At 41.6% G+C, this 288,358-nt stretch overlaps 7 protein-coding genes and 3 long non-coding RNA genes across 10 annotated transcripts; 2 read left to right on the forward strand and 8 right to left on the reverse strand.

Moving 5' to 3' along the window:
• The first annotated feature begins 4,753 nt into the window (after nt 1-4,753).
• LOC310902314 (uncharacterized protein) lies at nt 4,754-118,907 on the forward strand. Its single transcript, XM_083843671.1, has 8 exons — nt 4,754-5,037; nt 5,175-5,213; nt 5,314-5,367; nt 7,622-7,780; nt 112,568-112,726; nt 113,827-113,879; nt 116,561-116,687; nt 118,318-118,907. The coding sequence occupies exons 1-8, from the start codon at nt 4,912-4,914 to the stop codon at nt 118,885-118,887; spliced, it is 1,287 nt and encodes a 428-aa protein (XP_083699797.1). The 5' UTR covers nt 4,754-4,911; the 3' UTR covers nt 118,888-118,907.
• Nucleotides 54,176-73,325, reverse strand: LOC310902801 (nuclear pore complex protein Nup153-like; the record flags this gene model as incomplete). The annotated part of the gene is made up of 7 exons (XM_083844849.1): nt 54,176-54,195; nt 55,658-55,769; nt 58,584-58,637; nt 58,737-58,775; nt 58,913-59,023; nt 61,205-61,330; nt 73,320-73,325. 7 exons carry the CDS (start codon nt 73,323-73,325, stop codon nt 54,176-54,178), a joined length of 468 nt encoding a protein of 155 aa, XP_083700975.1.
• On the reverse strand, nt 73,086-185,471 carry LOC310902202 (uncharacterized protein C6orf52). Its single transcript, XM_083843358.1, has 4 exons — nt 184,908-185,471; nt 74,867-75,062; nt 74,295-74,340; nt 73,086-73,476 (listed from the first exon to the last, which is right to left on the reverse strand). Exons 2-4 carry the CDS (start codon nt 74,924-74,926, stop codon nt 73,340-73,342), a joined length of 243 nt encoding a protein of 80 aa, XP_083699484.1. The 5' UTR covers nt 74,927-75,062; nt 184,908-185,471; the 3' UTR covers nt 73,086-73,339.
• LOC310902204 lies at nt 142,864-145,396 on the forward strand. The gene is made up of 3 exons (XR_014586555.1): nt 142,864-142,988; nt 143,071-143,196; nt 145,378-145,396. It is a non-coding gene; the product is annotated as an uncharacterized lncRNA (long non-coding RNA).
• On the reverse strand, nt 173,082-190,690 carry LOC310902315 (uncharacterized protein; the record flags this gene model as incomplete). The annotated part of the gene is made up of 5 exons (XM_083843672.1): nt 173,082-173,209; nt 188,504-188,560; nt 188,902-188,992; nt 189,228-189,320; nt 190,562-190,690. 5 exons carry the CDS (start codon nt 190,688-190,690, stop codon nt 173,082-173,084), a joined length of 498 nt encoding a protein of 165 aa, XP_083699798.1.
• An 8,337-nt stretch (nt 190,691-199,027) lies between these two features.
• Nucleotides 199,028-199,641, reverse strand: LOC310902206. Its single transcript, XR_014586557.1, has 3 exons — nt 199,358-199,641; nt 199,182-199,220; nt 199,028-199,081 (listed from the first exon to the last, which is right to left on the reverse strand). It is a non-coding gene; the product is annotated as an uncharacterized lncRNA (long non-coding RNA).
• Nucleotides 199,642-213,724: 14,083 nt separating this feature from the next.
• On the reverse strand, nt 213,725-217,910 carry LOC310902194 (tRNA selenocysteine 1-associated protein 1-like; the record flags this gene model as incomplete). Its single annotated transcript, XM_083843353.1, has 4 exons — nt 217,630-217,910; nt 215,252-215,447; nt 214,680-214,725; nt 213,725-213,861 (listed from the first exon to the last, which is right to left on the reverse strand). Exons 1-4 carry the CDS (start codon nt 217,788-217,790, stop codon nt 213,725-213,727), a joined length of 540 nt encoding a protein of 179 aa, XP_083699479.1. The 5' UTR covers nt 217,791-217,910.
• A 2,558-nt stretch (nt 217,911-220,468) lies between these two features.
• Nucleotides 220,469-232,290, reverse strand: LOC310902200 (uncharacterized protein). Its single transcript, XM_083843356.1, has 6 exons — nt 232,096-232,290; nt 230,941-230,993; nt 228,130-228,256; nt 226,030-226,503; nt 224,696-224,788; nt 220,469-222,368 (listed from the first exon to the last, which is right to left on the reverse strand). Exons 1-6 carry the CDS (start codon nt 232,180-232,182, stop codon nt 222,354-222,356), a joined length of 849 nt encoding a protein of 282 aa, XP_083699482.1. The 5' UTR covers nt 232,183-232,290; the 3' UTR covers nt 220,469-222,353.
• A 2,764-nt stretch (nt 232,291-235,054) lies between these two features.
• LOC310902205 lies at nt 235,055-235,668 on the reverse strand. The gene is made up of 3 exons (XR_014586556.1): nt 235,385-235,668; nt 235,209-235,247; nt 235,055-235,108 (listed from the first exon to the last, which is right to left on the reverse strand). It is a non-coding gene; the product is annotated as an uncharacterized lncRNA (long non-coding RNA).
• Nucleotides 235,669-257,964: 22,296 nt separating this feature from the next.
• LOC310902201 (uncharacterized protein) lies at nt 257,965-262,619 on the reverse strand. Its single transcript, XM_083843357.1, has 3 exons — nt 262,152-262,619; nt 260,818-260,910; nt 257,965-258,513 (listed from the first exon to the last, which is right to left on the reverse strand). Exons 1-3 carry the CDS (start codon nt 262,494-262,496, stop codon nt 258,499-258,501), a joined length of 453 nt encoding a protein of 150 aa, XP_083699483.1. The 5' UTR covers nt 262,497-262,619; the 3' UTR covers nt 257,965-258,498.
• Nucleotides 262,620-288,358: the final 25,739 nt, after the last annotated feature.

Here is a 288,358-nt window from a genome sequence, read left to right on the forward strand (position 1 = left end):
GGAGGAAATATCTTTGCCTCCAATCTCATCTAATTGTAAACAAGGAGATTGATGGCTTTCTGTGTAGCTGTAGCTTGGGAATGAGTTTGGAGAAAAGAATAGAGAAGGTCTTCGTGACTGAGGAACACATGTTGGCTTTCCTATGTAACTGCGTGAAAGGAGCTTTCAGTAAGAACAGCTGCACTGCAAGCTTGCTAACTCCAGGAGATCAGGAGCAGGTGGACACCCTGGAACCTTTTGCAGCTTATGTTGCTGTCCGTGGGTGTCGAATACTATGCTTAAGAATAAGATTTTTTTTAGCAAGATAGACTTCAAGGCCACCTATTCCAGGCCACTGGCATTGTTTGCAGACCCTTTGCTTCAAGAGGGAAAAATGCTCATCTGGTTACTTGGGTCAACATCCTTGTCCCTTGGGTCAAAATCCCAATAGTTAATGGGTAGGAGATGATGTTTTGCCTCTAACGTGAGCTGATATGGAAGAACTTGGGAAAAAAGTACTGCAAACGTTCATTTTCATGTTGTGTATTCAGATTAATATAACCTTTGTTCCAATATTATGGAAGCTGCAGTGTTATCTGTAATTTACCGTGTAATCTCAAATTTTGTAAAGCTTATTGCAAGCTGTACATGGGAGAAGGAGTATATATGTTTGATTTAGTGAACGGCCAAGTCAGCGTTAGAGCATTTGAGCACGGGGTCAGAATGTGGTGTTGTAAATCCTCATAGTTAACTACTTCTGGATGCAACATTAATACTGTGTATCGCAAGCAGTGTTGTTGTTGTAGCCAGACAGTTAGATGCAACCGTATCTGGGTGAGGAAGAAGTTAAATTTGGCTTCTCTCTTTTTGCGCTTAGAACTTGGCAATAGCATGGCTGTCGATAGGAAACAGGTTTTGGCTTCTGTGAGCTTGTCTATAGCAAAGCTAATTATCTCCCTGTTCTTGTCTAGAACCATCCACAAGTAGATCAGCACTGAACTTCCCAGTTGTGTTAACAAGGCCCTCTCTTCATCGGAGCCGTCTGAATTATACCATGCTGGATTCTCCTGTCCCACCTTGTCAGCCCTCGACATCTTCTATATTTGGCATTGGCAGTCCTAGGCTGTCCTTCATAAAAGAAATAGAAGATTCTACCTCTCAACAAGACGATGATAACATCTCAACAACCAGTGATTCCTCCTCTAGAGCATCTGATGAAGGTGATTTTTGTGTTCTCTGTTTAATTGACTTTTTTTTTAATGTGAAGTACCTTGCGTTCTTTAATATTCCACATCACCTTAGTAAATAAAATAGGTGAATGTCAACTTTGGATGCGAGAATTAAATTGAATTTTTAGTGTTTTAGAAGTATATAATCCTATCACCTTTTTAATAGAAGCGTGCTTTGGAATACGTTTATGATACCCTGATGTTAGAAAGAGTCAATGCTGAAATATACGCATTCAGCTAGGTTATATGTAAATTTTGAACTGGGACGGTAGGAAATCAGGCTGACTTGCCGTAACTTGACAACTAGGCTGATTGTCTAGAAGGAAGAGTGACTCAGAATATCTAACAGACAGCTGGTTAAATGTGAATAAGTGCAGGTGACAAATAGGAACACGAGATGTTTTCCTGTGTTTCAGCAAGAGAAGATAAAGAAACTACTCTGACATAAGCTATAGGCTGTTTTTTGACCTTTCTTGGTAGAAGGCTTCAGCTGTCAATACTTTCATGTCTTTTGCCAAATTCATTGAGGAAAGCACACCATTTTAAAATAAAAAATAAGCATCGTGTCGATGTAGGTTGGTACGTAGGTCTTCTCGCTGAAAGGGCGAACAGCAGGTTTGCAGCTTTTTCTAGTCCCCCATATAGACAGGGACTGACGTGTGCTCAGCAGGTTTTGCAGAGAACTTTTGTACAGCTGAGAGTAGAGTTGCTGGGCTTTAGCAATATAACCTGAGTGCACTAGAACTTTCTGGTGTGTCTTCGTAAAACATACATGGGCAGAAGATCGTTAACTCTTAGAGCAGCCTTTGGGGAATCTTCAGGTTTAAAACCTGTGCGATTATGATCTGTGCTGGCCTCCAGCCTTTTACCAACACAGAAAAAAGCTTTGTCCGTACAAATGCACTGATGTTTATGCGGTCCTCTTTTATCTTAGCATGAAGGAAAAAAATACCTGCATTGGAAGCACAGTATTAACTTGGTAAGATTGGTGAAAACTACTTGCAGCTCTGTGAACAGTTTTCAAGTTTGTAGGTGATACTTGGTTTTCAGTCTGTACGTGAAGTTGATCTATTTAAAGAAGCTGAAGTCATGCTTATTTTTCTGTATTGAAGAACTTGAATTAGTGTGATCTTTATTGTTAAAGTTCTGTACGTACGAGAGGCATTTACATCTAGCATACGTCATTTTGGCAGATGTTGCAGTTTTAAAAAATACTTCATCGTCACTGCTCTGGCCCACACAAGATGAAAGAACTCATTCCCTCTCGCAGCATTCTGCAGCTAGCTCTAAGAAACCTGCATTCAGTTTATTTGTTTTTGGAGGACTGTGTCCTGTAAGTACTGCACAGTATTTCTTTTAATCAGTTTGAATGTGTACCTGTTTTTCTATCCACTTCTCATACTGTGTTTCCGTAGGTACGTGGAAGCACGTCTGTTTTTAAGCAAAACCAGCTTGGGTTTTCTCCATTATACCCCGGAAAGACGGCTTATGCCGGTGGTGCAGCTGTAAGATCAAGGCAGCCAAAGACGGAACCTTATCAGGTATGAGAAAAGTAGTGTAGTGGGAAATAGTGATGGAAATAAAAAAAGCAGCACTGCCAAAGGAGCTTTGAGCAGGGAGCTGAATATGTGGTAACAGTTGCTCTTCTGCCCTCTTGGTCTACAAAAATAGACGAGATTGATTTCTGTTTAAATTCTTTAATGACAGTTTTTACCACAGGTAATACTTGTCAGAAAGAACAAGAATGACAGTTTGGGCTAGTTGTTGGTAGTTGGGGTTTCCTCTGTTGTTAGGTCTTTCAAAAAATTCCATTTAAGTGCCATTGTCTGCCTCTGACTACATTACGTTAAAATAACTTGATGCAAAAAAGCCAATGACAGCATAACTTTGAAAACTTGTGTTTATGGTAGCAAAAGCTACAGTAGTCAAACCTGGCTAATATTTATCTGTGGATCTTCTTTTCCAAGCATGCCTACATTCATGCTATGGATATGTTGTATAAACCTGCAGTCTTTGAAAATATCTAAAATCAACTTTGCTGATCCTTTGTTCTTCTGGTAGACAGAGGCATGCAGGACTAAATGCAGTCCCAAGATAAGCAGTAACATGCTTTCTGTTTTGAACGATTCATATAGTTCTTGGAGAGAGTTATTTGCCCCCAAGAGTTCTTGGAAATAGCAAATAAAAACTGCTGACAACTCTGATTAGCTAGAGCTGAATCGAAAAGGAAAGTCAAATCAGGTTTGGTAGGAATGTATTTAAATGAAAGTGACTTTTATCGATAAATCAAAAGGAATTTGAAGAAAATGAAAACGCGGGTTTGCTGGCTCTGTTCTGACAGTCCATTTGTGCAACGGAAAAAGGGCAGTACAAGTACCTCACTTACGGGAAACCTTGAAACCTTGTGGTGCAAAGCTGGGAACCCTCTTTGGTCGGCTATTTTTGTTTTTTACAATATTACTGCATTATGGTAAAAAGAGGAACCAAAATACTAGGCTTTTAAAGGAGAGAGTAGCTTGCTTCTTGCTGCTTGCTGTGAATGACAGCAAGGTACTAGAGAGTCCAGCGAAGGGCCACCAAGATGATCAAGGGACTGGGAGCACCTCTCCTCTGAGGAGAGGCAGAGACTGCTGTGCCCGTTTAGCATGGAGGAGAGGAGGTTTGGGGGGATCTTATTGGTGTATATAAATACCTGAATGGATGGTGCAAAGAGCATAGAGAGCCATTGTGTTTTCAGCGGTGCCCAGTGCCAGGTCAAGAGGCAACAGGCACAAACTGAAACGTGAGGCTCTGTCTGAGCATCAGGAAATGCTTTTGCACTGTGCGGGTGATGGAGCCCTGGCACAGGTTGCCCGGAGAGGCTGTGGAGTCTCCCTCTTTGGAGGTCTTCAAGAGCTGACTTGACATGGTCCTGGGCAGCCTGCTCGGGGTGGCCCTGCTTGAGCGGGGGGGTAGACCAGGCGATCTCTAGAGGTCACTTCCAACCTTAACCATTCTGTGGTTCTGTGAGTCTCACTTGTGTTTTTACACGCTGCGTGGTCTGCTTCCTGTCTTCACATCGTGTGATAAGCACAGTGTGGTTATATGAGGGGTTTAACCTGGGAAGAAAAAAAGTCACACCAAAGGAAGTTTTTGACTGATATTTGAAGTTGGGTGGTGCAAATAAACAGTTTACTTTTTCAGTGTAATGTTTAGATCTGTTACAGTTTAAATCAGATCTTTATCTTTTAAGACAAAGATTTGCAGCCAACTTTAATCTTGGGGGAAGGGAGGAAGCAAGAGAGAAGTAAAACTAGTTCCTGGTTATGATTGTATACACTGATTTTAAGATGGTACACTTAGACCATCGTGAAACTCTGAGGTCTGTGTTGTTACTGAAAATGCTTTCTGTACCACAAGCCTTTTCTTGAGTTCTGTTTCCCTGATTACTGCTTCGGAGGCCTTAGCAGTCCTAGCATCATCCGTCTTGACCTTTTACAAGTACGGAGTTCTTTTATTGCTCGTGCAACAAGCACGTGCAAGATGCACTGAGGCCCAAGGTAAACTTCATTAAACTCCGAACGTATTCTCTTCTTTATGGCTTGAACTCCCAGTGACTGCATGTTTCTCTGTCATCAGAATATATTGATTGTATCATCAGTGTAGCCTTGGGACGTAAAAAACATGCCTCCTTAGCTGAGAATTGACCATTGTAACACTTAAAATGCTAATTTTTCAGGCACAAAAGAGAGCGAAAGCTAGAGAAGAAACTGTGCGGTCCCACGCTACCTTGAGTACCTCAGCGTGGTGCATCTTGGAGGCAGTGGAGAAGCTGTCAAGCCCTTTGTTGGTAAATAGCACTTCTTTTAATCTGTTTTTGCTTCATGTGTTTATAAAACTTAGTAAATGTGCCATCAAAGGATAAAGATAAAACTATTCTTCCTTACGTTGTGGCCGGTTTAATTTATTGCGCTGTTTTTTCAACAGGATGCTAAAAGAATGACATCTCTTTTGCCGCTGTGTTGTGTAAGTTGACCATGAACCCCCACATTTTTGTTGCAGGGAACCCTCTCTCTCAGGAGAAAAAAATTGCCCTCTAATATTTATGCTTTGTTTTTTCCCTCAGCCTCCGGACATAGATAAACCGGATATTACTGACTTCCAGTCCAAACGAAGAAAGGTAAGAACCAATAATGTCTTAAGCTGAGGTAGATAACTTTTTCAATGCTTTATCACTATTAGAAAAATTTTCTCAAACCTCAGTGACAACATAGACATCAAATCAAGTTAATATTGGCATGTATCCACAGTAGATGATGGGCTGTGAAGATTACTCAGGTTAAGAATTATGTTATCTTTGTAAGTTGAGAGCACCAACTCTAGAACACACCAAGTCGTTTTATCTTGTCCCCCAACTTGGGGTGAAGCTGCATATTAAAATTCCTCTTGAGGCAAGTTTTCTCTTGAAGAAATGATCACAAATAGAAAAATACTGCTTGAGTGGTCATATAGACTTTGTACAGACTTCCGTGTTCATTCGGGCACAGAAAACTAATTTTTCTGCTTTTTATCACCATTCAAAGTAAAGAGGAGGAAAATTGTTAATTTCTGACGCTATAAATCTTACGCTCCTAAATTCCTATTTGGAGGTAGCACAGAACTGGTGATAACGCTGTGGTAAAGCATGATTTCCTTTCATTTTATTTAAAAAATGAAAACTAGTCATCTTTTTTTGATGACTTTAGTTAGGGGTATTCTTGGGCTTATTAAATTGCAAAACCCTTAAATGACCACTTGAAGATCAGGTGACTGAAGGAAATAACAAGATGTGCAAACTTTTCATCTTCTGTTCTAATGAGAAAAGGGACAGTGTCTCAAGAAGTTTCTGTGCTAATTCCTTGACTGGATGGATGTATAATTAAGTTTACAATCACTTCAGAGTTTACAAACATCTCAGATTTCCTGGACCATCTTTTCACCATCTGCCAAATTACAAGGGCATGGAGAAGTGAAGTATATCATAAATATTATCCAAATAACTAAAACCAAATCTGGTGTGAATTCTCAGTTATATTATAGCAATACACCTGTGATAAGGCATTAAGAAAGATCTGCCAGATTTGCAACAGAGAGCCTGAAATTGTCAGCCACTAAATGAATGTTGCACGCAGCTGTCAGTGGGTGAAAGGAGATAGATTGTCTATTCATAATACTAGAATTCATAATGGTGGCGGGAGAAGGGTAGCCCGTGATGAGAAGCAATTATTTGCTGAGGAGACGATCGTGTGTTTTCCTGCTAAAGTGAACATGCGGTTGACGGAACACTTGTGCACTCGGGCTAAACTTCTGCAGTGGGTAGCAGTGATGTGGTATTTTTCTTATTTCAAGGAACTGTACCAGGCAGAATAGCTCTTGGTGTATTGAATGCCTAACTGGGGGAATTAATATTTTTCTTTTTTACCTTTAAAACCAGCAATGAACCGTCGTTCACTCGAAGTAGATTTGTGAACTTACATAAAACATGTCTTATTCAAGGTTTCAAACTGAATGTAATATTTTTTAGAAAGATGTATTTTTGTATACTTTAGAGAGAGTGTGAATCCTATTACTAAGAGCTGGGAGATACTGTGAAATTAAAGCTGCGGTGTAAACGATTTCCTGTTGGTATTGATTTGAACAATAGCATGCTTCCTAAGACTGTATTTTCTGATCCTTAAGACCGCAGGCGGAGCCATCGGTAAATCTTGTAGCCTTTAGGGTTTGTTTTCTGTCTGACAGTTCAGTTAAGTCAGTTTTGCAGAACACGCAGTGGTCTGTGTTAAAAATTAACTCTGGTCTGTGAAAATGCTTTGAAAAGGGAAGTCAAACCCACTACTTGAAGTGCATCTAATGCACATGTAAAGCATTGGATCATATTTTAATGAATGAGATTATTGTAAGATTGACAAGTTGTTTTTTTTGAGTGTGTTCTATTGTTTGTGTAACTTTGAAGGGGGAAAATGTAGGGGATGTGAAGCCCAGAAGCCTGTATAATTAGTTGCTTAACACTTCAAATGTTAAATTAATGAATTAAGCTACTAAAAAAAAAAAATCACAGTGTGGGCAGAGGAAAAGATAGGAGCATATTCTAGGAACATGGATTATTTTAATTATGGTAGCATGAATTATTTTGTCTATGAAGCTAACTGCCAAATTTTGAAACGGAATTCAGTCAGACTTTGGCTACTTATATATAGCTTTATGGATTTCGTTACTGGTTTTCTGGTGATTTCCCTCTACAAGTTGAACGGTCTTCAGAATTTTCAAATTGTATTCACTGAGTGCCAAGACCGATGGGGGGAGGTTTATAGTTCTGTAATTTGTTTTCATCAATAAATATTGGAATTAATTTGGGTGGACATAAGGATAAATTGATTGCTGTTTCCCTTTCAAAGCTGGAATCCCAGAATGCATTCCAGCCTCCACCTGTTAAGAGACTTGTGACACCAACAGTAAACCGTCAGCCGATGCGTTATACGCGGTATTCTGAACCATCACCGACTTCAACTACTCAGTCCAGCAAAATTTGCCAGAGAGGAGACACAAAGTTCCAAGTGAGTACATTTTTGAGTCCTTATGTGCCTGTTTTTTTTTTCCAGTCTTGGAATGTTTCTCAAACCAATTGTTATCCTATCTTTGCAAAAAGTACTGATAGTATGTTTGAGGCGAGCTTTAAGGCAGTGGGAACCATTGTGAAATAGATTGAGCTTTTATGGATTTAATTCTGTTTTTGGAACACTCAGTGTCTTGTGGTTGTTTTCACGATGTCATGATGTGCTATTGAGTCATCCTGTTGTCAGTGAAAGAATATTAAAAGACAGAAATGTTTTCCTTTTATATTCTCATGTACACAAAGCTGTCACTGATGAAACATGCTCGTGTTCTGTGTAAACTATTCCAGGTGAGCTATGTGCTCCAAGTGAGAGTTCTGACAATGTGCTGAGTTATCGGTTTTGATTGCTTTGGAGTAGATGGAGTCTGATAAATTTTCCATAAAATTAAATGGGCATCTCTTTCTGCGAAAACATCTGTGTTTCCAGTATCAGTCTGAGTGTACAAATGACCACTTGTTAAGTGTATGGGCTTCTTAGGCTGGAAATCAAAGTGGACAGTAATACTGGTTGCTTATTGCTTTTAACTCTTTCAATCTCTGTATTGTTTAGCCAGCACAATCTCCATTTGGTAAAGTTCTAAAATGAATGTAGCAGCAACTGCTTAGTTTTTAGGGGGGTAGAGGTTTTTTTTTTCTTGTTTGTTGATAAATGACAGAAAACAGAAAAGTATGTCCCTTTTACGGGGTTGGCAAACACAAGTTTTGATGAAAACTCTCCCCCACACACACAATTTTTGTCATTTTGTTTAAAGTAATTACTTTCTTTTTTAGAGGATTTGACAAATTTGATTTAGTGTTCTATCAGTTTGTCCTCAATGCTGAGTGAAGCAGTGATGCTTACTTTAGCCCCAAAATTTAACTGAACTGTACCCACAATGCTGAATTAGGGAACAACGTTAAGTAGGTGAGGTGTATTCAGTGCTATAAAATTAAATATAAAGAAATAAAAACCACAAAAAACCACATGAAGTGGTTGTTGGTACTTTGTGTATTCTGAACATATTCAGCTAAGTCTTGAACTAAACTTAACTTGCAGGGGATGAGAGAGAAGACTTTGCCTGCAGAACAGCGAGCAGAACCATCTGAAAGGTATGACATCTATTAATTTAAAACTTACTTGAAGGAAGAAAGACATCTCCTTTTTCAGTACGGTCTGCACCTGAAAGGTGGTGACAGTTCTCAGTAAAAGGAATGGGAAATCCAATGAAAATTTTGTATTTTGAGGGAGCTGCAAAGTCTGGATTGTGTTTGAAGATCAATATAACTTTGAGAAAATTGTTGTTTTTATGAAAGGAAGGAAGATGAGCAAGAATAAAAGTACTGATACACCACTTTTTATCCCAAGTTTATCTTCTGAGTAGGATACGAAGATGGGAAACGAGGCACGTTATAATGCTGTATCCACAGAAAGGATCTTTGCTATTGGAGGCTTAATTTTTTCCTTCTACAGGAAATATGGCTCATTTTGTAGTTTAACTAAATCTGTAGCGTTACAAATTTTGCTTTGACAGATATTTCATGGTTTATAACTCAGTTTACTTATAACAAAATAATTTGTCCCTCCTAATGTTCCCTAGGGGAAAAGCTATTAGTTTTAGCTATTTAATTGCTTGCAGTTTGAAAGCTCTGTCCTAATGGGATGATTCTTTCAGAAGTATTCTTTAGAAGGTGAAGTAGGGGAAGTGAGTTACAGTTCAGGAGGATGTTTATTGATGTGTTTTTTTCTTTATTTTTTAAGCAAAAACATGGAGGAAGATTTATGATTTATTATTCTTTTTTTTAATACTCCTTTCATGATGAAGTTAATTGTCTGCTTTGAGTTCACATGAAGACCATGTGTTCTTTAGAATCATTTGAGGCCAAATGCTAACTCATCTCTAAAATAAAAAAAATCCAGCAGAATTAATTGAATTTCTTCTTGAGGAGACTGCTTTGTGTTATACTGCTTTCTTGGTTTAGGTCAAATGAGTTATCCTCCAGATAATATTGATGGCTTTTCCTTCTGGGCAAATGGTGTTTTGGGTAATAATGCTTGAGTTAAGAGACTTTGCACTCGGTTTTTAGGGGGTCGCTCTTTTCAAAGAACAGTAGCAGGGAATTTTGTTGACTCTATGCTCATCTGCCAAGCAATTCTTATGTGACCATGGGCATTCTTTGGCTTGCAGAAAGAACTCAACACTTTGTTTTGGCATCTAAAAGTTGGACTTCACAACAACCACCTTTTTAGGGGGTGGAAGCGACTGGCTTTAAGGTTCTGGTACAGGTGCAATCAGGTGCTGGGTTTTAATTATGTTTTTTTCAAACTGTTCTAAATTGTCTTTGCTAGAACTCCTTTCTACTTCTCCATTTAGGAAGGAGATACAGCAAACTCATACTGCTTTTGATTTCGTTCACAAAGTTTATTGCAGTGCCCTACCTTTTGTTTGTAGAGTAGGTAGTGGTGGTAGTGTTTTTTGTGATGCTGGTCTCTGTTGGGTGCCATGTTCTGGAGCAGGAGCACCACACTGATCTGCTGGCAAGAGTCCCTTTGGACAGTTGAGTTGGAATACTCAGTAAATCTCTGGCCCACCAATGCTATATATCTATGCGTGTGTGTGTATATATATATATATTTTATATCCTGAGTCCAATTGTAGATTAGACTTGCTTGAAGGCTGACAACTGTCTTTGCCCCCTTGAAGCTCACAGGTGTTAACAGAAAGAGGAATATGGGCTGTTATGGGCAAGCGATAGTTGTCTGAATGAAGATCTATTTTGATGTAAGACTTTTTTCAGAATTCTAATGGATTGACAGTTTGGATTAGAGAAAAGTCTGAGCATCTGCCTTAGGGATCTGTCTTCCTCTATGCAGTTACAGTGCTAAGCAGGCTGTTGTCAAGTATTTGACAAGTTTAGACCAGTTCTCCTCCTCAGTATTGTGGGAGTTTGACCTGGTGTCTTCCAGTGCGATCTAATGCGCTTCTGTACTGACTGACTGATTGGCTGCAAGATAAGCTTTGATGTCACGGTTTTTCCAGGCATACTTCATTTTCTTGCCATAGTACTTTTGTTAGAGTTATTCCCTATTCCACTTCTGGTTTGGGTTATTTTTTCCCCATTTGCTCTTGGATTAGGATATCTTTCTGGTTTTGAGCTAGGCTTTTTTAAGTACCAGAAAAACGCCTTTGTATGCCTTACAAAAGGGATCTGTATTCATGTCTGAAAAGACTTCTGGAATGTTGGCATACCCAAACACCTCTGCTGTTCCTGCTGATGGCCACACGAAAGCCAGAGCTGCTTCTGAAGCTTAGGCCATATTACCTTGCCACACAAGTCTAAGGCGTCCCTATTCTATCAGAGCTGTTGGCAGTGTTTCCCATGTGTATGTGTGCATATGTGCACTCTTTCTGTATTTTTGTGAGCTGTTCTTTTATATCCCTGCAAAAGATACACGTGCATCGCAGAATCAGAGAACCAGTCCTATTTAAAGGAAGCACTGGAAAATAACAATCTAAATCAGCTCTTCTATTTCAGGTCTTCTGGCTTAGTCATTGTTCCCATGTGAACGGTGCACTTATGTATGTCCTTTTCATTGCTGCTGTTAATAAAGTTTTTCCTATTTAGAACATCAAGTATTTACCAGCGTTTAGCAACTTGTGAGACAGCTTTAGTTTTTTTCTGATCAGCAGGTTTCAATTCTAGGACTAATAACAGCTCTAATATCTTGAAAAAAAAATTTGGCTGGTAATTTTTTTTTCTCTTGTTTCCCCCAACTTCTGTACTGTCGTGTGCTAGCAATGTGACCAGCTACAAATTCAGTACTGCTGCGTCCAATGGTCTGTCTTCAGGAGTGAGTAGCGGAGGTGGCAAAATGAGAAGGGAAAGAGGAATACACTATTTATCAAGAGCTGTACAAGAACAGGTAAGTGACTCTTAAATTAATTGCTGTCACTGAGCTTACTGAAGTAACTAGCTAAGTGTGTCAGTTTTATTGCATCATAGTAAATTATAACAATACCGCTTTATTTTTGCATTGTTTTTGTTTTCTTGTGGGTTTCAGAGCAGGCTCCAATTGATTTCCTGTGTTTGAATACCTGAACTTTGCTTATGTAATTTTGAAATTTTTAATTCTCTTACCTTGGAGATTCTTCAAACTATAACATTTCTCGTTAGCAATTGAATGAATGAGTCCTAAGAAGAGAAGTTTTGGTGAAGGTTTGTATAGTTTTTCTACAGGAATGATACTTGAAACGAGTGCCAAGTATAAAAAGAAAAAAAAAGCTTAATTTTTGGTTTCATATTTAAGTCGTACAGAAAGATACAGGCCAAGAGTGTGAAAAAGAGTAGTAGAAGAGAGCATTCTGCATGTCTGCTAACGATGACTCAGTTTTTGATACTCACCAAACTCATTGTGAGAGAGTTTTTTTCTCATTTTAATAGGAAAAATCTATTCCATAAAACTATGACCATGAATATTCAGATTATTTTTTCTTTTATTGGATGTTATATAAGCTGCCTGTAAGTTAATTTAAGTATTTACGTTAACATTAAGTATTTAATTAATATTAAGTTAATATTAAGTATTTAAGTTAATTTAAGTTTCAAATCATTAAATGGGACTTCTGGATGATGCAATATAAAGAAATCGTAAACACTGTTGTTTATTCCTGTAACGCAAATAAAATAATGGTCCAAATATCAAAAGTTCCATAAACTTTTCAAATCAAAACTGTGAAACAGATGTAAGCTACAGGATGCACTGAATATCAGTAGTACCAACTTACATCCCTTCCTAGTCATTTCTAAGTAGATCATGATAGTACTGTACAAATTTTGGTCAGATTTCCTATGCCATTTAAAACATAACTCATCCAATCTTAGTAATCGAATAAAGTAAGTGGCAGGGATGAAAATTGAAGTTGTTAAGAGGCTGTTTTCTGATTTTTATATTTGCATCCTGATACATGGTATAGACTGTATTTACCAGAACACAATCTTCAGTGCTGCTAGTCTGACTTTCTTTGGTGCTTTTTGTGTTTAGTTTGGTTGTTGAACCTACCTGCTTCTTTAAACATTACCTTTTTCCACGTTCACTGCTGTAATGACTTTAGAAACTTTGGCAGCTATCCTGCCTAATTTTGCAAGAGGAACACTTTCTCACTTGTCTTGAGAGTGTACTCTTAATTGAGGCCATGCGAGGGTAGTTAGAAAGGATGATGCTTCTCCAGAGCTTTGATGACTAAAGTATAGAAAAGAAAGAAAAAAAATGTGATCTGTGCGTCTCTGTTCTGCACAGGTTTTGAGTTAACTTTCAGTGTTCTTGCTGTACAGTTGTTGAATAGAGTATAATGTGGAAGCAGGCCTGCCATAAATTAAAATGACGTGGTAGACAGAGGTGGGGAGATCGGGATTTCTTCTGGAAACTTGCTTTCTCTTAATTTGTATGGATTTTTGTTCTATTTAATTTTGTTAATAAATTGGGTGGGATGGGGTGAGAAAGTAGTATGTCTTGTATAAGAAAAATTAAAATTTGCAACTTTAGGAAGTGGAGGAACCAGTGCTACCGAACATACCCCTACCCATCAGTGCTGCATCGCTGCCTCAGTTCAATTCTAGTTTCGTTGGTAGTAGCGCTGTCTCAGCGTCACCAAGCGCTGTTTCAACAGCAGCAATGAGCACGGCAACTCCAGCAGCTGCGACGGGCATGGCAAATCCATCAGAGGTGGAGGGCATGACAGATCCATCAGAGGTGGAGGGCATGACAGATCCATCAGAGGTGGAGGACTTGACAGATCTATCAGAGGAGGAGGTGGAGGACATGATATATACAACGGCGACGTCGGGCATAACGTGTTCAACAGTGCCCTCAGGCTTGACATATCCAATAATGGCGGCGGGCATGCCATATCTGCTGATGACAAAGGACAAGGCAAAGTCAACAGCGGCAACGACAAGCGTGGCAAATTCAACGGAGGCGGCAGGCATGGCAGATGCAGCAGCGACGGCGGCGGGCAAGGTAAATCTTTATGCTATAAATAATGTTTACAATGAGTATACTGCTTTATTGCGAGTTGACTTTTTCTGTGGTGCTCATGAAACTAACAAATATTAGTTTCTACGCAGCTGAATGAATTGGGGTTGTATGCCAGTTTGGGGAAAAAGGCATAAATGTTTTGATTCTGCTTCTCTCAGTCTTAGAGCCTGCCAACTCCCATTTAACGTGATTGTATAACTGCTTCAAATGCTGTGGAAGTCTGCGGGGGAAGGGGGGTGTGGACTTTATGCCAAGTTATTTATAGTGGTTTGGGCAGGGGTAGAGTTAATTTTCTTCGTAGTAGATGATGCTGTGTTGCAGATTTGTGAGCAAAACAGTGTTGGTAAGGCACTGGTGTTTTAGCTGTTGCTGAGCAGTGCTTACACAGTGACAAGTCCTTTTCTGTGTCTCACGCTGCCCTGCCAGCGAGGAGGTCGGGGATGCACAAGAGGCTGGGAGGGCACTCAGCCAGGACAGCGGAGCCCAGAGGACCGAAGGGATATTCCACACCATTTAGCATCATGCTCAGCAATAAATGCTGGGGGAAAGAAGGGGAAGGAGTGGGGAGTATGTACAGGGTTATGGCATTTGTCTTTCCAGGTAGCCATTACATGCGATGAGTCATTAATGCTACCTCAAATTTAACAACTTTACTTCTTTATTTCCAGTTCTTTTCCCTGTTCCACTTGGAGGGAGTGAGCGAGTGGCTGTGTGGTGCTTAGTTGCCTGCAATGGTTAAACCACAACTTTATTTAAGTTATTAAATTAGAGGTAACGTGGTCATATGAGCCTCACATAGAATGAGCCTAGGGTGCAATAATTGGCATATTATTGCAATAAAATAAACATTAATCTGTTCCAGAGTACTTGAAATATTTTTTGTACGGTTTGAAGTAGACAGCTGCTTTAACATGTTGAGGTGTTTGCTGAAGTTCTTGGAGTATCATTGGGCTGAGTTTGCCGTTCTTCAGCTTCCTGGCTTGCTTTTCCGTGCATTTAGACCTAAGTAGCATCTCCAGCTTTTCCTCTCAGTTTCTGGAATTTGGTTTTGAAGATATTGTCCTATACCCACTTGGAAACTTCCCTGTGTTTTATTATTACTTTTATCTGCAAAATAACTCAAACATCAGGTTTTTCGACGTCACTGCGGGACTTCTGTTGGGTAGTGAATTCAGGTAGTTGTTGCTCTTAAATATAAACCTTTAATTCTTTTGAAAATACAGATACAACCAGCAAGTACTGTTAGCAGTCCTGAGTTCGCGTTTTCATCTCCAGTTGTGAAATCTACTGAGGCAGAAGTGCTACCTACGTCTTCTGTAAGTAAAATAATAAAGGAGCTTGACTTTTTTTCTTAGGCATTTAGTAGGCTGTTGCAGAACACTAAAGCAGAATCTGCCTTGATGGAGAAAAGTATGTAGGCTTCTGGCTTATAATTTGTCATTCAGCATGCGTGCTACAAATGTGAAGAGCAGCTTTCAGATTTGGTTTTGTGTGTGCATTCGATTGGAGTTCCTGTGGCTTGAGAATCTGAAAAACCTCTCTTGTTCATAGCAGATTGGGTTTACATTTAGTGTTCCCGTTGTAAAATCGGCAGAACTTTCTGGACCCAGTGGTACTCCAGTGACGCCCTTTCTTACCCTAGGTAACTGAAACTTTAGCACTTCAGATCTGAAGTGCTGATTTTCCTTTTTTTCTTTATTAAATCTTCAATCTGTCCTGTCTGCGCATGCTAGCAATTCCAGGCAGTGTTGGACTTCTGCAGTATTTTTCCAGTGACAGATCTGCTTTTATATTTTTTTTTTTGTTTTGTTGCTTTTTGTTTTGCTTGTAATCATAAAGCATTGCAAAGTAAGTAGAATTTGTGAAGATTCTTATGTGAGAAGCATGAAAGCTGGAAATTCTTGTTTCTAACAAAAGTGAGTATAATCTGCTCTAACTAGGTCACATTGTGAAAGCTGTTTTTGTTTTCTTTTGTTTCAAAAGACACCACCACCTCAACCAACATCAACACACAGAAAGAGGAGGTCAAAGATTTTGCTGGTGGTCCCTTCACCACTGCCCACGTCTTAAAGGAAGGAAGCGTCTTAGACGTTCTAAAAAATCCTGGAGAGATAATGAACTCCTTTTAAAAAGATGCTGCAAAAAATACGCTAGCATTTTTTATTAAAAAAAAACCAACACACGACTTATGGTTAATAGAGTATCTGCTATAAATATGAATGTAGGAGAGCATTACATTAAGCGCTGCGTTTGTTAGGGTGCATCTGCCCCCTTCTATTCTAAGTGGTGTTTGTTGCTGGAAGTAAAACTGCAAGATGAAAAGCAGATGGGTTGCATCTCCTTTACGTGTTAGGATGTAATTGTAAATGAGGTACTAAGAGAATTAGCCAGATAATCGGTGTTTCATTTTAAGTAAATACAATTTGTGGAATTGAAAAGGAAATGTTTGTAAAGCTCAACACTCCTGTCCCACCTTCAGCCCAGGTGAAGAAAGAATAGGAAAGAGCTTCAGTTCCAAATACATGGCGAAAGCTGCGAATCTTTGGGCCTTAGCTTACAATGGCTCCTGTGGATTAAAATTTAAACTGCAAACAGAAGTGGAGTGTTTTACGTTAAAAACCCTTTTCTGAATTTTGTTTTTAAGCAATTGCAATTGTTTTCAACAGTTTCATAAAGTGTGTTTTTCACATTGTTCAAAGACTTCATTTTTGACTAAAAAAAAACCAACAAACAAACCACAAAACAACTATGTTCAATGTAGATTTACAAGCAACTTGAGCTGCTGTTTAAGATGCATTTCCTTTAGTCTTTCTGTATTAGTAGCTTGTCTTTTCTGTTAAAATTGCCACCTTTTAAATAAGGAGTTGTCCTGTGTCCGATGCATTTTGAAAAAGATTATAGAAAATTAGACAGTTGTTCAATTGTCTTGAGTTTTTATTATTTAATTAATATTCAGCATCTGTGGGAAAATACCGCATGGATTGCTGCTCCGAGTACAAACTTCTGTACAGTTACTGGAGTAGATTTGAGTCATCTGCTACGGAAGGAGGAGCTTTAGAAATTTGATTCGATTGGGCATCGCGTCTTAATCAAATTGTATTATTTCCATTCCACGTTGGACTGTCAGATTTCAGTCAGCTACTGTCTGTTTGTACTTGTATCGACCAGTGAAAATGTTGATTTAAAGCTTGCTTGGAAACAAAGAGTTAAATGAAGCTTTAACGAAATGTTCTGTTGTGACCCAGTGCAGCAGATGAAATTTCATCCGTTTAGATAAGATTTCTGGGGACTTCCTGTTGCGCTCGGTCTGAATGTCTAGTTGTAACCATTGGCACCTGAGTTGAAATTTTTGCCCTCTAGTAAAGTCACTTAGTTACATGTAGTGAGGTGCCGCGCTAACAGGAAGACTTTTTTTTCTTGCTTCCTAGACTTTGGATTGTTGAAAACACGCTCTTCTACGTCTGCACAACCTACAACAAGCACAGTGGTTTATACTAGGCCTGCAATAACAACTTTTTCTGCAGGTAAAGAGACTTCTAAACAAGCATCGTACTGGCAATCTGATACATGTGACCCTTTTCTGCAAAACAAAGACATAAAGGACAAATGTGTAACTTGTCAAGCTACTAAAGCCTCAACAGTTGAGAGTATGAAACAGACAGTAAGTTCAAGTCAATGCGACACCTCAAAGCCAGCAGCGCCCCCAGCAGGGATGCTGGGCTTTGGAGACAAATTCAAAACAGTACCTGGAACGTGGGATTGTGATACATGTCTTGTCCAAAACAAACCGGAAGCTACAAAATGTATAGCATGTGAGACACCAAAACCTGGAACGGGAGTAATGCCTGCTCTGACATGACCAGTGGTCACAGACAGCTCGGTGACAGTGACATCCTCCTCGAGCAGCACTGACACAACAGCCACTCTGGGCTTTGGAGACAAATTTAAGAAGGCGAAAGGCTCTTGGGACTGTGGAATATGCCTTGTACCAAATAAGACGGAAGATAACAAATGTGTAGCCTGTCAGTCTGAGAAACCAGGTATGGTCCTTTTTTTCCTGTTGTTTCCATCCTAGCCTCTGTGAATCTTGTACAGAATAAAAGTACGTTGCATATATGGAATATTTTAAGCAACACGATTCCCAGGTACGGTTGATGGGTTAGCGGCTGTCTGCAGGATTGGTTTACAGGCACTTCAGAGGTCTCAGCCCAGGTTCCAGCCTGTCGCATAAATTGAACTGATTGTGAAATGTATTAGTACGGAGCTGGATCAATGCAGATACCCCCGGCTTTGCAGCTGGTGAGGGAAGATGGCTGAAGTGGGTGACTTAATTTAAAAACAACATAGTGATTTTTCACTGGCGAAAATGAGAACTCCATAGAAAGAGTTAAAAATGACTGCGTTTTTCTCTTTCAAAAAATAAGTAAAAAAAATTACAGAATGTGTCCAAAATGCCTCTACTCACCGTTTGTATGTAATTGAGGGGAGATGTGAAGCCAGATTTCAAGACAGTGTAGTCTTAACTAGTCTTAAGCTAAAGCAGAGAGATGCCTATGAAGGTCAGTGGTAGGCTTCAAGAAAGCGAGTGACCCGCTGGGTAACTTCTTCAGGGCAGTACTGGGTTGTTTCCCATTGTGTGTGACCGTAATTGATTTTGAGCGTGGTTGTATTGTTTTTAAAATACGATTCTAATTCTAACTTTGACTCTAAATGTCATTTAACATGCCATTACATCGAAAAACACCTGTGCAAATATATCGTGGAAGAAACAAATTAAGATGGACTAGACCGGGCTTTTGTATTCATCCTGTGCGGTAAGACTGAAATTTCATGAGGTAAGATAATGGATTTCAGACAGAGTTGATTCTCTTGGACTTCCAACCTCTGAGCGGTCAGTCGGCATCTTTGTCTGAGGCTCTTGCCATTGCAAGGAGGAATTTTGGAAATGAGGGGTTTACTGTGACCATGGTGCAGTGAATTGCACGGTTACGTTGCACTTGTCAAGAGGAAGAGCGATGCAAGTAATACTAGGATAAAAGTTTTCTGCGTGTGCTGTGGAAGGGAAGAGCCATTCTTGTCTTTCCGGTTTTGAATTTGAAGCGTTATCTTCTGCTTCTCTCTTAAAAGGCACCTTTTTTTTAAAAGGCACCTGTCAGGCCTCTTTATGGAGGTTACACTGTGGTCAACAGCAGCAGAAGCTTGTGCGCTGAACAGAGTTGTGTGTTGTTTGGAAGCTTTGAGTTCCACTCTGTTTTTTTTGTTTGTTTGTTTGTTTCTTTGTGGGATTTTGGTGGCTTTTATTTTTTTCAGGGGCGGGGGGGGGGGAGTTGCGGAGTAGTTTTGAACATTTCTGTGGGATTTGACAAATCAAATTTAAAAGTTAATGTTCATTTTATAGTTCATGTTCAAACAGGATGGTTAACTGTCTTGTTTGTCTCACAGAGGGTCCAACACCTGTGACCAGTAGCAGTGCATCTGCATTTTCTGCTCCTTCTGGAGAATTTCTAGATTTAGACAAATTCAAGAAGCCTGAAGGAAGCTGGGATTGGGAGACCTGCTTGGTTCAAAACAAAGCAGAGGCCACGAAGTGTGTAGCCTGTGAAAGTGCAAAGCCAAGCACCAAAGCAGAGCTCAAAGGTAATCCTTAATGATTAAAACGAGGATGCATATTCTGTGATTTATTTTTTGGTTTGCTCTGATTTTTTTTATTTTCTTACCTGTTAAGCACAATTATTTTTTCCTTTGAGGTGTGGCAAAATTATTCGTTTTTCCTGTAGGAATATTGCCTAGATAACATCTGTTTCCACACTTTTCCCCAAGAATAAGTTTATCCTTTTTAGAGAAAAGCTTTCATTAATGACGTGCTTGTTCTTTACATGCCCTACACGTTGTTCATTTGGAGTTCAGACTAAAAACATGATCTTTCAAAGAAGTTCGTATACTTTTTAAAGCCAGGTGGTGGGCAGAAAACACAATTGTGAAAAGTTTTATGTAGAGAGGAAGCATGGGGTTTTCTTGTTTGTTTTACTGTTTGGTGGGTTGTTTTTTAAACAGTTTTGACTGGAAAGATCAGGACTAGAATGTAGTTCAAACCTTCATGTACTTCAGGTAAACAGAATATCTTTTGTCTTCACTTGTGCGCTTATGTCCATCAAGTAAGACCTCTGAAACCATACTAGAAAAAATCTGCGGGATTTGATATGTTCATGTACTAGAGCTTTAGAAAAAGTTTAATTCCTATATGCAGCATGTCTTCTGTCCTGGTTATTGATACGTACGCAATTAGTAGCAATCCCTTTTTTGATCTCAACACTAGGTTTAGACAAAAAATTGCGACACCTTAAGGAACCTGTCCTGCATCTCATACAAGCACAGAAGTTGCAGTGTCTCAATGCTAGCAGTACAGTTGGTGGTAAAATCTTTAGTAGGGTGAAATAGAGGCCTCACACTTTTCAGAGAAAAAAAGAGATGAGAGAGAGTATCTTATTCCCACGTACTTGCAACTATGCTGCAGAGTGTACTGCTGTTACTCTAGTGCTACAAAGGTCCAAAAATCACTGAACAGTTATTAGCCAGTTTTGTATTCCTTTAATTTGTTGAAAGACTGCAGTAGAGGATTGAAGTTTTTATTGAGGATCACTGTGTGGAAAAATTCTGATTGTTAAATGTCATTTGTATGACTTAAGAACCGCGTTTTGGAGTACAGAATTCAGTATTAATTCCAGAAGGGGTAAGGGAAAGGACATTAGCTAGTAATCCCGAACAAAAGCAGTGTTTAGAGCTATACTGATTTTAATCGCAGTATTCTTACAGTTGGTCTGTTACTGAACAGATATGTTTTGGGGAGATATGGTGGCCAGGGAGGCATGTGTGTTTGTGTGCTTCCTCTTCTAGTTAAGGTTCTGGGGTTTGGTTTAGTCAGGAAAATTCGATGAGGCACCTTGTGTAAAAGGAAATGTTAACCAGCATTTTTCAACACGGTGTAGTCCCTTAAAAGTGTCATAGATGAAAAGAGGCCATAACCGCTGGGGGAAAAAGTTAGTGGGAAACTGAGAGCAGGATCACATTCAGTAGTGAGAGAGCAGCAGCCTAGGGAAAGCTGATGAATGACTGTAACAGATAGTTCTATTTTAAGTGTAAAACAACACTCAGTACTTTATAATGGTGGTCTTACCAGAGGGTTCTTCTCCATGGCTCCTAAAAGCACGTCTTGAAGGCATTCGAGTGCAGTGAACTTAAGCTGTAAGAGTTGGGCTGGTAAGCTTGGCCTGATTTGAAGCTGTAGGCACGGGGCTATAATTTCTGAACAGGCTACAAAAGAAACTGTACCACTGTGCTTTTCAGTGCTCCGTTTAGCAAAGCCATCAAATTGTTGCAGGCAATTGATGTTGTTCTTCTAAGAGCACCTGAAAGATATTTTTGTTTGAAGAGTTCAGAGGTACCGGTTAATACTGGTTCAGATAATTACAGCCAGCTCTTGGTGTTTGTGACCAATAAAGTTTGTGGCTCCAAAAGGAGTGGGTTAGTGCTAACTGATTAACTGCTGTATATGCAGAAATATGGAATCTGATTACTTACGCAGAGAGCACTTAAAATGTATTGTTTTGCTGGCTCTCAGTGAGTTGCATCTTAATGCTACCAAGGAATAAGCTTTTTGCTCCTGGCCCAAGTTTTTTAATTTGGTGAAAGCCTTTTCTGTGCACGTGCACATGCCAGAGAGGTTGCTTAAGTAATAGAAGCTATAGTAGCTGCTATCTTCTGTTTTTTGTAGAAGACAGAAACTGAATTCGTTAGCTTTGTAACTGTTATGCATACCAGAATTGGTTTTCTCCCTTTTGAAAATAGTAGAGGGTATGCCTATGTCAGATTTGGTGAGCAAGGTGATCAGATGAGGGCACTGCAAGACTGCCAGAACGCACCAGGTCTGGGGGGAAAAGGAATCCGGCTGAGCATAGGAATTTCTAAAAGGTAACCAAGGAGTTGTGCATTGATACAGTTATTCTAAATAATCGGATTCTTGTAGCTCTGCCTTTGGAAAGTCTGTGGCCCTTGCTGTAGTGGCTGTACACAGGATGCAGTCTACAAAACCAGAAATGCAGAAGTCCTATGTTTTGACTCCCTGGATTCATCAACCTGCTTCAGGATGGCTGGGGGAATCCAACTGTTAAGTCTAGCCAGACAGCGCAACTTGGGCTTAGCTGCCATTGTAACCAGCCTTGTTTCTCAACAGTAGCAAAGCTGAATGCATTGGAAAATATTTTCAGGTTTGGGCCTGCATAAGGTAGAAGGGACAAGAAGTGGTTTTATATGCTAGGGAGTTCTTGTTCTTAGAGCTTTCCCTCTAGTTTGAGAGAAGCACATAACTAGTTTTACAGTGGGTTGACAGGAAAGAAGTGGGGGGGAAAAATGGGAACGCAGGGAGAAAGCCAAAGGCGTTATTACTAGAACAGGTTTAGAATGCTATTCTTTGCTTTTCATGAGCTTAGGGCAATGGGGAGTTTAAAGCTTAGCACTTCCTGAGAGGGTTTCTTACTCTACCGGCTCAGTTCTATCACTTATTTAAGGCAATTCAGGTCTCTGAACGGTTAAAGAATTGATACCAAATTTGATGAACTCTGATCCAGGATACTGACAAAACAGGACTCCATATAAACAATTTCAGTATGTTCATGAGGTTAGCTTGTGTGTTCTGTTAAATAGTAAAAAATGACACTTCTGTTTCTGTTTACCTAGCATAATTCTGCAAATGTTGCCTCCTTCTGCTTTAGAATGGAAATGCTCTTCTCCAAGAGAGCACTGTCCAAACTTCTTTGCCAAAATTTTTTGATTAAATTAATATTGTTTTATTTTGAAAACAAGAATAAGCCACAAACATGTTTTCTTGCTTCGGCTATCCAGAAGAACGTCAACAGTATTTTCAGATTTTCCTTCCCTACACAACTGTATGTAGGAAGAGTGCAGTTGGAAGCAGAAGACCTAAGATGATGTATCTTCTGTTTGTTTACTACAGTAACAAGACAATGGATTACCTCTTTATTAGAACTTGTGTAGCTTTGCAGTATTGAAACAAATGTAGGTATTAAAATACACATCAGTAATACGTTTCTGAATGGCTGAGTACCGTGCTCTCTTAGCATTGAAATACCCAGCCATTGGATTAGTTTGTCCCTCATGTTTGCTTAGTTTGGAAGCTATTTCAGAATGCCTTCAGCTTGTATTCTTCCCCAAAAGCATAGAACTCACTTCTCTGCATCCCCAATTCAAGTCAGAGAAACTGGGCACTGCAAACACAGGAGGTCTGCCTGTACAGAATCAGTGAAGACAAGTCTAAACAGCGGATTTTTTTGAATATGCAGCTGGGTTATCTGAATGTTCTTTATGCAGTGTACCTCAGTTTTAGTGCAGATAGCACTTGTCTTGGTTCTTGTCATTAGTCTGAAGCTGCCCCTGAGAAAATCTTGAAAGGGAAAGTAGTGAAAGCTAATCAGCTGGCCCTTTCTTCTTAAGAACCAGCGTATTTTGTAATTCTCCCACTAATAATAAGGCGTCACGCTGGAGAATCGCGATTGTGTTGTTAAGCAAGACTGACTTCACCTGAGCGGTATAGTTGGCAGCTGTTGAATGTTTAATGGACTTTAAACAAACAAAAAAACTGAGCAGGTGGAGGTAGACATGGCAAACTGACAGGCAGCGTCAGATGCTTTTTTGAAATGGATAATCTGACTCCATTCACTTCTTTCTGGAAATAAGATCTAGTAATTAACCAAACAAAAGATAGAAGGGTTAAGACTGCATCTTTAAAGCAGCTGTGCTTGATAAATGTCTCTGGTCTTAAATCAATCTTTAGCAAAGCACAGAGACTTAGCAGCAGCTTGCTTATGCCAACGCTAAAAATACTTGATGTGTACAGGTAACCATGTCAAGGCTCTGGAGTTAATCCATGAGAACAATTCCTTCTGGTATTGGCAAAGGTGAGGATGCTTGCTTCTATAGAAATGAGGTTTTGAGCTGTGACTTAAGCTGTCACTTAGGTGACTGTTTAGGAAAGCTTCCTTTTAAGCTTTGAAGTATGTAAGCTGACAAATTGTTTAAGTTCAGAACTGGGTTTACAGTCTCTTGTTCTCTGACTGTATGCAACTTCTCATGTTTCAGACTGAAAGCAGAATTGCAGCGGTACCAGTCATACAACCATAATGATTATTGCCAAGATTACCAGAACTACTACTCGCAGAGGAGTTACGATGCTTACGCTGACTACAACTACAGCTCCTATGCTCCCTGTGACAGCATGCAAGCTGTTGGAGACTGCTCTTTAGGAGATTCTTTAATGGCTCCAGCTGTTTTTGAGGTAAAGATAGTGCACGCTTGCTGTAAAGAAAATATTTCACAGATAATATGTTGTACAGATTTGTGTGAATCAGCAAAAAGAATCCGAAGTTGAAAACATGCTTTCTGCTTAGTGTGAAGTTAAAAGAGCAGATTCCATTCAGAGGTGTTTGTATTTAAGTGCTTAAATAGTAAATCCATAGAATTAGTGATTTATACACCATTATTTGTTCACGCATACCAAAGAATGGTTTTGACAGCATAATTGCGTACGCTTCTTCTGTTCCTGTTCTTCTGATTTGCTTTGCTTAAAGCAAATTAAACAGTTGTTGTAAGTGGTCTTATCGTGGTCAATGTATTAGTTGTGACCTCCGGAAGTCCCTTCCAACCTGTACTGTAATATTGGCTTTCTTCTAAAAATAAATAGATAAAATGCCATCTATCCTTGTAGTTGTAGGAAGAAGGAATGGGTTGAGACTGCAGCACTTTGAATCTGTGATGCTTTCTGAAATGAGTTATGATTAAACTTAGCCTTTTCTGTCTTTCAGGAATCTTCAGTTATGACTGCAATCGGTGATGACCTAATTACTGACGGTAATAAGGGTTCTGTCATTGTCACTTGAGTTTAGCCATACTTGTGCCTTTTAACAATACAAGCCAACCTCTACTGGATGAAGAACATCTTGAAAATTCAGCTGAGGTCAAACCTCTGTGGGGTTGATCTGCAATCAGCTGGGGTTTTAAAGCTGATACAGCATACACTGACCGCATCAAGTAAAACGGGACACTGTCAATGCTTCGCAGCAGGTTTCTTGTACCTGTGCCTTCATTCCCATTTGAAAATGGTCTAAGACAGAATTTTGTTCTTTGTATTGGTTCCGCTAAACAGATTTTGTATTAGAAACTCAGTAATATGCAAAAGCTTTGTTCTCCACCCTGAGGTAAAAGCTTATGTTGCAGATTCCAAAAGGAGGATTCAGCTTGCACTTACAAATACGGTACAAAACATATTTGTGTCCTGGAAGGTTTGCAAAGTTCCTCACGTGGAGGCATTTTGTGTTAGTGTTTAGAAACTATCCTATGTAACGTGTATTGCCGTAGAAGTGAATTAAATGACTCTTGGGAGGGTTTCATGGCTGATTATCCTTAAACGTTATCTTTACTATCTTAAACATTGTCTTTGTCTTTATCTTGAAAGACAATTCTAGTCCCAGCCTTCTAATATACAAATTCCCAAAAGTTGGAGCTGTGAGGCTCAAAATTTTAGAGGACTAAATACCTCACTAAAATTAGTAGATCTAATAGCTTATTACACTTAGCTTAAAATACATTTTGTTAGCCATTTCACATGAAGTTTTTTTGTGCGCATGCCTCAGATTTGATACTTGGACTTACCAGGCTTTTATTTTCAGATCCACAGCTCTACTTGGATGTTGATGAAATGAACAGACAATTCACGGAGACAAGCGAAGAACTCTACGATTCACTCATGAATTGTCACTGGCAACCTCTGGATACGGTCACTTCTGAAATCCCCTCTGCTATTTAAGTGTCTTCTAGAGCATGACCGTTAGGACCAAAGTGCTAAAACTACATTTCTTCTACATTATTCTAGCTCATAAGTTTTAAAGCACAATGATAGGTTGGGGTTTTTTTGCTATGCTTTTGACAGTTTCTGTAATCTTTTTGTTCATCACTCCCTTCTTGGAGCATCATGAAGTCATGTAAATATTCGAGAAATGTAAAGAGGTAAATGGGGTCTAAAGATAGACTTGCCTGTGTAAATAAAAAATTTGTTTCTGCAAACCTGCCAGCAAGGGATTTTACTTGTACCTGTGTGCAGCACGTTCTCTTCCGGCTTATGGAATTTAACAAGGTAGTAAGGGTATTTCATCTGTCTTTATTTTTATATGGGCATTAGGACACAAGCAAAATCTAGCTTTCCCTTGTTTTCCTGGTTCCTTAGGTAAGCGACAAGCCAAGCCTTTCATGTGCTTGCTTAGACTGGAAGTATGTATGGGAGACACTCACAGGCCTTGCTATGGAAACACCTGTGCCCACTTTTTCCTGCAGGCTGCTGGCTCTAACTGTACTACTGATACATGCTAGGTCAGCTAAAATCGGCTTATAAATAGGGTATGTTAAGCATATGGAAGTGTAGACTTCAACTGCCATAGCTACAAACATCCCGTGGAATGAGGATGATGTCTGCTGGCACTCTCTGCATCAGCATTCAGTTTTCCCTTGCCCTTCTTACTGTTAGACTTCTCAGCTGACGCTTTACAGCGAAGAAATTGCTACAACATAATCCGTGTTCTTAAACCTAAAAAAAAAAAATCTTGGAGAAAACAACTTGCTGGTTTTCCCTCCTTGCTGGCAAGGAGAAAAATAGTCCACCAGGAACAACAAAAAAATCCTAGTAACAGCTCCTTAAGTTATACCCTCTGCTACCCTCTCTGATTGCTCTGGTCTTCCTTCATTCGTGGTAATGAAGTTTTTAAAGCTCTGGTAGAAGGATGACAGCACTCAAGTCAAAGGAGATGAGAGCAATGAGGAAAGCTTTGCTTTAAGCTAGAGCAGTCTTGCGAGTTGCTGCCTTTATGCTGTTCTTATCTTGAAGGGTACAGAGTCTTTTCCAGTCATAGGGACTCCATAACCCTATGAGTATGGAGAAATAGTTGCTAATTAACAGTGTGTATAATAAGTAAGTGAGGCTGGAAACAAAAGAATATTCCTCCAAGAAAAAAAAGGAAGCAGAAATTACTGTACTTAATAGCTGGGGAAGCTGTTAAAGCTAGTTGACACAGTTCTGGTACTGCCGTGTGTGTTTTGGGGGCAACATAAACCATAATTGCTGTGATGGCAGGTAAGAATCCAATTCTTTTTTATGGCTTAGTGTAGTCAGTGAAAGCAGTGGTCCTAAGCTGCATGCTGTTCTTAAATGTAATGCAAATTCTCTTTTGTGACTCCTCAGTACTTCCAGGTTGCTTGTAGCTGATCACCAGCAACTGCTTCTGTTAGCTATTAGCTGTTGGGTTTTTGCTAGGAATACTTTCAGTCCTGAATTGAAATGATGACATCCTGAAACAGAAGAGGCTCTTGGAGTATTGTAGGAAGCACATTCTTCCTGGTTCTAGTGCAGGTGTACACGTAGGAGGAGACAGAAGGCAAAGAACCTCACATAGGTGGAGGGGGTGAGGTGGCATCACAGTTAGAGCTGTTGCAGTTAACTCTTCCCAAAGCATGAAAGCAACGTGGCTGGGAACAGGGATTTGTTGGGTTGCTTCTTTGTGTGAGCCAGGGAGTCTTTTGAGGGGCAGATTAATAAGAATATGACACAAGGTAGAGGTGGAATAGATGAAGCAAAGAATCTGGGTGGGAAAAGGGTTGCTTGTACGTGTCTATGGAATTGTTTCAGGGGACTGAGCTGGGGCAAATTCAAGATAATAGATGCAGCCTCCTTGACTTTGGATGGCAGTGCTGAAGCTTCAAAACCTTACAAGGTTTGATGCCACTTCAATTGCAGTGCATAGCTGTGGTACTTGAGCTCAGAAGTGCAAACTGCACAGGATTTTTTTATCTATTTTCTTCAACGTGAGCAGCAAAACATCTTCCAGGAATGTGCCTGGGTGCTACGCTGCTTTGACACGGCTTGCTTTGCATCACCAAACACAGTAGTTAGGTTGCATCGAGTACTTTGTGGAAACATTCATTGTGTTGTCACCCAGAAATGGAATGCTACAGATATGTGTTGGCCCGGCAGTATCAGTGCTGGTTTTTGGCCTTTGAGAGGTTGGTCCATAACATGTGACCTGTGTAACGAGAGGCCCACATAGATTGGTGACTTCATTAAGTCTGATGCTGTGGTGGTGTGTGACCCAAGGCCCTGAACGTCAGAAAATCAGGCTGTGGCCACCTATTTTATGCAGACTTTGCCTATTAACAAGGTCTCTACACTGTACGTTAGAGACGTGCGCCTCCTTTTCCGGACTAGATAGCGAAAATACCAGTTTTGTAGTTCAGTGAATGAGATTGGTTGGGCTGTTTGTTCTCCAGAGCTGAAAAATGTTGGGAGTGTATTCTCTTGGAGTCCACAGAAATGAAAATGATGAGAGGAAGAGAACGTTGGTTGCAGCCCGCGTGCTGCTGTTATAAAGGAGTTCTCTGATGTCTTTTTCCCTCTGCTGAGACTTATCAGCCTATCGTCCTTTCCTGTTAGGAGCGCATACCTGGCTTGGGATGGTGTGCGCAGGGCAGATTCTTTACCGTAAGAGCACAGTGAATGCCAGACTTCTTCCTGTACTGCCGTGTTAACCGTGAGTCACAAATTCAGGAAGCAGTGATTGCATCGGAACTGCTAGAATGCTTTGCGGAGTCTTTTTACTGGGTAAACTTCACAGCTGCAGTTACAACTTCCAGCCTGTGTTAGCTGAACACATCGTACTGGTGCCCGCCATCAGTTTGACAAAGATGGGATTGCAGTAGGAACTTGCTTTTTTCCTTCTTTTTAATTAAACAAGTCTTTGAAGCAACTTTTCCAACACCGCCATACTTCACTTCTTCCAGTTATTTTCTGTTTTACTTAGCTGAAATGTTTTTTTTTCTTCCAAGCTTGAGGAAGTTTTCTACAAGAATGTCCCGTAATGATTTCATAAACTCTTTTCGTTGTACCTAGCTGCAATAGAGAGTGCTTTTATTCAAAAACCTGCTGGTTTTCTCTTCCAAGAAGTAGTGGGGTTTTTCCTATCTCTTCACTGATGGGAAAGGCTGTAGGACAGTAGCTTGAGGGGCTACTAATGCTGTCATCAGTGAGCCGGGAAAAGGCAGGAGTCCGAAACGGGTAAAAAGTACTTAAAAGGATACCAAAAGAGTAAACGGTACTTAAGCCGTGGATGTTTCTTTTTGCAGGGATGCTCTGGACCAACCGCTTCTTTCTAGCGCTACCTCAAAGTAACTTGCAGATAGAACTCACAGGGAAGGTTGATCAAATGGTGATGATCGCTGTCATTCTGCTGGACACGCAGATACTTGCCTTTCGTTTTGGCTCATTTTTAATACCAATTAACTTCAGTGCCTCGCGTTAATAGACACCGTTTGACTGCATCGGCAAATGTTTCTGAGTCGTGAGTGTCGTTAAAGGCCTGTCACCTGTTGTGGTTTAACCCGGCTGGCAGCTAAACACCACACAGCCGTTCGCTCACCCTCCCCCCTCCCTCTCTGGGATGGGGGAGAGAAACGGGAAAGTGAAGCCGGTGAGTTGAGATAAAGACAGTTTATTAAGACAGGAATATAATAATAACAATAATAGTAATAATAGTGATAATGGTAATAGTATTAATAATAATAATGTGTAAGAAAACAAGTGATGCACAATGCAATTGCTCACCACCCGCTGACCGATGCCCAGCCTATCCCCTAGCAGCCGGCCCCCCACCCCAGCCAGCCACCCCTATATATTGTTTAGCATGACGCCAGATGGTATGGAATACCCCTTTGGCCAGTTTGGGTCAGCTGTCCTGGGTCTGTCCCCTCCCAGCTCCTGCTGCACCCCCAGCCTGCTCGCTGGCAGGACAGAGCGAGAAGCCGAAAAGTCCTTGGCCTGGTGTAAACACTGCTCTGCAACAATTAAAACATCAGCGTGTTATCAGCGCTCTTCTCATCCTAATCCAAAACATAGCACCCTACCAGCTACTATGAGGGAAAATTAACTCTGTCCTAACTGGAACCAGGACAAACTGCTTCAGCACTTTTGATCTTTTACAAACTCAGCTAAATTATTTAAGTTCTACTTTGGGCACCGTGTTCCTTCATCAGCCAGGATTTTGTGGATAGAGTTGAGTCTTCTTATCACGCGAGGCCAATAAAACAACTGAGTAATTTAAACCTTTGTGGCTGCTCCCACCCCCAACACTTTCCCATTCCCATGACGACTTCTCATCCCCCAAATGACTTCTCACCCCCAGGTCTCACTCGGGGACCCACCACCCGCAGCCGCTCCCCATCAGGAGCAGCCATCCCCAAACCAATTGGCGACGCGGGCAGCGGCAGAGGGCTGCGTTCAGCCCCCACCCCCCCCACCCCCCCCCGCTGACCGATGCAGGAAATAAGTGCAGGCAGAGGCTTTGCAGGGTGGAACAGTTTGTAATTTATTCCCGGGGTAATTAATTGTGGCTGCCACCCCCAGCCCGTCCCCAGGTGAGGCCCGGCCGCCTGCTCAGGCGGGGGGCCCGGCCTGCCGGCCCGTGCGGTCTCCGGCCCCCGGCTCCTCCTGCCTGACCCTATGCAGCCAGGACGTGTCCCCGACGTCGTCGTCCTGCTGGGACCTTGGCAGTCTGCGCCCCACCTGCCCCGCGTGCCAGGAGAAGCTCCTGACGAGCTCTCCTGCCATGGAGGGGCTGCGCTCCCTGCGCCGGGGCGAGACGCTGCGGGAGCGGTAGCTGGAGGGGCTCGTCTGGCGCTGCTGCTGCTGCTGCCGCTGCCCCAGCCGTGCGTTGCGCTGGAACCTCCTGCGTGGTCGTCGGGCCAGGCGCACGATGCCAATGATGTGCCCGCGGCACAGCGGGCAGGTGTCTCTTTCGGCAGCCCAGACGTGGACACACTCCAGGCAGAAGATGTGCCTGCAGGGGTCGATGCGAGCCGCGCTGGACATGCGCTCCAAACAGATGGGGCACGTCTCCTCCTCGGGGGCCTCCTCTGGCTGCCGCCGTGGCCGCCAGCTCATGATGCCTGTGGCCGCCGCAACGTGGAGCTGGTTTTCGTCTGGGGGAGGCTGCCCTGGTGCCAGGCACTTAGCAGCAGCCTGGGGTCTTCAGCACCCCCCGGGTCGCCGGCAGGACCTCGATGCCTTGCGTGTCGCTGTCTGGATCTCGACGCTTGGCGTGACACCAGCAGGACTACTGCAGATAGGAGCAGGAAGAAAACATTGCAGCAGCAAAGAGACATCAGCTTTCTAGGTTCAACCAATTGTCTAGAGTACTGTAGCGGTAACTGTTCTGTGTATGGATTGCAGACATTGCCGTTAGAATGGCAAATCTGCTTGTGGTAGGTTATACATGGCAAGACCGCGCTTAGGACAGATGAGGCAGATAGATGTCTATAGATTTGAGAACATTACCGAAGGACCTCGATGGCTCGGGTGCAACAGCAATGGCTTCGCGTGTGCCTCTCGGCACACCTCCGCCTCTCTCTTTCCTTCCAGCCTTAGGACCTCGAGCTTTCGATACCGCCAGCTGGACTGGCCGCAGGCGCGCCGCTCAGGGCATTTATAGCCAGCCACCTCTTGTGAGGCAATAGGGTGACATCACCAGGGTCTCGGGGTGCCCATCAAGCACTGACTTGATGGGAGTCTCACGTATTTGAACGTATTTGAAGTGACACTTTATTCTTGATACCTTAGGGCCCACTCCTTGGCCCACTCTTGGGTTCGGTCTCTTCCGAGATGGCTTTTCTTAATTAGCCTAATACCGCTCTCCTTGCTTGGCTTCTGTCAGCATGGAGCAGCCATCTCACATCAGCATTTTCTCGCAACAGTCAGGTGATCTCTGTCAGTGCTGCCAACAGGGGCACCCCGAGACCCTGGTGATGTCACCCTATTGCCATTATTGCCATATTGCAGATTTGCCATTCTAACGGCAATGTCTGCAATCCATACACAGAACAGTTACCGCTACAGTACTCTAGACAATTGGTTGAACCTAGAAAGCTGATGTCTCTTTGCTGCTGCAATGTTTTCTTCCTGCTCCTATCTGCAGTAGTCCTGCTGGTGTCACGCCAAGCGTCGAGATCCAGACAGCGACACGCAAGGCATCGAGGTCCTGCCGGCGACCCGGGGGGTGCTGAAGACCCCAGGCTGCTGCTAAGTGCCTGGCACCAGGGCAGCCTCCCCCAGACGAAAACCAGCTCCACGTTGCGGCGGCCACAGGCATCATGAGCTGGCGGCCACGGCGGCAGCCAGAGGAGGCCCCCGAGGAGGAGACGTGCCCCATCTGTTTGGAGCGCATGTCCAGCGCGGCTCGCATCGACCCCTGCAGGCACATCTTCTGCCTGGAGTGTGTCCACGTCTGGGCTGCCGAAAGAGACACCTGCCCGCTGTGCCGCGGGCACATCATTGGCATCGTGCGCCTGGCCCGACGACCACGCAGGAGGTTCCAGCGCAACGCACGGCTGGGGCAGCGGCAGCAGCAGCAGCAGCGCCAGACGAGCCCCTCCAGCTACCGCTCCCGCAGCGTCTCGCCCCGGCGCAGGGAGCGCAGCCCCTCCATGGCAGGAGAGCTCGTCAGGAGCTTCTCCTGGCACGCGGGGCAGGTGGGGCGCAGACTGCCAAGGTCCCAGCAGGACGACGACGTCGGGGACACGTCCTGGCTGCATAGGGTCAGGCAGGAGGAGCCGGGGGCCGGAGACCGCACGGGCCGGCAGGCCGGGCCCCCCGCCTGAGCAGGCGGCCGGGCCTCACCTGGGGACGGGCTGGGGGTGGCAGCCACAATTAATTACCCCGGGAATAAATTACAAACTGTTCCACCCTGCAAAGCCTCTGCCTGCACTTATTTCCTGCATCGGTCAGCGGGGGGGGGTGGGGGGGGTGGGGGCTGAACGCAGCCCTCTGCCGCTGCCCGCGTCGCCAATTGGTTTGGGGATGGCTGCTCCTGATGGGGAGCGGCTGCGGGTGGTGGGTCCCCGAGTGAGACCTGGGGGTGAGAAGTCATTTGGGGGATGAGAAGTCGTCATGGGAATGGGAAAGTGTTGGGGGTGGGAGCAGCCACAAAGGTTTAAATTACTCAGTTGTTTTATTGGCCTCGCGTGATAAGAAGACTCAACTCTATCCACAAAATCCTGGCTGATGAAGGAACACGGTGCCCAAAGTAGAACTTAAATAATTTAGCTGAGTTTGTAAAAGATCAAAAGTGCTGAAGCAGTTTGTCCTGGTTCCAGTTAGGACAGAGTTAATTTTCCCTCATAGTAGCTGGTAGGGTGCTATGTTTTGGATTAGGATGAGAAGAGCGCTGATAACACGCTGATGTTTTAATTGTTGCAGAGCAGTGTTTACACCAGGCCAAGGACTTTTCGGCTTCTCGCTCTGTCCTGCCAGCGAGCAGGCTGGGGGTGCAGCAGGAGCTGGGAGGGGACAGACCCAGGACAGCTGACCCAAACTGGCCAAAGGGGTATTCCATACCATCTGGCGTCATGCTAAACAATATATAGGGGTGGCTGGCTGGGGTGGGGGGCCGGCTGCTAGGGGATAGGCTGGGCATCGGTCAGCGGGTGGTGAGCAATTGCATTGTGCATCACTTGTTTTCTTACACATTATTATTATTAATACTATTACCATTATCACTATTATTACTATTATTGTTATTATTATATTCCTGTCTTAATAAACTGTCTTTATCTCAACTCACCGGCTTCACTTTCCCGTTTCTCTCCCCCATCCCAGAGAGGGAGGGGGGAGGGTGAGCGAACGGCTGTGTGGTGTTTAGCTGCCAGCCGGGTTAAACCACAACAGGTGACAGGCCTTTAACGACACTCACGACTCAGAAACATTTGCCGATGCAGTCAAACGGTGTCTATTAACGCGAGGCACTGAAGTTAATTGGTATTAAAAATGAGCCAAAACGAAAGGCAAGTATCTGCGTGTCCAGCAGAATGACAGCGATCATCACCATTTGATCAACCTTCCCTGTGAGTTCTATCTGCAAGTTACTTTGAGGTAGCGCTAGAAAGAAGCGGTTGGTCCAGAGCATCCCTGCAAAAAGAAACATCCACGGCTTAAGTACCGTTTACTCTTTTGGTATCCTTTTAAGTACTTTTTACCCGTTTCGGACTCCTGCCTTTTCCCGGCTCACTGATGACAGCATTAGCAGCCCCTCAAGCTACTGTCCTACAGCCTTTCCCATCAGTGAAGAGATAGGAAAAACCCCACTACTTCTTGGAAGAGAAAACCAGCAGGTTTTTGAATAAAAGCACTCTCTATTGCAGCTAGGTACAACGAAAAGAGTTTATGAAATCATTACGGGACATTCTTGTAGAAAACTTCCTCAAGCTTGGAAGAAAAAAAAACATTTCAGCTAAGTAAAACAGAAAATAACTGGAAGAAGTGAAGTATGGCGGTGTTGGAAAAGTTGCTTCAAAGACTTGTTTAATTAAAAAGAAGGAAAAAAGCAAGTTCCTACTGCAATCCCATCTTTGTCAAACTGATGGCGGGCACCAGTACGATGTGTTCAGCTAACACAGGCTGGAAGTTGTAACTGCAGCTGTGAAGTTTACCCAGTAAAAAGACTCCGCAAAGCATTCTAGCAGTTCCGATGCAATCACTGCTTCCTGAATTTGTGACTCACGGTTAACACGGCAGTACAGGAAGAAGTCTGGCATTCACTGTGCTCTTACGGTAAAGAATCTGCCCTGCGCACACCATCCCAAGCCAGGTATGCGCTCCTAACAGGAAAGGACGATAGGCTGATAAGTCTCAGCAGAGGGAAAAAGACATCAGAGAACTCCTTTATAACAGCAGCACGCGGGCTGCAACCAACGTTCTCTTCCTCTCATCATTTTCATTTCTGTGGACTCCAAGAGAATACACTCCCAACATTTTTCAGCTCTGGAGAACAAACAGCCCAACCAATCTCATTCACTGAACTACAAAACTGGTATTTTCGCTATCTAGTCCGGAAAAGGAGGCGCACGTCTCTAACGTACAGTGTAGAGACCTTGTTAATAGGCAAAGTCTGCATAAAATAGGTGGCCACAGCCTGATTTTCTGACGTTCAGGGCCTTGGGTCACACACCACCACAGCATCAGACTTAATGAAGTCACCAATCTATGTGGGCCTCTCGTTACACAGGTCACATGTTATGGACCAACCTCTCAAAGGCCAAAAACCAGCACTGATACTGCCGGGCCAACACACATCTGTAGCATCCCATTTCTGGGTGACAACACAATGAATGTTTCCACAAAGTACTCGATGCAACCTAACTACTGTGTTTGGTGATGCAAAGCAAGCCGTGTCAAAGCAGCGTAGCACCCAGGCACATTCCTGGAAGATGTTTTGCTGCTCACGTTGAAGAAAATAGATAAAAAAATCCTGTGCAGTTTGCACTTCTGAGCTCAAGTACCACAGCTATGCACTACAATTGAAGTGGCATCAAAGCTTGTAAGGTTTTGAAGCTTCAGCACTGCCATCCAAAGTCAAGGAGGCTGCATCTATTATCTTGAATTTGCCCCAGCTCAGTCCCCTGAAACAATTCCATAGACACGTACAAGCAACCCTTTTCCCACCCAGATTCTTTGCTTCATCTATTCCACCTCTACCTTGTGTCATATTCTTATTAATCTGCCCCTCAAAAGACTCCCTGGCTCACACAAAGAAGCAACCCAACAAATCCCCGTTCCCAGCCACGTTGCTTTCATGCTTTGGGAAGAGTTAACTGCAACAGCTCTAACTGTGATGCCACCTCACCCCCTCCACCTATGTGAGGTTCTTTGCCTTCTGTCTCCTCCTACGTGTACACCTGCACTAGAACCAGGAAGAATGTGCTTCCTACAATACTCCAAGAGCCTCTTCTGTTTCAGGATGTCATCATTTCAATTCAGGACTGAAAGTATTCCTAGCAAAAACCCAACAGCTAATAGCTAACAGAAGCAGTTGCTGGTGATCAGCTACAAGTAACCTGGAAGTACTGAGGAGTCACAAAAGAGAATTTGCATTACATTTAAGAACAGCATGCAGCTTAGGACCACTGCTTTCACTGACTACACTAAGCCATAAAAAAGAACTGGATTCTTACCTGCCATCACAGCAATTATGGTTTATGTTGCCCCCAAAACACACACGGCAGTACCAGAACTGTGTCAACTAGCTTTAACAGCTTCCCCAGCTATTAAGTACAGTAATTTCTGCTTCCTTTTTTTTCTTGGAGGAATATTCTTTTGTTTCCAGCCTCACTTACTTATTATACACACTGTTAATTAGCAACTATTTCTCCATATTCATAGGGTTATGGAGTCCCTATGACTGGAAAAGACTCTGTACCCTTCAAGATAAGAACAGCATAAAGGCAGCAACTCGCAAGACTGCTCTAGCTTAAAGCAAAGCTTTCCTCATTGCTCTCATCTCCTTTGACTTGAGTACTGTCATCCTTCTACCAGAGCTTTAAAACTTCATTACCGTGAATGAAGGAAGACCAGAGCAATTAGAGAGGGTAGCAGAGGGTATAACTTAAGGAGCTGTTACTAGGATTTTTTTGTTGTTCCTGGTGGACTATTTTTCTCCTTGCCAGCAAGGAGGGAAAACCAGCAAGTTGTTTTCTCCAAGATTTTTTTTTTTTTAGGTTTAAGAACACGGATTATGTTGTAGCAATTTCTTCGCTGTAAAGCGTCAGCTGAGAAGTCTAACAGTAAGAAGGGCAAGGGAAAACTGAATGCTGATGCAGAGAGTGCCAGCAGACATCATCCTCATTCCACGGGATGTTTGTAGCTATGGCAGTTGAAGTCTACACTTCCATATGCTTAACATACCCTATTTATAAGCCGATTTTAGCTGACCTAGCATGTATCAGTAGTACAGTTAGAGCCAGCAGCCTGCAGGAAAAAGTGGGCACAGGTGTTTCCATAGCAAGGCCTGTGAGTGTCTCCCATACATACTTCCAGTCTAAGCAAGCACATGAAAGGCTTGGCTTGTCGCTTACCTAAGGAACCAGGAAAACAAGGGAAAGCTAGATTTTGCTTGTGTCCTAATGCCCATATAAAAATAAAGACAGATGAAATACCCTTACTACCTTGTTAAATTCCATAAGCCGGAAGAGAACGTGCTGCACACAGGTACAAGTAAAATCCCTTGCTGGCAGGTTTGCAGAAACAAATTTTTTATTTACACAGGCAAGTCTATCTTTAGACCCCATTTACCTCTTTACATTTCTCGAATATTTACATGACTTCATGGTGCTCCAAGAGAGTGATGAACAAAAAGATTACAGAAACTGTCAAAAGCATAGCAAAAAAAACCCAACCTATCATTGTGCTTTAAAACTTATGAGCTAGAATAATGTAGAAGAAATGTAGTTTTAGCACTTTGGCCATAACGGTCATGCTCTAGAAGACACTTAAATAGCAGAGGGGATTTCAGAAGTGACCGTATCCAGAGGTTGCCAGTGACAATTCATGAGTGAATCGTAGAGTTCTTCGCTTGTCTCCGTGAATTGTCTGTTCATTTCATCAACATCCAAGTAGAGCTGTGGATCTGAAAATAAAAGCCTGGTAAGTCCAAGTATCAAATCTGAGGCATGCGCACAAAAAAACTTCACGTGAAATGGCTAACAAAATGTATTTTAAGCTAAGTGTAATAAGCTATTAGATCTACTAATTTTAGTGAGGTATTTAGTCCTCTAAAATTTTGAGCCTCACAGCTCCAACTTTTGGGAATTTGTATATTAGAAGGCTGGGACTAGAATTGTCTTTCAAGATAAAGACAAAGACAATGTTTAAGATAGTAAAGATAACGTTTAAGGATAATCAGCCATGAAACCCTCCCAAGAGTCATTTAATTCACTTCTACGGCAATACACGTTACATACGATAGTTTCTAAACACTAACACAAAATGCCTCCATGTGAGGAACTTTGCAAACCTTCCAGGACACAAATATGTTTTGTACCGTATTTGTAAGTGCAAGCTGAATCCTCCTTTTGGAATCTGCAACATAAGCTTTTACCTCAGGGTGGAGAACAAAGCTTTTGCATATTACTGAGTTTCTAATATAAAATCTGTTTAGCGGAACCAATACAAAGAACAAAATTCTGTATTAGACCATTTTCAAATGGGAATGAAGGCACAGGTACAAGAAACCTGCTGCGAAGCATTGACAGTGTCCCGTTTTACTTGATGCGGTCAGTGTATGCTGTATCAGCTTTAAAACCCCAGCTGATTGCAGATCAACCCCACAGAGGTTTGACCTCAGCTGAATTTTCAAGATGTTCTTCATCCAGTAGAGGTTGGCTTGTATTGTTAAAAGGCACAAGGATGGCTAAACTCAAGTGACAATGATAGAACCCTTATTACCGTCAGTAATTAGGTCATCACCGATTGCAGTCATAACTGAAGATTCCTGAAAGACAGAAAAGGCTAAGTTTAATCATAACTCATTTCAGAAAGCATCACAGATTCAAAGTGCTGCAGTCTCAACCCATTCCTTCTTCCTACAACTACAAGGATAGATGGCATTTTATCTATTTATTTTTAGAAGAAAGCCAATATTGCAGTACAGGTTGGAAGGGACCTCCGGAGGTCACAACTAATAAATTGACCACTTACATAAGACCACTTACAACAACTGTTTAATTTGCTTTAAGCAAAGCAAATCAGAAGAACAGGAACAGAAGAAGCGTACGCAATTATGCTGTCAAAACCATTCTTTGGTATGCGTGAACAAATAATGGTGTATAAATCACTAATTCTATGGATTTACTATTTAAGCACTTAAATACAAACACCTCTGAATGGAATCTGCTCTTTTAACTTCACACTAAGCAGAAAGCATGTTTTCAACTTCGGATTCTTTTTGCTGATTCACACAAATCTGTACAACGTATTATCTGTGAAATATTTTCTTTACAGCAAGCGTGCACTATCTTTACCTCAAAAACAGCTGGAGCCATTAAAGAATCTCCTAAAGAGCAGTCTCCAACAGCTTGCATGCTGTCACAGGGAGCATAGGAGCTGTAGTTGTAGTCAGCGTAAGCATCGTAACTCCTCTGCGAGTAGTAGTTCTGGTAATCTTGGCAATAATCATTATGGTTGCATGACTGGTACCGCTGCAATTCTGCTTTCAGTCTGAAACATGAGAAGTTGCATACAGTCAGAGAACAAGAGACTGTAAACCCAGTTCTGAACTTAAACAATTTGTCAGCTTACATACTTCAAAGCTTAAAAGGAAGCTTTCCTAAACAGTCACCTAAGTGACAGCTTAAGTCACAGCTCAAAACCTCATTTCTATAGAAGCAAGCATCCTCACCTTTGCCAATACCAGAAGGAATTGTTCTCATGGATTAACTCCAGAGCCTTGACATGGTTACCTGTACACATCAAGTATTTTTAGCGTTGGCATAAGCAAGCTGCTGCTAAGTCTCTGTGCTTTGCTAAAGATTGATTTAAGACCAGAGACATTTATCAAGCACAGCTGCTTTAAAGATGCAGTCTTAACCCTTCTATCTTTTGTTTGGTTAATTACTAGATCTTATTTCCAGAAAGAAGTGAATGGAGTCAGATTATCCATTTCAAAAAAGCATCTGACGCTGCCTGTCAGTTTGCCATGTCTACCTCCACCTGCTCAGTTTTTTTGTTTGTTTAAAGTCCATTAAACATTCAACAGCTGCCAACTATACCGCTCAGGTGAAGTCAGTCTTGCTTAACAACACAATCGCGATTCTCCAGCGTGACGCCTTATTATTAGTGGGAGAATTACAAAATACGCTGGTTCTTAAGAAGAAAGGGCCAGCTGATTAGCTTTCACTACTTTCCCTTTCAAGATTTCTCAGGGGCAGCTTCAGACTAATGACAAGAACCAAGACAAGTGCTATCTGTACTAAAACTGAGGTACACTGCATAAAGAACATTCAGATAACCCAGCTGCATATTCAAAAAAATCCGCTGTTTAGACTTGTCTTCACTGATTCTGTACAGGCAGACCTCCTGTGTTTGCAGTGCCCAGTTTCTCTGACTTGAATTGGGGATGCAGAGAAGTGAGTTCTATGCTTTTGGGGAAGAATACAAGCTGAAGGCATTCTGAAATAGCTTCCAAACTCAGCAAACATGAGGGACAAACTAATCCAATGGCTGGGTATTTCAATGCTAAGAGAGCACGGTACTCAGCCATTCAGAAACGTATTACTGATGTGTATTTTAATACCTACATTTGTTTCAATACTGCAAAGCTACACAAGTTCTAATAAAGAGGTAATTCATTGTCTTGTTACTGTAGTAAACAAACAGAAGATACATCATCTTAGGTCTTCTGCTTCCAACTGCACTCTTCCTACATACAGTTGTGTAGGGAAGGAAAATCTGAAAATACTGTTGACGTTCTTCTGGATAGCCGAAGCAAGAAAACATGTTTGTGGCTTATTCTTGTTTTCAAAATAAAACAATATTAATTTAATCAAAAAATTTTGGCAAAGAAGTTTGGACAGTGCTCTCTTGGAGAAGAGCATTTCCATTCTAAAGCAGAAGGAGGCAACATTTGCAGAATTATGCTAGGTAAACAGAAACAGAAGTGTCATTTTTTACTATTTAACAGAACACACAAGCTAACCTCATGAACATACTGAAATTGTTTATATGAAGTCCTGTTTTGTCAGTATCCTGGATCAAAGTTCATCAAATTTGGTATCAATTCTTTAACCGTTCAGAGACCTGAATTGCCTTAAATAAGTGATAGAACTGAGCCGGTAGAGTAAGAAACCCTCTCAGGAAGTGCTAAGCTTTAAACTCCCCATTGCCCTAAGCTCATGAAAAGCAAAGAATAGCATTCTAAACCTGTTCTAGTAATAACGCCTTTGGCTTTCTCCCTGCGTTCCCATTTTTCCCCCCCACTTCTTTCCTGTCAACCCACTGTAAAACTAGTTATGTGCTTCTCTCAAACTAGAGGGAAAGCTCTAAGAACAAGAACTCCCTAGCATATAAAACCACTTCTTGTCCCTTCTACCTTATACAGGCCCAAACCTGAAAATATTTACCAATGCATTCAGCTTTGCTACTGTTGAGAAACAAGGCTGGTTGCAATGGCAGCTAAGCCCAAGTTGCGCTGTCTGGCTAGACTTAACAGTTGGATTCCCCCAGCCATCCTGAAGCAGGTTGATGAATCCAGGGAGTCAAAACATAGGACTTCTGCATTTCTGGTTTTGTAGACTGCATCGTGTGTACAGCCACTACAGCAAGGGCCACAGACTTTCCAAAGGCAGAGCTACAAGAATCTGATTATTTAGAATAACTGTATCAATGCACAACTCCTTGGTTACCTTTTAGAAATTCCTATGCTCAGCCGGATTCCTTTTCCCCCCAGACCTGGTGCGTTCTGGCAGTCTTGCAGTGCCCTCATCTGATCACCTTGCTCACCAAATCTGTCATAGGCATACCCTCTACTATTTTCAAAAGGGAGAAAACCAATTCTAGTATGCATAACAGTTACAAAGCTAACGAATTCAGTTTCTGTCTTCTACAAAAAACAGAAGATAGCAGCTACTATAGCTTCTATTACTTAAGCAACCTCTCTGGCATGTGCACGTGCACAGAAAAGGCTTTCACCAAATTAAAAAACTTGGGCCAGGAGCAAAAAGCTTATTCCTTGGTAGCATTAAGATGCAACTCACTGAGAGCCAGCAAAACAATACATTTTAAGTGCTCTCTGCATAAGTAATCAGATTCCATATTTCTGCATATACAGCAGTTAATCAGTTAGCACTAACCCACTCCTTTTGGAGCCACAAACTTTATTGGTCACAAACACCAAGAGCTGGCTGTAATTATCTGAACCAGTATTAACCGGTACCTCTGAACTCTTCAAACAAAAATATCTTTCAGGTGCTCTTAGAAGAACAACATCAATTGCCTGCAACAATTTGATGGCTTTGCTAAACGGAGCACTGAAAAGCACAGTGGTACAGTTTCTTTTGTAGCCTGTTCAGAAATTATAGCCCCATGCCTACAGCTTCAAATCAGGCCAAGCTTACCAGCCCAACTCTTACAGCTTAAGTTCACTGCACTCGAATGCCTTCAAGACATGCTTTTAGGAGCCATGGAGAAGAACCCTCTGGTAAGACCACCATTATAAAGTACTGAGTGTTGTTTTACACTTAAAATAGAACTATCTGTTACAGTCATTCATCAGCTTTCCCTAGGCTGCTGCTCTCTCACTACTGAATGTGATCCTGCTCTCAGTTTCCCACTAACTTTTTCCCCCAGCGGTTATGGCCTCTTTTCATCTATGACACTTTTAAGGGACTACACCGTGTTGAAAAATGCTGGTTAACATTTCCTTTTACACAAGGTGCCTCATCGAATTTTCCTGACTAAACCAGACCCCAGAACCTTAACTAGAAGAGGAAGCACACAAACACACACGCCTCCCTGGCCACCATATCTCCCCAAAACATATCTGTTCAGTAACAGACCAACTGTAAGAATACTGCGATTAAAATCAGTATAGCTCTATACACTGCTTTTGTTCGGGATTACTAGCTAATGTCCTTCCCCTTACCCCTTCTGGAATTAATACTGAATTCTGTACTCCAAAACGCGGTTCTTAAGTCATACAAATGACATTTAACAATCAGAATTTTTCCACACAGTGATCCTCAATAAAAACTTCAATCCTCTACTGCAGTCTTTCAACAAATTAAAGGAATACAAAACTGGCTAATAACTGTTCAGTGATTTTTGGACCTTTGTAGCACTAGAGTAACAGCAGTACACTCTGCAGCATAGTTGCAAGTATGTGGGAATAATCTCTTTTTTTCTCTGAAAAGTGTGAGGCCTCTATTTCACCCTACTAAAGATTTTACCACCAACTGTACTGCTAGCATTGAGACACTGCAACTTCTGTGCTTGTATGAGATGCAGGACAGGTTCCTTAAGGTGTCGCAATTTTTTGTCTAAACCTAGTGTTGAGATCAAAAAAGGGATTGCTACTAATTGCGTACGTATCAATAACCAGGACAGAAGACATGCTGCATATAGGAATTAAACTTTTTCTAAAGCTCTAGTACATGAACATATCAAATCCCGCAGATTTTTTCTAGTATGGTTTCAGAGGTCTTACTTGATGGACATAAGCGCACAAGTGAAGACAAAAGATACTCTGTTTACCTGAAGTACTGGTTTGCAAGTACTGCTTCTCTTCTGTCCTTCCCAAAATAAACTGTGAGGCAGCTGCAGACTCTGCACCTGAACACTCTGAGTGAACACCGAATGTAAATGATGGCAAGGCAGCATTTTGTGGACGCAGCCGCAGCACCAAAACCTGCAGAAATAAGTGAATGTCAAGTCCGTAACCCACGGTGTATCTGCAGTACGTGAAGGTTTGAACTACATTCTAGTCCTGATCTTTCCAGTCAAAACTGTTTAAAAAACAACCCACCAAACAGTAAAACAAACAAGAAAACCCCATGCTTCCTCTCTACATAAAACTTTTCACAACTGTGTTTTCTGCCCACCACCTGGCTTTAAAAAGTATACGAACTTCTTTGAAAGATCATGTTTTTAGTCTGAACTCCAAATGAACAACGTGTAGGGCATGTAAAGAACAAGCACGTCATTAATGAAAGCTTTTCTCTAAAAAGGATAAACTTATTCTTGGGGAAAAGTGTGGAAACAGAAGTTATCTAGGCAATATTCCTACAGGAAAAACGAATAATTTTGCCACACCTCAAAGGAAAAAATAATTGTGCTTAACAGGTAAGAAAATAAAAAAAATCAGAGCAAACCAAAAAATAAATCACAGAATATGCATCCTCGTTTTAATCATTAAGTATTACCTCTGAGCTCTGCTTTGGTGCTTGGCTTTGCACTTTCACAGGCTACACACTTCGTGGCCTCTGCTTTGTTTTGAACCAAGCAGGTCTCCCAATCCCAGCTTCCTTCAGGCTTCTTAAATTTGTCTAAATCCAGAAATTCTCCAGAAGGAGCAGAAAATGCAGATGCACTGCTACTGGTCACAGGTGTTGGACCCTCTGTGAGACAAACAAGACAGTTAACCATCCTGTTTGAACATGAACTATAAAATGAACATTAACTTTTAAATTTGATTTGTCAAATCCCACAGAAATGTTCAAAACTACTCCGCAACTCCCCCCCCCCCGCCCCTGAAAAAAATAAAAGCCATCAAAAACCCACAAAGAAACAAAGAAACAAACAAAAAAACCAGAGTGGAACTCAAAGCTTCCAAACAACACACAACTCTGTTCAGCACACAAGCTTCTGCTGCTGTTGACCACAGTGTAACCTCCATAAAGAGGCCTGACAGGTGCCTTTTAAAAAAAAGGTGCCTTTTAAGAGAGAAGCAGAAGATAACGCTTCAAATTCAAAACCGGAAAGACAAGAATGGCTCTTCCCTTCCACGGCACACGCAGAAAACTTTTATCCTAGTATTACTTGCATCGCTCTTCCTCTTGACAAGTGCAACGTAACCGTGCAATTCACTGCACCATGGTCACAGTAAACCCCTCATTTCCAAAATTCCTCCTTGCAATGGCAAGAGCCTCAGACAAAGATGCCGACTGACCGCTCAGAGGTTGGAAGTCCAAGAGAATCAACTCTGTCTGAAATCCATTATCTTACCTCATGAAATTTCAGTCTTACCGCACAGGATGATTACAAAAGCCCGGTCTAGTCCACCTTAATTTGTTTCTTCCACGATATATTTGCACAGGTGTTTTTCGATGTAATGGCATGTTAAATGACATTTAGAGTCAAAGTTAGAATTAGAATCGTATTTTAAAAACAATACAACCACGCTCAAAATCAATTACGGTCACACACAATGGGAAACAACCCAGTACTGCCCTGAAGAAGTTATCCAGCGGGTCACTCGCTTTCTTGAAGCCTACCACTGACCTTCATAGGCATCTCTCTGCTTTAGCTTAAGACTAGTTAAGACTACACTGTCTTGAAATCTGGCTTCACATCTCCCCTCAATTACATACAAACGGTGAGTAGAGGCATTTTGGACACATTCTGTAATTTTTTTTACTTATTTTTTGAAAGAGAAAAACGCAGTCATTTTTAACTCTTTCTATGGAGTTCTCATTTTCGCCAGTGAAAAATCACTATGTTGTTTTTAAATTAAGTCACCCACTTCAGCCATCTTCCCTCACCAGCTGCAAAGCCGGGGGTATCTGCATTGATCCAGCTCCGTACTAATACATTTCACAATCAGTTCAATTTATGCGACAGGCTGGAACCTGGGCTGAGACCTCTGAAGTGCCTGTAAACCAATCCTGCAGACAGCCGCTAATCCATCAACCGTACCTGGGAATCGTGTTGCTTAAAATATTCCATATATGCAACGTACTTTTATTCTGTACAAGATTCACAGAGGCTAGGATGGAAACAACAGGAAAAAAAGGACCATACCTGGTTTCTCAGACTGACAGGCTACACATTTGTTATCTTCCGTCTTATTTGGTACAAGGCATATTCCACAGTCCCAAGAGCCTTTCGCCTTCTTAAATTTGTCTCCAAAGCCCAGAGTGGCTGTTGTGTCAGTGCTGCTCGAGGAGGATGTCACTGTCACCGAGCTGTCTGTGACCACTGGTCATGTCAGAGCAGGCATTACTCCCGTTCCAGGTTTTGGTGTCTCACATGCTATACATTTTGTAGCTTCCGGTTTGTTTTGGACAAGACATGTATCACAATCCCACGTTCCAGGTACTGTTTTGAATTTGTCTCCAAAGCCCAGCGTCCCTGCTGGGGGCGCTGCTGGCTTTGAGGTGTCGCATTGACTTGAACTTACTGTCTGTTTCATACTCTCAACTGTTGAGGCTTTAGTAGCTTGACAAGTTACACATTTGTCCTTTATGTCTTTGTTTTGCAGAAAAGGGTCACATGTATCAGATTGCCAGTACGATGCTTGTTTAGAAGTCTCTTTACCTGCAGAAAAAGTTGTTATTGCAGGCCTAGTATAAACCACTGTGCTTGTTGTAGGTTGTGCAGACGTAGAAGAGCGTGTTTTCAACAATCCAAAGTCTAGGAAGCAAGAAAAAAAAGTCTTCCTGTTAGCGCAGCACCTCACTACATGTAACTAAGTGACTTTACTAGAGGGCAAAAATTTCAACTCAGGTGCCAATGGTTACAACTAGACATTCAGACCGAGCGCAACAGGAAGTCCCCAGAAATCTTATCTAAATGGATGAAATTTCATCTGCTGCACTGGGTCACAACAGAACATTTCGTTAAAGCTTCATTTAACTCTTTGTTTCCAAGCAAGCTTTAAATCAACATTTTCACTGGTCGATACAAGTACAAACAGACAGTAGCTGACTGAAATCTGACAGTCCAACGTGGAATGGAAATAATACAATTTGATTAAGACGCGATGCCCAATCGAATCAAATTTCTAAAGCTCCTCCTTCCGTAGCAGATGACTCAAATCTACTCCAGTAACTGTACAGAAGTTTGTACTCGGAGCAGCAATCCATGCGGTATTTTCCCACAGATGCTGAATATTAATTAAATAATAAAAACTCAAGACAATTGAACAACTGTCTAATTTTCTATAATCTTTTTCAAAATGCATCGGACACAGGACAACTCCTTATTTAAAAGGTGGCAATTTTAACAGGAAAGACAAGCTACTAATACAGAAAGACTAAAGGAAATGCATCTTAAACAGCAGCTCAAGTTGCTTGTAAATCTACCTTGAACATAGTTGTTTTGTGGTTTGTTTGTTGGGTTTTTTTTAGTCAAAAATGAAGTCTTTGAACAATGTGGATTTAGATTCTGCTTCTTTTAAACCGATAAAGAAAGTGAATGTCACTTCACTCAGAGGTCTTTCCTTAAACAAAATGCACAATGTATTTTCTCTCACTTAGCTCTTTCCAACAGAGAAATGTGCTGCCTTCTTAACAAGTATGTAAGTTAGAAGAAGACTTTTGGGAAAAGATCAAATTCAATAAAGCCCTTTTTCTTAAAAGATATCTTTTCCACAGACACACTTTATGAAACTGTTGAAAACAATTGCAATTGCTTAAAAACAAAATTCAGAAAAGGGTTTTTAACGTAAAACACTCCACTTCTGTTTGCAGTTTAAATTTTAATCCACAGGAGCCATTGTAAGCTAAGGCCCAAAGATTCGCAGCTTTCGCCATGTATTTGGAACTGAAGCTCTTTCCTATTCTTTCTTCACCTGGGCTGAAGGTGGGACAGGAGTGTTGAGTTTTACAAACATTTCCTTTTCAATTCCACAAATTGTATTTACTTAAAATGAAACACCGATTATCTGGCTAATTCTCTTAGTACCTCATTTACAATTACATCCTAACACGTAAAGGAGATGCAACCCATCTGCTTTTCATCTTGCAGTTTTACTTCCAGCAACAAACACCACTTAGAATAGAAGGGGGCAGATGCACCCTAACAAACGCAGCGCTTAATGTAATGCTCTCCTACATTCATATTTATAGCAGATACTCTATTAACCATAAGTCGTGTGTTGGTTTTTTTTTAATAAAAAATGCTAGCGTATTTTTTGCAGCATCTTTTTAAAAGGAGTTCATTATCTCTCCAGGATTTTTTAGAACGTCTAAGACGCTTCCTTCCTTTAAGACGTGGGCAGTGGTGAAGGGACCACCAGCAAAATCTTTGACCTCCTCTTTCTGTGTGTTGATGTTGGTTGAGGTGGTGGTGTCTTTTGAAACAAAAGAAAACAAAAACAGCTTTCACAATGTGACCTAGTTAGAGCAGATTATACTCACTTTTGTTAGAAACAAGAATTTCCAGCTTTCATGCTTCTCACATAAGAATCTTCACAAATTCTACTTACTTTGCAATGCTTTATGATTACAAGCAAAACAAAAAGCAACAAAACAAAAAAAAAATATAAAAGCAGATCTGTCACTGGAAAAATACTGCAGAAGTCCAACACTGCCTGGAATTGCTAGCATGCGCAGACAGGACAGATTGAAGATTTAATAAAGAAAAAAAGGAAAATCAGCACTTCAGATCTGAAGTGCTAAAGTTTCAGTTACCTAGGGTAAGAAAGGGCGTCACTGGAGTACCACTGGGTCCAGAAAGTTCTGCCGATTTTACAACGGGAACACTAAATGTAAACCCAATCTGCTATGAACAAGAGAGGTTTTTCAGATTCTCAAGCCACAGGAACTTCAATCGAATGCACACACAAAACCAAATCTGAAAGCTGCTCTTCACATTTGTAGCACGCATGCTGAATGACAAATTATAAGCCAGAAGCCTACATACTTTTCTCCATCAAGGCAGATTCTGCTTTAGTGTTCTGCAACAGCCTACTAAATGCCTAAGAAAAAAAGTCAAGCTCCTTTATTATTTTACTTACAGAAGACGTAGGTAGCACTTCTGCCTCAGTAGATTTCACAACTGGAGATGAAAACGCAAACTCAGGACTGCTAACAGTACTTGCTGGTTGTATCTGTATTTTCAAAAGAATTAAAGGTTTATATTTAAGAGCAACAACTACCTGAATTCACTACCCAACAGAAGTCCCGCAGTGACGTCGAAAAACCTGATGTTTGAGTTATTTTGCAGATAAAAGTAATAATAAAACACAGGGAAGTTTCCAAGTGGGTATAGGACAATATCTTCAAAACCAAATTCCAGAAACTGAGAGGAAAAGCTGGAGATGCTACTTAGGTCTAAATGCACGGAAAAGCAAGCCAGGAAGCTGAAGAACGGCAAACTCAGCCCAATGATACTCCAAGAACTTCAGCAAACACCTCAACATGTTAAAGCAGCTGTCTACTTCAAACCGTACAAAAAATATTTCAAGTACTCTGGAACAGATTAATGTTTATTTTATTGCAATAATATGCCAATTATTGCACCCTAGGCTCATTCTATGTGAGGCTTATATGACCACGTTACCTCTAATTTAATAACTTAAATAAAGTTGTGGTTTAACCATTGCAGGCAACTAAGCACCACACAGCCACTCGCTCACTCCCTCCAAGTGGAACAGGGAAAAGAACTGGAAGTAAAGAAGTAAAGTTGTTAAATTTGAGGTAGCATTAATGACTCATCGCATGTAATGGCTACCTGGAAAGACAAATGCCATAACCCTGTACATACTCCCCACTCCTTCCCCTTCTTTCCCCCAGCATTTATTGCTGAGCACGATGCTAAATGGTGTGGAATATCCCTTCGGTCCTCTGGGCTCCGCTGTCCTGGCTGAGTGCCCTCCCAGCCTCTTGTGCATCCCCGACCTCCTCGCTGGCAGGGCAGCGTGAGAAACAGAAAAGGACTTGTCACTGTGTAAGCACTGCTCAGCAACAGCTAAAACACCAGTGCCTTACCAACACTGTTTTGCTCACAAATCTGCAACACAGCATCATCTACTACGAAGAAAATTAACTCTACCCCTGCCAAAACCACTATAAATAACTTGGCATAAAGTCCACACCCCCCTTCCCCCGCAGACTTCCACAGCATTTGAAGCAGTTATACAATCACGTTAAATGGGAGTTGGCAGGCTCTAAGACTGAGAGAAGCAGAATCAAAACATTTATGCCTTTTTCCCCAAACTGGCATACAACCCCAATTCATTCAGCTGCATAGAAACTAATATTTGTTAGTTTCATGAGCACCACAGAAAAAGTCAACTCGCAATAAAGCAGTATACTCATTGTAAACATTATTTATAGCATAAAGATTTACCTTGCCCGCCGCCATCGCTGCTGCATCTGCCATGCCTGCCGCCTCCGTTGAATTTGCCACGCTTGTCGTTGCCGCTGTTGACCTTGATATGTCCTTTGTCATCAGCAGGTATGGCATGCCCGCCGCCATTATTGGACATGTCAAGCCTGAGGGCACTGTTGAACACGTTATGCCTGACGTCGCCGTTGTATAAATCATGTCCTCCACCTCCTCCTCTGATAGATCTGTCAAGTCCTCCACCTCTGATGGATCTTTCATGCCCTCCACCTCTGATGGATCTGTCATGCCCTCCACCTCTGATGGATTTGCCATGCCCGTCGCAGCTGCTGGAGTTGCCGTGCTCATTGCTGCTGTTGAAACAGCGCTCGGTGACGCTGAGACAGCGCTACTACCAATGAAACTAGAATTGAACTGAGGCAGCGATGCAGCACTGATGGGTAGGGGTATGTTCGGTAGCACTGGTTCCTCCACTTCCTAAAGTTGCAAATTTTAATTTTTCTTATACAAGACATACTACTTTCTCACCCCATCGCACCCAATTTATTAACAAAATTAAATAGAACAAAAATCCATACAAATTAAGAGAAAGCAAGTTTCCAGAAGAAATCCCGATCTCCCCACCTCTGTCTACCACGTCATTTTAATTTATGGCAGGCCTGCTTCCACATTATACTCTATTCAACAACTGTACAGCAAGAACACTGAAAGTTAACTCAAAACCTGTGCAGAACAGAGACGCACAGATCACATTTTTTTTCTTTCTTTTCTATACTTTAGTCATCAAAGCTCTGGAGAAGCATCATCCTTTCTAACTACCCTCGCATGGCTTCAATTAAGAGTACACTCTCAAGACAAGTGAGAAAGTGTTCCTCTTGCAAAATTAGGCGGGATAGCTGCCAAAGTTTCTAAAGTCATTACAGCAGTGAACGTGGAAAAAGGTAATGTTTAAAGAAGCAGGTAGGTTCAACAACCAAACTAAACACAAAAAGCACCAAAGAAAGTCAGACTAGCAGCACTGAAGATTGTGTTCTGGTAAATACAGTCTATACCATGTATCAGGATGCAAATATAAAAATCAGAAAACAGCCTCTTAACAACTTCAATTTTCATCCCTGCCACTTACTTTATTTGATTACTAAGATTGGATGAGTTATGTTTTAAATGGCATAGGAAATCTGACCAAAATTTGTACAGTACTATCATGATCTACTTAGAAATGACTAGGCAGGGATGTAAGTTGGTACTACTGATATTCAGTGCATCCTGTAGCTTACATCTGTTTCACAGTTTTGATTTGAAAAGTTTATGGAACTTTTGATATTTGGACCATTATTTTATTTGCGTTACAGGAATAAACAACAGTGTTTATGATTTCTTTATATTGCATCATCTGGAAGTCCCATTTAATGATTTGAAACTTAAATTAACTTAAATACTTAATATTAACTTAATATTAATTAAATACTTAATGTTAACGTAAATACTTAAATTAACTTACAGGCAGCTTATATAACATCCAATAAAAGAAAAAATAATCTGAATATTCATGGTCATAGTTTTATGGAATAGATTTTTCCTATTAAAATGAGAAAAAAACTCTCTCACAATGAGTTTGGTGAGTATCAAAAACTGAGTCATCGTTAGCAGACATGCAGAATGCTCTCTTCTACTACTCTTTTTCACACTCTTGGCCTGTATCTTTCTGTATGACTTAAATATGAAACCAAAAATTAAGCTTTTTTTTTCTTTTTATACTTGGCACTCGTTTCAAGTATCATTCCTGTAGAAAAACTATACAAACCTTCACCAAAACTTCTCTTCTTAGGACTCATTCATTCAATTGCTAACGAGAAATGTTATAGTTTGAAGAATCTGAAGAGAAGGTAAGAGAATTAAAAATTTCAAAATTACATAAGCAAAGTTCAGGTATTCAAACACAGGAAATCAATTGGAGCCTGCTCTGAAACCCACAAGAAAACAAAAACAATGCAAAAATAAAGCGGTATTGTTATAATTTACTATGATGCAATAAAACTGACACACTTAGCTAGTTACTTCAGTAAGCTCAGTGACAGCAATTAATTTAAGAGTCACTTACCTGTTCTTGTACAGCTCCTGATAAATAGTGTATTCCTCTTTCCCTTCTCATTTTGCCGCCTCCGCTACTCACTCCTGAAGACAGACCACTGGACGCAGCAGTACTGAATTTGTAGCTGGTCACATTGCTAGCACACGACAGTACAGAAGTTGGGGGAAACAAGAGAAAAAAAAATTACCAGCCAAATTTTTTTTTCAAGATATTAGAGCTGTTATTAGTCCTAGAATTGAAACCTGCTGATCAGAAAAAAACTAAAGCTGTCTCACAAGTTGCTAAACGCTGGTAAATACTTGATGTTCTAAATAGGAAAAACTTTATTAACAGCAGCAATGAAAAGGACATACATAAGTGCACCGTTCACACGGGAACAATGACTAAGCCAGAAGACCTGAAATAGAAGAGCTGATTTAGATTGTTATTTTCCAGTGCTTCCTTTAAATAGGACTGGTTCTCTGATTCTGCGATGCACGTGTATCTTTTGCAGGGATATAAAAGAACAGCTCACAAAAATACAGAAAGAGTGCACATATGCACACATACACATGGGAAACACTGCCAACAGCTCTGATAGAATAGGGACGCCTTAGACTTGTGTGGCAAGGTAATATGGCCTAAGCTTCAGAAGCAGCTCTGGCTTTCATGTGGCCATCAGCAGGAACAGCAGAGGTGTTTGGGTATGCCAACATTCCAGAAGTCTTTTCAGACATGAATACAGATCCCTTTTGTAAGGCATACAAAGGCGTTTTTCTGGTACTTAAAAAAGCCTAGCTCAAAACCAGAAAGATATCCTAATCCAAGAGCAAATGGGGAAAAAATAACCCAAACCAGAAGTGGAATAGGGAATAACTCTAACAAAAGTACTATGGCAAGAAAATGAAGTATGCCTGGAAAAACTGTGACCTCAAAGCTTATCTTGCAGCCAATCAGTCAGTCAGTACAAAAGTGCATTAGATCGCACTGGAAGACACCAGGTCAAACTCCCACAATACTGAGGAGGAGAACTGGTCTAAACTTGTCAAATACTTGACAACAGCCTGCTTAGCACTGTAACTGCATAGAGGAAGACAGATCCCTAAGGCAGATGCTCAGACTTTTCTCTAATCCAAACTGTCAATCCATTAGAATTCTGAAAAAAGTCTTACATCAAAATAGATCTTCATTCAGACAACTATCGCTTGCCCATAACAGCCCATATTCCTCTTTCTGTTAACACCTGTGAGCTTCAAGGGGGCAAAGACAATTGTCAGCCTTCAAGCAAGTCTAATCTACAATTGGACTCAGGTTTAAAATATATACACACACACACACACACATAGATATATAGCATTGGTGGGCCAGAGATTTACTGAGTATTCCAACTCAACTGTCCAAAGGGACTCTTGCCAGCAGATCAGTGTGGTGCTCCTGCTCCAGAACATGGCACCCAACAGAGACCAGCATCACAAAAAACACTACCACCACTACCTACTCTACAAACAAAAGGTAGGGCACTGCAATAAACTTTGTGAACGAAATCAAAAGCAGTATGAGTTTGCTCTATCTCCTTCCTAAATGGAGAAGTAGAAAGGAGTTCTAACAGAGACAATTTAGAACAGTTTGAAAAAAACATAATTACAACCCAGCACCTGATTGCACCTGTACCAGAACCTTAAAGCCAGTCGCTTCCACCCCTAAAAAGGTGGTTGTTGTGAAGTCCAACTTTTAGATGCCAAAACAAAGTGTTGAGTTCTTTCTGCAAGCCAAAGAATGCCCATGGTCACATAAGAATTGCTTGGCAGATGAGCATAGAGTCAACAAAATTCCCTGCTACTGTTCTTTGAAAAGAGCGACCCCCTAAAAACCGAGTGCAAAGTCCCTTAACTCAAGCATTATTACCCAAAACACCATTTGCCCAGAAGGAAGAGCCATCAATATTATCTGGAGGATAACTCATTTGACCTAAACCAAGAAAGCAGTATAACACAAAGCAGTCTCCTCAAGAAGAAATTCAATTAATTCTGCTGGATTTTTTTTATTTTAGAGATGAGTTAGCATTTGGCCTCAAATGATTCTAAAGAACACATGGTCTTCATGTGAACTCAAAGCAGACAATTAACTTCATCATGAAAGGAGTATTAAAAAAAAGAATAATAAATCATAAATCTTCCTCCATGTTTTTGCTTAAAAAATAAAGAAAAAAACACATCAATAAACATCCTCCTGAACTGTAACTCACTTCCCCTACTTCACCTTCTAAAGAATACTTCTGAAAGAATCATCCCATTAGGACAGAGCTTTCAAACTGCAAGCAATTAAATAGCTAAAACTAATAGCTTTTCCCCTAGGGAACATTAGGAGGGACAAATTATTTTGTTATAAGTAAACTGAGTTATAAACCATGAAATATCTGTCAAAGCAAAATTTGTAACGCTACAGATTTAGTTAAACTACAAAATGAGCCATATTTCCTGTAGAAGGAAAAAATTAGGCCTCCAATAGCAAAGATCCTTTCTGTGGATACAGAAAACGTGCCTCATTTCCCATCTTCGTATCCTACTCAGAAGATAAACTTGGGATAAAAAGTGGTGTATCAGTACTTTTATTCTTGCTCATCTTCCTTCCGTTCATAAAAACAACAATTTTCTCAAAGTTATATTGATCTTCAAACACAATCCAGACTTTGCAGCTCCCTCAAAATACAAAATTTTCATTGGATTTCCCATTCCTTTTACTGAGAACTGTCACCACCTTTCAGGTGCAGACCGTACTGAAAAAGGAGATGTCTTTCTTCCTTCAAGTAAGTTTTAAATTAATAGATGTCATACCTTTCAGATGGTTCTGCTCGCTGTTCTGCAGGCAAAGTCTTCTCTCTCATCCCCTGCAAGTTAAGTTTAGTTCAAGACTTAGCTGAATATGTACAGAATACACAAAGTACCAACAACCACTTCATGTGGTTTTTTGTGGTTTTTATTTTATTTATTTATTTTTAATTTTATAGCACTGAATACACCTCACCTACTTAACGTTGTTCCCTAATTCAGCATTGTGGGTACAGTTCAGTTAAATTTTGGGGCTAAAGTAAGCACACTGCTTCACTCAGCATTGAGGACAAACTGATAGAACACTAAATCAAATTTGTCAAATCCTCTAACAAAGAAAGTAATTATTTTAAACAAAATGACAAAAATTGTGTGTGTGGGGGGGAGAGTTTTCATCAAAACTTGTGTTTACCAACCCCGTAAAAGGGACATACTTTTCTGTTTTCTGTCATTTATGAACAAACAAGGAAAAAAAAAACCTCTACCCCCCTAAAAACTAAGCAGTTGCTGCTACATTCATTTTAGAACTTTACCAAATGGAGATTGTGCTGGCTAAACAATACAGAGATTGAAAGAGTTAAAAGCAATAAGCAACCAGTATTACTGTCCACTTTGATTTCCAGCCTAAGAAGCCCATACACTTAACACGTGGTCATTTGTACACTCAGACTGATACTGGAAACACAGATGTTTTCGCAGAAAGAGATGCCCATTTAATTTTATGGAAAATTTATTAGACTCCATCTACTCCAAAGCAATCAAAACCGATAACTCAGCACATTGTCAGAACTCTCACTTGGAGCACATAGCTCACCTGGAATAGTTTACACAGAACACGAGCATGTTTCATCAGTGACAGCTTTGTGTACATGAGAATATAAAAGGAAAACATTTCTGTCTTTTAATATTCTTTCACTGAGAACAGGATGACTCAATAGCACATCATGACATCGTGAAAACAACCACAAGACACTGAGTGTTCCAAAAACAGAATTAAATCCATAAAAGCTCAATCTATTTCACAATGGTTCCCACTGCCTTAAAGCTCGCCTCAAACATACTATCAGTACTTTTTGCAAAGATAGGATAACAATTGGTTTGAGAAACATTCCAAGACTGGAAAAAAAAAACAGGCACATAAGGACTCAAAAATGTACTCACTTGGAACTTTGTGTCTACTCTCTGGCAAATTTTGCTGGACTGAGTAGTTGAAGTCGGTGATGGTTCAGAATACCGCGTATAACGCATCGGTTGACGGTTTACCGTTGGTGTCACAAGTCTCTTAACAGGTGGAGGCTGGAATGCATTCTGGGATTCCAGTTTTGAAAGGGAAACAGCAATCAATTTATCCTTACGTCCACCCAAATTAATTCCAATATTTATTGATGAAAACAAATTACAGAACTATAAACCTCCCCCCATCGGTCTTGGCACTCAGTGAATACGATTTGAAAATTCTGAAGACCGTTCAACTTGTAGAGGGAAATCACCAGAAAACCAGTAACGAAATCCATAAAGCTATATATAAGTAGCCAAAGTCTGACTGAATTCCATTTCAAAATTTGGCAGTTAGCTTCATAGACAAAATAATTCATGCTACCATAATTAAAATAACCCATGTTCCTAGAATATGCTCCTATCTTTTCCTCTGCCCACACTGTGATTTTTTTTTTTCAGTAGCTTAATTCATTAATTTAACATTCGAAGTGTTAAGCAACTAATTATACAGGCTTCTGGGCTTCACATCCCCTACATTTTCCCTCTTCAAAGTTACACAAACAATAGAACACACTCAAAAAAACCAACTTGTCAGTCTTACAATAATCTCATTCATTAAAATATGATCCAATGCTTTACATGTGCATTAGATGCACTTCACGTAGTGGGTTTGACTTCCCTTTTCAAAGCATTTTCACAGACCAGAGTTAATTTTTAACACAGACCACTGCGTGTTCTGCAAAACTGACTTAACTGAACTGTCAGACAGAAAACAAACCCTAAAGGCTACAAGATTTACCGATGGCTCCGCCTGCGGTCTTAAGGATCAGAAAATACAGTCTTAGGAAGCATGCTATTGTTCAAATCAATACCAACAGGAAATTTTTGTTTACGCTGCAGCTTTAATTTCACAGTATCTCCCAGCTCTTAGTAATAGAATTCACACTCTCTCTAAAGTATATAAAAATACATCTTTCTAAAAAATATTACATTCAGTTTGAAACCTTGAATAAGACATGTTTTATGTAAGTTCACAAATCTACTTCGAGTGAACGACGGTTCATTGCTGGTTTTAAAGGTAAAAAAGAAAAATATTAATTCCCCCAGTTAGGCATTCAATACACCAAGAGCTATTCTGCCTGGTACAGCTCCTTGAAATAAGAAAAATACCACATCACTGCTACCCACTGCAGAAGTTTAGCCTGAGTGCACAAGTGTTCCGTCAACCGCATGTTCACTTTAGCAGGAAAACACATGATCGTCTCCTCAGCAAATAATTGCTTCTCATCACGGGCTACCCTTCTCCCGCCACCATTATGAATTCTAGTATTATGAATAGACAATCTATCTCCTTTCACCCACTGACAGCTGCGTGCAACATTCATTTAGTGGCTGACAATTTCAGGCTCTCTGTTGCAAATCTGGCAGATCTTTCTTAATGCCTTATCACAGGTGTATTGCTATAATATAACTGAGAATTCACACCAGATTTGGTTTTAGTTATTTGGATAATATTTATGATATACTTCACTTCTCCATGCCCTTGTAATTTGGCAGATGGTGAAAAGATGGTCCAGGAAATCTGAGATGTTTGTAAACTCTGAAGTGATTGTAAACTTAATTATACATCCATCCAATCAAGGAATTAGCACAGAAACTTCTTGAGACACTGTCCCTTTGCTCATTAGAACAGAAGATGAAAAGTTTGCACATCTTGTTATTTCCTTCAGTCACCTGATCTTCAAGTGGTCATCTAAGGGTTTTGTAATTTAATAAGCCCAAGAATACCCCTAACTAAAGTCATCAAAAAAAGATGACTAGTTTTCATTTTTTAAAGAAAATGAAAGGAAATCATGCTTTACCACAGCATTATCACCAGTTCTGTGCTACCTCCAAATAGGAATTTAGGAGCGTAAGATTTATAGCGTCGGAAAAGAAAAAGAAAAAAAAAAACCTCTACCCCCCTAAAAACTAAGCAGTTGCTGCTACATTCATTTTAGAACTTTACCAAATGGAGATTGTGCTGGCTAAACAATACAGAGATTGAAAGAGTTAAAAGCAATAAGCAACCAGTATTACTGTCCACTTTGATTTGCAGCCTAAGAAGCCCATACACTTAACAAGTGGTCATTTGTACACTCAGACTGATACTGGAAACACAGATGTTTTTGCAGAAAGAGATGCCCATTTAATTTTATGGAAAATTTATCAGACTCCAACGATGGTTCATCGCTGGTTTTAAAGGTAAAAATGAAAAATATTAATTCCCCCAGTTAGGCATTTAATACACCAAGAGCTATTGTGCCTGGTACAGTTTTGCAATTTAATGATACCCCTAACTAAAGTCATCAAAAAAAGATGACTAGTTTTCATTTTTTAAACAAAATGAAAGGAAATCATGCTTTACCACAGCATTCTCACCAGTTCTGTGCTACCTCCAAATAGGAATTTAGGAGCGTAAGATTTATAGCGTCGGAAATTAACAATTTTCCTCCTCTTTACTTTGAATGGTGATAAAAAGCACAAAAACTAGTTTTCTGTGCCCGAATGAACACGGAAGTCTGTACAAAGTCTATATGACCACTCAATCAGTATTTTTCTATTTGTGATCATTTCTTCAAGAGAAAACTTGCCTCAACAGGAATTTTAATATGCAGCTTCACCCCAAGTTGGGGGACAAGATAAAACGACTTGGTGTGTTCTAGAGTTGTTGCTCTCAACTTACAAAGATAACATAATTCTTAACCTGAGTAATCTTCACAGCCCATCATCTACTGTGGATACATGCCAATATTAACTTGATTTGATGTCTATGTTGTCACTGAGGTTTGAGAAAATTTTTCTAATAGTGATAAAGCATTGAAAAAGTTATCTACCTCAGCTTAAGACATTATTGGTTCTTACCTTTCTTCGTTTGGACTGGAAGTCAGTAATATCCAGTTTATCTATGTCCGGAGGCTGAGGAAAAAACAAAGCATAACTATTAGAGGGCAATTTTTTTCTCCTGAGAGAGAGGGTTCCCTGCAACAAAAATGTGGGGGTTCATGGTCAACTTACACAACACAGGAGCAAAACAGATGCCATTCTTTTAGCATCCTGTTGAAAAAACAGCGCAATAAATTAAACCGGCCACAACGTAAGGAAGAATAATTTTATCTTTATGCTTTGATGGCACATTTACTAAGTTTTATAAACACATGAAGCAAAAACAGATTAAAAGAAGTGCTATTTACCAACAAAGGGCTTGACAGCTTCTCCACTGCCTCCAAGATGCGCCGTGCTGAGGTACTCAAGGTAGCGTGGGACCGCACAGTTTCTTGTCCAGCTTTCGCTCTCTTTTGTGCCTGAAAAATTAGCATTTTAAGTGTTACAATGGTCAATTCTGAGCTAAAGAGGCATGTATTTTACGTCCCAAGGCTACACTGATGATACAATCAATATATTCTGATGACAGAGAAAAATGCAGTCACTGGGAGTTTAAGCCATAAAGAAGAGAATACATTCGGAGTTTAATGAAGTTTACCTTGGGCCTCAGTGCATCTTGCACGTGCTTGTTGCACGAGCAATAAAAGAACTCCGTACTTGTAAAAGGTCAAGACGGATGATGCTAGGACTGCTAAGGCCTCCGAAGCAGTAATCAGGGAAACAGAACTCAAGAAAAGGCTTGTGGTACAGAAAGCATTTTCAGTAACAACACAGACCTCAGAGTTTCACGATGGTCTAAGTGTACCATCTTAAAATCAGTGTATACAATCATAACCAGGAACTAGTTTTACTTCTCTCTTGCTTCCTCCCTTCCCCCAAGATTAAAGTTGGCTGCAAATCTTTGTCTTAAAAGATAAAGATCTGATTTAAACTGTAACAGATCTAAACATTACACTGAAAAAGTAAACTGTTTATTTGCACCACCCAACTTCAAATATCAGTCGAAAACTTCCTTTGGTGTGACTTTTTTTCTTCCCAGGTTAAACCCCTCATATAACCACACTGTGCTTATCACACGATGTGAAGACAGGAAGCAGACCACGCAGCGTGTAAAAACACAAGTGAGACTCACAGAACCACAGAATGGTTAAGGTTGGAAGTGACCTCTAGAGATCGCCTGGTCTACCCCCCCGCTCAAGCAGGGCCACCCCGAGCAGGCTGCCCAGGACCATGTCAAGTCAGCTCTTGAAGACCTCCAAAGAGGGAGACTCCACAGCCTCTCTGGGCAACCCGTGCCAGGGCTCCGTCACCCGCACAGTGCAAAAGCATTTCCTGATGCTCAGACAGAGCCTCACGTTTCAGTTTGTGCCTGTTGCCTCTTGACCTGGCACTGGGCACCGCTGAAAACACAATGGCTCTCTATGCTCTTTGCACCATCCATTCAGGTATTTATATACACCAATAAGATCCCCCCAAACCTCCTCTCCTCCATGCTAAACAGGCCCAGCAGTCCCTGCCTCTCCTCAGAGGAGAGGTGCTCCCAGTCCCTTGATCTTCTTGGTGGCCCTTCGCTGGACTCTCTAGTACCTTGCTGTCATTCACAGCAAGCAGCAAGAAGCAAGCTACTCTCTCCTTTAAAAGCCTAGTATTTTGGTTCCTCTTTTTACCATAATGCAGTAATATTGTAAAAAACAAAAATAGCCGACCAAAGAGGGTTCCCAGCTTTGCACCACAAGGTTTCAAGGTTTCCCGTAAGTGAGGTACTTGTACTGCCCTTTTTCCGTTGCACAAATGGACTGTCAGAACAGAGCCAGCAAACCCGCGTTTTCATTTTCTTCAAATTCCTTTTGATTTATCGATAAAAGTCACTTTCATTTAAATACATTCCTACCAAACCTGATTTGACTTTCCTTTTCGATTCAGCTCTAGCTAATCAGAGTTGTCAGCAGTTTTTATTTGCTATTTCCAAGAACTCTTGGGGGCAAATAACTCTCTCCAAGAACTATATGAATCGTTCAAAACAGAAAGCATGTTACTGCTTATCTTGGGACTGCATTTAGTCCTGCATGCCTCTGTGTACCAGAAGAACAAAGGATCAGCAAAGTTGATTTTAGATATTTTCAAAGACTGCAGGTTTATACAACATATCCATAGCATGAATGTAGGCATGCTTGGAAAAGAAGATCCACAGATAAATATTAGCCAGGTTTGACTACTGTAGCTTTTGCTACCATAAACACAAGTTTTCAAAGTTATGCTGTCATTGGCTTTTTTGCATCAAGTTATTTTAACGTAATGTAGTCAGAGGCAGACAATGGCACTTAAATGGAATTTTTTGAAAGACCTAACAACAGAGGAAACCCCAACTACCAACAACTAGCCCAAACTGTCATTCTTGTTCTTTCTGACAAGTATTACCTGTGGTAAAAACTGTCATTAAAGAATTTAAACAGAAATCAATCTCAGACGTCTATTTTTGTAGACCAAGAGGGCAGAAGAGCAACTGTTACCACATATTCAGCTCCCTGCTCAAAGCTCCTTTGGCAGTGCTGCTTTTTTTATTTCCATCACTATTTCCCACTACACTACTTTTCTCATACCTGATAAGGTTCCGTCTTTGGCTGCCTTGATCTTACAGCTGCACCACCGGCATAGGCCGTCTTTCCGGGGTAAAATGGAGAAAACCCAAGCTGGTTTTGCTTAAAAACAGACGTGCTTCCACGTACCTACGGAAACACAGTATGAGAAGTGGATAGAAAAACAGGTACACATTCAAACTGATTAAAAGAAATACTGTGCAGTACTTACAGGACACAGTCCTCCAAAAACAAATAAACTGAATGCAGGTTTCTTAGAGCTAGCTGCAGAATGCTGCGAGAGGGAATGAGTTCTTTCAGCTTCTGTGGGCCAGAGCAGTGACGATGAAGTATTTTTTAAAACTGCAACATCTGCCAAAATGACGTATGCTAGATGTAAATGCCTCTCGTACGTACAGAACTTTAACAATAAAGATCACACTAATTCAAGTTCTTCAATACAGAAAAATAAGCATGACTTCAGCTTCTTTAAATAGATCAACTTCACGTACAGACTGAAAACCAAGTATCACCTACAAACTTGAAAACTGTTCACAGAGCTGCAAGTAGTTTTCACCAATCTTACCAAGTTAATACTGTGCTTCCAATGCAGATTTTTTTTTCCTTCAGGCTAAGATAAAAGAGGACCGCATAAACATCAGTGCATTTGTACGGACAAAGCTTTTTTCTGTGTTGGTAAAAGGCTGGAGGCCAGCACAGATCATAATCGCACAGGTTTTAAACCTGGAAGATTCCCCAAAGGCTGCTCTAAGAGTTAACGATCTTCTGCCCATGTATGTTTTACGAAGACACACCAGAAAGTTCTAGTGCACTCAGGTTATATTGCTAAAGCCCAGCAACTCTACTCTCAGCTGTACAAAAGTTCTCTGCAAAACCTGCTGAGCACACGTCAGTCCCTGTCTATATGGGGGACTAGAAAAAGCTGCAAACCTGCTGTTCGCCCTTTCAGCGAGAAGACCTACGTACCAACCTACATCGACACGATGCTTATTTTTTATTTTAAAATGGTGTGCTTTCCTCAATGAATTTGGCAAAAGACATGAAAGTATTGACAGCTGAAGCCTTCTACCAAGAAAGGTCAAAAAACAGCCTATAGCTTATGTCAGAGTAGTTTCTTTATCTTCTCTTGCTGAAACACAGGAAAACATCTCGTGTTCCTATTTGTCACCTGCACTTATTCACATTTAACCAGCTGTCTGTTAGATATTCTGAGTCACTCTTCCTTCTAGACAATCAGCCTAGTTGTCAAGCTACGGCAAGTCAGCCTGATTTCCTACCGTCCCAGTTCAAAATTTACATATAACCTAGCTGAACGTGTATATTTCAGCATTGACTCTTTCTAATATCAGGGTATCATAAACGTATTCCAAAGCACGCTTCTATTAAAAAGGTGATAGGATTATATACTTCTAAAACACTAAAAATTCAATTTAATTCTCGCATCCAAAGTTGACATTCACCTATTTTATTTACTAAGGTGATGTGGAATATTAAAGAACGCAAGGTACTTCACATTAAAAAAAAAGTCAATTAAACAGAGAACACAAAAATCACCTTCATCAGATGCTCTAGAGGAGGAATCACTGGTTGTTGAGATGTTATCATCGTCTTGTTGAGAGGTAGAATCTTCTATTTCTTTTATGAAGGACAGCCTAGGACTGCCAATGCCAAATATAGAAGATGTCGAGGGCTGACAAGGTGGGACAGGAGAATCCAGCATGGTATAATTCAGACGGCTCCGATGAAGAGAGGGCCTTGTTAACACAACTGGGAAGTTCAGTGCTGATCTACTTGTGGATGGTTCTAGACAAGAACAGGGAGATAATTAGCTTTGCTATAGACAAGCTCACAGAAGCCAAAACCTGTTTCCTATCGACAGCCATGCTATTGCCAAGTTCTAAGCGCAAAAAGAGAGAAGCCAAATTTAACTTCTTCCTCACCCAGATACGGTTGCATCTAACTGTCTGGCTACAACAACAACACTGCTTGCGATACACAGTATTAATGTTGCATCCAGAAGTAGTTAACTATGAGGATTTACAACACCACATTCTGACCCCGTGCTCAAATGCTCTAACGCTGACTTGGCCGTTCACTAAATCAAACATATATACTCCTTCTCCCATGTACAGCTTGCAATAAGCTTTACAAAATTTGAGATTACACGGTAAATTACAGATAACACTGCAGCTTCCATAATATTGGAACAAAGGTTACATTAATCTGAATACACAACATGAAAATGAACGTTTGCAGTACTTTTTTCCCAAGTTCTTCCATATCAGCTCACGTTAGAGGCAAAACATCATCTCCTACCCATTAACTATTGGGATTTTGACCCAAGGGACAAGGATGTTGACCCAAGTAACCAGATGAGCATTTTTCCCTCTTGAAGCAAAGGGTCTGCAAACAATGCCAGTGGCCTGGAATAGGTGGCCTTGAAGTCTATCTTGCTAAATGAATGGAACTATTCATGGGTATTTTGCCTGATGAAAGCCTACTGTCTCTCCCAGGAATCTGGGCAATTCAAATGACTTTGAGCCACTATCCTCTTGATACTTGAACTGAAGCTTAAACTAGTTAGTTCAATCTTCATAACCACTGCAGTACCACTAATTAGCTCTCCAAACCATGAGCAGATTTTTAGGACAGCACCGTTTGAGATACAGAAAGTTCTTCAGGCGGAAGGCCACCCAATATAGGCTCCAGCACACTGATACCTCAGAACTGAAGAAACACATTGGTTTCAAAATGTAGTAATAATTAAAAAAAATAATCTTATTCTTAAGCATAGTAAGCAACACCCACGGACAGCAACATAAGCTGCAAAAGGTTCCAGGGTGTCCACCTGCTCCTGATCTCCTGGAGTTAGCAAGCTTGCAGTGCAGCTGTTCTTACTGAAAGCTCCTTTCACGCAGTTACATAGGAAAGCCAACATGTGTTCCTCAGTCACGAAGACCTTCTCTATTCTTTTCTCCAAACTCATTCCCAAGCTACAGCTACACAGAAAGCCATCAATCTCCTTGTTTACAATTAGATGAGATTGGAGGCAAAGATATTTCCTCCTTATTTTTTGATTCTGCCAACAACAGAAGCAACTGACTTTCCACATTATCTATGGTTACCTACGCACGCTCAGACAAAACTTCTTCACTTATTAAAAGCTGACTTCCCCAAAACAGCTAATTTAAGAGAAACTCAAATAAGAATAGATGCAAATTTATACAACAGGACTACAGGAACAGTGAGAGGCACTGGATATAAGACAAATTAATCTTTCATGAGGTAAAGGAGTTGCAAACCCCGTTGCCAACGGTCCAAATACCTTTTCAAAGACACCCCCTCCCCCCGCGTAGACCTTAAAGTTATTGAATATTTTAAGGATAATAATCTCATAAACCACATCCGTGCACAAGTTCCCCAGTTCACCATCAAGTTAACGAGGAACTTTACTAAATTGATCAAAGCCCAAAACAAAAAAAAAACAAAACAAAACAAACAAAGTCGGGACACGAGACGGAATTTTCCTCTGCCATTCTAGCATCTAGTCTTTTGTTTCGAAGACTGCAAAACAAATTAATTTTTTTAATTGCCTTAGGCAATTAGACAGATTTTCATTCCATATCTTTTAAAAGATGGAAAATGCAACCCAGCACACTTGCAAATGACTTATTTTCAGCATTTAGCACCTGGCTAATAGAGTACCTAAAGTTAACTGATGCCTTCCAAGAGCATAAGATGTATGCTTCGTAACTGTGTATACAGTTTAAAGCTAAGACGGTTTCACAAACAGTTGTTTTGACTTTTTTTGGGTTTTTTTCATTCTGTCAAAACCCTCATTCCAATTTCCTTTTGAAATTCAGATTCAAAACTAGAAATCTGTGAATAAATACAGATGGCCAGAATTACAAATGATTTTTCACATACCTCGTCTACTAATTCCTGCTGGTTCAGGCGTGAATCTCTCATCGATTATGGTATCTTCATCTGAATAATCGTGGTGATAGTTTACCGGAGTCTCCTCCTGGTTTGCAGATTCATTTCTGTCTACACACTCCTCCTCACGCTTATTGAAATACTTCTGCAGCCAGGCCGGTACAATATTTTTCACAGTTTCTGTCATTCTGCTAATTAATCCCTGCTTGAAAGAAAAAACACTTGTTTAATTACAGAAACGCAGTCAACAGCATATGCTGGGATACCACCTTCCACGGACCTTGAAGACAGATATTATACAGCAAATATTCAGAAGACGACGACGAGGTTGATCCCTGGCATAGGATCGCTACACTTCTGGTAAACCTAAATTCACCTAAGATTGATTTACAACTACCTATCACTTTCTGCACTTCCAAGTGACCTTGGCAAGGTTCAAAGTTTTGAAACCTCTGCCAAAATTCACCAGCAGGTCGTCAATCTGCAAGGCTATCAGGAAACTCTACGCCTGAACAGCTCCTGACCTACAGACTTGTTCCAGGACTCTTCCTCTTCGCACCCTCCCGTGAAAACCAACTAAACCAGAAGTTCAGCAATTATCTACTGCGACAGTCAGGACCATACTACCCATTAAAATCAGTGAATCTAAATATTTTCAATTTTAGTAATGCTGAATTGCAGTGACTATACGCACAAAAACCAGTTCTGCTCTCAACAGTCAGGCTAACCCAGAAGATGTCCTGGAAGAAACACAGCTATAGCTATAGCACCAGCACCTCCTCTTGCAAGAGCCTTCTAAAGCTGTTGCTGTATTTTGTAGAAGACTGACTCTGCGGCATACATCGGGTACGATCGGAGAATTCCCACCTGACCAAAAGCCCCAGGAACTACGGTTAAATAAAAGATAAATTAATATAAATGAATATAATTAATAATAAAAATTAATAATAAAAATTAATATCCAGAAAGCTGACAATCATGAGCTAGGCATCCTGCTAATCATCCCTCCTGCAGGCAGGGGGAAAAAAAAAAGGTAAATTAGATCCAGGACTAGTTCCCAGGAACTTTGAAGCTGCTAACTATACTGCCTACAGTGCCCAGGCACCTTCAGAGCTTAATGGTAAGAGACAGAGGGTTTGGTGGGCTGTAATTACGATCACAAGCACACAAAACACATCTATTTAAGTATTTCTAAGAATCGACTTATCGACTAAAGTTGTAGGGGGAAGGATGAGAAAAACAGCGGGGTAGGGATCAGAACCAGAGGTATAACCTCACAAAATCGCATCGGTCGCTTTCGTGCCTCCCCAACTGCATCACTGAGAGACAATTAACATTAAGCCACAGAACCTTCTGCAGAGTGGACATGATATTGAAAATAAACTGAAATTAATTGACAAATGCTCTAAGCAAGCTATCTGCTCAAAGCTCGTCCTTTTACGTTATGAACATTTGCACGATTCGTCTGGTTACAAAGCTAACTGCTATAATAAATGCACACATGTAACACCTATCAGTTTGTCTATTTATCAAATCATTAAAATTCTTCCCCGATAAGTTACTGTTAATTTGATCTGCGCTGGATGTGCAGCAGCCATTCTCTGTGCAGAATCCCCCAGATATCCCCACGCACGTGTTTGCTCTGGCACACTCTTTAAATAAACCTACTGGAAAACACGCAGAGATAACAGACAATGGAAAAGTTAGAAAACCATCTCCACTGATTATTTTTAATCCACGTGTAAGGTTTATCAGTTAGCTACACAGTGTCGGCACACGCAAGCTATGGCACTTTCAACATTAATGCACTGTTCAAGCCAGAGGTTTCAACGGTTGCTCTGTAAGCGTGGGGAATGTTTGCATTGCCCTTCCAGGCCAGCTTTAGATGGACAAGATTGATTGTCAATATGTGGTATAAGGGACTTGGCATTTCTGCAAGTGATAAAAACCTAAATGAGCAGCTATCCATGCGTAGCGCTCCCTTGGTTTTGCATATGATAATCAATCCCCTCAGCTACGTTGCTCATTTAATAGCGGAGAGGTTTTGGCTGAACAAACATGTGCAGAGGGCATCTCCAGAGCATCTCTCTGGGCGTCCTGACATTTCTTAGCAAAGAGCTGCTGGGAGGGATCTCGGCGCGTCCCCCCTCCAGCACGGGGATTTTCACACCCCGAATTGACGGACCGCTTTCACCGTCAACCTGCTGTACCCTACAGCACAAACGAGAAGCAAAGCCTGGCAGGTAACGTTCAGAGAATTGATGATGGGCTGAGGAGGGGTGCAGGGAGCGGGGAAAGCCCTGGGGGTGGCACTGGGGGTCCTGAGGGCAGCGGGCTGGGGGTGAAGGGGAGGGGGAGGAGGGGGGTAATGGGCTGGGTAGAGGGGTAAGGGGGTAAGTAAGGGGCTGAGGGGGTAACTGAGGGGGTTAGGAAGGGGCTGAGGGGGTAACTGAGGGGGTTAGGAAGGGGCTGAGGGGGTAACTAAGGGGGTAACTAAGCCGTTGAGGGGGTAACTAAGGGGGTAACTAAGCGGTCGAGGGGGTAACTAAGGGGGTAAGGAGGTGGGTAGGGGGTAACTAAGGGGATAAAGGGGCGGGTAAGGTAAGGGGGTAAGTAAGGGGGTAACTGGTGGGCTGAGGGGGAAGGGCCCGCTGTGGGGGGGCCGCTCCTCACCCGCTTGCTCCTGGCACAGGGGGGCTTCGCGGCGCCCAAACGGTGGCGCCGCCTCTTCACCTTGCCGCCGGCCGCTCCTCCTCCTCCTCCTCCTCCTCCTCCTCCTCCTCCTCCTCCTCCTCCTCCTCCTGCTCCTCCTCCTCCTGATCGGGCTCCTGGGCTGCCGCCCGGCGCCCCGCCGCCACCGGCCCTGCCACCGCCGGCCATGCCGCTGCCGGTCGCGCCGCTACCGGTCGCGCCGCCCGAGGCCATACCGCCCCCCCCCCGCGTTCGGTGCCGTCACGGGGCCCCCCCGCCCCCCGCCGCCACGCGCCGCGGGGCCTGCCCTGCCCCTCGTGGGAATAAAAATGTTGTTTTTGCAGAGTTACGTTGTTTAAAGGTAAGGAATGGGGTATCGAGGTGTGCTTGCAGCGATAAGAACGCTTAGCAGGCGACCTTGTAAAATGCAGACAACCAGACTCCGTAGAACAATTCGGGGAAAATCACGGTGTTGAGTCAAGTCAGGTAAGTGAAGAACCATTACCGCTTCAACCAGTAAAAAAGTCGAAAGAAATTCGAAATTTAACAGGCCGGCAACTGAAGGCCATGCATTGTCTGGGAAGCATCAGACAGATTGTGAGCCTGGATCACCCCCTCAGTGGGGAAACAGGGGAGGGTCCCGTCATCAAAAAGTATATAAACTGGGTTTTGGAACCAGCAGGGGCGCTCCTGCTCGTGGGACGCCCGCCACTGCGATCGCGAATAAATTCCTGCTTCGCTGAGCTCCTCGCCTGAGCCCAAGTTATTGGCTACGGAGTGTTTCTCACAATTTGGGGGCTCGTCCGGGAGCCAGTCGCCTACTGGGGAGCCCCACCGCCGCAGCAGCAGGAAGGCATGCCCCGCTGATTTCAGCGGTCCTGTGCATCGACGGCGGCGGTTCTGCGGAGAGCTGACAGAGGGCCCGAGACTGATGAAAGAGGCAGGATCCGTGAAGGAGTGGGGAAGGGAAGAAGGCAGGCACTCCGGCTTTGAGAATTGATCCGGTAACTCTGTGCACAGACCAAGGTAAGAAATAGGAAGTATTGCCTTGGGGGTCGGGTGAGACTCTGTGTGCCGTGTGATTGAGACGTACTTTTGTACGGAGCGAGTGTGGAGTCCTGATCCGCGGTTCCGCAGCTCCGCGAGGGGCGCGGCCGGAGACGGACGAAGCGTGAGATAAGGGAGAGAAAGGAAGAGTCTCGGGAAATGTGGTGTATGGTAAGCCCTTGCACGGGGAAGTGCTTGGCAATACACCAGGGAAATTTGGTGTGCGGTAGTCCTCGCACGGACGGGACGCCCGCCACTGCGATCGCGAATAAATTCCTGCTTCGCCGAGCTCCTCGCCTGAGCCCAAGTTATTGGCTACGGAGTGTTTCTCACACCCTCCCCCTCCCTCCCTCGCGCGCCCCCTCCCCTCACGGGAACGCGCGCCCCCCCCTCCCGCTGCCGCTCCCGTTCCTCGCCCCGCCCCGGTCCCGTCCCGGTCCCGCCGCCCTCCCGCTCCCGCCCTCAGGACCCGGCCGCCATAATGAACCCCGGCCCGGCCACCGTAAGCACGGGGCTAGGAGTCACCTCCAGAGCCTCCCCGCGCCGTGGCGCCGACCGCTGGTGTGCCGCAGCACCGCGCCGGGCGTGGGACGGCGCCCCGAGCCCACAGTGCTCGTCAGAAAAGCCCCGCACCGACAACCGATACCCCCGCACCGACAACCAACAGCCCCCACGCCGACAACCAACGCACAAGCAGTGTTTTAGGCCGGATTCGTGGCCCCGTTGGTCCGGGAGGCAGTCGTCACGCTAAATTCTACCCCACGGCAGGGGAACGATGGGCATCGTGACAGATCGCCGCCCCAGAAAATAAACACATAAATAAATAATAAAAACGATAACGGGACATGAATCGTGCCCTTAATAACAGACATTGGGCAGTGAAATCACCGACTTCTGCAACAATACGTGCTCAGGGAACTGACTAAAACCCCTCCTGCATCGGCCATGTAATAGCTAGGCAAACATCACATAATACTTCCCTCCCTCATGTACACCAAACCTATTAAGGCAACCATAGTAGCGTGATAACGTGATTTTTCTCCTCCAGATCAGCGTCAAAGGCAGCTACGCTAGGTTTGCTCATAAGTTCAAACGCTGCTTTATTTATTTATTTAAATGCCATTTTTCTTATTTAGAAGGATTTCCATAGGGTGACAGGCCTTTAATGACACGACTCAGAAACATTTGCCGATGCAGTCAAACGGTGTCTATTAACGCGAGGCACTGAAGTTAATTGGTATTAAAAATGAGCCAAAACGAAAGGCAAGTATCTGCGTGTCCAGCAGAATGACAGCGATCATCACCATTTGATCAATCTTCCCCCCACTCTCTGTTGCAGCTAGGTACAACGAAAAGAGTTTATGAAATCATTACGGGACATTCTTGTAGAAAACTTCCTCAAGCTTGGAAGAAAAAAAAACATTTCAGCTAAGTAAAACAGAAAATAACTGGAAGAAGTGAAGTATGGCGGTGTTGGAAAAGTTGCTTCAAAGACTTGTTTAATTAAAAAGAAGGAAGAAAGCAAGTTCCTACTGCAATCCCATCTTTGTCAAACTGATGGCGGGCACCAGTACGATGTGTTCAGCTAACACAGGCTGGAAGTTGTAACTGCAGCTGTGAAGTTTACCCAGTAAAAAGACTCCGCAAAGCATTCTAGCAGTTCCGATGCAATCACTGCTTCCTGAATTTGTGACTCACGGTTAACACGGCAGTACAGGAAGAAGTCTGGCATTCACTGTGCTCTTACGGTAAAGAATCTGCCCTGCGCACACCATCCCAAGCCAGGTATGCGCTCCTAACAGGAAAGGACGATAGGCTGATAAGTCTCAGCAGAGGGAAAAAGACATCAGAGAACTCCTTTATAACAGCAGCACGCGGGCTGCAACCAACGTTCTCTTCCTCTCATCATTTTCATTTCTGTGGACTCCAAGAGAATACACTCCCAACATTTTTCAGCTCTGGAGAACAAACAGCCCAACCAATCTCATTCACTGAACTACAAAACTGGTATTTTCGCTATCTAGTCCGGAAAAGGAGGCGCACGTCTCTAACGTACAGTGTAGAGACCTTGTTAATAGGCAAAGTCTGCATAAAATAGGTGGCCACAGCCTGATTTTCTGACGTTCAGGGCCTTGGGTCACACACCACCACAGCATCAGACTTAATGAAGTCACCAATCTATGTGGGCCTCTCGTTACACAGGTCACATGTTATGGACCAACCTCTCAAAGGCCAAAAAACAGCACTGATACTGCCGGGCCAACACACATCTGTAGCATCCCATTTCTGGGTGACAACACAATGAATGTTTCCACAAAGTACTCGATGCAACCTAACTACTGTGTTTGGTGATGCAAAGCAAGCCGTGTCAAAGCAGCGTAGCACCCAGGCACATTCCTGGAAGATGTTTTGCTGCTCACGTTGAAGAAAATAGATAAAAAAATCCTGTGCAGTTTGCACTTCTGAGCTCAAGTACCACAGCTATGCACTACAATTGAAGTGGCATCAAAGCTTGTAAGGTTTTGAAGCTTCAGCACTGCCATCCAAATTCAAGGAGGCTGCATCTATTATCTTGAATTTGCCCCAGCTCAGTCCCCTGAAACAATTCCATAGACACGTACAAGCAACCCTTTTCCCACCCAAATTCTTTGCTTCATCTATTCCACCTCTACCTTGTGTCATATTCTTATTAATCTGCCCCTCAAAAGACTCCCTGGCTCACACAAAGAAGCAACCCAACAAATCCCTGTTCCCAGCCACGTTGCTTTCATGCTTTGGGAAGAGTTAACTGCAACAGCTCTAACTGTGATGCCACCTCACCCCCTCCACCTATGTGAGGTTCTTTGCCTTCTGTCTCCTCCTACGTCTACACCTGCACTAGAACCAGGAAGAATGTGCTTCCTACAATACTCCAAGAGCCTCTTCTGTTTCAGGATGTCATCATTTCAATTCAGGACTGAAAGTATTCCTAGCAAAAACCCAACAGCTAATAGCTAACAGAAGCAGTTGCTGGTGATCAGCTACAAGTAACCTGGAAGTACTGAGGAGTCACAAAAGAGAATTTGCATTACATTTAAGAACAGCATGCAGCTTAGGACCACTGCTTTCACTGACTACACTAAGCCATAAAAAAGAATTGGATTCTTACCTGCCATCACAGCAATTATGGTTTATGTTGCCCCCAAAACACACACGGCAGTACCAGAACTGTGTCAACTAGCTTTAACAGCTTCCCCAGCTATTAAGTACAGTAATTTCTGCTTCCTTTTTTTTCTTGGAGGAATATTCTTTTGTTTCCAGCCTCACTTACTTATTATACACACTGTTAATTAGCAACTATTTCTCCATACTCATAGGGTTATGGAGTCCCTATGACTGGAAAAGACTCTGTACCCTTCAAGATAAGAACAGCATAAAGGCAGCAACTCGCAAGACTGCTCTAGCTTAAAGCAAAGCTTTCCTCATTGCTCTCATCTCCTTTGACTTGAGTGCTGTCATCCTTCTACCAGAGCTTTAAAAACTTCATTACCACGAATGAAGGAAGACCAGAGCAATCAGAGAGGGTAGCAGAGGGTATAACTTAAGGAGCTGTTACTAGGATTTTTTTGTTGTTCCTGGTGGACTATTTTTCTCCTTGCCAGCAAGGAGGGAAAACCAGCAAGTTGTTTTCTCCAAGATTTTTTTTTTTAGGTTTAAGAACACGGATTATGTTGTAGCAATTTCTTCGCTGTAAAGCGTCAGCTGAGAAGTCTAACAGTAAGAAGGGCAAGGGAAAACTGAATGCTGATGCAGAGAGTGCCAGCAGACATCATCCTCATTCCACGGGATGTTTGTAGCTATGGCAGTTGAAGTCTACACTTCCATATGCTTAACATACCCTATTTATAAGCCAATTTTAGCTGACCTAGCATGTATCAGTAGTACAGTTAGAGCCAGCAGCCTGCAGGAAAAAGTGGGCACAGGTGTTTCCATAGCAAGGCCTGTGAGTGTCTCCCATACATACTTCCAGTCTAAGCAAGCACATGAAAGGCTTGGCTTGTCGCTTACCTAAGGAACCAGGAAAACAAGGGGAAGCTAGATTTTGCTTGTGTCCTAATGCCCATATAAAAATAAAGACAGATGAAATACCCTTACTACCTTGTTAAATTCCATAAGCCGGAAGAGAACGTGCTGCACACAGGTACAAGTAAAATCCCTTGCTGGCAGGTTTGCAGAAACAAATTTTTTATTTACACAGGCAAGTCTATCTTTAGACCCCATTTACCTCTTTACATTTCTCGAATATTTACATGACTTCATGATGCTCCAAGAAGGGAGTGATGAACAAAAAGATTACAGAAACTGTCAAAAGCATAGCAAAAAAAACCCAACCTATCATTGTGCTTTAAAACTTATGAGCTAGAATAATGTAGAAGAAATGTAGTTTTAGCACTTTGGCCATAACGGTCATGCTCTAGAAGACACTTAAATAGCAGAGGGGATTTCAGAAGTGACCGTATCCAGAGGTTGCCAGTGACAATTCATGAGTGAATCGTAGAGTTCTTCGCTTGTCTCCGTGAATTGTCTGTTCATTTCATCAACATCCAAGTAGAGCTGTGGATCTGAAAATAAAAGCCTGGTAAGTCCAAGTATCAAATCTGAGGCATGCGCACAAAAAAACTTCACGTGAAATGGCTAATAAAATGTATTTTAAGCTAAGTGTAATAAGCTATTAGATCTACTAATTTTAGTGAGGTATTTAGTCCTCTAAAATTTTGAGCCTCACAGCTCCAACTTTTGGGAATTTTTATATTAGAAGGCTGGGACTAGAATTGTCTTTCAAGATAAAGACAAAGACAATGTTTAAGATAGTAAAGATAACGTTTACGGATAATCAGCCATGAAACCCTCCCAAGAGTCATTTAATTCACTTCTACGGCAATACACGTTACATAGGATAGTTTCTAAACACTAACACAAAATGCCTCCACGTGAGGAACTTTGCAAACCTTCCAGGACACAAATATGTTTTGTACCGTATTTGTAAGTGCAAGCTGAATCCTCCTTTTGGAATCTGCAACATAAGCTTTTACCTCAGGGTGGAGAACAAAGCTTTTGCATATTACTGAGTTTCTAATATAAAATCTGTTTAGCGGAACCAATACAAAGAACAAAATTCTGTATTAGACCATTTTCAAATGGGAATGAAGGCACAGGTACAAGAAACCTGCTGCGAAGCATTGACAGTGTCCCGTTTTACTTGATGCGGTCAGTGTATGCTGTATCAGCTTTAAAACCCCAGCTGATTGCAGATCAACCCCACAGAGGTTTGACCTCAGCTGAATTTTCAAGATGTTCTTCATCCAGTAGAGGTTGGCTTGTATTGTTAAAAGGCACAAGGATGGCTAAACTCAAGTGACAATGATAGAACCCTTATTACCGTCAGTAATTAGGTCATCACCGATTGCAGTCATAACTGAAGATTCCTGAAAGACAGAAAAGGCTAAGTTTAATCATAACTCATTTCAGAAAGCATCACAGATTCAAAGTGCTGCAGTCTCAACCCATTCCTTCTTCCTACAACTACAAGGATAGATGGCATTTTATCTACTTATTTTTAGAAGAAAGCCAATATTACAGTACAGGTTGGAAGGGACCTCCGGAGGTCACAACTAATACATTGACCACGATAAGACCACTTACAACAACTGTTTAATTTGCTTTAAGCAAAGCAAATCAGAAGAACAGGAACAGAAGAAGCGTACGCAATTATGCTGTCAAAACCATTCTTTGGTATGCGTGAACAAATAATGGTGTATAAATCACTAATTCTATGGATTTACTATTTAAGCACTTAAATACAAACACCTCTGAATGGAATCTGCTCTTTTAACTTCACACTAAGCAGAAAGCATGTTTTCAACTTCGGATTCTTTTTGCTGATTCACACAAATCTGTACAACATATTATCTGTGAAATATTTTCTTTACAGCAAGCGTGCACTATCTTTACCTCAAAAACAGCTGGAGCCATTAAAGAATCTCCTAAAGAGCAGTCTCCAACAGCTTGCATGCTGTCATAGGGAGCATAGGAGCTGTAGTTGTAGTCAGCGTAAGCATCGTAACTCCTCTGCGAGTGGTAGTTCTGGTAATCTTGGCAATAAGCATTATAGTTGTATGACTGGTACCGCTGCAATTCTGCTTTCAGTCTGAAACATGAGAAGTTGCATACAGTCAGAGAACAGAAACTGTAAACCCAGTTCTGAACTTAAACAATTTGTCAGCTTACATACTTCAAAACTTAAAAGGAAGCTTTCCTAAACAGTCACCTAAGTGACAGCTTAAGTCACAGCTCAAAACCTCATTTCTATAGAAGCAAGCATCCTCACCTTTGCCAATACCAGAAGGAATTGTTCTCATGGATTAACTCCAGAGCCTTGACATGGTTACCTGTACACATCAAGTATTTTTAGCGTTGGCATAAGCAAGCTGCTGCTAAGTCTCTGTGCTTTGCTAAAGATTGATTTAAGACCAGAGACATTTATCAAGCACAGCTGCTTTAAAGATGCAGTCTTAACCCTTCTATCTTTTGTTTGGTTAATTACTAGATCTTATTTCCAGAAAGAAGTGAATGGAGTCAGATTATCCATTTCAAAGAAGCATCTGACGCTGCCTGTCAGTTTGCCATGTCTACCTCCACCTGCTCAGTTTTTTTGTTTGTTTAAAGTCCATTAAACATTCAACAGCTGCCAACTATACCGCTCAGGTGAAGTCAGTCTTGCTTAACAACACAATCGCGATTCTTCAGCATGACGCCTTATTATTAGTGGGAGAATTACAAAATACGCTGGTTCTTAAGAAGAAAGGGCCAGCTGATTAGCTTTCACTACTTTCCCTTTCAAGATTTTCTCAGGGGCAGCTTCAGACTAATGACAAGAACCAAGACAAGTGCTATCTGTACTAAAACTGAGGTACACTGCATAAAGAACATTCAGATAACCCAGCTGCATATTCAAAAAAATCCGCTGTTTAGACTTGTCTTCACTGATTCTGTACAGGCAGACCTCCTGTGTTTGCAGTGCCCAGTTTCTCTGACTTGAATTGGGGATGCAGAGAAGTGAGTTCTATGCTTTTGGGGAAGAATACAAGCTGAAGGCATTCTGAAATAGCTTCCAAACTAAGCAAACATGAGGGACAAACTAATCCAATGGCTGGGTATTTCAATGCTAAGAGAGCACGGTACTCAGCCATTCAGAAACGTATTACTGATGTGTATTTTAATACCTACATTTGTTTCAATACTGCAAAGCTACACAAGTTCTAATAAAGAGGTAATCCATTGTCTTGTTACTGTAGTAAACAAACAGAAGATACATCATCTTAGGTCTTCTGCTTCCAACTGCACTCTTCCTACATACAGTTGTGTAGGGAAGGAAAATCTGAAAATACTGTTGACGTTCTTCTGGATAGCCGAAGCAAGAAAACATGTTTGTGGCTTATTCTTGTTTTCAAAATAAAACAATATTAATTTAATCAAAAAATTTTGGCAAAGAAGTTTGGACAGTGCTCTCTTGGAGAAGAGCATTTCCATTCTAAAGCAGAAGGAGGCAACATTTGCAGAATTATGCTAGGTAAACAGAAACAGAAGTGTCATTTTTTACTATTTAACAGAACGCACAAGCTAACCTCATGAACATACTGAAATTGTTTATATGAAGTCCTGTTTTGTCAGTATCCTGAATCAAAGTTCATCAAATTTGGTATCAATTCTTTAACCGTTCAGAGACCTGAATTGCCTTAAATAAGTGATAGAACTGAGCCGGTAGAGTAAGAAACCCTCTCAGGAAGTGCTAAGCTTTAAACTCCCCATTGCCCTAAGCTCATGAAAAGCAAAGAATAGCATTCTAAACCTGTTCTAGTAATAACGCCTTTGGCTTTCTCCCTGCGTTCCCATTTTTCCCCCCCACTTCTTTCCTGTCAACCCACTGTAAAACTAGTTATGTGCTTCTCTCAAACTAGAGGGAAAGCTCTAAGAACAAGAACTCCCTAGCATATAAAACCACTTCTTGTCCCTTCTACCTTATGCAGGCCCAAACCTGAAAATATTTTCCAATGCATTCAGCTTTGCTACTGTTGAGAAACAAGGCTGGTTACAATGGCAGCTAAGCCCAAGTTGCGCTGTCTGGCTAGACTTAACAGTTGGATTCCCCCAGCCATCCTGAAGCAGGTTGATGAATCCAGGGAGTCAAAACATAGGACTTCTGCATTTCTGGTTTTGTAGACTGCATCCTGTGTGCAGCCACTACAGCAAGGGCCACAGACTTTCCAAAGGCAGAGCTACAAGAATCTGATTATTTAGAATAACTGTATCAATGCACAACTCCTTGGTTACCTTTTAGAAATTCCTATGCTCAGCCGGATTCCTTTTCCCCCCAGACCTGGTGCGTTCTGGCAGTCTTGCAGTGCCCTCATCTGATCACCTTGCTCACCAAATCTGACATAGGCATACCCTCTACTATTTTCAAAAGGGAGAAAACCAATTCTGGTATGCATAACAGTTACAAAGCTAACGAATTCAGTTTCTGTCTTCTACAAAAAACAGAAGATAGCAGCTACTATAGCTTCTATTACTTAAGCAACCTCTCTGGCATGTGCACGTGCACAGAAAAGGCTTTCACCAAATTAAAACACTTGGGCCAGAAGCAAAAAGCTTATTCCTTGGTAGCATTAAGATGCAACTCACTGAGAGCCAGCAAAACAATACATTTTAAGTGCTCTCTGCGTAAGTAATCAGATTCCATATTTCTGCATATACAGCAGTTAATCAGTTAGCACTAACCCACTCCTTTTGGAGCCACAAACTTTATTGGTCACAAACACCAAGAGCTGGCTGTAATTATCTGAACCAGTATTAACCGGTACCTCTGAACTCTTCAAACAAAAATATCTTTCAGGTGCTCTTAGAAGAACAACATCAATTGCCTGCAACAATTTGATGGCTTTGCTAAACGGAGCACTGAAAAGCACAGTGGTACAGTTTCTTTTGTAGCCTGTTCAGAAATTATAGCCCCGTGCCTACAGCTTCAAATCAGGCCAAGCTTACCAGCCCAACTCTTACAGCTTAAGTTCACTGCACTCGAATGCCTTCAAGACGTGCTTTTAGGAGCCATGGAGAAGAACCCTCTGGTAAGACCACCATTATAAAGTACTGAGTGTTGTTTTACACTTAAAATAGAACTATCTGTTACAGTCATTCATCAGCTTTCCCTAGGCTGCTGCTCTCTCACTACTGAATGTGATCCTGCTCTCAGTTTCCCACTAACTTTTTCCCCCAGCGGTTATGGCCTCTTTTCATCTATGACACTTTTAAGGGACTACACCGTGTTGAAAAATGCTGGTTAACATTTCCTTTTACACAAGGTGCCTCATCGAATTTTCCTGACTAAACCAAACCCCAGAACCTTAACTAGAAGAGGAAGCACACAAACACACACGCCTCCCTGGCCACCATATCTCCCCAAAACATATCTGTTCAGTAACAGACCAACTGTAAGAATACTGCGATTAAAATCAGTATAGCTCTATACACTGCTTTTGTTCGGGATTACTAGCTAATGTCCTTCCCCTTACCCCTTCTGGAATTAATACTGAATTCTGTACTCCAAAACGCGGTTCTTAAGTCATACAAATGACATTTAACAATCAGAATTTTTCCACACAGTGATCCTCAATAAAAACTTCAATCCTCTACTGCAGTCTTTCAACAAATTAAAGGAATACAAAACTGGCTAATAACTGTTCAGTGATTTTTGGACCTTTGTAGCACTAGAGTAACAGCAGTACACTCTGCAGCATAGTTGCAAGTACGTGGGAATAAGATACTCTCTCTCATCTCTTTTTTTCTCTGAAAAGTGTGAGGCCTCTATTTCACCCTACTAAAGATTTTACCACCAACTGTACTGCTAGCATTGAGACACTGCAACTTCTGTGCTTGTATGAGATGCAGGACAGGTTCCTTAAGGTGTCGCAATTTTTTGTCTAAACCTAGTGTTGAGATCAAAAAAGGGATTGCTACTAATTGCGTACGTATCAATAACCAGGACAGAAGACATGCTGCATATAGGAATTAAACTTTTTCTAAAGCTCTAGTACATGAACATATCAAATCCCGCAGATTTTTTCTAGTATGGTTTCAGAGGTCTTACTTGATGGACATAAGCGCACAAGTGAAGACAAAAGATATTCTGTTTACCTGAAGTACTGGTTTGGACCCCAAATGAAAAAGCTGGCTTTGCTTGCTCAGGTTCCTTCTCTGATGGTTTAACGAAACTGAAGTTGAACATAGGTTTTGCTGTGCTCTCTTCTTTTGTACGCTCGGACTTCCCAACTGAAAAGCTAGGCTGTGTCTTTGACTCTTCAGTGTCAGCTTTCTTTCCAAACACTAACGGAGCAGCAGTAGTGACAGAATCCTGCTTCTCTTCTGTCCTTCCCAAAATAAACTGTGAGGCAGCTGCAGACTCTGCACCTGAACACTCTGAGTGAACACCGAATGTAAATGATGGCAAGGCAGCATTTTGTGGACGCAGTCGCAGTACCAAAACCTGCAGAAATAAGTGAATGTCAAGTCCGTAACCCACGGTGTATCTGCAGTACATGAAGGTTTGAACTACATTCTAGTCCTGATCTTTCCAGTCAAAACTGTTTAACAAACAACCAACCAAACAGTAAAACAAACAAGAAAACCCCATGCTTCCTCTCTACATAAAACTTTTCACAACTGTGTTTTCTGCCCACCACCTGGCTTTAAAAAGTATACGAACTTCTTTGAAAGATCATGTTTTTAGTCTGAACTCCAAATGAACAACGTGTAGGGCATGTAAAGAACAAGCACGTCATTAATGAAAGCTTTTCTCTAAAAAGGATAAACTTATTCTTGGGGAAAAGTGTGGAAACAGATGTTATCTAGGCAATATTCCTACAGGAAAAACGAATAATTTTGCCACACCTCAAAGGAAAAAATAATTGTGCTTAACAGGTAAGAAAATAAAAAAAATCAGAGCAAACCAAAAAATAAATCACAGAATATGCATCCTCGTTTTAATCATTAAGGATTACCTTTGAGCTCTGCTTTGGTGCTTGGCTTTGCACTTTCACAGGCTACACACTTCGTGGCCTCTGCTTTGTTTTGAACCAAGCAGGTCTCCCAATCCCAGCTTCCTTCAGGCTTCTTGAATTTGTCTAAATCCAGAAATTCTCCAGAAGGAGCAGAAAATGCAGATGCACTGCTACTGGTCACAGGTGTTGGACCCTCTGTGAGACAAACAAGACAGTTAACCATCCTGTTTGAACATGAACTATAAAATGAGCATTAACTTTTAAATTTGATTTGTCAAATCCCACAGAAATGTTCAAAACTACTCCACAACTCCCCCCCCCCCCGCCCCTGAAAAAAATAAAAGCCACCAAAAACCCACAAAGAAACAAACAAACAAACAAAAAAAACAGAGTGGAACTCAAAGCTTCCAAACAACACACAACTCTGTTCAGCACACAAGCTTCTGCTGCTGTTGACCACAGTGTAACCTCCATAAAGAGGCCTGACAGGTGCCTTTTAAAAAAAAGGTGCCTTTTAAGAGAGAAGCAGAAGATAACGCTTCAAATTCAAAACCGGAAAGACAAGAATGGCTCTTCCCTTCCACAGCACACGCAGAAAACTTTTATCCTAGTATTACTTGCATCGCTCTTCCTCTTGACAAGTGCAACGTAACCGTGCAATTCACTGCACCATGGTCACAGTAAACCCCTCATTTCCAAAATTCCTCCTTGCAATGGCAAGAGCCTCAGACAAAGATGCCGACTGACCGCTCAGAGGTTGGAAGTCCAAGAGAATCAACTCTGTCTGAAATCCATTATCTTACCTCATGAAATTTCAGTCTTACCGCACAGGATGAATACAAAAGCCCGGTCTAGTCCATCTTAATTTGTTTCTTCCACGATATATTTGCACAGGTGTTTTTCGATGTAATGGCATGTTAAATGACATTTAGAGTCAAAGTTAGAATTAGAATCGTATTTTAAAAACAATACAACCACGCTCAAAATCAATTACGGTCACACACAATGGGAAACAACCCAGTACTGCCCTGAAGAAGTTACCCAGCGGGTCACTCGCTTTCTTGAAGCCTACCACTGACCTTCATAGGCATCTCTCTGCTTTAGCTTAAGACTAGTTAAGACTACACTGTCTTGAAATCTGGCTTCACATCTCCCCTCAATTACATACAAACAGTGAGTAGAGGCATTTTGGACACATTCTGTAATTTTTTTTACTTATTTTTTGAAAGCGAAAAACACTAATTTTTAACTCTTTCTATGGAGTTGTTATTTTCGCCAGTGAAAAATCACTATGTTGTTTTTAAATTAAGTCACTCACTTCAGCCATCTTCCCTCACCAGCTGCAAAGCCGGGGGTATCTGCATTGATCCAGCTCCGTACTAATACATTTCACAATCAGTTCAATTTATGCGACAGGCTGGAACCTGGGCTGAGACCTCTGAAGTGCCTGTAAACCAATCCTGCAGACAGCCGCTAACCCATCAACCGTACCTGGGAATCGTGTTGCTTAAAATATTCCATATATGCAACGTACTTTTATTCTGTACAAGATTCACAGAGGCTAGGATGGAAACAACAGGAAAAAAAGGACCATACCTGGTTTCTCAGACTGACAGGCTACACATTTGTTATCTTCCGTCTTATTTGGTACAAGGCATATTCCACAGTCCCAAGAGCCTTTCGCCTTCTTAAATTTGTCTCCAAAGCCCAGAGTGGCTGTTGTGTCAGTGCTGCTCGAGGAGGATGTCACTGTCACCGAGCTGTCTGTGACCACTGGTCATGTCAGAGCAGGCATTACTCCCGTTCCAGGTTTTGGTGTCTCACATGCTATACATTTTGTAGCTTCCGGTTTGTTTTGGACAAGACATGTATCACAATCCCACGTTCCAGGTACTGTTTTGAATTTGTCTCCAAAGCCCAGCATCCCTGCTGGGGGCGCTGCTGGCTTTGAGGTGTCGCATTGACTTGAACTTACTGTCTGTTTCATACTCTCAACTGTTGACGCTTTAGTAGCTTGACAAGTTACACATTTGTCCTTTATGTCTTTGTTTTGCAGAAAAGGGTCACATGTATCAGATTGCCAGTACGATGCTTGTTTAGAAGTCTCTTTACCTGCAGAAAAAGTTGTTATTGCAGGCCTAGTATAAACCACTGTGCTTGTTGTAGGTTGTGCAGACGTAGAAGAGCGTGTTTTCAACAATCCAAAGTCTAGGAAGCAAGAAAAAAAAGTCTTCCTGTTAGCGCAGCACCTCACTACATGTAACTAAGTGACTTTACTAGAGGGCAAAAATTTCAACTCAGGTGCCAATGGTTACAACTAGACATTCAGACCGAGCGCAACAGGAAGTCCCCAGAAATCTTATCTAAACGGATGAAATTTCATCTGCTGCACTGGGTCACAACAGAACATTTCGTTAAAGCTTCATTTAACTCTTTGTTTCCAAGCAAGCTTTAAATCAACATTTTCACTGGTCGATACAAGTACAAACAGACAGTAGCTGACTGAAATCTGACAGTCCAACGTGGAATGGAAATAATACAATTTGATTAAGACGCGATGCCCAATCGAATCAAATTTCTAAAGCTCCTCCTTCCGTAGCAGATGACTCAAATCTACTCCAGTAACTGTACAGAAGTTTGTACTCGGAGCAGCAATCCGTACGGTATTTTCCCACAGATGCTGAATATTAATTAAATAATAAAAACTCAAGACAATTGAACAACTGTCTAATTTTCTATAATCTTTTTCAAAATGCATCGGACACAGGACAACTCCTTATTTAAAAGGTGGCAATTTTAACAGAAAAGACAAGCTACTAATACAGAAAGACTAAAGGAAATGCATCTTAAACAGCAGCTCAAGTTGCTTGTAAATCTACCTTGAACATAGTTGTTTTGTGGTTTGTTGGTTTTTTTTTAGTCAAAAATGAAGTCTTTGAACAATGTGGATTTAGATTCTGCTTCTTTTAAACCGATAAAGAAAGTGAATGTCACTTCACTCAGAGGTCTTCCCTTAAACAAAATGCACAATGTATTTTCTCTCACTTAGCTCCTTCCAGTAGAGAAATGTGCTGCCTTCTTAACAAGTATGTAAGTTAGAAGAAGACTTTTGGGAAAAGATCAAACTCAATAAAGCCCTTTTTCTTAAAAGATATCTTTTCCACAGACACACTTTATGAAACTGTTGAAAACAATTGCAATTGCTTAAAAACAAAATTCAGAAAAGGGTTTTTAACGTAAAACACTCCACTTCTGTTTGCAGTTTAAATTTTAATCCACAGGAGCCATTGTAAGCTAAGGCCCAAAGATTCGCAGCTTTCGCCATGTATTTGGAACTGAAGCTCTTTCCTATTCTTTCTTCACCTGGGCTGAAGGTGGGACAGGAGTGTTGAGTTTTACAAACATTTCCTTTTCAATTCCACAAATTGTATTTACTTAAAATGAAACACCGATTATCTGGCTAATTCTCTTAGTACCTCATTTACAATTACATCCTAACACGTAAAGGAGATGCAACCCATCTGCTTTTCATCTTGCAGTTTTACTTCCAGCAACAAACACCACTTAGAATAGAAGGGGGCAGATGCACCCTAACAAACGCAGCGCTTAATGTAATGCTCTCCTACATTCATATTTATAGCAGATACTCTATTAACCATAAGTCGTGTGTTGGTTTTTTTTTAATAAAAAATGCTAGCGTATTTTTTGCAGCATCTTTTTAAAAGGAGTTCATTATCTCTCCAGGATTTTTTAGAACGTCTAAGACGCTTCCTTCCTTTAATACGTGGGCAGTGGTGAAGGGACCACCAGCAAAATCTTTGACCTCCTCTTTCTGTGTGTTGATGTTGGTTGAGGTGGTGGTGTCTTTTGAAACAAAAGAAAACAAAAACAGCTTTCACAATGTGACCTAGTTAGAGCAGATTATACTCACTTTTGTTAGAAACAAGAATTTCCAGCTTTCATGCTTCTCACATAAGAATCTTCACAAATTCTACTTACTTTGCAATGCTTTATGATTACAAGCAAAACAAAAAGCAACAAAACAAAACAAAAATTATAAAAGCAGATCTGTCACTGGAAAAATACTGCAGAAGTCCAACACTGCCTGGAATTGCTAGCATGCGCAGACAGGACAGATTGAAGATTTAATAAAGAAAAAAAGGAAAATCAGCACTTCAGATCTGAAGTGCTAAAGTTTCAGTTACCTAGGGTAAGAAAGGGCGTCACTGGAGTACCACTGGGTCCAGAAAGTTCTGCCGATTTTACAACGGGAACACTAAATGTAAACCCAATCTGCTATGAACAAGAGAGGTTTTTCAGATTCTCAAGCCACAGGAACTTCAATCGAATGCACACACAAAACCAAATCTGAAAGCTGCTCTTCACATTTGTAGCACGCATGCTGAATGACAAATTATAAGCCAGAAGCCTACATACTTTTCTCCATCAAGGCAGATTCTGCTTTAGTGTTCTGCAACAGCCTACTAAATGCCTAAGAAAAAAAGTCAAGCTCCTTTATTATTTTACTTACAGAAGACGTAGGTAGCACTTCTGCCTCAGTAGATTTCACAACTGGAGATGAAAACGCGAACTCAGGACTGCTAACAGTACTTGTTGGTTGTATCTGTATTTTCAAAAGAATTAAAGGTTTATATTTAAGAGCAACAACTACGTGAATTCACTACCCAACAGAAGTCCCGCAGTGACGTCGAAAAACCTGATGTTTGAGTTATTTTGCAGATAAAAGTAATAATAAAACACAGGGAAGTTTCCAAGTGGGTATAGGACAATATCTTCAAAACCAAATTCCAGAAACTGAGAGGAAAAGCTGGAGATGCTACTTAGGTCTAAATGCACGGAAAAGCAAGCCAGGAAGCTGAAGAACGGCAAACTCAGCCCAATGATACTCCAAGAACTTCAGCAAACACCTCAACATGTTAAAGCAGCTGTCTACTTCAAACCGTACAAAAAATATTTCAAGTACTCTGGAACAGATTAATGTTTATTTTATTGCAATAATATGCCAATTATTGCACCCTAGGCTCATTCTATGTGAGGCTTATATGACCACGTTACCTCTAATTTAATAACTTAAATAAAGTTGTGGTTTAACCATTGCAGGCAACTAAGCACCACACAGCCACTCGCTCACTCCCTCCAAGTGGAACAGGGAAAAGAACTGGAAATAAAGAAGTAAAGTTGTTAAATTTGAGGTAGCATTAATGACTCATCGCATGTAATGGCTACCTGGAAAGAGAAATGCCATAACCCTGTACATACTCCCCACTCCTTCCCCTTCTTTCCCCCAGCATTTATTGCTGAGCACGATGCTAAATGGTGTGGAATATCCCTTCGGTCCTCTGGGCTCCGCTGTCCTGGCTGAGTGCCCTCCCAGCCTCTTGTGCATCCCCGACCTCCTCGCTGGCAGGGCAGCGTGAGACACAGAAAAGGACTTGTCACTGTGTAAGCACTGCTCAGCAACAGCTAAAACACCAGTGCCTTACCAACACTGTTTTGCTCACAAATCTGCAACACAGCATCATCTAGCATCATCTACTACGAAGAAAATTAACTCTACCCCTGCCAAAACCACTATAAATAACGTGGCATAAAGTCCACACCCCCCTTCCCCCGCAGACTTCCACAGCATTTGAAGCAGTTATACAATCACGTTAAATGGGAGTTGGCAGGCTCTAAGACTGAGAGAAGCAGAATCAAAACATTTATGCCTTTTTCCCCAAACTGGCATACAACCCCAATTCATTCAGCTGCGTAGAAACTAATATTTGTTAGTTTCATGAGCACCACAGAAAAAGTCAACTCGCAATAAAGCAGTATACTCATTGTAAACATTATTTATAGCATAAAGATTTACCTTGCCCGCCGCCGTCGCTGCTGCATCTGCCATGCCTGCCGCCTCCGTTGAATTTGCCACGCTTGTCGTTGCCACTGTTGACTTTGCCTTGTCCTTTGTCATCAGCAGATATGGCATGCCCGCCGCCATTATTGGACATGTCAAGCCTGAGGGCACTGTTGAACATGTTATGCCCGACGTCGCCGTTGTATATATGATGTCCTCCACCTCCTCCTCTGATAGATCTGTCAAGTCCTCCACCTCCGATGGATCTATCATGCCCTCCACCTCTGATGGATCTGTCATGCCCTCCACCTCTGATGGATTTGCCATGCCCGTCGCAGCTGCTGGAGTTGCCGTGCTCATTGCTGCTGTTGAAACAGCGCTCGGTGACGCTGAGACAGTGCTACTACCAACGAAACTAGAATTGAACTGAGGCAGCGATGCAGCACTGATGGGTAGGGGTATGTTCGGTAGCACTGGTTCCTCCACTTCCTAAAGTTGCAAATTTTAATTTTTCTTATACAAGACATACTACTTTCTCACCCCATCCCACCCAATTTATTAACAAAATTAAATAGAACAAAAATCCATACAAATTAAGAGAAAGCAAGTTTCCAGAAGAAATCCCGATCTCCCCACCTCTGTCTACCACGTCATTTTAATTTATGGCAGGCCTGCTTCCACATTATACTCTATTCAACAACTGTACAGCAAGAACACTGAAAGTTAACTCAAAACCTGTGCAGAACAGAGACGCACAGATCACATTTTTTTTCTTTCTTTTCTATACTTTAGTCATCAAAGCTCTAGAGAAGCATCATCCTTTCTAACTACCCTCGCATGGCTTCAATTAAGAGTACACTCTCAAGACAAGTGAGAAAGTGTTCCTCTTGCAAAATTAGGCAGGATAGCTGCCAAAGTTTCTAAAGTCATTACAGCAGTGAACGTGGAAAAAGGTAATGTTTAAAGAAGCAGGTAGGTTCAACAACCAAACTAAACACAAAAAGCACCAAAGAAAGTCAGACTAGCAGCACTGAAGATTGTGTTCTGGTAAATACAGTCTATACCATGTATCAGGATGCAAATATAAAAATCAGAAGAGAGCCTCTTAACAACTTCAATTTTCATCCCTGCCACTTACTTTATTTGATTACTAAGATTGGATGAGTTATGTTTTAAATGGCATAGAAAATCTGACTGAAATTTGTACAGTACTATCATGATCTACTTAGAAATGACTAGGCAGGGATGTAAGTTGGTACTACTGATATTCAGTGCATCCTGTAGCTTACATCTGTTTCACAGTTTTGATTTGAAAAGTTTATGGAACTTTTGATATTTGGACCATTATTTTATTTGCGTTACAGGAATAAACAACAGTGTTTACGATTTCTTTATATTGCATCATCCAGAAGTCCCATTTAATGATTTGAAACTTAAATTAACTTAAATACTTAATATTAACTTAATATTAATTAAATACTTAATGTTAACGTAAATACTTAAATTAACTTACAGGCAGCTTATATAACATCCAATAAAAGAAAAAATAATCTGAATATTCATGGTCATAGTTTTATGGAATAGATTTTTCCTATTAAAATGAGAAAAAAACTCTCTCACAATGAGTTTGGTGAGTATCAAAAACTGAGTCATCGTTAGCAGACATGCAGAATGCTCTCTTCTACTACTCTTTTTCACACTCTTGGCCTGTATCTTTCTGTATGACTTAAATATGAAACCAAAAATTAAGCTTTTTTTTTCTTTTTATACTTGGCACTCATTTCAAGTATCATTCCTGTAGAAAAACTATACAAACCTTCACCAAAACTTCTCTTCTTAGGACTCATTCATTCAATTGCTAACGAGAAATGTTATAGTTTGAAGAATCTGAAGAGAAGGTAAGAGAATTAAAAATTTCAAAATTACATAAGCAAAGTTCAGGTATTCAAACACAGGAAATCAATTGGAGCCTGCTCTGAAACCCACAAGAAAACAAAAACAATGCAAAAATAAAGCGGTATTGTTATAATTTACTATGATGCAATAAAACTGACACACTTAGCTAGTTACTTCAGTAAGCTCAGTGACAGCAATTAATTTAAGAGTCACTTACCTGTTCTTGTACAGCTCCTGATAAATAGTGTATTCCTCTTTCCCTTCTCATTTTGCCGCCTCCGCTACTCACTCCTGAAGACAGACCATTGGACGCAGCAGTACTGAATTTGTAGCTGGTCACATTGCTAGCACACGACAGTACAGAAGTTGGGGGAAAAAAGAGAAAAAGAAATTACCAGCCAAATTTTTTTTTCAAGATATTAGAGCTGTTATTAGTCCTAGAATTGAAACCTGCTGATCAGAAAAAAACTAAAGCTGTCTCACAAGTTGCTAAACGCTGGTAAATACTTGATGTTCTAAATAGGAAAAACTTTATTAACAGCAGCAATGAAAAGGACATACATAAGTGCACCGTTCACATGGGAACAATGACTAAGCCAGAAGACCTGAAATAGAAGAGCTGATTTAGATTGTTATTTTCCAGTGCTTCCTTTAAATAGGACTGGTTCTCTGATTCTGCGATGCACGTGTATCTTTTGCAGGGATATAAAAGAACAGCTCACAAAAATACAGAAAGAGTGCACATATGCACACATACACATGGGAAACACTGCCAACAGCTCTGATAGAATAGGGACGCCTTAGACTTGTGTGGCAAGGTAATATGGCCTAAGCTTCAGAAGCAGCTCTGGCTTTCATGTGGCCATCAGCAGGAACAGCAGAGGTGTTTGGGTATGCCAACATTCCAGAAGTCTTTTCAGACATGAATACAGATCCCTTTTGTAAGGCATACAAAGGCGTTTTTCTGGTACTTAAAAAAGCCTAGCTCAAAACCAGAAAGATAAAAAAGGGGAAAGGGAAAAAATAACCCAAACCAGAAGTGGAATAGGGAATAACTCTAACAAAAGTACTATGGCAAGAAAATGAAGTATGCCTGGAAAAACCGTGACATCAAAGCTTATCTTGCAGCCAATCAGTCAGTCAGTACAGAAGTGCATTAGATCGCACTGGAAGACACCAGGTCAAACTCCCACAATACTGAGGAGGAGAACTGGTCTAAACTTGTCAAATACTTGACAACAGCCTGCTTAGCACTGTAACTGCATAGAGGAAGACAGATCCCTAAGGCATATGCTCAGACTTTTCTCTAATCCGAACTGTCAATCCATTAGAATTCTGAAAAAAGTCTTACATCAAAATAGATCTTCATTCAGACAACTATCGCTTGCCCATAACAGCCCATATTCCTCTTTCTGTTAACACCTGTGAGCTTCAAGGGGGCAAAGACAGTTGTCAGCCTTCAAGCAAGTCTAATCTACAATTGGACTCAGGATATAAAATATATATATATATACACACACACGCATAGATATATAGCATTGGTGGGCCAGAGATTTACTGAGTATTCCAACTCAACTGTCCAAAGGGACTCTTGCCAGCAGATCAGTGTGGTGCTCCTGCTCCAGAACATGGCACCCAACAGAGACCAGCATCACAAAAAACACTACCACCACTACCTACTCTACAAACAAAAGGTAGGGCACTGCAATAAACTTTGTGAACGAAATCAAAAGCAGTATGAGTTTGCTGTATCTCCTTCCTAAATGGAGAAGTAGAAAGGAGTTCTAACAGAGACGATTTAGAACAGTTTGAAAAAAACATAATTAAAACCCAGCACCTGATTGCACCTGTACCAGAACCTTAAAGCCAGTCGCTTCCACCCCTGAAAAGGTGGTTGTTGTGAAGTCCAACTTTTAGATGCCAAAACAAAGTGTTGAGTTCTTTCTGCAAGCCAAAGAATGCCCATGGTCACATAAGAATTGCTTGGCAGATGAGCATAGAGTCGACAAAATTCCCTGCTACTGTTCTTTGAAAAGAGCAACCCCCTAAAAACCGAGTGCAAAGTCCCTTAACTCAAGCATTATTACCCAAAACACCATTTGCCCAGAAGGAAAAGCCATCAATATTATCTGGAGGATAACTCATTTGACCTAATCCAAGAAAGCAGTATAACACAAAGCAGTCTCCTCAAGAAGAAATTCAATTAATTCTGCTGGATTTTTTTTATTTTAGAGATGAGTTAGCATTTGGCCTCAAATGATCCTAAAGAACACATGGTCTTCATGTGAACTCAAAGCAGACAATTAACTTCATCATGAAAGGAGTATTAAAAAAAAGAATAATAAATCATAAATCTTCCTCCATGTTTTTGCTTAAAAAATAAAGAAAAAAACACATCAATAAACATCCTCCTGAACTGTAACTCACTTCCCCTACTTCACCTTCTAAAGAATGCTTCAGAAAGAATCATCCCATTAGGACAGAGCTTTCAAACTGCAAGCAATTAAATAGCTAAAACTAATAGCTTTTCCCCTAGGGAACATTAGGAGGGACAAATTATTTTGTTATAAGTAAACTGAGTTATAAACCATGAAATATCTGTCAAAGCAAAATTTGTAACGCTACAGATTTAGTTAAACTACAAAATGAGCCATATTTCCTGTAGAAGGAAAAAATTAGGCCTCCAATAGCAAAGATCCTTTCTGTGGATACAGCATTATAACGTGCCTCGTTTCCCATCTTCGTATCCTACTCAGAAGATAAACTTGGGATAAAAAGTGGTGTATCAGTACTTTTATTCTTGCTCATCTTCCTTCCTTTCATAAAAACAACAATTTTCTCAAAGTTATATTGATCTTCAAACACAATCCAGACTTTGCAGCTGCCTCAAAATACAAAATTTTCATTGGATTTCCCATTCCTTTTACTGAGAACTGTCACCACCTTTCAGGTGCAGACCGTACTGAAAAAGGAGATTTCTTTCTTCCTTCAAGTAAGTTTTAAATTAATAGATGTCATACCTTTCAGATGGTTCTGCTCGCTGTTCTGCAGGCAAAGTCTTCTCTCTCATCCCCTGCAAGTTAAGTTTAGTTCAAGACTTAGCTGAATATGTACAGAATACACAAAGTACCAACAACCACTTCATGTGTTTTTTTGTGGTTTTTATTTTATTTATTTATTTTTAATTTTATAGCACTGAATACACCTCACCTACTTAACGTTGTTCCCTAATTCAGCATTGTGGGTACAGTTCAGTTAAATTTTGGGGCTAAAGTAAGCATCACTGCTTCACTCAGCATTGAGGACAAACTGATAGAACACTAAATCAAATTTGTCAAATCCTCTAACAAAGAAAGTAATTACTTTAAACAAAATGACAAAAATTGTGTGTGGGGGGGAGAGTTTTCATCAAAACTTGTGTTTACCAACCCCGTAAAAGGGACATACTTTTCTGTTTTCTATCATTTATCAACAAACAAGAAAAAAAAAAAAAACTCTACCCCCACAAAAAACTAAGCAGTTGCTGCTAGAAAGTTGCTGCAAAGCTTTTTGTTTCTGGCCCAAGTTTTTTAATTTGGTGAAAGCCTTTTCTGTGCACGTGCACATGCCAGAGAGGTTGCTTAAGTAATAGAAGCTATAGTAGCTGCTATCTTCTGTTTTTTGTAGAAGACAGAAATTGAATTCGTTAGCTTTGTAACTGTTATGCATACCAGAATTGGTTTTCTCCCTTTTGAAAATAGTAGAGGGTATGCCTATGTCAGATTTGGTGAGCAAGGTGATCAGATGAGGGCACTGCAAGACTGCCAGAACGCACCAGGTCTGGGGGGAAAAGGAATCCGGCTGAGCATAGGAATTTCTAAAAGGTAACCAAGGAGTTGTGCATTGATACAGTTATTCTAAATAATCAGATTCTTGTAGCTCTGCCTTTGGAAAGTCTGTGGCCCTTGCTGTAGTGGCTGCACACAGGATGCAGTCTACAAAACCAGAAATGCAGAAGTCCTATGTTTTGACTCCCTGGATTCATCAACCTGCTTCAGGATGGCTGGGGGAATCCAACTGTTAAGTCTAGCCAGACAGCGCAACTTGGGCTTAGCTGCCATTGTAACCAGCCTTGTTTCTCAACAGTAGCAAAGCTGAATGCATTGGTAAATATTTTCAGGTTTGGGCCTGCATAAGGTAGAAGGGACAACAAGTGGTTTTATATGCTAGGGAGTTCTTGTTCTTAGAGCTTTCCCTCTAGTTTGAGAGAAGCACATAACTAGTTTTACAGTGGGTTGACAGGAAAGAAGTGGGGGGAAAAATGGGAACGCAGGGGGAAAGCCAAAGGCGTTATTACTAGAACAGGTTTAGAATGCTATTCTTTGCTTTTCATGAGCTTAGGGCAATGGGGAGTTTAAAGCTTAGCACTTCCTGAGAGGGTTTCTTACTCTACCGGCTCAGTTCTATCACTTATTTAAGGCAATTCAGGTCTCTGAACGGTTAAAGAATTGATACCAAATTTGATGAACTTTGATCCAGGATACTGACAAAACAGGACTTCATATAAACAATTTCAGTATGTTCATGAGGTTAGCTTGTGTGTTCTGTTAAATAGTAAAAAATGACACTTCTGTTTCTGTTTACCTAGCATAATTCTGCAAATGTTGCCTCCTTCTGCTTTAGAATGGAAATGCTCTTCTCCAAGAGAGCACTGTCCAAACTTCTTTGCCAAAATTTTTTGATTAAATTAATATTGTTTTATTTTGAAAACAGGAATAAGCCACAAACATGTTTTCTTGCTTCGGCTATCCAGAAGAACGTCAACAGTATTTTCAGATTTTCCTTCCCTACACAACTGTATGTAGGAAGAGTGCAGTTGGAAGCAGAAGACCTAAGATGATGTATCTTCTGTTTGTTTACTACAGTAACAAGACAATGGATTACCTCTTTATTAGAACTTGTGTAGCTTTGCAGTATTGAAACAAATGTAGGTATTAAAATACACATCAGTAATACGTTTCTGAATGGCTGAGTACCGTGCTCTCTTAGCATTGAAATACCCAGCCATTGGATTAGTTTGTCCCTCATGTTTGCTGAGTTTGGAAGCTATTTCAGAATGCCTTCAGCTTGTATTCTTCCCCAAAAGCATAGAACTCACTTCTCTGCATCCCCAATTCAAGTCAGAGAAACTGGGCACTGCAGACACAGGAGGTCTGCCTGTACAGAATCAGTGAAGACAAGTCTAAACAGCGGATTTTTTTGAATATGCAGCTGGGTTATCTGAATGTTCTTTATGCAGTGTACCTCAGTTTTAGTACAGATAGCACTTGTCTTGGTTCTTGTCATTAGTCTGAAGCTGCCCCTGAGAAAATCTTGAAAGGGAAAGTAGTGAAAGCTAATCAGCTGGCCCTTTCTTCTTAAGAACCAGCGTATTTTGTAATTCTCCCACTAATAATAAGGCGTCATGCTGGAGAATCGCGATTGTGTTGTTAAGCAAGACTGACTTCACCTGAGCGGTATAGTTGGCAGCTGTTGAATGTTTAATGGACTTTAAACAAACAAAAAAACTGAGCAGGTGGAGGTAGACATGGCAAACTGACAGGCAGTGTCAGATGCTTCTTTGAAATGGATAATCTGACTCCATTCACTTCTTTCTGGAAATAAGATCTAGTAATTAACCAAACAAAAGATAGAAGGGTTAAGACTGCATCTTTAAAGCAGCTGTGCTTGATAAATGTCTCTGGTCTTAAATCAATCTTTAGCAAAGCACAGAGACATAGCAGCAGCTTGCTTATGCCAACGCTAAAAATACTTGATGTGTACAGGTAACCATGTCAAGGCTCTGGAGTTAATCCATGAGAACAATTCCTTCTGGTATTGGCAAAGGTGAGGATGCTTGCTTCTATAGAAATGAGGTTTTGAGCTGTGACTTAAGCTGTCACTTAGGTGACTGTTTAGGAAAGCTTCCTTTTAAGCTTTGAAGTATGTAAGCTGACAAATTGTTTAAGTTCAGAACTGGGTTTACAGTCTCTTGTTCTCTGACTGTATGCAACTTCTCATGTTTCAGACTGAAAGCAGAATTGCAGCGGTACCAGTCATGCAACTATAATGATTATTGCCAAGATTACCAGAACTACCACTCGCAGAGGAGTTACGATGCTTACGCTGACTACAACTACAGCTCCTATGCTCCCTATGACAGCATGCAAGCTGTTGGAGACTGCTCTTTAGGAGATTCTTTAATGGCTCCAGCTGTTTTTGAGGTAAAGATAGTGCACGCTTGCTGTAAAGAAAATATTTCACAGATAATACGTTGTACAGATTTGCTCTGATTCTTCTGATTTGCTTTGCTTAAAGCAAATTAAACAGTTGTTTTAAGTGGTCTTATCGTGGTCAATGTATTAGTTGTGACCTCCGGAAGTCCCTTCCAACCTGTACTGTAATATTGGCTTTCTTCTAAAAATAAATAGATAAAATGCCATCTATCCTTGTAGTTGTAGGAAGAAGGAATGGGTTGAGACTGCAGCACTTTGAATCTGTGATGCTTTCTGAAATGAGTTATGATTAAACTTAGCCTTTTCTGTCTTTCAGGAATCTTCAGTTATGACTGCAATCGGTGATGACCTAATTACTGACGGTAATAAGGGTTCTATCATTGTCACTTGAGTTTAGCCATCCTTGTGCCTTTTAACAATACAAGCCAACCTCTACTGGATGAAGAACATCTTGAAAATTCAGCTGAGGTCAAACCTCTGTGGGGTTGATCTGCAATCAGCTGGGGTTTTAAAGCTGATACAGCATACACTGACCGCATCAAGTAAAACGGGACACTGTCAATGCTTCGCAGCAGGTTTCTTGTACCTGTGCCTTCATTCCCATTTGAAAATGGTCTAAGACAGAATTTTGTTCTTTGTATTGGTTCCGCTAAACAGATTTTATATTAGAAACTCAGTAATATGCAAAAGCTTTGTTCTCCACCCTGAGGTAAAAGCTTATGTTGCAGATTCCAAAAGGAGGATTCAGCTTGCACTTACAAATACGGTACAAAACATATTTGTGTCCTGGAAGGTTTGCAAAGGTCCTCACGTGGAGGCATTTTGTGTTAGTGTTTAGAAACTATCCTATGTAACGTGTATTGCCGTAGAAGTGAATTAAATGACTCTTGGGAGGGTTTCATGGCTGATTATCCGTAAACGTTATCTTTACTATCTTAAACATTGTCTTTGTCTTTATCTTGAAAGACAGTTCTAGTCCCAGCCTTCTAATATACAAATTCCCAAAAGTTGGAGTTGTGAGGCTCAAAATTTTAGAGGACTAAATACCTCACTAAAATTAGTAGATCTAATAGCTTATTACACTTAGCTTAAAATACATTTTATTAGCCATTTCACGTGAAGTTTTTTTGTGCGCATGCCTCAGATTTGATACTTGGACTTACCAGGCTTTTATTTTCAGATCCACAGCTCTACTTGGATGTTGATGAAATGAACAGACAATTCACGGAGACAAGCGAAGAACTCTACGATTCACTCATGAATTGTCACTGGCAACCTCTGGATACGGTCACTTCTGAAATCCCCTCTGCTATTTAAGTGTCTTCTAGAGCATGACCGTTATGGCCAAAGTGCTAAAACTACATTTCTTCTACATTATTCTAGCTCATAAGTTTTAAAGCACAATGATAGGTTGGGTTTTTTTTGCTATGCTTTTGACAGTTTCTGTAATCTTTTTGTTCATCACTCTCTTGGAGCACCATGAAGTCATGTAAATATTCGAGAAATGTAAAGAGGTAAATGGGGTCTAAAGATAGACTTGCCTGTGTAAATAAAAAATTTGTTTCTGCAAACCTGCCAGCAAGGGATTTTACTTGTACCTGTGTGCAGCACGTTCTCTTCCGGCTTATGGAATTTAACAAGGTAGTAAGGGTATTTCATCTGTCTTTATTTTTATATGGGCATTAGGACACAAGCAAAATCTAGCTTCCCCTTGTTTTCCTGGTTCCTTAGGTAAGCGACAAGCCAAGCCTTTCATGTGCTTGCTTAGACTGGAAGTATGTATGGGAGACACTCACAGGCCTTGCTATGGAAACACCTGTGCCCACTTTTTCCTGCAGGCTGCTGGCTCTAACTGTACTACTGATACATGCTAGGTCAGCTAAAATCGGCTTATAAATAGGGTATGTTAAGCATATGGAAGTGTAGACTTCAACTGCCATAGCTACAAACATCCCGTGGAATGAGGATGATGTCTGCTGGCACTCTCTGCATCAGCATTCAGTTTTCCCTTGCCCTTCTTACTGTTAGACTTCTCAGCTGACGCTTTACAGCGAAGAAATTGCTACAACATAATCCGTGTTCTTAAACCTAAAAAAAAAAATCTTGGAGAAAACAACTTGCTGGTTTTCCCTCCTTGCTGGCAAGGAGAAAAATAGTCCACCAGGAACAACAAAAAAATCCTAGTAACAGCTCCTTAAGTTATACCCTCTGCTACCCTCTCTGATTGCTCTGGTCTTCCTTCATTCGTGGTAATGAAGTTTTTAAAGCTCTGGTAGAAGGATGACAGCACTCAAGTCAAAGGAGATGAGAGCAATGAGGAAAGCTTTGCTTTAAGCTAGAGCAGTCTTGCGAGTTGCTGCCTTTATGCTGTTCTTATCTTGAAGGGTACAGAGTCTTTTCCAGTCATAGGGACTCCATAACCCTATGAGTATGGAGAAATAGTTGCTAATTAACAGTGTGTATAATAAGTAAGTGAGGCTGGAAACAAAAGAATATTCCTCCAAGAAAAAAAAGGAAGCAGAAATTACTGTACTTAATAGCTGGGGAAGCTGTTAAAGCTAGTTGACACAGTTCTGGTACTGCCGTGTGTGTTTTGGGGGCAACATAAACCATAATTGCTGTGATGGCAGGTAAGAATCCAATTCTTTTTTATGGCTTAGTGTAGTCAGTGAAAGCAGTGGTCCTAAGCTGCATGCTGTTCTTAAATGTAATGCAAATTCTCTTTTGTGACTCCTCAGTACTTCCAGGTTACTTGTAGCTGATCACCAGCAACTGCTTCTGTTAGCTATTAGCTGTTGGGTTTTTGCTAGGAATACTTTCAGTCCTGAATTGAAATGATGACATCCTGAAACAGAAGAGGCTCTTGGAGTATTGTAGGAAGCACATTCTTCCTGGTTCTAGTGCAGGTGTACACGTAGGAGGAGACAGAAGGCAAAGAACCTCACATAGGTGGAGGGGGTGAGGTGGCATCACAGTTAGAGCTGTTGCAGTTAACTCTTCCCAAAGCATGAAAGCAACGTGGCTGGGAACAGGGATTTGTTGGGTTGCTTCTTTGTGTGAGCCAGGGAGTCTTTTGAGGGGCAGATTAATAAGAATATGACACAAGGTAGAGGTGCAATAGATGAAGCAAAGAATCTGGGTGGGAAAAGGGTTGCTTGTACGTGTCTATGGAATTGTTTCAGGGGACTGAGCTGGGGCAAATTCAAGATAATAGATGCAGCCTCCTTGACTTTGGATGGCAGTGCTGAAGCTTCAAAACCTTACAAGCTTTGATGCCACTTCAATTGTAGTGCATAGCTGTGGTACTTGAGCTCAGAAGTGCAAACTGCACAGGATTTTTTTATCTATTTTCTTCAACGTGAGCAGCAAAACATCTTCCAGGAATGTGCCTGGGTGCTACGCTGCTTTGACACGGCTTGCTTTGCATCACCAAACACAGTAGTTAGGTTGCATCGAGTACTTTGTGGAAACATTCATTGTGTTGTCACCCAGAAATGGGATGCTACAGATATGTGTTGGCCCGGCAGTATCAGTGCTGGTTTTTGGCCTTTGAGAGGTTGGTCCATAACATGTGACCTGCGTAACGAGAGGCCCACATAGATTGGTGACTTCATTAAGTCTGATGCTGTGGTGGTGTGTGACCCAAGGCCCTGAACGTCAGAAAATCAGGCTGTGGCCACCTATTTTATGCAGACTTTGCCTATTAACAAGGTCTCTACACTGTACGTTAGAGACGTGCGCCTCCTTTTCCGGACTAGATAGCGAAAATACCAGTTTTGTAGTTCAGTGAATGAGATTGGTTGGGCTGTTTGTTCTCCAGAGCTGAAAAATGTTGGGAGTGTATTCTCTTGGAGTCCACAGAAATGAAAATGATGAGAGGAAGAGAACGTTGGTTGCAGCCCGCGTGCTGCTGTTATAAAGTAGTTCTCTGATGTCTTTTTCCCTCTGCTGAGACTTATCAGCCTATCGTCCTTTCCTGTTAGGAGCGCATACCTGGCTTGGGATGGTGTGCGCAGGGCAGATTCTTTACCGTAAGAGCACAGTGAATGCCAGACTTCTTCCTGTACTGCCGTGTTAACCGTGAGTCACAAATTCAGGAAGCAGTGATTGCATCGGAACTGCTAGAATGCTTTGCGGAGTCTTTTTACTGGGTAAACTTCACAGCTGCAGTTACAACTTCCAGCCTGTGTTAGCTGAACACATCGTACTGGTGCCCGCCATCAGTTTGACAAAGATGGGATTGCAGTAGGAACTTGCTTTTTTCCTTCTTTTTAATTAAACAAGTCTTTGAAGCAACTTTTCCAACACCGCCATACTTCACTTCTTCCAGTTATTTTCTGTTTTACTTAGCTGAAATGTTTTTTTTTCTTCCAAGCTTGAGGAAGTTTTCTACAAGAATGTCCCGTAATGATTTCATAAACTCTTTTCGTTGTACCTAGCTGCAACAGAGAGTGGGGGGAAGATTGATCAAATGGTGATGATCGCTGTCATTCTGCTGGACACGCAGATACTTGCCTTTCGTTTTGGCTCATTTTTAATACCAATTAACTTCAGTGCCTCGCGTTAATAGACACCGTTTGACTGCATCGGCAAATGTTTCTGAGTCGTGAGTGTCATTAAAGGCCTGTCACCCTATGGAAATCCTTCTAAATAAGAAAAATGGCATTCAAATAAATAAATAAAGCAGCGTTTGAACTTATGAGCAAACCTAGCGTAGCTGCCTTTGACGCTGATCTGGAGGAGAAAAATCACGTTATCACACTACTATGGTTGCCTTAATAGGTTTGGTGTACATGAGGGAGGGAAGTATTATGTGATGTTTGCCTAGCTATTACATGGCCGATGCAGGAGGGGTTTTAGTCAGTTCCCTGAGCACGTATTGTTGCAGAAGTCGGTGATTTCACTGCCCAATGTCTGTTATTAAGGGCACGATTCATGTCCCGTTATCGTTTTTATTCTTTATTTATGTGTTTATTTTCTGGGGTGGCGATCTGTCACGATGCCCATCGTTCCCCTGCCGTGGGGTAGAATTTAGCGTGACGACTGCTTCCCGGACCAACGGGGCCACGAATCCGGCCTAAAACACTGCTTGTGCGTTGGTTGTCGGCGTGGGGGCTGTTGGTTGTCGGTGCGGGGGTATCGGTTGTCGGTGCGGGGCTTTTCTGACGAGCACTGTGGGCTCGGGGCGCCGTCCCACGCCCGGCGCGGTGCTGCGGCACACCAGCGGTCGGCGCCACGGCGCGGGGAGGCTCTGGAGGTGACTCCTAGCCCCGTGCTTACGGTGGCCGGGCCGGGGTTCATTATGGCGGCCGGGTCCTGAGGGCGGGAGCGGGAGGGCGGCGGGACCGGGACGGGACCGGGGCGGGGCGAGGAACGGGAGCGGCAGCGGGAGGGGGGGGCGCGCGTTCCCGTGAGGGGAGGGGGCGCGCGAGGGAGGGAGGGGGAGGGTGTGAGAAACACTCCGTAGCCAATAACTTGGGCTCAGGCGAGGAGCTCGGCGAAGCAGGAATTTATTCGCGATCGCAGTGGCGGGCGTCCCGTCCGTGCGAGGACTACCGCACACCAAATTTCCCTGGTGTATTGCCAAGCACTTCCCCGTGCAAGGGCTTACCATACACCACATTTCCCGAGACTCTTCCTTTCTCTCCCTTATCTCACGCTTCGTCCGTCTCCGGCCGCGCCCCTCGCGGAGCTGCGGAACCGCGGATCAGGACTCCACACTCGCTCCGTACAAAAGTACGTCTCAATCACACGGCACACAGAGTCTCACCCGACCCCCAAGGCAATACTTCCTATTTCTTACCTTGGTCTGTGCACAGAGTTACCGGATCAATTCTCAAAGCCGGAGTGCCTGCCTTCTTCCCTTCCCCACTCCTTCACGGATCCTGCCTCTTTCATCAGTCTCGGGCCCTCTGTCAGCTCTCCGCAGAACCGCCGCCGTCGATGCACAGGACCGCTGAAATCAGCGGGGCATGCCTTCCTGCTGCTGCGGCGGTGGGGCTCCCCAGTAGGCGACTGGCTCCCGGACGAGCCCCCAAATTGTGAGAAACACTCCGTAGCCAATAACTTGGGCTCAGGCGAGGAGCTCAGCGAAGCAGGAATTTATTCGCGATCGCAGTGGCGGGCGTCCCACGAGCAGGAGCGCCCCTGCTGGTTCCAAAACCCAGTTTATATACTTTTTGATGACGGGACCCTCCCCTGTTTCCCCACTGAGGGGGTGATCCAGGCTCACAATCTGTCTGATGCTTCCCAGACAATGCATGGCCTTCAGTTGCCGGCCTGTTAAATTTCGAATTTCTTTCGACTTTTTTACTGGTTGAAGCGGTAATGGTTCTTCACTCACCTGACTTGACTCAACACCGTGATTTTCCCCGAATTGTTCTACGGAGTCTGGTTGTCTGCATTTTACAAGGTCGCCTGCTAAGCGTTCTTATCGCTGCAAGCACACCTCGATACCCCATTCCTTACCTTTAAACAACGTAACTCTGCAAAAACAACATTTTTATTCCCACGAGGGGCAGGGCAGGCCCCGCGGCGCGTGGCGGCGGGGGGCGGGGGGGCCCCGTGACGGCACCGAACGCGGGGGGGGGGCGGTATGGCCTCGGGCGGCGCGACCGGTAGCGGCGCGACCGGCAGCGGCATGGCCGGCGGTGGCAGGGCCGGTGGCGGCGGGGCGCCGGGCGGCAGCCCAGGAGCCCGATCAGGAGGAGGAGGAGCAGGAGGAGGAGGAGGAGGAGGAGGAGCGGCCGGCGGCAAGGTGAAGAGGCGGCGCCACCGTTTGGGCGCCGCGAAGCCCCCCTGTGCCAGGAGCAAGCGGGTGAGGAGCGGCCCCCCCACAGCGGGCCCTTCCCCCTCAGCCCACCAGTTACCCCCTTACTTACCCCCTTACCTTACCCGCCCCTTTATCCCCTTAGTTACCCCCTACCCACCTCCTTACCCCCTTAGTTACCCCCTCGACCGCTTAGTTACCCCCTTAGTTACCCCCTCAACGGCTTAGTTACCCCCTTAGTTACCCCCTCAGCCCCTTCCTAACCCCCTCAGTTACCCCCTCAGCCCCTTCCTAACCCCCTCAGTTACCCCCTCAGCCCCTTACTTACCCCCTTACCCCTCTACCCAGCCCATTACCCCCCTCCTCCCCCTCCCCTTCACCCCCAGCCCGCTGCCCTCAGGACCCCCAGTGCCACCCCCAGGGCTTTCCCCGCTCCCTGCACCCCTCCTCAGCCCATCATCAATTCTCTGAACGTTACCTGCCAGGCTTTGCTTCTCGTTTGTGCTGTAGGGTACAGCAGGTTGACGGTGAAAGCGGTCCGTCAATTCGGGGTGTGAAAATCCCCGTGCTGGAGGGGGGACGCGCCGAGATCCCTCCCAGCAGCTCTTTGCTAAGAAATGTCAGGACGCCCAGAGAGATGCTCTGGAGATGCCCTCTGCACGTTTGTTCAGCCAAAACCTCTCCGCTATTAAATGAGCAACGTAGCTGAGGGGATTGATTATCATATGCAAAACCAAGGGAGCGCTACGCATGGATAGCTGCTCAATTAGGTTTTTATCACTTGCAGAAATGCCAAGTCCCTTATACCACATATTGACAATCAATCTTGTCCATCTAAAGCTGGCCTGGAAGGGCAATGCAAACATTCCCCACGCTTACAGAGCAACCGTTGAAACCTCTGGCTTGAACAGTGCATTAATGTTGAAAGTGCCATAGCTTGCGTGTGCCGACACTGTGTAGCTAACTGATAAACCTTACACGTGGATTGAAAATAATCAGTGGAGATGGTTTTCTAACTTTTCCATTGTCTGTTATCTCTGCGTGTTTTCCAGTAGGTTTATTTAAAGAGTGTGCCAGAGCAAACACGTGCGTGGGGATATCTGGGGGATTCTGCACAGAGAATGGCTGCTGCACATCCAGCGCAGATCAAATTAACAGTAACTTATCGGGGAAGAGTTTTAATGATTTGATAAATAGACAAACTGATAGGTGTTACATGTGTGCATTTATTATAGCAGTTAGCTTTGTAACCAGACGAATCGTGCAAATGTTCATAACGTAAAAGGACGAGCTTTGAGCAGATAGCTTGCTTAGAGCATTTGTCAATTAATTTCAGTTTATTTTCAATATCATGTCCACTCTGCAGAAGGTTCTGTGGCTTAATGTTAATTGTCTCTCAGTGATGCAGTTGGGGAGGCACGAAAGCGACTGATGCGATTTTGTGAGGTTATACCTCTGGTTCTGATCCCTACCCCGCTGTTTTTCTCATCCTTCCCCCTACAACTTTAGTCGATAAGTCGATTCTTAGAAATACTTAAATAGATGTGTTTTGTGTGCTTGTGATCGTAATTACAGCCCACCAAACCCTCTGTCTCTTACCATTAAGCTCTGAAGGTGCCTGGGCACTGTAGGCAGTATAGTTAGCAGCTTCAAAGTTCCTGGGAACTAGTCCTGGATCTAATTTACCTTTTTTTTTTCCCCCTGCCTGCAGGAGGGATGATTAGCAGGATGCCTAGCTCATGATTGTCAGCTTTCTGGATATTAATTTTTATTATTAATTTTTATTATTAATTATTAATTATTATTATATAATAATATAATAATATAATAATATAATAATTATTAATTATTAATTATTAATTCATTTATATTAATGTATCTTTTATTTAACCGTAGTTCCTGGGGCTTTCGGTCAGGTGGGAATTCTCCGATCGTACCCGATGTATGCCGCAGAGTCAGTCTTCTACAAAATACAGCAACAGCTTTAGAAGGCTCTTGCAAGAGGAGGTGCTGGTGCTATAGCTATAGCTGTGTTTCTTGCAGGACATCTTCTGGGTTAGCCTGACTGTTGAGAGCAGAACTGTTTTTTGTGCGTATAGTCACTGCAATTCAGCATTACTAAAATTGAAAATATTTAGATTCACTGATTTTAATGGGTAGTATGGTCCTGACTGTCGCAGTAGATAATTGCTGAACTTCTGGTTTAGTTGGTTTTCACGGGAGGGTGCGAAGAGGAAGAGTCCTGGAACAAGTCTGTAGGTCAGGAGCTGTTCAGGCGTAGAGTTTCCTGATAGCCTTGCAGATTGACGACCTGCTGGTGAATTTTGGCAGAGGTTTCAAAACTTTGAACCTTGCCAAGGTCACTTGGAAGTGCAGAAAGTGATAGGTAGTTGTAAATCAATCTTAGGTGAATTTTAGGTTTACCAGAAGTGTAGCGATCCTATGCCAGGGATCAACCTCGTCGTCGTCTTCTGAATATTTGCTGTATAATATCTGTCTTCAAGGTCCGTGGAAGGTGGTATCGCAGCATATGCTGTTGACTGCGTTTCTGTAATTAAACAAGTGTTTTTTCTTTCAAGCAGGGAATAATTAGCAGAATGACAGAAACTGTGAAAAATATTGTACCGGCCTGGCTGCAGAAGTATTTCAATAAGCGTGAGGAGGAGTGTGTAGACAGAAATGAATCTGCAAACCAGGAGGAGACTCCGGTAAACTATCACCACGATTATTCAGATGAAGATACCATAATCGATGAGAGATTCACGCCTGAACCAGCAGGAATTAGTAGACGAGGTATGTGAAAAATCATTTGGAATTCTGGCCATCTGTATTTATTCACAGATTTCTAGTTTTGAATCTGAATTTCAAAAGGAAATTGGAATGAGGGTTTTGACAGAATGAAAAAAAAACAAAAAAAGTCGAAACAACTGTTTGTGAAACCGTCTTAGCTTTAAACTGTATACACAGTTACGAAGCATACATCTTATGCTCTTGGAAGGCATCAGTTAACTTTAGGTACTCTATTAGCCAGGTGCTAAATGCTGAAAATAAGTCATTTGCAAGTGTGCTGGGTTGCATTTTCCATCTTTTAAAAGATATGGAATGAAAATCTGTCTAATTGCCTAAGGCAATTAAAAAAATTAATTTGTTTTGCAGTCTTCGAAACAAAAGACTAGATGCTAGAATGGCAGAGGAAAATTCCGTCTCGTGTCCTGAGTTTGTTTGTTTTGTTTTGTTTTTTTTTGTTCTGGGCTTTGATCAATTTAGTAAAGTTCCTTGTTAACTTCATGGTGAACTGGGGAACTTGTGCACGGATGTGGTTTATGAGATTATTATCCTTAAAATATTCAATAACTTTAAGGTCTACGCGGGGGGAGGGGGTGTCTTTGAAAAGGTATTTGACCGTTGGCAACGAGGTTTGCAACTCCTTTACCTCATGAAAGATTAATTTGTCTTATATCCAGTGCCTCTCACTGTTCCTGTAGTCCTGTTGTATAAATTTGCATCTATTCTTATTTGAGTTTCTCTTAAATTAGCTGTTTTGGGGAAGTCAGCTTTTAATAAGTAAAGAAGTTTTGTCTGAGCGTGCGTAGGTAACCATAGATAATGTGGAAAGTCAGTTGCTTCTGTTGTTGGCAGAATCAAAAAATAAGGAGGAAATATCTTTGCCTCCAATCTCATCTAATTGTAAACGAGGAGATTGATGGCTTTCTGTGTAGCTGTAGCTTGGGAATGAGTTTGGAGAAAAGAATAGAGAAGGTCTTCGTGACTGAGGAACACATGTTGGCTTTCCTATGTAACTGCGTGAAAGGAGCTTTCAGTAAGAACAGCTGCACTGCAAGCTTGCTAACTCCAGGAGATCAGGAGCAGGTGGACACCCTGGAACCTTTTGCAGCTTATGTTGCTGTCCGTGGGTGTCGAATACTATGCTTAAGAATAAGATTTTTTTTAGCAAGATAGACTTCAAGGCCACCTATTCCAGGCCACTGGCATTGTTTGCAGACCCTTTGCTTCAAGAGGGAAAAATGCTCATCTGGTTACTTGGGTCAACATCCTTGTCCCTTGGGTCAAAATCCCAATAGTTAATGGGTAGGAGATGATGTTTTGCCTCTAACGTGAGCTGATATGGAAGAACTTGGGAAAAAAGTACTGCAAACGTTCATTTTCATGTTGTGTATTCAGATTAATGTAACCTTTGTTCCAATATTATGGAAGCTGCAGTGTTATCTGTAATTTACCGTGTAATCTCAAATTTTGTAAAGCTTATTGCAAGCTGTACATGGGAGAAGGAGTATATATGTTTGATTTAGTGAACGGCCAAGTCAGCGTTAGAGCATTTGAGCACGGGGTCAGAATGTGGTGTTGTAAATCCTCATAGTTAACTACTTCTGGATGCAACATTAATACTGTGTATCGCAAGCAGTGTTGTTGTTGTAGCCAGACAGTTAGATGCAACCGTATCTGGGTGAGGAAGAAGTTAAATTTGGCTTCTCTCTTTTTGCGCTTAGAACTTGGCAATAGCATGGCTGTCGATAGGAAACAGGTTTTGGCTTCTGTGAGCTTGTCTATAGCAAAGCTAATTATCTCCCTGTTCTTGTCTAGAACCATCCACAAGTAGATCAGCACTGAACTTCCCAGTTGTGTTAACAAGGCCCTCTCTTCATCGGAGCCGTCTGAATTATACCATGCTGGATTCTCCTGTCCCACCTTGTCAGCCCTCGACATCTTCTATATTTGGCATTGGCAGTCCTAGGCTGTCCTTCATAAAAGAAATAGAAGATTCTACCTCTCAACAAGACGATGATAACATCTCAACAACCAGTGATTCCTCCTCTAGAGCATCTGATGAAGGTGATTTTTGTGTTCTCTGTTTAATTGACTTTTTTTTTAATGTGAAGTACCTTGCGTTCTTTAATATTCCACATCACCTTAGTAAATAAAATAGGTGAATGTCAACTTTGGATGCGAGAATTAAATTGAATTTTTAGTGTTTTAGAAGTATATAATCCTATCACCTTTTTAATAGAAGCGTGCTTTGGAATACGTTTATGATACCCTGATGTTAGAAAGAGTCAATGCTGAAATATACGCATTCAGCTAGGTTATATGTAAATTTTGAACTGGGACGGTAGGAAATCAGGCTGACTTGCCGTAACTTGACAACTAGGCTGATTGTCTAGAAGGAAGAGTGACTCAGAATATCTAACAGACAGCTGGTTAAATGTGAATAAGTGCAGGTGACAAATAGGAACACGAGATGTTTTCCTGTGTTTCAGCAAGAGAAGATAAAGAAACTACTCTGACATAAGCTATAGGCTGTTTTTTGACCTTTCTTGGTAGAAGGCTTCAGCTGTCAATACTTTCATGTCTTTTGCCAAATTCATTGAGGAAAGCACACCATTTTAAAATAAAAAATAAGCATCGTGTCGATGTAGGTTGGTACGTAGGTCTTCTCGCTGAAAGGGCGAACAGCAGGTTTGCAGCTTTTTCTAGTCCCCCATATAGACAGGGACTGACGTGTGCTCAGCAGGTTTTGCAGAGAACTTTTGTACAGCTGAGAGTAGAGTTGCTGGGCTTTAGCAATATAACCTGAGTGCACTAGAACTTTCTGGTGTGTCTTCGTAAAACATACATGGGCAGAAGATCGTTAACTCTTAGAGCAGCCTTTGGGGAATCTTCAGGTTTAAAACCTGTGCGATTATGATCTGTGCTGGCCTCCAGCCTTTTACCAACACAGAAAAAAGCTTTGTCCGTACAAATGCACTGATGTTTATGCGGTCCTCTTTTATCTTAGCATGAAGGAAAAAAATACCTGCATTGGAAGCACAGTATTAACTTGGTAAGATTGGTGAAAACTACTTGCAGCTCTGTGAACAGTTTTCAAGTTTGTAGGTGATACTTGGTTTTCAGTCTGTACGTGAAGTTGATCTATTTAAAGAAGCTGAAGTCATGCTTATTTTTCTGTATTGAAGAACTTGAATTAGTGTGATCTTTATTGTTAAAGTTCTGTACGTACGAGAGGCATTTACATCTAGCATACGTCATTTTGGCAGATGTTGCAGTTTTAAAAAATACTTCATCGTCACTGCTCTGGCCCACAGAAGCTGAAAGAACTCATTCCCTCTCGCAGCATTCTGCAGCTAGCTCTAAGAAACCTGCATTCAGTTTATTTGTTTTTGGAGGACTGTGTCCTGTAAGTACTGCACAGTATTTCTTTTAATCAGTTTGAATGTGTACCTGTTTTTCTATCCACTTCTCATACTGTGTTTCCGTAGGTACGTGGAAGCACGTCTGTTTTTAAGCAAAACCAGCTTGGGTTTTCTCCATTATACCCCGGAAAGACGGCTTATGCCGGTGGTGCAGCTGTAAGATCAAGGCAGCCAAAGACGGAACCTTATCAGGTATGAGAAAAGTAGTGTAGTGGGAAATAGTGATGGAAATAAAAAAAGCAGCACTGCCAAAGGAGCTTTGAGCAGGGAGCTGAATATGTGGTAACAGTTGCTCTTCTGCCCTCTTGGTCTACAAAAATAGACGAGATTGATTTCTGTTTAAATTCTTTAATGACAGTTTTTACCACAGGTAATACTTGTCAGAAAGAACAAGAATGACAGTTTGGGCTAGTTGTTGGTAGTTGGGGTTTCCTCTGTTGTTAGGTCTTTCAAAAAATTCCATTTAAGTGCCATTGTCTGCCTCTGACTACATTACGTTAAAATAACTTGATGCAAAAAAGCCAATGACAGCATAACTTTGAAAACTTGTGTTTATGGTAGCAAAAGCTACAGTAGTCAAACCTGGCTAATATTTATCTGTGGATCTTCTTTTCCAAGCATGCCTACATTCATGCTATGGATATGTTGTATAAACCTGCAGTCTTTGAAAATATCTAAAATCAACTTTGCTGATCCTTTGTTCTTCTGGTACACAGAGGCATGCAGGACTAAATGCAGTCCCAAGATAAGCAGTAACATGCTTTCTGTTTTGAACGATTCATATAGTTCTTGGAGAGAGTTATTTGCCCCCAAGAGTTCTTGGAAATAGCAAATAAAAACTGCTGACAACTCTGATTAGCTAGAGCTGAATCGAAAAGGAAAGTCAAATCAGGTTTGGTAGGAATGTATTTAAATGAAAGTGACTTTTATCGATAAATCAAAAGGAATTTGAAGAAAATGAAAACGCGGGTTTGCTGGCTCTGTTCTGACAGTCCATTTGTGCAACGGAAAAAGGGCAGTACAAGTACCTCACTTACGGGAAACCTTGAAACCTTGTGGTGCAAAGCTGGGAACCCTCTTTGGTCGGCTATTTTTGTTTTTTACAATATTACTGCATTATGGTAAAAAGAGGAACCAAAATACTAGGCTTTTAAAGGAGAGAGTAGCTTGCTTCTTGCTGCTTGCTGTGAATGACAGCAAGGTACTAGAGAGTCCAGCGAAGGGCCACCAAGAAGATCAAGGGACTGGGAGCACCTCTCCTCTGAGGAGAGGCAGGGACTGCTGGGCCTGTTTAGCATGGAGGAGAGGAGGTTTGGGGGGATCTTATTGGTGTATATAAATACCTGAATGGATGGTGCAAAGAGCATAGAGAGCCATTGTGTTTTCAGCGGTGCCCAGTGCCAGGTCAAGAGGCAACAGGCACAAACTGAAACGTGAGGCTCTGTCTGAGCATCAGGAAATGCTTTTGCACTGTGCGGGTGACGGAGCCCTGGCACAGGTTGCCCGGAGAGGCTGTGGAGTCTCCCTCTTTGGAGGTCTTCAAGAGCTGACTTGACATGGTCCTGGGCAGCCTGCTCGGGGTGGCCCTGCTTGAGCGGGGGGGTAGACCAGGCGATCTCTAGAGGTCACTTCCAACCTTAACCATTCTGTGGTTCTGTGAGTCTCACTTGTGTTTTTACACGCTGCGTGGTCTGCTTCCTGTCTTCACATCGTGTGATAAGCACAGTGTGGTTATTTGAGGGGTTTAACCTGGGAAGAAAAAAAGTCACACCAAAGGAAGTTTTTGACTGATATTTGAAGTTGGGTGGTGCAAATAAACAGTTTACTTTTTCAGTGTAATGTTTAGATCTGTTACAGTTTAAATCAGATCTTTATCTTTTAAGACAAAGATTTGCAGCCAACTTTAATCTTGGGGGAAGGGAGGAAGCAAGAGAGAAGTAAAACTAGTTCCTGGTTATGATTGTATACACTGATTTTAAGATGGTACACTTAGACCATCGTGAAACTCTGAGGTCTGTGTTGTTACTGAAAATGCTTTCTGTACCACAAGCCTTTTCTTGAGTTCTGTTTCCCTGATTACTGCTTCGGAGGCCTTAGCAGTCCTAGCATCATCCGTCTTGACCTTTTACAAGTACGGAGTTCTTTTATTGCTCGTGCAACAAGCACGTGCAAGATGCACTGAGGCCCAAGGTAAACTTCATTAAACTCCGAACGTATTCTCTTCTTTATGGCTTGAACTCCCAGTGACTGCATGTTTCTCTGTCATCAGAATATATTGATTGTATCATCAGTGTAGCCTTGGGACGTAAAAAACATGCCTCCTTAGCTGAGAATTGACCATTGTAACACTTAAAATGCTAATTTTTCAGGCACAAAAGAGAGCGAAAGCTAGAGAAGAAACTGTGCGGTCCCACGCTACCTTGAGTACCTCAGCGTGGTGCATCTTGGAGGCAGTGGAGAAGCTGTCAAGCCCTTTGTTGGTAAATAGCACTTCTTTTAATCTGTTTTTGCTTCATGTGTTTATAAAACTTAGTAAATGTGCCATCAAAGGATAAAGATAAAACTATTCTTCCTTACGTTGTGGCCGGTTTAATTTATTGCGCTGTTTTTTCAACAGGATGCTAAAAGAATGACATCTCTTTTGCCGCTGTGTTGTGTAAGTTGACCATGAACCCCCACATTTTTGTTGCAGGGAACCCTCTCTCTCAGGAGAAAAAAATTGCCCTCTAATATTTATGCTTTGTTTTTTCCCTCAGCCTCCGGACATAGATAAACCGGATATTACTGACTTCCAGTCCAAACGAAGAAAGGTAAGAACCAATAATGTCTTAAGCTGAGGTAGATAACTTTTTCAATGCTTTATCACTATTAGAAAAATTTTCTCAAACCTCAGTGACAACATAGACATCAAATCAAGTTAATATTGGCATGTATCCACAATAGATGATGGGCTTTGAAGATTACTCAGGTTAAGAATTATGTTATCTTTGTAAGTTGAGAGCAACAGCTCTAGAACACACCAAGTCGTTTTATCTTGTCCCCCAACTTGGGGTGAAGCTGCATATTAAAATTCCTCTTGAGGCAAGTTTTCTCTTGAAGAAATGATCACAAATAGAAAAATACTGCTTGAGTGGTCATATAGACTTTGTACAGACTTCCGTGTTCATTCGGGCACAGAAAACTAATTTTTCTGCTTTTTATCACCATTCAAAGTAAAGAGGAGGAAAATTGTTAATTTCCGACGCTATAAATCTTACGCTCCTAAATTCCTATTTGGAGGTAGCACAGAACTGGTGAGAATGCTGTGGTAAAGCATGATTTCCTTTCATTTTGTTTAAAAAAATGAAAACTAGTCATCTTTTTTTGATGACTTTAGTTAGGGGTATCATTAAATTGCAAAACTGTACCAGGCACAATAGCTCTTGGTGTATTAAATGCCTAACTGGGGGAATTAATATTTTTCATTTTTACCTTTAAAACCAGCGATGAACCATCGTTGGAGTCTGATAAATTTTCCATAAAATTAAATGGGCATCTCTTTCTGCGAAAACATCTGTGTTTCCAGTATCAGTCTGAGTGTACAAATGACCACTTGTTAAGTGTATGGGCTTCTTAGGCTGCAAATCAAAGTGGACAGTAATACTGGTTGCTTATTGCTTTTAACTCTTTCAATCTCTGTATTGTTTAGCCAGCACAATCTCCATTTGGTAAAGTTCTAAAATGAATGTAGCAGCAACTGCTTAGTTTTTAGGGGGGTAGAGGTTTTTTTTTTTCTTTTTCTTTTCTGACGCTATAAATCTTAACGCTCCTAAATTCCTATTTGGAGGTAGCACAGAACTGGTGATAATGCTGTGGTAAAGCATGATTTCCTTTCATTTTCTTTAAAAAATGAAAACTAGTCATCTTTTTTTGATGACTTTAGTTAGGGGTATTCTTGGGCTTATTAAATTGCAAAACCCTTAAATGACCACTTGAAGATCAGGTGACTGAAGGAAATAACAAGATGTGCAAACTTTTCATCTTCTGTTCTAATGAGAAAAGGGACAGTGTCTCAAGAAGTTTCTGTGCTAATTCCTTGACTGGATGGATGTATAATTAAGTTTACAATCACTTCAGAGTTTACAAACATCTCAGATTTCCTGGACCATCTTTTCACCATCTGCCAAATTACAAGGGCATGGAGAAGTGAAGTATATCATAAATATTATCCAAATAACTAAAACCAAATCTGGTGTGAATTCTCAGTTATATTATAGCAATACACCTGTGATAAGGCATTAAGAAAGATCTGCCAGATTTGCAACAGAGAGCCTGAAATTGTCAGCCACTAAATGAATGTTGCACGCAGCTGTCAGTGGGTGAAAGGAGATAGATTGTCTATTCATAATACTAGAATTCATAATGGTGGCGGGAGAAGGGTAGCCCGTGATGAGAAGCAATTATTTGCTGAGGAGACGATCGTGTGTTTTCCTGCTAAAGTGAACATGCGGTTGACGGAACACTTGTGCACTCGGGCTAAACTTCTGCAGTGGGTAGCAGTGATGTGGTATTTTTCTTATTTCAAGGAACTGTACCAGGCAGAATAGCTCTTGGTGTATTGAATGCCTAACTGGGGGAATTAATATTTTTCTTTTTTACCTTTAAAACCAGCAATGAACCGTCGTTCACTCGAAGTAGATTTGTGAACTTACATAAAACATGTCTTATTCAAGGTTTCAAACTGAATGTAATATTTTTTAGAAAGATGTATTTTTGTATACTTTAGAGAGAGTGTGAATCCTATTACTAAGAGCTGGGAGATACTGTGAAATTAAAGCTGCGGTGTAAACGATTTCCTGTTGGTATTGATTTGAACAATAGCATGCTTCCTAAGACTGTATTTTCTGATCCTTAAGACCGCAGGCGGAGCCATCGGTAAATCTTGTAGCCTTTAGGGTTTGTTTTCTGTCTGACAGTTCAGTTAAGTCAGTTTTGCAGAACACGCAGTGGTCTGTGTTAAAAATTAACTCTGGTCTGTGAAAATGCTTTGAAAAGGGAAGTCAAACCCACTACTTGAAGTGCATCTAATGCACATGTAAAGCATTGGATCATATTTTAATGAATGAGATTATTGTAAGATTGACAAGTTGTTTTTTTTGAGTGTGTTCTATTGTTTGTGTAACTTTGAAGGGGGAAAATGTAGGGGATGTGAAGCCCAGAAGCCTGTATAATTAGTTGCTTAACACTTCAAATGTTAAATTAATGAATTAAGCTACTAAAAAAAAAAAATCACAGTGTGGGCAGAGGAAAAGATAGGAGCATATTCTAGGAACATGGATTATTTTAATTATGGTAGCATGAATTATTTTGTCTATGAAGCTAACTGCCAAATTTTGAAACGGAATTCAGTCAGACTTTGGCTACTTATATATAGCTTTATGGATTTCGTTACTGGTTTTCTGGTGATTTCCCTCTACAAGTTGAACGGTCTTCAGAATTTTCAAATTGTATTCACTGAGTGCCAAGACCGATGGGGGGAGGTTTATAGTTCTGTAATTTGTTTTCATCAATAAATATTGGAATTAATTTGGGTGGACATAAGGATAAATTGATTGCTGTTTCCCTTTCAAAGCTGGAATCCCAGAATGCATTCCAGCCTCCACCTGTTAAGAGACTTGTGACACCAACAGTAAACCGTCAGCCGATGCGTTATACGCGGTATTCTGAACCATCACCGACTTCAACTACTCAGTCCAGCAAAATTTGCCAGAGAGGAGACACAAAGTTCCAAGTGAGTACATTTTTGAGTCCTTATGTGCCTGTTTTTTTTTTCCAGTCTTGGAATGTTTCTCAAACCAATTGTTATCCTATCTTTGCAAAAAGTACTGATAGTATGTTTGAGGCGAGCTTTAAGGCAGTGGGAACCATTGTGAAATAGATTGAGCTTTTATGGATTTAATTCTGTTTTTGGAACACTCAGTGTCTTGTGGTTGTTTTCACGATGTCATGATGTGCTATTGAGTCATCCTGTTCTCAGTGAAAGAATATTAAAAGACAGAAATGTTTTCCTTTTATATTCTCATGTACACAAAGCTGTCACTGATGAAACATGCTCGTGTTCTGTGTAAACTATTCCAGGTGAGCTATGTGCTCCAAGTGAGAGTTCTGACAATGTGCTGAGTTATCGGTTTTGATTGCTTTGGAGTAGATGGAGTCTGATAAATTTTCCATAAAATTAAATGGGCATCTCTTTCTGCGAAAACATCTGTGTTTCCAGTATCAGTCTGAGTGTACAAATGACCACTTGTTAAGTGTATGGGCTTCTTAGGCTGGAAATCAAAGTGGACAGTAATACTGGTTGCTTATTGCTTTTAACTCTTTCAATCTCTGTATTGTTTAGCCAGCACAATCTCCATTTGGTAAAGTTCTAAAATGAATGTAGCAGCAACTGCTTAGTTTTTAGGGGGGTAGAGGTTTTTTTTTTCTTGTTTGTTGATAAATGATAGAAAACAGAAAAGTATGTCCCTTTTACGGGGTTGGCAAACACAAGTTTTGATGAAAACTCTCCCCCCCACACACAATTTTTGTCATTTTGTTTAAAGTAATTACTTTCTTTGTTAGAGGATTTGACAAATTTGATTTAGTGTTCTATCAGTTTGTCCTCAATGCTGAGTGAAGCAGTGATGCTTACTTTAGCCCCAAAATTTAACTGAACTGTACCCACAATGCTGAATTAGGGAACAACGTTAAGTAGGTGAGGTGTATTCAGGGCTATAAAATTAAAAATAAATAAATAAAATAAAAACCACAAAAAAACACATGAAGTGGTTGTTGGTACTTTGTGTATTCTGTACATATTCAGCTAAGTCTTGAACTAAACTTAACTTGCAGGGGATGAGAGAGAAGACTTTGCCTGCAGAACAGCGAGCAGAACCATCTGAAAGGTATGACATCTATTAATTTAAAACTTACTTGAAGGAAGAAAGAAATCTCCTTTTTCAGTACGGTCTGCACCTGAAAGGTGGTGACAGTTCTCAGTAAAAGGAATGGGAAATCCAATGAGAATTTTGTATTTTGAGGGAGCTGCAAAGTCTGGATTGTGTTTGAAGATCAATATAACTTTGAGAAAATTGTTGTTTTTATGAAAGGAAGGAAGATGAGCAAGAATAAAAGTACTGATACACCACTTTTTATCCCAAGTTTATCTTCTGAGTAGGATACGAAGATGGGAAACGAGGCACGTTATAATGCTGTATCCACAGAAAGGATCTTTGCTATTGGAGGCCTAATTTTTTCCTTCTACAGGAAATATGGCTCATTTTGTAGTTTAACTAAATCTGTAGCGTTACAAATTTTGCTTTGACAGATATTTCATGGTTTATAACTCAGTTTACTTATAACAAAATAATTTGTCCCTCCTAATGTTCCCTAGGGGAAAAGCTATTAGTTTTAGCTATTTAATTGCTTGCAGTTTGAAAGCTCTGTCCTAATGGGATGATTCTTTCTGAAGCATTCTTTAGAAGGTGAAGTAGGGGAAGTGAGTTACAGTTCAGGAGGATGTTTATTGATGTGTTTTTTTCTTTATTTTTTAAGCAAAAACATGGAGGAAGATTTATGATTTATTATTCTTTTTTTTAATACTCCTTTCATGATGAAGTTAATTGTCTGCTTTGAGTTCACATGAAGACCATGTGTTCTTTAGGATCATTTGAGGCCAAATGCTAACTCATCTCTAAAATAAAAAAAATCCAGCAGAATTAATTGAATTTCTTCTTGAGGAGACTGCTTTGTGTTACACTGCTTTCTTGGATTAGGTCAAATGAGTTATCCTCCAGATAATATTGATGGCTTTTCCTTCTGGGCAAATGGTGTTTTGGGTAATAATGCTTGAGTTAAGAGACTTTGCACTCGGTTTTTAGGGGGTCGCTCTTTTCAAAGAACAGTAGCAGGGAATTTTGTTGACTCTATGCTCATCTGCCAAGCAATTCTTATGTGACCATGGGCATTCTTTGGCTTGCAGAAAGAACTCAACACTTTGTTTTGGCATCTAAAAGTTGGACTTCACAACAACCACCTTTTTAGGGGTGGAAGCGACTGGCTTTAAGGTTCTGGTACAGGTGCAATCAGGTGCTGGGTTTTAATTATGTTTTTTTCAAACTGTTCTAAATTGTCTCTGTTAGAACTCCTTTCTACTTCTCCATTTAGGAAGGAGATAGAGCAAACTCATACTGCTTTTGATTTCGTTCACAAAGTTTATTGCAGTGCCCTACCTTTTGTTTGTAGAGTAGGTAGTGGTGGTAGTGTTTTTTGTGATGCTGGTCTCTGTTGGGTGCCATGTTCTGGAGCAGGAGCACCACACTGATCTGCTGGCAAGAGTCCCTTTGGACAGTTGAGTTGGAATACTCAGTAAATCTCTGGCCCACCAATGCTATATATCTATGTGTGTGTGTGTGTGTGTATATATTTTAAACCTGAGTCCAACTGTAGATTAGACTTGCTTGAAGGCTGACAATTGTCTTTGCCCCCTTGAAGCTCACAGGTGTTAACAGAAAGAGGAATATGGGCTGTTATGGGCAAGCGATAGTTGTCTGAATGAAGATCTATTTTGATGTAAGACTTTTTTCAGAATTCTAATGGATTGACAGTTCGGATTAGAGAAAAGTCTGAGCATATGCCTTAGGGATCTGTCTTCCTCTATGCAGTTACAGTGCTAAGCAGGCTGTTGTCAAGTATTTGACAAGTTTAGACCAGTTCTCCTCCTCAGTATTGTGGGAGTTTGACCTGGTGTCTTCCAGTGCGATCTAATGCGCTTCTGTACTGACTGACTGATTGGCTGCAAGATAAGCTTTGATGTCACGGTTTTTCCAGGCATACTTCATTTTCTTGCCATAGTACTTTTGTTAGAGTTATTCCCTATTCCACTTCTGGTTTGGGTTATTTTTTCCCCATTTGCTCTTGGATTAGGATATCTTTCTGGTTTTGAGCTAGGCTTTTTTAAGTACCAGAAAAACGCCTTTGTATGCCTTACAAAAGGGATCTGTATTCATGTCTGAAAAGACTTCTGGAATGTTGGCATACCCAAACACCTCTGCTGTTCCTGCTGATGGCCACATGAAAGCCAGAGCTGCTTCTGAAGCTTAGGCCATATTACCTTGCCACACAAGTCTAAGGCGTCCCTATTCTATCAGAGCTGTTGGCAGTGTTTCCCATGTGTATGTGTGCATATGTGCACTCTTTCTGTATTTTTGTGAGCTGTTCTTTTATATCCCTGCAAAAGATACACGTGCATTGCAGAATCAGAGAACCAGTCCTATTTAAAGGAAGCACTGGAAAATAACAATCTAAATCAGCTCTTCTATTTCAGGTCTTCTGGCTTAGTCATTGTTCCCGTGTGAACGGTGCACTTATGTATGTCCTTTTCATTGCTGCTGTTAATAAAGTTTTTCCTATTTAGAACATCAAGTATTTACCAGCGTTTAGCAACTTGTGAGACAGCTTTAGTTTTTTTCTGATCAGCAGGTTTCAATTCTAGGACTAATAACAGCTCTAATATCTTGAAAAAAAAATTTGGCTGGTAATTTTTTTTTCTCTTGTTTCCCCCAACTTCTGTACTGTCGTGTGCTAGCAATGTGACCAGCTACAAATTCAGTACTGCTGCGTCCAATGGTCTGTCTTCAGGAGTGAGTAGCGGAGGTGGCAAAATGAGAAGGGAAAGAGGAATACACTATTTATCAAGAGCTGTACAAGAAAAGGTAAGTGACTCTTAAATTAATTGCTGTCACTGAGCTTACTGAAGTAACTAGCTAAGTGTGTCAGTTTTATTGCATCATAGTAAATTATAACAATACCGCTTTATTTTTGCATTGTTTTTGTTTTCTTGTGGGTTTCAGAGCAGGCTCCAATTGATTTCCTGTGTTTGAATACCTTGAATACCTTTGCTTATGTAATTTTGAAATTTTTAATTCTGTTACCTTGGAGATTCTTCAAACTATAACATTTCTCGTTAGCAATTGAATGAATGAGTCCTAAGAAGAGAAGTAATGTTTTGGTGAAGGTTTGTATAGTTTTTCTACAGGAATGATACTTGAAACGAGTGCCAAGTATAAAAAGAAAAAAAAAAGCTTAATTTTTGGTTTCATATTTAAGTCGTACAGAAAGATACAGGCCAAGAGTGTGAAAAAGAGTAGTAGAAGACAGCATTCTGCATGTCTGCTAACGATGACTCAGTTTTTGATACTCACCAAACTCATTGTGAGAGAGTTTTTTTCTCATTTTAATAGGAAAAATCTATTCCATAAAACTATGACCATGAATATTCAGATTATTTTTTCTTTTATTGGATGTTATATAAGCTGCCTGTAAGTTAATTTAAGTATTTACGTTAACATTAAGTATTTAATTAATATTAAGTTAATATTAAGTATTTAAGTTAATTTAAGTTTCAAATCATTAAATGGGACTTCTGGATGATGCAATATAAAGAAATCGTAAACACTGTTGTTTATTCCTGTAACGCAAATAAAATAATGGTCCAAATATCAAAAGTTCCATAAACTTTTCAAATCAAAACTGTGAAACAGATGTAAGCTACAGGATGCACTGAATATCAGTAGCACCAACTTACATCCCTGCCTAGTCATTTCTAAGTAGATCATGATAGTACTGTACAAATTTTGGTCAGATTTTCTATGCCATTTAAAACATAACTCATCCAATCTTAGTAATCAAATAAAGTAAGTGGCAGGGATGAAAATTGAAGTTGTTAAGAGGCTCTCTTCTGATTTTTATATTTGCATCCTGATACATGGTATAGACTGTATTTGCCAGAACACAATCTTCAGTGCTGTTAGTCTGACTTTCTTTGGTGCTTTTTGTGTTTAGTTTGGTTGTTGAACCTACCTGCTTCTTTAAACATTACCTTTTTCCACGTTCCCTGCTGTAATGACTTTAGAAACTTTGGCAGCTATCCTGCCTAATTTTGCAAGAGGAACACTTTCTCACTTGTCTTGAGAGTGTACTCTTAATTGAAGCCATGCGAGGGTAGTTAGAAAGGATGATGCTTCTCCAGAGCTTTGATGACTAAAGTATAGAAAAGAAAGAAAAAAAATGTGATCTGTGCGTCTCTGTTCTGCACAGGTTTTGAGTTAACTTTCAGTGTTCTTGCTGTACAGTTGTTGAATAGAGTATAATGTGGAAGCAGGCCTGCCATAAATTAAAATGACGTGGTAGACAGAGGTGGGGAGATCGGGATTTCTTCTGGAAACTTGCTTTCTCTTAATTTGTATGGATTTTTGTTCTATTTAATTTTGTTAATAAATTGGGTGCGATGGGGTGAGAAAGTAGTATGTCTTGTATAAGAAAAATTAAAATTTGCAACTTTAGGAAGTGGAGGAACCAGTGCTACCGAACATACCCCTACCCATCAGTGCTGCATCGCTGCCTCAGTTCAATTCTAGTTTCGTTGGTAGTAGCGCTGTCTCAGCGTCACCGAGCGCTGTTTCAACAGCAGCAATGAGCACGGCAACTCCAGCAGCTGCGACGGGCATGGCAAATCCATCAGAGGTGGAGGGCATGACAGATCCATCAGAGGTGGAGGGCATGATAGATCCATCGGAGGTGGAGGACTTGACAGATCTATCAGAGGAGGAGGTGGAGGACATCATATATACAACGGCGACGTCGGGCATAACATGTTCAACAGTGCCCTCAGGCTTGACATGTCCAATAATGGCGGCGGGCATGCCATATCTGCTGATGACAAAGGACAAGGCAAAGTCAACAGTGGCAACGACAAGCGTGGCAAATTCAACGGAGGCGGCAGGCATGGCAGATGCAGCAGCGACGGCGGCGGGCAAGGTAAATCTTTATGCTATAAATAATGTTTACAATGAGTATACTGCTTTATTGCGAGTTGACTTTTTCTGTGGTGCTCATGAAACTAACAAATATTAGTTTCTACGCAGCTGAATGAATTGGGGTTGTATGCCAGTTTGGGGAAAAAGGCATAAATGTTTTGATTCTGCTTCTCTCAGTCTTAGAGCCTGCCAACTCCCATTTAACGTGATTGTATAACTGCTTCAAATGCTGTGGAAGTCTGCGGGGGAAGGGGGGTGTGGACTTTATGCCAAGTTATTTATAGTGGTTTGGGCAGGGGTAGAGTTAATTTTCTTCGTAGTAGATGATGCTGTGTTGCAGATTTGTGAGCAAAACAGTGTTGGTAAGGCACTGGTGTTTTAGCTGTTGCTGAGCAGTGCTTACACAGTGACAAGTCCTTTTCTGTTTCTCACGCTGCCCTGCCAGCGAGGAGGTCGGGGATGCACAAGAGGCTGGGAGGGCACTCAGCCAGGACAGCGGAGCCCAGAGGACCGAAGGGATATTCCACACCATTTAGCATCGTGCTCAGCAATAAATGCTGGGGGAAAGAAGGGGAAGGAGTGGGGAGTATGTACAGGGTTATGGCATTTGTCTTTCCAGGTAGCCATTACATGCGATGAGTCATTAATGCTACCTCAAATTTAACAACTTTACTTCTTTATTTCCAGTTCTTTTCCCTGTTCCACTTGGAGGGAGTGAGCGAGTGGCTGTGTGGTGCTTAGTTGCCTGCAATGGTTAAACCACAACTTTATTTAAGTTATTAAATTAGAGGTAACGTGGTCATATAAGCCTCACATAGAATGAGCCTAGGGTGCAATAATTGGCATATTATTGCAATAAAATAAACATTAATCTGTTCCAGAGTACTTGAAATATTTTTTGTACGGTTTGAAGTAGACAGCTGCTTTAACATGTTGAGGTGTTTGCTGAAGTTCTTGGAGTATCATTGGGCTGAGTTTGCCGTTCTTCAGCTTCCTGGCTTGCTTTTCCGTGCATTTAGACCTAAGTAGCATCTCCAGCTTTTCCTCTCAGTTTCTGGAATTTGGTTTTGAAGATATTGTCCTATACCCACTTGGAAACTTCCCTGTGTTTTATTATTACTTTTATCTGCAAAATAACTCAAACATCAGGTTTTTCGACGTCACTGCGGGACTTCTGTTGGGTAGTGAATTCAGGTAGTTGTTGCTCTTCAATATAAACCTTTAATTCTTTTGAAAATACAGATACAACCAACAAGTACTGTTAGCAGTCCTGAGTTCGCATTTTCATCTCCAGTTGTGAAATCTACTGAGGCAGAAGTGCTACCTACGTCTTCTGTAAGTAAAATAATAAAGGAGCTTGACTTTTTTTCTTAGGCATTTAGTAGGCTGTTGCAGAACACTAAAGCAGAATCTGCCTTGATGGAGAAAAGTATGTAGGCTTCTGGCTTATAATTTGTCATTCAGCATGCGTGCTACAAATGTGAAGAGCAGCTTTCAGATTTGGTTTTGTGTGTGCATTCGATTGAAGTTCCTGTGGCTTGAGAATCTGAAAAACCTCTCTTGTTCATAGCAGATTGGGTTTACATTTAGTGTTCCCGTTGTAAAATCGGCAGAACTTTCTGGACCCAGTGGTACTCCAGTGACGCCCTTTCTTACCCTAGGTAACTGAAACTTTAGCACTTCAGATCTGAAGTGCTGATTTTCCTTTTTTTCTTTATTAAATCTTCAATCTGTCCTGTCTGCGCATGCTAGCAATTCCAGGCAGTGTTGGACTTCTGCAGTATTTTTCCAGTGACAGATCTGCTTTTATATTTTTTTTTTGTTTTGTTGCTTTTTGTTTTGCTTGTAATCATAAAGCATTGCAAAGTAAGTAGAATTTGTGAAGATTCTTATGTGAGAAGCATGAAAGCTGGAAATTCTTGTTTCTAACAAAAGTGAGTATAATCTGCTCTAACTAGGTCACATTGTGAAAGCTGTTTTTGTTTTCTTTTGTTTCAAAAGACACCACCACCTCAACCAACATCAACACACAGAAAGAGGAGGTCAAAGATTTTGCTGGTGGTCCCTTCACCACTGCCCACGTCTTAAAGGAAGGAAGCGTCTTAGACGTTCTAAAAAATCCTGGAGAGATAATGAACTCCTTTTAAAAAGATGCTGCAAAAAATACGCTAGCATTTTTTATTAAAAAAAAAAACCAACACACGACTTATGGTTAATAGAGTATCTGCTATAAATATGAATGTAGGAGAGCATTACATTAAGCGCTGCGTTTGTTAGGGTGCATCTGCCCCCTTCTATTCTAAGTGGTGTTTGTTGCTGGAAGTAAAACTGCAAGATGAAAAGCAGATGGGTTGCATCTCCTTTACGTGTTAGGATGTAATTGTAAATGAGGTACTAAGAGAATTAGCCAGATAATCGGTGTTTCATTTTAAGTAAATACAATTTGTGGAATTGAAAAGGAAATGTTTGTAAAACTCAACACTCCTGTCCCACCTTCAGCCCAGGTGAAGAAAGAATAGGAAAGAGCTTCAGTTCCAAATACATGGCGAAAGCTGCGAATCTTTGGGCCTTAGCTTACAATGGCTCCTGTGGATTAAAATTTAAACTGCAAACAGAAGTGGAGTGTTTTACGTTAAAAACCCTTTTCTGAATTTTGTTTTTAAGCAATTGCAATTGTTTTCAACAGTTTCATAAAGTGTGTCTGTGGAAAAGATATCTTTTAAGAAAAAGGGCTTTATTGAATTTGATCTTTTCCCAAAAGTCTTCTTCTAACTTACATACTTGTTAAGAAGGCAGCACATTTCTCTGTTGGAAAGAGCTAAGTGAGAGAAAATACATTGTGCATTTTGTTTAAGGAAAGACCTCTGAGTGAAGTGACATTCACTTTCTTTATCGGTTTAAAAGAAGCAGAATCTAAATCCACATTGTTCAAAGACTTCATTTTTGACTAAAAAAAACCCAACAAACAAACCACAAAACAACTATGTTCAAGGTAGATTTACAAGCAACTTGAGCTGCTGTTTAAGATGCATTTCCTTTAGTCTTTCTGTATTAGTAGCTTGTCTTTCCTGTTAAAATTGCCACCTTTTAAATAAGGAGTTGTCCTGTGTCCGATGCATTTTGAAAAAGATTATAGAAAATTAGACAGTTGTTCAATTGTCTTGAGTTTTTATTATTTAATTAATATTCAGCATCTGTGGGAAAATACCGCATGGATTGCTGCTCCGAGTACAAACTTCTGTACAGTTACTGGAGTAGATTTGAGTCATCTGCTACGGAAGGAGGAGCTTTAGAAATTTGATTCGATTGGGCATCGCGTCTTAATCAAATTGTATTATTTCCATTCCACGTTGGACTGTCAGATTTCAGTCAGCTACTGTCTGTTTGTACTTGTATCGACCAGTGAAAATGTTGATTTAAAGCTTGCTTGGAAACAAAGAGTTAAATGAAGCTTTAACGAAATGTTCTGTTGTGACCCAGTGCAGCAGATGAAATTTCATCCGTTTAGATAAGATTTCTGGGGACTTCCTGTTGCGCTCGGTCTGAATGTCTAGTTGTAACCATTGGCACCTGAGTTGAAATTTTTGCCCTCTAGTAAAGTCACTTAGTTACATGTAGTGAGGTGCTGCGCTAACAGGAAGACTTTTTTTTCTTGCTTCCTAGACTTTGGATTGTTGAAAACACGCTCTTCTACGTCTGCACAACCTACAACAAGCACAGTGGTTTATACTAGGCCTGCAATAACAACTTTTTCTGCAGGTAAAGAGACTTCTAAACAAGCATCGTACTGGCAATCTGATACATGTGACCCTTTTCTGCAAAACAAAGACATAAAGGACAAATGTGTAACTTGTCAAGCTACTAAAGCGTCAACAGTTGAGAGTATGAAACAGACAGTAAGTTCAAGTCAATGCGACACCTCAAAGCCAGCAGCGCCCCCAGCAGGGATGCTGGGCTTTGGAGACAAATTCAAAACAGTACCTGGAACGTGGGATTGTGATACATGTCTTGTCCAAAACAAACCGGAAGCTACAAAATGTATAGCATGTGAGACACCAAAACCTGGAACGGGAGTAATGCCTGCTCTGACATGACCAGTGGTCACAGACAGCTCGGTGACAGTGACATCCTCCTCGAGCAGCACTGACACAACAGCCACTCTGGGCTTTGGAGACAAATTTAAGAAGGCGAAAGGCTCTTGGGACTGTGGAATATGCCTTGTACCAAATAAGACGGAAGATAACAAATGTGTAGCCTGTCAGTCTGAGAAACCAGGTATGGTCCTTTTTTTCCTGTTGTTTCCATCCTAGCCTCTGTGAATCTTGTACAGAATAAAAGTACGTTGCATATATGGAATATTTTAAGCAACACGATTCCCAGGTACGGTTGATGGGTTAGCGGCTGTCTGCAGGATTGGTTTACAGGCACTTCAGAGGTCTCAGCCCAGGTTCCAGCCTGTCGCATAAATTGAACTGATTGTGAAATGTATTAGTACGGAGCTGGATCAATGCAGATACCCCCGGCTTTGCAGCTGGTGAGGGAAGATGGCTGAAGTGGGTGACTTAATTTAAAAACAACATAGTGATTTTTCACTGGCGAAAATGAGAACTCCATAGAAAGAGTTAAAAATGACTGCGTTTTTCTCTTTCAAAAAATAAGTAAAAAAAATTACAGAATGTGTCCAAAATGCCTCTACTCACCGTTTGTATGTAATTGAGGGGAGATGTGAAGCCAGATTTCAAGACAGTGTAGTCTTAACTAGTCTTAAGCTAAAGCAGAGAGATGCCTATGAAGGTCAGTGGTAGGCTTCAAGAAAGCGAGTGACCCGCTGGGTAACTTCTTCAGGGCAGTACTGGGTTGTTTCCCATTGTGTGTGACCGTAATTGATTTTGAGCGTGGTTGTATTGTTTTTAAAATACGATTCTAATTCTAACTTTGACTCTAAATGTCATTTAACATGCCATTACATCGAAAAACACCTGTGCAAATATATCGTGGAAGAAACAAATTAAGATGGACTAGACCGGGCTTTTGTATTCATCCTGTGCGGTAAGACTGAAATTTCATGAGGTAAGATAATGGATTTCAGACAGAGTTGATTCTCTTGGACTTCCAACCTCTGAGCGGTCAGTCGGCATCTTTGTCTGAGGCTCTTGCCATTGCAAGGAGGAATTTTGGAAATGAGGGGTTTACTGTGACCATGGTGCAGTGAATTGCACGGTTACGTTGCACTTGTCAAGAGGAAGAGCGATGCAAGTAATACTAGGATAAAAGTTTTCTGCGTGTGCTGTGGAAGGGAAGAGCCATTCTTGTCTTTCCGGTTTTGAATTTGAAGCGTTATCTTCTGCTTCTCTCTTAAAAGGCACCTTTTTTTTTAAAAGGCACCTGTCAGGCCTCTTTATGGAGGTTACACTGTGGTCAACAGCAGCAGAAGCTTGTGTGCTGAACAGAGTTGTGTGTTGTTTGGAAGCTTTGAGTTCCACTCTGGTTTTTTTGTTTGTTTGTTTGTTTCTTTGTGGGTTTTTGGTGGCTTTTATTTTTTTCAGGGGCGGGGGAGTTGTGGAGTAGTTTTGAACATTTCTGTGGGATTTGACAAATCAAATTTAAAAGTTAATGTTCATTTTATAGTTCATGTTCAAACAGGATGGTTAACTGTCTTGTTTGTCTCACAGAGGGTCCAACACCTGTGACCAGTAGCAGTGCATCTGCATTTTCTGCTCCTTCTGGAGAATTTCTGGATTTAGACAAATTCAAGAAGCCCGAAGGAAGCTGGGATTGGGAGACCTGCTTGGTTCAAAACAAAGCAGAGGCCACGAAGTGTGTAGCCTGTGAAAGTGCAAAGCCAAGCACCAAAGCAGAGCTCAGAGGTAATACTTAATGATTAAAATGAGGATGCATATTCTGTGATTTATTTTTTGGTTTGCTCTGATTTTTTTTATTTTCTTACCTGTTAAGCACAATTATTTTTTCCTTTGAGGTGTGGCAAAATTATTCGTTTTTCCTGTAGGAATATTGCCTAGATAACATCTGTTTCCACACTTTTCCCCAAGAATAAGTTTATCCTTTTTAGAGAAAAGCTTTCATTAATGACGTGCTTGTTCTTTACATGCCCTACACGTTGTTCATTTGGAGTTCAGACTAAAAACATGATCTGTCAAAGAAGTTCGTATACTTTTTAAAGCCAGGTGGTGGGCAGAAAACACAGTTGTGAAAAGTTTTATGTAGAGAGGAAGCATGGGGTTTTCTTGTTTGTTTTACTGTTTGGTGGGTTGTTTGTTAAACAGTTTTGACTGGAAAGATCAGGACTAGAATGTAGTTCAAACCTTCACGTACTGCAGATACACCGTGGGTTACGGACTTGACATTCACTTATTTCTGCAGGTTTTGGTGCTGCGGCTGCGTCCACAAAATGCTGCCTTGCCATCATTTACATTCGGTGTTCACTCAGAGTGTTCAGGTGCAGAGTCTGCAGCTGCCTCACAGTTTATTTTGGGAAGGACAGAAGAGAAGCAGTACTTGCAAACCAGTACTTCAGGTAAACAGAGTATCTTTTGTCTTCACTTGTGCGCTTATGTCCATCAAGTAAGACCTCTGAAACCATACTAGAAAAAATCTGCGGGATTTGATATGTTCATGTACTAGAGCTTTAGAAAAAGTTTAATTCCTATATGCAGCATGTCTTCTGTCCTGGTTATTGATACGTACGCAATTAGTAGCAATCCCTTTTTTGATCTCAACACTAGGTTTAGACAAAAAATTGCGACACCTTAAGGAACCTGTCCTGCATCTCATACAAGCACAGAAGTTGCAGTGTCTCAATGCTAGCAGTACAGTTGGTGGTAAAATCTTTAGTAGGGTGAAATAGAGGCCTCACACTTTTCAGAGAAAAAAAGAGATGAGAGAGAGTATCTTATTCCCACGTACTTGCAACTATGCTGCAGAGTGTACTGCTGTTACTCTAGTGCTACAAAGGTCCAAAAATCACTGAACAGTTATTAGCCAGTTTTGTATTCCTTTAATTTGTTGAAAGACTGCAGTAGAGGATTGAAGTTTTTATTGAGGATCACTGTGTGGAAAAATTCTGATTGTTAAATGTCATTTGTATGACTTAAGAACCGCGTTTTGGAGTACAGAATTCAGTATTAATTCCAGAAGGGGTAAGGGGAAGGACATTAGCTAGTAATCCCGAACAAAAGCAGTGTATAGAGCTATACTGATTTTAATCGCAGTATTCTTACAGTTGGTCTGTTACTGAACAGATATGTTTTGGGGAGATATGGTGGCCAGGGAGGCGTGTGTGTTTGTGTGCTTCCTCTTCTAGTTAAGGTTCTGGGGTTTGGTTTAGTCAGGAAAATTCGATGAGGCACCTTGTGTAAAAGGAAATGTTAACCAGCATTTTTCAACACGGTGTAGTCCCTTAAAAGTGTCGTAGATGAAAAGAGGCCATAAACGCTGGGGGAAAAAGTTAGTGGGAAACTGAAAGCAGGATCACATTCAGTAGTGAGAGAGCAGCAGCCTAGGGAAAGCTGATGAATGACTGTAACAGATAGTTCTATTTTAAGTGTAAAACAACACTCAGTACTTTATAATGGTGGTCTTACCAGAGGGTTCTTCTCCATGGCTCCTAAAAGCACGTCTTGAAGGCATTCGAGTGCAGTGAACTTAAGCTGTAAGAGTTGGGCTGGTAAGCTTGGCCTGATTTGAAGCTGTAGGCACGGGGCTATAATTTCTGAACAGGCTACAAAAGAAACTGTACCACTGTGCTTTTCAGTGCTCCGTTTAGCAAAGCCATCAAATTGTTGCAGGCAATTGATGTTGTTCTTCTAAGAGCACCTGAAAGATATTTTTGTTTGAAGAGTTCAGAGGTACCGGTTAATACTGGTTCAGATAATTACAGCCAGCTCTTGGTGTTTGTGACCAATAAAGTTTGTGGCTCCAAAAGGAGTGGGTTAGTGCTAACTGATTAACTGCTGTATATGCAGAAATATGGAATCTGATTACTTACGCAGAGAGCACTTAAAATGTATTGTTTTGCTGGCTCTCAGTGAGTTGCATCTTAATGCTACCAAGGAATAAGCTTTTTGCTTCTGGCCCAAGTGTTTTAATTTGGTGAAAGCCTTTTCTGTGCACGTGCACATGCCAGAGAGGTTGCTTAAGTAATAGAAGCTATAGTAGCTGCTATCTTCTGTTTTTTGTAGAAGACAGAAACTGAATTCGTTAGCTTTGTAACTGTTATGCATACCAGAATTGGTTTTCTCCCTTTTGAAAATAGTAGAGGGTATGCCTATGTCAGATTTGGTGAGCAAGGTGATCAGATGAGGGCACTGCAAGACTGCCAGAACGCACCAGGTCTGGGGGGAAAAGGAATCCGGCTGAGCATAGGAATTTCTAAAAGGTAACCAAGGAGTTGTGCATTGATACAGTTATTCTAAATAATCAGATTCTTGTAGCTCTGCCTTTGGAAAGTCTGTGGCCCTTGCTGTAGTGGCTGCACACAGGATGCAGTCTACAAAACCAGAAATGCAGAAGTCCTATGTTTTGACTCCCTGGATTCATCAACCTGCTTCAGGATGGCTGGGGGAATCCAACTGTTAAGTCTAGCCAGACAGCGCAACTTGGGCTTAGCTGCCATTGTAACCAGCCTTGTTTCTCAACAGTAGCAAAGCTGAATGCATTGGAAAATATTTTCAGGTTTGGGCCTGCATAAGGTAGAAGGGACAAGAAGTGGTTTTATATGCTAGGGAGTTCTTGTTCTTAGAGCTTTCCCTCTAGTTTGAGAGAAGCACATAACTAGTTTTACAGTGGGTTGACAGGAAAGAAGTGGGGGGGAAAAATGGGAACGCAGGGAGAAAGCCAAAGGCGTTATTACTAGAACAGGTTTAGAATGCTATTCTTTGCTTTTCATGAGCTTAGGGCAATGGGGAGTTTAAAGCTTAGCACTTCCTGAGAGGGTTTCTTACTCTACCGGCTCAGTTCTATCACTTATTTAAGGCAATTCAGGTCTCTGAACGGTTAAAGAATTGATACCAAATTTGATGAACTTTGATTCAGGATACTGACAAAACAGGACTTCATATAAACAATTTCAGTATGTTCATGAGGTTAGCTTGTGCGTTCTGTTAAATAGTAAAAAATGACACTTCTGTTTCTGTTTACCTAGCATAATTCTGCAAATGTTGCCTCCTTCTGCTTTAGAATGGAAATGCTCTTCTCCAAGAGAGCACTGTCCAAACTTCTTTGCCAAAATTTTTTGATTAAATTAATATTGTTTTATTTTGAAAACAAGAATAAGCCACAAACATGTTTTCTTGCTTCGGCTATCCAGAAGAACGTCAACAGTATTTTCAGATTTTCCTTCCCTACACAACTGTATGTAGGAAGAGTGCAGTTGGAAGCAGAAGACCTAAGATGATGTATCTTCTGTTTGTTTACTACAGTAACAAGACAATGGATTACCTCTTTATTAGAACTTGTGTAGCTTTGCAGTATTGAAACAAATGTAGGTATTAAAATACACATCAGTAATACGTTTCTGAATGGCTGAGTACCGTGCTCTCTTAGCATTGAAATACCCAGCCATTGGATTAGTTTGTCCCTCATGTTTGCTGAGTTTGGAAGCTATTTCAGAATGCCTTCAGCTTGTATTCTTCCCCAAAAGCATAGAACTCACTTCTCTGCATCCCCAATTCAAGTCAGAGAAACTGGGCACTGCAAACACAGGAGGTCTGCCTGTACAGAATCAGTGAAGACAAGTCTAAACAGCGGATTTTTTTGAATATGCAGCTGGGTTATCTGAATGTTCTTTATGCAGTGTACCTCAGTTTTAGTACAGATAGCACTTGTCTTGGTTCTTGTCATTAGTCTGAAGCTGCCCCTGAGAAAATCTTGAAAGGGAAAGTAGTGAAAGCTAATCAGCTGGCCCTTTCTTCTTAAGAACCAGCGTATTTCGTAATTCTCCCACTAATAATAAGGCGTCATGCTGAAGAATCGCGATTGTGTTGTTAAGCAAGACTGACTTCACCTGAGCGGTATAGTTGGCAGCTGTTGAATGTTTAATGGACTTTAAACAAACAAAAAAACTGAGCAGGTGGAGGTAGACATGGCAAACTGACAGGCAGCGTCAGATGCTTCTTTGAAATGGATAATCTGACTCCATTCACTTCTTTCTGGAAATAAGATCTAGTAATTAACCAAACAAAAGATAGAAGGGTTAAGACTGCATCTTTAAAGCAGCTGTGCTTGATAAATGTCTCTGGTCTTAAATCAATCTTTAGCAAAGCACAGAGACTTAGCAGCAGCTTGCTTATGCCAACGCTAAAAATACTTGATGTGTACAGGTAACCATGTCAAGGCTCTGGAGTTAATCCATGAGAACAATTCCTTCTGGTATTGGCAAAGGTGAGGATGCTTGCTTCTATAGAAATGAGGTTTTGAGCTGTGATTTAAGCTGTCACTTAGGTGACTGTTTAGGAAAGCTTCCTTTTAAGTTTTGAAGTATGTAAGCTGACAAATTGTTTAAGTTCAGAACTGGGTTTACAGTTTCTGTTCTCTGACTGTATGCAACTTCTCATGTTTCAGACTGAAAGCAGAATTGCAGCGGTACCAGTCATACAACTATAATGCTTATTGCCAAGATTACCAGAACTACCACTCGCAGAGGAGTTACGATGCTTACGCTGACTACAACTACAGCTCCTATGCTCCCTATGACAGCATGCAAGCTGTTGGAGACTGCTCTTTAGGAGATTCTTTAATGGCTCCAGCTGTTTTTGAGGTAAAGATAGTGCACGCTTGCTGTAAAGAAAATATTTCACAGATAATATGTTGTACAGATTTGTGTGAATCAGCAAAAAGAATCCGAAGTTGAAAACATGCTTTCTGCTTAGTGTGAAGTTAAAAGAGCAGATTCCATTCAGAGGTGTTTGTATTTAAGTGCTTAAATAGTAAATCCATAGAATTAGTGATTTATACACCATTATTTGTTCACGCATACCAAAGAATGGTTTTGACAGCATAATTGCGTACGCTTCTTCTGTTCCTGTTCTTCTGATTTGCTTTGCTTAAAGCAAATTAAACAGTTGTTGTAAGTGGTCTTATCGTGGTCAATGTATTAGTTGTGACCTCCGGAGGTCCCTTCCAACCTGTACTGTAATATTGGCTTTCTTCTAAAAATAAGTAGATAAAATGCCATCTATCCTTGTAGTTGTAGGAAGAAGGAATGGGTTGAGACTGCAGCACTTTGAATCTGTGATGCTTTCTGAAATGAGTTATGATTAAACTTAGCCTTTTCTGTCTTTCAGGAATCTTCAGTTATGACTGCAATCGGTGATGACCTAATTACTGACGGTAATAAGGGTTCTATCATTGTCACTTGAGTTTAGCCATCCTTGTGCCTTTTAACAATACAAGCCAACCTCTACTGGATGAAGAACATCTTGAAAATTCAGCTGAGGTCAAACCTCTGTGGGGTTGATCTGCAATCAGCTGGGGTTTTAAAGCTGATACAGCATACACTGACCGCATCAAGTAAAACGGGACACTGTCAATGCTTCGCAGCAGGTTTCTTGTACCTGTGCCTTCATTCCCATTTGAAAATGGTCTAATACAGAATTTTGTTCTTTGTATTGGTTCCGCTAAACAGATTTTATATTAGAAACTCAGTAATATGCAAAAGCTTTGTTCTCCACCCTGAGGTAAAAGCTTATGTTGCAGATTCCAAAAGGAGGATTCAGCTTGCACTTACAAATACGGTACAAAACATATTTGTGTCCTGGAAGGTTTGCAAAGTTCCTCACGTGGAGGCATTTTGTGTTAGTGTTTAGAAACTATCCTATGTAACGTGTATTGCCGTAGAAGTGAATTAAATGACTCTTGGGAGGGTTTCATGGCTGATTATCCGTAAACGTTATCTTTACTATCTTAAACATTGTCTTTGTCTTTATCTTGAAAGACAGTTCTAGTCCCAGCCTTCTAATATAAAAATTCCCAAAAGTTGGAGCTGTGAGGCTCAAAATTTTAGAGGACTAAATACCTCACTAAAATTAGTAGATCTAATAGCTTATTACACTTAGCTTAAAATACATTTTATTAGCCATTTCACGTGAAGTTTTTTTGTGCGCATGCCTCAGATTTGATACTTGGACTTACCAGGCTTTTATTTTCAGATCCACAGCTCTACTTGGATGTTGATGAAATGAACAGACAATTCACGGAGACAAGCGAAGAACTCTACGATTCACTCATGAATTGTCACTGGCAACCTCTGGATACGGTCACTTCTGAAATCCCCTCTGCTATTTAAGTGTCTTCTAGAGCATGACCGTTATGGCCAAAGTGCTAAAACTACATTTCTTCTACATTATTCTAGCTCATAAGTTTTAAAGCACAATGATAGGTTGGGTTTTTTTTGCTATGCTTTTGACAGTTTCTGTAATCTTTTTGTTCATCACTCCCTTCTTGGAGCATCATGAAGTCATGTAAATATTCGAGAAATGTAAAGAGGTAAATGGGGTCTAAAGATAGACTTGCCTGTGTAAATAAAAAATTTGTTTCTGCAAACCTGCCAGCAAGGGATTTTACTTGTACCTGTGTGCAGCACGTTCTCTTCCGGCTTATGGAATTTAACAAGGTAGTAAGGGTATTTCATCTGTCTTTATTTTTATATGGGCATTAGGACACAAGCAAAATCTAGCTTCCCCTTGTTTTCCTGGTTCCTTAGGTAAGCGACAAGCCAAGCCTTTCATGTGCTTGCTTAGACTGGAAGTATGTATGGGAGACACTCACAGGCCTTGCTATGGAAACACCTGTGCCCACTTTTTCCTGCAGGCTGCTGGCTCTAACTGTACTACTGATACATGCTAGGTCAGCTAAAATTGGCTTATAAATAGGGTATGTTAAGCATATGGAAGTGTAGACTTCAACTGCCATAGCTACAAACATCCCGTGGAATGAGGATGATGTCTGCTGGCACTCTCTGCATCAGCATTCAGTTTTCCCTTGCCCTTCTTACTGTTAGACTTCTCAGCTGACGCTTTACAGCGAAGAAATTGCTACAACATAATCCGTGTTCTTAAACCTAAAAAAAAAAATCTTGGAGAAAACAACTTGCTGGTTTTCCCTCCTTGCTGGCAAGGAGAAAAATAGTCCACCAGGAACAACAAAAAAATCCTAGTAACAGCTCCTTAAGTTATACCCTCTGCTACCCTCTCTGATTGCTCTGGTCTTCCTTCATTCGTGGTAATGAAGTTTTTAAAGCTCTGGTAGAAGGATGACAGCACTCAAGTCAAAGGAGATGAGAGCAATGAGGAAAGCTTTGCTTTAAGCTAGAGCAGTCTTGCGAGTTGCTGCCTTTATGCTGTTCTTATCTTGAAGGGTACAGAGTCTTTTCCAGTCATAGGGACTCCATAACCCTATGAGTATGGAGAAATAGTTGCTAATTAACAGTGTGTATAATAAGTAAGTGAGGCTGGAAACAAAAGAATATTCCTCCAAGAAAAAAAAGGAAGCAGAAATTACTGTACTTAATAGCTGGGGAAGCTGTTAAAGCTAGTTGACACAGTTCTGGTACTGCCGTGTGTGTTTTGGGGGCAACATAAACCATAATTGCTGTGATGGCAGGTAAGAATCCAATTCTTTTTTATGGCTTAGTGTAGTCAGTGAAAGCAGTGGTCCTAAGCTGCATGCTGTTCTTAAATGTAATGCAAATTCTCTTTTGTGACTCCTCAGTACTTCCAGGTTACTTGTAGCTGATCACCAGCAACTGCTTCTGTTAGCTATTAGCTGTTGGGTTTTTGCTAGGAATACTTTCAGTCCTGAATTGAAATGATGACATCCTGAAACAGAAGAGGCTCTTGGAGTATTGTAGGAAGCACATTCTTCCTGGTTCTAGTGCAGGTGTAGACGTAGGAGGAGACAGAAGGCAAAGAACCTCACATAGGTGGAGGGGGTGAGGTGGCATCACAGTTAGAGCTGTTGCAGTTAACTCTTCCCAAAGCATGAAAGCAACGTGGCTGGGAACAGGGATTTGTTGGGTTGCTTCTTTGTGTGAGCCAGGGAGTCTTTTGAGGGGCAGATTAATAAGAATATGACACAAGGTAGAGGTGGAATAGATGAAGCAAAGAATTTGGGTGGGAAAAGGGTTGCTTGTACGTGTCTATGGAATTGTTTCAGGGGACTGAGCTGGGGCAAATTCAAGATAATAGATGCAGCCTCCTTGAATTTGGATGGCAGTGCTGAAGCTTCAAAACCTTACAAGCTTTGATGCCACTTCAATTGTAGTGCATAGCTGTGGTACTTGAGCTCAGAAGTGCAAACTGCACAGGATTTTTTTATCTATTTTCTTCAACGTGAGCAGCAAAACATCTTCCAGGAATGTGCCTGGGTGCTACGCTGCTTTGACACGGCTTGCTTTGCATCACCAAACACAGTAGTTAGGTTGCATCGAGTACTTTGTGGAAACATTCATTGTGTTGTCACCCAGAAATGGGATGCTACAGATGTGTGTTGGCCCGGCAGTATCAGTGCTGTTTTTTGGCCTTTGAGAGGTTGGTCCATAACATGTGACCTGTGTAACGAGAGGCCCACATAGATTGGTGACTTCATTAAGTCTGATGCTGTGGTGGTGTGTGACCCAAGGCCCTGAACGTCAGAAAATCAGGCTGTGGCCACCTATTTTATGCAGACTTTGCCTATTAACAAGGTCTCTACACTGTACGTTAGAGACGTGCGCCTCCTTTTCCGGACTAGATAGCGAAAATACCAGTTTTGTAGTTCAGTGAATGAGATTGGTTGGGCTGTTTGTTCTCCAGAGCTGAAAAATGTTGGGAGTGTATTCTCTTGGAGTCCACAGAAATGAAAATGATGAGAGGAAGAGAACGTTGGTTGCAGCCCGCGTGCTGCTGTTATAAAGTAGTTCTCTGATGTCTTTTTCCCTCTGCTGAGACTTATCAGCCTATCGTCCTTTCCTGTTAGGAGCGCATACCTGGCTTGGGATGGTGTGCGCAGGGCAGATTCTTTACCGTAAGAGCGCAGTGAATGCCAGACTTCTTCCTGTACTGCCGTGTTAACCGTGAGTCACAAATTCAGGAAGCAGTGATTGCATCGGAACTGCTAGAATGCTTTGCGGAGTCTTTTTACTGGGTAAACTTCACAGCTGCAGTTACAACTTCCAGCCTGTGTTAGCTGAACACATCGTACTGGTGCCCGCCATCAGTTTGACAAAGATGGGATTGCAGTAGGAACTTGCTTTCTTCCTTCTTTTTAATTAAACAAGTCTTTGAAGCAACTTTTCCAACACCGCCATACTTCACTTCTTCCAGTTATTTTCTGTTTTACTTAGCTGAAATGTTTTTTTTTCTTCCAAGCTTGAGGAAGTTTTCTACAAGAATGTCCCGTAATGATTTCATAAACTCTTTTCGTTGTACCTAGCTGCAACAGAGAGTGGGGGGAAGATTGATCAAATGGTGATGATCGCTGTCATTCTGCTGGACACGCAGATACTTGCCTTTCGTTTTGGCTCATTTTTAATACCAATTAACTTCAGTGCCTCGCGTTAATAGACACCGTTTGACTGCATCGGCAAATGTTTCTGAGTCGTGTCATTAAAGGCCTGTCACCCTATGGAAATCCTTCTAAATAAGAAAAATGGCATTTAAATAAATAAATAAAGCAGCGTTTGAACTTATGAGCAAACCTAGCGTAGCTGCCTTTGACGCTGATCTGGAGGAGAAAAATCACGTTATCACGCTACTATGGTTGCCTTAATAGGTTTGGTGTACATGAGGGAGGGAAGTATTATGTGATGTTTGCCTAGCTATTACATGGCCGATGCAGGAGGGGTTTTAGTCAGTTCCCTGAGCACGTATTGTTGCAGAAGTCGGTGATTTCACTGCCCAATGTCTGTTATTAAGGGCACGATTCATGTCCCGTTATCGTTTTTATTATTTATTTATGTGTTTATTTTCTGGGGCGGCGATCTGTCACGATGCCCATCGTTCCCCTGCCGTGGGGTAGAATTTAGCGTGACGACTGCCTCCCGGACCAACGGGGCCACGAATCCGGCCTAAAACACTGCTTGTGCGTTGGTTGTCGGCGTGGGGGCTGTTGGTTGTCGGTGCGGGGGTATCGGTTGTCGGTGCGGGGCTTTTCTGACGAGCACTGTGGGCTCGGGGCGCCGTCCCACGCCCGGCGCGGTGCTGCGGCACACCAGCGGTCGGCGCCACGGCGCGGGGAGGCTCTGGAGGTGACTCCTAGCCCCGTGCTTACGGTGGCCGGGCCGGGGTTCATTATGGCGGCCGGGTCCTGAGGGCGGGAGCGGGAGGGCGGCGGGACCGGGACGGGACCGGGGCGGGGCGAGGAACGGGAGCGGCAGCGGGAGGGGGGGGCGCGCGTTCCCGTGAGGGGAGGGGGCGCGCGAGGGAGGGAGGGGGAGGGTGTGAGAAACACTCCGTAGCCAATAACTTGGGCTCAGGCGAGGAGCTCGGCGAAGCAGGAATTTATTCGCGATCGCAGTGGCGGGCGTCCCGTCCGTGCGAGGACTACCGCACACCAAATTTCCCTGGTGTATTGCCAAGCACTTCCCCGTGCAAGGGCTTACCATACACCACATTTCCCGAGACTCTTCCTTTCTCTCCCTTATCTCACGCTTCGTCCGTCTCCGGCCGCGCCCCTCGCGGAGCTGCGGAACCGCGGATCAGGACTCCACACTCGCTCCGTACAAAAGTACGTCTCAATCACACGGCACACAGAGTCTCACCCGACCCCCAAGGCAATACTTCCTATTTCTTACCTTGGTCTGTGCACAGAGTTACCGGATCAATTCTCAAAGCCGGAGTGCCTGCCTTCTTCCCTTCCCCACTCCTTCACGGATCCTGCCTCTTTCATCAGTCTCGGGCCCTCTGTCAGCTCTCCGCAGAACCGCCGCCGTCGATGCACAGGACCGCTGAAATCAGCGGGGCATGCCTTCCTGCTGCTGCGGCGGTGGGGCTCCCCAGTAGGCGACTGGCTCCCGGACGAGCCCCCAAATTGTGAGAAACACTCCGTAGCCAATAACTTGGGCTCAGGCGAGGAGCTCAGCGAAGCAGGAATTTATTCGCGATCGCAGTGGCGGGCGTCCCACGAGCAGGAGCGCCCCTGCTGGTTCCAAAACCCAGTTTATATACTTTTTGATGACGGGACCCTCCCCTGTTTCCCCACTGAGGGGGTGATCCAGGCTCACAATCTGTCTGATGCTTCCCAGACAATGCATGGCCTTCAGTTGCCGGCCTGTTAAATTTCGAATTTCTTTCGACTTTTTTACTGGTTGAAGCGGTAATGGTTCTTCACTTACCTGACTTGACTCAACACCGTGATTTTCCCCGAATTGTTCTACGGAGTCTGGTTGTCTGCATTTTACAAGGTCGCCTGCTAAGCGTTCTTATCGCTGCAAGCACACCTCGATACCCCATTCCTTACCTTTAAACAACGTAACTCTGCAAAAACAACATTTTTATTCCCACGAGGGGCAGGGCAGGCCCCGCGGCGCGTGGCGGCGGGGGGCGGGGGGGCCCCGTGACGGCACCGAACGCGGGGGGGGGGCGGTATGGCCTCGGGCGGCGCGACCGGTAGCGGCGCGACCGGCAGCGGCATGGCCGGCGGTGGCAGGGCCGGTGGCGGCGGGGCGCCGGGCGGCAGCCCAGGAGCCCGATCAGGAGGAGGAGGAGCAGGAGGAGGAGGAGGAGGAGGAGGAGCGGCCGGCGGCAAGGTGAAGAGGCGGCGCCACCGTTTGGGCGCCGCGAAGCCCCCCTGTGCCAGGAGCAAGCGGGTGAGGAGCGGCCCCCCCACAGCGGGCCCTTCCCCCTCAGCCCACCAGTTACCCCCTTACTTACCCCCTTACCTTACCCGCCCCTTTATCCCCTTAGTTACCCCCTACCCACCTCCTTACCCCCTTAGTTACCCCCTCGACCGCTTAGTTACCCCCTTAGTTACCCCCTCAACGGCTTAGTTACCCCCTTAGTTACCCCCTCAGCCCCTTCCTAACCCCCTCAGTTACCCCCTCAGCCCCTTCCTAACCCCCTCAGTTACCCCCTCAGCCCCTTACTTACCCCCTTACCCCTCTACCCAGCCCATTACCCCCCTCCTCCCCCTCCCCTTCACCCCCAGCCCGCTGCCCTCAGGACCCCCAGTGCCACCCCCAGGGCTTTCCCCGCTCCCTGCACCCCTCCTCAGCCCATCATCAATTCTCTGAACGTTACCTGCCAGGCTTTGCTTCTCGTTTGTGCTGTAGGGTACAGCAGGTTGATGGTGAAAGCGGTCCGTCAATTCGGGGTGTGAAAATCCCCGTGCTGGAGGGGGGACGCGCCGAGATCCCTCCCAGCAGCTCTTTGCTAAGAAATGTCAGGACGCCCAGAGAGATGCTCTGGAGATGCCCTCTGCACATGTTTGTTCAGCCAAAACCTCTCCGCTATTAAATGAGCAACGTAGCTGAGGGGATTGATTATCATATGCAAAACCAAGGGAGCGCTACGCATGGATAGCTGCTCATTTAGGTTTTTATCACTTGCAGAAATGCCAAGTCCCTTATACCACATATTGACAATCAATCTTGTCCATCTAAAGCTGGCCTGGAAGGGCAATGCAAACATTCCCCACGCTTACAGAGCAACCGTTGAAACCTCTGGCTTGAACAGTGCATTAATGTTGAAAGTGCCATAGCTTGCGTGTGCCGACACTGTGTAGCTAACTGATAAACCTTACACGTGGATTAAAAATAATCAGTGGAGATGGTTTTCTAACTTTTCCATTGTCTGTTATCTCTGCGTGTTTTCCAGTAGGTTTATTTAAAGAGTGTGCCAGAGCAAACACGTGCGTGGGGATATCTGGGGGATTCTGCACAGAGAATGGCTGCTGCACATCCAGCGCAGATCAAATTAACAGTAACTTATCGGGGAAGAATTTTAATGATTTGATAAATAGACAAACTGATAGGTGTTACATGTGTGCATTTATTATAGCAGTTAGCTTTGTAACCAGACGAATCGTGCAAATGTTCATAACGTAAAAGGACGAGCTTTGAGCAGATAGCTTGCTTAGAGCATTTGTCAATTAATTTCAGTTTATTTTCAATATCATGTCCACTCTGCAGAAGGTTCTGTGGCTTAATGTTAATTGTCTCTCAGTGATGCAGTTGGGGAGGCACGAAAGCGACCGATGCGATTTTGTGAGGTTATACCTCTGGTTCTGATCCCTACCCCGCTGTTTTTCTCATCCTTCCCCCTACAACTTTAGTCGATAAGTCGATTCTTAGAAATACTTAAATAGATGTGTTTTGTGTGCTTGTGATCGTAATTACAGCCCACCAAACCCTCTGTCTCTTACCATTAAGCTCTGAAGGTGCCTGGGCACTGTAGGCAGTATAGTTAGCAGCTTCAAAGTTCCTGGGAACTAGTCCTGGATCTAATTTACCTTTTTTTTTTCCCCCTGCCTGCAGGAGGGATGATTAGCAGGATGCCTAGCTCATGATTGTCAGCTTTCTGGATATTAATTTTTATTATTAATTTTTATTATTAATTATATTCATTTATATTAATTTATCTTTTATTTAACCGTAGTTCCTGGGGCTTTTGGTCAGGTGGGAATTCTCCGATCGTACCCGATGTATGCCGCAGAGTCAGTCTTCTACAAAATACAGCAACAGCTTTAGAAGGCTCTTGCAAGAGGAGGTGCTGGTGCTATAGCTATAGCTGTGTTTCTTCCAGGACATCTTCTGGGTTAGCCTGACTGTTGAGAGCAGAACTGGTTTTTGTGCGTATAGTCACTGCAATTCAGCATTACTAAAATTGAAAATATTTAGATTCACTGATTTTAATGGGTAGTATGGTCCTGACTGTCGCAGTAGATAATTGCTGAACTTCTGGTTTAGTTGGTTTTCACGGGAGGGTGCGAAGAGGAAGAGTCCTGGAACAAGTCTGTAGGTCAGGAGCTGTTCAGGCGTAGAGTTTCCTGATAGCCTTGCAGATTGACGACCTGCTGGTGAATTTTGGCAGAGGTTTCAAAACTTTGAACCTTGCCAAGGTCACTTGGAAGTGCAGAAAGTGATAGGTAGTTGTAAATCAATCTTAGGTGAATTTAGGTTTACCAGAAGTGTAGCGATCCTATGCCAGGGATCAACCTCGTCGTCGTCTTCTGAATATTTGCTGTATAATATCTGTCTTCAAGGTCCGTGGAAGGTGGTATCCCAGCATATGCTGTTGACTGCGTTTCTGTAATTAAACAAGTGTTTTTTCTTTCAAGCAGGGATTAATTAGCAGAATGACAGAAACTGTGAAAAATATTGTACCGGCCTGGCTGCAGAAGTATTTCAATAAGCGTGAGGAGGAGTGTGTAGACAGAAATGAATCTGCAAACCAGGAGGAGACTCCGGTAAACTATCACCACGATTATTCAGATGAAGATACCATAATCGATGAGAGATTCACGCCTGAACCAGCAGGAATTAGTAGACGAGGTATGTGAAAAATCATTTGTAATTCTGGCCATCTGTATTTATTCACAGATTTCTAGTTTTGAATCTGAATTTCAAAAGGAAATTGGAATGAGGGTTTTGACAGAATGAAAAAAACCCAAAAAAAGTCAAAACAACTGTTTGTGAAACCGTCTTAGCTTTAAACTGTATACACAGTTACGAAGCATACATCTTATGCTCTTGGAAGGCATCAGTTAACTTTAGGTACTCTATTAGCCAGGTGCTAAATGCTGAAAATAAGTCATTTGCAAGTGTGCTGGGTTGCATTTTCCATCTTTTAAAAGATATGGAATGAAAATCTGTCTAATTGCCTAAGGCAATTAAAAAAATTAATTTGTTTTGCAGTCTTCGAAACAAAAGACTAGATGCTAGAATGGCAGAGGAAAATTCCGTCTCGTGTCCCGACTTTGTTTGTTTTGTTTTGTTTTTTTTTTGTTTTGGGCTTTGATCAATTTAGTAAAGTTCCTCGTTAACTTGATGGTGAACTGGGGAACTTGTGCACGGATGTGGTTTATGAGATTATTATCCTTAAAATATTCAATAACTTTAAGGTCTACGCGGGGGGAGGGGGTGTCTTTGAAAAGGTATTTGGACCGTTGGCAACGGGGTTTGCAACTCCTTTACCTCATGAAAGATTAATTTGTCTTATATCCAGTGCCTCTCACTGTTCCTGTAGTCCTGTTGTATAAATTTGCATCTATTCTTATTTGAGTTTCTCTTAAATTAGCTGTTTTGGGGAAGTCAGCTTTTAATAAGTGAAGAAGTTTTGTCTGAGCGTGCGTAGGTAACCATAGATAATGTGGAAAGTCAGTTGCTTCTGTTGTTGGCAGAATCAAAAAATAAGGAGGAAATATCTTTGCCTCCAATCTCATCTAATTGTAAACAAGGAGATTGATGGCTTTCTGTGTAGCTGTAGCTTGGGAATGAGTTTGGAGAAAAGAATAGAGAAGGTCTTCGTGACTGAGGAACACATGTTGGCTTTCCTATGTAACTGCGTGAAAGGAGCTTTCAGTAAGAACAGCTGCACTGCAAGCTTGCTAACTCCAGGAGATCAGGAGCAGGTGGACACCCTGGAACCTTTTGCAGCTTATGTTGCTGTCCGTGGGTGTTGCTTACTATGCTTAAGAATAAGATTATTTTTTTTAATTATTACTACATTTTGAAACCAATGTGTTTCTTCAGTTCTGAGGTATCAGTGTGCTGGAGCCTATATTGGGTGGCCTTCCGCCTGAAGAACTTTCTGTATCTCAAACGGTGCTGTCCTAAAAATCTGCTCATGGTTTGGAGAGCTAATTAGTGGTACTGCAGTGGTTATGAAGATTGAACTAACTAGTTTAAGCTTCAGTTCAAGTATCAAGAGGATAGTGGCTCAAAGTCATTTGAATTGCCCAGATTCCTGGGAGAGACAGTAGGCTTTCATCAGGCAAAATACCCATGAATAGTTCCATTCATTTAGCAAGATAGACTTCAAGGCCACCTATTCCAGGCCACTGGCATTGTTTGCAGACCCTTTGCTTCAAGAGGGAAAAATGCTCATCTGGTTACTTGGGTCAACATCCTTGTCCCTTGGGTCAAAATCCCAATAGTTAATGGGTAGGAGATGATGTTTTGCCTCTAACGTGAGCTGATATGGAAGAACTTGGGAAAAAAGTACTGCAAACGTTCATTTTCATGTTGTGTATTCAGATTAATGTAACCTTTGTTCCAATATTATGGAAGCTGCAGTGTTATCTGTAATTTACCGTGTAATCTCAAATTTTGTAAAGCTTATTGCAAGCTGTACATGGGAGAAGGAGTATATATGTTTGATTTAGTGAACGGCCAAGTCAGCGTTAGAGCATTTGAGCACGGGGTCAGAATGTGGTGTTGTAAATCCTCATAGTTAACTACTTCTGGATGCAACATTAATACTGTGTATCGCAAGCAGTGTTGTTGTTGTAGCCAGACAGTTAGATGCAACCGTATCTGGGTGAGGAAGAAGTTAAATTTGGCTTCTCTCTTTTTGCGCTTAGAACTTGGCAATAGCATGGCTGTCGATAGGAAACAGGTTTTGGCTTCTGTGAGCTTGTCTATAGCAAAGCTAATTATCTCCCTGTTCTTGTCTAGAACCATCCACAAGTAGATCAGCACTGAACTTCCCAGTTGTGTTAACAAGGCCCTCTCTTCATCGGAGCCGTCTGAATTATACCATGCTGGATTCTCCTGTCCCACCTTGTCAGCCCTCGACATCTTCTATATTTGGCATTGGCAGTCCTAGGCTGTCCTTCATAAAAGAAATAGAAGATTCTACCTCTCAACAAGACGATGATAACATCTCAACAACCAGTGATTCCTCCTCTAGAGCATCTGATGAAGGTGATTTTTGTGTTCTCTGTTTAATTGACTTTTTTTTTAATGTGAAGTACCTTGCGTTCTTTAATATTCCACATCACCTTAGTAAATAAAATAGGTGAATGTCAACTTTGGATGCGAGAATTAAATTGAATTTTTAGTGTTTTAGAAGTATATAATCCTATCACCTTTTTAATAGAAGCGTGCTTTGGAATACGTTTATGATACCCTGATATTAGAAAGAGTCAATGCTGAAATATACACGTTCAGCTAGGTTATATGTAAATTTTGAACTGGGACGGTAGGAAATCAGGCTGACTTGCCGTAGCTTGACAACTAGGCTGATTGTCTAGAAGGAAGAGTGACTCAGAATATCTAACAGACAGCTGGTTAAATGTGAATAAGTGCAGGTGACAAATAGGAACACGAGATGTTTTCCTGTGTTTCAGCAAGAGAAGATAAAGAAACTACTCTGACATAAGCTATAGGCTGTTTTTTGACCTTTCTTGGTAGAAGGCTTCAGCTGTCAATACTTTCATGTCTTTTGCCAAATTCATTGAGGAAAGCACACCATTTTAAAATAAAAAATAAGCATCGTGTCGATGTAGGTTGGTACGTAGGTCTTCTCGCTGAAAGGGCGAACAGCAGGTTTGCAGCTTTTTCTAGTCCCCCATATAGACAGGGACTGACGTGTGCTCAGCAGGTTTTGCAGAGAACTTTTGTACAGCTGAGAGTAGAGTTGCTGGGCTTTAGCAATATAACCTGAGTGCACTAGAACTTTCTGGTGTGTCTTCGTAAAACATACATGGGCAGAAGATCGTTAACTCTTAGAGCAGCCTTTGGGGAATCTTCCAGGTTTAAAACCTGTGCGATTATGATCTGTGCTGGCCTCCAGCCTTTTACCAACACAGAAAAAAGCTTTGTCCGTACAAATGCACTGATGTTTATGCGGTCCTCTTTTATCTTAGCCTGAAGGAAAAAAAAATCTGCATTGGAAGCACAGTATTAACTTGGTAAGATTGGTGAAAACTACTTGCAGCTCTGTGAACAGTTTTCAAGTTTGTAGGTGATACTTGGTTTTCAGTCTGTACGTGAAGTTGATCTATTTAAAGAAGCTGAAGTCATGCTTATTTTTCTGTATTGAAGAACTTGAATTAGTGTGATCTTTATTGTTAAAGTTCTGTACGTACGAGAGGCATTTACATCTAGCATACGTCATTTTGGCAGATGTTGCAGTTTTAAAAAATACTTCATCGTCACTGCTCTGGCCCACAGAAGCTGAAAGAACTCATTCCCTCTCGCAGCATTCTGCAGCTAGCTCTAAGAAACCTGCATTCAGTTTATTTGTTTTTGGAGGACTGTGTCCTGTAAGTACTGCACAGTATTTCTTTTAATCAGTTTGAATGTGTACCTGTTTTTCTATCCACTTCTCATACTGTGTTTCCGTAGGTACGTGGAAGCACGTCTGTTTTTAAGCAAAACCAGCTTGGGTTTTCTCCATTTTACCCCGGAAAGACGGCCTATGCCGGTGGTGCAGCTGTAAGATCAAGGCAGCCAAAGACGGAACCTTATCAGGTATGAGAAAAGTAGTGTAGTGGGAAATAGTGATGGAAATAAAAAAAGCAGCACTGCCAAAGGAGCTTTGAGCAGGGAGCTGAATATGTGGTAACAGTTGCTCTTCTGCCCTCTTGGTCTACAAAAATAGACGTCTGAGATTGATTTCTGTTTAAATTCTTTAATGACAGTTTTTACCACAGGTAATACTTGTCAGAAAGAACAAGAATGACAGTTTGGGCTAGTTGTTGGTAGTTGGGGTTTCCTCTGTTGTTAGGTCTTTCAAAAAATTCCATTTAAGTGCCATTGTCTGCCTCTGACTACATTACGTTAAAATAACTTGATGCAAAAAAGCCAATGACAGCATAACTTTGAAAACTTGTGTTTATGGTAGCAAAAGCTACAGTAGTCAAACCTGGCTAATATTTATCTGTGGATCTTCTTTTCCAAGCATGCCTACATTCATGCTATGGATATGTTGTATAAACCTGCAGTCTTTGAAAATATCTAAAATCAACTTTGCTGATCCTTTGTTCTTCTGGTACACAGAGGCATGCAGGACTAAATGCAGTCCCAAGATAAGCAGTAACATGCTTTCTGTTTTGAACGATTCATATAGTTCTTGGAGAGAGTTATTTGCCCCCAAGAGTTCTTGGAAATAGCAAATAAAAACTGCTGACAACTCTGATTAGCTAGAGCTGAATCGAAAAGGAAAGTCAAATCAGGTTTGGTAGGAATGTATTTAAATGAAAGTGACTTTTATCGATAAATCAAAAGGAATTTGAAGAAAATGAAAACGCGGGTTTGCTGGCTCTGTTCTGACAGTCCATTTGTGCAACGGAAAAAGGGCAGTACAAGTACCTCACTTACGGGAAACCTTGAAACCTTGTGGTGCAAAGCTGGGAACCCTCTTTGGTCGGCTATTTTTGTTTTTTACAATATTACTGCATTATGGTAAAAAGAGGAACCAAAATACTAGGCTTTTAAAGGAGAGAGTAGCTTGCTTCTTGCTGCTTGCTGTGAATGACAGCAAGGTACTAGAGAGTCCAGCGAAGGGCCACCAAGAAGATCAAGGGACTGGGAGCACCTCTCCTCTGAGGAGAGGCAGGGACTGCTGGGCCTGTTTAGCATGGAGGAGAGGAGGTTTGGGGGGATCTTATTGGTGTATATAAATACCTGAATGGATGGTGCAAAGAGCATAGAGAGCCATTGTGTTTTCAGCGGTGCCCAGTGCCAGGTCAAGAGGCAACAGGCACAAACTGAAACGTGAGGCTCTGTCTGAGCATCAGGAAATGCTTTTGCACTGTGCGGGTGACGGAGCCCTGGCACGGGTTGCCCAGAGAGGCTGTGGAGTCTCCCTCTTTGGAGGTCTTCAAGAGCTGACTTGACATGGTCCTGGGCAGCCTGCTCGGGGTGGCCCTGCTTGAGCGGGGGGGTAGACCAGGCGATCTCTAGAGGTCACTTCCAACCTTAACCATTCTGTGGTTCTGTGAGTCTCACTTGTGTTTTTACATGCTGCGTGGTCTGCTTCCTGTCTTCACATCGTGTGATAAGCACAGTGTGGTTATATGAGGGGTTTAACCTGGGAAGAAAAAAAGTCACACCAAAGGAAGTTTTCGACTGATATTTGAAGTTGGGTGGTGCAAATAAACAGTTTACTTTTTCAGTGTAATGTTTAGATCTGTTACAGTTTAAATCAGATCTTTATCTTTTAAGACAAAGATTTGCAGCCAACTTTAATCTTGGGGGAAGGGAGGAAGCAAGAGAGAAGTAAAACTAGTTCCTGGTTATGATTGTATACACTGATTTTAAGATGGTACACTTAGACCATCGTGAAACTCTGAGGTCTGTGTTGTTACTGAAAATGCTTTCTGTACCACAAGCCTTTTCTTGAGTTCTGTTTCCCTGATTACTGCTTCGGAGGCCTTAGCAGTCCTAGCATCATCCGTCTTGACCTTTTACAAGTACGGAGTTCTTTTATTGCTCGTGCAACAAGCACGTGCAAGATGCACTGAGGCCCAAGGTAAACTTCATTAAACTCCGAACGTATTCTCTTCTTTATGGCTTAAACTCCCAGTGACTGCATTTTTCTCTGTCATCAGAATATATTGATTGTATCATCAGTGTAGCCTTGGGACGTAAAATACATGCCTCTTTAGCTCAGAATTGACCATTGTAACACTTAAAATGCTAATTTTTCAGGCACAAAAGAGAGCGAAAGCTGGACAAGAAACTGTGCGGTCCCACGCTACCTTGAGTACCTCAGCACGGCGCATCTTGGAGGCAGTGGAGAAGCTGTCAAGCCCTTTGTTGGTAAATAGCACTTCTTTTAATCTGTTTTTGCTTCATGTGTTTATAAAACTTAGTAAATGTGCCATCAAAGCATAAAGATAAAATTATTCTTCCTTACGTTGTGGCCGGTTTAATTTATTGCGCTGTTTTTTCAACAGGATGCTAAAAGAATGGCATCTGTTTTGCTCCTGTGTTGTGTAAGTTGACCATGAACCCCCACATTTTTGTTGCAGGGAACCCTCTCTCTCAGGAGAAAAAAATTGCCCTCTAATAGTTATGCTTTGTTTTTTCCTCAGCCTCCGGACATAGATAAACTGGATATTACTGACTTCCAGTCCAAACGAAGAAAGGTAAGAACCAATAATGTCTTAAGCTGAGGTAGATAACTTTTTCAATGCTTTATCACTATTAGAAAAATTTTCTCAAACCTCAGTGACAACATAGACATCAAATCAAGTTAATATTGGCATGTATCCACAGTAGATGATGGGCTGTGAAGATTACTCAGGTTAAGAATTATGTTATCTTTGTAAGTTGAGAGCAACAACTCTAGAACACACCAAGTCGTTTTATCTTGTCCCCCAACTTGGGGTGAAGCTGCATATTAAAATTCCTGTTGAGGCAAGTTTTCTCTTGAAGAAATGATCACAAATAGAAAAATACTGATTGAGTGGTCATATAGACTTTGTACAGACTTCCGTGTTCATTCGGGCACAGAAAACTAGTTTTTGTGCTTTTTATCACCATTCAAAGTAAAGAGGAGGAAAATTGTTAATTTCCGACGCTATAAATCTTACGCTCCTAAAATCCTATTTGGAGGTAGCACAGAACTGGTGAGAATGCTGTGGTAAAGCATGATTTCCTTTCATTTTGTTTAAAAAATGAAAACTAGTCATCTTTTTTTGATGACTTTAGTTAGGGGTATCATTAAATTGCAAAACTGTACCAGGCACAATAGCTCTTGGTGTATTAAATGCCTAACTGGGGGAATTAATATTTTTCATTTTTACCTTTAAAACCAGCGATGAACCATCGTTGGAGTCTGATAAATTTTCCATAAAATTAAATGGGCATCTCTTTCTGCAAAAACATCTGTGTTTCCAGTATCAGTCTGAGTGTACAAATGACCACTTGTTAAGTGTATGGGCTTCTTAGGCTGCAAATCAAAGTGGACAGTAATACTGGTTGCTTATTGCTTTTAACTCTTTCAATCTCTGTATTGTTTAGCCAGCACAATCTCCATTTGGTAAAGTTCTAAAATGAATGTAGCAGCAACTGCTTAGTTTTTAGGGGGGTAGAGGTTTTTTTTTTTCTTTTTCTTTTCCGACGCTATAAATCTTACGCTCCTAAATTCCTATTTGGAGGTAGCACAGAACTGGTGATAATGCTGTGGTAAAGCATGATTTCCTTTCATTTTCTTTAAAAAATGAAAACTAGTCATCTTTTTTTGATGACTTTAGTTAGGGGTATTCTTGGGCTTATTAAATTACAAAACCCTTAGATGACCACTTGAAGATCAGGTGACTGAAGGAAATAACAAGATGTGCAAACTTTTCATCTTCTGTTCTAATGAGCAAAGGGACAGTGTCTCAAGAAGTTTCTGTGCTAATTCCTTGATTGGATGGATGTATAATTAAGTTTACAATCACTTCAGAGTTTACAAACATCTCAGATTTCCTGGACCATCTTTTCACCATCTGCCAAATTACAAGGGCATGGAGAAGTGAAGTATATCATAAATATTATCCAAATAACTAAAACCAAATCTGGTGTGAATTCTCAGTTATATTATAGCAATACACCTGTGATAAGGCATTAAGAAAGATCTGCCAGATTTGCAACAGAGAGCCTGAAATTGTCAGCCACTAAATGAATGTTGCACGCAGCTGTCAGTGGGTGAAAGGAGATAGATTGTCTATTCATAATACTAGAATTCATAATGGTGGCGGGAGAAGGGTAGCCCGTGATGAGAAGCAATTATTTGCTGAGGAGACGATCGTGTGTTTTCCTGCTAAAGTGAACATGCGGTTGACGGAACACTTGTGCACTCAGGCTAAACTTCTGCAGTGGGTAGCAGTGATGTGGTATTTTTCTTATTTCAAGGAGCTGTACCAGGCAGAATAGCTCTTGGTGTATTGAATGCCTAACTGGGGGAATTAATATTTTTCTTTTTTACCTTTAAAACCAGCAATGAACCGTCGTTCACTCGAAGTAGATTTGTGAACTTACATAACACATGTCTTATTCAAGGTTTCAAACTGAATGTAATATTTTTTAGAAAGATGTATTTTTATATACTTTAGAGAGAGTGTGAATTCTATTACTAAGAGCTGGGAGATACTGTGAAATTAAAGCTGCAGCGTAAACAAAAATTTCCTGTTGGTATTGATTTGAACAATAGCATGCTTCCTAAGACTGTATTTTCTGATCCTTAAGACCGCAGGCGGAGCCATCGGTAAATCTTGTAGCCTTTAGGGTTTGTTTTCTGTCTGACAGTTCAGTTAAGTCAGTTTTGCAGAACACGCAGTGGTCTGTGTTAAAAATTAACTCTGGTCTGTGAAAATGCTTTGAAAAGGGAAGTCAAACCCACTACGTGAAGTGCATCTAATGCACATGTAAAGCATTGGATCATATTTTAATGAATGAGATTATTGTAAGACTGACAAGTTGGTTTTTTTGAGTGTGTTCTATTGTTTGTGTAACTTTGAAGAGGGAAAATGTAGGGGATGTGAAGCCCAGAAGCCTGTATAATTAGTTGCTTAACACTTCGAATGTTAAATTAATGAATTAAGCTACTGAAAAAAAAAAATCACAGTGTGGGCAGAGGAAAAGATAGGAGCATATTCTAGGAACATGGGTTATTTTAATTATGGTAGCATGAATTATTTTGTCTATGAAGCTAACTGCCAAATTTTGAAATGGAATTCAGTCAGACTTTGGCTACTTATATATAGCTTTATGGATTTCGTTACTGGTTTTCTGGTGATTTCCCTCTACAAGTTGAACGGTCTTCAGAATTTTCAAATCGTATTCACTGAGTGCCAAGACCGATGGGGGGAGGTTTATAGTTCTGTAATTTGTTTTCATCAATAAATATTGGAATTAATTTGGGTGGACGTAAGGATAAATTGATTGCTGTTTCCCTTTCAAAACTGGAATCCCAGAATGCATTCCAGCCTCCACCTGTTAAGAGACTTGTGACACCAACGGTAAACCGTCAACCGATGCGTTATACGCGGTATTCTGAACCATCACCGACTTCAACTACTCAGTCCAGCAAAATTTGCCAGAGAGTAGACACAAAGTTCCAAGTGAGTACATTTTTGAGTCCTTATGTGCCTGTTTTTTTTTTCCAGTCTTGGAATGTTTCTCAAACCAATTGTTATCCTATCTTTGCAAAAAGTACTGATAGTATGTTTGAGGCGAGCTTTAAGGCAGTGGGAACCATTGTGAAATAGATTGAGCTTTTATGGATTTAATTCTGTTTTTGGAACACTCAGTGTCTTGTGGTTGTTTTCACGATGTCATGATGTGCTATTGAGTCATCCTGTTCTCAGTGAAAGAATATTAAAAGACAGAAATGTTTTCCTTTTATATTCTCATGTACACAAAGCTGTCACTGATGAAACATGCTCGTGTTCTGTGTAAACTATTCCAGGTGAGCTATGTGCTCCAAGTGAGAGTTCTGACAATGTGCTGAGTTATCGGTTTTGATTGCTTTGGAGTAGATGGAGTCTAATAAATTTTCCATAAAATTAAATGGGCATCTCTTTCTGCGAAAACATCTGTGTTTCCAGTATCAGTCTGAGTGTACAAATGACCACGTGTTAAGTGTATGGGCTTCTTAGGCTGGAAATCAAAGTGGACAGTAATACTGGTTGCTTATTGCTTTTAACTCTTTCAATCTCTGTATTGTTTAGCCAGCACAATCTCCATTTGGTAAAGTTCTAAAATGAATGTAGCAGCAACTGCTTAGTTTTTAGGGGGGTAGAGGTTTTTTTTTTCCTTGTTTGTTCATAAATGACAGAAAACAGAAAAGTATGTCCCTTTTACGGGGTTGGTAAACACAAGTTTTGATGAAAACTCTCCCCCCCACACACACAATTTTTGTCATTTTGTTTAAAATAATTACTTTCTTTGTTAGAGGATTTGACAAATTTGATTTAGTGTTCTATCAGTTTGTCCTCAATGCTGAGTGAAGCAGTGTGCTTACTTTAGCCCCAAAATTTAACTGAACTGTACCCACAATGCTGAATTAGGGAACAACGTTAAGTAGGTGAGGTGTATTCAGTGCTATAAAATTAAAAATAAATAAATAAAATAAAAACCACAAAAAACCACATAAAGTGGTTGTTGGTACTTTGTGTATTCTGTACATATTCAGCTAAGTCTTGAACTAAACTTAACTTGCAGGGGATGAGAGAGAAGACTTTGCCTGCAGAACAGCGAGCAGAACCATCTGAAAGGTATGACATCTATTAATTTAAAACTTACTTGAAGGAAGAAAGACATCTCCTTTTTCAGTACGGTCTGCACCTGAAAGGTGGTGACAGTTCTCAGTAAAAGGAATGGGAAATCCAATGAAAATTTTGTATTTTGAGGGAGCTGCAAAGTCTGGATTGTGTTTGAAGATCAATATAACTTTGAGAAAATTGTTGTTTTTATGAACGGAAGGAAGATGAGCAAGAATAAAAGTACTGATACACCACTTTTTATCCCAAGTTTATCTTCTGAGTAGGATACGAAGATGGGAAATGAGGCACGTTTTCTGTATCCACAGAAAGGATCTTTGCTATTGGAGGCCTAATTTTTTCCTTCTACAGGAAATATGGCTCATTTTGTAGTTTAACTAAATCTGTAGCGTTACAAATTTTGCTTTGACAGATATTTCATGGTTTATAACTCAGTTTACTTATAACAAAATAATTTGTCCCTCCTAATGTTCCCTAGGGGAAAAGCTATTAGTTTTAGCTATTTAATTGCTTGCAGTTTGAAAGCTCTGTCCTAATGGGATGATTCTTTCTGAAGTATTCTTTAGAAGGTGAAGTAGGGGAAGTGAGTTACAGTTCAGGAGGATGTTTATTGATGTGTTTTTTTCTTTATTTTTTAAGCAAAAACATGGAGGAAGATTTATGATTTATTATTCTTTTTTTTAATACTCCTTTCATGATGAAGTTAATTGTCTGCTTTGAGTTCACATGAAGACCATGTGTTCTTTAGAATCATTTGAGGCCAAATGCTAACTCATCTCTAAAATAAAAAAAATCCAGCAGAATTAATTGAATTTCTTCTTGAGGAGACTGCTTTGTGTTATACTGCTTTCTTGGTTTAGGTCAAATGAGTTATCCTCCAGATAATATTGATGGCTCTTCCTTCTGGGTAAATGGTGTTTTGGGTAATAATGCTTGAGTTAAGGGACTTTGCACTCGGTTTTTAGGGGGTCGCTCTTTTCAAAGAACAGTAGCAGGGAATTTTGTTGACTCTATGCTCATCTGCCAAGCAATTCTTATGTGACCATGGGCATTCTTTGGCTTGCAGAAAGAACTCAACACTTTGTTTTGGCATCTAAAAGTTGGACTTCACAACAACCACCTTTTTAGGGGTGGAAGCGACTGGCTTTAAGGTTCTGGTACAGGTGCAATCAGGTGCTGGGTTGTAATTATGTTTTTTTCAAACTGTTCTAAATTGTCTCTGTTAGAACTCCTTTCTACTTCTCCATTTAGGAAGGAGATAGAGCAAACTCATACTGCTTTTGATTTCGTTCACAAAGTTTATTGCAGTGCCCTACCTTTTGTTTGTAGAGTAGGTAGTGGTGGTAGTGTTTTTTGTGATGCTGGTCTCTGTTGGGTGCCATGTTCTGGAGCAGGAGCACCACACTGATCTGCTGGCAAGAGTCCCTTTGGACAGTTGAGTTGGAATACTCAGTAAATCTCTGGCCCACCAATGCTATATATCTATGTGTGTGTGTGTGTGTGTATATATTTTAAACCTGAGTCCAATTGTAGATTAGACTTGCTTGAAGGCTGACAATTGTCTTTGCCCCCTTGAAGCTCACAGGTGTTAACAGAAAGAGGAATATGGGCTGTTATGGGCAAGCGATAGTTGTCTGAATGAAGATCTATTTTGATGTAAGACTTTTTTCAGAATTCTAATGGATTGACAGTTTGGATTAGAGAAAAGTCTGAGCATCTGCCTTAGGGATCTGTCTTCCTCTATGCAGTTACAGTGCTAAGCAGGCTGTTGTCAAGTATTTGACAAGTTTAGACCAGTTCTCCTCCTCAGTATTGTGGGAGTTTGACCTGGTGTCTTCCAGTGCGATCTAATGCACTTCTGTACTGACTGACTGGTTGGCTGCAAGATAAGCTTTGATGTCACGGTTTTTCCAGGCATACTTCATTTTCTTGCCATAGTACTTTTGTTAGAGTTATTCCCTATTCCACTTCTGGTTTGGGTTATTTTTTCCCCATTTGCTCTTGGATTAGGATATCTTTCTGGTTTTGAGCTAGGCTTTTTTAAGTACCAGAAAAACGCCTTTGTATGCCTTACAAAAGGGATCTGTATTCATGTCTGAAAAGACTTCTGGAATGTTGGCATACCCAAACACCTCTGCTGTTCCTGCTGATGGCCACATGAAAGCCAGAGCTGCTTCTGAAGCTTAGGCCATATTACCTTGCCACACAAGTCTAAGGCGTCCCTATTCTATCAGAGCTGTTGGCAGTGTTTCCCATGTGTATGTGTGCATATGTGCACTCTTTCTGTATTTTTGTGAGCTGTTCTTTTATATCCCTGCAAAAGATACACGTGCATCGCAGAATCAGAGAACCAGTCCTATTTAAAGGAAGCACTGGAAAATAACAATCTAAATCAGCTCTTCTATTTCAGGTCTTCTGGCTTAGTCATTGTTCCCGTGTGAACGGTGCACTTATGTATGTCCTTTTCATTGCTGCTGTTAATAAAGTTTTTCCTATTTAGAACATCAAGTATTTACCAGCGTTTAGCAATTTGTGAGACAGCTTTAGTTTTTTTCTGATCAGCAGGTTTCAATTCTAGGACTAATAACAGCTCTAATATCTTGAAAAAAAAATTTGGCTGGTAATTTTTTTTTCTCTTGTTTCCCCCAACTTCTGTACTGTCGTGTGCTAGCAATGTGACCAGCTACAAATTCAGTACTGCTGCGTCCAATGGTCTGTCTTCAGGAGTGAGTAGCGGAGGTGGCAAAATGAGAAGGGAAAGAGGAATACACTATTTATCAAGAGCTGTACAAGAACAGGTAAGTGACTCTTAAATTAATTGCTGTCACTGAGCTTACTGAAGTAACTAGCTAAGTGTGTCAGTTTTATTGCATCATAGTAAATTATAACAATACCGCTTTATTTTTGCATTGTTTTTGTTTTCTTGTGGGTTTCAGAGCAGGCTCCAATTGATTTCCTGTGTTTGAATACCTGAACTTTGCTTATGTAATTTTGAAATTTTTAATTCTCTTACCTTGGAGATTCTTCAAACTATAACATTTCTCGTTAGCAATTGAATGAATGAGTCCTAAGAAGAGAAGTTTTGGTGAAGGTTTGTATAGTTTTTCTACAGGAATGATACTTGAAACGAGTGCCAAGTATAAAAAGAAAAAAAAAGCTTAATTTTTGGTTTCATATTTAAGTCATACAGAAAGATACAGGCCAAGAGTGTGAAAAAGAGTAGTAGAAGAGAGCATTCTGCATGTCTGCTAACGATGACTCAGTTTTTGATACTCACCAAACTCATTGTGAGAGAGTTTTTTTCTCATTTTAATAGGAAAAATCTATTCCATAAAACTATGACCATGAATATTCAGATTATTTTTTCTTTTATTGGATGTTATATAAGCTGCCTGTAAGTTAATTTAAGTATTTACGTTAACATTAAGTATTTAATTAATATTAAGTTAATATTAAGTATTTAAGTTAATTTAAGTTTCAAATCATTAAATGGGACTTCCAGATGATGCAATATAAAGAAATCATAAACACTGTTGTTTATTCCTGTAACGCAAATAAAATAATGGTCCAAATATCAAAAGTTCCATAAACTTTTCAAATCAAAACTGTGAAACAGATGTAAGCTACAGGATGCACTGAATATCAGTAGTACCAACTTACATCCCTGCCTAGTCATTTCTAAGTAGATCATGATAGTACTGTACAAATTTTGGTCAGATTTCCTATGCCATTTAAAACATAACTCATCCAATCTTAGTAATCAAATAAAGTAAGTGGCAGGGATGAAAATTGAAGTTGTTAAGAGGCTGTTTTCTGATTTTTATATTTGCATCCTGATACATGGTATAGACTGTATTTACCAGAACACAATCTTCAGTGCTGCTAGTCTGACTTTCTTTGGTGCTTTTTGTGTTTAGTTTGGTTGTTGAACCTACCTGCTTCTTTAAACATTACCTTTTTCCACGTTCACTGCTGTAATGACTTTAGAAACTTTGGCAGCTATCCCGCCTAATTTTGCAAGAGGAACACTTTCTCACTTGTCTTGAGAGTGTACTCTTAATTGAAGCCATGCGAGGGTAGTTAGAAAGGATGATGCTTCTCCAGAGCTTTGATGACTAAAGTATAGAAAAGAAAGAAAAAAAATGTGATCTGTGCGTCTCTGTTCTGCACAGGTTTTGAGTTAACTTTCAGTGTTCTTGCTGTACAGTTGTTGAATAGAGTATAATGTGGAAGCAGGCCTGCCATAAATTAAAATGACGTGGTAGACAGAGGTGGGGAGATCGGGATTTCTTCTGGAAACTTGCTTTCTCTTAATTTGTATGGATTTTTGTTCTATTTAATTTTGTTAATAAATTGGGTGCGATGGGGTGAGAAAGTAGTATGTCTTGTATAAGAAAAATTAAAATTTGCAACTTTAGGAAGTGGAGGAACCAGTGCTACCGAACATACCCCTACCCATCAGTGCTGCATCGCTGCCTCAGTTCAATTCTAGTTTCGTTGGTAGTAGCGCTGTCTCAGCGTCACCGAGCGCTGTTTCAACAGCAGCAATGAGCACGGCAACTCCAGCAGCTGCGACGGGCATGGCAAATCCATCAGAGGTGGAGGGCATGACAGATCCATCAGAGGTGGAGGGCATGAAAGATCCATCAGAGGTGGAGGACTTGACAGATCTATCAGAGGAGGAGGTGGAGGACATGATTTATACAACGGCGACGTCAGGCATAACGTGTTCAACAGTGCCCTCAGGCTTGACATGTCCAATAATGGCGGCGGGCATGCCATACCTGCTGATGACAAAGGACATATCAAGGTCAACAGCGGCAACGACAAGCGTGGCAAATTCAACGGAGGCGGCAGGCATGGCAGATGCAGCAGCGACGGCGGCGGGCAAGGTAAATCTTTATGCTATAAATAATGTTTACAATGAGTATACTGCTTTATTGCGAGTTGACTTTTTCTGTGGTGCTCATGAAACTAACAAATATTAGTTTCTATGCAGCTGAATGAATTGGGGTTGTATGCCAGTTTGGGGAAAAAGGCATAAATGTTTTGATTCTGCTTCTCTCAGTCTTAGAGCCTGCCAACTCCCATTTAACGTGATTGTATAACTGCTTCAAATGCTGTGGAAGTCTGCGGGGGAAGGGGGGTGTGGACTTTATGCCAAGTTATTTATAGTGGTTTTGGCAGGGGTAGAGTTAATTTTCTTCGTAGTAGATGATGCTGTGTTGCAGATTTGTGAGCAAAACAGTGTTGGTAAGGCACTGGTGTTTTAGCTGTTGCTGAGCAGTGCTTACACAGTGACAAGTCCTTTTCTGTTTCTCACGCTGCCCTGCCAGCGAGGAGGTCGGGGATGCACAAGAGGCTGGGAGGGCACTCAGCCAGGACAGCGGAGCCCAGAGGACCGAAGGGATATTCCACACCATTTAGCATCGTGCTCAGCAATAAATGCTGGGGGAAAGAAGGGGAAGGAGTGGGGAGTATGTACAGGGTTATGGCATTTGTCTTTCCAGGTAGCCATTACATGCGATGAGTCATTAATGCTACCTCAAATTTAACAACTTTACTTCTTTACTTCCAGTTCTTTTCCCTGTTCCACTTGGAGGGAGTGAGCGAGTGGCTGTGTGGTGCTTAGTTGCCTGCAATGGTTAAACCACAACTTTATTTAAGTTATTAAATTAGAGGTAACGTGGTCATATAAGCCTCACATAGAATGAGCCTAGGGTGCAATAATTGGCATATTATTGCAATAAAATAAACATTAATCTGTTCCAGAGTACTTGAAATATTTTTTGTACGGTTTGAAGTAGACAGCTGCTTTAACATGTTGAGGTGTTTGCTGAAGTTCTTGGAGTATCATTGGGCTGAGTTTGCCGTTCTTCAGCTTCCTGGCTTGCTTTTCCGTGCATTTAGACCTAAGTAGCATCTCCAGCTTTTCCTCTCAGTTTCTGGAATTTGGTTTTGAAGATATTGTCCTATACCCACTTGGAAACTTCCCTGTGTTTTATTATTACTTTTATCTGCAAAATAACTCAAACATCAGGTTTTTCGACGTCACTGCGGGACTTCTGTTGGGTAGTGAATTCAGGTAGTTGTTGCTCTTAAATATAAACCTTTAATTCTTTTGAAAATACAGATACAACCAGCAAGTACTGTTAGCAGTCCTGAGTTTGCGTTTTCATCTCCAGTTGTGAAATCTACTGAGGCAGAAGTGCTACCTACGTCTTCTGTAAGTAAAATAATAAAGGAGCTTGACTTTTTTTCTTAGGCATTTAGTAGGCTGTTGCAGAACACTAAAGCAGAATCTGCCTTGATGGAGAAAAGTATGTAGGCTTCTGGCTTATAATTTGTCATTCAGCATGCGTGCTACAAATGTGAAGAGCAGCTTTCAGATTTGGTTTTGTGTGTGCATTCGATTGGAGTTCCTGTGGCTTGAGAATCTGAAAAACCTCTCTTGTTCATAGCAGATTGGGTTTACATTTAGTGTTCCCGTTGTAAAATCGGCAGAACTTTCTGGACCCAGTGGTACTCCAGTGACGCCCTTTCTTACCCTAGGTAACTGAAACTTTAGCACTTCAGATCTGAAGTGCTGATTTTCCTTTTTTTCTTTATTAAATCTTCAATCTGTCCTGTCTGCGCATGCTAGCAATTCCAGGCAGTGTTGGACTTCTGCAGTATTTTTCCAGTGACAGATCTGCTTTTATATTTTTTTTTTGTTTTGTTGCTTTTTGTTTTGCTTGTAATCATAAAGCATTGCAAAGTAAGTAGAATTTGTGAAGATTCTTATGTGAGAAGCATGAAAGCTGGAAATTCTTGTTTCTAACAAAAGTGAGTATAATCTGCTCTAACTAGGTCACATTGTGAAAGCTGTTTTTGTTTTCTTTTGTTTCAAAAGACACCACCACCTCAACCAACATCAACACACAGAAAGAGGAGGTCAAAGATTTTGCTGGTGGTCCCTTCACCACTGCCCACGTCTTAAAGGAAGGAAGCGTCTTAGACGTTCTAAAAAATCCTGGAGAGATAATGAACTCCTTTTAAAAAGATGCTGCAAAAAATACGCTAGCATTTTTTATTAAAAAAAAACCAACACACGACTTATGGTTAATAGAGTATCTGCTATAAATATGAATGTAGGAGAGCATTACATTAAGCGCTGCGTTTGTTAGGGTGCATCTGCCCCCTTCTATTCTAAGTGGTGTTTGTTGCTGGAAGTAAAACTGCAAGATGAAAAGCAGATGGGTTGCATCTCCTTTACGTGTTAGGATGTAATTGTAAATGAGGTACTAAGAGAATTAGCCAGATAATCGGTGTTTCATTTTAAGTAAATACAATTTGTGGAATTGAAAAGGAAATGTTTGTAAAACTCAACACTCCTGTCCCACCTTCAGCCCAGGTGAAGAAAGAATAGGAAAGAGCTTCAGTTCCAAATACATGGCGAAAGCTGCGAATCTTTGGGCCTTAGCTTACAATGGCTCCTGTGGATTAAAATTTAAACTGCAAACAGAAGTGGAGTGTTTTACGTTAAAAACCCTTTTCTGAATTTTGTTTTTAAGCAATTGCAATTGTTTTCAACAGTTTCATAAAGTGTGTCTGTGGAAAAGATATCTTTTAAGAAAAAGGGCTTTATTGAGTTTGATCTTTTCCCAAAAGTCTTCTTCTAACTTACATACTTGTTAAGAAGGCAGCACATTTCTCTGTTGGAAAGAGCTAAGTGAGAGAAAATACATTGTGCATTTTGTTTAAGGAAAGACCTCTGAGTGAAGTGACATTCACTTTCTTTATCGGTTTAAAAGAAGCAGAATCTAAATCCACATTGTTCAAAGACTTCATTTTTGACTAAAAAAAACCCAACAAACAAACCACAAAACAACTATGTTCAAGGTAGATTTACAAGCAACTTGAGCTGCTGTTTAAGATGCATTTCCTTTAGTCTTTCTGTATTAGTAGCTTGTCTTTCCTGTTAAAATTGCCACCTTTTAAATAAGGAGTTGTCCTGTGTCCGATGCATTTTGAAAAAGATTATAGAAAATTAGACAGTTGTTCAATTGTCTTGAGTTTTTATTATTTAATTAATATTCAGCATCTGTGGGAAAATACCGCATGGATTGCTGCTCCGAGTACAAACTTCTGTACAGTTACTGGAGTAGATTTGAGTCATCTGCTACGGAAGGAGGAGCTTTAGAAATTTGATTCGATTGGGCATCGCGTCTTAATCAAATTGTATTATTTCCATTCCACGTTGGACTGTCAGATTTCAGTCAGCTACTGTCTGTTTGTACTTGTATCGACCAGTGAAAATGTTGATTTAAAGCTTGCTTGGAAACAAAGAGTTAAATGAAGCTTTAACGAAATGTTCTGTTGTGACCCAGTGCAGCAGATGAAATTTCATCCGTTTAGATAAGATTTCTGGGGACTTCCTGTTGCGCTCGGTCTGAATGTCTAGTTGTAACCATTGGCACCTGAGTTGAAATTTTTGCCCTCTAGTAAAGTCACTTAGTTACATGTAGTGAGGTGCTGCGCTAACAGGAAGACTTTTTTTTCTTGCTTCCTAGACTTTGGATTGTTGAAAACACGCTCTTCTACGTCTGCACAACCTACAACAAGCACAGTGGTTTATACTAGGCCTGCAATAACAACTTTTTCTGCAGGTAAAGAGACTTCTAAACAAGCATCGTACTGGCAATCTGATACATGTGACCCTTTTCTGCAAAACAAAGACATAAAGGACAAATGTGTAACTTGTCAAGCTACTAAAGCCTCAACAGTTGAGAGTATGAAACAGACAGTAAGTTCAAGTCAATGCGACACCTCAAAGCCAGCAGCGCCCCCAGCAGGGATGCTGGGCTTTGGAGACAAATTCAAAACAGTACCTGGAACGTGGGATTGTGATACATGTCTTGTCCAAAACAAACCGGAAGCTACAAAATGTATAGCATGTGAGACACCAAAACCTGGAACGGGAGTAATGCCTGCTCTGACATGACCAGTGGTCACAGACAGCTCGGTGACAGTGACATCCTCCTCGAGCAGCACTGACACAACAGCCACTCTGGGCTTTGAAGACAAATTTAAGAAGGACAAAGGCTCTTGGGACTGTGGAATATGCCTTGTACCAAATAAGACGGAAGATAACAAATGTGTAGCCTGTCAGTCTGAGAAACCAGGTATGGTCCTTTTTTTCCTGTTGTTTCCATCCTAGCCTCTGTGAATCTTGTACAGAATAAAAGTACGTTGCATATATGGAATATTTTAAGCAACACGATTCCCAGGTACGGTTGATGGATTAGCGGCTGTCTGCAGGATTGGTTTACAGGCACTTCAGAGGTCTCAGCCCAGGTTCCAGCCTGTCGCATAAATTGAACTGATTGTGAAATGTATTAGTACGGAGCTGGATCAATGCAGATACCCCCGGCTTTGCAGCTGGTGAGGGAAGATGGCTGAAGTGGGTGACTTAATTTAAAAACAACATAGTGATTTTTCACTGGCGAAAATGAGAACTCCATAGAAAGAGTTAAAAATGACTGCGTTTTTCTCTTTCAAAAAATAAGTAAAAAAAATTACAGAATGTGTCCAAAATGCCTCTACTCACCGTTTGTATGTAATTGAGGGGAGATGTGAAGCCAGATTTCAAGACAGTGTAGTCTTAACTAGTCTTAAGCTAAAGCAGAGAGATGCCTATGAAGGTCAGTGGTAGGCTTCAAGAAAGCGAGTGACCCGCTGGATAACTTCTTCAGGGCAGTACTGGGTTGTTTCCCATTGTGTGTGACCGTAATTGATTTTGAGCGTGGTTGTATTGTTTTTAAAATACGATTCTAATTCTAACTTTGACTCTAAATGTCATTTAACATGCCATTACATCGAAAAACACCTGTGCAAATATATCGTGGAAGAAACAAATTAAGGTGGACTAGACCGGGCTTTTGTAATCATCCTGTGCGGTAAGACTGAAATTTCATGAGGTAAGATAATGGATTTCAGACAGAGTTGATTCTCTTGGACTTCCAACCTCTGAGCGGTCAGTCGGCATCTTTGTCTGAGGCTCTTGCCATTGCAAGGAGGAATTTTGGAAATGAGGGGTTTACTGTGACCATGGTGCAGTGAATTGCACGGTTACGTTGCACTTGTCAGGAGGAAGAGCGATGCAAGTAATACTAGGATAAAAGTTTTCTGCGTGTGCCGTGGAAGGGAAGAGCCATTCTTGTCTTTCCGGTTTTGAATTTGAAGCGTTATCTTCTGCTTCTCTCTTAAAAGGCACCTTTTTTTTAAAAGGCACCTGTCAGGCCTCTTTATGGAGGTTACACTGTGGTCAACAGCAGCAGAAGCTTGTGTGCTGAACAGAGTTGTGTGTTGTTTGGAAGCTTTGAGTTCCACTCTGGTTTTTTTGTTTGTTTCTTTGTTTCTTTGTGGGTTTTTGGTGGCTTTTATTTTTTTCAGGGGCGGGGGGGGGGGAGTTGCGGAGTAGTTTTGAACATTTCTGTGGGATTTGACAAATCAAATTTAAAAGTTAATGTTCATTTTATAGTTCATGTTCAAACAGGATGGTTAACTGTCTTGTTTGTCTCACAGAGGGTCCAACACCTGTGACCAGTAGCAGTGCATCTGCATTTTCTGCTCCTTCTGGAGAATTTCTGGATTTAGACAAATTTAAGAAGCCTGAAGGAAGCTGGGATTGGGAGACCTGCTTGGTTCAAAACAAAGCAGAGGCCACGAAGTGTGTAGCCTGTGAAAGTGCAAAGCCAAGCACCAAAGCAGAGCTCAGAGGTAATACTTAATGATTAAAACGAGGATGCATATTCTGTGATTTATTTTTTGGTTTGCTCTGATTTTTTTTATTTTCTTACCTGTTAAGCACAATTATTTTTTCCTTTGAGGTGTGGCAAAATTATTCGTTTTTCCTGTAGGAATATTGCCTAGATAACTTCTGTTTCCACACTTTTCCCCAAGAATAAGTTTATCCTTTTTAGAGAAAAGCTTTCATTAATGACGTGCTTGTTCTTTACATGCCCTACACGTTGTTCATTTGGAGTTCAGACTAAAAACATGATCTTTCAAAGAAGTTCGTATACTTTTTAAAGCCAGGTGGTGGGCAGAAAACACAGTTGTGAAAAGTTTTATGTAGAGAGGAAGCATGGGGTTTTCTTGTTTGTTTTACTGTTTGGTTGGTTGTTTGTTAAACAGTTTTGACTGGAAAGATCAGGACTAGAATGTAGTTCAAACCTTCACGTACTGCAGATACACCGTGGGTTACGGACTTGACATTCACTTATTTCTGCAGGTTTTGGTGCTGCGGCTGCGTCCACAAAATGCTGCCTTGCCATCATTTACATTCGGTGTTCACTCAGAGTGTTCAGGTGCAGAGTCTGCAGCTGCCTCACAGTTTATTTTGGGAAGGACAGAAGAGAAGCAGTACTTGCAAACCAGTACTTCAGGTAAACAGAGTATCTTTTGTCTTCACTTGTGCGCTTATGTCCATCAAGTAAGACCTCTGAAACCATACTAGAAAAAATCTGCGGGATTTGATATGTTCATGTACTAGAGCTTTAGAAAAAGTTTAATTCCTATATGCAGCATGTCTTCTGTCCTGGTTATTGATACGTACGCAATTAGTAGCAATCCCTTTTTTGATCTCAACACTAGGTTTAGACAAAAAATTGCGACACCTTAAGGAACCTGTCCTGCATCTCATACAAGCACAGAAGTTGCAGTGTCTCAATGCTAGCAGTACAGTTGGTGGTAAAATCTTTAGTAGGGTGAAATAGAGGCCTCACACTTTTCAGAGAAAAAAAGAGATTATTCCCACATACTTGCAACTATGCTGCAGAGTGTACTGCTGTTACTCTAGTGCTACAAAGGTCCAAAAATCACTGAACAGTTATTAGCCAGTTTTGTATTCCTTTAATTTGTTGAAAGACTGCAGTAGAGGATTGAAGTTTTTATTGAGGATCACTGTGTGGAAAAATTCTGATTGTTAAATGTCATTTGTATGACTTAAGAACCGCGTTTTGGAGTACAGAATTCAGTATTAATTCCAGAAGGGGTAAGGGGAAGGACATTAGCTAGTAATCCCGAACAAAAGCAGTGTATAGAGCTATACTGATTTTAATCGCAGTATTCTTACAGTTGGTCTGTTACTGAACAGATATGTTTTGGGGAGATATGGTGGCCAGGGAGGCGTGTGTGTTTGTGTGCTTCCTCTTCTAGTTAAGGTTCTGGGGTCTGGTTTAGTCAGGAAAATTCGATGAGGCACCTTGTGTAAAAGGAAATGTTAACCAGCATTTTTCAACACGGTGTAGTCCCTTAAAAGTGTCATAGATGAAAAGAGGCCATAACCGCTGGGGGAAAAAGTTAGTGGGAAACTGAGAGCAGGATCACATTCAGTAGTGAGAGAGCAGCAGCCTAGGGAAAGCTGATGAATGACTGTAACAGATAGTTCTATTTTAAGTGTAAAACAACACTCAGTACTTTATAATGGTGGTCTTACCAGAGGGTTCTTCTCCATGGCTCCTAAAAGCATGTCTTGAAGGCATTCGAGTGCAGTGAACTTAAGCTGTAAGAGTTGGGCTGGTAAGCTTGGCCTGATTTGAAGCTGTAGGCATGGGGCTATAATTTCTGAACAGGCTACAAAAGAAACTGTACCACTGTGCTTTTCAGTGCTCCGTTTAGCAAAGCCATCAAATTGTTGCAGGCAATTGATGTTGTTCTTCTAAGAGCACCTGAAAGATATTTTTGTTTGAAGAGTTCAGAGGTACCGGTTAATACTGGTTCAGATAATTACAGCCAGCTCTTGGTGTTTGTGACCAATAAAGTTTGTGGCTCCAAAAGGAGTGGGTTAGTGCTAACTGATTAACTGCTGTATATGCAGAAATATGGAATCTGATTACTTATGCAGAGAGCACTTAAAATGTATTGTTTTGCTGGCTCTCAGTGAGTTGCATCTTAATGCTACCAAGGAATAAGCTTTTTGCTCCTGGCCCAAGTTTTTTAATTTGGTGAAAGCCTTTTCTGTGCACGTGCACATGCCAGAGAGGTTGCTTAAGTAATAGAAGCTATAGTAGCTGCTATCTTCTGTTTTTTGTAGAAGACAGAAACTGAATTCGTTAGCTTTGTAACTGTTATGCATACTAGAATTGGTTTTCTCCCTTTTGAAAATAGTAGAGGGTATGCCTATGACAGATTTGGTGAGCAAGGTGATCAGATGAGGGCACTGCAAGACTGCCAGAACGCACCAGGTCTGGGGGGAAAAGGAATCCGGCTGAGCATAGGAATTTCTAAAAGGTAACCAAGGAGTTGTGCATTGATACAGTTATTCTAAATAATCAGATTCTTGTAGCTCTGCCTTTGGAAAGTCTGTGGCCCTTGCTGTAGTGGCTGTACACACGATGCAGTCTACAAAACCAGAAATGCAGAAGTCCTATGTTTTGACTCCCTGGATTCATCAACCTGCTTCAGGATGGCTGGGGGAATCCAACTGTTAAGTCTAGCCAGACAGCGCAACTTGGGCTTAGCTGCCATTGCAACCAGCCTTGTTTCTCAACAGTAGCAAAGCTGAATGCATTGGTAAATATTTTCAGGTTTGGGCCTGTATAAGGTAGAAGGGACAACAAGTGGTTTTATATGCTAGGGAGTTCTTGTTCTTAGAGCTTTCCCTCTAGTTTGAGAGAAGCACATAACTAGTTTTACAGTGGGTTGACAGGAAAGAAGTGGGGGGGAAAAATGGGAACGCAGGGAGAAAGCCAAAGGCGTTATTACTAGAACAGGTTTAGAATGCTATTCTTTGCTTTTCATGAGCTTAGGGCAATGGGGAGTTTAAAGCTTAGCACTTCCTGAGAGGGTTTCTTACTCTACCGGCTCAGTTCTATCACTTATTTAAGGCAATTCAGGTCTCTGAACGGTTAAAGAATTGATACCAAATTTGATGAACTTTGATCCAGGATACTGACAAAACAGGACTTCGTATAAACAATTTCAGTATGTTCATGAGGTTAGCTTGTGTGTTCTGTTAAATAGTAAAAAATGACACTTCTGTTTCTGTTTACCTAGCATAATTCTGCAAATGTTGCCTCCTTCTGCTTTAGAATGGAAATGCTCTTCTCCAAGAGAGCACTGTCCAAACTTCTTTGCCAAAATTTTTTGATTAAATTAATATTGTTTTATTTTGAAAACAAGAATAAGCCACAAACATGTTTTCTTGCTTCGGCTATCCAGAAGAACGTCAACAGTATTTTCAGATTTTCCTTCCCTACACAACTGTATGTAGGAAGAGTGCAGTTGGAAGCAGAAGACCTAAGATGATGTATCTTCTGTTTGTTTACTACAGTAACAAGACAATGAATTACCTCTTTATTAGAACTTGTGTAGCTTTGCAGTATTGAAACAAATGTAGGTATTAAAATACACATCAGTAATACGTTTCTGAATGGCTGAGTACCGTGCTCTCTTAGCATTGAAATACCCAGCCATTGGATTAGTTTGTCCCTCATGTTTGCTGAGTTTGGAAGCTATTTCAGAATGCCTTCAGCTTGTATTCTTCCCCAAAAGCATAGAACTCACTTCTCTGCATCCCCAATTCAAGTCAGAGAAACTGGGCACTGCAAACACAGGAGGTCTGCCTGTACAGAATCAGTGAAGACAAGTCTAAACAGCGGATTTTTTTGAATATGCAGCTGGGTTATCTGAATGTTCTTTATGCAGTGTACCTCAGTTTTAGTACAGATAGCACTTGTCTTGGTTCTTGTCATTAGTCTGAAGCTGCCCCTGAGAAATCTTGAAAGGGAAAGTAGTGAAAGCTAATCAGCTGGCCCTTTCTTCTTAAGAACCAGCGTATTTTGTAATTCTCCCACTAATAATAAGGCGTCACGCTGGAGAATCGCGATTGTGTTGTTAAGCAAGACTGACTTCACCTGAGCGGTATAGTTGGCAGCTGTTGAATGTTTAATGGACTTTAAACAAACAAAAAAACTGAGCAGGTGGAGGTAGACATGGCAAACTGACAGGCAGCGTCAGATGCTTTTTTGAAATGGATAATCTGACTCCATTCACTTCTTTCTGGAAATAAGATCTAGTAATTAACCAAACAAAAGATAGAAGGGTTAAGACTGCATCTTTAAAGCAGCTGTGCTTGATAAATGTCTCTGGTCTTAAATCAATCTTTAGCAAAGCACAGAGACTTAGCAGCAGCTTGCTTATGCCAACGCTAAAAATACTTGATGTGTACAGGTAACCATGTCAAGGCTCTGGAGTTAATCCATGAGAACAATTCCTTCTGGTATTGGCAAAGGTGAGGATGCTTGCTTCTATAGAAATGAGGTTTTGAGCTGTGACTTAAGCTGTCACTTAGGTGACTGTTTAGGAAAGCTTCCTTTTAAGCTTTGAAGTATGTAAGCTGACAAATTGTTTAAGTTCAGAACTGGGTTTACAGTCTCTTGTTCTCTGACTGTATGCAACTTCTCATGTTTCAGACTGAAAGCAGAATTGCAGCGGTACCAGTCATGCAACCATAATGATTATTGCCAAGATTACCAGAACTACTACTCGCAGAGGAGTTACGATGCTTACGCTGACTACAACTACAGCTCCTATGCTCCCTGTGACAGCATGCAAGCTGTTGGAGACTGCTCTTTAGGAGATTCTTTAATGGCTCCAGCTGTTTTTGAGGTAAAGATAGTGCACGCTTGCTGTAAAGAAAATATTTCACAGATAATACGTTGTACAGATTTGTGTGAATCAGCAAAAAGAATCCGAAGTTGAAAACATGCTTTCTGCTTAGTGTGAAGTTAAAAGAGCAGATTCCATTCAGAGGTGTTTGTATTTAAGTGCTTAAATAGTAAATCCATAGAATTAGTGATTTATACACCATTATTTGTTCACGCATACCAAAGAATGGTTTTGACAGCATAATTGCGTACGCTTCTTCTGTTCCTGTTCTTCTGATTTGCTTTGCTTAAAGCAAATTAAACAGTTGTTGTAAGTGGTCTTATGTAAGTGGTCAATTTATTAGTTGTGACCTCCGGAGGTCCCTTCCAACCTGTACTGCAATATTGGCTTTCTTCTAAAAATAAATAGATAAAATGCCATCTATCCTTGTAGTTGTAGGAAGAAGGAATGGGTTGAGACTGCAGCACTTTGAATCTGTGATGCTTTCTGAAATGAGTTATGATTAAACTTAGCCTTTTCTGTCTTTCAGGAATCTTCAGTTATGACTGCAATCGGTGATGACCTAATTACTGACGGTAATAAGGGTTCTGTCATTGTCACTTGAGTTTAGCCATCCTTGTGCCTTTTAACAATACAAGCCAACCTCTACTGGATGAAGAACATCTTGAAAATTCAGCTGAGGTCAAACCTCTGTGGGGTTGATCTGCAATCAGCTGGGGTTTTAAAGCTGATACAGCATACACTGACCGCATCAAGTAAAACGGGACACTGTCAATGCTTCGCAGCAGGTTTCTTGTACCTGTGCCTTCATTCCCATTTGAAAATGGTCTAAGACAGAATTTTGTTCTTTGTATTGGTTCCGCTAAACAGATTTTATATTAGAAACTCAGTAATATGCAAAAGCTTTGTTCTCCACCCTGAGGTAAAAGCTTATGTTGCAGATTCCAAAAGGAGGATTCAGCTTGCACTTACAAATACGGTACAAAACATATTTGTGTCCTGGAAGGTTTGCAAAGTTCCTCACGTGGAGGCATTTTGTGTTAGTGTTTAGAAACTATCCTATGTAACGTGTATTGCCGTAGAAGTGAATTAAATGACTCTTGGGAGGGTTTCATGGCTGATTATCCTTAAACGTTATCTTTACTATCTTAAACATTGTCTTTGTCTTTATCTTGAAAGACAATTCTAGTCCCAGCCTTCTAATATACAAATTCCCAAAAGTTGGAGCTGTGAGGCTCAAAATTTTAGAGGACTAAATACCTCACTAAAATTAGTAGATCTAATAGCTTATTACACTTAGCTTAAAATACATTTTGTTAGCCATTTCACGTGAAGTTTTTTTGTGCGCATGCCTCAGATTTGATACTTGGACTTACCAGGCTTTTATTTTCAGATCCACAGCTCTACTTGGATGTTGATGAAATGAACAGACAATTCACGGAGACAAGCGAAGAACTCTACGATTCACTCATGAATTGTCACTGGCAACCTCTGGATACGGTCACTTCTGAAATCCCCTCTGCTATTTAAGTGTCTTCTAGAGCATGACCGTTAGGACCAAAGTGCTAAAACTACATTTCTTCTACATTATTCTAGCTCATAAGTTTTAAAGCACAATGATAGGTTGGGTTTTTTTTGCTATGCTTTTGACAGTTTCTGTAATCTTTTTGTTCATCACTCTCTTGGAGCACCATGAAGTCATGTAAATATTCGAGAAATGTAAAGAGGTAAATGGGGTCTAAAGATAGACTTGCCTGTGTAAATAAAAAATTTGTTTCTGCAAACCTGCCAGCAAGGGATTTTACTTGTACCTGTGTGCAGCACGTTCTCTTCCGGCTTATGGAATTTAACAAGGTAGTAAGGGTATTTCATCTGTCTTTATTTTTATATGGGCATTAGGACACAAGCAAAATCTAGCTTTCCCTTGTTTTCCTGGTTCCTTAGGTAAGCGACAAGCCAAGCCTTTCATGTGCTTGCTTAGACTGGAAGTATGTATGGGAGACACTCACAGGCCTTGCTATGGAAACACCTGTGCCCACTTTTTCCTGCAGGCTGCTGGCTCTAACTGTACTACTGATACATGCTAGGTCAGCTAAAATCGGCTTATAAATAGGGTATGTTAAGCATATGGAAGTGTAGACTTCAACTGCCATAGCTACAAACATCCCGTGGAATGAGGATGATGTCTGCTGGCACTCTCTGCATCAGCATTCAGTTTTCCCTTGCCCTTCTTACTGTTAGACTTCTCAGCTGACGCTTTACAGCGAAGAAATTGCTACAACATAATCCGTGTTCTTAAACCTAAAAAAAAAAAAATCTTGGAGAAAACAACTTGCTGGTTTTCCCTCCTTGCTGGCAAGGAGAAAAATAGTCCACCAGGAACAACAAAAAAATCCTAGTAACAGCTCCTTAAGTTATACCCTCTGCTACCCTCTCTGATTGCTCTGGTCTTCCTTCATTCACGGTAATGAAGTTTTAAAGCTCTGGTAGAAGGATGACAGTACTCAAGTCAAAGGAGATGAGAGCAATGAGGAAAGCTTTGCTTTAAGCTAGAGCAGTCTTGCGAGTTGCTGCCTTTATGCTGTTCTTATCTTGAAGGGTACAGAGTCTTTTCCAGTCATAGGGACTCCATAACCCTATGAATATGGAGAAATAGTTGCTAATTAACAGTGTGTATAATAAGTAAGTGAGGCTGGAAACAAAAGAATATTCCTCCAAGAAAAAAAAGGAAGCAGAAATTACTGTACTTAATAGCTGGGGAAGCTGTTAAAGCTAGTTGACACAGTTCTGGTACTGCCGTGTGTGTTTTGGGGGCAACATAAACCATAACTGCTGTGATGGCAGGTAAGAATCCAGTTCTTTTTTATGGCTTAGTGTAGTCAGTGAAAGCAGTGGTCCTAAGCTGCATGCTGTTCTTAAATGTAATGCAAATTCTCTTTTGTGACTCCTCAGTACTTCCAGGTTACTTGTAGCTGATCACCAGCAACTGCTTCTGTTAGCTATTAGCTGTTGGGTTTTTGCTAGGAATACTTTCAGTCCTGAATTGAAATGATGACATCCTGAAACAGAAGAGGCTCTTGGAGTATTGTAGGAAGCACATTCTTCCTGGTTCTAGTGCAGGTGTACACGTAGGAGGAGACAGAAGGCAAAGAACCTCACATAGGTGGAGGGGGTGAGGTGGCATCACAGTTAGAGCTGTTGCAGTTAACTCTTCCCAAAGCATGAAAGCAACGTGGCTGGGAACGGGGATTTGTTGGGTTGCTTCTTTGTGTGAGCCAGGGAGTCTTTTGAGGGGCAGATTAATAAGAATATGACACAAGGTAGAGGTGGAATAGATGAAGCAAAGAATCTGGGTGGGAAAAGGGTTGCTTGTACGTGTCTATGGAATTGTTTCAGGGGACTGAGCTGGGGCAAATTCAAGATAATAGATGCAGCCTCCTTGACTTTGGATGGCAGTGCTGAAGCTTCAAAACCTTACAAGCTTTGATGCCACTTCAATTGTAGTGCATAGCTGTGGTACTTGAGCTCAGAAGTGCAAACTGCACAGGATTTTTTTATCTATTTTCTTCAACGTGAGCAGCAAAACATCTTCCAGGAATGTGCCTGGGTGCTACGCTGCTTTGACACGGCTTGCTTTGCATCACCAAACACAGTAGTTAGGTTGCATCGAGTACTTTGTGGAAACATTCATTGTGTTGTCACCCAGAAATGGGATGCTACAGATGTGTGTTGGCCCGGCAGTATCAGTGCTGGTTTTTGGCCTTTGAGAGGTTGGTCCATAACATGTGACCTGTGTAACGAGAGGCCCACATAGATTGGTGACTTCATTAAGTCTGATGCTGTGGTGGTGTGTGACCCAAGGCCCTGAACGTCAGAAAATCAGGCTGTGGCCACCTATTTTATGCAGACTTTGCCTATTAACAAGGTCTCTACACTGTACGTTAGAGACGTGCGCCTCCTTTTCCGGACTAGATAGCGAAAATACCAGTTTTGTAGTTCAGTGAATGAGATTGGTTGGGCTGTTTGTTCTCCAGAGCTGAAAAATGTTGGGAGTGTATTCTCTTGGAGTCCACAGAAATGAAAATGATGAGAGGAAGAGAACGTTGGTTGCAGCCCGCGTGCTGCTGTTATAAAGGAGTTCTCTGATGTCTTTTTCCCTCTGCTGAGACTTATCAGCCTATCGTCCTTTCCTGTTAGGAGCGCATACCTGGCTTGGGATGGTGTGCGCAGGGCAGATTCTTTACCGTAAGAGCACAGTGAATGCCAGACTTCTTCCTGTACTGCCGTGTTAACCGTGAGTCACAAATTCAGGAAGCAGTGATTGCATCGGAACTGCTAGAATGCTTTGCGGAGTCTTTTTACTGGGTAAACTTCACAGCTGCAGTTACAACTTCCAGCCTGTGTTAGCTGAACACATCGTACTGGTGCCCGCCATCAGTTTGACAAAGATGGGATTGCAGTAGGAACTTGCTTTTTTCCTTCTTTTTAATTAAACAAGTCTTTGAAGCAACTTTTCCAACACCGCCATACTTCACTTCTTCCAGTTATTTTCTGTTTTACTTAGCTGAAATGTTTTTTTTTCTTCCAAGCTTGAGGAAGTTTTCTACAAGAATGTCCCGTAATGATTTCATAAACTCTTTTCGTTGTACCTAGCTGCAATAGAGAGTGCTTTTATTCAAAAACCTGCTGGTTTTCTCTTCCAAGAAGTAGTGGGGTTTTTCCTATCTCTTCACTGATGGGAAAGGCTGTAGGACAGTAGCTTGAGGGGCTGCTAATGCTGTCATCAGTGAGCCGGGAAAAGGCAGGAGTCCGAAACGGGTAAAAAGTACTTAAAAGGATACCAAAAGAGTAAATGGTACTTAAGCCGTGGATGTTTCTTTTTGCAGGGATGCTCTGGACCAACCGCTTCTTTCTAGCGCTACCTCAAAGTAACTTGCAGATAGAACTCACAGGGAAGGTTGATCAAATGGTGATGATCGCTGTCATTCTGCTGGACACGCAGATACTTGCCTTTCGTTTTGGCTCATTTTTAATACCAATTAACTTCAGTGCCTCGCGTTAATAGACACCGTTTGACTGCATCGGCAAATGTTTCTGAGTCGTGAGTGTCGTTAAAGGCCTGTCACCTGTTGTGGTTTAACCCGGCTGGCAGCTAAACACCACACAGCCGTTCGCTCACCCTCCCCCCTCCCTCTCTGGGATGGGGGAGAGAAACGGGAAAGTGAAGCCGGTGAGTTGAGATAAAGACAGTTTATTAAGACAGGAATATAATAATAACAATAATAGTAATAATAGTGATAATGGTAATAGTATTAATAATAATAATGTGTAAGAAAACAAGTGATGCACAATGCAATTGCTCACCACCCGCTGACCGATGCCCAGCCTATCCCCTAGCAGCCGGCCCCCCACCCCAGCCAGCCACCCCTATATATTGTTTAGCATGACGCCAGATGGTATGGAATACCCCTTTGGCCAGTTTGGGTCAGCTGTCCTGGGTCTGTCCCCTCCCAGCTCCTGCTGCACCCCCAGCCTGCTCGCTGGCAGGACAGAGCGAGAAGCCGAAAAGTCCTTGGCCTGGTGTAAACACTGCTCTGCAACAATTAAAACATCAGCGTGTTATCAGCGCTCTTCTCATCCTAATCCAAAACATAGCACCCTACCAGCTACTATGAGGGAAAATTAACTCTGTCCTAACTGGAACCAGGACAAACTGCTTCAGCACTTTTGATCTTTTACAAACTCAGCTAAATTATTTAAGTTCTACTTTGGGCACCGTGTTCCTTCATCAGCCAGGATTTTGTGGATAGAGTTGAGTCTTCTTATCACGCGAGGCCAATAAAACAACTGAGTAATTTAAACCTTTGTGGCTGCTCCCACCCCCAACACTTTCCCATTCCCATGACGACTTCTCATCCCCCAAATGACTTCTCACCCCCAGGTCTCACTCGGGGACCCACCACCCGCAGCCGCTCCCCATCAGGAGCAGCCATCCCCAAACCAATTGGCGACGCGGGCAGCGGCAGAGGGCTGCGTTCAGCCCCCACCCCCCCCACCCCCCCCCGCTGACCGATGCAGGAAATAAGTGCAGGCAGAGGCTTTGCAGGGTGGAACAGTTTGTAATTTATTCCCGGGGTAATTAATTGTGGCTGCCACCCCCAGCCCGTCCCCAGGTGAGGCCCGGCCGCCTGCTCAGGCGGGGGGCCCGGCCTGCCGGCCCGTGCGGTCTCCGGCCCCCGGCTCCTCCTGCCTGACCCTATGCAGCCAGGACGTGTCCCCGACGTCGTCGTCCTGCTGGGACCTTGGCAGTCTGCGCCCCACCTGCCCCGCGTGCCAGGAGAAGCTCCTGACGAGCTCTCCTGCCATGGAGGGGCTGCGCTCCCTGCGCCGGGGCGAGACGCTGCGGGAGCGGTAGCTGGAGGGGCTCGTCTGGCGCTGCTGCTGCTGCTGCCGCTGCCCCAGCCGTGCGTTGCGCTGGAACCTCCTGCGTGGTCGTCGGGCCAGGCGCACGATGCCAATGATGTGCCCGCGGCACAGCGGGCAGGTGTCTCTTTCGGCAGCCCAGACGTGGACACACTCCAGGCAGAAGATGTGCCTGCAGGGGTCGATGCGAGCCGCGCTGGACATGCGCTCCAAACAGATGGGGCACGTCTCCTCCTCGGGGGCCTCCTCTGGCTGCCGCCGTGGCCGCCAGCTCATGATGCCTGTGGCCGCCGCAACGTGGAGCTGGTTTTCGTCTGGGGGAGGCTGCCCTGGTGCCAGGCACTTAGCAGCAGCCTGGGGTCTTCAGCACCCCCCGGGTCGCCGGCAGGACCTCGATGCCTTGCGTGTCGCTGTCTGGATCTCGACGCTTGGCGTGACACCAGCAGGACTACTGCAGATAGGAGCAGGAAGAAAACATTGCAGCAGCAAAGAGACATCAGCTTTCTAGGTTCAACCAATTGTCTAGAGTACTGTAGCGGTAACTGTTCTGTGTATGGATTGCAGACATTGCCGTTAGAATGGCAAATCTGCTTGTGGTAGGTTATACATGGCAAGACCGCGCTTAGGACAGATGAGGCAGATAGATGTCTATAGATTTGAGAACATTACCGAAGGACCTCGATGGCTCGGGTGCAACAGCAATGGCTTCGCGTGTGCCTCTCGGCACACCTCCGCCTCTCTCTTTCCTTCCAGCCTTAGGACCTCGAGCTTTCGATACCGCCAGCTGGACTGGCCGCAGGCGCGCCGCTCAGGGCATTTATAGCCAGCCACCTCTTGTGAGGCAATAGGGTGACATCACCAGGGTCTCGGGGTGCCCATCAAGCACTGACTTGATGGGAGTCTCACGTATTTGAACGTATTTGAAGTGACACTTTATTCTTGATACCTTAGGGCCCACTCCTTGGCCCACTCTTGGGTTCGGTCTCTTCCGAGATGGCTTTTCTTAATTAGCCTAATACCGCTCTCCTTGCTTGGCTTCTGTCAGCATGGAGCAGCCATCTCACATCAGCATTTTCTCGCAACAGTCAGGTGATCTCTGTCAGTGCTGCCAACAGGGGCACCCCGAGACCCTGGTGATGTCACCCTATTGCCATTATTGCCATATTGCAGATTTGCCATTCTAACGGCAATGTCTGCAATCCATACACAGAACAGTTACCGCTACAGTACTCTAGACAATTGGTTGAACCTAGAAAGCTGATGTCTCTTTGCTGCTGCAATGTTTTCTTCCTGCTCCTATCTGCAGTAGTCCTGCTGGTGTCATGCCAAGCGTCGAGATCCAGACAGCGACACGCAAGGCATCGAGGTCCTGCCGGCGACCCGGGGGGTGCTGAAGACCCCAGGCTGCTGCTAAGTGCCTGGCACCAGGGCAGCCTCCCCCAGACGAAAACCAGCTCCACGTTGCGGCGGCCACAGGCATCATGAGCTGGCGGCCACGGCGGCAGCCAGAGGAGGCCCCCGAGGAGGAGACGTGCCCCATCTGTTTGGAGCGCATGTCCAGCGCGGCTCGCATCGACCCCTGCAGGCACATCTTCTGCCTGGAGTGTGTCCACGTCTGGGCTGCCGAAAGAGACACCTGCCCGCTGTGCCGCGGGCACATCATTGGCATCGTGCGCCTGGCCCGACGACCACGCAGGAGGTTCCAGCGCAACGCACGGCTGGGGCAGCGGCAGCAGCAGCAGCAGCGCCAGACGAGCCCCTCCAGCTACCGCTCCCGCAGCGTCTCGCCCCGGCGCAGGGAGCGCAGCCCCTCCATGGCAGGAGAGCTCGTCAGGAGCTTCTCCTGGCACGCGGGGCAGGTGGGGCGCAGACTGCCAAGGTCCCAGCAGGACGACGACGTCGGGGACACGTCCTGGCTGCATAGGGTCAGGCAGGAGGAGCCGGGGGCCGGAGACCGCACGGGCCGGCAGGCCGGGCCCCCCGCCTGAGCAGGCGGCCGGGCCTCACCTGGGGACGGGCTGGGGGTGGCAGCCACAATTAATTACCCCGGGAATAAATTACAAACTGTTCCACCCTGCAAAGCCTCTGCCTGCACTTATTTCCTGCATCGGTCAGCGGGGGGGGGTGGGGGGGGTGGGGGCTGAACGCAGCCCTCTGCCGCTGCCCGCGTCGCCAATTGGTTTGGGGATGGCTGCTCCTGATGGGGAGCGGCTGCGGGTGGTGGGTCCCCGAGTGAGACCTGGGGGTGAGAAGTCATTTGGGGGATGAGAAGTCGTCATGGGAATGGGAAAGTGTTGGGGGTGGGAGCAGCCACAAAGGTTTAAATTACTCAGTTGTTTTATTGGCCTCGCGTGATAAGAAGACTCAACTCTATCCACAAAATCCTGGCTGATGAAGGAACACGGTGCCCAAAGTAGAACTTAAATAATTTAGCTGAGTTTGTAAAAGATCAAAAGTGCTGAAGCAGTTTGTCCTGGTTCCAGTTAGGACAGAGTTAATTTTCCCTCATAGTAGCTGGTAGGGTGCTATGTTTTGGATTAGGATGAGAAGAGCGCTGATAACACGCTGATGTTTTAATTGTTGCAGAGCAGTGTTTACACCAGGCCAAGGACTTTTCGGCTTCTCGCTCTGTCCTGCCAGCGAGCAGGCTGGGGGTGCAGCAGGAGCTGGGAGGGGACAGACCCAGGACAGCTGACCCAAACTGGCCAAAGGGGTATTCCATACCATCTGGCGTCATGCTAAACAATATATAGGGGTGGCTGGCTGGGGTGGGGGGCCGGCTGCTAGGGGATAGGCTGGGCATCGGTCAGCGGGTGGTGAGCAATTGCATTGTGCATCACTTGTTTTCTTACACATTATTATTATTAATACTATTACCATTATCACTATTATTACTATTATTGTTATTATTATATTCCTGTCTTAATAAACTGTCTTTATCTCAACTCACCGGCTTCACTTTCCCGTTTCTCTCCCCCATCCCAGAGAGGGAGGGGGGAGGGTGAGCGAACGGCTGTGTGGTGTTTAGCTGCCAGCCGGGTTAAACCACAACAGGTGACAGGCCTTTAACGACACTCACGACTCAGAAACATTTGCCGATGCAGTCAAACGGTGTCTATTAACGCGAGGCACTGAAGTTAATTGGTATTAAAAATGAGCCAAAACGAAAGGCAAGTATCTGCGTGTCCAGCAGAATGACAGCGATCATCACCATTTGATCAACCTTCCCTGTGAGTTCTATCTGCAAGTTACTTTGAGGTAGCGCTAGAAAGAAGCGGTTGGTCCAGAGCATCCCTGCAAAAAGAAACATCCACGGCTTAAGTACCGTTTACTCTTTTGGTATCCTTTTAAGTACTTTTTACCCGTTTCGGACTCCTGCCTTTTCCCGGCTCACTGATGACAGCATTAGCAGCCCCTCAAGCTACTGTCCTACAGCCTTTCCCATCAGTGAAGAGATAGGAAAAACCCCACTACTTCTTGGAAGAGAAAACCAGCAGGTTTTTGAATAAAAGCACTCTCTATTGCAGCTAGGTACAACGAAAAGAGTTTATGAAATCATTACGGGACATTCTTGTAGAAAACTTCCTCAAGCGTGGAAGAAAAAAAAACATTTCAGCTAAGTAAAACAGAAAATAACTGGAAGAAGTGAAGTATGGCGGTGTTGGAAAAGTTGCTTCAAAGACTTGTTTAATTAAAAAGAAGGAAAAAAGCAAGTTCCTACTGCAATCCCATCTTTGTCAAACTGATGGCGGGCACCAGTACGATGTGTTCAGCTAACACAGGCTGGAAGTTGTAACTGCAGCTGTGAAGTTTACCCAGTAAAAAGACTCCGCAAAGCATTCTAGCAGTTCCGATGCAATCACTGCTTCCTGAATTTGTGACTCACGGTTAACACGGCAGTACAGGAAGAAGTCTGGCATTCACTGTGCTCTTACGGTAAAGAATCTGCCCTGCGCACACCATCCCAAGCCAGGTATGCGCTCCTAACAGGAAAGGACGATAGGCTGATAAGTCTCAGCAGAGGGAAAAAGACATCAGAGAACTCCTTTATAACAGCAGCACGCGGGCTGCAACCAACGTTCTCTTCCTCTCATCATTTTCATTTCTGTGGACTCCAAGAGAATACACTCCCAACATTTTTCAGCTCTGGAGAACAAACAGCCCAACCAATCTCATTCACTGAACTACAAAACTGGTATTTTCGCTATCTAGTCCGGAAAAGGAGGCGCACGTCTCTAACGTACAGTGTAGAGACCTTGTTAATAGGCAAAGTCTGCATAAAATAGGTGGCCACAGCCTGATTTTCTGACGTTCAGGGCCTTGGGTCACACACCACCACAGCATCAGACTTAATGAAGTCACCAATCTATGTGGGCCTCTCGTTACACAGGTCACATGTTATGGACCAACCTCTCAAAGGCCAAAAACCAGCACTGATACTGCCGGGCCAACACATATCTGTAGCATTCCATTTCTGGGTGACAACACAATGAATGTTTCCACAAAGTACTCGATGCAACCTAACTACTGTGTTTGGTGATGCAAAGCAAGCCGTGTCAAAGCAGCGTAGCACCCAGGCACATTCCTGGAAGATGTTTTGCTGCTCACGTTGAAGAAAATAGATAAAAAAATCCTGTGCAGTTTGCACTTCTGAGCTCAAGTACCACAGCTATGCACTGCAATTGAAGTGGCATCAAACCTTGTAAGGTTTTGAAGCTTCAGCACTGCCATCCAAAGTCAAGGAGGCTGCATCTATTATCTTGAATTTGCCCCAGCTCAGTCCCCTGAAACAATTCCATAGACACGTACAAGCAACCCTTTTCCCACCCAGATTCTTTGCTTCATCTATTCCACCTCTACCTTGTGTCATATTCTTATTAATCTGCCCCTCAAAAGACTCCCTGGCTCACACAAAGAAGCAACCCAACAAATCCCTGTTCCCAGCCACGTTGCTTTCATGCTTTGGGAAGAGTTAACTGCAACAGCTCTAACTGTGATGCCACCTCACCCCCTCCACCTATGTGAGGTTCTTTGCCTTCTGTCTCCTCCTACGTGTACACCTGCACTAGAACCAGGAAGAATGTGCTTCCTACAATACTCCAAGAGCCTCTTCTGTTTCAGGATGTCATCATTTCAATTCAGGACTGAAAGTATTCCTAGCAAAAACCCAACAGCTAATAGCTAACAGAAGCAGTTGCTGGTGATCAGCTACAAGCAACCTGGAAGTACTGAGGAGTCACAAAAGAGAATTTGCATTACATTTAAGAACAGCATGCAGCTTAGGACCACTGCTTTCACTGACTACACTAAGCCATAAAAAAGAATTGGATTCTTACCTGCCATCACAGCAATTATGGTTTATGTTGCCCCCAAAACACACACGGCAGTACCAGAACTGTGTCAACTAGCTTTAACAGCTTCCCCAGCTATTAAGTACAGTAATTTCTGCTTCCTTTTTTTTCTTGGAGGAATATTCTTTTGTTTCCAGCCTCACTTACTTATTATACACACTGTTAATTAGCAACTATTTCTCCATATTCATAGGGTTATGGAGTCCCTATGACTGGAAAAGACTCTGTACCCTTCAAGATAAGAACAGCATAAAGGCAGCAACTCGCAAGACTGCTCTAGCTTAAAGCAAAGCTTTCCTCATTGCTCTCATCTCCTTTGACTTGAGTGCTGTCATCCTTCTACCAGAGCTTTAAAAACTTCATTACCACGAATGAAGGAAGACCAGAGCAATCAGAGAGGGTAGCAGAGGGTATAACTTAAGGAGCTGTTACTAGGATTTTTTTGTTGTTCCTGGTGGACTATTTTTCTCCTTGCCAGCAAGGAGGGAAAACCAGCAAGTTGTTTTCTCCAAGATTTTTTTTTTTTAGGTTTAAGAACACGGATTATGTTGTAGCAATTTCTTCGCTGTAAAGCGTCAGCTGAGAAGTCTAACAGTAAGAAGGGCAAGGGAAAACTGAATGCTGATGCAGAGAGTGCCAGCAGACATCATCCTCATTCCACGGGATGTTTGTAGCTATGGCAGTTGAAGTCTACACTTCCATATGCTTAACATACCCTATTTATAAGCCGATTTTAGCTGACCTAGCATGTATCAGTAGTACAGTTAGAGCCAGCAGCCTGCAGGAAAAAGTGGGCACAGGTGTTTCCATAGCAAGGCCTGTGAGTGTCTCCCATACATACTTCCAGTCTAAGCAAGCACATGAAAGGCTTGGCTTGTCGCTTACCTAAGGAACCAGGAAAACAAGGGGAAGCTAGATTTTGCTTGTGTCCTAATGCCCATATAAAAATAAAGACAGATGAAATACCCTTACTACCTTGTTAAATTCCATAAGCCGGAAGAGAACGTGCTGCACACAGGTACAAGTAAAATCCCTTGCTGGCAGGTTTGCAGAAACAAATTTTTTATTTACACAGGCAAGTCTATCTTTAGACCCCATTTACCTCTTTACATTTCTCGAATATTTACATGACTTCATGATGCTCCAAGAAGGGAGTGATGAACAAAAAGATTACAGAAACTGTCAAAAGCATAGCAAAAAAACCCCAACCTATCATTGTGCTTTAAAACTTATGAGCTAGAATAATGTAGAAGAAATGTAGTTTTAGCACTTTGGTCCTAACGGTCATGCTCTAGAAGACACTTAAATAGCAGAGGGGATTTCAGAAGTGACCGTATCCAGAGGTTGCCAGTGACAATTCATGAGTGAATCGTAGAGTTCTTCGCTTGTCTCCGTGAATTGTCTGTTCATTTCATCAACATCCAAGTAGAGCTGTGGATCTGAAAATAAAAGCCTGGTAAGTCCAAGTATCAAATCTGAGGCATGCGCACAAAAAAACTTCATGTGAAATGGCTAACAAAATGTATTTTAAGCTAAGTGTAATAAGCTATTAGATCTACTAATTTTAGTGAGGTATTTAGTCCTCTAAAATTTTGAGCCTCACAGCTCCAACTTTTGGGAATTTGTATATTAGAAGGCTGGGACTAGAATTGTCTTTCAAGATAAAGACAAAGACAATGTTTAAGATAGTAAAGATAACGTTTAAGGATAATCAGCCATGAAACCCTCCCAAGAGTCATTTAATTCACTTCTACGGCAATACACGTTACATAGGATAGTTTCTAAACACTAACACAAAATGCCTCCACGTGAGGAACTTTGCAAACCTTCCAGGACACAAATATGTTTTGTACCGTATTTGTAAGTGCAAGCTGAATCCTCCTTTTGGAATCTGCAACATAAGCTTTTACCTCAGGGTGGAGAACAAAGCTTTTGCATATTACTGAGTTTCTAATACAAAATCTGTTTAGCGGAACCAATACAAAGAACAAAATTCTGTCTTAGACCATTTTCAAATGGGAATGAAGGCACAGGTACAAGAAACCTGCTGCGAAGCATTGACAGTGTCCCGTTTTACTTGATGCGGTCAGTGTATGCTGTATCAGCTTTAAAACCCCAGCTGATTGCAGATCAACCCCACAGAGGTTTGACCTCAGCTGAATTTTCAAGATGTTCTTCATCCAGTAGAGGTTGGCTTGTATTGTTAAAAGGCACAAGGATGGCTAAACTCAAGTGACAATGACAGAACCCTTATTACCGTCAGTAATTAGGTCATCACCGATTGCAGTCATAACTGAAGATTCCTGAAAGACAGAAAAGGCTAAGTTTAATCATAACTCATTTCAGAAAGCATCACAGATTCAAAGTGCTGCAGTCTCAACCCATTCCTTCTTCCTACAACTACAAGGATAGATGGCATTTTATCTATTTATTTTTAGAAGAAAGCCAATATTACAGTACAGGTTGGAAGGGACTTCCGGAGGTCACAACTAATACATTGACCACGATAAGACCACTTACAACAACTGTTTAATTTGCTTTAAGCAAAGCAAATCAGAAGAACAGGAACAGAAGAAGCGTACGCAATTATGCTGTCAAAACCATTCTTTGGTATGCGTGAACAAATAATGGTGTATAAATCACTAATTCTATGGATTTACTATTTAAGCACTTAAATACAAACACCTCTGAATGGAATCTGCTCTTTTAACTTCACACTAAGCAGAAAGCATGTTTTCAACTTCGGATTCTTTTTGCTGATTCACACAAATCTGTACAACATATTATCTGTGAAATATTTTCTTTACAGCAAGCGTGCACTATCTTTACCTCAAAAACAGCTGGAGCCATTAAAGAATCTCCTAAAGAGCAGTCTCCAACAGCTTGCATGCTGTCACAGGGAGCATAGGAGCTGTAGTTGTAGTCAGCGTAAGCATCGTAACTCCTCTGCGAGTAGTAGTTCTGGTAATCTTGGCAATAATCATTATGGTTGTATGACTGGTACCGCTGCAATTCTGCTTTCAGTCTGAAACATGAGAAGTTGCATACAGTCAGAGAACAAGAGACTGTAAACCCAGTTCTGAACTTAAACAATTTGTCAGCTTACATACTTCAAAGCTTAAAAGGAAGCTTTCCTAAACAGTCACCTAAGTGACAGCTTAAGTCACAGCTCAAAACCTCATTTCTATAGAAGCAAGCATCCTCACCTTTGCCAATACCAGAAGGAATTGTTCTCATGGATTAACTCCAGAGCCTTGACATGGTTACCTGTACACATCAAGTATTTTTAGCGTTGGCATAAGCAAGCTGCTGCTAAGTCTCTGTGCTTTGCTAAAGATTGATTTAAGACCAGAGACATTTATCAAGCACAGCTGCTTTAAAGATGCAGTCTTAACCCTTCTATCTTTTGTTTGGTTAATTACTAGATCTTATTTCCAGAAAGAAGTGAATGGAGTCAGATTATCCATTTCAAAAAAGCATCTGACGCTGCCTGTCAGTTTGCCATGTCTACCTCCACCTGCTCAGTTTTTTTGTTTGTTTAAAGTCCATTAAACATTCAACAGCTGCCAACTATACCGCTCAGGTGAAGTCAGTCTTGCTTAACAACACAATCGCGATTCTCCAGCGTGACGCCTTATTATTAGTGGGAGAATTACAAAATACGCTGGTTCTTAAGAAGAAAGGGCCAGCTGATTAGCTTTCACTACTTTCCCTTTCAAGATTTTCTCAGGGGCAGCTTCAGACTAATGACAAGAACCAAGACAAGTGCTATCTGTACTAAAACTGAGGTACACTGCATAAAGAACATTCAGATAACCCAGCTGCATATTCAAAAAAATCCGCTGTTTAGACTTGTCTTCACTGATTCTGTACAGGCAGACCTCCTGTGTTTGCAGTGCCCAGTTTCTCTGACTTGAATTGGGGATGCAGAGAAGTGAGTTCTATGCTTTTGGGGAAGAATACAAGCTGAAGGCATTCTGAAATAGCTTCCAAACTAAGCAAACATGAGGGACAAACTAATCCAATGGCTGGGTATTTCAATGCTAAGAGAGCACGGTACTCAGCCATTCAGAAACGTATTACTGATGTGTATTTTAATACCTACATTTGTTTCAATACTGCAAAGCTACACAAGTTCTAATAAAGAGGTAATCCATTGTCTTGTTACTGTAGTAAACAAACAGAAGATACATCATCTTAGGTCTTCTGCTTCCAACTGCACTCTTCCTACATACAGTTGTGTAGGGAAGGAAAATCTGAAAATACTGTTGACGTTCTTCTGGATAGCCGAAGCAAGAAAACATGTTTGTGGCTTATTCTTGTTTTCAAAATAAAACAATATTAATTTAATCAAAAAATTTTGGCAAAGAAGTTTGGACAGTGCTCTCTTGGAGAAGAGCATTTCCATTCTAAAGCAGAAGGAGGCAACATTTGCAGAATTATGCTAGGTAAACAGAAACAGAAGTGTCATTTTTTACTATTTAACAGAACACACAAGCTAACCTCATGAACATACTGAAATTGTTTATATGAAGTCCTGTTTTGTCAGTATCCTGGATCAGAGTTCATCAAATTTGGTATCAATTCTTTAACCGTTCAGAGACCTGAATTGCCTTAAATAAGTGATAGAACTGAGCCGGTAGAGTAAGAAACCCTCTCAGGAAGTGCTAAGCTTTAAACTCCCCATTGCCCTAAGCTCATGAAAAGCAAAGAATAGCATTCTAAACCTGTTCTAGTAATAACGCCTTTGGCTTTCTCCCTGCGTTCCCATTTTTCCCCCCCACTTCTTTCCTGTCAACCCACTGTAAAACTAGTTATGTGCTTCTCTCAAACTAGAGGGAAAGCTCTAAGAACAAGAACTCCCTAGCATATAAAACCACTTCTTGTCCCTTCTACCTTATGCAGGCCCAAACCTGAAAATATTTACCAATGCATTCAGCTTTGCTACTGTTGAGAAACAAGGCTGGTTACAATGGCAGCTAAGCCCAAGTTGCGCTGTCTGGCTAGACTTAACAGTTGGATTCCCCCAGCCATCCTGAAGCAGGTTGATGAATCCAGGGAGTCAAAACATAGGACTTCTGCATTTCTGGTTTTGTAGACTGCATCCTGTGTACAGCCACTACAGCAAGGGCCACAGACTTTCCAAAGGCAGAGCTACAAGAATCCGATTATTTAGAATAACTGTATCAATGCACAACTCCTTGGTTACCTTTTAGAAATTCCTATGCTCAGCCGGATTCCTTTTCCCCCCAGACCTGGTGCGTTCTGGCAGTCTTGCAGTGCCCTCATCTGATCACCTTGCTCACCAAATCTGACATAGGCATACCCTCTACTATTTTCAAAAGGGAGAAAACCAATTCTGGTATGCATAACAGTTACAAAGCTAACGAATTCAGTTTCTGTCTTCTACAAAAAACAGAAGATAGCAGCTACTATAGCTTCTATTACTTAAGCAACCTCTCTGGCATGTGCACGTGCACAGAAAAGGCTTTCACCAAATTAAAACACTTGGGCCAGGAGCAAAAAGCTTATTCCTTGGTAGCATTAAGATGCAACTCACTGAGAGCCAGCAAAACAATACATTTTAAGTGCTCTCTGCGTAAGTAATCAGATTCCATATTTCTGCATATACAGCAGTTAATCAGTTAGCACTAACCCACTCCTTTTGGAGCCACAAACTTTATTGGTCACAAACACCAAGAGCTGGCTGTAATTATCTGAACCAGTATTAACCGGTACCTCTGAACTCTTCAAACAAAAATATCTTTCAGGTGCTCTTAGAAGAACAACATCAATTGCCTGCAACAATTTGATGGCTTTGCTAAACGGAGCACTGAAAAGCACAGTGGTACAGTTTCTTTTGTAGCCTGTTCAGAAATTATAGCCCCGTGCCTACAGCTTCAAATCAGGCCAAGCTTACCAGCCCAACTCTTACAGCTTAAGTTCACTGCACTCGAATGCCTTCAAGACGTGCTTTTAGGAGCCATGGAGAAGAACCCTCTGGTAAGACCACCATTATAAAGTACTGAGTGTTGTTTTACACTTAAAATAGAACTATCTGTTACAGTCATTCATCAGCTTTCCCTAGGCTGCTGCTCTCTCACTACTGAATGTGATCCTGCTCTCAGTTTCCCACTAACTTTTTCCCCCAGCGGTTATGGCCTCTTTTCATCTATGACACTTTTAAGGGACTACACCGTGTTGAAAAATGCTGGTTAACATTTCCTTTTACACAAGGTGCCTCATCGAATTTTCCTGACTAAACCAAACCCCAGAACCTTAACTAGAAGAGGAAGCACACAAACACACATGCCTCCCTGGCCACCATATCTCCCCAAAACATATCTGTTCAGTAACAGACCAACTGTAAGAATACTGCGATTAAAATCAGTATAGCTCTAAACACTGCTTTTGTTCGGGATTACTAGCTAATGTCCTTTCCCTTACCCCTTCTGGAATTAATACTGAATTCTGTACTCCAAAACGCGGTTCTTAAGTCATACAAATGACATTTAACAATCAGAATTTTTCCACACAGTGATCCTCAATAAAAACTTCAATCCTCTACTGCAGTCTTTCAACAAATTAAAGGAATACAAAACTGGCTAATAACTGTTCAGTGATTTTTGGACCTTTGTAGCACTAGAGTAACAGCAGTACACTCTGCAGCATAGTTGCAAGTACGTGGGAATAAGATACTCTCTCTCATCTCTTTTTTTCTCTGAAAAGTGTGAGGCCTCTATTTCACCCTACTAAAGATTTTACCACCAACTGTACTGCTAGCATTGAGACAGTGCAACTTCTGTGCTTGTATGAGATGCAGGACAGGTTCCTTAAGGTATTGCAATTTTTTGTCTAAACCTAGTGTTGAGATCAAAAAAGGGATTGCTACTAATTGCGTACGTATCAATAACCAGGACAGAAGACATGCTGCATATAGGAATTAAACTTTTTCTAAAGCTCTAGTACATGAACATATCAAATCCCGCAGATTTTTTCTAGTATGGTTTCAGAGGTCTTACTTGATGGACATAAGCGCACAAGTGAAGACAAAAGATATTCTGTTTACCTGAAGTACATGAAGGTTTGAACTACATTCTAGTCCTGATCTTTCCAGTCAAAACTGTTTAAAAAACAACCCACCAAACAGTAAAACAAACAAGAAAACCCCATGCTTCCTCTCTACATAAAACTTTTCACAATTGTGTTTTCTGCCCACCACCTGGCTTTAAAAAGTATACGAACTTCTTTGAAAGATCATGTTTTTAGTCTGAACTCCAAATGAACAACGTGTAGGGCATGTAAAGAACAAGCACGTCATTAATGAAAGCTTTTCTCTAAAAAGGATAAACTTATTCTTGGGGAAAAGTGTGGAAACAGATGTTATCTAGGCAATATTCCTACAGGAAAAACGAATAATTTTGCCACACCTCAAAGGAAAAAATAATTGTGCTTAACAGGTAAGAAAATAAAAAAAATCAGAGCAAACCAAAAAATAAATCACAGAATATGCATCCTCGTTTTAATCATTAAGGATTACCTTTGAGCTCTGCTTTGGTGCTTGGCTTTGCACTTTCACAGGCTACACACTTCGTGGCCTCTGCTTTGTTTTGAACCAAGCAGGTCTCCCAATCCCAGCTTCCTTCAGGCTTCTTGAATTTGTCTAAATCCAGAAATTCTCCAGAAGGAGCAGAAAATGCAGATGCACTGCTACTGGTCACAGGTGTTGGACCCTCTGTGAGACAAACAAGACAGTTAACCATCCTGTTTGAACATGAACTATAAAATGAACATTAACTTTTAAATTTGATTTGTCAAATCCCACAGAAATGTTCAAAACTACTCCGCAACTCCCCCCCCCCCGCCCCTGAAAAAAATAAAAGCCACCAAAATCCCACAAAGAAACAAACAAACAAACAAAAAAAACAGAGTGGAACTCAAAGCTTCCAAACAACACACAACTCTGTTCAGCGCACAAGCTTCTGCTGCTGTTGACCACAGTGTAACCTCCATAAAGAGGCCTGACAGGTGCCTTTTAAAAAAAAGGTGCCTTTTAAGAGAGAAGCAGAAGATAACGCTTCAAATTCAAAACCGGAAAGACAAGAATGGCTCTTCCCTTCCACAGCACACGCAGAAAACTTTTATCCTAGTATTACTTGCATCGCTCTTCCTCTTGACAAGTGCAACGTAACCGTGCAATTCACTGCACCATGGTCACAGTAAACCCCTCATTTCCAAAATTCCTCCTTGCAATGGCAAGAGCCTCAGACAAAGATGCCGACTGACCGCTCAGAGGTTGGAAGTCCAAGAGAATCAACTCTGTCTGAAATCCATTATCTTACCTCATGAAATTTCAGTCTTACCGCACAGGATGAATACAAAAGCCCGGTCTAGTCCATCTTAATTTGTTTCTTCCACGATATATTTGCACAGGTGTTTTTCGATGTAATGGCATGTTAAATGACATTTAGAGTCAAAGTTAGAATTAGAATCGTATTTTAAAAACAATACAACCACGCTCAAAATCAATTACGGTCACACACAATGGGAAACAACCCAGTACTGCCCTGAAGAAGTTACCCAGCGGGTCACTCGCTTTCTTGAAGCCTACCACTGACCTTCATAGGCATCTCTCTGCTTTAGCTTAAGACTAGTTAAGACTACACTGTCTTGAAATCTGGCTTCACATCTCCCCTCAATTACATACAAACGGTGAGTAGAGGCATTTTGGACACATTCTGTAATTTTTTTTACTTATTTTTTGAAAGAGAAAAACGCAGTCATTTTTAACTCTTTCTATGGAGTTCTCATTTTCGCCAGTGAAAAATCACTATGTTGTTTTTAAATTAAGTCACCCACTTCAGCCATCTTCCCTCACCAGCTGCAAAGCCGGGGGTATCTGCATTGATCCAGCTCCGTACTAATACATTTCACAATCAGTTCAATTTATGCGACAGGCTGGAACCTGGGCTGAGACCTCTGAAGTGCCTGTAAACCAATCCTGCAGACAGCCGCTAACCCATCAACCGTACCTGGGAATCGTGTTGCTTAAAATATTCCATATATGCAACGTACTTTTATTCTGTACAAGATTCACAGAGGCTAGGATGGAAACAACAGGAAAAAAGGACCATACCTGGTTTCTCAGACTGACAGGCTACACATTTGTTATCTTCCGTCTTATTTGGTACAAGGCATATTCCACAGTCCCAAGAGCCTTTCGCCTTCTTAAATTTGTCTCCAAAGCCCAGAGTGGCTGTTGTGTCAGTGCTGCTCGAGGAGGATGTCACTGTCACCGAGCTGTCTGTGACCACTGGTCATGTCAGAGCAGGCATTACTCCCGTTCCAGGTTTTGGTGTCTCACATGCTATACATTTTGTAGCTTCCGGTTTGTTTTGGACAAGACATGTATCACAATCCCACGTTCCAGGTACTGTTTTGAATTTGTCTCCAAAGCCCAGCATCCCTGCTGGGGGCGCTGCTGGCTTTGAGGTGTCGCATTGACTTGAACTTACTGTCTGTTTCATACTCTCAACTGTTGAGGCTTTAGTAGCTTGACAAGTTACACATTTGTCCTTTATGTCTTTGTTTTGCAGAAAAGGGTCACATGTATCAGATTGCCAGTACGATGCTTGTTTAGAAGTCTCTTTACCTGCAGAAAAAGTTGTTATTGCAGGCCTAGTATAAACCACTGTGCTTGTTGTAGGTTGTGCAGACGTAGAAGAGCGTGTTTTCAACAATCCAAAGTCTAGGAAGCAAGAAAAAAAAGTCTTCCTGTTAGCGCGGCACCTCACTACATGTAACTAAGTGACTTTACTAGAGGGCAAAAATTTCAACTCAGGTGCCAATGGCTACAACTAGACATTCAGACCGAGCGCAACAGGAAGTCCCCAGAAATCTTATCTAAACGGATGAAATTTCATCTGCTGCACTGGGTCACAACAGAACATTTCGTTAAAGCTTCATTTAACTCTTTGTTTCCAAGCAAGCTTTAAATCAACATTTTCACTGGTCGATACAAGTACAAACAGACAGTAGCTGACTGAAATCTGACAGTCCAACGTGGAATGGAAATAATACAATTTGATTAAGACGCGATGCCCAATCGAATCAAATTTCTAAAGCTCCTCCTTCCGTAGCAGATGACTCAAATCTACTCCAGTAACTGTACAGAAGTTTGTACTCGGAGCAGCAATCCATGCGGTATTTTCCCACAGATGCTGAATATTAATTAAATAATAAAAACTCAAGACAATTGAACAACTGTCTAATTTTCTATAATCTTTTTCAAAATGCATCGGACACAGGACAACTCCTTATTTAAAAGGTGGCAATTTTAACAGAAAAGACAAGCTACTAATACAGAAAGACTAAAGGAAATGCATCTTAAACAGCAGCTCAAGTTGCTTGTAAATCTACATTGAACATAGTTGTTTTGTGGTTTGTTTGTTGGTTTTTTTTTAGTCAAAAATGAAGTCTTTGAACAATGTGAAAAACACACTTTATGAAACTGTTGAAAACAATTGCAATTGCTTAAAAACAAAATTCAGAAAAGGGTTTTTAACGTAAAACACTCCACTTCTGTTTGCAGTTTAAATTTTAATCCACAGGAGCCATTGTAAGCTAAGGCCCAAAGATTCGCAGCTTTCGCCATGTATTTGGAACTGAAGCTCTTTCCTATTCTTTCTTCACCTGGGCTGAAGGTGGGACAGGAGTGTTGAGCTTTACAAACATTTCCTTTTCAATTCCACAAATTGTATTTACTTAAAATGAAACACCGATTATCTGGCTAATTCTCTTAGTACCTCATTTACAATTACATCCTAACACGTAAAGGAGATGCAACCCATCTGCTTTTCATCTTGCAGTTTTACTTCCAGCAACAAACACCACTTAGAATAGAAGGGGGCAGATGCACCCTAACAAACGCAGCGCTTAATGTAATGCTCTCCTACATTCATATTTATAGCAGATACTCTATTAACCATAAGTCGTGTGTTGGTTTTTTTTTAATAAAAAATGCTAGCGTATTTTTTGCAGCATCTTTTTAAAAGGAGTTCATTATCTCTCCAGGATTTTTTAGAACGTCTAAGACGCTTCCTTCCTTTAAGACGTGGGCAGTGGTGAAGGGACCACCAGCAAAATCTTTGACCTCCTCTTTCTGTGTGTTGATGTTGGTTGAGGTGGTGGTGTCTTTTGAAACAAAAGAAAACAAAAACAGCTTTCACAATGTGACCTAGTTAGAGCAGATTATACTCACTTTTGTTAGAAACAAGAATTTCCAGCTTTCATGCTTCTCACATAAGAATCTTCACAAATTCTACTTACTTTGCAATGCTTTATGATTACAAGCAAAACAAAAAGCAACAAAACAAAAAAAAAAATATAAAAGCAGATCTGTCACTGGAAAAATACTGCAGAAGTCCAACACTGCCTGGAATTGCTAGCATGCGCAGACAGGACAGATTGAAGATTTAATAAAGAAAAAAAGGAAAATCAGCACTTCAGATCTGAAGTGCTAAAGTTTCAGTTACCTAGGGTAAGAAAGGGCGTCACTGGAGTACCACTGGGTCCAGAAAGTTCTGCCGATTTTACAACGGGAACACTAAATGTAAACCCAATCTGCTATGAACAAGAGAGGTTTTTCAGATTCTCAAGCCACAGGAACTCCAATCGAATGCACACACAAAACCAAATCTGAAAGCTGCTCTTCACATTTGTAGCACGCATGCTGAATGACAAATTATAAGCCAGAAGCCTACATACTTTTCTCCATCAAGGCAGATTCTGCTTTAGTGTTCTGCAACAGCCTACTAAATGCCTAAGAAAAAAAGTCAAGCTCCTTTATTATTTTACTTACAGAAGACGTAGGTAGCACTTCTGCCTCAGTAGATTTCACAACTGGAGATGAAAACGCGAACTCAGGACTGCTAACAGTACTTGCTGGTTGTATCTGTATTTTCAAAAGAATTAAAGGTTTATATTTAAGAGCAACAACTACCTGAATTCACTACCCAACAGAAGTCCCGCAGTGACGTCGAAAAACCTGATGTTTGAGTTATTTTGCAGATAAAAGTAATAATAAAACACAGGGAAGTTTCCAAGTGGGTATAGGACAATATCTTCAAAACCAAATTCCAGAAACTGAGAGGAAAAGCTGGAGATGCTACTTAGGTCTAAATGCACGGAAAAGCAAGCCAGGAAGCTGAAGAACGGCAAACTCAGCCCAATGATACTCCAAGAACTTCAGCAAACACCTCAACATGTTAAAGCAGCTGTCTACTTCAAACCGTACAAAAAATATTTCAAGTACTCTGGAACAGATTAATGTTTATTTTATTGCAATAATATGCCAATTATTGCACCCTAGGCTCATTCTATGTGAGGCTCATATGACCACGTTACCTCTAATTTAATAACTTAAATAAAGTTGTGGTTTAACCATTGCAGGCAACTAAGCACCACACAGCCACTCGCTCACTCCCTCCAAGTGGAACAGGGAAAAGAACTGGAAATAAAGAAGTAAAGTTGTTAAATTTGAGGTAGCATTAATGACTCATCGCATGTAATGGCTACCTGGAAAGACAAATGCCATAACCCTGTACATACTCCCCACTCCTTCCCCTTCTTTCCCCCAGCATTTATTGCTGAGCACGATGCTAAATGGTGTGGAATATCCCTTCGGTCCTCTGGGCTCCGCTGTCCTGGCTGAGTGCCCTCCCAGCCTCTTGTGCATCCCCGACCTCCTCGCTGGCAGGGCAGCGTGAGACACAGAAAAGGACTTGTCACTGTGTAAGCACTGCTCAGCAACAGCTAAAACACCAGTGCCTTACCAACACTGTTTTGCTCACAAATCTGCAACACAGCATCATCTACTACGAAGAAAATTAACTCTACCCCTGCCCAAACCACTATAAATAACTTGGCATAAAGTCCACACCCCCCTTCCCCCGCAGACTTCCACAGCATTTGAAGCAGTTATACAATCACGTTAAATGGGAGTTGGCAGGCTCTAAGACTGAGAGAAGCAGAATCAAAACATTTATGCCTTTTTCCCCAAACTGGCATACAACCCCAATTCATTCAGCTGCGTAGAAACTAATATTTGTTAGTTTCATGAGCACCACAGAAAAAGTCAACTCGCAATAAAGCAGTATACTCATTGTAAACATTATTTATAGCATAAAGATTTACCTTGCCCGCCGCCGTCACTGCTGCATCTGCCATGCCTGCCGCCTCCGTTGAATTTGCCACGCTTGTCGTTGCCGCTGTTGACTTTGCCTTGTCCTTTGTCATCAGCAGATATGGCATGCCCGCCGCCATTATTGGATATGTCAAGCCTGAGGGCACTGTTGAACACGTTATGCCCGACGTCGCCGTTGTATATATCATGTCCTCCACCTCCTCCTCTGATAGATCTGTCAAGTCCTCCACCTCTGATGGATCTGTCATGCCCTCCACCTCTGATGGATCTGTCATGCCCTCCACCTCTGATGGATTTGCCATGCCCGTCGCAGCTGCTGGAGTTGCCGTGCTCATTGCTGCTGTTGAAACAGCGCTCGGTGACGCTGAGACAGCGCTACTACCAACGAAACTAGAATTGAACTGAGGCAGCGATGCAGCACTGATGGGTAGGGGTATGTTCGGTAGCACTGGTTCCTCCACTTCCTAAAGTTGCAAATTTTAATTTTTCTTATACAAGACATACTACTTTCTCACCCCATCCCACCCAATTTATTAACAAAATTAAATAGAACAAAAATCCATACAAATTAAGAGAAAGCAAGTTTCCAGAAGAAATCCCGATCTCCCCACCTCTGTCTACCACGTCATTTTAATTTATGGCAGGCCTGCTTCCACATTATACTCTATTCAACAACTGTACAGCAAGAACACTGAAAGTTAACTCAAAACCTGTGCAGAACAGAGACGCACAGATCACATTTTTTTTCTTTCTTTTCTATACTTTAGTCATCAAAGCTCTGGAGAAGCATCATCCTTTCTAACTACCCTCGCATGGCCTCAATTAAGAGTACACTCTCAAGACAAGTGAGAAAGTGTTCCTCTTGCAAAATTAGGCAGGATAGCTGCCAAAGTTTCTAAAGTCATTACAGCAGTGAACGTGGAAAAAGGTAATGTTTAAAGAAGCAGGTAGGTTCAACAACCAAACTAAACACAAAAAGCACCAAAGAAAGTCAGACTAGCAGCACTGAAGATTGTGTTCTGGTAAATACAGTCTATACCATGTATCAGGATGCAAATATAAAAATCAGAAAACAGCCTCTTAACAACTTCAATTTTCATCCCTGCCACTTACTTTATTCGATTACTAAGATTGGATGAGTTATGTTTTAAATGGCATAGGAAATCTGACCAAAATTTGTACAGTACTATCATGATCTACTTAGAAATGACTAGGAAGGGATGTAAGTTGGTACTACTGATATTCAGTGCATCCTGTAGCTTACATCTGTTTCACAGTTTTGATTTGAAAAGTTTATGGAACTTTTGATATTTGGACCATTATTTTATTTGCGTTACAGGAATAAACAACAGTGTTTACGATTTCTTTATATTGCATCATCCAGAAGTCCCATTTAATGATTTGAAACTTAAATTAACTTAAATACTTAATATTAACTTAATATTAATTAAATACTTAATGTTAACGTAAATACTTAAATTAACTTACAGGCAGCTTATATAACATCCAATAAAAGAAAAAATAATCTGAATATTCATGGTCATAGTTTTATGGAATAGATTTTTCCTATTAAAATGAGAAAAAAACTCTCTCACAATGAGTTTGGTGAGTATCAAAAACTGAGTCATCGTTAGCAGACATGCAGAATGCTCTCTTCTACTACTCTTTTTCACACTCTTGGCCTGTATCTTTCTGTACGACTTAAATATGAAACCAAAAATTAAGCTTTTTTTTTCTTTTTATACTTGGCACTCGTTTCAAGTATCATTCCTGTAGAAAAACTATACAAACCTTCACCAAAACTTCTCTTCTTAGGACTCATTCATTCAATTGCTAACGAGAAATGTTATAGTTTGAAGAATCTCCAAGGTAAGAGAATTAAAAATTTCAAAATTACATAAGCAAAGTTCAGGTATTCAAAGACAGGAAATCAATTGGAGCCTGCTCTGAAACCCACAAGAAAACAAAAACAATGCAAAAATAAAGCGGTATTGTTATAATTTACTATGATGCAATAAAACTGACACACTTAGCTAGTTACTTCAGTAAGCTCAGTGACAGCAATTAATTTAAGAGTCACTTACCTGTTCTTGTACAGCTCTTGATAAATAGTGTATTCCTCTTTCCCTTCTCATTTTGCCACCTCCGCTACTCACTCCTGAAGACAGACCATTGGACGCAGCAGTACTGAATTTGTAGCTGGTCACATTGCTAGCACACGACAGTACAGAAGTTGGGGGAAACAAGAGAAAAAAAAATTACCAGCCAAATTTTTTTTTCAAGATATTAGAGCTGTTATTAGTCCTAGAATTGAAACCTGCTGATCAGAAAAAAACTAAAGCTGTCTCACAAGTTGCTAAACGCTGGTAAATACTTGATGTTCTAAATAGGAAAAACTTTATTAACAGCAGCAATGAAAAGGACATACATAAGTGCACCGTTCACATGGGAACAATGACTAAGCCAGAAGACCTGAAATAGAAGAGCTGATTTAGATTGTTATTTTCCAGTGCTTCCTTTAAATAGGACTGGTTCTCTGATTCTGCGATGCACGTGTATCTTTTGCAGGGATATAAAAGAACAGCTCACAAAAATACAGAAAGAGTGCACATATGCACACATACACATGGGAAACACTGCCAACAGCTCTGATAGAATAGGGACGCCTTAGACTTGTGTGGCAAGGTAATATGGCCTAAGCTTCAGAAGCAGCTCTGGCTTTCGTGTGGCCATCAGCAGGAACAGCAGAGGTGTTTGGGTATGCCAACATTCCAGAAGTCTTTTCAGACATGAATACAGATCCCTTTTGTAAGGCATACAAAGGCGTTTTTCTGGTACTTAAAAAAGCCTAGCTCAAAACCAGAAAGATATCCTAATCCAAGAGCAAATGGGGAAAAAATAACCCAAACCAGAAGTGGAATAGGGAATAACTCTAACAAAAGTACTATGGCAAGAAAATGAAGTATGCCTGGAAAAACCGTGACATCAAAGCTTATCTTGCAGCCAATCAGTCAGTCAGTACAGAAGCGCATTAGATCGCACTGGAAGACACCAGGTCAAACTCCCACAATACTGAGGAGGAGAACTGGTCTAAACTTGTCAAATACTTGACAACAGCCTGCTTAGCACTGTAACTGCATAGAGGAAGACAGATCCCTAAGGCAGATGCTCAGACTTTTCTCTAATCCAAACTGTCAATCCATTAGAATTCTGAAAAAAGTCTTACATCAAAATAGATCTTCATTCAGACAACTATCGCTTGCCCATAACAGCCCATATTCCTCTTTCTGTTAACACCTGTGAGCTTCAAGGGGGCAAAGACAGTTGTCAGCCTTCAAGCAAGTCTAATCTACAATTGGACTCAGGATATAAAATATATATATATATACACACACACGCATAGATATATAGCATTGGTGGGCCAGAGATTTACTGAGTATTCCAACTCAACTGTCCAAAGGGACTCTTGCCAGCAGATCAGTGTGGTGCTCCTGCTCCAGAACATGGCACCCAACAGAGACCAGCATCACAAAAAACACTACCACCACTACCTACTCTACAAACAAAAGGTAGGGCACTGCAATAAACTTTGTGAACGAAATCAAAAGCAGTATGAGTTTGCTGTATCTCCTTCCTAAATGGAGAAGTAGAAAGGAGTTCTAGCAAAGACAATTTAGAACAGTTTGAAAAAAACATAATTAAAACCCAGCACCTGATTGCACCTGTACCAGAACCTTAAAGCCAGTCGCTTCCACCCCTAAAAAGGTGGTTGTTGTGAAGTCCAACTTTTAGATGCCAAAACAAAGTGTTGAGTTCTTTCTGCAAGCCAAAGAATGCCCATGGTCACCTAAGAATTGCTTGGCAGATGAGCATAGAGTCAACAAAATTCCCTGCTACTGTTCTTTGAAAAGAGCGACCCCCTAAAAACCGAGTGCAAAGTCTCTTAACTCAAGCATTATTACCCAAAACACCATTTGCCCAGAAGGAAAAGCCATCAATATTATCTGGAGGATAACTCATTTGACCTAAACCAAGAAAGCAGTATAACACAAAGCAGTCTCCTCAAGAAGAAATTCAATTAATTCTGCTGGATTTTTTTTATTTTAGAGATGAGTTAGCATTTGGCCTCAAATGATTCTAAAGAACACATGGTCTTCATGTGAACTCAAAGCAGACAATTAACTTCATCATGAAAGGAGTATTAAAAAAAAGAATAATAAATCATAAATCTTCCTCCATGTTTTTGCTTAAAAAATAAAGAAAAAAACACATCAATAAACATCCTCCTGAACTGTAACTCACTTCCCCTACTTCACCTTCTAAAGAATACTTCTGAAAGAATCATCCCATTAGGACAGAGCTTTCAAACTGCAAGCAATTAAATAGCTAAAACTAATAGCTTTTCCCCTAGGGAACATTAGGAGGGACAAATTATTTTGTTATAAGTAAACTGAGTTATAAACCATGAAATATCTGTCAAAGCAAAATTTGTAACGCTACAGATTTAGTTAAACTACAAAATGAGCCATATTTCCTGTAGAAGGAAAAAATTAGGCCTCCAATAGCAAAGATCCTTTCTGTGGATACAGCATTATAACGTGCCTCGTTTCCCATCTTCGTATCCTACTCAGAAGATAAACTTGGGATAAAAAGTGGTGTATCAGTACTTTTATTCTTGCTCATCTTCCTTCCTTTCATAAAAACAACAATTTTCTCAAAGTTATATTGATCTTCAAACACAATCCAGACTTTGCAGCTCCCTCAAAATACAAAATTTTCATTGGATTTCCCATTCCTTTTACTGAGAACTGTCACCACCTTTCAGGTGCAGACCGTACTGAAAAAGGAGATGTCTTTCTTCCTTCAAGTAAGTTTTAAATTAATAGATGTCATACCTTTCAGATGGTTCTGCTCGCTGTTCTGCAGGCAAAGTCTTCTCTCTCATCCCCTGCAAGTTAAGTTTAGTTCAAGACTTAGCTGAATATGTTCAGAATACACAAAGTACCAACAACCACTTCATGTGGTTTTTTGTGGTTTTTATTTATTTATATTTAATTTTATAGCACTGAATACACCTCACCTACTTAACGTTGTTCCCTAATTCAGCATTGTGGGTACAGTTCAGTTACATTTTGGGGCTAAAGTAAGCATCACTGCTTCACTCAGCATTGAGGACAAACTGATAGAACACTAAATCAAATTTGTCAAATCCTCTAACAAAGAAAGTAATTACTTTAAACAAAATGACAAAAATTGTGTGTGTGGGGGAGAGTTTTCATCAAAACTTGTGTTTGCCAACCCCGTAAAAGGGACATACTTTTCTGTTTTCTGTCATTTATCAACAAACAAGAAAAAAAAAACCTCTACCCCCCTAAAAACTAAGCAGTTGCTGCTACATTCATTTTAGAACTTTACCAAATGGAGATTGTGCTGGCTAAACAATACAGAGATTGAAAGAGTTAAAAGCAATAAGCAACCAGTATTACTGTCCACTTTGATTTCCAGCCTAAGAAGCCCATACACTTAACAAGTGGTCATTTGTACACTCAGACTGATACTGGAAACACAGATGTTTTCGCAGAAAGAGATGCCCATTTAATTTTATGGAAAATTTATCAGACTCCATCTACTCCAAAGCAATCAAAACCGATAACTCAGCACATTGTCAGAACTCTCACTTGGAGCACATAGCTCACCTGGAATAGTTTACACAGAACACGAGCATGTTTCATCAGTGACAGCTTTGTGTACATGAGAATATAAAAGGAAAACATTTCTGTCTTTTAATATTCTTTCACTGACAACAGGATGACTCAATAGCACATCATGACATCGTGAAAACAACCACAAGACACTGAGTGTTCCAAAAACAGAATTAAATCCATAAAAGCTCAATCTATTTCACAATGGTTCCCACTGCCTTAAAGCTCGCCTCAAACATACTATCAGTACTTTTTGCAAAGATAGGATAACAATTGGTTTGAGAAACATTCCAAGACTGGAAAAAAAAAACAGGCACATAAGGACTCAAAAATGTACTCACTTGGAACTTTGTGTCTCCTCTCTGGCAAATTTTGCTGGACTGAGTAGTTGAAGTCGGTGATGGTTCAGAATACCGCGTATAACGCATCGGCTGACGGTTTACTGTTGGTGTCACAAGTCTCTTAACAGGTGGAGGCTGGAATGCATTCTGGGATTCCAGCTTTGAAAGGGAAACAGCAATCAATTTATCCTTATGTCCACCCAAATTAATTCCAATATTTATTGATGAAAACAAATTACAGAACTATAAACCTCCCCCCATCGGTCTTGGCACTCAGTGAATACAATTTGAAAATTCTGAAGACCGTTCAACTTGTAGAGGGAAATCACCAGAAAACCAGTAACGAAATCCATAAAGCTATATATAAGTAGCCAAAGTCTGACTGAATTCCGTTTCAAAATTTGGCAGTTAGCTTCATAGACAAAATAATTCATGCTACCATAATTAAAATAATCCATGTTCCTAGAATATGCTCCTATCTTTTCCTCTGCCCACACTGTGATTTTTTTTTTTTAGTAGCTTAATTCATTAATTTAACATTTGAAGTGTTAAGCAACTAATTATACAGGCTTCTGGGCTTCACATCCCCTACATTTTCCCCCTTCAAAGTTACACAAACAATAGAACACACTCAAAAAAAACAACTTGTCAATCTTACAATAATCTCATTCATTAAAATATGATCCAATGCTTTACATGTGCATTAGATGCACTTCAAGTAGTGGGTTTGACTTCCCTTTTCAAAGCATTTTCACAGACCAGAGTTAATTTTTAACACAGACCACTGCGTGTTCTGCAAAACTGACTTAACTGAACTGTCAGACAGAAAACAAACCCTAAAGGCTACAAGATTTACCGATGGCTCCGCCTGCGGTCTTAAGGATCAGAAAATACAGTCTTAGGAAGCATGCTATTGTTCAAATCAATACCAACAGGAAATCGTTTACACCGCAGCTTTAATTTCACAGTATCTCCCAGCTCTTAGTAATAGGATTCACACTCTCTCTAAAGTATACAAAAATACATCTTTCTAAAAAATATTACATTCAGTTTGAAACCTTGAATAAGACATGTTTTATGTAAGTTCACAAATCTACTTCGAGTGAACGACGGTTCATTGCTGGTTTTAAAGGTAAAAAAGAAAAATATTAATTCCCCCAGTTAGGCATTCAATACACCAAGAGCTATTCTGCCTGGTACAGTTCCTTGAAATAAGAAAAATACCACATCACTGCTACCCACTGCAGAAGTTTAGCCCGAGTGCACAAGTGTTCCGTCAACCGCATGTTCACTTTAGCAGGAAAACACACGATCGTCTCCTCAGCAAATAATTGCTTCTCATCACGGGCTACCCTTCTCCCGCCACCATTATGAATTCTAGTATTATGAATAGACAATCTATCTCCTTTCACCCACTGACAGCTGCGTGCAACATTCATTTAGTGGCTGACAATTTCAGGCTCTCTGTTGCAAATCTGGCAGATCTTTCTTAATGCCTTATCACAGGTGTATTGCTATAATATAACTGAGAATTCACACCAGATTTGGTTTTAGTTATTTGGATAATATTTATGATATACTTCACTTCTCCATGCCCTTGTAATTTGGCAGATGGTGAAAAGATGGTCCAGGAAATCTGAGATGTTTGTAAACTCTGAAGTGATTGTAAACTTAATTATACATCCATCCAGTCAAGGAATTAGCACAGAAACTTCTTGAGACACTGTCCCTTTTCTCATTAGAACAGAAGATGAAAAGTTTGCACATCTTGTTATTTCCTTCAGTCACCTGATCTTCAAGTGGTCATTTAAGGGTTTTGCAATTTAATAAGCCCAAGAATACCCCTAACTAAAGTCATCAAAAAAAGATGACTAGTTTTCATTTTTTAAATAAAATGAAAGGAAATCATGCTTTACCACAGCATTATCACCAGTTCTGTGCTACCTCCAAATAGGAATTTAGGAGCGTAAGATTTATAGCGTCAGAAATTAACAATTTTCCTCCTCTTTACTTTGAATGGTGATAAAAAGCAGAAAAATTAGTTTTCTGTGCCCGAATGAACACGGAAGTCTGTACAAAGTCTATATGACCACTCAAGCAGTATTTTTCTATTTGTGATCATTTCTTCAAGAGAAAACTTGCCTCAAGAGGAATTTTAATATGCAGCTTCACCCCAAGTTGGGGGACAAGATAAAACGACTTGGTGTGTTCTAGAGTTGGTGCTCTCAACTTACAAAGATAACATAATTCTTAACCTGAGTAATCTTCACAGCCCATCATCTATTGTGGATACATGCCAATATTAACTTGATTTGATGTCTATGTTGTCACTGAGGTTTGAGAAAATTTTTCTAATAGTGATAAAGCATTGAAAAAGTTATCTACCTCAGCTTAAGACATTATTGGTTCTTACCTTTCTTCGTTTGGACTGGAAGTCAGTAATATCCGGTTTATCTATGTCCGGAGGCTGAGGGAAAAAACAAAGCATAAATATTAGAGGGCAATTTTTTTCTCCTGAGAGAGAGGGTTCCCTGCAACAAAAATGTGGGGGTTCATGGTCAACTTACACAACACAGCGGCAAAAGAGATGTCATTCTTTTAGCATCCTGTTGAAAAAACAGCGCAATAAATTAAACCGGCCACAACGTAAGGAAGAATAGTTTTATCTTTATCCTTTGATGGCACATTTACTAAGTTTTATAAACACATGAAGCAAAAACAGATTAAAAGAAGTGCTATTTACCAACAAAGGGCTTGACAGCTTCTCCACTGCCTCCAAGATGCACCACGCTGAGGTACTCAAGGTAGCGTGGGACCGCACAGTTTCTTCTCTAGCTTTCGCTCTCTTTTGTGCCTGAAAAATTAGCATTTTAAGTGTTACAATGGTCAATTCTCAGCTAAGGAGGCATGTTTTTTACGTCCCAAGGCTACACTGATGATACAATCAATATATTCTGATGACAGAGAAACATGCAGTCACTGGGAGTTCAAGCCATAAAGAAGAGAATACGTTCGGAGTTTAATGAAGTTTACCTTGGGCCTCAGTGCATCTTGCACGTGCTTGTTGCACGAGCAATAAAAGAACTCCGTACTTGTAAAAGGTCAAGACGGATGATGCTAGGACTGCTAAGGCCTCCGAAGCAGTAATCAGGGAAACAGAACTCAAGAAAAGGCTTGTGGTACAGAAAGCATTTTCAGTAACAACACAGACCTCAGAGTTTCACGATGGTCTAAGTGTACCATCTTAAAATCAGTGTATACAATCATAACCAGGAACTAGTTTTACTTCTCTCTTGCTTCCTCCCTTCCCCCAAGATTAAAGTTGGCTGCAAATCTTTGTCTTAAAAGATAAAGATCTGATTTAAACTGTAACAGATCTAAACATTACACTGAAAAAGTAAACTGTTTATTTGCACCACCCAACTTCAAATATCAGTCAAAAACTTCCTTTGGTGTGACTTTTTTTCTTCCCAGGTTAAACCCCTCAAATAACCACACTGTGCTTATCACACGATGTGAAGACAGGAAGCAGACCACGCAGCGTGTAAAAACACAAGTGAGACTCACAGAACCACAGAATGGTTAAGGTTGGAAGTGACCTCTAGAGATCGCCTGGTCTACCCCCCCGCTCAAGCAGGGCCACCCCGAGCAGGCTGCCCAGGACCATGTCAAGTCAGCTCTTGAAGACCTCCAAAGAGGGAGACTCCACAGCCTCTCCGGGCAACCTGTGCCAGGGCTCCATCACCCGCACAGTGCAAAAGCATTTCCTGATGCTCAGACAGAGCCTCACGTTTCAGTTTGTGCCTGTTGCCTCTTGACCTGGCACTGGGCACCGCTGAAAACACAATGGCTCTCTATGCTCTTTGCACCATCCATTCAGGTATTTATATACACCAATAAGATCCCCCCAAACCTCCTCTCCTCCATGCTAAACGGGCACAGCAGTCTCTGCCTCTCCTCAGAGGAGAGGTGCTCCCAGTCCCTTGATCATCTTGGTGGCCCTTCGCTGGACTCTCTAGTACCTTGCTGTCATTCACAGCAAGCAGCAAGAAGCAAGCTACTCTCTCCTTTAAAAGCCTAGTATTTTGGTTCCTCTTTTTACCATAATGCAGTAATATTGTAAAAAACAAAAATAGCCGACCAAAGAGGGTTCCCAGCTTTGCACCACAAGGTTTCAAGGTTTCCCGTAAGTGAGGTACTTGTACTGCCCTTTTTCCGTTGCACAAATGGACTGTCAGAACAGAGCCAGCAAACCCGCGTTTTCATTTTCTTCAAATTCCTTTTGATTTATCGATAAAAGTCACTTTCATTTAAATACATTCCTACCAAACCTGATTTGACTTTCCTTTTCGATTCAGCTCTAGCTAATCAGAGTTGTCAGCAGTTTTTATTTGCTATTTCCAAGAACTCTTGGGGGCAAATAACTCTCTCCAAGAACTATATGAATCGTTCAAAACAGAAAGCATGTTACTGCTTATCTTGGGACTGCATTTAGTCCTGCATGCCTCTGTGTACCAGAAGAACAAAGGATCAGCAAAGTTGATTTTAGATATTTTCAAAGACTGCAGGTTTATACAACATATCCATAGCATGAATGTAGGCATGCTTGGAAAAGAAGATCCACAGATAAATATTAGCCAGGTTTGACTACTGTAGCTTTTGCTACCATAAACACAAGTTTTCAAAGTTATGCTGTCATTGGCTTTTTTGCATCAAGTTATTTTAACGTAATGTAGTCAGAGGCAGACAATGGCACTTAAATGGAATTTTTTGAAAGACCTAACAACAGAGGAAACCCCAACTACCAACAACTAGCCCAAACTGTCATTCTTGTTCTTTCTGACAAGTATTACCTGTGGTAAAAACTGTCATTAAAGAATTTAAACAGAAATCAATCTCGTCTATTTTTGTAGACCAAGAGGGCAGAAGAGCAACTGTTACCACATATTCAGCTCCCTGCTCAAAGCTCCTTTGGCAGTGCTGCTTTTTTTATTTCCATCACTATTTCCCACTACACTACTTTTCTCATACCTGATAAGGTTCCGTCTTTGGCTGCCTTGATCTTACAGCTGCACCACCGGCATAAGCCGTCTTTCCGGGGTATAATGGAGAAAACCCAAGCTGGTTTTGCTTAAAAACAGACGTGCTTCCACGTACCTACGGAAACACAGTATGAGAAGTGGATAGAAAAACAGGTACACATTCAAACTGATTAAAAGAAATACTGTGCAGTACTTACAGGACACAGTCCTCCAAAAACAAATAAACTGAATGCAGGTTTCTTAGAGCTAGCTGCAGAATGCTGCGAGAGGGAATGAGTTCTTTCAGCTTCTGTGGGCCAGAGCAGTGACGATGAAGTATTTTTTAAAACTGCAACATCTGCCAAAATGACGTATGCTAGATGTAAATGCCTCTCGTACGTACAGAACTTTAACAATAAAGATCACACTAATTCAAGTTCTTCAATACAGAAAAATAAGCATGACTTCAGCTTCTTTAAATAGATCAACTTCACGTACAGACTGAAAACCAAGTATCACCTACAAACTTGAAAACTGTTCACAGAGCTGCAAGTAGTTTTCACCAATCTTACCAAGTTAATACTGTGCTTCCAATGCAGGTATTTTTTTCCTTCATGCTAAGATAAAAGAGGACCGCATAAACATCAGTGCATTTGTACGGACAAAGCTTTTTTCTGTGTTGGTAAAAGGCTGGAGGCCAGCACAGATCATAATCGCACAGGTTTTAAACCTGAAGATTCCCCAAAGGCTGCTCTAAGAGTTAACGATCTTCTGCCCATGTATGTTTTACGAAGACACACCAGAAAGTTCTAGTGCACTCAGGTTATATTGCTAAAGCCCAGCAACTCTACTCTCAGCTGTACAAAAGTTCTCTGCAAAACCTGCTGAGCACACGTCAGTCCCTGTCTATATGGGGGACTAGAAAAAGCTGCAAACCTGCTGTTCGCCCTTTCAGCGAGAAGACCTACGTACCAACCTACATCGACACGATGCTTATTTTTTATTTTAAAATGGTGTGCTTTCCTCAATGAATTTGGCAAAAGACATGAAAGTATTGACAGCTGAAGCCTTCTACCAAGAAAGGTCAAAAAACAGCCTATAGCTTATGTCAGAGTAGTTTCTTTATCTTCTCTTGCTGAAACACAGGAAAACATCTCGTGTTCCTATTTGTCACCTGCACTTATTCACATTTAACCAGCTGTCTGTTAGATATTCTGAGTCACTCTTCCTTCTAGACAATCAGCCTAGTTGTCAAGTTACGGCAAGTCAGCCTGATTTCCTACCGTCCCAGTTCAAAATTTACATATAACCTAGCTGAATGCGTATATTTCAGCATTGACTCTTTCTAACATCAGGGTATCATAAACGTATTCCAAAGCACGCTTCTATTAAAAAGGTGATAGGATTATATACTTCTAAAACACTAAAAATTCAATTTAATTCTCGCATCCAAAGTTGACATTCACCTATTTTATTTACTAAGGTGATGTGGAATATTAAAGAACGCAAGGTACTTCACATTAAAAAAAAAGTCAATTAAACAGAGAACACAAAAATCACCTTCATCAGATGCTCTAGAGGAGGAATCACTGGTTGTTGAGATGTTATCATCGTCTTGTTGAGAGGTAGAATCTTCTATTTCTTTTATGAAGGACAGCCTAGGACTGCCAATGCCAAATATAGAAGATGTCGAGGGCTGACAAGGTGGGACAGGAGAATCCAGCATGGTATAATTCAGACGGCTCCGATGAAGAGAGGGCCTTGTTAACACAACTGGGAAGTTCAGTGCTGATCTACTTGTGGATGGTTCTAGACAAGAACAGGGAGATAATTAGCTTTGCTATAGACAAGCTCACAGAAGCCAAAACCTGTTTCCTATCGACAGCCATGCTATTGCCAAGTTCTAAGCGCAAAAAGAGAGAAGCCAAATTTAACTTCTTCCTCACCCAGATACGGTTGCATCTAACTGTCTGGCTACAACAACAACACTGCTTGCGATACACAGTATTAATGTTGCATCCAGAAGTAGTTAACTATGAGGTTTTACAACACCACATTCTGACCCCGTGCTCAAATGCTCTAACGCTGACTTGGCCGTTCACTAAATCAAACATATATACTCCTTCTCCCATGTACAGCTTGCAATAAGCTTTACAAAATTTGAGATTACACGGTAAATTACAGATAACACTGCAGCTTCCATAATATTGGAACAAAGGTTATATTAATCTGAATACACAACATGAAAATGAACGTTTGCAGTACTTTTTTCCCAAGTTCTTCCATATCAGCTCACGTTAGAGGCAAAACATCATCTCCTACCCATTAACTATTGGGATTTTGACCCAAGGGACAAGGATGTTGACCCAAGTAACCAGATGAGCATTTTTCCCTCTTGAAGCAAAGGGTCTGCAAACAATGCCAGTGGCCTGGAATAGGTGGCCTTGAAGTCTATCTTGCTAAAAAAAATCTTATTCTTAAGCATAGTATTCGACACCCACGGACAGCAACATAAGCTGCAAAAGGTTCCAGGGTGTCCACCTGCTCCTGATCTCCTGGAGTTAGCAAGCTTGCAGTGCAGCTGTTCTTACTGAAAGCTCCTTTCACGCAGTTACATAGGAAAGCCAACATGTGTTCCTCAGTCACGAAGACCTTCTCTATTCTTTTCTCCAAACTCATTCCCAAGCTACAGCTACACAGAAAGCCATCAATCTCCTTGTTTACAATTAGATGAGATTGGAGGCAAAGATATTTCCTCCTTATTTTTTGATTCTGCCAACAACAGAAGCAACTGACTTTCCACATTATCTATGGTTACCTACGCACGCTCAGACAAAACTTCTTTACTTATTAAAAGCTGACTTCCCCAAAACAGCTAATTTAAGAGAAACTCAAATAAGAATAGATGCAAATTTATACAACAGGACTACAGGAACAGTGAGAGGCACTGGATATAAGACAAATTAATCTTTCATGAGGTAAAGGAGTTGCAAACCTCGTTGCCAACGGTCAAATACCTTTTCAAAGACACCCCCTCCCCCCGCGTAGACCTTAAAGTTATTGAATATTTTAAGGATAATAATCTCATAAACCACATCCGTGCACAAGTTCCCCAGTTCACCATGAAGTTAACAAGGAACTTTACTAAATTGATCAAAGCCCAGAACAAAAAAAAACAAAACAAAACAAACAAACTCAGGACACGAGACGGAATTTTCCTCTGCCATTCTAGCATCTAGTCTTTTGTTTCGAAGACTGCAAAACAAATTAATTTTTTTAATTGCCTTAGGCAATTAGACAGATTTTCATTCCATATCTTTTAAAAGATGGAAAATGCAACCCAGCACACTTGCAAATGACTTATTTTCAGCATTTAGCACCTGGCTAATAGAGTACCTAAAGTTAACTGATGCCTTCCAAGAGCATAAGATGTATGCTTCGTAACTGTGTATACAGTTTAAAGCTAAGACGGTTTCACAAACAGTTGTTTCGACTTTTTTTGTTTTTTTTTCATTCTGTCAAAACCCTCATTCCAATTTCCTTTTGAAATTCAGATTCAAAACTAGAAATCTGTGAATAAATACAGATGGCCAGAATTCCAAATGATTTTTCACATACCTCGTCTACTAATTCCTGCTGGTTCAGGCGTGAATCTCTCATCGATTATGGTATCTTCATCTGCATAATCGTGATGATAGTTTACCGGAGTCTCCTCCTGGTTTGCAGATTCATTTCTGTCTACACACTCCTCCTCACGCTTATTGAAATACTTCTGCAGCCAGGCCGGTACAATATTTTTCACCGTTTCTGTCATTCTGCTAATTATTCCCTGCTTGAAAGAAAAAACACTTGTTTAATTACAGAAACACAGTCAACAGCATATGCTGGGATACCACCTTCCACGGACCTTGAAGACAGATATTATACAGCAAATATTCAGAAGACGACGACGAGGTTGATCCCTGGCATAGGATCGCTACACTTCTGGTAAACCTAAAATTCACCTAAGATTGATTTACAACTACCTATCACTGTCTGCACTTCCAAGTGACCTTGGCAAGGTTCAAAGTTTTGAAACCTCTGCCAAAATTCACCAGCAGGTCGTCAATCTGCAAGGCTATCAGGAAACTCTACGCCTGAACAGCTCCTGACCTACAGACTTGTTCCAGGACTCTTCCTCTTCGCACCCTCACGTGAAAACCAACTAAACCAGAAGTTCAGCAATTATCTACTGCGACAGTCAGGACCATACTACCCATTAAAATCAGTGAATCTAAATATTTTCAATTTTAGTAATGCTGAATTGCAGTGACTATACGCACAAAAAACAGTTCTGCTCTCAACAGTCAGGCTAACCCAGAAGATGTCCTGCAAGAAACACAGCTATAGCTATAGCACCAGCACCTCCTCTTGCAAGAGCCTTCTAAAGCTGTTGCTGTATTTTGTAGAAGACTGACTCTGCGGCATACATCGAGTACGATCGGAGAATTCCCACCTGACCGAAAGCCCCAGGAACTACGGTTAAATAAAAGATACATTAATATAAATGAATATAATTAATAATAAAAATTAATAATAAAAAATAATATCCAGAAAGCTGACAATCATGAGCTAGGCATCCTGCTAATCATCCCTCCTGCAGGCAGGGGGAAAAAAAAAAAGTAAATTAGATCCAGGACTAGTTCCCAGGAACTTTGAAGCTGCTAACTATACTGTCTACAGTGCCCAGGCACCTTCAGAGCTTAATGGTAAGAGACAGAGGGTTTGGTGGGCTGTAATTACGATCACAAGCACACAAAACACATCTATTTAAGTATTTCTAAGAATCGACTTATCGACTAAAGTTGTAGGGGGAAGGATGAGAAAAACAGCGGGGTAGGGATCAGAACCAGAGGTATAACCTCACAAAATCGCATCGGTCGCTTTCGTGCCTCCCCAACTGCATCACTGAGAGACAATTAACATTAAGCCACAGAACCTTCTGCAGAGTGGACATGATATTGAAGATAAACTGAAATTAATTGACAAATGCTCTAAGCAAGCTATCTGCTCAAAGCTCGTCCTTTTACGTTATGAACATTTGCACGATTCGTCTGGTTACAAAGCTAACTGCTATAATAAATGCACACATGTAACACCTATCAGTTTGTCTATTTATCAAATCATTAAAACTCTTCCCCGATAAGTTACTGTTAATTTGATCTGCGCTGGATGTGCAGCAGCCATTCTCTGTGCAGAATCCCCCAGATATCCCCACGCACGTGTTTGCTCTGGCACACTCTTTAAATAAACCTACTGGAAAACACGCAGAGATAACAGACAATGGAAAAGTTAGAAAACCATCTCCACTGATTATTTTTAATCCACGTGTAAGGTTTATCAGTTAGCTACACAGTGTCGGCACACGCAAGCTATGGCACTTTCAACATTAATGCACTGTTCAAGCCAGAGGTTTCAACGGTTGCTCTGTAAGCGTGGGGAATGTTTGCATTGCCCTTCCAGGCCAGCTTTAGATGGACAAGATTGATTGTCAATATGTGGTATAAGGGACTTGGCATTTCTGCAAGTGATAAAAACCTAATTGAGCAGCTATCCATGCGTAGCGCTCCCTTGGTTTTGCATATGATAATCAATCCCCTCAGCTACGTTGCTCATTTAATAGCGGAGAGGTTTTGGCTGAACAAACATGTGCAGAGGGCATCTCCAGAGCATCTCTCTGGGCGTCCTGACATTTCTTAGCAAAGAGCTGCTGGGAGGGATCTCGGCGCGTCCCCCCTCCAGCACGGGGATTTTCACACCCCGAATTGACGGACCGCTTTCACCACCAACCTGCTGTACCCTACAGCACAAACGAGAAGCAAAGCCTGGCAGGTAACGTTCAGAGAATTGATGATGGGCTGAGGAGGGGTGCAGGGAGCGGGGAAAGCCCTGGGGGTGGCACTGGGGGTCCTGAGGGCAGCGGGCTGGGGGTGAAGGGGAGGGGGAGGAGGGGGGTAATGGGCTGGGTAGAGGGGTAAGGGGGTAAGTAAGGGGCTGAGGGGGTAACTGAGGGGGTTAGGAAGGGGCTGAGGGGGTAACTGAGGGGGTTAGGAAGGGGCTGAGGGGGTAACTAAGGGGGTAACTAAGCCGTTGAGGGGGTAACTAAGGGGGTAACTAAGCGGTCGAGGGGGTAACTAAGGGGGTAAGGAGGTGGGTAGGGGGTAACTAAGGGGATAAAGGGGCGGGTAAGGTAAGGGGGTAAGTAAGGGGGTAACTGGTGGGCTGAGGGGGAAGGGCCCGCTGTGGGGGGGCCGCTCCTCACCCGCTTGCTCCTGGCACAGGGGGGCTTCGCGGCGCCCAAACGGTGGCGCCGCCTCTTCACCTTGCCGCCGGCCGCTCCTCCTCCTCCTCCTCCTCCTCCTGCTCCTCCTCCTCCTGATCGGGCTCCTGGGCTGCCGCCCGGCGCCCCGCCGCCACCGGCCCTGCCACCGCCGGCCATGCCGCTGCCGGTCGCGCCGCTACCGGTCGCGCCGCCCGAGGCCATACCGCCCCCCCCCCGCGTTCGGTGCCGTCACGGGGCCCCCCCGCCCCCCGCCGCCACGCGCCGCGGGGCCTGCCCTGCCCCTCGTGGGAATAAAAATGTTGTTTTTGCAGAGTTACGTTGTTTAAAGGTAAGGAATGGGGTATCGAGGTGTGCTTGCAGCGATAAGAACGCTTAGCAGGCGACCTTGTAAAATGCAGACAACCAGACTCCGTAGAACAATTCGGGGAAAATCACGGTGTTGAGTCAAGTCAGGTGAGTGAAGAACCATTACCGCTTCAACCAGTAAAAAAGTCGAAAGAAATTCGAAATTTAACAGGCCGGCAACTGAAGGCCATGCATTGTCTGGGAAGCATCAGACAGATTGTGAGCCTGGATCACCCCCTCAGTGGGGAAACAGGGGAGGGTCCCGTCATCAAAAAGTATATAAACTGGGTTTTGGAACCAGCAGGGGCGCTCCTGCTCGTGGGACGCCCGCCACTGCGATCGCGAATAAATTCCTGCTTCGCTGAGCTCCTCGCCTGAGCCCAAGTTATTGGCTACGGAGTGTTTCTCACAATTTGGGGGCTCGTCCGGGAGCCAGTCGCCTACTGGGGAGCCCCACCGCCGCAGCAGCAGGAAGGCATGCCCCGCTGATTTCAGCGGTCCTGTGCATCGACGGCGGCGGTTCTGCGGAGAGCTGACAGAGGGCCCGAGACTGATGAAAGAGGCAGGATCCGTGAAGGAGTGGGGAAGGGAAGAAGGCAGGCACTCCGGCTTTGAGAATTGATCCGGTAACTCTGTGCACAGACCAAGGTAAGAAATAGGAAGTATTGCCTTGGGGGTCGGGTGAGACTCTGTGTGCCGTGTGATTGAGACGTACTTTTGTACGGAGCGAGTGTGGAGTCCTGATCCGCGGTTCCGCAGCTCCGCGAGGGGCGCGGCCGGAGACGGACGAAGCGTGAGATAAGGGAGAGAAAGGAAGAGTCTCGGGAAATGTGGTGTATGGTAAGCCCTTGCACGGGGAAGTGCTTGGCAATACACCAGGGAAATTTGGTGTGCGGTAGTCCTCGCACGGACGGGACGCCCGCCACTGCGATCGCGAATAAATTCCTGCTTCGCCGAGCTCCTCGCCTGAGCCCAAGTTATTGGCTACGGAGTGTTTCTCACACCCTCCCCCTCCCTCCCTCGCGCGCCCCCTCCCCTCACGGGAACGCGCGCCCCCCCCTCCCGCTGCCGCTCCCGTTCCTCGCCCCGCCCCGGTCCCGTCCCGGTCCCGCCGCCCTCCCGCTCCCGCCCTCAGGACCCGGCCGCCATAATGAACCCCGGCCCGGCCACCGTAAGCACGGGGCTAGGAGTCACCTCCAGAGCCTCCCCGCGCCGTGGCGCCGACCGCTGGTGTGCCGCAGCACCGCGCCGGGCGTGGGACGGCGCCCCGAGCCCACAGTGCTCGTCAGAAAAGCCCCGCACCGACAACCGATACCCCCGCACCGACAACCAACAGCCCCCACGCCGACAACCAACGCACAAGCAGTGTTTTAGGCCGGATTCGTGGCCCCGTTGGTCCGGGAGGCAGTCGTCACGCTAAATTCTACCCCACGGCAGGGGAACGATGGGCATCGTGACAGATCGCCGCCCCAGAAAATAAACACATAAATAAATAATAAAAACGATAACGGGACATGAATCGTGCCCTTAATAACAGACATTGGGCAGTGAAATCACCGACTTCTGCAACAATACGTGCTCAGGGAACTGACTAAAACCCCTCCTGCATCGGCCATGTAATAGCTAGGCAAACATCACATAATACTTCCCTCCCTCATGTACACCAAACCTATTAAGGCAACCATAGTAGCGTGATAACGTGATTTTTCTCCTCCAGATCAGCGTCAAAGGCAGCTACGCTAGGTTTGCTCATAAGTTCAAACGCTGCTTTATTTATTTATTTAAATGCCATTTTTCTTATTTAGAAGGATTTCCATAGGGTGACAGGCCTTTAATGACACGACTCAGAAACATTTGCCGATGCAGTCAAACGGTGTCTATTAACGCGAGGCACTGAAGTTAATTGGTATTAAAAATGAGCCAAAACGAAAGGCAAGTATCTGCGTGTCCAGCAGAATGACAGCGATCATCACCATTTGATCAACCTTCCCTGTGAGGTCTATCTGCAAGTTACTTTGAGGTAGCGCTAGAAAGAAGCGGTTGGTTCAGAGCATCCCTGCAAAAAGAAACATCCACGGCTTAAGTACCGTTTACTCTTTTGGTATCCTTTTAAGTACTTTTTACCCGTTTCGGACTCCTGCCTTTTCCCGGCTCACTGATGACAGCATTAGTAGCCCCTCAAGCTACTGTCCTACAGCCTTTCCCATCAGTGAAGAGATAGGAAAAACCCCACTACTTCTTGGAAAAGAAAACCAGCAGGTTTTTGAATAAAAGCACTCTCTGTTGCAGCTAGGTACAACGAAAAGAGTTTATGAAATCATTACGGGACATTCTTGTAGAAAACTTCCTCAAGCTTGGAAGAAAAAAAAACATTTCAGCTAAGTAAAACAGAAAATAACTGGAAGAAGTGAAGTATGGCGGTGTTGGAAAAGTTGCTTCAAAGACTTGTTTAATTAAAAAGAAGGAAAAAAGCAAGTCCCTACTGCAATCCCATCTTTGTCAAACTGATGGCGGGCACCAGTACGATGTGTTCAGCTAACACAGGCTGGAAGTTGTAACTGCAGCTGTGAAGTTTACCCAGTAAAAAGACTCCGCAAAGCATTGTAGCAATTCCGATGCAATCACTGCTTCCTGAATTTGTGACTCACGGTTAACACGGCAGTACAGGAAGAAGTCTGGCATTCACTGCGCTCTTACGGTAAAGAATCTGCCCTGCGCACACCATCCCAAGCCAGGTATGCGCTCCTAACAGGAAAGGACGATAGGCTGATAAGTCTCAGCAGAGGGAAAAAGACATCAGAGAACTACTTTATAACAGCAGCATGCGGGCTGCAACCAACGTTCTCTTCCTCTCATCATTTTCATTTCTGTGGACTCCAAGAGAATACACTCCCAACATTTTTCAGCTCTGGAGAACAAACAGCCCAACCAATCTCATTCACTGAACTACAAAACTGGTATTTTCGCTATCTAGTCCAGAAAAGGAGGCGCACGTCTCTAACGTACAGTGTAGAGACCTTGTTAATAGGCAAAGTCTGCATAAAATAGGTGGCCACAGCCTGATTTTCTGACGTTCAGGGCCTTGGGTCACACACCACCACAGCATCAGACTTAATGAAGTCACCAATCTATGTGGGCCTCTCGTTACACAGGTCACATGTTATGGACCAACCTCTCAAAGGCCAAAAAACAGCACTGATACTGCCGGGCCAACACACATCTGTAGCATCCCATTTCTGGGTGACAACACAATGAATGTTTCCACAAAGTACTCGATGCAACCTAACTACTGTGTTTGGTGATGCAAAGCAAGCCGTGTCAAAGCAGCGTAGCACCCAGGCACATTCCTGGAAGATGTTTTGCTGCTCACGTTGAAGAAAATAGATAAAAAAATCCTGTGCAGTTTGCACTTCTGAGCTCAAGTACCACAGCTATGCACTGCAATTGAAGTGGCATCAAACCTTGTAAGGTTTTGAAGCTTCAGCACTGCCATCCAAATTCAAGGAGGCTGCATCTATTATCTTGAATTTGCCCCAGCTCAGTCCCCTGAAACAATTCCATAGACACGTACAAGCAACCCTTTTCCCACCCAGATTCTTTGCTTCATCTATTCCACCTCTACCTTGTGTCATATTCTTATTAATCTGCCCCTCAAAAGACTCCCTGGCTCACACAAAGAAGCAACCCAACAAATCCCTGTTCCCAGCCACGTTGCTTTCATGCTTTGGGAAGAGTTAACTGCAACAGCTCTAACTGTGATGCCACCTCACCCCCTCCACCTATGTGAGGTTCTTTGCCTTCTGTCTCCTCCTACGTGTACACCTGCACTAGAACCAGGAAGAATGTGCTTCCTACAATACTCCAAGAGCCTCTTCTGTTTCAGGATGTCATCATTTCAATTCAGGACTGAAAGTATTCCTAGCAAAAACCCAACAGCTAATAGCTAACAGAAGCAGTTGCTGGTGATCAGCTACAAGTAACCTGGAAGTACTGAGGAGTCACAAAAGAGAATTTGCATTACATTTAAGAACAGCATGCAGCTTAGGACCACTGCTTTCACTGACTACACTAAGCCATAAAAAAGAATTGGATTCTTACCTGCCATCACAGCAATTATGGTTTATGTTGCCCCCAAAACACACACGGCAGTACCAGAACTGTGTCAACTAGCTTTAACAGCTTCCCCAGCTATTAAGTACAGTAATTTCTGCTTCCTTTTTTTTCTTGGAGGAATATTCTTTTGTTTCCAGCCTCACTTACTTATTATACACACTGTTAATTAGCAACTATTTCTCCATACTCATAGGGTTATGGAGTCCCTATGACTGGAAAAGACTCTGTACCCTTCAAGATAAGAACAGCATAAAGGCAGCAACTCGCAAGACTGCTCTAGCTTAAAGCAAAGCTTTCCTCATTGCTCTCATCTCCTTTGACTTGAGTGCTGTCATCCTTCTACCAGAGCTTTAAAAACTTCATTACCACGAATGAAGGAAGACCAGAGCAATCAGAGAGGGTAGCAGAGGGTATAACTTAAGGAGCTGTTACTAGGATTTTTTTGTTGTTCCTGGTGGACTATTTTTCTCCTTGCCAGCAAGGAGGGAAAACCAGCAAGTTGTTTTCTCCAAGATTTTTTTTTTTTAGGTTTAAGAACACGGATTATGTTGTAGCAATTTCTTCGCTGTAAAGCGTCAGCTGAGAAGTCTAACAGTAAGAAGGGCAAGGGAAAACTGAATGCTGATGCAGAGAGTGCCAGCAGACATCATCCTCATTCCACGGGATGTTTGTAGCTATGGCAGTTGAAGTCTACACTTCCATATGCTTAACATACCCTATTTATAAGCCAATTTTAGCTGACCTAGCATGTATCAGTAGTACAGTTAGAGCCAGCAGCCTGCAGGAAAAAGTGGGCACAGGTGTTTCCATAGCAAGGCCTGTGAGTGTCTCCCATACATACTTCCAGTCTAAGCAAGCACATGAAAGGCTTGGCTTGTCGCTTACCTAAGGAACCAGGAAAACAAGGGGAAGCTAGATTTTGCTTGTGTCCTAATGCCCATATAAAAATAAAGACAGATGAAATACCCTTACTACCTTGTTAAATTCCATAAGCCGGAAGAGAACGTGCTGCACACAGGTACAAGTAAAATCCCTTGCTGGCAGGTTTGCAGAAACAAATTTTTTATTTACACAGGCAAGTCTTATCTTTAAGATAAGACCCCATTTACCTCTTTACATTTCTCGAATATTTACATGACTTCATGATGCTCCAAGAAGGGAGTGATGAACAAAAAGATTACAGAAACTGTCAAAAGCATAGCAAAAAAACCCCAACCTATCATTGTGCTTTAAAACTTATGAGCTAGAATAATGTAGAAGAAATGTAGTTTTAGCACTTTGGTCCTAACGGTCATGCTCTAGAAGACACTTAAATAGCAGAGGGGATTTCAGAAGTGACCGTATCCAGAGGTTGCCAGTGACAATTCATGAGTGAATCGTAGAGTTCTTCGCTTGTCTCCGTGAATTGTCTGTTCATTTCATCAACATCCAAGTAGAGCTGTGGATCTGAAAATAAAAGCCTGGTAAGTCCAAGTATCAAATCTGAGGCATGCGCACAAAAAAACTTCATGTGAAATGGCTAACAAAATGTATTTTAAGCTAAGTGTAATAAGCTATTAGATCTACTAATTTTAGTGAGGTATTTAGTCCTCTAAAATTTTGAGCCTCACAGCTCCAACTTTTGGGAATTTGTATATTAGAAGGCTGGGACTAGAATTGTCTTTCAAGATAAAGACAAAGACAATGTTTAAGATAGTAAAGATAACGTTTAAGGATAATCAGCCATGAAACCCTCCCAAGAGTCATTTAATTCACTTCTACGGCAATACACGTTACATAGGATAGTTTCTAAACACTAACACAAAATGCCTCCACGTGAGGAACTTTGCAAACCTTCCAGGACACAAATATGTTTTGTACCGTATTTGTAAGTGCAAGCTGAATCCTCCTTTTGGAATCTGCAACATAAGCTTTTACCTCAGGGTGGAGAACAAAGCTTTTGCATATTACTGAGTTTCTAATACAAAATCTGTTTAGCGGAACCAATACAAAGAACAAAATTCTGTCTTAGACCATTTTCAAATGGGAATGAAGGCACAGGTACAAGAAACCTGCTGCGAAGCATTGACAGTGTCCCGTTTTACTTGATGCGGTCAGTGTATGCTGTATCAGCTTTAAAACCCCAGCTGAATGCAGATCAACCCCACAGAGGTTTGACCTCAGCTGAATTTTCAAGATGTTCTTCATCCAGTAGAGGTTGGCTTGTATTGTTAAAAGGCACAAGTATGGCTAAACTCAAGTGACAATGACAGAACCCTTATTACCGTCAGTAATTAGGTCATCACCGATTGCAGTCATAACTGAAGATTCCTGAAAGACAGAAAAGGCTAAGTTTAATCATAACTCATTTCAGAAAGCATCACAGATTCAAAGTGCTGCAGTCTCAACCCATTCCTTCTTCCTACAACTACAAGGATAGATGGCATTTTATCTATTTATTTTAAGAAGAAAGCCAATATTACAGTACAGGTTGGAAGGGACTTCCGGAGGTCACAACTAATACATTGACCACGATAAGACCACTTACAACAACTGTTTAATTTGCTTTAAGCAAAGCAAATCAGAAGAACAGGAACAGAAGAAGCGTACGCAATTATGCTGTCAAAACCATTCTTTGGTATGCGTGAACAAATAATGGTGTATAAATCACTAATTCTATGGATTTACTATTTAAGCACTTAAATACAAACACCTCTGAATGGAATCTGCTCTTTTAACTTCACACTAAGCAGAAAGCATGTTTTCAACTTCGGATTCTTTTTGCTGATTCACACAAATCTGTACAACATATTATCTGTGAAATATTTTCTTTACAGCAAGCGTGCACTATCTTTACCTCAAAAACAGCTGGAGCCATTAAAGAATCTCCTAAAGAGCAGTCTCCAACAGCTTGCATGCTGTCATAGGGAGCATAGGAGCTGTAGTTGTAGTCAGCGTAAGCATCGTAACTCCTCTGCGAGTAGTAGTTCTGGTAATCTTGGTAATAATCATTATAGTTGTATGACTGGTACCGCTGCAATTCTGCTTTCAGTCTGAAACATGAGGAGTTGCATACAGTCAGAGAACAAGAAACTGTAAACCCAGTTCTGAACTTAAACAATTTGTTAGCTTACATACTTCAAAGCTTAAAAGGAAGCTTTCCTAAACAGTCACCTAAGTGACAGCTTAAGTCACAGCTCAAAACCTCATTTCTATAGAAGCAAGCATCCTCACCTTTGCCAATACCAGAAGGAATTGTTCTCATGGATTAACTCCAGAGCCTTGACATGGTTACCTGTACACATCAAGTATTTTTAGCGTTGGCATAAGCAAGCTGCTGCTAAGTCTCTGTGCTTTGCTAAAGATTGATTTAAGACCAGAGACATTTATCAAGCACAGCTGCTTTAAAGATGCAGTCTTAACCCTTCTATCTTTTATTTGTTTAATTACTAGATCTTATTTCCAGAAAGAAGTGAATGGAGTCAGATTATCCATTTCAAAAAAGCATCTGACGCTGCCTGTCAGTTTGCCATGTCTACCTCCACCTGCTCAGTTTTTTTGTTTGTTTAAAGTCCATTAAACATTCAACAGCTGCCAACTATACCGCTCAGGTGAAGTCAGTCTTGCTTAACAACACAATCGCGATTCTCCAGCATGACGCCTTATTATTAGTGGGAGAATTACAAAATACGCTGGTTCTTAAGAAGAAAGGGCCAGCTGATTAGCTTTCACTACTTTCCCTTTCAAGATTTCTCAGGGGCAGCTTCAGACTAATGACAAGAACCAAGACAAGTGCTATCTGTACTAAAACTGAGGTACACTGCATAAAGAACATTCAGATAACCCAGCTGCATATTCAAAAAAATCCGCTGTTTAGACTTGTCTTCACTGATTCTGTACAGGCAGACCTCCTGTGGTTGCAGTGCCCAGTTTCTCTGACTTGAATTGGGGATGCAGAGAAGTGAGTTCTATGCTTTTGGGGAAGAATACAAGCTGAAGGCATTCTGAAATAGCTTCCAAACTAAGCAAACATGAGGGACAAACTAATCCAATGGCTGGGTATTTCAATGCTAAGAGAGCACGGTACTCAGCCATTCAGAAACGTATTACTGATGTGTATTTTAATACCTACATTTGTTTCAATACTGCAAAGCTACACAAGTTCTAATAAAGAGGTAATCCATTGTCTTGTTACTGTAGTAAACAAACAGAAGATACATCATCTTAGGTCTTCTGCTTCCAACTGCACTCTTCCTACATACAGTTGTGTAGGGAAGGAAAATCTGAAAATACTGTTGACGTTCTTCTGGATAGCCGAAGCAAGAAAACATGTTTGTGGCTTATTCTTGTTTTCAAAATAAAACAATATTAATTTAATCAAAAAATTTTGGCAAAGAAGTTTGGACAGTGCTCTCTTGGAGAAGAGCATTTCCATTCTAAAGCAGAAGGAGGCAACATTTGCAGAATTATGCTAGGTAAACAGAAACAGAAGTGTCATTTTTTACTATTTAACAGAACACACAAGCTAACCTCATGAACATACTGAAATTGTTTATATGAAGTCCTGTTTTGTCAGTATCCTGGATCAAAGTTCATCAAATTTGGTGTCAATTCTTTAACCGTTCAGAGACCTGAATTGCCTTAAATAAGTGATAGAACTGAGCCGGTAGAGTAAGAAACCCTCTCAGGAAGTGCTAAGCTTTAAACTCCCCATTGCCCTAAGCTCATGAAAAGCAAAGAATAGCATTCTAAACCTGTTCTAGTAATAACGCCTTTGGCTTTCTCCCTGCGTTCCCATTTTTCCCCCCACTTCTTTCCTGTCAACCCACTATAAAACTAGTTATGTGCTTCTCTCAAACTAGAGGGAAAGCTCTAAGAACAAGAACTCCCTAGCATATAAAACCACTTGTTGTCCCTTCTACCTTATGCAGGCCCAAACCTGAAAATATTTACCAATGCATTCAGCTTTGCTGCTGTTGAGAAACAAGGCTGGTTACAATGGCAGCTAAGCCCAAGTTGCGCTGTCTGGCTAGACTTAACAGTTGGATTCCCCCAGCCATCCTGAAGCAGGTTGATGAATCCAGGGAGTCAAAACATAGGACTTCTGCATTTCTGGTTTTGTAGACTGCATCCTGTGTACAGCCACTACAGCAAGGGCCACAGACTTTCCAAAGGCAGAGCTACAAGAATCTGATTATTTAGAATAATTGTATCAATGCACAACTCCTTGGTTACCTTTTAGAAATTCCTATGCTCAGCCGGATTCCTTTTCCCCCCAGGCCTGGTGCATTCTGGCAGTCTTGCAGTGCCCTCATCTGATCACCTTGCTCACCAAATCTGACATAGGCATACCCTCTACTATTTTCAAAAGGGAGAAAACCAATTCTAGTATGCATAACAGTTACAAAGCTAATGAATTCAATTTCTGTCTTCTACAAAAAACAGAAGATAGCAGCTACTATAGCTTCTATTACTTAAGCAACCTCTCTGGCATGTGCACGTGCACAGAAAAGGCTTTCACCAAATTAAAAAACTTGGGCCAGAAGCAAAAAGCTTATTCCTTGGTAGCATTAAGATGCAACTCACTGAGAGCCAGCAAAACAATACATTTTAAGTGCTCTCTGCGTAAGTAATCAGATTCCATATTTCTGCATATACAGCAGTTAATCAGTTAGCACTAACCCACTCCTTTTGGAGCCACAAACTTTATTGGTCACAAACACCAAGAGCTGGCTGTAATTATCTGAACCAGTATTAACCGGTACCTCTGAACTCTTCAAACAAAAATATCTTTCAGGTGCTCTTAGAAGAACAACATCAATTGCCTGCAACAATTTGATGGCTTTGCTAAACGGAGCACTGAAAAGCACAGTGGTACAGTTTCTTTTGTAGCCTGTTCAGAAATTATAGCCCCGTGCCTACAGCTTCAAATCAGGCCAAGCTTACCAGCCCAACTCTTACAGCTTAAGTTCACTGCACTCGAATGCCTTCAAGACGTGCTTTTAGGAGCCATGGAGAAGAACCCTCTGGTAAGACCACCATTATAAAGTACTGAGTGTTGTTTTACACTTAAAATAGAACTATCTGTTACAGTCATTCATCAGCTTTCCCTAGGCTGCTGCTCTCTCACTACTGAATGTGATCCTGCTCTCAGTTTCCCACTAACTTTTTCCCCCAGCGGTTATGGCCTCTTTTCATCTATGACACTTTTAAGGGACTACACCGTGTTGAAAAATGCTGGTTAACATTTCCTTTTACACAAGGTGCCTCATCGAATTTTCCTGACTAAACCAAACCCCAGAACCTTAACTAGAAGAGGAAGCACACAAACACACACGCCTCCCTGGCCACCATATCTCCCCAAAACATATCTATTCAGTAACAGACCAACTGTAAGAATACTGCGATTAAAATCAGTATAGCTCTATACACTGCTTTTGTTCGGGATTACTAGCTAATGTCCTTCCCCTTACCCCTTCTGGAATTAATACTGAATTCTGTACTCCAAAACGCGGTTCTTAAGTCATACAAATGACATTTAACAATCAGAATTTTTCCACACAGTGATCCTCAATAAAAACTTCAATCCTCTACTGCAGTCTTTCAACAAATTAAAGGAATACAAAACTGGCTAATAACTGTTCAGTGATTTTTGGACCTTTGTAGCACTAGAGTAACAGCAGTACACTCTGCAGCATAGTTGCAAGTACGTGGGAATAAGATACTCTCTCTCATCTCTTTTTTTCTCTGAAAAGTGTGAGGCCTCTATTTCACCCTACTAAAGATTTTACCACCAACTGTACTGCTAGCATTGAGACACTACAACTTCTGTGCTTGTATGAGATGCAGGACAGGTTCCTTAAGGTGTCGCAATTTTTTGTCTAAACCTAGTGTTGAGATCAAAAAAGGGATTGCTACTAATTGCGTACGTATCAATAACCAGGACAGAAGACATGCTGCATATAGGAATTAAACTTTTTCTAAAGCTCTAGTACATGAACATATCAAATCCCGCAGATTTTTTCTAGTATGGTTTCAGAGGTCTTACTTGATGGACATAAGCGCACAAGTGAAGACAAAAGATACTCTGTTTACCTGAAGTACTGGTTTGCAAGTACTGCTTCTCTTCTGTCCTTCCCAAAATAAACTGTGAGGCAGCTGCAGACTCTGCACCTGAACACTCTGAGTGAACACCGAATGTAAATGATGGCAAGGCAGCATTTTGTGGACGCAGCCGCAGCACCAAAACCTGCAGAAATAAGTGAATGTCAAGTCCGTAACCCACGGTGTATCTGCAGTACGTGAAGGTTTGAACTACATTCTAGTCCTGATCTTTCCAGTCAAAACTGTTTAACAAACAACCCACCAAACAGTAAAACAAACAAGAAAACCCCATGCTTCCTCTCTACATAAAACTTTTCACAACTGTGTTTTCTGCCCACCACCTGGCTTTAAAAAGTATACGAACTTCTTTGAAAGATCATGTTTTTAGTCTGAACTCCAAATGAACAACGTGTAGGGCATGTAAAGAACAAGCACGTCATTAATGAAAGCTTTTCTCTAAAAAGGATAAACTTATTCTTGGGGAAAAGTGTGGAAACAGATGTTATCTAGGCAATATTCCTACAGGAAAAACGAATAATTTTGCCACACCTCAAAGGAAAAAATAATTGTGCTTAACAGGTAAGAAAATAAAAAAAATCAGAGCAAACCAAAAAATAAATCACAGAATATGCATCCTCGTTTTAATCATTAAGTATTACCTCTGAGCTCTGCTTTGGTGCTTGGCTTTGCACTTTCACAGGCTACACACTTCGTGGCCTCTGCTTTGTTTTGAACCAAGCAGGTCTCCCAATCCCAGCTTCCTTCGGGCTTCTTGAATTTGTCTAAATCCAGAAATTCTCCAGAAGGAGCAGAAAATGCAGATGCACTGCTACTGGTCACAGGTGTTGGACCCTCTGTGAGACAAACAAGACAGTTAACCATCCTGTTTGAACATGAACTATAAAATGAACATTAACTTTTAAATTTGATTTGTCAAATCCCACAGAAATGTTCAAAATTACTCCACAACCCCCCCCCCCCCCCGCCCCTGAAAAAAATAAAAGCCACCAAAAACCCACAAAGAAACAAACAAACAAACAAAAAAACCAGAGTGGAACTCAAAGCTTCCAAACAACACACAACTCTGTTCAGCACACAAGCTTCTGCTGCTGTTGACCACAGTGTAACCTCCATAAAGAGGCCTGACAGGTGCCTTTTAAAAAAAAGGTGCCTTTTAAGAGAGAAGCAGAAGATAACGCTTCAAATTCAAAACCGGAAAGACAAGAATGGCTCTTCCCTTCCACAGCACACGCAGAAAACTTTTATCCTAGTATTACTTGCATCGCTCTTCCTCCTGACAAGTGCAACGTAACCGTGCAATTCACTGCACCATGGTCACAGTAAACCCCTCATTTCCAAAATTCCTCCTTGCAATGGCAAGAGCCTCAGACAAAGATGCCGACTGACCGCTCAGAGGTTGGAAGTCCAAGAGAATCAACTCTGTCTGAAATCCATTATCTTACCTCATGAAATTTCAGTCTTACCGCACAGGATGATTACAAAAGCCCGGTCTAGTCCACCTTAATTTGTTTCTTCCACGATATATTTGCACAGGTGTTTTTCGATGTAATGGCATGTTAAATGACATTTAGAGTCAAAGTTAGAATTAGAATCGTATTTTAAAAACAATACAACCACGCTCAAAATCAATTACGGTCACACACAATGGGAAACAACCCAGTACTGCCCTGAAGAAGTTACCCAGCGGGTCACTCGCTTTCTTGAAGCCTACCACTGACCTTCATAGGCATCTCTCTGCTTTAGCTTAAGACTAGTTAAGACTACACTGTCTTGAAATCTGGCTTCACATCTCCCCTCAATTACATACAAACGGTGAGTAGAGGCATTTTGGACACATTCTGTAATTTTTTTTACTTATTTTTTGAAAGAGAAAAACGCAGTCATTTTTAACTCTTTCTATGGAGTTCTCATTTTCGCCAGTGAAAAATCACTATGTTGTTTTTAAATTAAGTCACCCACTTCAGCCATCTTCCCTCACCAGCTGCAAAGCCGGGGGTATCTGCATTGATCCAGCTCCGTACTAATACATTTCACAATCAGTTCAATTTATGCGACAGGCTGGAACCTGGGCTGAGACCTCTGAAGTGCCTGTAAACCAATCCTGCAGACAGCCGCTAACCCATCAACCGTACCTGGGAATCGTGTTGCTTAAAATATTCCATATATGCAACGTACTTTTATTCTGTACAAGATTCACAGAGGCTAGGATGGAAACAACAGGAAAAAAAGGACCATACCTGGTTTCTCAGACTGACAGGCTACACATTTGTTATCTTCCGTCTTATTTGGTACAAGGCATATTCCACAGTCCCAAGAGCCTTTCGCCTTCTTAAATTTGTCTCCAAAGCCCAGAGTGGCTGTTGTGTCAGTGCTGCTCGAGGAGGATGTCACTGTCACCGAGCTGTCTGTGACCACTGGTCATGTCAGAGCAGGCATTACTCCCGTTCCAGGTTTTGGTGTCTCACATGCTATACATTTTGTAGCTTCCGGTTTGTTTTGGACAAGACATGTATCACAATCCCACGTTCCAGGTACTGTTTTGAATTTGTCTCCAAAGCCCAGCATCCCTGCTGGGGGCGCTGCTGGCTTTGAGGTGTCGCATTGACTTGAACTTACTGTCTGTTTCATACTCTCAACTGTTGACGCTTTAGTAGCTTGACAAGTTACACATTTGTCCTTTATGTCTTTGTTTTGCAGAAAAGGGTCACATGTATCAGATTGCCAGTACGATGCTTGTTTAGAAGTCTCTTTACCTGCAGAAAAAGTTGTTATTGCAGGCCTAGTATAAACCACTGTGCTTGTTGTAGGTTGTGCAGACGTAGAAGAGCGTGTTTTCAACAATCCAAAGTCTAGGAAGCAAGAAAAAAAAGTCTTCCTGTTAGCGCGGCACCTCACTACATGTAACTAAGTGACTTTACTAGAGGGCAAAAATTTCAACTCAGGTGCCAATGGTTACAACTAGACATTCAGACCGAGCGCAACAGGAAGTCCCCAGAAATCTTATCTAAACGGATGAAATTTCATCTGCTGCACTGGGTCACAACAGAACATTTCGTTAAAGCTTCATTTAACTCTTTGTTTCCAAGCAAGCTTTAAATCAACATTTTCACTGGTCGATACAAGTACAAACAGACAGTAGCTGACTGAAATCTGACAGTCCAACGTGGAATGGAAATAATACAATTTGATTAAGACGCGATGCCCAATCGAATCAAATTTCTAAAGCTCCTCCTTCCGTAGCAGATGACTCAAATCTACTCCAGTAACTGTACAGAAGTTTGTACTCGGAGCAGCAATCCATGCGGTATTTTCCCACAGATGCTGAATATTAATTAAATAATAAAAACTCAAGACAATTGAACAACTGTCTAATTTTCTATAATCTTTTTCAAAATGCATCGGACACAGGACAACTCCTTATTTAAAAGGTGGCAATTTTAACAGGAAAGACAAGCTACTAATACAGAAAGACTAAAGGAAATGCATCTTAAACAGCAGCTCAAGTTGCTTGTAAATCTACCTTGAACATAGTTGTTTTGTGGTTTGTTTGTTGGTTTTTTTTTAGTCAAAAATGAAGTCTTTGAACAATGTGGATTTAGATTCTGCTTCTTTTAAACCGATAAAGAAAGTGAATGTCACTTCACTCAGAGGTCTTTCCTTAAACAAAATGCACAATGTATTTTCTCTCACTTAGCTCTTTCCAACAGAGAAATGTGCTGCCTTCTTAACAAGTATGTAAGTTAGAAGAAGACTTTTGGGAAAAGATCAAATTCAATAAAGCCCTTTTTCTTAAAAGATATCTTTTCCACAGACACACTTTATGAAACTGTTGAAAACAATTGCAATTGCTTAAAAACAAAATTCAGAAAAGGGTTTTTAACGTAAAACACTCCACTTCTGTTTGCAGTTTAAATTTTAATCCACAGGAGCCATTGTAAGCTAAGGCCCAAAGATTCACAGCTTTCGCCATGTATTTGGAACTGAAGCTCTTTCCTATTCTTTCTTCACCTGGGCTGAAGGTGGGACAGGAGTGTTGAGTTTTACAAACATTTCCTTTTCAATTCCACAAATTGTATTTACTTAAAATGAAACACCGATTATCTGGCTAATTCTCTTAGTACCTCATTTACAATTACATCCTAACACGTAAAGGAGATGCAACCCATCTGCTTTTCATCTTGCAGTTTTACTTCCAGCAACAAACACCACTTAGAATAGAAGGGGGCAGATGCACCCTAACAAACGCAGCGCTTAATGTAATGCTCTCCTACATTCATATTTATAGCAGATACTCTATTAACCATAAGTCGTGTGTTGGTTTTTTTTTTAATAAAAAATGCTAGCGTATTTTTTGCAGCATCTTTTTAAAAGGAGTTCATTATCTCTCCAGGATTTTTTAGAACGTCTAAGACGCTTCCTTCCTTTAATACGTGGGCAGTGGTGAAGGGACCACCAGCAAAATCTTTGACCTCCTCTTTCTGTGTGTTGATGTTGGTTGAGGTGGTGGTGTCTTTTGAAACAAAAGAAAACAAAAACAGCTTTCACAATGTGACCTAGTTAGAGCAGATTATACTCACTTTTGTTAGAAACAAGAATTTCCAGCTTTCATGCTTCTCACATAAGAATCTTCACAAATTCTACTTACTTTGCAATGCTTTATGATTACAAGCAAAACAAAAAGCAACAAAACAAAAAAAAAATATAAAAGCAGATCTGTCACTGGAAAAATACTGCAGAAGTCCAACACTGCCTGGAATTGCTAGCATGCGCAGACAGGACAGATTGAAGATTTAATAAAGAAAAAAAGGAAAATCAGCACTTCAGATCTGAAGTGCTAAAGTTTCAGTTACCTAGGGTAAGAAAGGGCGTCACTGGAGTACCACTGGGTCCAGAAAGTTCTGCCGATTTTACAACGGGAACACTAAATGTAAACCCAATCTGCTATGAACAAGAGAGGTTTTTCAGATTCTCAAGCCACAGGAACTCCAATCGAATGCACACACAAAACCAAATCTGAAAGCTGCTCTTCACATTTGTAGCACGCATGCTGAATGACAAATTATAAGCCAGAAGCCTACATACTTTTCTCCATCAAGGCAGATTCTGCTTTAGTGTTCTGCAACAGCCTACTAAATGCCTAAGAAAAAAAGTCAAGCTCCTTTATTATTTTACTTACAGAAGACGTAGGTAGCACTTCTGCCTCAGTAGATTTCACAACTGGAGATGAAAACGCGAACTCAGGACTGCTAACAGTACTTGCTGGTTGTATCTGTATTTTCAAAAGAATTAAAGGTTTATATTTAAGAGCAACAACTACCTGAATTCACTACCCAACAGAAGTCCCGCAGTGACGTCGAAAAACCTGATGTTTGAGTTATTTTGCAGATAAAAGTAATAATAAAACACAGGGAAGTTTCCAAGTGGGTATAGGACAATATCTTCAAAACCAAATTCCAGAAACTGAGAGGAAAAGCTGGAGATGCTACTTAGGTCTAAATGCACGGAAAAGCAAGCCAGGAAGCTGAAGAACGGCAAACTCAGCCCAATGATACTCCAAGAACTTCAGCAAACACCTCAACATGTTAAAGCAGCTGTCTACTTCAAACCGTACAAAAAATATTTCAAGTACTCTGGAACAGATTAATGTTTATTTTATTGCAATAATATGCCAATTATTGCACCCTAGGCTCATTCTATGTGAGGCTTATATGACCACGTTACCTCTAATTTAATAACTTAAATAAAGTTGTGGTTTAACCATTGCAGGCAACTAAGCACCACACAGCCACTCGCTCACTCCCTCCAAGTGGAACAGGGAAAAGAACTGGAAATAAAGAAGTAAAGTTGTTAAATTTGAGGTAGCATTAATGACTCATCGCATGTAATGGCTACCTGGAAAGACAAATGCCATAACCCTGTACATACTCCCCACTCCTTCCCCTTCTTTCCCCCAGCATTTATTGCTGAGCACGACGCTAAATGGTGTGGAATATCCCTTCGGTCCTCTGGGCTCCGCTGTCCTGGCTGAGTGCCCTCCCAGCCTCTTGTGCATCCCCGACCTCCTCGCTGGCAGGGCAGCGTGAGAAACAGAAAAGGACTTGTCACTGTGTAGGCACTGCTCAGCAACAGCTAAAACACCAGTGCCTTACCAACACTGTTTTGCTCACAAATCTGCAACACAGCATCATCTACTACGAAGAAAATTAACTCTACCCCTGCCCAAACCACTATAAATAACTTGGCATAAAGTCCACACCCCCCTTCCCCCGCAGACTTCCACAGCATTTGAAGCAGTTATACAATCACGTTAAATGGGAGTTGGCAGGCTCTAAGACTGAGAGAAGCAGAATCAAAACATTTATGCCTTTTTCCCCAAACTGGCATACAACCCCAATTCATTCAGCTGCGTAGAAACTAATATTTGTTAGTTTCATGAGCACCACAGAAAAAGTCAACTCGCAATAAAGCAGTATACTCATTGTAAACATTATTTATAGCATAAAGATTTACCTTGCCCGCCGCCGTCGCTGCTGCATCTGCCATGCCTGCCGCCTCCGTTGAATTTGCCACGCTTGTCGTTGCCGCTGTTGACTTTGCCTTGTCCTTTGTCATCAGCAGATATGGCATGCCCGCCGCCATTATTGGATATGTCAAGCCTGAGGGCACTGTTGAACACGTTATGCCCGACGTCGCCGTTGTATATATCATGTCCTCCACCTCCTCCTCTGATAGATCTGTCAAGTCCTCCACCTCCGATGGATCTATCATGCCCTCCACCTCTGATGGATCTGTCATGCCCTCCACCTCTGATAGATTTGCCATGCCCGTCGCAGCTGCTGGAGTTGCCGTGCTCATTGCTGCTGTTGAAACAGCGCTCGGTGACGCTGAGACAGCGCTACTACCAACGAAACTAGAATTGAACTGAGGCAGCGATGCAGCACTGATGGGTAGGGGTATGTTCGGTAGCACTGGTTCCTCCACTTCCTAAAGTTGCAAATTTTAATTTTTCTTATACAAGACATACTACTTTCTCACCCCATCGCACCCAATTTATTAACAAAATTAAATAGAACAAAAATCCATACAAATTAAGAGAAAACAAGTTTCCAGAAGAAATCCCGATCTCCCCACCTCTGTCTACCACGTCATTTTAATTTATGGCAGGCCTGCTTCCACATTATACTCTATTCAACAACTGTACAGCAAGAACACTGAAAGTTAACTCAAAACCTGTGCAGAACAGAGACGCACAGATCACATTTTTTTTCTTTCTTTTCTATACTTTAGTCATCAAAGCTCTGGAGAAGCATCATCCTTTCTAACTACCCTCGCATGGCTTCAATTAAGAGTACACTCTCAAGACAAGTGAGAAAGTGTTCCTCTTGCAAAATTAGGCAGGATAGCTGCCAAAGTTTCTAAAGTCATTACAGCAGGGAACGTGGAAAGAGGTAATGTTTAAAGAAGCAGGTAGGTTCAACAACCAAACTAAACACAAAAAGCACCAAAGAAAGTCAGACTAACAGCACTGAAGATTGTGTTCTGGTAAATACAGTCTATACCATGTATCAGGATGCAAATATAAAAATCAGAAGAGAGCCTCTTAACAACTTCAATTTTCATCCCTGCCACTTACTTTATTTGATTACTAAGATTGGATGAGTTATGTTTTAAATGGCATAGAAAATCTGACCAAAATTTGTACAGTACTATCATGATCTACTTAGAAATGACTAGGCAGGGGTGTAAGTTGGTGCTACTGATATTCAGTGCATCCTGTAGCTTACATCTGTTTCACAGTTTTGATTTGAAAAGTTTATGGAACTTTTGATATTTGGACCATTATTTTATTTGCGTTACAGGAATAAACAACAGTGTTTACGATTTCTTTATATTGCATCATCCAGAAGTCCCATTTAATGATTTGAAACTTAAATTAACTTAAATACTTAATATTAACTTAATATTAATTAAATACTTAATGTTAACATAAATACTTAAATTAACTTACAGGCAGCTTATATAACATCCAATAAAAGAAAAAATAATCTGAATATTCATGGTCATAGTTTTATGGAATAGATTTTTCCTATTAAAATGAGAAAAAAACTCTCTCACAATGAGTTGGGTGAGTATCAAAAACTGAGTCATCGTTAGCAGACATGCAGAATGCTCTCTTCTACTACTCTTTTTCACACTCTTGGCCTGTATCTTTCTGTACGACTTAAATATGAAACCAAAAATTAAGCTTTTTTTTTTCTTTTTATACTTGGCACTCGTTTCAAGTATCATTCCTGTAGAAAAACTATACAAACCTTCACCAAAACATTACTTCTCTTCTTAGGACTCATTCATTCAATTGCTAACGAGAAATGTTATAGTTTGAAGAATCTCCAAGGTAAGAGAATTAAAAATTTCAAAATTACATAAGCAAAGTTCAGGTATTCAAAGACAGGAAATCAATTGGAGCCTGCTCTGAAACCCACAAGAAAACAAAAACAATGCAAAAATAAAGCGGTATTGTTATAATTTACTATGATGCAATAAAACTGACACACTTAGCTAGTTACTTCAGTAAGCTCAGTGACAGCAATTAATTTAAGAGTCACTTACCTGTTCTTGTACAGCTCTTGATAAATAGTGTATTCCTCTTTCCCTTCTCATTTTGCCGCCTCCGCTACTCACTCCTGAAGACAGACCATTGGACGCAGCAGTACTGAATTTGTAGCTGGTCACATTGCTAGCACACGACAGTACAGAAGTTGGGGGAAACAAGAGAAAAAAAAATTACCAGCCAAATTTTTTTTTCAAGATATTAGAGCTGTTATTAGTCCTAGAATTGAAACCTGCTGATCAGAAAAAAACTAAAGCTGTCTCACAAGTTGCTAAACGCTGGTAAATACTTGATGTTCTAAATAGGAAAAACTTTATTAACAGCAGCAATGAAAAGGACATACATAAGTGCACCGTTCACATGGGAACAATGACTAAGCCAGAAGACCTGAAATAGAAGAGCTGATTTAGATTGTTATTTTCCAGTGCTTCCTTTAAATAGGACTGGTTCTCTGATTCTGCGATGCACGTGTATCTTTTGCAGGGATATAAAAGAACAGCTCACAAAAATACAGAAAGAGTGCACATATGCACACATACACATGGGAAACACTGCCAACAGCTCTGATAGAATAGGGACGCCTTAGACTTGTGTGGCAAGGTAATATGGCCTAAGCTTCAGAAGCAGCTCTGGCTTTCATGTGGCCATCAGCAGGAACAGCAGAGGTGTTTGGGTATGCCAACATTCCAGAAGTCTTTTCAGACATGAATACAGATCCCTTTTGTAAGGCATACAAAGGCGTTTTTCTGGTACTTAAAAAAGCCTAGCTCAAAACCAGAAAGATATCCTAATCCAAGAGCAAATGGGGAAAAAATAACCCAAACCAGAAGTGGAATAGGGAATAACTCTAACAAAAGTACTATGGCAAGAAAATGAAGTATGCCTGGAAAAACTGTGACCTCAAAGCTTATCTTGCAGCCAATCAGTCAGTCAGTACAAAAGTGCATTAGATCGCACTGGAAGACACCAGGTCAAACTCCCACAATACTGAGGAGGAGAACTGGTCTAAACTTGTCAAATACTTGACAACAGCCTGCTTAGCACTGTAACTGCATAGAGGAAGACAGATCCCTAAGGCAGATGCTCAGACTTTTCTCTAATCCAAACTGTCAATCCATTAGAATTCTGAAAAAAGTCTTACATCAAAATAGATCTTCATTCAGACAACTATCGCTTGCCCATAACAGCCCATATTCCTCTTTCTGTTAACACCTGTGAGCTTCAAGGGGGCAAAGACAGTTGTCAGCCTTCAAGCAAGTCTAATCTACAATTGGACTCAGGATATAAAATATATATATATATACACACACACGCATAGATATATAGCATTGGTGGGCCAGAGATTTACTGAGTATTCCAACTCAACTGTCCAAAGGGACTCTTGCCAGCAGATCAGTGTGGTGCTCCTGCTCCAGAACATGGCACCCAACAGAGACCAGCATCACAAAAAACACTACCACCACTACCTACTCTACAAACAAAAGGTAGGGCACTGCAATAAACTTTGTGAACGAAATCAAAAGCAGTGTGAGTTTTCTGTATCTCCTTCCTAAATGGAGAAGTAGAAAGGAGTTCTAACAAAGACAATTTAGAACAGTTTGAAAAAAACATAATTAAAACCCAGCACCTGATTGCACCTGTACCAGAACCTTAAAGCCAGTCGCTTCCACCCCTAAAAAGGTGGTTGTTGTGAAGTCCAACTTTTAGATGCCAAAACAAAGTGTTGAGTTCTTTCTGCAAGCCAAAGAATGCCCATGGTCACCTAAGAATTGCTTGGCAGATGAGCATAGAGTCAACAAAATTCCCTGCTACTGTTCTTTGAAAAGAGCGACTCCCTAAAAACCGAGTGCAAAGTCCCTTAACTCAAGCATTATTACCCAAAACACCATTTGCCCAGAAGGAAAAGCCATCAATATTATCTGGAGGATAACTCATTTGACCTAAACCAAGAAAGCAGTATAACACAAAGCAGTCTCCTCAAGAAGAAATTCAATTAATTCTGCTGGATTTTTTTTATTTTAGAGATGAGTTAGCATTTGGCCTCAAATGATTCTAAAGAACACATGGTCTTCATGTGAACTCAAAGCAGACAATTAACTTCATCATGAAAGGAGTATTAAAAAAAAGAATAATAAATCATAAATCTTCCTCCATGTTTTTGCTTAAAAAATAAAGAAAAAAACACATCAATAAACATCCTCCTGAACTGTAACTCACTTCGCCTACTTCACCTTCTAAAGAATGCTTCAGAAAGAATCATCCCATTAGGACAGAGCTTTCAAACTGCAAGCAATTAAATAGCTAAAACTAATAGCTTTTCCCCTAGGGAACATTAAGAGGGACAAATTATTTTGTTATAAGTAAACTGAGTTATAAACCATGAAATATCTGTCAAAGCAAAATTTGTAACGCTACAGATTTAGTTAAACTACAAAATGAGCCATATTTCCTGTAGAAGGAAAAAATAAGGCCTCCAATAGCAAAGATCCTTTCTGTGGATACAGCATTATAACGTGCTTCGTTTCCCATCTTCGTATCCTTCTCAGAAGATAAACTTGGGATAAAAAGCGGTGTATCAGTACTTTTATTCTTGCTCGTCTTCCTTCCTTTCATAAAAACAACAATTTTCTCAAAGTTCTATTGATCTTCAAACACAATCCAGACTTTGCAGCTGCCTCAAAATACAAAATTTTCATTGGATTTCCCATTCCTTTTACTGAGAACTGTCACCACCTTTCAGGTGCAGACCGTACTGAAAAAGGAGATTTCTTTCTTTCTTCAAGTAAGTTTTAAATTAATAGATGTCATACCTTTCAGATGGTTCTGCTCGCTGTTCTGCAGGCAAAGTCTTCTCTCTCATCCCCTGCAAGTTAAGTTTAGTTCAAGACTTAGCTGAATATGTACAGAATACACAAAGTACCAACAACCACTTCATGTGTTTTTTTGTGGTTTTTATTTTATTTATTTATTTTTAATTTTATAGCCCTGAATACACCTCACCTACTTAACGTTGTTCCCTAATTCAGCATTGTGGGTACAGTTCAGTTAAATTTTGGGGCTAAAGTAAGCATCACTGCTTCACTCAGCATTGAGGACAAACTGATAGAACACTAAATCAAATTTGTCAAATCCTCTAACAAAGAAAGTAATTATTTTAAACAAAATGACAAAAATTGTGTGTGTGGGGGGGAGAGTTTTCATCAAAACTTGTGTTTGCCAACCCCGTAAAAGGGACATACTTTTCTGTTTTCTATCATTTATCAACAAACAAGAAAAAAAAAAACTCTACCCCCCTAAAAACTAAGCAGTTGCTGCTACATTCATTTTAGAACTTTACCAAATGGAGATTGTGCTGGCTAAACAATACAGAGATTGAAAGAGTTAAAAGCAATAAGCAACCAGTATTACTGTCCACTTTGATTTCCAGCCTAAGAAGCCCATACACTTAACAAGTGGTCATTTGTACACTCAGACTGATACTGGAAACACAGATGTTTTCGCAGAAAGAGATGCCCATTTAATTTTATGGAAAATTTATCAGACTCCATCTACTCCAAAGCAATCAAAACCGATAACTCAGCACATTGTCAGAACTCTCACTTGGAGCACATAGCTCACCTGGAATAGTTTACACAGAACACGAGCATGTTTCATCAGTGACAGCTTTGTGTACATGAGAATATAAAAGGAAAACATTTCTGTCTTTTAATATTCTTTCACTGAGAACAGGATGACTCAATAGCACATCATGACATCGTGAAAACAACCACAAGACACTGAGTGTTCCAAAAACAGAATTAAATCCATAAAAGCTCAATCTATTTCACAATGGTTCCCACTGCCTTAAAGCTCGCCTCAAACATACTATCAGTACTTTTTGCAAAGATAGGATAACAATTGGTTTGAGAAACATTCCAAGACTGGAAAAAAAAAACAGGCACATAAGGACTCAAAAATGTACTCACTTGGAACTTTGTGTCTCCTCTCTGGCAAATTTTGCTGGACTGAGTAGTTGAAGTCGGTGATGGTTCAGAATACCGCGTATAACGCATCGGCTGACGGTTTACTGTTGGTGTCACAAGTCTCTTAACAGGTGGAGGCTGGAATGCATTCTGGGATTCCAGCTTTGAAAGGGAAACAGCAATCAATTTATCCTTATGTCCACCCAAATTAATTCCAATATTTATTGATGAAAACAAATTACAGAACTATAAACCTCCCCCCATCGGTCTTGGCACTCAGTGAATACAATTTGAAAATTCTGAAGACCGTTCAACTTGTAGAGGGAAATCACCAGAAAACCAGTAACGAAATCCATAAAGCTATATATAAGTAGCCAAAGTCTGACTGAATTCCGTTTCAAAATTTGGCAGTTAGCTTCATAGACAAAATAATTCATGCTACCATAATTAAAATAATCCATGTTCCTAGAATATGCTCCTATCTTTTCCTCTGCCCACACTGTGATTTTTTTTTTTTAGTAGCTTAATTCATTAATTTAACATTTGAAGTGTTAAGCAACTAATTATACAGGCTTCTGGGCTTCACATCCCCTACATTTTCCCCCTTCAAAGTTACACAAACAATAGAACACACTCAAAAAAAACAACTTGTCAATCTTACAATAATCTCATTCATTAAAATATGATCCAATGCTTTACATGTGCATTAGATGCACTTCAAGTAGTGGGTTTGACTTCCCTTTTCAAAGCATTTTCACAGACCAGAGTTAATTTTTAACACAGACCACTGCGTGTTCTGCAAAACTGACTTAACTGAACTGTCAGACAGAAAACAAACCCTAAAGGCTACAAGATTTACCGATGGCTCCGCCTGCGGTCTTAAGGATCAGAAAATACAGTCTTAGGAAGCATGCTATTGTTCAAATCAATACCAACAGGAAATCGTTTACACCGCAGCTTTAATTTCACAGTATCTCCCAGCTCTTAGTAATAGGATTCACACTCTCTCTAAAGTATACAAAAATACATCTTTCTAAAAAATATTACATTCAGTTTGAAACCTTGAATAAGACATGTTTTATGTAAGTTCACAAATCTACTTCGAGTGAACGATGGTTCATTGCTGGTTTTAAAGGTAAAAAAGAAAAATATTAATTCCCCCAGTTAGGCATTCAATACACCAAGAGCTATTCTGCCTGGTACAGTTCCTTGAAATAAGAAAAATACCACATCACTGCTACCCACTGCAGAAGTTTAGCCCGAGTGCACAAGTGTTCCGTCAACCGCATGTTCACTTTAGCAGGAAAACACACGATCGTCTCCTCAGCAAATAATTGCTTCTCATCACGGGCTACCCTTCTCCCGCCACCATTATGAATTCTAGTATTATGAATAGACAATCTATCTCCTTTCACCCACTGACAGCTGCGTGCAACATTCATTTAGTGGCTGACAATTTCAGGCTCTCTGTTGCAAATCTGGCAGATCTTTCTTAATGCCTTATCACAGGTGTATTGCTATAATATAACTGAGAATTCACACCAGATTTGGTTTTAGTTATTTGGATAATATTTATGATATACTTCACTTCTCCATGCCCTTGTAATTTGGCAGATGGTGAAAAGATGGTCCAGGAAATCTGAGATGTTTGTAAACTCTGAAGTGATTGTAAACTTAATTATACATCCATCCAGTCAAGGAATTAGCACAGAAACTTCTTGAGACACTGTCCCTTTTCTCATTAGAACAGAAGATGAAAAGTTTGCACATCTTGTTATTTCCTTCAGTCACCTGATCTTCAAGTGGTCATTTAAGGGTTTTGCAATTTAATAAGCCCAAGAATACCCCTAACTAAAGTCATCAAAAAAAGATGACTAGTTTTCATTTTTTAAAGAAAATGAAAGGAAATCATGCTTTACCACAGCATTATCACCAGTTCTGTGCTACCTCCAAATAGGAATTTAGGAGCGTTAAGATTTATAGCGTCAGAAAAGAAAAAGAAAAAAAAAAACCTCTACCCCCCTAAAAACTAAGCAGTTGCTGCTACATTCATTTTAGAACTTTACCAAATGGAGATTGTGCTGGCTAAACAATACAGAGATTGAAAGAGTTAAAAGCAATAAGCAACCAGTATTACTGTCCACTTTGATTTCCAGCCTAAGAAGCCCATACACTTAACAAGTGGTCATTTGTACACTCAGACTGATACTGGAAACACAGATGTTTTCGCAGAAAGAGATGCCCATTTAATTTTATGGAAAATTTATCAGACTCCAACGATGGTTCATCGCTGGTTTTAAAGGTAAAAATGAAAAATATTAATTCCCCCAGTTAGGCATTTAATACACCAAGAGCTATTGTGCCTGGTACAGTTTTGCAATTTAATGATACCCCTAACTAAAGTCATCAAAAAAAGATGACTAGTTTTCATTTTTTAAACAAAATGAAAGGAAATCATGCTTTACCACAGCATTCTCACCAGTTCTGTGCTACCTCCAAATAGGAATTTAGGAGCGTAAGATTTATAGCGTCGGAAATTAACAATTTTCCTCCTCTTTACTTTGAATGGTGATAAAAAGCAGAAAAATTAGTTTTCTGTGCCCGAATGAACACGGAAGTCTGTACAAAGTCTATATGACCACTCAAGCAGTATTTTTCTATTTGTGATCATTTCTTCAAGAGAAAACTTGCCTCAAGAGGAATTTTAATATGCAGCTTCACCCCAAGTTGGGGGACAAGATAAAACGACTTGGTGTGTTCTAGAGCTGTTGCTCTCAACTTACAAAGATAACATAATTCTTAACCTGAGTAATCTTCACAGCCCATCATCTATTGTGGATACATGCCAATATTAACTTGATTTGATGTCTATGTTGTCACTGAGGTTTGAGAAAATTTTTCTAATAGTGATAAAGCATTGAAAAAGTTATCTACCTCAGCTTAAGACATTATTGGTTCTTACCTTTCTTCGTTTGGACTGGAAGTCAGTAATATCCGGTTTATCTATGTCCGGAGGCTGAGGGAAAAAACAAAGCATAAATATTAGAGGGCAATTTTTTTCTCCTGAGAGAGAGGGTTCCCTGCAACAAAAATGTGGGGGTTCATGGTCAACTTACACAACACAGCGGCAAAAGAGATGTCATTCTTTTAGCATCCTGTTGAAAAAACAGCGCAATAAATTAAACCGGCCACAACGTAAGGAAGAATAGTTTTATCTTTATCCTTTGATGGCACATTTACTAAGTTTTATAAACACATGAAGCAAAAACAGATTAAAAGAAGTGCTATTTACCAACAAAGGGCTTGACAGCTTCTCCACTGCCTCCAAGATGCACCACGCTGAGGTACTCAAGGTAGCGTGGGACCGCACAGTTTCTTCTCTAGCTTTCGCTCTCTTTTGTGCCTGAAAAATTAGCATTTTAAGTGTTACAATGGTCAATTCTCAGCTAAGGAGGCATGTTTTTTACGTCCCAAGGCTACACTGATGATACAATCAATATATTCTGATGACAGAGAAACATGCAGTCACTGGGAGTTCAAGCCATAAAGAAGAGAATACGTTCGGAGTTTAATGAAGTTTACCTTGGGCCTCAGTGCATCTTGCACGTGCTTGTTGCACGAGCAATAAAAGAACTCCGTACTTGTAAAAGGTCAAGACGGATGATGCTAGGACTGCTAAGGCCTCCGAAGCAGTAATCAGGGAAACAGAACTCAAGAAAAGGCTTGTGGTACAGAAAGCATTTTCAGTAACAACACAGACCTCAGAGTTTCACGATGGTCTAAGTGTACCATCTTAAAATCAGTGTATACAATCATAACCAGGAACTAGTTTTACTTCTCTCTTGCTTCCTCCCTTCCCCCAAGATTAAAGTTGGCTGCAAATCTTTGTCTTAAAAGATAAAGATCTGATTTAAACTGTAACAGATCTAAACATTACACTGAAAAAGTAAACTGTTTATTTGCACCACCCAACTTCAAATATCAGTCAAAAACTTCCTTTGGTGTGACTTTTTTTCTTCCCAGGTTAAACCCCTCAAATAACCACACTGTGCTTATCACACGATGTGAAGACAGGAAGCAGACCACGCAGCGTGTAAAAACACAAGTGAGACTCACAGAACCACAGAATGGTTAAGGTTGGAAGTGACCTCTAGAGATCGCCTGGTCTACCCCCCCGCTCAAGCAGGGCCACCCCGAGCAGGCTGCCCAGGACCATGTCAAGTCAGCTCTTGAAGACCTCCAAAGAGGGAGACTCCACAGCCTCTCCGGGCAACCTGTGCCAGGGCTCCATCACCCGCACAGTGCAAAAGCATTTCCTGATGCTCAGACAGAGCCTCACGTTTCAGTTTGTGCCTGTTGCCTCTTGACCTGGCACTGGGCACCGCTGAAAACACAATGGCTCTCTATGCTCTTTGCACCATCCATTCAGGTATTTATATACACCAATAAGATCCCCCCAAACCTCCTCTCCTCCATGCTAAACGGGCACAGCAGTCTCTGCCTCTCCTCAGAGGAGAGGTGCTCCCAGTCCCTTGATCATCTTGGTGGCCCTTCGCTGGACTCTCTAGTACCTTGCTGTCATTCACAGCAAGCAGCAAGAAGCAAGCTACTCTCTCCTTTAAAAGCCTAGTATTTTGGTTCCTCTTTTTACCATAATGCAGTAATATTGTAAAAAACAAAAATAGCCGACCAAAGAGGGTTCCCAGCTTTGCACCACAAGGTTTCAAGGTTTCCCGTAAGTGAGGTACTTGTACTGCCCTTTTTCCGTTGCACAAATGGACTGTCAGAACAGAGCCAGCAAACCCGCGTTTTCATTTTCTTCAAATTCCTTTTGATTTATCGATAAAAGTCACTTTCATTTAAATACATTCCTACCAAACCTGATTTGACTTTCCTTTTCGATTCAGCTCTAGCTAATCAGAGTTGTCAGCAGTTTTTATTTGCTATTTCCAAGAACTCTTGGGGGCAAATAACTCTCTCCAAGAACTATATGAATCGTTCAAAACAGAAAGCATGTTACTGCTTATCTTGGGACTGCATTTAGTCCTGCATGCCTCTGTGTACCAGAAGAACAAAGGATCAGCAAAGTTGATTTTAGATATTTTCAAAGACTGCAGGTTTATACAACATATCCATAGCATGAATGTAGGCATGCTTGGAAAAGAAGATCCACAGATAAATATTAGCCAGGTTTGACTACTGTAGCTTTTGCTACCATAAACACAAGTTTTCAAAGTTATGCTGTCATTGGTTTTTTTGCATCAAGTTATTTTAACGTAATGTAGTCAGAGGCAGACAATGGCACTTGAATGGAATTTTTTGAAAGACCTAACAACAGAGGAAACCCCAACTACCAACAACTAGCCCAAACTGTCATTCTTGTTCTTTCTGACAAGTGTTACCTGTGGTAAAAACTGTCATTAAAGAATTTAAACAGAAATCAATCTCAGACGTCTATTTTTGTAGACCAAGAGGGCAGAAGAGCAACTGTTACCACATATTCAGCTCCCTGCTCAAAGCTCCTTTGGCAGTGCTGCTTTTTTTATTTCCATCACTATTTCCCACTACACTACTTTTCTCATACCTGATAAGGTTCCGTCTTTGGCTGCCTTGATCTTACAGCTGCACCACCGGCATAGGCCGTCTTTCCGGGGTAAAATGGAGAAAACCCAAGCTGGTTTTGCTTAAAAACAGACGTGCTTCCACGTACCTACGGAAACACAGTATGAGAAGTGGATAGAAAAACAGGTACACATTCAAACTGATTAAAAGAAATACTGTGCAGTACTTACAGGACACAGTCCTCCAAAAACAAATAAACTGAATGCAGGTTTCTTAGAGCTAGCTGCAGAATGCTGCGAGAGGGAATGAGTTCTTTCAGCTTCTGTGGGCCAGAGCAGTGACGATGAAGTATTTTTTAAAACTGCAACATCTGCCAAAATGACGTATGCTAGATGTAAATGCCTCTCGTACGTACAGAACTTTAACAATAAAGATCACACTAATTCAAGTTCTTCATTACAGAAAAATAAGCATGACTTCAGCTTCTTTAAATAGATCAACTTCACGTACAGACTGAAAACCAAGTATCACCTACAAACTTGAAAACTGTTCACAGAGCTGCAAGTAGTTTTCAGCAATCTTACCAAGTTAATACTGTGCTTCCAATGCAGATATTTTTTTCCTTCAGGCTAAGATAAAAGAGGACCGCATAAACATCAGTGCATTTGTACGGACAAAGCTTTTTTCTGTGTTGGTAAAAGGCTGGAGGCCAGCACAGATCATAATCGCATAGGTTTTAAACCTGGAAGATTCCCCAAAGGCTGCTCTAAGAGTTAACGATCTTCTGCCCATGTATGTTTTACGAAGACACACCAGAAAGTTCTAGTGCACTCAGGTTATATTGCTAAAGCCCAGCAACTCTACTCTCAGCTGTACAAAAGTTCTCTGCAAAACCTGCTGAGCACACGTCAGTCCCTGTCTATATGGGGGACTAGAAAAAGCTGCAAACCTGCTGTTCGCCCTTTCAGCGAGAAGACCTACGTACCAACCTACATCGACACGATGCTTATTTTTTATTTTAAAATGGTGTGCTTTCCTCAATGAATTTGGCAAAAGACATGAAAGTATTGACAGCTGAAGCCTTCTACCAAGAAAGGTCAAAAAACAGCCTATAGCTTATGACAGAGTAGTTTCTTTATCTTCTCTTGCTGAAACACAGGAAAACATCTCGTGTTCCTATTTGTCACCTGCACTTATTCACATTTAACCAGCTGTCTGTTAGATATTCTGAGTCACTCTTCCTTCTAGACAATCAGCCTAGTTGTCAAGCTACGGCAAGTCAGCCTGATTTCCTACCGTCCCAGTTCAAAATTTACATATAACCTAGCTGAACGTGTATATTTCAGCATTGACTCTTTCTAACATCAGGGTATCATAAACGTATTCCAAAGCACGCTTCTATTAAAAAGGTGATAGGATTATATACTTCTAAAACACTAAAAATTCAATTTAATTCTCGCATCCAAAGTTGACATTCACCTATTTTATTTACTAAGGTGATGTGGAATATTAAAGAACGCAAGGTACTTCACATTAAAAAAAAAGTCAATTAAACAGAGAACACAAAAATCACCTTCATCAGATGCTCTAGAGGAGGAATCACTGGTTGTTGAGATGTTATCATCGTCTTGTTGAGAGGTAGAATCTTCTATTTCTTTTATGAAGGACAGCCTAGGACTGCCAATGCCAAATACAGAAGATGTCGAGGGCTGACAAGGTGGGACAGGAGAATCCAGCATGGTATAATTCAGACGGCCCCGATGAAGAGAGGGCCTTGTTAACACAACTGGGAAGTTCAGTGCTGATCTACTTGTGGATGGTTCTAGACAAGAACAGGGAGATAATTAGCTTTGCTATAGACAAGCTCACAGAAGCCAAAACCTGTTTCCTATCGACAGCCATGCTATTGCCAAGTTCTAAGCGCAAAAAGAGAGAAGCCAAATTTAACTTCTTCCTCACCCAGATACGGTTGCATCTAACTGTCTGGCTACAACAACAACACTGCTTGCGATACACAGTATTAATGTTGCATCCAGAAGTAGTTAACTATGAGGTTTTACAACACCACATTCTGACCCCGTGCTCAAATGCTCTAACGCTGACTTGGCCATTCACTAAATCAAACATATATACTCCTTCTCCCATGTACAGCTTGCAATAAGCTTTACAAAATTTGAGATTACACGGTAAATTACAGATAACACTGCAGCTTCCATAATATTGGAACAAAGGTTACATTAATCTGAATACACAACATGAAAATGAACGTTTGCAGTACTTTTTTCCCAAGTTCTTCCATATCAGCTCACGTTAGAGGCAAAACATCATCTCCTACCCATTAACTATTGGGATTTTGACCCAAGGGACAAGGATGTTGACCCAAGTAACCAGATGAGCATTTTTCCCTCTTGAAGCAAAGGGTCTGCAAACAATGCCAGTGGCCTGGAATAGGTGGCCTTGAAGTCTATCTTGCTAAATGAATGGAACTATTCATGGGTATTTTGCCTGATGAAAGCCTACTGTCTCTCCCAGGAATCTGGGCAATTCAAATGACTTTGAGCCACTATCCTCTTGATACTTGAACTGAAGCTTAAACTAGTTAGTTCAATCTTCATAACCACTGCAGTACCACTAATTAGCTCTCTAAACCATGAGCAGATTTTTAGGACAGCACCATTTGAGATACAGAAAGTTCTTCAGGCGGAAGGCCACCCAATATAGGCTCCAGCACACTGATACCTCAGAACTGAAGAAACACATTGGTTTCAAAATGTAGTAATAATTAAAAACAAAAATCTTATTCTTAAGCATAGTAAGCAACACCCACGGACAGCAACATAAGCTGCAAAAGGTTCCAGGGTGTCCACCTGCTCCTGATCTCCTGGAGTTAGCAAGCTTGCAGTGCAGCTGTTCTTACTGAAAGCTCCTTTCACGCAGTTACATAGGAAAGCCAACATGTGTTCCTCAGTCACGAAGACCTTCTCTATTCTTTTCTCCAAACTCATTCCCAAGCTACAGCTACACAGAAAGCCATCAATCTCCTTGTTTACAATTAGATGAGATTGGAGGCAAAGATATTTCCTCCTTATTTTTTGATTCTGCCAACAACAGAAGCAACTGACTTTCCACATTATCTATGGTTACCTACGCACGCTCAGACAAAACTTCTTTACTTATTAAAAGCTGACTTCCCCAAAACAGCTAATTTAAGAGAAACTCAAATAAGAATAGATGCAAATTTATACAACAGGACTACAGGAACAGTGAGAGGCACTGGATATAAGACAAATTAATCTTTCATGAGGTAAAGGAGTTGCAAACCTCGTTGCCAACGGTCCAAATACCTTTTCAAAGACACCCCCTCCCCCCGCGTAGACCTTAAAGTTATTGAATATTTTAAGGATAATAATCTCATAAACCACATCCGTGCACAAGTTCCCCAGTTCACCATCAAGTTAACGAGGAACTTTACTAAATTGATCAAAGCCCAAAACAAAAAAAAAAACAAAACAAACAAAGTCGGGACACGAGACGGAATTTTCCTCTGCCATTCTAGCATCTAGTCTTTTGTTTCGAAGACTGCAAAACAAATTAATTTTTTTAATTGCCTTAGGCAATTAGACAGATTTTCATTCCATATCTTTTAAAAGATGGAAAATGCAACCCAGCACACTTGCAAATGACTTATTTTCAGCATTTAGCACCTGGCTAATAGAGTACCTAAAGTTAACTGATGCCTTCCAAGAGCATAAGATGTATGCTTCGTAACTGTGTATACAGTTTAAAGCTAAGACGGTTTCACAAACAGTTGTTTTGACTTTTTTTGGGTTTTTTTCATTCTGTCAAAACCCTCATTCCAATTTCCTTTTGAAATTCAGATTCAAAACTAGAAATCTGTGAATAAATACAGATGGCCAGAATTCCAAATGATTTTTCACATACCTCGTCTACTAATTCCTGCTGGTTCAGGCGTGAATCTCTCATCGATTATGGTATCTTCATCTGAATAATCGTGGTGATAGTTTACCGGAGTCTCCTCCTGGTTTGCAGATTCATTTCTGTCTACACACTCCTCCTCACGCTTATTGAAATACTTCTGCAGCCAGGCCGGTACAATATTTTTCACCGTTTCTGTCATTCTGCTAATTATTCCCTGCTTGAAAGAAAAAACACTTGTTTAATTACAGAAACGCAGTCAACAGCATATGCTGCGATACCACCTTCCACGGACCTTGAAGACAGATATTATACAGCAAATATTCAGAAGACGACGACGAGGTTGATCCCTGGCATAGGATCGCTACACTTCTGGTAAACCTAAAATTCACCTAAGATTGATTTACAACTACCTATCACTTTCTGCACTTCCAAGTGACCTTGGCAAGGTTCAAAGTTTTGAAACCTCTGCCAAAATTCACCAGCAGGTCGTCAATCTGCAAGGCTATCAGGAAACTCTACGCCTGAACAGCTCCTGACCTACAGACTTGTTCCAGGACTCTTCCTCTTCGCACCCTCCCGTGAAAACCAACTAAACCAGAAGTTCAGCAATTATCTACTGCGACAGTCAGGACCATACTACCCATTAAAATCAGTGAATCTAAATATTTTCAATTTTAGTAATGCTGAATTGCAGTGACTATACGCACAAAAACCAGTTCTGCTCTCAACAGTCAGGCTAACCCAGAAGATGTCCTGGAAGAAACACAGCTATAGCTATAGCACCAGCACCTCCTCTTGCAAGAGCCTTCTAAAGCTGTTGCTGTATTTTGTAGAAGACTGACTCTGCGGCATACATCGGGTATGATCGGAGAATTCCCACCTGACCGAAAGCCCCAGGAACTACGGTTAAATAAAAGATAAATTAATATAAATGAATATAATTAATAATAAAAATTAATAATAAAAATTAATATCCAGAAAGCTGACAATCATGAGCTAGGCATCCTGCTAATCATCCCTCCTGCAGGCAGGGGGAAAAAAAAAAGGTAAATTAGATCCAGGACTAGTTCCCAGGAACTTTGAAGCTGCTAACTATACTGTCTACAGTGCCCAGGCACCTTCAGAGCTTAATGGTAAGAGACAGAGGGTTTGGTGGGCTGTAATTACGATCACAAGCACACAAAACACATCTATTTAAGTATTTCTAAGAATCGACTTATCGACTAAAGTTGTAGGGGGAAGGATGAGAAAAACAGCGGGGTAGGGATCAGAACCAGAGGTATAACCTCACAAAATCGCATCGGTCGCTTTCGTGCCTCCCCAACTGCATCACTGAGAGACAATTAACATTAAGCCACAGAACCTTCTGCAGAGTGGACATGATATTGAAGATAAACTGAAATTAATTGACAAATGCTCTAAGCAAGCTATCTGCTCAAAGCTCGTCCTTTTACGTTATGAACATTTGCACGATTCGTCTGGTTACAAAGCTAACTGCTATAATAAATGCACACATGTAACACCTATCAGTTTGTCTATTTATCAAATCATTAAAACTCTTCCCCGATAAGTTACTGTTAATTTGATCTGCGCTGGATGTGCAGCAGCCATTCTCTGTGCAGAATCCCCCAGATATCCCCACGCACGTGTTTGCTCTGGCACACTCTTTAAATAAACCTACTGGAAAACACGCAGAGATAACAGACAATGGAAAAGTTAGAAAACCATCTCCACTGATTATTTTTAATCCACGTGTAAGGTTTATCAGTTAGCTACACAGTGTCGGCACACGCAAGCTATGGCACTTTCAACATTAATGCACTGTTCAAGCCAGAGGTTTCAACGGTTGCTCTGTAAGCGTGGGGAATGTTTGCATTGCCCTTCCAGGCCAGCTTTAGATGGACAAGATTGATTGTCAATATGTGGTATAAGGGACTTGGCATTTCTGCAAGTGATAAAAACCTAATTGAGCAGCTATCCATGCGTAGCGCTCCCTTGGTTTTGCATATGATAATCAATCCCCTCAGCTACGTTGCTCATTTAATAGCGGAGAGGTTTTGGCTGAACAAACATGTGCAGAGGGCATCTCCAGAGCATCTCTCTGGGCGTCCTGACATTTCTTAGCAAAGAGCTGCTGGGAGGGATCTCGGCGCGTCCCCCCTCCAGCACGGGGATTTTCACACCCCGAATTGACGGACCGCTTTCACCACCAACCTGCTGTACCCTACAGCACAAACGAGAAGCAAAGCCTGGCAGGTAACGTTCAGAGAATTGATGATGGGCTGAGGAGGGGTGCAGGGAGCGGGGAAAGCCCTGGGGGTGGCACTGGGGGTCCTGAGGGCAGCGGGCTGGGGGTGAAGGGGAGGGGGAGGAGGGGGGTAATGGGCTGGGTAGAGGGGTAAGGGGGTAAGTAAGGGGCTGAGGGGGTAACTGAGGGGGTTAGGAAGGGGCTGAGGGGGTAACTGAGGGGGTTAGGAAGGGGCTGAGGGGGTAACTAAGGGGGTAACTAAGCCGTTGAGGGGGTAACTAAGGGGGTAACTAAGCGGTCGAGGGGGTAACTAAGGGGGTAAGGAGGTGGGTAGGGGGTAACTAAGGGGATAAAGGGGCGGGTAAGGTAAGGGGGTAAGTAAGGGGGTAACTGGTGGGCTGAGGGGGAAGGGCCCGCTGTGGGGGGGCCGCTCCTCACCCGCTTGCTCCTGGCACAGGGGGGCTTCGCGGCGCCCAAACGGTGGCGCCGCCTCTTCACCTTGCCGCCGGCCGCTCCTCCTCCTCCTCCTCCTCCTCCTGCTCCTCCTCCTCCTGATCGGGCTCCTGGGCTGCCGCCCGGCGCCCCGCCGCCACCGGCCCTGCCACCGCCGGCCATGCCGCTGCCGGTCGCGCCGCTACCGGTCGCGCCGCCCGAGGCCATACCGCCCCCCCCCCGCGTTCGGTGCCGTCACGGGGCCCCCCCGCCCCCCGCCGCCACGCGCCGCGGGGCCTGCCCTGCCCCTCGTGGGAATAAAAATGTTGTTTTTGCAGAGTTACGTTGTTTAAAGGTAAGGAATGGGGTATCGAGGTGTGCTTGCAGCGATAAGAACGCTTAGCAGGCGACCTTGTAAAATGCAGACAACCAGACTCCGTAGAACAATTCGGGGAAAATCACGGTGTTGAGTCAAGTCAGGTAAGTGAAGAACCATTACCGCTTCAACCAGTAAAAAAGTCGAAAGAAATTCGAAATTTAACAGGCCGGCAACTGAAGGCCATGCATTGTCTGGGAAGCATCAGACAGATTGTGAGCCTGGATCACCCCCTCAGTGGGGAAACAGGGGAGGGTCCCGTCATCAAAAAGTATATAAACTGGGTTTTGGAACCAGCAGGGGCGCTCCTGCTCGTGGGACGCCCGCCACTGCGATCGCGAATAAATTCCTGCTTCGCTGAGCTCCTCGCCTGAGCCCAAGTTATTGGCTACGGAGTGTTTCTCACAATTTGGGGGCTCGTCCGGGAGCCAGTCGCCTACTGGGGAGCCCCACCGCCGCAGCAGCAGGAAGGCATGCCCCGCTGATTTCAGCGGTCCTGTGCATCGACGGCGGCGGTTCTGCGGAGAGCTGACAGAGGGCCCGAGACTGATGAAAGAGGCAGGATCCGTGAAGGAGTGGGGAAGGGAAGAAGGCAGGCACTCCGGCTTTGAGAATTGATCCGGTAACTCTGTGCACAGACCAAGGTAAGAAATAGGAAGTATTGCCTTGGGGGTCGGGTGAGACTCTGTGTGCCGTGTGATTGAGACGTACTTTTGTACGGAGCGAGTGTGGAGTCCTGATCCGCGGTTCCGCAGCTCCGCGAGGGGCGCGGCCGGAGACGGACGAAGCGTGAGATAAGGGAGAGAAAGGAAGAGTCTCGGGAAATGTGGTGTATGGTAAGCCCTTGCACGGGGAAGTGCTTGGCAATACACCAGGGAAATTTGGTGTGCGGTAGTCCTCGCACGGACGGGACGCCCGCCACTGCGATCGCGAATAAATTCCTGCTTCGCCGAGCTCCTCGCCTGAGCCCAAGTTATTGGCTACGGAGTGTTTCTCACACCCTCCCCCTCCCTCCCTCGCGCGCCCCCTCCCCTCACGGGAACGCGCGCCCCCCCCTCCCGCTGCCGCTCCCGTTCCTCGCCCCGCCCCGGTCCCGTCCCGGTCCCGCCGCCCTCCCGCTCCCGCCCTCAGGACCCGGCCGCCATAATGAACCCCGGCCCGGCCACCGTAAGCACGGGGCTAGGAGTCACCTCCAGAGCCTCCCCGCGCCGTGGCGCCGACCGCTGGTGTGCCGCAGCACCGCGCCGGGCGTGGGACGGCGCCCCGAGCCCACAGTGCTCGTCAGAAAAGCCCCGCACCGACAACCGATACCCCCGCACCGACAACCAACAGCCCCCACGCCGACAACCAACGCACAAGCAGTGTTTTAGGCCGGATTCGTGGCCCCGTTGGTCCGGGAGGCAGTCGTCACGCTAAATTCTACCCCACGGCAGGGGAACGATGGGCATCGTGACAGATCGCCGCCCCAGAAAATAAACACATAAATAAAGAATAAAAACGATAACGGGACATGAATCGTGCCCTTAATAACAGACATTGGGCAGTGAAATCACTGACTTCTGCAACAATACGTGCTCAGGGAACTGACTAAAACCCCTCCTGCATCGGCCATGTAATAGCTAGGCAAACATCACATAATACTTCCCTCCCTCATGTACACCAAACCTATTAAGGCAACCATAGTAGCGTGATAACGTGATTTTTCTCCTCCAGATCAGCGTCAAAGGCAGCTACGCTAGGTTTGCTCATAAGTTCAAACGCTGCTTTATTTATTTATTTAAATGCCATTTTTCTTATTTAGAAGGATTTCCATAGGGTGACAGGCCTTTAATGACACGACTCAGAAACATTTGCCGATGCAGTCAAACGGTGTCTATTAACGCGAGGCACTGAAGTTAATTGGTATTAAAAATGAGCCAAAACGAAAGGCAAGTATCTGCGTGTCCAGCAGAATGACAGCGATCATCACCATTTGATCAACCTTCCCTGTGAGGTCTATCTGCAAGTTACTTTGAGGTAGCGCTAGAAAGAAGCGGTTGGTTCAGAGCATCCCTGCAAAAAGAAACATCCACGGCTTAAGTACCGTTTACTCTTTTGGTATCCTTTTAAGTACTTTTTACCCGTTTCGGACTCCTGCCTTTTCCCGGCTCACTGATGACAGCATTAGCAGCCCCTCAAGCTACTGTCCTACAGCCTTTCCCATCAGTGAAGAGATAGGAAAAACCCCACTGCTTCTTGGAAAAGAAAACCAGCAGGTTTTTGAATAAAAGCACTCTCTGTTGCAGCTAGGTACAACGAAAAGAGTTTATGAAATCATTACGGGACATTCTTGTAGAAAACTTCCTCAAGCTTGGAAGAAAAAAAAACATTTCAGCTAAGTAAAACAGAAAATAACTGGAAGAAGTGAAGTATGGCGGTGTTGGAAAAGTTGCTTCAAAGACTTGTTTAATTAAAAAGAAGGAAAAAAGCAAGTCCCTACTGCAATCCCATCTTTGTCAAACTGATGGCGGGCACCAGTACGATGTGTTCAGCTAACACAGGCTGGAAGTTGTAACTGCAGCTGTGAAGTTTACCCAGTAAAAAGACTCCGCAAAGCATTGTAGCAATTCCGATGCAATCACTGCTTCCTGAATTTGTGACTCACGGTTAACACGGCAGTACAGGAAGAAGTCTGGCATTCACTGCGCTCTTACGGTAAAGAATCTGCCCTGCGCACACCATCCCAAGCCAGGTATGCGCTCCTAACAGGAAAGGACGATAGGCTGATAAGTCTCAGCAGAGGGAAAAAGACATCAGAGAACTACTTTATAACAGCAGCACGCGGGCTGCAACCAACGTTCTCTTCCTCTCATCATTTTCATTTCTGTGGACTCCAAGAGAATACACTCCCAACATTTTTCAGCTCTGGAGAACAAACAGCCCAACCAATCTCATTCACTGAACTACAAAACTGGTATTTTCGCTATCTAGTCCAGAAAAGGAGGCGCACGTCTCTAACGTACAGTGTAGAGACCTTGTTAATAGGCAAAGTCTGCATAAAATAGGTGGCCACAGCCTGATTTTCTGACGTTCAGGGCCTTGGGTCACACACCACCACAGCATCAGACTTAATGAAGTCACCAATCTATGTGGGCCCCTCATTACACAGGTCACATGTTATGGACCAACCTCTCAAAGGCCAAAAACCAGCACTGATACTGCCGGGCCAACACACATCTGTAGCATCCCATTTCTGGGTGACAACACAATGAATGTTTCCACAAAGTACTCGATGCAACCTAACTACTGTGTTTGGTGATGCAAAGCAAGCCGTGTCAAAGCAGCGTAGCACCCAGGCACATTCCTGGAAGATGTTTTGCTGCTCACGTTGAAGAAAATAGATAAAAAAATCCTGTGCAGTTTGCACTTCTGAGCTCAAGTACCACAGCTATGCACTACAATTGAAGTGGCATCAAAGCTTGTAAGGTTTTGAAGCTTCAGCACTGCCATCCAAATTCAAGGAGGCTGCATCTATTATCTTGAATTTGCCCCAGCTCAGTCCCCTGAAACAATTCCATAGACACGTACAAGCAACCCTTTTCCCACCCAGATTCTTTGCTTCATCTATTGCACCTCTACCTTGTGTCATATTCTTATTAATCTGCCCCTCAAAAGACTCCCTGGCTCACACAAAGAAGCAACCCAACAAATCCCTGTTCCCAGCCACGTTGCTTTCATGCTTTGGGAAGAGTTAACTGCAACAGCTCTAACTGTGATGCCACCTCACCCCCTCCACCTATGTGAGGTTCTTTGCCTTCTGCCTCCTCCTACGTCTACACCTGCACTAGAACCAGGAAGAATGTGCTTCCTACAATACTCCAAGAGCCTCTTCTGTTTCAGGATGTCATCATTTCAATTCAGGACTGAAAGTATTCCTAGCAAAAACCCAACAGCTAATAGCTAACAGAAGCAGTTGCTGGTGATCAGCTACAAGTAACCTGGAAGTACTGAGGAGTCACAAAAGAGAATTTGCATTACATTTAAGAACAGCATGCAGCTTAGGACCACTGCTTTCACTGACTACACTAAGCCATAAAAAAGAATTGGATTCTTACCTGCCATCACAGCAATTATGGTTTATGTTGCCCCCAAAACACACACGGCAGTACCAGAACTGTGTCAACTAGCTTTAACAGCTTCCCCAGCTATTAAGTACAGTAATTTCTGCTTCCTTTTTTTTCTTGGAGGAATATTCTTTTGTTTCCAGCCTCACTTACTTATTATACACACTGTTAATTAGCAACTATTTCTCCATACTCATAGGGTTATGGAGTCCCTATGACTGGAAAAGACTCTGTACCCTTCAAGATAAGAACAGCATAAAGGCAGCAACTCGCAAGACTGCTCTAGCTTAAAGCAAAGCTTTCCTCATGGCTCTCATCTCCTTTGACTTGAGTACTGTCATCCTTCTACCAGAGCTTTAAAAACTTCATTACCACGAATGAAGGAAGACCAGAGCAATCAGAGAGGGTAGCAGAGGGTATAACTTAAGGAGCTGTTACTAGGATTTTTTTGTTGTTCCTGGTGGACTATTTTTCTCCTTGCCAGCAAGGAGGGAAAACCAGCAAGTTGTTTTCTCCAAGATTTTTTTTTTTTAGGTTTAAGAACACGGATTATGTTGTAGCAATTTCTTCGCTGTAAAGCGTCAGCTGAGAAGTCTAACAGTAAGAAGGGCAAGGGAAAACTGAATGCTGATGCAGAGAGTGCCAGCAGACATCATCCTCATTCCACGGGATGTTTGTAGCTATGGCAGTTGAAGTCTACACTTCCATATGCTTAACATACCCTATTTATAAGCCAATTTTAGCTGACCTAGCATATATCAGTAGTACAGTTAGAGCCAGCAGCCTGCAGGAAAAAGTGGGCACAGGTGTTTCCATAGCAAGGCCTGTGAGTGTCTCCCATACATACTTCCAGTCTAAGCAAGCACATGAAAGGCTTGGCTTGTCGCTTACCTAAGGAACCAGGAAAACAAGGGAAAGCTAGATTTTGCTTGTGTCCTAATGCCCATATAAAAATAAAGACAGATGAAATACCCTTACTACCTTGTTAAATTCCATAAGCCGGAAGAGAACGTGCTGCACACAGGTACAAGTAAAATCCCTTGCTGGCAGGTTTGCAGATACAAATTTTTTATTTACACAGGCAAGTCTTATCTTTAAGATAAGACCCCATTTACCTCTTTACATTTCTCGAATATTTACATGACTTCATGATGCTCCAAGAAGAGAGTGATGAACAAAAAGATTACAGAAACTGTCAAAAGCATAGCAAAAAAAACCCAACCTATCACTGTGCTTTAAAACTTATGAGCTAGAATAATGTAGAAGAAATGTAGTTTTAGCACTTTGGTCCTAACGGTCATGCTCTAGAAGACACTTAAATAGCAGAGGGGATTTCAGAAGTGACCGTATCCAGAGGTTGCCAGTGACAATTCATGAGTGAATCGTAGAGTTCTTCGCTTGTCTCCGTGAATTGTCTGTTCATTTCATCAACATCCAAGTAGAGCTGTGGATCTGAAAATAAAAGCCTGGTAAGTCCAACTATCAAATCTGAGGCATGCGCACAAAAAAACTTCACGTGAAATGGCTAATAAAATGTATTTTAAGCTAAGTGTAATAAGCTATTAGATCTACTAATTTTAGTGAGGTATTTAGTCCTCTAAAATTTTGAGCCTCACAACTCCAACTTTTGGGAATTTGTATATTAGAAGGCTGGGACTAGAATTGTCTTTCAAGATAAAGACAAAGACAATGTTTAAGATAGTAAAGATAACGTTTAAGGATAATCAGCCATGAAACCCTCCCAAGAGTCATTTAATTCACTTCTACGGCAATACACGTTACATAGGATAGTTTCTAAACACTAACACAAAATGCCTCCACGTGAGGACCTTTGCAAACCTTCCAGGACACAAATATGTTTTGTACCGTATTTGTAAGTGCAAGCTGAATCCTCCTTTTGGAATCTGCAACATAAGCTTTTACCTCAGGGTGGAGAACAAAGCTTTTGCATATTACTGAGTTTCTAATATAAAATTTGTTTAGCGGAACCAATACAAAGAACAAAATTCTGTCTTAGACCATTTTCAAATGGGAATGAAGGCACAGGTACAAGAAACCTGCTGCGAAGCATTGACAGTGTCCCGTTTTACTTGATGCGGTCAGTGTATGCTGTATCAGCTTTAAAACCCCAGCTGATTGCAGATCAACCCCACAGAGGTTTGACCTCAGCTGAATTTTCAAGATGTTCTTCATCCAGTAGAGGTTGGCTTGTATTGTTAAAAGGCACAAGGATGGCTAAACTCAAGTGACAATGATAGAACCCTTATTACCGTCAGTAATTAGGTCATCACCGATTGCAGTCATAACTGAAGATTCCTGAAAGACAGAAAAGGCTAAGTTTAATCATAACTCATTTCAGAAAGCATCACAGATTCAAAGTGCTGCAGTCTCAACCCATTCCTTCTTCCTACAACTACAAGGATAGATGGCATTTTATCTATTTATTTTTAGAAGAAAGCCAATATTGCAGTACAGGTTGGAAGGGACCTCCGGAGGTCACAACTAATACATTGACCACGATAAGACCACTTACAACAACTGTTTAATTTGCTTTAAGCAAAGCAAATCAGAAGAACAGGAACAGAAGAAGCGTACGCAATTATGCTGTCAAAACCATTCTTTGGTATGCATGAACAAATAATGGTGTATAAATCACTAATTCTATGGATTTACTATTTAAGCACTTAAATACAAACACCTCTGAATGGAATCTGCTCTTTTAACTTCACACTAAGCAGAAAGCATGTTTTCAACTTCGGATTCTTTTTGCTGATTCACACAAATCTGTACAACATATTATCTGTGAAATATTTTCTTTACAGCAAGCGTGCAGTATCTTTACCTCAAAAACAGCTGGAGCCATTAAAGAATCTCCTAAAGAGCAGTCTCCAACAGCTTGCATGCTGTCATAGGGAGCATAGGAGCTGTAGTTGTAGTCAGCGTGAGCATCTTAACTCCTCTGCGAGTAGTAGTTCTGGTAATCTTGGCAATAATCATTATAGTTGTATGACTGGTACCGCTGCAATTCTGCTTTCAGTCTGAAACATGAGAAGTTGCATACAGTCAGAGAACAGAAACTGTAAACCCAGTTCTGAACTTAAACAATTTGTTAGCTTACATACTTCAAAGCTTAAAAGGAAGCTTTCCTAAACAGTCACCTAAGTGACAGCTTAAGTCACAGCTCAAAACCTCATTTCTATAGAAGCAAGCATCCTCACCTTTGCCAATACCAGAAGGAATTGTTCTCATGGATTAACTCCAGAGCCTTGACATGGTTACCTGTACACATCAAGTATTTTTAGCGTTGGCATAAGCAAGCTGCTGCTAAGTCTCTGTGCTTTGCTAAAGATTGATTTAAGACCAGAGACATTTATCAAGCACAGCTGCTTTAAAGATGCAGTCTTAACCCTTCTATCTTTTGTTTGGTTAATTACTAGATCTTATTTCCAGAAAGAAGTGAATGGAGTCAGATTATCCATTTCAAAGAAGCATCTGACGCCGCCTGTCAGTTTGCCATGTCTACCTCCACCTGCTCAGTTTTTTTGTTTGTTTAAAGTCCATTAAACATTCAACAGCTGCCAACTATACCGCTCAGGTGAAGTCAGTCTTGCTTAACAACACAATCGCGATTCTCCAGCGTGACGCCTTATTATTAGTGGGAGAATTACAAAATACACTGGTTCTTAAGAAGAAAGGGCCAGCTGATTAGCTTTCACTACTTTCCCTTTCAAGATTTTCTCAGGGGCAGCTTCAGACTAATGACAAGAACCAAGACAAGTGCTATCTGTACTAAAACTGAGGTACACTGCATAAAGAACATTCAGATAACCCAGCTGCATATTCAAAAAAATCCGCTGTTTAGACTTGTCTTCACTGATTCTGTACAGGCAGACCTCCTGTGGTTGCAGTGCCCAGTTTCTCTGACTTGAATTGGGGATGCAGAGAAGTGAGTTCTATGCTTTTGGGGAAGAATACAAGCTGAAGGCATTCTGAAATAGCTTCCAAACTAAGCAAACATGAGGGACAAACTAATCCAATGGCTGGGTATTTCAATGCTAAGAGAGCACGGTACTCAGCCATTCAGAAACGTATTACTGATGTGTATTTTAATACCTACATTTGTTTCAATACTGCAAAGCTACACAAGTTCTAATAAAGAGGTAATCCATTGTCTTGTTACTGTAGTAAACAAACAGAAGATACATCATCTTAGGTCTTCTGCTTCCAACTGCACTCTTCCTACATACAGTTGTGTAGGGAAGGAAAATCTGAAAATACTGTTGACGTTCTTCTGGATAGCCGAAGCAAGAAAACATGTTTGTGGCTTATTCTTGTTTTCAAAATAAAACAATATTAATTTAATCAAAAAATTTTGGCAAAGAAGTTTGGACAGTGCTCTCTTGGAGAAGAGCATTTCCATTCTAAAGCAGAAGGAGGCAACATTTGCAGAATTATGCTAGGTAAACAGAAACAGAAGTGTCATTTTTTACTATTTAACAGAACACACAAGCTAACCTCATGAACATACTGAAATTGTTTATATGAAGTCCTGTTTTGTCAGTATCCTGGATCAGAGTTCATCAAATTTGGTATCAATTCTTTAACCGTTCAGAGACCTGAATTGCCTTAAATAAGTGATAGAACTGAGCCGGTAGAGTAAGAAACCCTCTCAGGAAGTGCTAAGCTTTAAACTCCCCATTGCCCTAAGCTCATGAAAAGCAAAGAATAGCATTCTAAACCTGTTCTAGTAATAACGCCTTTGGCTATCTCCCTGCGTTCCCATTTTTCCCCCCCACTTCTTTCCTGTCAACCCACTGTAAAACTAGTTATGTGCTTCTCTCAAACTAGAGGGAAAGCTCTAAGAACAAGAACTCCCTAGCATATAAAACCACTTGTTGTCCCTTCTACCTTATGCAGGCCCAAACCTGAAAATATTTACCAATGCATTCAGCTTTGCTACTGTTGAGAAACAAGGCTGGTTACAATGGCAGCTAAGCCCAAGTTGCGCTGTCTGGCTAGACTTAACAGTTGGATTCCCCCAGCCATCCTGAAGCAGGTTGATGAATCCAGGGAGTCAAAACATAGGACTTCTGCATTTCTGGTTTTGTAGACTGCATCGTGTGTACAGCCACTACAGCAAGGGCCACAGACTTTCCAAAGGCAGAGCTACAAGAATCTGATTATTTAGAATAACTGTATCAATGCACAACTCCTTGGTTACCTTTTAGAAATTCCTATGCTCAGCCGGATTCCTTTTCCCCCCAGACCTGGTGCGTTCTGGCAGTCTTGCAGTGCCCTCATCTGATCACCTTGCTCACCAAATCTGACATAGGCATACCCTCTACTATTTTCAAAAGGGCGAAAACCAATTCTGGTATGCATAACAGTTACAAAGCTAACGAATTCAGTTTCTGTCTTCTACAAAAAACAGAAGATAGCAGCTACTATAGCTTCTATTACTTAAGCAACCTCTCTGGCATGTGCACGTGCACAGAAAAGGCTTTCACCAAATTAAAACACTTGGGCCAGAAGCAAAAAGCTTATTCCTTGGTAGCATTAAGATGCAACTCACTGAGAGCCAGCAAAACAATACATTTTAAGTGCTCTCTGCGTAAGTAATCAGATTCCATATTTCTGCATATACAGCAGTTAATCAGTTAGCACTAACCCACTCCTTTTGGAGCCACAAACTTTATTGGTCACAAACACCAAGAGCTGGCTGTAATTATCTGAACCAGTATTAACCGGTACCTCTGAACTCTTCAAACAAAAATATCTTTCAGGTGCTCTTAGAAGAACAACATCAATTGCCTGCAACAATTTGATGGCTTTGCTAAACGGAGCACTGAAAAGCACAGTGGTACAGTTTCTTTTGTAGCCTGTTCAGAAATTATAGCCCCGTGCCTACAGCTTCAAATCAGGCCAAGCTTACCAGCCCAACTCTTACAGCTTAAGTTCACTGCACTCGAATGCCTTCAAGACGTGCTTTTAGGAGCCATGGAGAAGAACCCTCTGGTAAGACCACCATTATAAAGTACTGAGTGTTGTTTTACACTTAAAATAGAACTATCTGTTACAGTCATTCATCAGCTTTCCCTAGGCTGCTGCTCTCTCACTACTGAATGTGATCCTGCTCTCAGTTTCCCACTAACTTTTTCCCCCAGCGGTTATGGCCTCTTTTCATCTATGACACTTTTAAGGGACTACACCGTGTTGAAAAATGCTGGTTAACATTTCCTTTTACACAAGGTGCCTCATCGAATTTTCCTGACAAAACCAAACCCCAGAACCTTAACTAGAAGAGGAAGCACACAAACACACACGCCTCCCTGGCCACCATATCTCCCCAAAACATATCTGTTCAGTAACAGACCAACTGTAAGAATACTGCGATTAAAATCAGTATAGCTCTATACACTGCTTTTGTTCGGGATTACTAGCTAATGTCCTTCCCCTTACCCCTTCTGGAATTAATACTGAATTCTGTACTCCAAAACGCGGTTCTTAAGTCATACAAATGACATTTAACAATCAGAATTTTTCCACACAGTGATCCTCAATAAAAACTTCAATCCTCTACTGCAGTCTTTCAACAAATTAAAGGAATACAAAACTGGCTAATAACTGTTCAGTGATTTTTGGACCTTTGTAGCACTAGAGTAACAGCAGTACACTCTGCAGCATAGTTGCAAGTACGTGGGAATAAGATACTCTCTCTCATCTCTTTTTTTCTCTGAAAAGTGTGAGGCCTCTATTTCACCCTACTAAAGATTTTACCACCAACTGTACTGCTAGCATTGAGACACTGCAACTTCTGTGCTTGTATGAGATGCAGGACAGGTTCCTTAAGGTGTCGCAATTTTTTGTCTAAACCTAGTGTTGAGATCAAAAAAGGGATTGCTACTAATTGCGTACGTATCAATAACCAGGACAGAAGACATGCTGCATATAGGAATTAAACTTTTTCTAAAGCTCTAGTACATGAACATATCAAATCCCGCAGATTTTTTCTAGTATGGTTTCAGAGGTCTTACTTGATGGACATAAGCGCACAAGTGAAGACAAAAGATATTCTGTTTACCTGAAGTACATGAAGGTTTGAACTACATTCTAGTCCTGATCTTTCCAGTCAAAACTGTTTAAAAAACAACCCACCAAACAGTAAAACAAACAAGAAAACCCCATGCTTCCTCTCTACATAAAACTTTTCACAATTGTGTTTTCTGCCCACCACCTGGCTTTAAAAAGTATACGAACTTCTTTGAAAGATCATGTTTTTAGTCTGAACTCCAAATGAACAACGTGTAGGGCATGTAAAGAACAAGCACGTCATTAATGAAAGCTTTTCTCTAAAAAGGATAAACTTATTCTTGGGGAAAAGTGTGGAAACAGATGTTATCTAGGCAATATTCCTACAGGAAAAACGAATAATTTTGCCACACCTCAAAGGAAAAAATAATTGTGCTTAACAGGTAAGAAAATAAAAAAAATCAGAGCAAACCAAAAAATAAATCACAGAATATGCATCCTCGTTTTAATCATTAAGGATTACCTTTGAGCTCTGCTTTGGTGCTTGCCTTTGCACTTTCACAGGCTACACACTTCGTGGCCTCTGCTTTGTTTTGAACCAAGCAGGTCTCCCAATCCCAGCTTCCTTCAGGCTTCTTGAATTTGTCTAAATCCAGAAATTCTCCAGAAGGAGCAGAAAATGCAGATGCACTGCTACTGGTCACAGGTGTTGGACCCTCTGTGAGACAAACAAGACAGTTAACCATCCTGTTTGAACATGAACTATAAAATGAACATTAACTTTTAAATTTGATTTGTCAAATCCCACAGAAATGTTCAAAACTACTCCGCAACTCCCCCCCCCCCCCGCCCCTGAAAAAAATAAAAGCCACCAAAATCCCACAAAGAAACAAACAAACAAACAAAAAAAACAGAGTGGAACTCAAAGCTTCCAAACAACACACAACTCTGTTCAGCACACAAGCTTCTGCTGCTGTTGACCACAGTGTAACCTCCATAAAGAGGCCTGACAGGTGCCTTTTAAAAAAAAGGTGCCTTTTAAGAGAGAAGCAGAAGATAACGCTTCAAATTCAAAACCGGAAAGACAAGAATGGCTCTTCCCTTCCACAGCACACGCAGAAAACTTTTATCCTAGTATTACTTGCATCGCTCTTCCTCTTGACAAGTGCAACGTAACCGTGCAATTCACTGCACCATGGTCACAGTAAACCCCTCATTTCCAAAATTCCTCCTTGCAATGGCAAGAGCCTCAGACAAAGATGCCGACTGACCGCTCAGAGGTTGGAAGTCCAAGAGAATCAACTCTGTCTGAAATCCATTATCTTACCTCAGGAAATTTCAGTCTTACCGCACAGGATGAATACAAAAGCCCGGTCTAGTCCATCTTAATTTGTTTCTTCCACGATATATTTGCACAGGTGTTTTTCGATGTAATGGCATGTTAAATGACATTTAGAGTCAAAGTTAGAATTAGAATCGTATTTTAAAAACAATACAACCACGCTCAAAATCAATTACGGTCACACACAATGGGAAACAACCCAGTACTGCCCTGAAGAAGTTACCCAGCGGGTCACTCGCTTTCTTGAAGCCTACCACTGACCTTCATAGGCATCTCTCTGCTTTAGCTTAAGACTAGTTAAGACTACACTGTCTTGAAATCTGGCTTCACATCTCCCCTCAATTACATACAAACGGTGAGTAGAGGCATTTTGGACACATTCTGTAATTTTTTTTACTTATTTTTTGAAAGAGAAAAACACTAATTTTTAACTCTTTCTATGGAGTTCTCATTTTCGCCAGTGAAAAATCACTATGTTGTTTTTAAATTAAGTCACCCACTTCAGCCATCTTCCCTCACCAGCTGCAAAGCCGGGGGTATCTGCATTGATCCAGCTCCGTACTAATACATTTCACAATCAGTTCAATTTATGCGACAGGCTGGAACCTGGGCTGAGACCTCTGAAGTGCCTGTAAACCAATCCTGCAGACAGCCGCTAATCCATCAACCGTACCTGGGAATCGTGTTGCTTAAAATATTCCATATATGCAACGTACTTTTATTCTGTACAAGATTCACAGAGGCTAGGATGGAAACAACAGGAAAAAAAGGACCATACCTGGTTTCTCAGACTGACAGGCTACACATTTGTTATCTTCCGTCTTATTTGGTACAAGGCATATTCCACAGTCCCAAGAGCCTTTGTCCTTCTTAAATTTGTCTTCAAAGCCCAGAGTGGCTGTTGTGTCAGTGCTGCTCGAGGAGGATGTCACTGTCACCGAGCTGTCTGTGACCACTGGTCATGTCAGAGCAGGCATTACTCCCGTTCCAGGTTTTGGTGTCTCACATGCTATACATTTTGTAGCTTCCGGTTTGTTTTGGACAAGACATGTATCACAATCCCACGTTCCAGGTACTGTTTTGAATTTGTCTCCAAAGCCCAGCATCCCTGCTGGGGGCGCTGCTGGCTTTGAGGTGTCGCATTGACTTGAACTTACTGTCTGTTTCATACTCTCAACTGTTGACGCTTTAGTAGCTTGACAAGTTACACATTTGTCCTTTATGTCTTTGTTTTGCAGAAAAGGGTCACATGTATCAGATTGCCAGTACGATGCTTGTTTAGAAGTCTCTTTACCTGCAGAAAAAGTTGTTATTGCAGGCCTAGTATAAACCACTGTGCTTGTTGTAGGTTGTGCAGACGTAGAAGAGCGTGTTTTCAACAATCCAAAGTCTAGGAAGCAAGAAAAAAAAGTCTTCCTGTTAGCGCAGCACCTCACTACATGTAACTAAGTGACTTTACTAGAGGGCAAAAATTTCAACTCAGGTGCCAATGGTTACAACTAGACATTCAGACCGAGCGCAACAGGAAGTCCCCAGAAATCTTATCTAAACGGATGAAATTTCATCTGCTGCACTGGGTCACAACAGAACATTTCGTTAAAGCTTCATTTAACTCTTTGTTTCCAAGCAAGCTTTAAATCAACATTTTCACTGGTCGATACAAGTACAAACAGACAGTAGCTGACTGAAATCTGACAGTCCAACGTGGAATGGAAATAATACAATTTGATTAAGACGCGATGCCCAATCGAATCAGATTTCTAAAGCTCCTCCTTCCGTAGCAGATGACTCAAATCTACTCCAGTAACTGTACAGAAGTTTGTACTCGGAGCAGCAATCCATACGGTATTTTCCCACAGATGCTGAATATTAATTAAATAATAAAAACTCAAGACAATTGAACAACTGTCTAATTTTCTATAATTAGGACAACTCCTTATTTAAAAGGTGGCAATTTTAACAGAAAAGACAAGCTACTAATACAGAAAGACTAAAGGAAATGCATCTTAAACAGCAGCTCAAGTTGCTTGTAAATCTACCTTGAACATAGTTGTTTTGTGGTTTGTTTGTTGGTTTTTTTTAATCAAAAATGAAGTCTTTGAACAATGTGGATTTAGATTCTGCTTCTTTTAAACCGATAAAGAAAGTGAATGTCACTTCACTCAGAGGTCTTTCCTTAAACAAAATGCACAATGTATTTTCTCTCACTTAGCTCTTTCCAACAGAGAAATGTGCTGCCTTCTTAACAAGTATGTAAGTTAGAAGAAGACTTTTGGGAAAAGATCAAATTCAATAAAGCCCTTTTTCTTAAAAGATATCTTTTCCACAGACACACTTTATGAAACTGTTGAAAACAATTGCAATTGCTTAAAAACAAAATTCAGAAAAGGGTTTTTAACGTAAAACACTCCACTTCCGTTTGCAGTTTAAATTTTAATCCACAGGAGCCATTGTAAGCTAAGGCCCAAAGATTCGCAGCTTTCGCCATGTATTTGGAACTGAAGCTCTTTCCTATTCTTTCTTCACCTGGGCTGAAGGTGGGACAGGAGTGTTGAGCTTTACAAACATTTCCTTTTCAATTCCACAAATTGTATTTACTTAAAATGAAACACCGATTATCTGGCTAATTCTCTTAGTACCTCATTTACAATTACATCCTAACACGTAAAGGAGATGCAACCCATCTGCTTTTCATCTTGCAGTTTTACTTCCAGCAACAAACACCACTTAGAATAGAAGGGGGCAGATGCACCCTAACAAACGCAGCGCTTAATGTAATGCTCTCCTACATTCATATTTATAGCAGATACTCTATTAACCATAAGTCGTGTGTTGGTTTTTTTTTAATAAAAAATGCTAGCGTATTTTTTGCAGCATCTTTTTAAAAGGAGTTCATTATCTCACCAGGATTTTTTAGAACGTCTAAGACGCTTCCTTCCTTTAAGACGTGGGCAGTGGTGAAGGGACCACCAGCAAAATCTTTGACCTCCTCTTTCTGTGTGTTGATGTTGGTTGAGGTGGTGGTGTCTTTTGAAACAAAAGAAAACAAAAACAGCTTTCACAATGTGACCTAGTTAGAGCAGATTATACTCACTTTTGTTAGAAACAAGAATTTCCAGCTTTCATGCTTCTCACATAAGAATCTTCACAAATTCTACTTACTTTGCAATGCTTTATGATTACAAGCAAAACAAAAAGCAACAAAACAAAACAAAAATTATAAAAGCAGATCTGTCACTGGAAAAATACTGCAGAAGTCCAACACTGCCTGGAATTGCTAGCATGCGCAGACAGGACAGATTGAAGATTTAATAAAGAAAAAAAGGAAAATCAGCACTTCAGATCTGAAGTGCTAAAGTTTCAGTTACCTAGGGTAAGAAAGGGCGTCACTGGAGTACCACTGGGTCCAGAAAGTTCTGCCGATTTTACAACGGGAACACTAAATGTAAACCCAATCTGCTATGAACAAGAGAGGTTTTTCAGATTCTCAAGCCACAGGAACTCCAATCGAATGCACACACAAAACCAAATCTGAAAGCTGCTCTTCACATTTGTAGCACGCATGCTGAATGACAAATTATAAGCCAGAAGCCTACATACTTTTCTCCATCAAGGCAGATTCTGCTTTAGTGTTCTGCAACAGCCTACTAAATGCCTAAGAAAAAAAGTCAAGCTCCTTTATTATTTTACTTACAGAAGACGTAGGTAGCACTTCTGCCTCAGTAGATTTCACAACTGGAGATGAAAACGCAAACTCAGGACTGCTAACAGTACTTGTTGGTTGTATCTGTATTTTCAAAAGAATTAAAGGTTTATATTTAAGAGCAACAACTACCTGAATTCACTATCCAACAGAAGTCCCGCAGTGACGTCGAAAAACCTGATGTTTGAGTTATTTTGCAGATAAAAGTAATAATAAAACACAGGGAAGTTTCCAAGTGGGTATAGGACAATATCTTCAAAACCAAATTCCAGAAACTGAGAGGAAAAGCTGGAGATGCTACTTAGGTCTAAATGCACGGAAAAGCAAGCCAGGAAGCTGAAGAACGGCAAACTCAGCCCAATGATACTCCAAGAACTTCAGCAAACACCTCAACATGTTAAAGCAGCTGTCTACTTCAAACCGTACAAAAAATATTTCAAGTACTCTGGAACAGATTAATGTTTATTTTATTGCAATAATATGCCAATTATTGCACCCTAGGCTCATTCTATGTGAGGCTTATATGACCACGTTACCTCTAATTTAATAACTTAAATAAAGTTGTGGTTTAACCATTGCAGGCAACTAAGCACCACACAGCCACTCGCTCACTCCCTCCAAGTGGAACAGGGAAAAGAACTGGAAATAAAGAAGTAAAGTTGTTAAATTTGAGGTAGCATTAATGACTCATCGCATGTAATGGCTACCTGGAAAGAGAAATGCCATAACCCTGTACATACTCCCCACTCCTTCCCCTTCTTTCCCCCAGCATTTATTGCTGAGCACGATGCTAAATGGTGTGGAATATCCCTTCGGTCCTCTGGGCTCCGCTGTCCTGGCTGAGTGCCCTCCCAGCCTCTTGTGCATCCCCGACCTCCTCGCTGGCAGGGCAGCGTGAGACACAGAAAAGGACTTGTCACTGTGTAAGCACTGCTCAGCAACAGCTAAAACACCAGTGCCTTACCAACACTGTTTTGCTCACAAATCTGCAACACAGCATCATCTACTACGAAGAAAATTAACTCTACCCCTGCCCAAACCACTATAAATAACTTGGCATAAAGTCCACACCCCCCTTCCCCCGCAGACTTCCACAGCATTTGAAGCAGTTATACAATCACGTTAAATGGGAGTTGGCAGGCTCTAAGACTGAGAGAAGCAGAATCAAAACATTTATGCCTTTTTCCCCAAACTGGCATACAACCCCAATTCATTCAGCTGCGTAGAAACTAATATTTGTTAGTTTCATGAGCACCACAGAAAAAGTCAACTCGCAATAAAGCAGTATACTCATTGTAAACATTATTTATAGCATAAAGATTTACCTTGCCCGCCGCCGTCGCTGCTGCATCTGCCATGCCTGCCGCCTCCGTTGAATTTGCCACGCTTGTCGTTGCCGCTGTTGACTTTGCCTTGTCCTTTGTCATCAGCAGATATGGCATGCCCGCCGCCATTATTGGATATGTCAAGCCTGAGGGCACTGTTGAACACGTTATGCCCGACGTCGCCGTTGTATAAATCATGTCCTCCACCTCCTCCTCTGATAGATCTGTCAAGTCCTCCACCTCCGATGGATCTGTCATGCCCTCCACCTCTGATGGATCTGTCATGCCCTCCACCTCTGATGGATTTGCCATGCCCGTCGCAGCTGCTGGAGTTGCCGTGCTCATTGCTGCTGTTGAAACAGCGCTCGGTGACGCTGAGACAGCGCTACTACCAATGAAACTAGAATTGAACTGAGGCAGCGATGCAGCACTGATGGGTAGGGGTATGTTCGGTAGCACTGGTTCCTCCACTTCCTAAAGTTGCAAATTTTAATTTTTCTTATACAAGACATACTACTTTCTCACCCCATCGCACCCAATTTATTAACAAAATTAAATAGAACAAAAATCCATACAAATTAAGAGAAAGCAAGTTTCCAGAAGAAATCCCGATCTCCCCACCTCTGTCTACCACGTCATTTTAATTTATGGCAGGCCTGCTTCCACATTATACTCTATTCAACAACTGTACAGCAAGAACACTGAAAGTTAACTCAAAACCTGTGCAGAACAGAGACGCACAGATCACATTTTTTTTCTTTCTTCTCTGTACTTTAGTCATCAAAGCTCTAGAGAAGCATCATCCTTTCTAACTACCCTCGCATGGCTTCAATTAAGAGTACACTCTCAAGACAAGTGAGAAAGTGTTCCTCTTGCAAAATTAGGCAGGATAGCTGCCAAAGTTTCTAAAGTCACTACAGCAGTGAACGTGGAAAAAGGTAATGTTTAAAGAAGCAGGTAGGTTCAAAAACCAAACTAAACACAAAAAGCACCAAAGAAAGTCAGACTAGCAGCACTGAAGATTGTGTTCTGGTAAATACAGTCTATACCATGTATCAGGATGCAAATATAAAAATCAGAAAACAGCCTCTTAACAACTTCAATTTTCATCCCTGCCACTTACTTTATTTGATTACTAAGATTGGATGAGTTATGTTTTAAATGGCATAGGAAATCTGACCAAAATTTGTACAGTACTATCATGATCTACTTAGAAATGACTAGGCAGGGATGTAAGTTGGTGCTACTGATATTCAGTGCATCCTGTAGCTTACATCTGTTTCACAGTTTTGATTTGAAAAGTTTATGGAACTTTTGATATTTGGACCATTATTTTATTTGTGTTACAGGAATAAACAACAGTGTTTACGATTTCTTTATATTGCATCATCCTGAAGTCCCATTTAATGATTTGAAACTTAAATTAACTTAAATACTTAATATTAACTTAATATTAATTAAATACTTAATATTAACGTAAATACTTAAATTAACTTACAGGCAGCTTATATAACATCCAATAAAAGAAAAATTAATCTGAATATTCATGGTCATAGTTTTATGGAATAGATTTTTCCTATTAAAATGAGAAAAAAACTCTCTCACAATGAGTTTGGTGAGTATCAAAAACTGAGTCATCGTTAGCAGACATGCAGAATGCTGTCTTCTACTACTCTTTCAAACTCTTGGCCTGTATCTTTCTGTATGACTTAAATATGAAACCAAAAATTAAGCTTTTTTTTTTCTTTTTATACTTGGCACTCGTTTCAAGTATCATTCCTGTAGAAAAACTATACAAACCTTCACCAAAACATTACTTCTCTTCTTAGGACTCATTCATTCAATTGCTAACGAGAAATGTTATAGTTTGAAGAATCTCCAAGGTAAGAGAATTAAAAATTTCAAAATTACATAAGCAAAGTTCAGGTATTCAAAGACAGGAAATCAATTGGAGCCTGCTCTGAAACCCACAAGAAAACAAAAACAATGCAAAAATAAAGCGGTATTGTTATAATTTACTATGATGCAATAAAACTGACACACTTAGCTAGTTACTTCAGTAAGCTCAGTGACAGCAATTAATTTAAGAGTCACTTACCTGTTCTTGTACAGCTCTTGATAAATAGTGTATTCCTCTTTCCCTTCTCATTTTGCCGCCTCCGCTACTCACTCCTGAAGACAGACCATTGGACGCAGCAGTACTGAATTTGTAGCTGGTCACATTGCTAGCACACGACAGTACAGAAGTTGGGGGAAACAAGAGAAAAAAAAATCACCAGCCAAATTTTTTTTCAAGATATTAGAGCTGTTATTAGTCCTAGAATTGAAACCTGCTGATCAGAAAAAAACTAAAGCTGTCTCACAAGTTGCTAAACGCTGGTAAATACTTGATGTTCTAAATAGGAAAAACTTTATTAACAGCAGCAATGAAAAGGACATACATAAGTGCACCGTTCACATGGGAACAATGACTAAGCCAGAAGACCTGAAATAGAAGAGCTGATTTAGATTGTTATTTTCCAGTGCTTCCTTTAAATAGGACTGGTTCTCTGATTCTGCGATGCACGTGTATCTTTTGCAGGGATATAAAAGAACAGCTCACAAAAATACAGAAAGAGTGCACATATGCACACATACACATGGGAAACACTGCCAACAGCTCTGATAGAATAGGGACGCCTTAGACTTGTGTGGCAAGGTAATATGGCCTAAGCTTCAGAAGCAGCTCTGGCTTTCATGTGGCCATCAGCAGGAACAGCAGAGGTGTTTGGGTATGCCAACATTCCAGAAGTCTTTTCAGACATGAATACAGATCCCTTTTGTAAGGCATACAAAGGCGTTTTTCTGGTACTTAAAAAAGCCTAGCTCAAAACCAGAAAGATATCCTAATCCAAGAGCAAATGGGGAAAAAATAACCCAAACCAGAAGTGGAATAGGGAATAACTCTAACAAAAGTACTATGGCAAGAAAATGAAGTATGCCTGGAAAAACTGTGACCTCAAAGCTTATCTTGCAGCCAATCAGTCAGTCAGTACAAAAGTGCATTAGATCGCACTGGAAGACACCAGGTCAAACTCCCACAATACTGAGGAGGAGAACTGGTCTAAACTTGTCAAATACTTGACAACAGCCTGCTTAGCACTGTAACTGCATAGAGGAAGACAGATCCCTAAGGCAGATGCTCAGACTTTTCTCTAATCCAAACTGTCAATCCATTAGAATTCTGAAAAAAGTCTTACATCAAAATAGATCTTCATTCAGACAACTATCGCTTGCCCATAACAGCCCATATTCCTCTTTCTGTTAACACCTGTGAGCTTCAAGGGGGCAAAGACAGTTGTCAGCCTTCAAGCAAGTCTAATCTACAATTGGACTCAGGATATAAAATATATATATATATACACACACACGCATAGATATATAGCATTGGTGGGCCAGAGATTTGCTGAGTATTCCAACTCAACTGTCCAAAGGGACTCTTGCCAGCAGATCAGTGTGGTGCTCCTGCTCCAGAACATGGCACCCAACAGAGACCAGCATCACAAAAAACACTACCACCACTACCTACTCTACAAACAAAAGGTAGGGCACTGCAATAAACTTTGTGAACGAAATCAAAAGCAGTGTGAGTTTTCTGTATCTCCTTCCTAAATGGAGAAGTAGAAAGGAGTTCTAACAAAGACAATTTAGAACAGTTTGAAAAAAACATAATTAAAACCCAGCACCTGATTGCACCTGTACCAGAACCTTAAAGCCAGTCGCTTCCACCCCTAAAAAGGTGGTTGTTGTGAAGTCCAACTTTTAGATGCCAAAACAAAGTGTTGAGTTCTTTCTGCAAGCCAAAGAATGCCCATGGTCACCTAAGAATTGCTTGGCAGATGAGCATAGAGTCAACAAAATTCCCTGCTACTGTTCTTTGAAAAGAGCGACTCCCTAAAAACCGAGTGCAAAGTCCCTTAACTCAAGCATTATTACCCAAAACACCATTTGCCCAGAAGGAAAAGCCATCAATATTATCTGGAGGATAACTCATTTGACCTAAACCAAGAAAGCAGTATAACACAAAGCAGTCTCCTCAAGAAGAAATTCAATTAATTCTGCTGGATTTTTTTTATTTTAGAGATGAGTTAGCATTTGGCCTCAAATGATTCTAAAGAACACATGGTCTTCATGTGAACTCAAAGCAGACAATTAACTTCATCATGAAAGGAGTATTAAAAAAAAGAATAATAAATCATAAATCTTCCTCCATGTTTTTGCTTAAAAAATAAAGAAAAAAACACATCAATAAACATCCTCCTGAACTGTAACTCACTTCGCCTACTTCACCTTCTAAAGAATGCTTCAGAAAGAATCATCCCATTAGGACAGAGCTTTCAAACTGCAAGCAATTAAATAGCTAAAACTAATAGCTTTTCCCCTAGGGAACATTAAGAGGGACAAATTATTTTGTTATAAGTAAACTGAGTTATAAACCATGAAATATCTGTCAAAGCAAAATTTGTAACGCTACAGATTTAGTTAAACTACAAAATGAGCCATATTTCCTGTAGAAGGAAAAAATAAGGCCTCCAATAGCAAAGATCCTTTCTGTGGATACAGCATTATAACGTGCTTCGTTTCCCATCTTCGTATCCTTCTCAGAAGATAAACTTGGGATAAAAAGCGGTGTATCAGTACTTTTATTCTTGCTCATCTTCCTTCCTTTCATAAAAACAACAATTTTCTCAAAGTTATATTGATCTTCAAACACAATCCAGACTTTGCAGCTGCCTCAAAATACAAAATTTTCATTGGATTTCCCATTCCTTTTACTGAGAACTGTCACCACCTTTCAGGTGCAGACCGTACTGAAAAAGGAGATTTCTTTCTTTCTTCAAGTAAGTTTTAAATTAATAGATGTCATACCTTTCAGATGGTTCTGCTCGCTGTTCTGCAGGCAAAGTCTTCTCTCTCATCCCCTGCAAGTTAAGTTTAGTTCAAGACTTAGCTGAATATGTACAGAATACACAAAGTACCAACAACCACTTCATGTGTTTTTTTGTGGTTTTTATTTTATTTATTTATTTTTAATTTTATAGCCCTGAATACACCTCACCTACTTAACGTTGTTCCCTAATTCAGCATTGTGGGTACAGTTCAGTTAAATTTTGGGGCTAAAGTAAGCATCACTGCTTCACTCAGCATTGAGGACAAACTGATAGAACACTAAATCAAATTTGTCAAATCCTCTAACAAAGAAAGTAATTATTTTAAACAAAATGACAAAAATTGTGTGTGTGGGGGGGAGAGTTTTCATCAAAACTTGTGTTTGCCAACCCCGTAAAAGGGACATACTTTTCTGTTTTCTATCATTTATCAACAAACAAGAAAAAAAAAAAACTCTACCCCCCTAAAAACTAAGCAGTTGCTGCTACATTCATTTTAGAACTTTACCAAATGGAGATTGTGCTGGCTAAACAATACAGAGATTGAAAGAGTTAAAAGCAATAAGCAACCAGTATTACTGTCCACTTTGATTTCCAGCCTAAAAAGCCCATACACTTAACACGTGGTCATTTGTACACTCAGACTGATACTGGAAACACAGATGTTTTCGCAGAAAGAGATGCCCATTTAATTTTATGGAAAATTTATCAGACTCCATCTACTCCAAAGCAATCAAAACCGATAACTCAGCACATTGTCAGAACTCTCACTTGGAGCACATAGCTCACCTGGAATAGTTTACACAGAACACGAGCATGTTTCATCAGTGACAGCTTTGTGTACATGAGAATATAAAAGGAAAACATTTCTGTCTTTTAATATTCTTTCACTGAGAACAGGATGACTCAATAGCACATCATGACATCGTGAAAACAACCACAAGACACTGAGTGTTCCAAAAACAGAATTAAATCCATAAAAGCTCAATCTATTTCACAATGGTTCCCACTGCCTTAAAGCTCGCCTCAAACATACTATCAGTACTTTTTGCAAAGATAGGATAACAATTGGTTTGAGAAACATTCCAAGACTGGAAAAAAAAAACAGGCACATAAGGACTCAAAAATGTACTCACTTGGTACTTTGTGTCTCCTCTCTGGCAAATTTTGCTGGACTGAGTAGTTGAAGTCGGTGATGGTTCAGAATACCGCGTATAACGCATCGGTTGACGGTTTACCGTTGGTGTCACAAGTCTCTTAACAGGTGGAGGCTGGAATGCATTCTGGGATTCCAGCTTTGAAAGGGAAACAGCAATCAATTTATCCTTACGTCCACCCAAATTAATTCCAATATTTATTGATGAAAACAAATTACAGAACTATAAACCTCCCCCCATCGGTCTTGGCACTCAGTGAATACGATTTGAAAATTCTGAAGACCGTTCAACTTGTAGAGGGAAATCACCAGAAAACCAGTAACGAAATCCATAAAGCTATATATAAGTAGCCAAAGTCTGACTGAATTCCATTTCAAAATTTGGCAGTTAGCTTCATAGACAAAATAATTCATGCTACCATAATTAAAATAACCCATGTTCCTAGAATATGCTCCTATCTTTTCCTCTGCCCACACTGTGATTTTTTTTTTTCAGTAGCTTAATTCATTAATTTAACATTCGAAGTGTTAAGCAACTAATTATACAGGCTTCTGGGCTTCACATTCCCTACATTTTCCCTCTTCAAAGTTACACAAACAATAGAACACACTCAAAAAAACCAACTTGTCAGTCTTACAATAATCTCATTCATTAAAATATGATCCAATGCTTTACATGTGCATTAGATGCACTTCAAGTAGTGGGTTTGACTTCCCTTTTCAAAGCATTTTCACAGACCAGAGTTAATTTTTAACACAGACCACTGCGTGTTCTGCAAAACTGACTTAACTGAACTGTCAGACAGAAAACAAACCCTAAAGGCTACAAGATTTACCGATGGCTCCGCCTGCGGTCTTAAGGATCAGAAAATACAGTCTTAGGAAGCATGCTATTGTTCAAATCAATACCAACAGGAAATTTTTGTTTACGCTGCAGCTTTAATTTCACAGTATCTCCCAGCTCTTAGTAATAGAATTCACACTCTCTCTAAAGTATATAAAAATACATCTTTCTAAAAAATATTACATTCAGTTTGAAACCTTGAATAAGACATGTTTTATGTAAGTTCACAAATCTACTTCGAGTGAACGATGGTTCATTGCTGGTTTTAAAGGTAAAAAAGAAAAATATTAATTCCCCCAGTTAGGCATTCAATACACCAAGAGCTATTCTGCCTGGTACAGTTCCTTGAAATAAGAAAAATACCACATCACTGCTACCCACTGCAGAAGTTTAGCCCGAGTGCACAAGTGTTCCGTCAACCGCATGTTCACTTTAGCAGGAAAACACACGATCGTCTCCTCAGCAAATAATTGCTTCTCATCACGGGCTACCCTTCTCCCGCCACCATTATGAATTCTAGTATTATGAATAGACAATCTATCTCCTTTCACCCACTGACAGCTGCGTGCAACATTCATTTAGTGGCTGACAATTTCAGGCTCTCTGTTGCAAATCTGGCAGATCTTTCTTAATGCCTTATCACAGGTGTATTGCTATAATATAACTGAGAATTCACACCAGATTTGGTTTTAGTTATTTGGATAATATTTATGATATACTTCACTTCTCCATGCCCTTGTAATTTGGCAGATGGTGAAAAGATGGTCCAGGAAATCTGAGATGTTTGTAAACTCTGAAGTGATTGTAAACTTAATTATACATCCATCCAGTCAAGGAATTAGCACAGAAACTTCTTGAGACACTGTCCCTTTTCTCATTAGAACAGAAGATGAAAAGTTTGCACATCTTGTTATTTCCTTCAGTCACCTGATCTTCAAGTGGTCATTTAAGGGTTTTGCAATTTAATAAGCCCAAGAATACCCCTAACTAAAGTCATCAAAAAAAGATGACTAGTTTTCATTTTTTAAAGAAAATGAAAGGAAATCATGCTTTACCACAGCATTATCACCAGTTCTGTGCTACCTCCAAATAGGAATTTAGGAGCGTTAAGATTTATAGCGTCAGAAAAGAAAAAGAAAAAAAAAAACCTCTACCCCCCTAAAAACTAAGCAGTTGCTGCTACATTCATTTTAGAACTTTATCAAATGGAGATTGTGCTGGCTAAACAATACAGAGATTGAAAGAGTTAAAAGCAATAAGCAACCAGTATTACTGTCCACTTTGATTTCCAGCCTAAGAAGCCCATACACTTAACAAGTGGTCATTTGTACACTCAGACTGATACTGGAAACACAGATGTTTTCGCAGAAAGAGATGCCCATTTAATTTTATGGAAAATTTATCAGACTCCAACGATGGTTCATCGCTGGTTTTAAAGGTAAAAATGAAAAATATTAATTCCCCCAGTTAGGCATTTAATACACCAAGAGCTATTGTGCCTGGTACAGTTTTGCAATTTAATGATACCCCTAACTAAAGTCATCAAAAAAAGATGACTAGTTTTCATTTTTTAAACAAAATGAAAGGAAATCATGCTTTACCACAGCATTCTCACCAGTTCTGTGCTACCTCCAAATAGGAATTTAGGAGCGTAAGATTTATAGCGTCGGAAATTAACAATTTTCCTCCTCTTTACTTTGAATGGTGATAAAAAGCAGAAAAATTAGTTTTCTGTGCCCGAATGAACACGGAAGTCTGTACAAAGTCTATATGACCACTCAAGCAGTATTTTTCTATTTGTGATCATTTCTTCAAGAGAAAACTTGCCTCAAGAGGAATTTTAATATGCAGCTTCACCCCAAGTTGGGGGACAAGATAAAACGACTTGGTGTGTTCTAGAGCTGTTGCTCTCAACTTACAAAGATAACATAATTCTTAACCTGAGTAATCTTCACAGCCCATCATCTATTGTGGATACATGCCAATATTAACTTGATTTGATGTCTATGTTGTCACTGAGGTTTGAGAAAATTTTTCTAATAGTGATAAAGCATTGAAAAAGTTATCTACCTCAGCTTAAGACATTATTGGTTCTTACCTTTCTTCGTTTGGACTGGAAGTCAGTAATATCCAGTTTATCTATGTCCGGAGGCTGAGGGAAAAAACAAAGCATAAATATTAGAGGGCAATTTTTTTCTCCTGAGAGAGAGGGTTCCCTGCAACAAAAATGTGGGGGTTCATGGTCAACTTACACAACACAGCGGCAAAAGAGATGTCATTCTTTTAGCATCCTGTTGAAAAAACAGCGCAATAAATTAAACCGGCCACAACGTAAGGAAGAATAGTTTTATCTTTATCCTTTGATGGCACATTTACTAAGTTTTATAAACACATGAAGCAAAAACAGATTAAAAGAAGTGCTATTTACCAACAAAGGGCTTGACAGCTTCTCCACTGCCTCCAAGATGCACCACGCTGAGGTACTCAAGGTAGCGTGGGACCGCACAGTTTCTTCTCTAGCTTTCGCTCTCTTTTGTGCCTGAAAAATTAGCATTTTAAGTGTTACAATGGTCAATTCTCAGCTAAGGAGGCATGTTTTTTACGTCCCAAGGCTACACTGATGATACAATCAATATATTCTGATGACAGAGAAACATGCAGTCACTGGGAGTTCAAGCCATAAAGAAGAGAATACGTTCGGAGTTTAATGAAGTTTACCTTGGGCCTCAGTGCATCTTGCACGTGCTTGTTGCACGAGCAATAAAAGAACTCCGTACTTGTAAAAGGTCAAGACGGATGATGCTAGGACTGCTAAGGCCTCCGAAGCAGTAATCAGGGAAACAGAACTCAAGAAAAGGCTTGTGGTACAGAAAGCATTTTCAGTAACAACACAGACCTCAGAGTTTCACGATGGTCTAAGTGTACCATCTTAAAATCAGTGTATACAATCATAACCAGGAACTAGTTTTACTTCTCTCTTGCTTCCTCCCTTCCCCCAAGATTAAAGTTGGCTGCAAATCTTTGTCTTAAAAGATAAAGATCTGATTTAAACTGTAACAGATCTAAACATTACACTGAAAAAGTAAACTGTTTATTTGCACCACCCAACTTCAAATATCAGTCAAAAACTTCCTTTGGTGTGACTTTTTTTCTTCCCAGGTTAAACCCCTCAAATAACCACACTGTGCTTATCACACGATGTGAAGACAGGAAGCAGACCACGCAGCGTGTAAAAACACAAGTGAGACTCACAGAACCACAGAATGGTTAAGGTTGGAAGTGACCTCTAGAGATCGCCTGGTCTACCCCCCCGCTCAAGCAGGGCCACCCCGAGCAGGCTGCCCAGGACCATGTCAAGTCAGCTCTTGAAGACCTCCAAAGAGGGAGACTCCACAGCCTCTCCGGGCAACCTGTGCCAGGGCTCCATCACCCGCACAGTGCAAAAGCATTTCCTGATGCTCAGACAGAGCCTCACGTTTCAGTTTGTGCCTGTTGCCTCTTGACCTGGCACTGGGCACCGCTGAAAACACAATGGCTCTCTATGCTCTTTGCACCATCCATTCAGGTATTTATATACACCAATAAGATCCCCCCAAACCTCCTCTCCTCCATGCTAAACAGGCCCAGCAGTCCCTGCCTCTCCTCAGAGGAGAGGTGCTCCCAGTCCCTTGATCTTCTTGGTGGCCCTTCGCTGGACTCTCTAGTACCTTGCTGTCATTCACAGCAAGCAGCAAGAAGCAAGCTACTCTCTCCTTTAAAAGCCTAGTATTTTGGTTCCTCTTTTTACCATAATGCAGTAATATTGTAAAAAACAAAAATAGCCGACCAAAGAGGGTTCCCAGCTTTGCACCACAAGGTTTCAAGGTTTCCCGTAAGTGAGGTACTTGTACTGCCCTTTTTCCGTTGCACAAATGGACTGTCAGAACAGAGCCAGCAAACCCGCGTTTTCATTTTCTTCAAATTCCTTTTGATTTATCGATAAAAGTCACTTTCATTTAAATACATTCCTACCAAACCTGATTTGACTTTCCTTTTCGATTCAGCTCTAGCTAATCAGAGTTGTCAGCAGTTTTTATTTGCTATTTCCAAGAACTCTTGGGGGCAAATAACTCTCTCCAAGAACTATATGAATCGTTCAAAACAGAAAGCATGTTACTGCTTATCTTGGGACTGCATTTAGTCCTGCATGCCTCTGTGTACCAGAAGAACAAAGGATCAGCAAAGTTGATTTTAGATATTTTCAAAGACTGCAGGTTTATACAACATATCCATAGCATGAATGTAGGCATGCTTGGAAAAGAAGATCCACAGATAAATATTAGCCAGGTTTGACTACTGTAGCTTTTGCTACCATAAACACAAGTTTTCAAAGTTATGCTGTCATTGGTTTTTTTGCATCAAGTTATTTTAACGTAATGTAGTCAGAGGCAGACAATGGCACTTGAATGGAATTTTTTGAAAGACCTAACAACAGAGGAAACCCCAACTACCAACAACTAGCCCAAACTGTCATTCTTGTTCTTTCTGACAAGTATTACCTGTGGTAAAAACTGTCATTAAAGAATTTAAACAGAAATCAATCTCAGACGTCTATTTTTGTAGACCAAGAGGGCAGAAGAGCAACTGTTACCACATATTCAGCTCCCTGCTCAAAGCTCCTTTGGCAGTGCTGCTTTTTTTATTTCCATCACTATTTCCCACTACACTACTTTTCTCATACCTGATAAGGTTCCGTCTTTGGCTGCCTTGATCTTACAGCTGCACCACCGGCATAGGCCGTCTTTCCGGGGTAAAATGGAGAAAACCCAAGCTGGTTTTGCTTAAAAACAGACGTGCTTCCACGTACCTACGGAAACACAGTATGAGAAGTGGATAGAAAAACAGGTACACATTCAAACTGATTAAAAGAAATACTGTGCAGTACTTACAGGACACAGTCCTCCAAAAACAAATAAACTGAATGCAGGTTTCTTAGAGCTAGCTGCAGAATGCTGCGAGAGGGAATGAGTTCTTTCATCTTGTGTGGGCCAGAGCAGTGACGATGAAGTATTTTTTAAAACTGCAACATCTGCCAAAATGACGTATGCTAGATGTAAATGCCTCTCGTACGTACAGAACTTTAACAATAAAGATCACACTAATTCAAGTTCTTCAATACAGAAAAATAAGCATGACTTCAGCTTCTTTAAATAGATCAACTTCACGTACAGACTGAAAACCAAGTATCACCTACAAACTTGAAAACTGTTCACAGAGCTGCAAGTAGTTTTCAGCAATCTTACCAAGTTAATACTGTGCTTCCAATGCAGATATTTTTTTCCTTCAGGCTAAGATAAAAGAGGACCGCATAAACATCAGTGCATTTGTACGGACAAAGCTTTTTTCTGTGTTGGTAAAAGGCTGGAGGCCAGCACAGATCATAATCGCATAGGTTTTAAACCTGGAAGATTCCCCAAAGGCTGCTCTAAGAGTTAACGATCTTCTGCCCATGTATGTTTTACGAAGACACACCAGAAAGTTCTAGTGCACTCAGGTTATATTGCTAAAGCCCAGCAACTCTACTCTCAGCTGTACAAAAGTTCTCTGCAAAACCTGCTGAGCACACGTCAGTCCCTGTCTATATGGGGGACTAGAAAAAGCTGCAAACCTGCTGTTCGCCCTTTCAGCGAGAAGACCTACGTACCAACCTACATCGACACGATGCTTATTTTTTATTTTAAAATGGTGTGCTTTCCTCAATGAATTTGGCAAAAGACATGAAAGTATTGACAGCTGAAGCCTTCTACCAAGAAAGGTCAAAAAACAGCCTATAGCTTATGACAGAGTAGTTTCTTTATCTTCTCTTGCTGAAACACAGGAAAACATCTCGTGTTCCTGTTTGTCACCTGCACTTATTCACATTTAACCAGCTGTCTGTTAGATATTCTGAGTCACTCTTCCTTCTAGACAATCAGCCTAGTTGTCAAGCTACGGCAAGTCAGCCTGATTTCCTACCGTCCCAGTTCAAAATTTACATATAACCTAGCTGAATGTGTATATTTCAGCATTGACTCTTTCTAACATCAGGGTATCATAAACGTATTCCAAAGCACGCTTCTATTAAAAAGGTGATAGGATTATATACTTCTAAAACACTAAAAATTCAATTTAATTCTCGCATCCAAAGTTGACATTCACCTATTTTATTTACTAAGGTGATGTGGAATATTAAAGAACGCAAGGTACTTCACATTAAAAAAAAAGTCAATTAAACAGAGAACACAAAAATCACCTTCATCAGATGCTCTAGAGGAGGAATCACTGGTTGTTGAGATGTTATCATCGTCTTGTTGAGAGGTAGAATCTTCTATTTCTTTTATGAAGGACAGCCTAGGACTGCCAATGCCAAATACAGAAGATGTCGAGGGCTGACAAGGTGGGACAGGAGAATCCAGCATGGTATAATTCAGACGGCTCCGATGAAGAGAGGGCCTTGTTAACACAACTGGGAAGTTCAGTGCTGATCTACTTGTGGATGGTTCTAGACAAGAACAGGGAGATAATTAGCTTTGCTATAGACAAGCTCACAGAAGCCAAAACCTGTTTCCTATCGACAGCCATGCTATTGCCAAGTTCTAAGCGCAAAAAGAGAGAAGCCAAATTTAACTTCTTCCTCACCCAGATACGGTTGCATCTAACTGTCTGGCTACAACAACAACACTGCTTGCGATACACAGTATTAATGTTGCATCCAGAAGTAGTTAACTATGAGGTTTTACAACACCACATTCTGACCCCGTGCTCAAATGCTCTAACGCTGACTTGGCCGTTCACTAAATCAAACATATATACTCCTTCTCCCATGTACAGCTTGCAATAAGCTTTACAAAATTTGAGATTACACGGTAAATTACAGATAACACTGCAGCTTCCATAATATTGGAACAAAGATTACATTAATCTGAATACACAACATGAAAATGAACGTTTGCAGTACTTTTTTCCCAAGTTCTTCCATATCAGCTCACGTTAGAGGCAAAACATCATCTCCTACCCATTAACTATTGGGATTTTGACCCAAGGGACAAGGATGTTGACCCAAGTAACCAGATGAGCATTTTTCCCTCTTGAAGCAAAGGGTCTGCAAACAATGCCAGTGGCCTGGAATAGGTGGCCTTGAAGTCTATCTTGCTAAATGAATGGAACTATTCATGGGTATTTTGCCTGATGAAAGCCTACTGTCTCTCCCAGGAATCTGGGCAATTCAAATGACTTTGAGCCACTATCCTCTTGATACTTGAACTGAAGCTTAAACTAGTTAGTTCAATCTTCATAACCACTGCAGTACCACTAATTAGCTCTCCAAACCATGAGCAGATTTTTAGGACAGCACCATTTGAGATACAGAAAGTTCTTCAGGCAGAAGGCCACCCAATATAGGCTCCAGCACACTGATACCTCAGAACTGAAGAAACACATTGGTTTCAAAATGTAGTAATAATTAAAAAAAAAAATCTTATTCTTAAGCATAGTAAGCAACACCCACGGACAGCAACATAAGCTGCAAAAGGTTCCAGGGTGTCCACCTGCTCCTGATCTCCTGGAGTTAGCAAGCTTGCAGTGCAGCTGTTCTTACTGAAAGCTCCTTTCACGCAGTTACATAGGAAAGCCAACATGTGTTCCTCAGTCACGAAGACCTTCTCTATTCTTTTCTCCAAACTCATTCCCAAGCTACAGCTACACAGAAAGCCATCAATCTCCTTGTTTACAATTAGATGAGATTGGAGGCAAAGATATTTCCTCCTTATTTTTTGATTCTGCCAACAACAGAAGCAACTGACTTTCCACATTATCTATGGTTACCTACGCACGCTCAGACAAAACTTCTTTACTTATTAAAAGCTGACTTCCCCAAAACAGCTAATTTAAGAGAAACTCAAATAAGAATAGATGCAAATTTATACAACAGGACTACAGGAACAGTGAGAGGCACTGGATATAAGACAAATTAATCTTTCATGAGGTAAAGGAGTTGCAAACCTCGTTGCCAACGGTCAAATACCTTTTCAAAGACACCCCCTCCCCCCGCGTAGACCTTAAAGTTATTGAATATTTTAAGGATAATAATCTCATAAACCACATCCGTGCACAAGTTCCCCAGTTCACCATCAAGTTAACGAGGAACTTTACTAAATTGATCAAAGCCCAAAACAAAAAAAAAACAAAACAAAACAAACAAAGTCGGGACACGAGACGGAATTTTCCTCTGCCATTCTAGCATCTAGTCTTTTGTTTCGAAGACTGCAAAACAAATTAATTTTTTTAATTGCCTTAGGCAATTAGACAGATTTTCATTCCATATCTTTTAAAAGATGGAAAATGCAACCCAGCACACTTGCAAATGACTTATTTTCAGCATTTAGCACCTGGCTAATAGAGTACCTAAAGTTAACTGATGCCTTCCAAGAGCATAAGATGTATGCTTCGTAACTGTGTATACAGTTTAAAGCTAAGACGGTTTCACAAACAGTTGTTTCGACTTTTTTGATTGTTTGTTTTTTTTTTTCATTCTGTCAAAACCCTCATTCCAATTTCCTTTTGAAATTCAGATTCAAAACTAGAAATCTGTGAATAAATACAGATGGCCAGAATTCCAAATGATTTTTCACATACCTCGTCTACTAATTCCTGCTGGTTCAGGCGTGAATCTCTCATCGATTATGGTATCTTCATCTGCATAATCGTGATGATAGTTTACCGGAGTCTCCTCCTGGTTTGCAGATTCATTTCTGTCTACACACTCCTCCTCACGCTTATTGAAATACTTCTGCAGCCAGGCCGGTACAATATTTTTCACCGTTTCTGTCATTCTGCTAATTATTCCCTGCTTGAAAGAAAAAACACTTAATTACAGAAACGCAGTCAACAGCATATGCTGGGATACCACCTTCCACGGACCTTGAAGACAGATATTATACAGCAAATATTCAGAAGACGACGACGAGGTTGATCCCTGGCATAGGATCGCTACACTTCTGGTAAACCTAAAATTCACCTAAGATTGATTTACAACTACCTATCACTTTCTGCACTTCCAAGTGACCTTGGCAAGGTTCAAAGTTTTGAAACCTCTGCCAAAATTCACCAGCAGGTCGTCAATCTGCAAGGCTATCAGGAAACTCTACGCCTGAACAGCTCCTGACCTACAGACTTGTTCCAGGACTCTTCCTCTTCGCACCCTCCTGTGAAAACCAACTAAACCAGAAGTTCAGCAATTATCTACTGCGACAGTCAGGACCATACTACCCATTAAAATCAGTGAATCTAAATATTTTCAATTTTAGTAATGCTGAATTGCAGTGACTATACGCACAAAAAACAGTTCTGCTCTCAACAGTCAGGCTAACCCAGAAGATGTCCTGGAAGAAACACAGCTATAGCTATAGCACCAGCACCTCCTCTTGCAAGAGCCTTCTAAAGCTGTTGCTGTATTTTGTAGAAGACTGACTCTGCGGCATACATCGGGTACGATCAGAGAATTCCCACCTGACCGAAAGCCCCAGGAACTACGGTTAAATAAAAGATAAATTAATATAAATGAATATAATTAATAATAAAAATTAATAATAAAAATTAATATCCAGAAAGCTGACAATCATGAGCTAGGCATCCTGCTAATCATCCCTCCTGCAGGTAGGGAGAAAAAAAAAAGTAAATTAGATCCAGGACTAGTTCCCAGGAACTTTGAAGCTGCTAACTATACTGCCTACAGTGCCCAGGCACCTTCAGAGCTTAATGGTAAGAGACAGAGGGTTTGGTGGGCTGTAATTACGATCACAAGCACACAAAACACATCTATTTAAGTATTTCTAAGAATCGACTTATCGACTAAAGTTGTAGGGGGAAGGATGAGAAAAACAGCGGGGTAGGGATCAGAACCAGAGGTATAACCTCACAAAATCGCATCGGTCGCTTTCGTGCCTCCCCAACTGCATCACTGAGAGACAATTAACATTAAGCCACAGAACCTTCTGCAGAGTGGACATGATATTGAAAATAAACTGAAATTAATTGACAAATGCTCTAAGCAAGCTATCTGCTCAAAGCTCGTCCTTTTACGTTATGAACATTTGCACGATTCGTCTGGTTACAAAGCTAACTGCTATAATAAATGCACACATGTAACACCTATCAGTTTGTTTATTTATCAAATCATTAAAATTCTTCCCCGATAAGTTACTGTTAATTTGATCTGCGCTGGATGTGCAGCAGCCATTCTCTGTGCAGAATCCCCCAGATATCCCCACGCACGTGTTTGCTCTGGCACACTCTTTAAATAAACCTACTGGAAAACACGCAGAGATAACAGACAATGGAAAAGTTAGAAAACCATCTCCACTGATTATTTTTAATCCACGTGTAAGGTTTATCAGTTAGCTACACAGTGTCGGCACACGCAAGCTATGGCACTTTCAACATTAATGCACTGTTCAAGCCAGAGGTTTCAACGGTTGCTCTGTAAGCGTGGGGAATGTTTGCATTGCCCTTCCAGGCCAGCTTTAGATGGACAAGATTGATTGTCAATATGTGGTATAAGGGACTTGGCATTTCTGCAAGTGATAAAAACCTAATTGAGCAGCTATCCATGCGTAGCGCTCCCTTGGTTTTGCATATGATAATCAATCCCCTCAGCTACGTTGCTCATTTAATAGCGGAGAGGTTTTGGCTGAACAAACATGTGCAGAGGGCATCTCCAGAGCATCTCTCTGGGCGTCCTGACATTTCTTAGCAAAGAGCTGCTGGGAGGGATCTCGGCGCGTCCCCCCTCCAGCACGGGGATTTTCACACCCCGAATTGACGGACCGCTTTCACCATCAACCTGCTGTACCCTACAGCACAAACGAGAAGCAAAGCCTGGCAGGTAACGTTCAGAGAATTGATGATGGGCTGAGGAGGGGTGCAGGGAGCGGGGAAAGCCCTGGGGGTGGCACTGGGGGTCCTGAGGGCAGCGGGCTGGGGGTGAAGGGGAGGGGGAGGAGGGGGGTAATGGGCTGGGTAGAGGGGTAAGGGGGTAAGTAAGGGGCTGAGGGGGTAACTGAGGGGGTTAGGAAGGGGCTGAGGGGGTAACTAAGGGGGTAACTAAGCCGTTGAGGGGGTAACTAAGGGGGTAACTAAGCGGTCGAGGGGGTAACTAAGGGGGTAAGGAGGTGGGTAGGGGGTAACTAAGGGGATAAAGGGGCGGGTAAGGTAAGGGGGTAAGTAAGGGGGTAACTGGTGGGCTGAGGGGGAAGGGCCCGCTGTGGGGGGGCCGCTCCTCACCCGCTTGCTCCTGGCACAGGGGGGCTTCGCGGCGCCCAAACGGTGGCGCCGCCTCTTCACCTTGCCGCCGGCCGCTCCTCCTCCTCCTCCTCCTCCTCCTGCTCCTCCTCCTCCTGATCGGGCTCCTGGGCTGCCGCCCGGCGCCCCGCCGCCACCGGCCCTGCCACCGCCGGCCATGCCGCTGCCGGTCGCGCCGCTACCGGTCGCGCCGCCCGAGGCCATACCGCCCCCCCCCCGCGTTCGGTGCCGTCACGGGGCCCCCCCGCCCCCCGCCGCCACGCGCCGCGGGGCCTGCCCTGCCCCTCGTGGGAATAAAAATGTTGTTTTTGCAGAGTTACGTTGTTTAAAGGTAAGGAATGGGGTATCGAGGTGTGCTTGCAGCGATAAGAACGCTTAGCAGGCGACCTTGTAAAATGCAGACAACCAGACTCCGTAGAACAATTCGGGGAAAATCACGGTGTTGAGTCAAGTCAGGTAAGTGAAGAACCATTACCGCTTCAACCAGTAAAAAAGTCGAAAGAAATTCGAAATTTAACAGGCCGGCAACTGAAGGCCATGCATTGTCTGGGAAGCATCAGACAGATTGTGAGCCTGGATCACCCCCTCAGTGGGGAAACAGGGGAGGGTCCCGTCATCAAAAAGTATATAAACTGGGTTTTGGAACCAGCAGGGGCGCTCCTGCTCGTGGGACGCCCGCCACTGCGATCGCGAATAAATTCCTGCTTCGCTGAGCTCCTCGCCTGAGCCCAAGTTATTGGCTACGGAGTGTTTCTCACAATTTGGGGGCTCGTCCGGGAGCCAGTCGCCTACTGGGGAGCCCCACCGCCGCAGCAGCAGGAAGGCATGCCCCGCTGATTTCAGCGGTCCTGTGCATCGACGGCGGCGGTTCTGCGGAGAGCTGACAGAGGGCCCGAGACTGATGAAAGAGGCAGGATCCGTGAAGGAGTGGGGAAGGGAAGAAGGCAGGCACTCCGGCTTTGAGAATTGATCCGGTAACTCTGTGCACAGACCAAGGTAAGAAATAGGAAGTATTGCCTTGGGGGTCGGGTGAGACTCTGTGTGCCGTGTGATTGAGACGTACTTTTGTACGGAGCGAGTGTGGAGTCCTGATCCGCGGTTCCGCAGCTCCGCGAGGGGCGCGGCCGGAGACGGACGAAGCGTGAGATAAGGGAGAGAAAGGAAGAGTCTCGGGAAATGTGGTGTATGGTAAGCCCTTGCACGGGGAAGTGCTTGGCAATACACCAGGGAAATTTGGTGTGCGGTAGTCCTCGCACGGACGGGACGCCCGCCACTGCGATCGCGAATAAATTCCTGCTTCGCCGAGCTCCTCGCCTGAGCCCAAGTTATTGGCTACGGAGTGTTTCTCACACCCTCCCCCTCCCTCCCTCGCGCGCCCCCTCCCCTCACGGGAACGCGCGCCCCCCCCTCCCGCTGCCGCTCCCGTTCCTCGCCCCGCCCCGGTCCCGTCCCGGTCCCGCCGCCCTCCCGCTCCCGCCCTCAGGACCCGGCCGCCATAATGAACCCCGGCCCGGCCACCGTAAGCACGGGGCTAGGAGTCACCTCCAGAGCCTCCCCGCGCCGTGGCGCCGACCGCTGGTGTGCCGCAGCACCGCGCCGGGCGTGGGACGGCGCCCCGAGCCCACAGTGCTCGTCAGAAAAGCCCCGCACCGACAACCGATACCCCCGCACCGACAACCAACAGCCCCCACGCCGACAACCAACGCACAAGCAGTGTTTTAGGCCGGATTCGTGGCCCCGTTGGTCCGGGAGGCAGTCGTCACGCTAAATTCTACCCCACGGCAGGGGAACGATGGGCATCGTGACAGATCGCCGCCCCAGAAAATAAACACATAAATAAATAATAAAAACGATAACGGGACATGAATCGTGCCCTTAATAACAGACATTGGGCAGTGAAATCACCGACTTCTGCAACAATACGTGCTCAGGGAACTGACTAAAACCCCTCCTGCATCGGCCATGTAATAGCTAGGCAAACATCACATAATACTTCCCTCCCTCATGTACACCAAACCTATTAAGGCAACCATAGTAGTGTGATAACGTGATTTTTCTCCTCCAGATCAGCGTCAAAGGCAGCTACGCTAGGTTTGCTCATAAGTTCAAACGCTGCTTTATTTATTTATTTGAATGCCATTTTTCTTATTTAGAAGGATTTCCATAGGGTGACAGGCCTTTAATGACACTCACGACTCAGAAACATTTGCCGATGCAGTCAAACGGTGTCTATTAACGCGAGGCACTGAAGTTAATTGGTATTAAAAATGAGCCAAAACGAAAGGCAAGTATCTGCGTGTCCAGCAGAATGACAGCGATCATCACCATTTGATCAACCTTCCCTGTGAGGTCTATCTGCAAGTTACTTTGAGGTAGCGCTAGAAAGAAGCGGTTGGTCCAGAGCATCCCTGCAAAAAGAAACATCCACGGCTTAAGTACCGTTTACTCTTTTGGTATCCTTTTAAGTACTTTTTACCCGTTTCGGACTCCTGCCTCTTCCCGGCTCACTGATGACAGCATTAGCAGCCCCTCAAGCTACTGTCCTACAGCCTTTCCCATCAGTGAAGAGATAGGAAAAACCCCACTGCTTCTTGGAAGAGAAAACCAGCAGGTTTTTGAATAAAAGCACTCTCTGTTGCAGCTAGGTACAATGAAAAGAGTTTATGAAATCATTACGGGACATTCTTGTAGAAAACTTCCTCAAGCTTGGAAGAAAAAAAACATTTCAGCTAAGTAAAACAGAAAATAACTGGAAGAAGTGAAGTATGGCGGTGTTGGAAAAGTTGCTTCAAAGACTTGTTTAATTAAAAAGAAGGAAAAAAGCAAGTTCCTACTGCAATCCCATCTTTGTCAAACTGATGGCGGGCACCAGTACGATGTGTTCAGCTAACACAGGCTGGAAGTTGTAACTGCAGCTGTGAAGTTTACCCAGTAAAAAGACTCCGCAAAGCATTCTAGCAGTTCCGATGCAATCACTGCTTCCTGAATTTGTGACTCACGGTTAACACGGCAGTACAGGAAGAAGTCTGGCATTCACTGTGCTCTTACGGTAAAGAATCTGCCCTGCGCACACCATCCCAAGCCAGGTATGCGCTCCTAACAGGAAAGGACGATAGGCTGATAAGTCTCAGCAGAGGGAAAAAGACATCAGAGAACTACTTTATAACAGCAGCACGCGGGCTGCAACCAACGTTCTCTTCCTCTCATCATTTTCATTTCTGTGGACTCCAAGAGAATACACTCCCAACATTTTTCAGCTCTGGAGAACAAACAGCCCAACCAATCTCATTCACTGAACTACAAAACTGGTATTTTCGCTATCTAGTCCGGAAAAGGAGGCGCACGTCTCTAACGTACAGTGTAGAGACCTTGTTAATAGGCAAAGTCTGCATAAAATAGGTGGCCACAGCCTGATTTTCTGACGTTCAGGGCCTTGGGTCACACACCACCACAGCATCAGACTTAATGAAGTCACCAATCTATGTGGGCCCCTCATTACACAGGTCACATGTTATGGACCAACCTCTCAAAGGCCAAAAACCAGCACTGATACTGCCGGGCCAACACACATCTGTAGCATCCCATTTCTGGGTGACAACACAATGAATGTTTCCACAAAGTACTCGATGCAACCTAACTACTGTGTTTGGTGATGCAAAGCAAGCCGTGTCAAAGCAGCGTAGCACCCAGGCACATTCCTGGAAGATGTTTTGCTGCTCACGTTGAAGAAAATAGATAAAAAAATCCTGTGCAGTTTGCACTTCTGAGCTCAAGTACCACAGCTATGCACTACAATTGAAGTGGCATCAAAGCTTGTAAGGTTTTGAAGCTTCAGCACTGCCATCCAAATTCAAGGAGGCTGCATCTATTATCTTGAATTTGCCCCAGCTCAGTCCCCTGAAACAATTCCATAGACACGTACAAGCAACCCTTTTCCCACCCAGATTCTTTGCTTCATCTATTGCACCTCTACCTTGTGTCATATTCTTATTAATCTGCCCCTCAAAAGACTCCCTGGCTCACACAAAGAAGCAACCCAACAAATCCCTGTTCCCAGCCACGTTGCTTTCATGCTTTGGGAAGAGTTAACTGCAACAGCTCTAACTGTGATGCCACCTCACCCCCTCCACCTATGTGAGGTTCTTTGCCTTCTGCCTCCTCCTACGTCTACACCTGCACTAGAACCAGGAAGAATGTGCTTCCTACAATACTCCAAGAGCCTCTTCTGTTTCAGGATGTCATCATTTCAATTCAGGACTGAAAGTATTCCTAGCAAAAACCCAACAGCTAATAGCTAACAGAAGCAGTTGCTGGTGATCAGCTACAAGTAACCTGGAAGTACTGAGGAGTCACAAAAGAGAATTTGCATTACATTTAAGAACAGCATGCAGCTTAGGACCACTGCTTTCACTGACTACACTAAGCCATAAAAAAGAATTGGATTCTTACCTGCCATCACAGCAATTATGGTTTATGTTGCCCCCAAAACACACACGGCAGTACCAGAACTGTGTCAACTAGCTTTAACAGCTTCCCCAGCTATTAAGTACAGTAATTTCTGCTTCCTTTTTTTTCTTGGAGGAATATTCTTTTGTTTCCAGCCTCACTTACTTATTATACACACTGTTAATTAGCAACTATTTCTCCATACTCATAGGGTTATGGAGTCCCTATGACTGGAAAAGACTCTGTACCCTTCAAGATAAGAACAGCATAAAGGCAGCAACTCGCAAGACTGCTCTAGCTTAAAGCAAAGCTTTCCTCATGGCTCTCATCTCCTTTGACTTGAGTGCTGTCATCCTTCTACCAGAGCTTTAAAAACTTCATTACCACGAATGAAGGAAGACCAGAGCAATCAGAGAGGGTAGCAGAGGGTATAACTTAAGGAGCTGTTACTAGGATTTTTTTGTTGTTCCTGGTGGACTATTTTTCTCCTTGCCAGCAAGGAGGGAAAACCAGCAAGTTGTTTTCTCCAAGATTTTTTTTTTTTAGGTTTAAGAACACGGATTATGTTGTAGCAATTTCTTCGCTGTAAAGCGTCAGCTGAGAAGTCTAACAGTAAGAAGGGCAAGGGAAAACTGAATGCTGATGCAGAGAGTGCCAGCAGACATCATCCTCATTCCACGGGATGTTTGTAGCTATGGCAGTTGAAGTCTACACTTCCATATGCTTAACATACCCTATTTATAAGCCAATTTTAGCTGACCTAGCATATATCAGTAGTACAGTTAGAGCCAGCAGCCTGCAGGAAAAAGTGGGCACAGGTGTTTCCATAGCAAGGCCTGTGAGTGTCTCCCATACATACTTCCAGTCTAAGCAAGCACATGAAAGGCTTGGCTTGTCGCTTACCTAAGGAACCAGGAAAACAAGGGAAAGCTAGATTTTGCTTGTGTCCTAATGCCCATATAAAAATAAAGACAGATGAAATACCCTTACTACCTTGTTAAATTCCATAAGCCGGAAGAGAACGTGCTGCACACAGGTACAAGTAAAATCCCTTGCTGGCAGGTTTGCAGAAACAAATTTTTTATTTACACAGGCAAGTCTTATCTTTAAGATAAGACCCCATTTACCTCTTTACATTTCTCGAATATTTACATGACTTCATGATGCTCCAAGAAGAGAGTGATGAACAAAAAGATTACAGAAACTGTCAAAAGCATAGCAAAAAAAACCCAACCTATCATTGTGCTTTAAAACTTATGAGCTAGAATAATGTAGAAGAAATGTAGTTTTAGCACTTTGGTCCTAACGGTCATGCTCTAGAAGACACTTAAATAGCAGAGGGGATTTCAGAAGTGACCGTATCCAGAGGTTGCCAGTGACAATTCATGAGTGAATCGTAGAGTTCTTCGCTTGTCTCCGTGAATTGTCTGTTCATTTCATCAACATCCAAGTAGAGCTGTGGATCTGAAAATAAAAGCCTGGTAAGTCCAAGTATCAAATCTGAGGCATGCGCACAAAAAAACTTCACGTGAAATGGCTAACAAAATGTATTTTAAGCTAAGTGTAATAAGCTATTAGATCTACTAATTTTAGTGAGGTATTTAGTCCTCTAAATTTTTGAGCCTCACAGCTCCAACTTTTGGGAATTTTTATATTAGAAGGCTGGGACTAGAACTGTCTTTCAAGATAAAGACAAAGACAATGTTTAAGATAGTAAAGATAACGTTTACGGATAATCAGCCATGAAACCCTCCCAAGAGTCATTTAATTCACTTCTACGGCAATACACGTTACATAGGATAGTTTCTAAACACTAACACAAAATGCCTCCACGTGAGGAACTTTGCAAACCTTCCAGGACACAAATATGTTTTGTACCGTATTTGTAAGTGCAAGCTGAATCCTCCTTTTGGAATCTGCAACATAAGCTTTTACCTCAGGGTGGAGAACAAAGCTTTTGCATATTACTGAGTTTCTAATATAAAATCTGTTTAGCGGAACCAATACAAAGAACAAAATTCTGTCTTAGACCATTTTCAAATGGGAATGAAGGCACAGGTACAAGAAACCTGCTGCGAAGCATTGACAGTGTCCCGTTTTACTTGATGCGGTCAGTGTATGCTGTATCAGCTTTAAAACCCCAGCTGATTGCAGATCAACCCCACAGAGGTTTGACCTCAGCTGAATTTTCAAGATGTTCTTCATCCAGTAGAGGTTGGCTTGTATTGTTAAAAGGCACAAGGATGGCTAAACTCAAGTGACAATGATAGAACCCTTATTACCGTCAGTAATTAGGTCATCACCGATTGCAGTCATAACTGAAGATTCCTGAAAGACAGAAAAGGCTAAGTTTAATCATAACTCATTTCAGAAAGCATCACAGATTCAAAGTGCTGCAGTCTCAACCCATTCCTTCTTCCTACAACTACAAGGATAGATGGCATTTTATCTATTTATTTTTAGAAGAAAGCCAATATTACAGTACAGGTTGGAAGGGACTTCCGGAGGTCACAACTAATACATTGACCACGATAAGACCACTTAAAACAACTGTTTAATTTGCTTTAAGCAAAGCAAATCAGAAGAACAGGAACAGAAGAAGCGTACGCAATTATGCTGTCAAAACCATTCTTTGGTATGCGTGAACAAATAATGGTGTATAAATCACTAATTCTATGGATTTACTATTTAAGCACTTAAATACAAACACCTCTGAATGGAATCTGCTCTTTTAACTTCACACTAAGCAGAAAGCATGTTTTCAACTTCGGATTCTTTTTGCTGATTCACACAAATCTGTACAACGTATTATCTGTGAAATATTTTCTTTACAGCAAGCGTGCACTATCTTTACCTCAAAAACAGCTGGAGCCATTAAAGAATCTCCTAAAGAGCAGTCTCCAACAGCTTGCATGCTGTCATAGGGAGCATAGGAGCTGTAGTTGTAGTCAGCGTAAGCATCGTAACTCTTCTGCGAGTGGTAGTTCTGGTAATCTTGGCAATAAGCATTATAGTTGTATGACTGGTACCGCTGCAATTCTGCTTTCAGTCTGAAACATGAGAAGTTGCATACAGTCAGAGAACAAGAGACTGTAAACCCAGTTCTGAACTTAAACAATTTGTCAGCTTACATACTTCAAAGCTTAAAAGGAAGCTTTCCTAAACAGTCACCTAAGTGACAGCTTAAGTCACAGCTCAAAACCTCATTTCTATAGAAGCAAGCATCCTCACCTTTGCCAATACCAGAAGGAATTGTTCTCATGGATTAACTCCAGAGCCTTGACATGGTTACCTGTACACATCAAGTATTTTTAGCGTTGGCATAAGCAAGCTGCTGCTATGTCTCTGTGCTTTGCTAAAGATTGATTTAAGACCAGAGACATTTATCAAGCACAGCGGCTTTAAAGATGCAGTCTTAACCCTTCTATCTTTTGTTTGGTTAATTACTAGATCTTATTTCCAGAAAGAAGTGAATGGAGTCAGATTATCCATTTCAAAGAAGCATCTGATGCTGCCT

Source organism: Anser anser (assembly GCF_964211835.1).
Source record: "Anser anser genome assembly, chromosome: 7".
NCBI classification, from domain to species: domain Eukaryota; kingdom Metazoa; phylum Chordata; class Aves; order Anseriformes; family Anatidae; genus Anser; species Anser anser.

Excerpts from the sequence above, each read along its gene's own strand:
- LOC310902202 (XM_083843358.1), bottom strand. The coding sequence starts at position 74,926 with ATGCAAGCTGTTGGAGACTGCTCTTTAGGAGATTCTTTAATGGCTCCA. Across the intron at positions 74,341-74,866 it reads TGGCTCCAGCTGTTTTTGAG|GAATCTTCAGTTATGACTGC; the intron begins GTAAAGATAGTG and ends TCTGTCTTTCAG. Across the intron at positions 73,477-74,294 it reads TGATGACCTAATTACTGACG|ATCCACAGCTCTACTTGGAT; the intron begins GTAATAAGGGTT and ends TTTTATTTTCAG.
- LOC310902201 (XM_083843357.1), bottom strand. The coding sequence starts at position 262,496 with ATGAGCACGGCAACTCCAGCAGCTGCGACGGGCATGGCAAATCCATCA. Across the intron at positions 260,911-262,151 it reads CAGCGACGGCGGCGGGCAAG|ATACAACCAACAAGTACTGT; the intron begins GTAAATCTTTAT and ends TTGAAAATACAG.
- LOC310902200 (XM_083843356.1), bottom strand. The coding sequence starts at position 232,182 with ATGCGTTATACGCGGTATTCTGAACCATCACCGACTTCAACTACTCAG. Across the intron at positions 228,257-230,940 it reads CGAGCAGAACCATCTGAAAG|CAATGTGACCAGCTACAAAT; the intron begins GTATGACATCTA and ends GTCGTGTGCTAG. Across the intron at positions 226,504-228,129 it reads CAAGAGCTGTACAAGAACAG|GAAGTGGAGGAACCAGTGCT; the intron begins GTAAGTGACTCT and ends TTGCAACTTTAG.
- LOC310902314 (XM_083843671.1), top strand. The coding sequence starts at position 4,912 with ATGCTAATTTTTCAGGCACAAAAGAGAGCGAAAGCTAGAGAAGAAACT. Across the intron at positions 5,368-7,621 it reads TCCAGTCCAAACGAAGAAAG|CTGGAATCCCAGAATGCATT; the intron begins GTAAGAACCAAT and ends TCCCTTTCAAAG. Across the intron at positions 112,727-113,826 it reads GAGGAGACACAAAGTTCCAA|GGGATGAGAGAGAAGACTTT; the intron begins GTGAGTACATTT and ends CTTAACTTGCAG.